General features: G+C 39.1%; 1 protein-coding gene across 1 annotated transcript; it reads right to left on the minus strand.

The window, feature by feature from the left end:
- Positions 1-207,978: 207,978 nt before the first annotated feature.
- LOC149180810 (putative 12-oxophytodienoate reductase 11) lies at positions 207,979-210,373 on the minus strand. Its single transcript, XM_089416308.1, has 5 exons — positions 210,041-210,373; positions 209,799-209,939; positions 209,532-209,662; positions 209,048-209,227; positions 207,979-208,761 (listed from the first exon to the last, which is right to left on the minus strand). The coding sequence occupies exons 1-5, from the start codon at positions 210,229-210,231 to the stop codon at positions 208,178-208,180; spliced, it is 1,227 nt and encodes a 408-aa protein (XP_089272434.1). The 5' UTR covers positions 210,232-210,373; the 3' UTR covers positions 207,979-208,177.
- Positions 210,374-288,358: the final 77,985 nt, after the last annotated feature.

A 288,358-nucleotide genomic window follows, 5' to 3' on the forward strand; every position in this document is an offset into this window, starting at 1 on the left:
TCATTCCATGTGGATCAAGACCTCCCCATGTTCTATGAGTTTGTGGGTTGAAAAAAATTGGAAACCCGTGATCAAGATTTTTTTCACTTCGACTTTCTATGGAAAAGGTTTTTTTACCTTCATTTTTTTACAATAAGCATGATCGAGACATAATATTTTGAAGGGGGGCTTACTTCATAGGGGGGAAGCATTATATCTAGATTGATGGAGCTTGGATTTTAACCTTGAAAATGATGTTCCATCTTCCATCCATGTTTTTGTAAATCTCCCTTTTTTCCCTTGCATTACTAGAATGATACTACTTTCAGAAATCTCGACAAGGCACTTGGGAAATATATTGATCAAGCCAAGCCACCAGAGAGGATATTCTCCTATGAAAGGATATGCATCGAGGTAGAACTAAATAAGGGGATCCCTCCAGCAATAACCTTAAATATATATATTTAGACCCATATCTGGGGGGTTGACTACAATCAACTTGGTTTTAAATTCAAAGTTTTCCATGAATATGGCCACTTCGCAAGAAGATAAAAAATGGAGCAAGAGGAGAATCATTAATAGGGGAATGAAGGAGAACAATGGAAAAAACAAAAGAGGATAATAAGCCCAACTAAACAACATAATAATGATATCATAATGAGAACAAAGGGAATGGACCAGATTCCATAAAGAGATCCAGTATGGGTAGAGGGGAGGATCTAGTAAAGGCCAAAATGAGAAAAATAGTTTCTTCAAGGCTCTCAATTCAGTGACTGAAGAAGGATAAATTCTTGAAACCAACGTACAAGAACAAGTACAAATTCAAGATTAGGGTGTGAACTAGATAAAAATGATGAATCCATGCTACCATTAGAAAATGATCCAATATTAAAGAGAAAACAATGGAATCTTCCTTGAAAGAGGAACAATTCCTCTCCCTTAAAAGATCCAAATTAGGGCCTTCCGTTTTGAGCTCAACTAGCAAGAAGTCGAAGGTAGGGAAGGAAAAATATTTATAAAGGCTCCAATGGAAGGTTGGTTGACATATCAATAGAAAGGTAAGGAACATAAAAAAAGATAAGGATAAGGAAATGGGAACATAGGTAATATTAGATCCAAAACTAAAGGGATATAGCAATACCAGAAGGGGAAACTTAGTCCCTCGGTAAGGAGCTACTCATACAAAAAGTAAGTAATGAAGGTCCTCTCCTAGAATTTCAAGGTATTGGGGTTGGAAAAAAGGATGAAAGAAGTGAAATATTTTATCAATATGGCCAAAATAGACCATCAATTATCCCTTAATGGAATCTAATGACTCAAAAATTAACTTAACCTAATGAAGATTACCTCATTGGGAAATGGGAGGCCCTAGAGGCCTACTGGAAACTAGAAGAGATCTATGTTATGTGGGGAGGTCGAGGACATACAAATTAACCCCTCAAGGTAATGGTTCATAGTCATCAATGAACTTCCTTATGACTCCAATAGGTTCATAGTCATCAATGAACTTCCTCATGACTTTGGCAGGTTCATATTCATCAAGGACATGATTATCAATTAGTAGTTTTATGTCTTGTGAATTTTTTTTTTTTTTTTGCTAGGGTAATTCTATAAGGTGCACACCTATAGAAACCCCATTTTTGTCACTCACAATATGATCCTCAAGAAAGTTTACCATACATTTTGGATAAGAGTAAAATTATAGAACCTTTGAAGGAGTTTCTATGTAATTCCTAATGTATTTTCCACAAGCCAGGTGCAAATTTATATAATATCAATACTCTTTTTCAGTTAAAAATAAATAAAATTAATATTGTACTGATGTATTTATTTTAAAAATATATTATTAATGAAGTATAGTTTCAATGGATATAATAATTAAAAATATATTTCCTTTTAATAGGTTACATGCTCAAAGGACCAAAGAAATGAGCTTCGAGGTCTAGGGTTTGGTGCTGCAATTTTTTAGGCTCAGCAACAACTCTGGAAGCACATAGAGACAGATTAGTGGATTTACTTTACAGAGGTCGAGGACTGACCCGACAAATGGTAAACCGGGGGTCCACTGGGACCCCATCCTTCAAGCAAGTAGTAATGCAGAAACAGAAAGCGCAGGAAGGATTTAAAATCATTGGTTATGGAGAGCGTAAGGAAAACAACGGAACCAGCAGAGAAAGGACACAACAGTTTCAAAAAGAAACAAGAAACAACCCAAAGATGAAAGAAAAAGTAAACAATGTACAGGATAATAACGACAAAAGAGTAGATGCAAGCCAAAGAGACACAATACCAATAATAATCCAAACAGAAGGCGAAGAGGAACATGGGGCAGAGAAGCGACCTCAAGAGGAAGAGGAGAAAGCAAAGGCTTCAAACCCCAGCTCAAACAAGGCAACGCAAGGAGCATGCAAACTGAAAAAAAATGAAACCCTCCGAGTGGTCTTCTCAGATCCGGACATTCAAGCTCATAGAGACCACATGATGGAACATGCAATAATATGCAAGTTCATGGGACTGTAGCCAACGGAACGAGCGCTCTGCCAATGGATCAAGCAACATTGGAAACCTAAAGGTGATGTTAAACTACACCTTGGGGAAAAATGTTTTTTTACCGTTGTCTTTACGAACTTAGAGGACAAGGATAGAGTCTTCGATGGAGGACCATACTTCTTTGCCTCAGCAGGACTCTACATGAGACCCTGGAAGGAAAACTTTATGCTCGAAAAATAAACATTCACACAGGTTCCTGTGTGGATCCGCCTATTCTCCCTTCCAATAGACTATTGGGGACTCGCAACGGTTAAGCAAATAGGATATTGTCTCAGAGCCTTCATCAAAGCTTCAGAAGCAACGATGCAACAAAGATACACGTCCTGTGCAAGAATCTGTGTGGAGATGGATGTCTCAGGAGCCCTGCATGAAGGCCTATGGCTGGAATTCAGAGATGAGGACTACTATCAAGCCATCGATTATGAGAAAATCCCCTTCTGATGCAGAAGGTGTCATGAACACGGACACCTTGTCAGAGAATGCCCTTTAAACAGAACAGGGGAAGAGCACAAACCAGAGCAAGCAGCAAAGAGTAAAGAAGCCTTCACAAAGCCAAAAACAAGACAAAGAGCTAACAAAAAAAGAATATACAGAGCAGAGGCAGGCCTAGGCCTCATCAACAACACCTTCAACATTCTGGAAACCGATACAGATTCAGAAGGAACAAACAGGGAAACAAAACTTAATGAAGAACCAAAAGACAAGCTAGGACACAAAACAAAGGATGGGGAGGAAAATATAATTAGAACAGAAGTCCAAATGCAAGAGTTAGAAGACGAGCGCGATGAAGATACCGATATGCTAACCAGCAATGGGGGTAGTGAGGAGATGGAGCTCAATGAAGTTCTAGAAAAGGAAGGGGTGAACCTCCCAGATATGAAAAAAAATTGGAGAACTCAAGGGTTGGAAAATATTCCGGAAGAAGAAATAAGGAAGATCAGTGATCTCTTCATCGCAAGACAAAAGGCGGAACTAGACAGGCAAAACAGGAGATTAGGAATTGAAAAAGGCACAGGAAATCTTTCAAAGAGCATCTCTCTTAATCCAACATGTCGGAAGCAAAGAAAGAGAAGAGGCAGAAGAACAAAGGGGAGGTATTGCATGACTTGGGGACTCTAATGATAAACTCAGGTAAAATGAAGGCTCTAAATGCCTTCCCGTCTTACCAATAATTTATCTAGTTATAAATAAAAATAATTTCATGGAATGCAAGAGGGCTCAATAGCCAAGCCAAACAAAGACTTCTTAAGAGAAAGTTCCAAAAAGAGAAGCTAGATGTTATGTTCATACAGGAACCCAAATGTGCCATTAACCAAATGGAGAACATTAGCAAAATGCTAGGTAAACCTATAGAATGTATAGACGTAGCCAGTCAAGGATGGGAAGGAGGCATAGCTACACTTTGGGACACCAGGGTAGTAGGCATCATCTCAATGGAAGCTACACAATCGTTCATCGCCACAGAAGTTCAAATGACAGGTAATTCTGAAACTTACCTATGCATAAATGTTTATGGACCGCAAAGATTAGAAGACAAATTTTCTTTTCTTAATTCTCTCATGAGTTTAAAGCTTAGACACCCAACCTCAAAGATCATCATGGGAGGGGATTTTAACATGATAACCTCTCTACTGGAGAAGAAAGGAGGAATCAGAAGGCTCAACAAAGATACAGAACTCTTTGCTGAATTCATAGAATCTGCCAAACTAGTAAACATCCTTCCCAAAAATGGTTCCTACACTTGGAACAACAGGAGAGGAGGAGACAAGCTGATTGCCTCTCGTCTGGATAGATTTCTAATCTCGGAAAGTATTTTACTCGAAGGAATGACAATGGACTCTGACATTCTTCCCAGTGGAGGATCAGATCACTGGCCAATCGCTTTGGAGGCAGCCTTCCTAGGGACCCCTAGAAACAAGCCCTTCAGATTCGAAAAGTTCTGGTTAACTCACCCCAACTTTGCAAATTTGCTAAAAGATTGGTGGTGTGAACCATTGGATATCAGAGGAACCAAAATTTTCAAGCTCCAAAGAAAATTAAAACACATCAAAAACAGAATTAAATATTGGAAAGCAGTCGAATTTGGGAACATCTTCCAGGAAAAGAACATCATAGAAGGCAAGTTAAATCAAATTCATAAAGAATGGGCTTCAGGGAACTGTAGTGAAGACTCAAGGGAACATGAGAAGGTATTGATGCAGCAATGGCAACTCCGTTGCCAGCAGGAAGAGACACTTTGGAAACAAAAATCAAGGATCCAATGGCTAAAGGAGGGAGAACAAAATGCCAAGTTTTTCCATAGATCCACGCTGGACTACAGGGGGGAAAACAAAATTCTTCGGATCAACAATGAAGCAGGGGAAACTCTTCAAAATCACAAGGAAATATCAACCTTGCTCACCAGGCACTTCAAGCATATAACTCAGGAAATGTAGGAAGAAAGATCATATGCCATAGAGGAACTAACCCAAGCTATACCCCACATCATAACTTCTGAGAAAAACTCAGCTCTGCTAAGAGAGGTTTCGATGGAGGAGGTGGAAGACGCTGTCAAGAGTATGCCAAATGATAAGGCACCTGGGCCTGATGGTTTTACAATAAACTTCTACAAAGCATGTTGGCCAACTATTAAAACAGAGGTATGGGAAGTTGTCGAAGATTCCAGATGCTCCGGTTCCATTCTCAAATCCCTGAACTCCACTTTCCTAGCTCTAATTCCTAAGGAAGAAGAAGCCAACTCCCCGGAAAAATTTAGACCCATAGCTTTATGCAATGTGATATATAAAATCATATCTAAAGTTATAGCCAACAGACTTAAGCCTATTCTTCCTGACTTAATCTTGGAAGAGCAATCAGGCTACGTGGAGGGCAAACAAATCTTAGACAACATCCTTCTAGCTCAGGAGATGGTTCATACCCTGCAGACAAGGAAATTACCAGGCATGTTGATGCAGCTAGATCTCTCCAAAGCCTTCGACAAAGTCAACTGGAATTATTTGGAGGCCATTCTGAATGCTTTTGGCTTTGACAAACAATGGACCAAATGGATCCTTGCTCTGATTAAATCCACCAATTTTTCCATATTGGTTAATGGCTCCCTCTCTGAACCTTTCTCCCCCTCCCAAGGCATCAGGCAAGGAGACCCTCTCTCCCCATTCCTTTTTGTGATCCTTATGGAAGGGCTTAGTAGGCTCATTCACAAAGCAAGAGAGGAAGGGAAAATCAAAGGCTCCCCTCCATACCTGCAACAACGCACCAGCAGTTTGTAGATGACACAATGCTGCATGGCACTCCAACTGTGAAAGAAGTCAAGGCCTTCAAGAACATTCTAAACCTCTTCAGCAAAGCTTCAGGTATGGAGATTAACCATGCTAAATCTACTATCTTCTTCTTTAATACTCATCTAGCCATCCATAACCATCTATCCAACATTATTGGCTTTCGAATAGGCAATCTACCCTCTAAGTATCTGGGAGCCCCACTCACAACTAAACCTTGGCAAAAAATTCACTGGGAAAAAATCTTAGCGAAAATGGAGAAAAGATGTAAGCATTGGACTCATAGGGCTCTTAATTTTGCTGGAAGATTGGTCCTCACTAAAGCAATACTGCAAGCCATTCCACATTATATGCTTTCCATCATGTCGGCTCCTAGCGGAATCCTTCAGAAAATTAGAGATATTCAAAGATCCTTTCTGTGGAGTGGCAATGCTGAGAAAAATAAATGGGCACTGGTGGCCTGGAACAAATTATGCACTTCGAAAGCAGCAGGTGGCTTAAATTTAATTGATCCCTACACCATCAATATGACATGCGGAGCCAAGTTGTGGTGGTGTTGGCTGAAGGAAACCAATCTACCCTGGGCCAGACACTGGAAGGAGAAATACACTCCCAACTGCAACGAACATGACTTAATAAGGATACAGGAAGTGTCGGAGTGGTCTCCAATATGGAATGTAGCTAGAAGGAACCACAACTTAGTTTAGGACCATAGTTTCTGGGAAATCCGCAATGGGGAAACTACCCTCTTCTGGGAAGATGCTTGGCAGCAACTCCCAAAGATGGAAAAACCAGAGCTCGAAGATTTTAAAAGAGAATGCCAAAACAAGGGAAAATTCACAGTCCACCACTACTGGAGTCCTAGCAGCTGTGACCAGGAATGGAGAGAATGGACACTCCATGACACTGAAAACCCAATTGAGGAAAACAATAATACAAGGGATCTACTAAACCTCTTAAACAAAAGAAAAATTAGAAAGACCACAGAAAGTGACATGCCGAGATGGGGTATGAAAGGGAGTGGTAATTTCACTCTCAAAGAGGTCAGAGAGCAGCTAGAACATTTGGAGCAGGTGGAGGTTATGCAATGGAGTAACAAGGTCTGGGATCCCCTATTTTGGCCTAAAATAAAAACCTTTCTCTGGCTCCTAATGCGGCGAAAAACTCTCACCTAGGAGAACCTGCGCAAAAAAGGTTTCGAGGGCCCTTCCAAATGCCCTTTTTGCAATCAAGATGAAGAAACTATGAACCATCTATTCAACACCTGTGAATGGGCTGATCACCTTTGGTGAGGGATGGAAACTATAATGAAACAAACCAACAGAGATAGGGAATCCATTCAAAATACTATTATGAATTGGCCAAGCGAGTACTCTAACAACTTAAGAATCAACAGTATATGGAAAGTCCTGCCCGGCTTCATAACTTGGACCATATGGAAAGAAAGAAATAGAAGAATTTTTCAAAGTGAGCACAGAAATATAGATCACTCGCAAATTACCTTAACCCAAAACATTCGTCAATTAATCTTGGTAAAATGCAGAGCAGATCCTAACAACCAAGCTTCGGTCGAGGACCAGAGAATTCTGAATGCCTTCAACCTGATCAACGAACAAAACCTGAGATCCACTGAGCGCCAGCAAAACCTAAACACTGTGCCAAAGGGCTGGAGACGTCCGCCGGAAGGGTTTCTAAAGCTAAATTTTGATAGTGCCTCGAGAGGCAATCCTGACCTGGCAGGCATTGGAGGAATCATCCGGAATCATGAAGGGGAAATTCTTCACATTTACAGTAAAGCTCTAGGGGAAGGCACCAATAATGAAATGGAATTTGCAGCCATGGAAAAAGGACTAAGGATTCCTAGAATGAACCAAACAAGCAACGCAGTGATTGAAGGAGATTCAGAGGTAGCCATAACTGTGGCCAGAAAAATCTATGGGGGAACGCCAACCAGCAGGGTCACAAAACACTGGCGACTGTCCAAGGTCACAGACAATATTGCCAAACTGTTAGGAGAAATGAATGGCCTCATCTTTCAAGCGATAAGGCGAAAAGCCAATTCGGTTGCTGACCACCTGGCAAATCATGGGATTGAACACCCCAACACAATGTGGGATAGCTATTGGCAGCATATTGACAACCCGCAATTAAGAGAAAAATGCATGCAACTCTCCCAGTTAGATATGGTGACGGCAGAGGAGTCCGACTGGAGGGTCGAATAACTCAGCACCATAATTGCTTAGACAAGCTAACTAGACACGCTCCATTAATTTCCAGCAGACCTCGAAGGACAAGCGGGATGAGGGCAACTATGACAGACGCAGGTGACAAAGATTTGTGCAGTTTCATGATCTGTGGTGATATGAGCCGCCGAAACATAATAAGGAAGAGGGACACTTGGCAAAACATGGAGCAAGCAGGGAGCGGTGATCGTAAAAGGATACAATTATTCCACAACCCAACCAAAATTCCATCACGCAGCAATTATGGTGATCTGACGTGCAAGTTGCACAGAGATAAGCAATCACACACCGGTAATCTCCCCGGAATTCGTTATTTAACCAGTATCAAAGGCCAAAAGGAAAACATTGTTTCAGCGTGTAGCAAGACAGAACCTCCTCACTCTGCAGACAGAGCTCAGGATAAAGCTAGGAGAGTTAGAAACACAATGGCTGGGGAGGGCAGCCGCAATAAGTCTACCAACAACGACCTTCGACAAGCGAGAGAGATGTATGAGAGGCGAACCTCGCAAAGGAACAAGCGTAAGATTATCGACTTAGAAGCCATAGTCCAGGAAGAGGAAATCAAGCTTTCTAACCAGCAAATTGGGAAAGAAGTAGATTGGATCCAGGACCCTGGAACTCTCAGCACTCGAGCCACTCAATTTGTCAGAACTCAAGCTGAGAGCTGGCGTATGAAGACCCTTCTCGCGAAAGCAATGCATATTCAAGGTGAACATGCGGAGCAGCTGCGCAAGCTTCAGCAGTTTGCAGAAACCATGACGCATGATCACATGGCGGTAGTGGAGAGCAGTGAATTCAAGCTAAGTGCGCTGCACCAACAGGTCGACACGATGGACAAGAAACTCACGATCCTCATTAAAATTTTACGACAAGTCATCGGGCAAGACAACAAGCCTTCATACATGTAGAAGGGAGAACCGACTGGAGACCAGCAGGGAAATCCTCCCAAGCCAGGGCAGGTCAACAAGTCAAGGTCTGCTCTGGTCATGGAGATGTTTAAACGCATCTGACTTTGAAGTCTCTCAGACTCCTCATCCTCGGCGGACTTCTTTTGTCTCGTGGCTTGCCACCCCCGCTTCCCTCTTCTTAGCGGGTTGATATGTTCACTGTCCAGGTTTCCTCTGTTTATGTCTTTTGTTAGTTCTAGTCCTCTGCCGCCCTGCGTGGTGTGCTGGCTTTCAGTTTCCTGTTACTTTGTCTTCTCTAGTTTTCAGTCACTCTGTTCTCTTCTGGTCTCCTGTGGTAAGGCCTGCTGCTTAGCGGCCCGTAATCTGCTGAAGCTGAAGTTTTGTACTATATTTTCATCTTGTTAATATCAAAGCTGACTTACACAAAAAAAAATAGGTTACATTCTCAAGGGGGAAAGAGTAGGTATACCTCCATAATCAAAACCCTACATGGAGGGAGTCCTTTATTTCACAAACAAGAGGTAAAATCCCTTATTTAACCATGACCTCTAAATTACATTATTACCAGTCTAGATCCATTATAACTCCAGATATATGAATCGTCAAGAGGGATAAAAATCTATTTTCATTTTAAAAGAGGATTGTATGTCAAGAGATTTGATCCCTCTTGGCGCTTAGTAGTTCTAGAGTTAACATGGATCTAGGTTGGCTTTAATAATAATGATATAATTTTTAGTTTTTATTTTTATAAATTAATATAAATTGTAATATATTATTAGTAATTTATGTTGAAAATTTTGAAAAAAAATATAATAAATATTTATTTATTATTTTTTAAAATTGTTAATTTTTACTTGTTGAAATTTAAACTTGTAAATTAATAAAAAATAATTATTATATTATAAATTAATTTGGTGTTACCTAACTAATAGACGAAATGGCGTTTTGGTGGAAATACAATTTTTAGCAAGATTGTGGTTTCATTTTGTTTAAAATACATTTTTGAATGCATAAATGGATTTTGCACCCTAAGAAACCCCTAAGGCACTTGATCTTCGAAAAGTAAACAACCTAAAGATATATTTATTTTTTTATTTGGATTAAATTTTGAATAAAATTGACAAAAACAATTTTTTGAATAGAACCATTTCATCTATTAATAAGGTTGCCCAAGCTTAATTCATAATCTTGATTAAAAAATGTCATAAGCTTCCCTGTTCCCAACCCATCAGGATGTTCGATCACCAACTAGAGGGAAAGCTTTAACCAAGGATTTCTAGACAATAGATCTTGTAATATGCTCATCAACATATATAAACCAATCAGACATTGACATACTAGAGAAATAATTAGTCTCATGACTTTGAACCATAAGGATGTCCCTCTCGTTAGGGGCCACAAATTCCTGCATGTTGGAGTTGTTAGTGTCAGCCTTGTCTGCCTGTCACCGGTGATCAAATATGCTTTTACCAAGCCTGTCAAGAGACTCAAGGTCAAATTTTATCATGTCATTAGGTTTATAGAGTAAAATTTGGTCACTGGGTAGCTTGTCTAGGAATTTTTTCATTCTTTTGGAAAAATCACACATGTTGGTCGCCTACCTCACTCAGATGAAGGTATCATACTTGCCTATAAAACCCCAAAATGTCCCCAACTCATTTCATTTGCCTTCTATTTTCCTTTATTCATCAAGCTCCCCCCTCCATTAGCAAAAAAAACACAAGTTTCTAGGAAAAATTGGTCAAAAATTGCAGGAGCTGCGCTTCCAGAGACTGTGTTGTGCTTCTGAGGCCAGCGTTACGCTTCTGGACAGTGTGTTGCACTTCTAGACACTACGCTGCGTTTGTGCCAGAGCAGCTTGAAACCTTCCTTTAGCAAGATGAATTCATATGCAAGATCTCTTCATCTAGGGTTTTAGGTGAAATTTTTATGTTATAAGCTAGGGTAAATGATGGTTTGTCTAGTTTTGATATTCTAAACATGAAAATCTTCCATCTCACACCTCTGTACATGTTTAAAATAAATTTTGACTCAATAAACAACCTATAAATCACCAAATTACCTCACCTATAAGTAAACCCTAGCTCATACCTAGAAGTTTGGGTAGATTTCCTAGAAGCTTTGTTTTTCAATTTCTCATAAGAACTCCTTTCCCTCATTTCATCTCATTTAAGCTTCATGGGTTTCTTTCATTCCCTATTCATCTTATAAAAATTTCCCTACCATTATTTCCATTCCTCAAACCCCTCATTTCATATTTTCACTCATTCCTCATTATTTTTTCCATTTTCCTGCTTCTAGGATTTCTACCATCATGGAGGGATATTCTTAACCATAGAGGAAAAAACACCATAAAGGAGGAAAAATTCTCAAATATGAACCTACCAAATGCAATGAAATCAATTCGTCACCCTTCATAAAGCAGTGTTTTGAAGATGTAAATTGTCTAGAGTTTTGCAAAAGGGTGTGTGAAGTAGGTTTTCATGAACAATTGATAGATTGGATCACCACTCCTTTAAAAGGGGAAAGGGATATCATAGCTAGCTTTTAGTTTACATTTTTAGTGTTTGATATTTCACATGCTACATGGATACCTGATCATGGAGAATACTGGTTTAAGGGCATGAATTTGGATCTTGAACATTACAGGTCCTTCTAGAAAACACCCTATAGGGAGACTCATACACACATCATCCCATTTGGGGACCTATTGGAGAAGTATGCTCCATTAATGAAGGTTTTCATGAAAATTTTCACATGTGAGGGAAGGTTTTCTATATTGTATGCCTATCACATCCAGTTTCTAAAGCACTTCACAACTCAAAAACCTCTCAACATGTGCAATTATCTATGGATAATCTTGTCAAAATGTCTGAGAAGGTACAGGTGAAAAACAAAGAACATTATCCTAGTATTTTTCATCATAACTTGATAAAGACTGTAGTTCTCCATCAGCTTAGAGAGAAAAACATGACATGGGATTCTTTCATGGAAACAACCTTGAAATGGCATGAGACCAATGTTTCAGTTCAGCATTCAAACATGCTAACACATCAGATGGAGGTAGGATCATCAAGCCAATCAGTGGAGGTTCCTAAATCACCTAGACTTGAGGTGACTAGAATGTATCAAAGAGGAAAAATTCTTGTGTTTACTTCTCCTATTGAGAAAGAGGCCAAGCCTTATACATCAGCAAAACAAGGATCACAGGTACAGGATAAATACTTGATTGAGAATGAACTTGAGTTGGTGGATTTGGAAACAGAAAATGAGCTTTCAAACATGTAGCATACTATCAAAGATAAACATTCTTAGATCATATAACTCATGGAAAACATGGTAAGGGCAAGGTTTGTTATCTCATTCTTAGAACAAGTAAAAAGTCAGTTGAAAGCTAGCAACTTATCGTGGAGAAATAGCAAGCTAAATTGTTGCAGCAAGAAGGAAAAGGAAAAGAAGTATTGGAGCCCGATGAACCTAAGGAAACTGAAATACAAAGCAAGAAAAAGAGGCCAAGGACCAAAGGACTCAAGAAGGCATTGAAAGAGGAAACACATTTTGCTAGATGAAGATCTAGACATGGACGACAGAATTGCCTTAGAGATCAATGAGGATAGGGAGTATTGGTTATATAAGGTAAATTACCACTTGGAAAAGCTTCTTTACAAAGCCAACAGAGATAACCAACTACTTAGGCATATGGCACATCACTATCAGAGCAAAAATATGATTTGTAAGATCAAGCTCAAAGAAACCCTAAAAGACCAAAATAAGAGGGATAAATTAGAGATGCTTGCTGAAGCATCCATGATGGCTTAACATACATCATTTTGTAACTCATGACCAATTTTGAAGGACTTCTGAGCATTTTTGTTTTTTTGGTTTTTTTGGTGCCTAATTCAGAAATATGGCTAAGCGTTGTGCTTTTCCTTAGGCATCCAAATGACAAATGGTTTGCAGTTTTAGAAATATCATGGCATCCTCTAAAAACCCATTTCATCATAATTCTCAGAGAGGGCCTAAATTTTTAGAAAAAGGAGAAAAAGGGGTCAAACATCAACATTGTGCCCCTCTTTTTGACAAGCGGTGCACTTTTGGATACACCTCGGGAGAATGAATTTTAGAAGGCGTTCCCATGGGTCATTTTCAAACATTCAAGGTGTTATGGAAACTAGAATAGAAAATATAGTTGACTGTGCTTTCAGATATTCATTTGGACCTCAGGAAGGCACCTTATAGTGTGTGCAAAGTCGGCGCTGTGCTTTTGCAAATTTCTGTGTTTTTCTTTTAAATTTCACTGTGTAAATTTCCTAGTTTTCAGTTTGACTTAGTCAGAGTCAAAACTCTTGATGTAATTGAAGTTAGTTCGAGGTTAGATGATGTAAGAATGAATAAATAGACATGATATGTTGTTTTTATTGTTTATTAGGCCTCATTAAGGAATAAAAATCCAAAACAAACTCTACAAGAAGTGTTTGTATTTGACCTTCTCACACTCACCTGTTGGTTGAGAGAATCTTGGAAATAGTTCCAACACCTAGGAATTCAAATCTTGAAGGTGGGGAATTGGTTCAATTGATTTTATATGTATCATTTCTCATTCAGAGAGAAGGATTGGACTTTTGTGGAGAAGGCTTGTATGTTTATGATCTCTTCAGCTAATACAGGAGCAGTTGCAGCTATATTTCAAGAAATCTAGTTCAATGAGTCTATGGTGTTTTTTTACTCTTTCTATCAGTTTCTAATGGATAAATCATCTCCCTTTACATGATTTATCTTCTTCCTATGAATTTCCTTACAGTTACATAGACATGAATCTTGAATTTAAGCTCTGTTTATGTGGAATTCATACTTGTCTTTCCTTTCTTCTAAAGCTAATGAATTCATGCTTTCACATGCTCATTAGGTTCTTTTAAACTCACAAATCTACACTACATTTACAAAAACTTTAAGTGCACAATATTACACTAATATATACCTCCTATTTGTACTTGGCTCTGCATACTTGAAGCCTCGACCTAATTATCTGCTTTAAACCCTAGTCCAGCAAACTTAAAACCATAAATCCACAAATACTCAAAACAAACTTATTTATCTAGCCTAAAACCTTTTTCTTCACATATATTCATTGACAAATCCATTGATAGATCCCTCTCTGGCTCAGTAGGGCTAGCTATTAATCTTAAAATGGTTCGAGGTTACCTCTTTTGATCTCCTCCTCAGCCTAGGAAATTGTAGAGGATAACAGGAGCCTAGGAAAAAAGATGAATCTCCTTTAGTCCCCAACCTTTGATCTCTTTTATATCTATTATATGAGACCCATTTACTAGAATAATACCTTTACAATCACTAGAGCCTATCCAAAGAAATATTAAGTAGGTTTTATGGATCTGATTGAGGACACATTTAGGAATACATTCAATAGAGTTCTAATATACTGGAATTATTCCCAGTACTTTTTTGACCAAAACCAATCACCCACCCCTAAATAAAAAACGGTTCGACCATCCCAATATTCTCCCTTCAACTTTCCTAGAAATCCATGATGAGTCATCTTTGCAATATTTCTAAGATTTCAAACGGAATCCTACGTATTTAATGCCATGTTTCAATGCTTTGAGAAGAAAGGGAAATATTTCTTGGGCCCACAAAATAGCCTTTGTAGGCCATCCATTGAATATAATACAATATTTAAAACCATTAATTTCCATACATATTACTTTGCACAATAAGTCTAGAGAAATCTTCAAGGATGTGAATTCTTGTTGGAAACCTGAGGAACGGGTCATCTACAAGCATCAAATGAGGTATAAATACAAATTCTGAGATTTTGACTCCTCCAGAAATCCCCTTACTATGAGACTTTATCATTAGGTGACTAAAAATTGTCAACTATAATAGGGAAAAGGAGAGGCGAAATGGGAAAGTCTTCCCTCATACCCCTAGAAGCAGTGAAAAAACGAGAGGGAGAGCCATTAATCAGAACCATAAAGGAATTTATTTGGATCATGCATCTCATGATCCAATTAACAATATTAATTCTAAATGAACACTAATACAAGAAAAGTCCAACTCACCCTGTCAAAAGCCTCAGAAAAGTCCAGTTTCAGGATTATCACTTTCTTATCATCCTTCTTAACCAAATGGAAGACCTCATAGGAAACAACTACTATATCATGAATATTCTACAAGTAAAGGGATCTAAATTGTTCTTCCAATATGAATATACTAATAATTTATTTGATTCTAACTGAAATTACTTTGGAAATTATTTTTTATATATTAGATTGCAATAGGAAATTGGTGTATAGTCCTCAAATGATGATCCATCTTGATTCTTTGGAATGAGGCATATGAAGGAAAAAGTGAAAGAAACAAGGATTTTACCTGAGGCTTGGGATTCTCGCACTACCTTGATGAGGTCCTTCTTTAAAATTCATAATAACCCTAATAAAATTCCACCAAGAAACCAACAAGGACAAGGCTTTTTCCCCTCTACATTGAGGAAAGAAATGCCCATATGTCCTACTATGTGACGACCTCATAGAGGTGAGCATTCATTTCCTCATTTACAATTTTAGGAAAATTTTCCATGATCTAAACTTAAACAGGAACACAAGAAATTATAGACATAACCATAAATACAAAGATGTATCACAAATAACACTTCATTTCATTAATATCAACTACTGAAATATGCTTACAAACATATTGGAAAATAAACTAGCTCGGACGATGGTAACTTATCTCTGAGAAGAGATGTGGTAGCTACATGTCTTTGAACTGTGTTACAATTTGGCTCGAAGGCCTATTTATTGAGAAACAGTGGAAAATTGTAAACATCCAAAAACCTAACCCTAGCAGATGAATCGCCAAAACTATGCACCCCGTTTGGCTAAATTGGTACATCAACTTCCCGAGATCATAACTTTGGCATACGATCTCCATTTGACACGCGCAATACCTCGTTAGAAATATTTATTTGAGGAATACAACTTTCAAATGGAAAAAAGCATCATTTAGGGCCTCAAAACGACTCTGGAAGTTCAAGACTCGAAAAACTGCCAAAATAGTAAATTGTGCTACAACTAAGGAAACTAAAAAACTGAAAGAGGCAGTGGTGGGGGTCCAAGTGGAATATGCTGGTGGCCACCAACATTCAACTGGATCAGTCCTCCCCCCTTAGGAAGTAATGGTTCCCATTATGTTGAGTGCCTCCATGAGATGGGAAAACTTCTGCTGAACTTGGTTCTTGGTGAGCCACTTGCCTTGGTGAAAGAGCTGGTCAGATTTGACAACCCGATATAGTTGGATCATTTGTTGGCGAGTGTTCTTGATCTGTGTGTCCATAATTTGATCAGTTGTGGCTTGTTCCATGCAGTATAGGTTTAACTCTATTGGTATGAGTTGTTTTGCAATGTTTTATGTGTCCAGTAATGGTGGGAAGTATGGTCCAAGGCAGTCCACATTGAACACTAGGTGTAGGCCAAGGAATATGGGGGAATTTTAAGCTCAAAAGAATTGTCTCCCACAGCCTTGGTAATGGTGTATGAATCATATCAGATTGTTCTGAGCTTTTGATGGGCTCCGATAAGGCCTTCTTTCTACAAATGAAACCAAACTTCGTCGCCCAGCTAAAACTTATGTGGCACCCGATGTTTATCATGTCGTTGCTTGTACTTGTAATTTAACTTCTCCAACATGTTATGAACCTACTGGAGGATGTGTTGTATGCGTTCAATAAATCTAGTCACTTTATCAGCCTCAGACAATATATGTGTGGATTATGTTTGTGTAGTCACATGAGACATGGCAACATCAATCAAACACATTGGTTGAAATCCCAGACCCACTTGAAAGGGACTACGACTAGTCGAGCTATGGAGAGCTCTGTTATAATTGTGATGCAAGTAGGGAAGACTCCCATCCTAGGTTCGTGGATGCTTGGAGTTGTACATGTGGGTATGTGCACTATCATCCTATTGATGACCTTCATCTGGCCATCAGTCTGAGGATGAAAGGTAGTCGACTTGGTGATCTTGGTGTCTAATAATGTCCAAAGTCTTGACCATAATGTGCTTAGGAACTTCCTATCCCAATCTAATATAATGGTTTCAAGAATCCAAAAATGTACCCACACTCATTCAAAGAATAATTTGGGAGTGTCCTTTGTTGTGATACTTTTCTTGCAGGTTTACAATATATCCATCTTAGAAAATATGTCCACAACCACAAATACACAATCATTATGATGATTGGTAGAAGGGAGGCTAGACATATAGTCCATGGAGACATATTCCCACAACTATATGGGACTAGGAAGAGGAGTGTACATGCCTTGCTTCTTGATGGTTGGATTGGTGATGGCACAGGTAGTGTTAGATCTGATATATTTCCCAACATCCAGTCAAAGTTTTGGCCAATAAAATTACTTTTGTAGTACATCCATAATTTTCTCCACACCAAAGTGTCTTGCGACCTGACTCTAGTGCACCTCCTAGATCAGCTTCTCACGCTCGCTTGAAGGAACAAAAAGGTGGCCCAGGTAGCATAATAATGCAACCTAGAGGTGGAAATCAGGAACTTGCTTGCCATCTACTAGAATTTGGTATGTGGAGGCAAACTTTGGATCATTTTTGTATAGTTGTGGCCATCTAGAAGTCTCATGGCCACAATAGTTGAGAACAATAGTCAGTGCTGCAACTGGGGGTCGCCTGAGGCAGTCTACAACATGATTCAGGTAGCCCTTTTGTACTTAATGTTAAAGCAGAATTGTTGTAGATATATAGACCACTTCTTATGGGAATCATTTTGTAACTTCCCTTGTATCTATATAAATTTAATAGGTCGGTGATCGGTGTGGATGATCATCTCCCTCCCCAGAATGCAATGCTTCCATTATTAGCAAGCCTACACGATGGAATACATCTCCTTATCATAAGTGGCAAATTTAGTAATTGTATCAGAAAGTGTCTCACTATTATAGGCCATTGGATGTCTCTCATAGGTGAGGATTGCACCAATAGCATAGTTGGAGGCATCTGTCTCAATTTCAAATGGTTGTTGCAAGTTTGGTGATCCTGGTTGACTTAATTGTCAGATTTAACCAAGATCTTTTTCTTCCGTGATGTAGTTAGAATTTCATTTTATAATAGCATAAATGAACATATATGCATTCTTAAACAGATGGAAACATAATGACAATCAACAAATCATAGACATGAGACGTTGATAACAGAGTTCGTGTATTGTGGACTACATCTCCGGGCCCAGTATCAAGATGGTGTTTGCCGCTTCATTTAGTGCTGGAAATGGTGAAGATGTACATGGACTATTTTTCTATCATACAAGGACATGTGCCCTCTACATGAGTGGAAAAGTCTCTCCATGACACATTTCATTACAGGAACTATCATTCACAATAGACCTCCTATTATCATGACATAATCTTACACATGGTGACAATGAGTATCTCTCCATCATGGCATCAAAGGATCTCAACCAAAACACCCATGGTGACAACAAGTATCCCTCCATCATGGAAACAAAGGGATATCAATCAAAACATACATAAAAATCCATGATGAATACATCTCACATGAAATAGACACAAATATTCTGCATCATACATCAAGAAGGAATCGAAACAACATAGTACATGACAACAACACTTCATATGCCTCAACTTTGATGTTAACTGAAGAATAGAATACTCAGCGGTTGGATCTGAATGCACCATTGAAATCATGGCATCGCATGGCATAAGATCGACTGTCCACACTCTGAAATCTAACACCGTCACTTCAATCTGGAAAATGGCCAAAAACTAGAAGGCTCAGCTATAACAACTGACTACACCACCGAATTTTTGTCGTAGAGAGGTGTAAAATGAACTATCCATTTGTCGAATTCTAACACCAGCAAAATCTGGGCCTAAAGGAATCTTTTAGATTCCCCCTTGATTCTCTAAATATTCCCTCCTCTAGGTTGACTGGAGATCTTCAACTCAAATCGGAAAATTGATCTCACCTTTGAGATCATTGTGAAATTCTGAGAAGAATGAGTATAAAGTTGGCTATGTTCTGGATCTGGGAAATTTCAGCCTCCAAGGAATCTAGAAGATTCTCTTATGCTAGAAATCGGCAAATCTGCTGCTCAAAAGGCGAATCCAACCTCGCCATTGCGTTCCCTATGAAAATATGAGAAAAGGACTCTAAACTTGATTACATTCTGACAAAATGAATTTTTACCTCCTAGGGAATCTTTTTAGCATCTCGATTCTCTACAAAAATTTTGTCTCAAAAAGTGTGCCATCATGGTTCTGCCTCTGTGGACTGTGTCCTGGTTCCACTTCTCATCTATCAGTGCAAATGAGTTGAAGGCTTAAATATATTTTTGTGGGTGGATATTTCCAAGGAAGTGCCACTGGCGCATTAGTTAAGGTGAAGTGTTCAAGGTGGGGAGGTCGGTGGATCAAATCCCAACCCCTCCAAAAATATACAGGCAGTTTTTTTTGACATAATCGTTAAATATTATAACTTTGGGTGGCGTGTTTTAAGCGGAGGCACTATTTTTGTAACAGTTTTGTTTTGGTGTAGTGCCACATGGGGTCGCCTGGTGGACGTGGGCTGGGCAGGTTCAATCCCCATCAACTCCACAATCTAATGTGATGTGCATGAGTTGGGGCGTATGGTGGTTGGGTGTGGGCCAGATCCAGTGGAGGTGGCCCGCCCACCCCGGTTTGTTTTTAAAATGTTATAACAATATGCGGTTATATAATATGTTGTGTGGTGGTTGGGGCCGGTAGGGGTCACAACCTATCGACACATTTAGAAAATAAAATTTATTTTTAATATATGCATGGTTTGAGAGGGGGGTGGTGGGGGTCATGGCCCGTCACCCCATTACATATATATTTTTTTCATTTTTATTAATAATGGGTCATTTTTTATTTTGTCAAATTTAAGGGATATTAGACAAATTAAAGAGGTAACAATTTCGCTCACTCTCAAGAGCTAAGTTCCCACTCTAATTGATGGTGAATTTGTATGACACTTAAACCTGGCCCACTGCCCAACTTTGACCGCACCTTTGACTGGCTTTATCTCCTCCATAGAAACTCGGATTTGAGTGTCGTTCAAACCATTGGAATCAGGGCGACGAGCACTTCAATCTGGTGCTAGTTTATGATCGATCTGACCATGCTGAATTTTGACCCTTTCTGAGTCCTCTTGGGATTGCTGCATGTGTTTGGAGCCACCTGGATCAATCCTCCCCACTGAGGAGCTTTTAGTCCTGTGGTGCAGATAAATTCTTAGTGCGGACACAAACAATTCCTCTAGCCTGAGAGAGCAGGTCTAGCCACAAACAAACAATCTATGGAAAACTTCCTTAAGCTAGAATCAAATAAGAGGGCCTACCTCTTAGAATGCTATTCTGCTTGGTGATGATCCTACTTCCTTAGTCCAGCTGCTTTCCATTTCCTTCCTTTGAATACCTGAAACAAGAAAACAAACAACAACAACAAACATGATATCATACAAATTGCATTTAACCTACTTAACAGGTCAAGGAAAATTAAGCCATCAAATATAAGATAACACTTCAATGTAGGAAATCAATCAATAGTTGTATTCATATAAGTTCAGAGAGAGATTACAACCAATGCCTTTATGTTGTTGGTCTCCTTAGACATATACTGGTTCCCACACTTCTGCTAGCATCTCATGGATATCCCCAACAATGGAAGTTTTAAGGCCTCTTCCCTTTAGTCTCAAACCAAACCAAACACACTATTCTCCCTCAAATATAAACTAGAAAGCTACAAGATATAGAAGTCTTGTTGATTATTCAAGCTCCAAAAATACCAATATTGAAACTAGTGAAGCTTGTAAAAGGAGAGGTTTATATAGCTTGGATAGAGAGGATATGATTCCTCTTATCATGGGAGAAGGCTTTATCTCTTTGGTTCGTTCCATCCTAATATGGGAAAGGAGACCAAACTAACTTCCTCGGCTTCATTCCGCCCAACCATTTACCAGACTTCTATTACGAAGCTTCTAGACCTAGAAGCTTCGTATTTAAAAAAAAAATCCAAAATAGGATGGGCACGACTGAGAAAAGGCTCAGTAGCACCGTACGATGCTAGTCTTGGTTTTAATATCTACAAATCAGCACGAGGAAGAAACTAGTCATTAGCATCGGTATTGTAAACTAGGGTAAAAGGAACATTCTCAAGAAATGATGCAAAGGGGAATTATTCTGCTCATGAAGAGGGACATACTGGGAGTTTCTTCATGATGGGAAAGCATGTAGGGTTCACTGTAGAGGTCCTCCAAGATCGTGGATGGGGAGTACAGGGACAGTGAAAAAATGTTGTGTAATAGATGCCCCCTAAGGCATGAAGGCCGAACTAGAGTGAGGGGTGAAATTCCTTACAAGTAGATACAGGGAACCAAAGTCTGTCGTCAGAAAACCTACAAACAAGCATAGATACATATACATCACTGAAAAATTTGACAAATGGTACATGAATCGTGGTATGGACGCAGCCATCCAGAGAATGATCATGTGAATGGATCCCAAGGCATGGGCACATCCATCCAATAGGCAGGATCATATCGAATCCAAGGTATGGTCGCAACCATCCAATAATGAGAAGGATCACATATAACAACTCATGGTATGGTCGCAACCATCCATCTGAAAGAGACATGTATATCAACATGATCATGTCAAATCACCTCGCAACCTGGACTTTTGTAATCTAAGCCCAAGGTCTTGCGCTCCAAATGACCTGATCAAAGTATAAATCCTAACATGTGAATGAATGTGTTGAAGTCGAACATGCTAGAAAGTTGCTTGATTACCGGTCAATTATGAACCGTTAACAAGCGCAAGAGAAACCAACAATAATGACAATGGCTCTCAAGGTACTAGTAGCACAGTTCACGGAATGTGAATAAAGGAACTAAAGTCGAACACCCGTGAAATCACCCGATCAAAAGAAAATGATGTGAACTTATCATCGAGTGAAAATAACTTGCCATTAGGGCATACGAGCTCTAAGGTACTAGAAGGGAGTCTCTTGGCCAGCTTCCTGGATAATGAGTTGAAGTTGACAGTAAGCAACAATGTCGAAGTAGGGCCATGATGTATCCCACATCATCGACATGAGACAAAGGGATGCAATGATTTCAGATGATACAGAGAATCAAGAGTAAGTGTAACTACAGAGGGACTAACTCTTGAACATATTGGCGACATGACTCTAGAGTTTGGCAACTTTTGGATGATGTGGCAAAGATCAAATGGAAGGAAAGAATGAATGTCCCAACACAGGAAGGTCAATGATGAAAAGGAGGATATCCCAACCCGACACGAAGCAGAAAGTGTCATTTTCAAGAGTGAACTGTCGACACGACTGATAGAATTTCCAATTTTCCCCCACCATTTATGGTAGGTACCCCAATTATTTTTTATTACAATATTGAAGGGGATAGAATGTGCTTGCGTGTAAGTTCATCCTTCGAATGAATCTGACCTAATAAGTTTAATGAGCCCTAGGAAGGAGAATCTCATGTTTGTCATGACGAAGAATCCAACGTTGTTTAATGTTTTAACGAGTCCGACAAAGGTGTAACTTGGTATCTTTTCATATTTAGAGAGTTTGAAAAATACACAGAAAAGAAAACTCGACATGGTCCCTTTTCGTATATTTGTGTCTCTCGAGCCCGAAAATGTAGAAAGTGATACTTGAGAGAACCACTTGACCATTTCAATCAAGGAGTACCTTTTTCATAAATAGCTTATCCCAGCTCAAAAAAGGGGTACACATATACTGGGTAAAAAACATTTTGTAGCCTTTAACGGGTTCAAAACGATAAGAGCTCGGCAATATTTTCATGTTTAAAGAGTCAGAAAAGAGATGGAAAGTGGATGCCCCATTTTTATTCTCTTTTACGAGTCAAAAAGGGAAAAATACTCGGTGATCTTTTCATTTGATTTTTGCGAGTCGAGAAAAGAGCTTAAACATGACTCCAGTACCATCATCAGTAATTCGTCACTTGTCACTGCACAAAAGGTAAATGCATTATCCAATTCCTGAGGCAAAAATAGATCAAAAAGTACATTTAAAACCCTAATATTTCATGAAAAATGAATAAAAGGAGGAAAAAGTGATTAATTTTTACCATTTTAACTTGTGTGGAGAACTTTTCACCCATTTGTACCCTAGTTTTTCAGGAGCAGATTGCGGGAGATCTAGGAGGCCATTTGGCGATCCGTTAGTTGTAGGTAAGAGCCAAGACCTTTAGCTTCATTTTAATGCTCATTTTTCTTGTTTTTAACCGTTTTTTGAATTTCTTGAGGAGAATTTAGCAAAAAAAAATCGCCCTCGGTTGGTGCGATTTTTGGGCACGGAATCGTACCAATCGGGGGTTATTAACACTGTCAAGTGTGCCATTGGTGCTACTATTTTTAAAATAGTCGCGCTGATGCTGTGAACACAAAATTTTCAATTTTTTTCCCAATTTCTCTGATTTGATCTAAATTTATCTAGCCAAGGATGATTATTGACTTGATTTTATGGTTTTTGGACAGAAAACATCACGAAAAATGGTTGATTGGAAGGAACATGAGCATGAGGACATTGATACACAAGCAATGGCAAACCCAAATTGCTTGAATGCCCTAAGGAACTATGGGCTCTTCAAATTCTTCCTCACACCACGTCCGTGGGCTCAACCCAAATTGCTACGGTATCTTATCAGTCTTTTGGATGTCAATTAGGAAGTTTTGATGATCCGAGACCAAGAATTGGAGTTGGAAACATCCGACATTTATTTCATCACGGGATTGTCCAAAAGAGGGGAACCAGTCAATCTGTATGGGTCCAAGTCTATTGGGGCAAGTGTGAACATGTTGCTTGTAGAACACTTCTCGGAAGCACTAAAATCAAAGAGCAGCAAGATAGAGATCATGAGTGTTCAGGATCTTGTGCTAAAAGTGCTACTATTGACCATCAATCGAGTGTCTAGGTCTCAAGCACAACATGAGTCAAACAAGTCGAAGTTTCAGTATGTTATCAACTATATGATGCCAACTATATTCAACTGGGTAGAAACCATGAAAGTAAACATGAAGCGCCAGCTATCAAAATCCAAGGCGAGAAAACTGAAGCAGTTCTGCTACGGTTTCATTCTAGTGACCTTCTTTTTGGAGCGGGTCCCACTATTTCACTACCAACTTGTTGAAGTGGAACCACCATTGCCACGAGACTCATGGATGGTTTGTTGGAGTGCATTGATGCCTAGGATTACCGAGGGCCAACATATGTCATATAAGTTTGCCTTCTTCTCATGGCTACGACGACAGTTGATCGTAGTAGAGGATTGGCCCTATAGCGGTACCGACTTCCACGGTGATCGAGATATGCCACACCTAGAGGGAGAAGATTATGATGATAGAGGTAAAAATAAACAATTTTAATTTTTAATTTTTTATTGTTTTTGAAATATATTCATTCATGAAATTTTGATTTTGTAAATGCAGATGTGGGACCATAGCGTCCTGTCTGGATGTCCCCTATTTCCAGGCGCGTTTCTCGGCAGTTCGATATCACTTCTTATCAAGAAGGAAGTGATAATGAGGAGGAGAACGTGTGGAACCTTGAGGGATTGACTCACGGTATCCCAGAGTATGCCTGGGTGGGTGACATCCCATGCCATTATCATAGGCACACAATGGGGGTATCAAATTGGATCTGTCGACTGCTGACTTGTGTAGTACGAGCAGTTATGTGCTACAATGAGGACGATGCCGAGTTGTTCATACGTCTACCATTCTACATTTTTGAGGCATGCGAGCCACAGATGTATTTGAAGACACATATTATTTTTTGGATTTTTGATGTATGACAAACATTATCGACACACACACACAAACACACACACACACACATATATATATGTGTGTGTGTGTGTGCTAAATTTTCTTGCTTACTATGGTACAAATGTTTTTTTTTTTTTTTTTCACATGTTTTGCAAATGTTTATCCAACACATAATTAGCTAATGCATCTGTCAATGTATTCATATGCCTAGCAATATGATGATATGTAATGTAATCAAAATTTATCTCCAATACACGAATACGCAAATACATTCTCAATATCTGAGGGTTTCTGACGAAATATCCCCTCTTGATTTGAAGAACAATGAGTTTTGAATCAAGGTTGACAACCAATTCCCGAATGTCAAGAGCGATAGCTTCTAACAACAATTCGATAACTGCGCTATACTCAGAAATGCTATTAGTTTTACGACCTAGACAAATACCTTGAATATCAATCAACTCACCATGTGGGTCATGAATGGCCCATGCCGCAGATGATAGATTCAGGGTACTACAGCAAGCACCATCAGGGAAACTGATGTGAGGAGACACAGACATCTACAAAGCAAGTAAAAACATAATAAGCAAGAAATTTTCTTGCAAAATAACACACCAAACCACACTGCAAAAAAATGAATAACACACTATTATACAAAAGTAGCCATGCAAGATGACATAGGCATAATACTTTTGAGATAAAGCCCATTACGGGGCTTGTTTAAGGGATTGCCCTCATAATCAATCATCTCATAGGCCCCTTTCTGTAACATGAATTTAACAATGTAGGGCCCATGCCACATGGGTTCGAACTCACCTACCCCTAGCTAATAATTAGCCTAATCATACAAAAGAACCAAATCGCCCTCAGAAAAATCTCGAGGAGAGACAGACTGATCAAAATGGGACTTGACCTGGTTTTTCTATGCTTTGATGAATAAAGAAGCAAGATGGCGAGTCTCATCCAATCATTCTAAATATAAGAGGTGCTCTTCCTGAGGTGAGGTCTCGGGGAGAAGTTTGACAGCTAGCATGAGTGAGGGAATTTCGCACTCAATCAGTAAAGTTGCTTCCAAACCGTAGACTAGCTGGAATGGTGTGAATCCAGTTCCATCCTTGGTCGAGGTTTGGTAAGCCCACAGAGCTGAAAAGAGCATGAGATTCTAATTTGACTTGTGCATCCCAATGGTGCACTGAAGCATTGTAACCAAGACTTTGTTCATAGCTTCAACTTAGCCATTGGCCTTAGGGTAATATGAGGTTGAGCCATCATGGCGCAAACCCAACGTAGAAGTCAGCTCAGCCATTATGTAATGTTGAAAATGGGAGTCATGTTCAGGGACAGTGGCCTGAGGCACTCCAAACCTGGAAATAACATGATTAAATAGAAATTGAGTCATCATTTTACCATCCGTAGAGTATGTAGGCATCGCTTCGACCCATTTGGTGAAATAATCCACAACAACAATAATATAACCATGCCCCCTGGCCAAACGAGGGTTACATGTCATATTGTCGATGCCCCATTTGGAAAAAGGACCAACGGTAATAACGAGGTGTAGGTGAGCAGGTGGGGTGCACATTTTTCACTGATAAATTTGGCACTCATGGCACTTGTGAACAGCAAGGATGCAACCCTTGAAGATGGAGGGAAAAAAATAACCAACGCGAAGGATTTTTTTAGTAGTAACATATCCAGACACATGACCGTCACATGTGCCAAAATGGAATTCATTCAATACTCTCTTAGCCTCCTCGAGAGTGAGATAGTGGTGAAGAATTGAATCGACACCTATGTGGTGTAAAGTATCTCCAATGATATGGTAAGGTTGAGATTGAGCTGAATGTGTTGGTGATCATCCTTGTGTTGGGTGTGGATCCTAATTATCTTTTGTATTCAAAGGTATCGCTGCATTGGACCCTAGTTCATAATGGGGCGGCAACGCCGCCGGTAAAATATTTGTTGCAGGGGGGGTCCAGGGGGGGCAGCTGTGACCTTTGGGAGCCCCCCCTGGTGGGGAGATCAGGAGCAGCGCCCCCGAAGCTAAGAATAGATGTAAAATTTCCTTATAAAATGTTTTAATTTTGTAGTCAATCTGGGCCATTCATTAGGCAAGATCTGACGGTAGAAGTTTTGTTTAATTTAGGGTTTTTTGCCCTAGAAGGCAACCCCTCGCTATATATGAGGGAATTGTATTGCGTCTATGCATATCTATATTCTGAGTGAAGAAGAGAGAGTAGATTGAGAGGGAAGAGGGAATTATAGCGGATCTTCTGTAGGTCGTATCTCTTCAGTTTGCTGGATAATATAAAAATAAGGACTGGCTATTTCTCTATGGACATAGCCCAAACTGGGTGAACCACGTATATCTGTGTCTCTCTTGTTTTATGCGTTTTCTATGTTTATATTTCTACAATATTTTATGTCTTCCATTGTTCTGTAATATATAATTCTCTAACAACTGGTATCAAAGCCGAAGGTCTATTTGGCTGATAAACTCGCAGGAGAGAAGGGTTCCTGGTTCGAGTGGGAGCAATGGCGAAAGATGGTAGGTTTAGGGTCGAAAAATTCAATGGCCAAAACTACCAGCTATGGAAGATGCAAATGGAAGATTATCTGTATCAGAAATATCTATACCAACCATTGAACGGAAAGACAAAGAAGCTAATGATTATGACAGACATAGAATGGGATATTCTCAACAGAAAGGCACTTGGAACAATACGGTTGTGCCTCACAGCGTCAGTAGCATTTAATATTTCAAAGGAAACAACAACAGAGGGTTTAATGTCGACATTGGCCAAACTATATGAAAAACCCTCAGCCTCAAATAAGGTATTTCTTATGAATTTTTTATTTAATATGAAGATGTCAGAAGGTGGATCTGTTCCTGATCATTTAAATGAGTTTAATACAGTTACTAGTCAGTTAAGTTCTGTAGGGGTAACCTTTTATGATGAAGTCAGGGCTCTATTATTTCTGTTCTCATTGCCAGAAAGTTGGAATGGTTTAGTTATGGCCATTAGTAACTCTATCTCTGGATCTAGTACTTTAAAGTTTGATGATGTTTTCGATGCAATCCTTAGCAAGGAAATGCGACGGAAAAGCTCTGATGAGACATCAGGTAATGCTTTGACTGCAGAGACTAGGGGAAGAAAAATGGAAAGAGGAAAGAGCCTTGCATATTTCAGTAAGTCAAGAAAAGGCAAATCCAAGTCCAGATCGGGGATAGTGTGTTGGAAATGCGGGAAGAAAGGACACCTGAAGAAAGACTGCAAGTCTCGAAAGGAAAAATAAGGAGATGCGCAGTAAGAAAATAATCATGAATCAAATGTAATAGGTGGTGTGTTGCAAGATGCTTTGATTCTTTCATTACAAAATATTATTGATGCCTGGGTGGTAGATTCAGGGGCCTCATTCCATGCCACACCTGATAGGAAACATTTTTATGATTATTTTCAAGGAGATTTTGGATAGGTTCGATTGGGTGATGATAAACCCTGTAAGATCATTGGAATGGGTACAGTTTTCATAAAATAGAAAAATGGAAATCAATGGCTATTAAAGGAGGTAAGGCATGTTCCAGATCTAAAGAAAAATCTGATTTCAACAGGGCAGTTGGGAGGTGAAGGTTTCGTAACTACTTTCACAGATAAAACCTGGAAGGTCACTAAAGGATCCCTGGTAATAGTGAAAGGAGGAAAGGTTGGTACATTGTATTTATGCAATGGCATTTCTAATTTTGTTAATGCTTTAACATCTATAGGAGAAGATACAACATTGTGGCATCATAGGCTTGGGCACATGAGTGAGAAGGGGATGCAGATTCTTCACTCAAGAAATTTGTTGCTAGGTTTGAAGCATGTTGATTTAAAATTATGTGAGAACTGTGTTTACGGAAAACAGAAGAGTGTCAGATTCCTTAGAGTTGGGAAAGAAAAGAAGAGCAAAAAATTAGAGCTTGTGCATACAAATGTATGGGGACCTGCTCAGGTATCATCTCTTTGTGGCTCTCGTTATTATGTTACTTTTATTGATGATGCAACCAGAAAAACCTGGATTTATTGTATATGAAATAAATATGATGTATTTGATTCTTTCAAGAAATGGAAAGATTTGGTTGAAAATGAGACAAGAAAAAGGTTAAAGTGTCTCAAATTAGACAATAGAGGTGAATATTGCAGCAAAGTGTTTGATAGGTACTATTCAGAGAATGGAATTTGTAGAGAGAAGATAGTTCTAGGAAAATCACAAGAAAATGGTGTGTCAAAAAGGACGAACAGGACAATCATGGAGTGCGCAAGGTGCATGAGATTGCATGCAGGATTGCCTTTACAATTTTGGGCAGATGCTGTAGATATTTTTGTTTATCTAATAAACAGAGGGCCTTCAAGTTCCTTGGATGGTGGTATTCTAGAGGAGGCATGGACAGGTAAAAAGGTAAACCATTATTTTTTAAAGACTTTTGGTTGTGAAGCCTTTGTCCACATTAATAAAGAAAATAGAACAAAGCTTGAGGCAAAATCAAAGAAATGTACCTTTATTGGATATGGTGTTAATGATTTTGGTTATCGCTTTTATGATTATGAAAAACACAAAATCATTAGGAATAGAGATGTCATATTCAATGAAATTTTTTTGTATAAGTATCAACTGCAGGAAAAGAAACAGGAAAAAGAAAACAGAGAATACACAGTGCTTGACGAGATCACAGGAAAAGTGATGGTGCCTGAAAATCATAATGATCAACATCCAGAACAATGACCACAATAGCAACAAGCACCTCAAACACCTAAAAGTCGTGCTAGAAGATCTACCAGGATAAGTAGACCCCCTGAACAATACTCTCCTTCATTATATTATGTATTGTTGACTGATTTTGGTGAACCAGAATGTTATGAAGAAGTAGTGTTGGTAGAAACCAGGAAGAAGTGGGAGCAAGCCATGAAAGAAGAGATGGACTCCTTAGCACATAACCAAACTTGGGACTTAGTCAGGTTTCCTGCAGGTAAAACATCATTGCAGAATAAATGGGTTTAAAAGTTGAAGAAGATGGAGGTAGAAAAAGGTATAAAGCTAGACTTGTGGTGAAAGGGTTTGCACAGAAAAAGGGTATAGACTTTGATGAGATATTTTCTCCTGTTGTTAAAATCACTTCAATCAGAACTCTTTTAAGTCTAGTAGGAGCTGAAGATTTGCATCTTGAGTAGTTAGATGTAAAGACAGCCTTTCTCCATGGGGATTTGGAGGAAGAGACATATATGTAGCAGCCATAAGGATATGAGGTAAAAGGGAAGGAGAAACTAGTGTGTAGGTTGAAGAAGAGCTTGTATGGCTTAAAACAGGCTCAAAGGCAGTGGTATCTAAAATTTGATAGGTTTATGTCCAAACAAGGTTATACTAGATGTCACTATGATCATTGTGTTTATCTCAAAAGGAAAAATGATGGCAGCTAAATTATATTGTTAGTGTATGTAGATGACATGCTTGTTGCAGGTTCTAACATGCAGGGAATAAATGCGCTCAAAATAAAATTGGCAAACTCATTTGCAATGAAGGATTTGGGTGCTGCAAAACAAATCCTTGGTATGAGAATAAATAGAGATAGGAAGAATCGCAAATTAACATTGTCTCAAAGTGAGTACATAGAAGAGATGTTGAAAAGGTTTAATATGCAGAATGCAAAACCAGTTAGTATACCTTTGGCTAGCCATTTCAAATTAAGTAAGGAGGAGTGTCCCAAGACTCAGGAAGAAATGGCTCATATGTCTAAAGTTCCATATGCATCAGCAGTTGGAAGCTTAATTTATGCAATGCTCTGCACAAGGCCTGATACTGCACATGCAGTGGAAGTTGTAAGCAGGTACATGAACAATCCAAGAAAAGAACATTGGATGGTGGTGAAGTGGATTCTCAGGTATTTGAGAGGTACCACAAATCAAGCATTATGCTTTGGTGGTTCAAACATTGCTCTTTAGGGATATGTTGATGCAGATATGGCAGGTGATAGAGATAACATGAGAAGCACAACAGGGTATGTGTTTACTATAGGTGGAACAGTTGTCAGTTGGGTCTCAAACCTGCAAAGTGTTGTTGCACTCTCAACAACAGAAGAAGAGTATGTTGTTGTTGCAGAGGCTAGTAAAGAAATGATTTGGTTACAAAGGTTTCTAGATGAATTGGGTAAGAAGCAGGAGTTGGGCAAGTTATACAGTGACATCCAGAGTGCCATACATCTTGCAAAGAAATCTGCATTTCATTCCAATACTAAACATATACAGCTCAAGTACCATTTCATACGGTCAACGTTGGAAGATGGAAAGTTGAAGCTGGAAAAGATACACACTAGCCAGGATCCTGTAGATATGTTAACAAAAGTTGTAACAAGGGAGAAACTGAGAATTTCCTCAGTTTCAATTGGTCTTCAAGTATGATGAAGAAGATGAGAAATAGCCAGGTCCAAAGTGGAGTCATTGTCCAGCAAATGAAGTAGCGGTGGAGTTTTTATAATCAATCTCCAAGTGGGAGATTGTTGGGTGTGGAGCCTGATTATCTTCTATATTCAAAGGTATCACCGCATTGGACCCTAGTTCGTAATGGGGCAGAAACATCGCCCCTAAAATATTCGCTGTAGGGGGGGTCCAGGGGGAGTGCATGCAACCTTTGGGAGCCCTCCCTAGCGGCGGGATCGGGGGAAGCGCCCCTAAAGCTAAGAATAGATGTAAAATTGCCTTGTAAAATGTTGTAATTTCATAGTCAATCTGGATCATTCATTAGATAGAGATCTGACAGTAGATGTTATGTTTAATTTAGGGTTTTTTGCCCTAGAAGGCAACCCCTCACTATTTATGAGGGAATTGTATTACATCTATGCATATATGTATTCTGAGTGAAGAAGAGACAGGAGATTAAAAGCGAAGAGGGAATTACAACGGATCTGTTGTAGGTTGTATCTCTTCAGTTTGCTAGATAATATAAAAGGAAGGACTAGTTGTTCCTCCATGGACATAGCCCAAACTGGGTGAACCACGTATATCTGTGTCTCTCTTGTTTTATGCATTTTCTGTGTTTATATTTCTGCAATATTTTACGTGTTCCATTGCTCTGTAATATATAATTCTCTAACACCTTGCTCAACACAGATCAGAAGGTGGATTTCTAGAGATACAAAATGATATCACCGTACCAGGGGTCGAGAGTGCTAATCAAGAAAAGAGTCTCGTCCAGGAGGTGTTCATCGGCACTAGTAGGAAGAGAAGCAGAGGGAAGGGAGCAAATCAACTCAGCGAAGACCAGATATTTCTTAGATTTGGTAGTAGTGAACACCAAATCGAATTCTTGGAGGATGACAATCCATTTTGAATACTTCCCCCCAGCAACTGATGAGTCAGGATGTAGGTCATGGGGTTGCATTCAGAAATCACAATGGTAGTGCAGAGGAGAATGTAATGCCGAAAGTGTTGAACAACCTGTACGATAGCCAAAGCCAACTTCTCAACATGAGCAATACGCGTCTCAGTGTCGAGGAGGTTGCGACTGAGGTAGTAAATAACATGTTCATTGCCTTCGTCATCATCTTGTACCAGTGTCATAGCGATGGTACGAGAGGTTGCAGCTATATAAAGGAAGTAATCACAATGAAGGTTTGGAGGGTGTAGTAGAGGAATATTTATGAGGGTAGCTTTTAGGTCATTGAAAGATTTTTGGGCAACCTCATCCCAAGTACATGGGGTTCCTTGCTTGAGCAACGAGGTGAACCCTGAAGCTAGCTCAGCATAGTTTGGTATGAAATGACAGAGGAAATTTTATTTTCCTTGTAGACTCTATAGTTGATGCAACGAAGATGGAGGGGCTAAATTAATAATGGCCTTGACTTTAAGAGGAACAAGGCAAATGTCTTCTTTAGAAATAATAAAGTCGAGGAGTCAATCCGGATTCAACGCAGAAGGCCCACTTATGCAGATTCAGTTGAATTTTCTAGTGTCTACAGTGAAGAAAAAAATTTCGGAGATGATCAGGATGATCATGGGGCTTACGAGAATGAGCGGGGAGATCATCCAAGTAAGCCTGAATGATGTTTTGAATGTTGTGGAACACATAAGACATCACTCTCTGAAATGTAGCCCCAACATTCTTAAGGCCAAAAGGGAGCTTTTTATACGCGAAGGTTCCCCACGGATAGATAAACGTTGTCTTATCTTGATCAGCCAACGCAATGTTTATCTGGCCGTAACCAGAAAAACTGTCCATAAAGGAAAAGAATTCACTCCCAACACATTCATCAATGATCTGGTCAATGAAGGGAATGGGGTAATAATCCTTTGGAAAGGCACGATTGAGATCATGGTAATCGACGGAAATGCAAATATTGCCTTATTTCTTTGTCACTGATACAATATTCGACACCCAATTTGTAAGAGGGATGGGATAAATAAATCTAACTTTTAGAAGTTTTTCAACTTCACCCTTAATGGAGACCGCTTTTCTATGGTGCACTGGAGGAATCTGTTGGCGAGCGGGCTTCGCATGAGAGTAAGTTGAAATCTGATGCACGACTATACTTGGGTCAATGCTAGGCATTTCTTCATATGACCATGCAAAAACATCCCAGAACTCTTGGAACAAGCGAGTATAGAGAATGATCTCATCTGGAGAAAATGTTACCCCGATATGGACATTTTCAATGACACCAGGATTGAAAGAAATATCAATTGGCATCATTTGGGCAATGTTACCCATGTTCCCTTCTGACCAAACTTCATCAGTCATGATCAGTATTTGAAGTGGTAGGGTTAGTAACTGAGAAGATAACTTCTCAAGACAACTAGACATGACCATTGAGCCAGCCAAGAACGAGGAACGATGATAAGCGTGGTTCCATGGTACTTCCCCTGGAGACATGACTTCCATGATACTCTCGTCAGAAATAAAAGTGTCAGCTAAGGGATCGGGAGATTTCGAAAAACCAAGCCATGGGGATTGAGAATATGCATCAAGAGATGTTCACGAAACAGGATGACCAAAGAATACCGAAGGAGAAGCCGAAAAAATCTCCACATAATTAATTTCGGTAGGTCTTAGTGGCATAACCTCACCCCATGTATCAACAAGATCTGGTAAGGGAATGACCCAAGTATTAGACTTGACCAAGATCATATTGACAGAGGAAACATTAGGAGGTGGGAGTGGAAAAATACCCATCAAGGCAAGATCTTTAAAGAGTCCCACCCCCACAATCTCATAAGGTGTACTAGTGTGCTTTACATAAGGAGCATTTCCATCCGAGGAAGAGGCAAAGAAGGACACTTGGTCAACTGTGACTATCTTCCCTTGATGGGGAAAACGAATCACATGGAAAAGTGAGGAGGCTACAACATGCATGGCATGTGTCCAACTTCGTTCGAGTAGAAGATTGTAGTTAAGATTAGCGTCAACGATCTCTACTTCGACGTGTACTGTATTTCCCTCCAAAGTAATGGCAAGGTTGGGAAGGACATCAAATGGTCACGAATCATGCTCGTCAAAAGCTTCCAAAGTGTTAGGGGACTGGTTCAGAGTAGGATAACCAATTTCCTTCCAACAATTGATAGACATGATGCAGGTAGAAGAACCTTCATTGATGATGGTCCTATGAATTGTTTTCTCATTTATGATCACCTGAGTGATAAAGGAAATCTGATGAGGTAAACACAGAATGTGATTTTCCAAAGCAAATGAGATTAGAGTCAGTTGGATAAATACCCCCAATAGTCAACAGTAATGATTTCTACTGAGAAGGACATCTTTGAAGGACCTCGAGAGATTACATAGTTGATGGTGCTTGAGTTGGTGGTAGCTTGATATACCACTTGGTTGTAGCACCTGTAAGAGTTCGTTGGAAAAGTCGAAGATGAATGGAATCATCAACATAGGAATTTGAGGAGCACTAGAGGTGATATTTCATCACATGGGCTTATGGATCCTCTTTTTCCTTTCCTTCAAAGTTCAGACAATCACTCAGGATCTTGGATGGCACTGGAGGCAAGTATGGCGAAGGAAGAATTGGGTCATGTCTAGACACATCTGGAAATTATAATGTAGCCAAGAATAGTAATTGGGTATTGAAATTCATTTGAGTCAATAAGTGGACCCAACTGGCGGGACCCATCGCTGCTAGTAAGGATTTTGTCCCCATAGTGGAGGGTTTTGTCCATACAACATTTGATTTCTTCCCCACTGTAGGTTACCTTGCCCGTAGGGAGCATTCTGACCTTGAAAGTCTTGAAACTATCCAACCATAGGTTGCTAATAAGTAACATACGGGTTAAAAGGCTATTGAGCCTAATGGCCTTCGACATATGGATTTTTCACCTGATGTCCCTAAGCATAAGGGTTTTGAGCCTATTTCCCCTGGACAAGAGGGTTTTGGACCTGCTACCCTTGGATGTAAGGATTTTTCACTTGCTACCCTTGGACATAAGGATTTTGGACCTGCTGCCCTTGGACAAAAGGATGTTGAACCTATTTCCCTTTAACATAAGGATTTTGCGCCTGCTGCTACAGGACTTGGCCCTGGCCCTACCCTTGCAAAGTTTGACCCTATTGATATGAGTATAAGGGTTGTTGTTGCGCGGGTTGACCTTGTTACTGCAAGGGCTACCCTTGTTGCTATAAAGGTTGTCCCTGTGGCTGCAGAGGTTGACATTGTGAAGGCATAGGATGAGAGGATTGTGGCACATACTGCACTTGTGACTGCATGGTTTGCTGCAATGGTTGCGAGGGTTGCCCTTGCAGTTGTTTCAGTTGTCCTTGCTGCAGCATTATCTGCCCTTGCTGCTGCATGGATGGCCCTTGCTGCAACAAAGGTTTCCCTTGTTGTTGTAGAAGTTGTCCTTAATACTGCAAGGGTACTTGAACAGTTCCCAGAATGACACCTTGAAAGTTCTCGAGTTGTATCTTGCCATATCCACCAGGAGCAGCGGACGGACCATGCTGAACATAAAATCCAAGTTGAGAGATGTAGGGCGGATTAACCATCGCTTTTGAACCATATGGAACATAAGGAGGTTAGTACTGAACCTAGGCCATATTAGGCTATTGGTATTGGATTTTACTTGACCCAGACAAACCAACAGGGTTTGGCTGTTAGTACTGGACATTACTCGATCTAGTAGGACCAGGAGGGTTTAGAATGGCACCCGAAGAGGGTTGGTTCATTCCAACCATGTGAACTTATGAGGCACTCACATTGGTTGTGCCAGACATCATAGGAACATTCAAACATTTCCCCTCGGTAGTGGCACAGCCTATCCACTTACTGGAGGGATCGAAGAACTGACAAAGACATGACTTGAGACCGTCGGTTGAACTGAACAAGTTACTTGGACCAATGAAACAAGAGGATTCAGAACAGTGGGTTGCATCGTAACTAAAGTAACTCCAGAATGCACCATCGGTTGGGAGGTTAGGTTCTGAATCAATGGACCTGAGGTAGGCATAGCGCTAGATGCCCAGATAGGGTTTTGATATAGTGATGAAGTAGTAGGCATACCGAAAACCAACTGAGCTAAAGTCACATAATTACGCGGTAACTCAGGATGAAAACTGGTAAGAATGCTTCCCGTGTAAGGGAAACCTTCAAGAGGAAAATGATATTCCTTCTCCTAGACTTTGCATGGAGTGGAAACCTCCGAGTGAATTGAAGAGGAGACTAGGATTTAACCTTCTAATTCCATGGGTAAAAACAAGCAATGACGAACTACCGAAGATGTTCGAGGGGGTAATTCCAAAGGAATACCCAACTAATCGTATGGACTTTACGGACGTTGCGGTGATATCACAACAAGATCAAACAAAGGATTCGAAGGATAAACAACCAGTCCATGCTGACCTTTAGAAGTCGGCGAACTCTCAAGAGTATGGATAGGATTATCCGGAGATTTCAGGCCAATGTCAGAAAGTGACCCAGTATTTGAGGGAGGGGGAGGATGAGATGACAAAGGTTGAATGCTTAGAACAATTCTAAGTTCAACACCTTGGTCCTCAAGTGACTACGGCAATTCAGGAAAAGACTCCTCAAACAATCTTTCATACAAAGGAGAGGAAGAGGAACTAGGAAAACATGATGGTTCAACCATGATGATTTTGTCTCAATTAACCAGAAGAGAGAGATCGATTACAATGATTTAAAATATATTTAAAGGTATACTCACGATGTGGTCTAGAAAAATACTAACAGGAATCCTATATGATCGTGGGCAACAAAATTTTTAAGATGCAAAAACAAACTAGTGCTCTTTCATGTTTTAAGAGTCAAGAAAGAAGAAAAGGTGACTTTATCACTTTTTGGTTTGAAATGGGCTCGAAAGGACAAGCACTCGGATGATATTTTATATTTAGGGAGTCAAAAATATCAAAATGACTACTCAGGATAATCTAGGCAAAAACGATTACCAGGTAACCGTGAACTGCATAATAACTCCTGACAAGCTGAGAAGTACAGGCAAGCAATCTCCCCAAATGTTGTGTTCGATGTATCATGTTTACGGGGTGGGAGACTCGGCTTCCTATGGATAAAGGATTGCAACCTAATGGGGTCTCCCTTTATATATGCGATGGTATGAGGAGCACAAATCTATACTAGTGTTTTCTAGTGTCGAAGCGAACGACAATTGCTAGGTTTAAAGATGTCAGAACATGTCTCTAGCCTAGACCTTCTAAATGTGATTGTTAGGTTTCAAATGTGCCTTAGGTTAATTGAATACATTTTAGAGTTTATCTTGGAATTATGTCTCAATTTTCAAGCCTTATAAATATGAATCAAAAAACTCCTATATGCAGCTAAATGAGACAAGACCCTTTAAATTCAATGAATTATTTACACTAATGAGAGTAGAAAACACACTCAATGCAACAAACAAGCAATTGAAAAAAAAATCACCTTTTCACTATTTCGCTTTTTGAAAACAAAATGATGAAAAACTCTTTCCAATTCCTATCTTTCCTATCAAATGCACTTCAAATAGTCCTTTCACTAGTAAAGAGAATTCATTTCTTTTCCAATGAAAATGACGATGCAACTCTAGTCTTCAATGATGCTAACTAATGTAACATATTGATTTAGAAAACTAGAATTATGTATTTTTCAATGAAATGAGAAAATGAATCTTTCACAAACACTTCAATGAAATTTTTTCAAAACAATCAACCTCAAGAAAATGCAAGGCATGAAACAGAATTCCTTCCAAAATGCAAATACTCAACCAAAACAAGATGATCAATTTCATCTATGCCCGAAAAGAGATGCTCAATCAACAAATGAAACTTTTCAAACTTGTTAAATGGAAATCAAAGCAACAAAAGGACTAACAAATGAAACACAAGGAGCAGCTTAACTAACAACTTGACTTGCTGAGCACACAAACAGCTGAATGGATGTCGGCCTAGATGCCTTAGGGTTACAAACCATCCAAGGACTCAAGAAACCAAGAGAAGAAAAGGAAAACCAAACAAGCATATAAACCAAGCTAATGGGGCTTTCTAGTTAGGGAGAACACAATCAAAACAAGCTAAGAGGCGGAAATCAAGAGGGTAAGACACGTTGGTTATGATCTAGGGGAAACCTTGATCATCACCTATAGGAATCGACATGACTACCTAACTGACAACAAACACCAAAAAGGGGTCGGCGTGACTATTTTTGAGAAACTCGTGTTGATCGACATGACTTTCAGAAAAATAAACACGCTGACCGAGGATTCAAGGAAAAAAATAAAAAATTTCAAAGGTTAAAACCAGACTTGCCATTGTAAATTTCAGGCTCAGAGTAGTAAACTAAGCAAAGCAGATAACACAAAAGGGAAATGGTGATACTAGAAAATTTCAAAAAAAACATAAAATGACAATCAATCAAATAGAAGGATTGGCTCCCCAATGGAGTCGCCAATTTTTGGTGTAGGTAAATTCTTAGTTGGACACAAACAATTCCTCTAGCCCGAGAGAGCGGGTCTAGCCACAAACAAACAATCTATGGAAAACTTCCTTAAGCTAGAATCAAATAAGAGGGCCTACCTCTTAGAACGTTATTCCACTTGGTGATGATCCTACTTCCTTACTCTGACTACTTTATGTTTCCTTCCTTCGAATACCTCAAACAAGGAAATAAACAACAACAACAAACGTGATAGCATACAAATTGCATTCATCCTACTTAACAATTCAAGTGAAATTAAGCCATTAAATGTAATATAACACTTCAATGTAGGAAATCAATCAATAGTTGTATTCATATAAGTTCAAAAAGAGATTATAACCAATGCCTTGACGTTGTTGGTCTCCTCTGGCATATCTAGGTTCCCACACTTCTGCTATCATCTCATGGATAGCCCCAACAATGGAAGTTTTAATGCCTCTTCCCTTTAGTCTCAAACCAAACCAAACACACTATTCTCCCTCAAATATAAACTAGAAAGGTACAAGCTATATATGTCTTGATGATTATTCAAGCTCCAAAAATACCAATACTGAAACTTGTGAAGCTTGTAAAAGAAGTGGTTTATATATCTTGGATAGAGGGGAGATGGTTCCTCTTATCATGGGAAAAGGCTTTATCTCTTGGTTTGGTTCCATCCTAATAGGGGAAAGGAGCACAAATTGACTTCCTCGGCTCCATCCAGCCCAACCATTAACTAGATTTCCGTTATGAAGATACTAGACTTGGAAGCTTCGACTCCATATTTAAAAAACTTTCCAAAAGAGGATCGACATGACCGAGAAAAGGCTCAATAGAGCCATACGACTCTAGTCTTGTTTTTAATCTCTGCAAATCGACGTGAGGAGGATACTGGTCATTAGCGTCAGTCTTGTAAACTAGGGTAAAAGGAAGATTCTTGGGAAATGATGCAAAGGGGAATTATTCTTCTCATGGAGAGGGACATACTGGCAGTTTCTTCATGATGGGAAAGCATGTAGGGTTCACTGTAGAGGTCCTCCAGGATCATGGATGGGGAGTATAGGGACAGTAACAACATGTTGTGTAACAGGTCCTCCAAAAGCATGAAAATAATCTACCACTTTTTTGTACCTTGTCTGCACTTGAAAGTGTTTGATAAGTCACCCTTCCTTCTCCTTCACCTTTGTCCTTCGGAGCCATAAGAGATGAGTCAACACCTGCATCCTCTGCAAACCTGTAGTACATTGTTTTGAAAATTACATGCTTATTAACATGACCAACTAATGAACTAAGCATCCCATACTTGCCATGAATTTATAACACATACTCGATGGTCAAGTTTACATCAAAATGGAAACAATATCCCAGCTATGAAAAGAAGGCAAAAATATCATTGTTGCTTCAATAAGTGATGGAAAACACGTCATCACTGCAACACATTATTTACAAAAATAAGACCAATCACTATTGTTCCTCTAACAAGTGATGGAAAACACATCATCACTTTCACAGTTTAAAATGCAACATAAAATAATGCCAGACATCATTGTTACTGCAACAATTGATGGAACCAGCATCATCACTTTTATAGTTTAAAATGCAACACATGATTGGCAAAAATAATACCATGACATTCTACCACACCTAGAAGAACAATTTCTCACTTATCAAAGTGAATGGGTCATTTCCTTGTGGCACATTCGCTAGTTGAACAATTGTTTCACCTGGTTCATGCACAAATGCTTTGTCCTTGCGACATTTTTCTCGATGGAGCCTCCAACATGTGGCCTTTTGATGACCACTTCTATTGCAATGACTACAATAAGTCTTCTTCCTCCATATCTGTTTTACCTTCTTCTTTGCTTACTATTAAGAGGGTCTTTCACTCCTCATCCTTTTTCATGCTGCCATTCTTTTCCAACACTCAACAAGTATATGGTTATGTAAACCACAAAAGGTACATGTTTTTCAATGCCATGTTTTACGTTCATCATTAACAACATGATAGTAATCGAAATGAACATTCGAATATTCAGACATGATATACATTTCCTTATGGTCTCTAGTGTAATTATGGGGATGAGAGCTTGCCTCAGATCTTTCCCTGCAATGGGAACTTCCATGGGATGATGGTGATATGTTCCCATCATTCTCTTTCCTTGACAATTTCGACGATATCTCGGAAGCATCTGACACCTTTGAGCATTCTCCTTTGGTGTATCCCAAGCCTACAAATCGAGGTCTTTGCACAACCTCCAATGGCTGAGTTATGCCTTGGCTATTAACACCGAGTCCTTGTTCCTCCTTATACCTCACCCTAGTAAAGAGCCTAATGTTTGTCCCTATAATTGGTATCTCTACATTTTCAATAGAAATTATACTATGTGAAGACAAAACTGAAGGGAAATCAACATATTTTTCCTCCACTGTCGATTTGGAAAGAATTGATGAGGGCTTCTCATCATCTGTTGTTGGTGGCTCACTAGCTGTCTGGCGCATTCCCCAACTTCCTGACATACCCAAGTCCTACCTAATGGGGTAATTCCTCTACTTTTATGAGGTTGACAATGCCTTGGCCATTAATGCCCAAGTGTTTTCCTTCATACCCCATTATCTTCAGTAGTTTGGAGCCAATTCTTGTGGTATGATTTTCAAAAATAGTGAAATCATCATCAAGACACATACATGAAATCAAAGAATTACTTTTTACCTCACAGAGGTCATGCTGCAGCTTTTCCAAGGCCTTGTCCTTAGTTTGCAATTGTCGTAACAACCTATGTTTCTCCTCTTTATCTTCTCGTAGAAGCATCTTCAATTCAGTGTTATCTGCTTGAAGGATCTGGTTATTGTGCTTCAGTTCTTTCAGGGCCTCTTCCGTGTCTCACAGCTGAAGCTACAGTAGTTGCTTTTCCTTTGTCTCTTCTGTTATGCTTCTATACCAATAGGTGTCTTTTTTCATGATTGACATTAATGAGCTCTGTAATATGTTCATACCTTTCCTAGTTGCAAAGGTTTTCCATATTGTAAAAAATCAAAAAATTCAAAAATTGTAAAGAGGGTATACCCTAAAAAAAAATCAATGGGTGAAAAAATAAATGGTCAAAAGAAAAAATGAAAAGAATGAACCCCAAACAAAATAGACCAGGAAAGTGTGCAAGTCCAAATGCCACTACTATTTTTATTTTCTGTGAATAAAGCATCATGTACAGTTTGTTGAACTTTTTACCACAATTGATGAATGGCCAAATAGCTTAATCTTGGCCAGTTCATGTTTGAATTTTCTGTTTTAGAGATAGAGAATAAAAATCTGTCTAAATTTTTTAAAACTTGGCAGATAAGTAGATAGGTAGAGAGGCAAAGGGGCTTAACAGTTTAATCTAAGCCCTTGGAAGAAATAAGTGAAAATATATATAGGTTTACAATATAAAGAAAAGAAAAGTTTAAAAGGGTTTGTCAGTCTAAGTGTGCCCAAGAAAGAAGAAAATATGTTAGTTGAAGTAGGCTGTGTAGGCAGTTTTACTATTGCAGAATGAGACTTGTGGTGGGTTTTGTCTTTTAAAGAGGAGTTAATATTATCTCCATCACAAGTGCAAAGCAGATACTCTTGGAGCAGCTCAAGTGAGGCATGATTAACTCCCCTCCATCCTTTCCCCAAATCACTTACTAATCTCCCCCCAGAGATATTGAGATCTGCTTAATATCCCCAAATCACTACATCTCATTTTATAAAAAGCCTAAGTAAAACCCTTTTTACTTAGGAAATTGTACAAAATCACATATAAACCTTTTTTTCCTTAAGCCTAAGTTTTTAAACTTTATAACTTAGCGCTTATTTTCATATCATTTCTCATATTAACTATTAACATTATTGTATAAATCCTTATACTTATTCCCCTTTCCCATATTATATTAATATATGCAAAACCCCAAAACTTTATTATTCCCGCCCCCAACTAAACTATAGCCATATATCGCTGTTTTAAATGGAATTATAGGCTTATTTTAAAACTTATAATAACCATTCCCTACGCACATGAGCGATTAATTAACCCCACGTTAATTAATAACCTAACTTAAACATCCTGCCAACCAATAAACACAACCCCGATATGATTTATTAATATTTATTACATCGGGCCCCCGCGCATTAACTCTCCACCATCTCTGCAGAGCGCCAATCGTCTGATCTTAGCCCTTGCATCAGATGGCCGATATTCATATTGCGACCCGCCTATCTGCCAAACATTAACACCCGGGGAACCTGTGGTATTTCCCCTGTACAAATGACATGCGTCGACCACCCGCGCTGCTCGCTGCCCCTCCGCCCAAAACCGCCCTCGCCCAAAAGCGGTGCGAGCAAAACAGCTTACCGCCCTCCCGCTGGCCCTTCACTGACATCACCACCACGTCACTACCATGTCACCATCCCGTACCCTCCGCTAAATGACAAGATGTCCCATCGCTCTGACGTCGTCTATTCAATAAATGCCAAAAAATACCCACCACGTCAATTTTCGTTAAATAAACGATAAAATGTCATTTTCGCCTTGATTTTCTACAAACTGTGCTCCATGCAAATACATCCAGTTGACTGTTCAAGCGTTTAGTCCAACACCCAACTAGAAGAGACCATGGAAACATGCTCTGCAATCCTTCATTCGACCTGCAGTTACTCAATTTGCCTCCCTAATCCAGGTATTTATCCATTTACCGGTAACCCTATAAATTTCAGTTCTTCACTGAAAGTTCTGCTTGTGAAAACCAAATTCAAGTAAAAAATAGTCCACAGCTACCATAAAGGGACACCAAAACTGCTATTTAATCCATTGGTTCCACAGAAGCCCGAATTCCAGTTTGAACACACAAGAACCAAATATGGAAGCCCCCATGGCCCTGAATGTCGTTCCCATGAACACACCCCATAAAGACTTAAATTATTTACCCTTGGCCGACAGATATTTCCAAATAAAAGATTTGACTGGTCATATGAACCATCTTCAGGCCTTCTGCTAAGTAAGGGATAATCATCTAAACAACACTGATATTTTTGGAATATGGGAATCCAACCTTCCCATGTACTTCCTTCCCTCATTCCATGTTTTCCCAGACATCATTCACCAATGTTGTGCCAACTATAACCCTGCCCATAGAGCAGTTATGTCTCCTTCCCAAACTGTCCTTTTTTCCATAACTATTGAATCCATCAATGAGATGATACATTTCCATTCCACTGAGCCCCTTGCTCGTCTTTCCATGGGATTTTTGCTTGAAAAAGCTTCTCAATTGCCCAACTCAGAGATAACCCATATTGCTCAGATGTTCATGAAGCCAGACTGCTAGACCCAAGGCCCACCTCCCTATTTGCATGTCTTGTTCACTGAGACTGGAAGACTCATTCTTGACATGATACCCTTGATCTTGGGATTTAGGTCCAGTGAATATGTGGATGATATCACCCTGGTTCTATTATCAATCTTTACTCCAGGACAGCCCCCTGTTGTCAAGTATGACTATGCCACTTTTATTGCCAACAAAATCCATGATCAATTTATAAATTTGGATAGAGAAGGAGTCTTCAAATACACATCTTTTATATACCATCTGTTGTTATATTATTAGCCAGACGGCTTTCCATTTCCCATCAGGAAATTAGAATCAAAAGGAAATCGGAGGTATGTGGTCTTTTAGAGCTCAGTTTTCCATGACTGTGACTCCCCTTATGCCTATAGTGAATTCATTGACTTATTTGTGCACCCAGCCTCCACTCTGTTGATAGGAGCTCCTCCTCCTAGGATCACTGGTGACATGAGGAAGATTTTGCAGCTTTCCAAACAGTACAAGGTAGGTGACTGGTACCTCTACGAGAATCACACAGTAATCAGAATGTATGGATGTGAACTTTTCCCTTTCAAGTTGCCTAGATATGTGCCCATGAGGTTATTTACATTATAATATTTCAGGCAGATCATCAATGCAGACTTGACCCACTTTTGTAATGCAAAGAAGAAGGCTCAGCTGAGGATAAAAAACCAGTTAGGCCCTTATGTCATAGCTTCTAGGGATGCATAGCAAGAGCTAAAAAGATTTTAGAGGACCACCTTAAATTGAAGAAGGGGTTTTGGTGGGTGCCATATGACCCAAATAGTTTCATAAGTGACAAAATGGTAAAAAACAGGTTATCAGTGTATGTACATCATAGGATCCCAAAAATTGAACAGTATGCAAATCAGGAAGAATGGGTAGAAGGAAATCTAATAGAGGAAATTAATGAACAAGAAAAGATGGAAAAAGATATGAAAGATCTTGAAAAAACCCTCGACCTGGACTCTTTTGGACAGGTATCTTTCAAGCTGCCTCAACAATCAGGAGTTGGGACATCCTCTGCTGGAACTTCTCAGCAGCCTGCACATAAAACCAACACATCAGTCACAGGGACTTCAAAGGGTAAAGAGGTAGATACCACAGAGTATCCTATAATAATATATCAGCCAGCAATTTCAAAAGAACATAGTCAGGGGCAAATTCATCTAACCCAAATTAGAGCACCAGAAATTCCAGCACTGCAGACTCCTCTAAATGAGGAAAGAAACAGGAAAAGAGACAGAGAAACAACCACATCTATCAGTGGAACTGCAGAAAAACTAGGTGCAAAGAGGCAAAGACTGAATCCTCTGTCAGAAGAGGAAATTATTGAAGAAATGACAAACAGTCTAAGAGGTGAGAGGGTAGTCAGCCAACAGACTTCCCCAGTGATAGAAACATCAAATAGCTCCCATAGGTAGGAACTAGAAAGGCAGCACAGTGCAGAGGTTTCATCCACTAAGCCACAAAGCAAACATGCCTCTGACATTAAAAATACTTTCACAGAAATTAAGGCTAAAAATGATCCTGTAAGGATTCAAATGTACAATCAATACTTGAAGATGGCCCCTTCAAATCAGCGAAGATTAATGTCTACATATGACATCAAAGAGGGTAAAATGATAATGATTTATTTTAAGCCAAAGGTACAGCAACCCCAGTCAGCAGCAGATTTCATCATAACAAACTTGGAGGTCCTAGCCAAAGACATTCATACAATGGACCAAATTGAACTTCGTAAACAGACGGGAGAAATGATCTACTCCACACTGGTTGACAAAGCAATGTTGGCCCACCAGTTGCAAAGCTCCTTGGACAATACCTCTGCTCAATTACATTTGGAAAAAGCCTCTTCTCTGGCCAAGGATAACAAGATAAAATATTTAGAAGAAATCATCATTGAGCTGGGACATGATCCCAAAGATGCTAAGGGCATAAAGGCATTAATGAAGAAGAAAGAAGAGGACATTACTGCCTTGAGGAAACAGCTGAAACTACCTCCTTCTATGCATCCACAGACTGTAGAAATTGTGTAGTAGAAATCAGAGGAAGACATGATGGACCTGCTCATGAAGCTTAATGAAAGATTAAATGATACAGAGCAGGCACTCGAAAAAGCATTAAAAGAGAAGCAGGGAGAGTCGACCTCCCAGCCACATGAGGTAGTCCCCACAATCACAACTGCAGTCCCTTCAACAATTGGATCAACATTGGCTCCCAATTTCCCAGTAGCCACAGCAAAAGTAACTACAGGTACAAAAACAACAGCAACAGCACCAGGCAGTAGTACTAATATGAGCACAGAAGAATTGATAAAAGCCATGGAAGAATTGAGACTCCAAGTATCAGAGCTAAAACAAGTAAAGGAAAAATTGGCAAAAGTAGAAAAGAATTATGACAAATCCAAGATGAATGTTGCAGAGAAAATAAGAGAGGTTAAAGCATTAGAGAATAAAGTAAGAACATTAGAGAAAGATCTCACTATGGATAAGCCTCTGGCAAAAATCAAAGGAATTCTTTGGACCAACATCAATCAATCCCTAAGTAATGTTTGGCCATCTATCCAAGCTATTTATGAGCAGATTGACTTAGTGAATGCAGCACATGGAGAAATTCAAAAATCAAGAGCTTTATTAGGACAAATGCCTGATCAAGCCAACCGGCTCATACATTTTTTGAATAACAGAAATAGGGAACAGCTGGAACAACTCGGCATCCCAGACAGGACAAGCACCATTTTGGAAATCAAAAGAGTTCTAACCAAGAGAACTTTAATGCAGAATTTGGAAAGAAGATGCCAGGATATGCAAGTAGAAATTAATTCTTTCATGGAAAGGTTTACAGTTTTGTAGGATAAAGGGCTACCAAGTCTTTTAGGAAATAGTGACCGGTTTATGAAACACACAGATTATGTACATAAGTTGAACAAATATGCTGCTGATCAAGTTAGTTCATCAACATGTGCTTCAGGAGTAAAAGCACTTCCCACAGGCAAAATCCTCTATGATAACTTAGAGAACATATTTTATATTGAGCATGAGGTAAAACATCTGTTTTAGCTAAAGCCTAATTTTTTCAAGTATACAGAAACTGATGAAACCCTGAGGAAACTTCAGAGGCATAAAATGCCAGAGCAACAATGGTGGGAAGACATGTTGGGGATTTTGTAAATTTCTCTTGGGTAAAACGTAGATTTCAAGCTATGTTTCCGTGATATGAAAACAGATATAAATGAGGCTCAATCGGGTCAAAGTGTAACGAACTAGGATTGAAGAATATCTGACAAAGACAGAGCAAGCCAGCACAGAGTATTAGTGGAATATAGCTGTAAACCGACTCGCAAAACCTGCCTCTAGCACATCCGACAAAGACGGAGCAGCCAGCATGGCATCAATTTATCTTTTTCCCTATTTTCGAGACTTTTTGTCTATATCTTTTGTAAAAAGATGGATTAGTCATCACTAGATATTATTTCCATTAGATATTTTGTAAGATATTTTGTATAAATACCCCCCCAAACGAAGTATTTGGGGTTGGTGAGCATTCCTAGCTTTCGCTGTAATACTGAACCTTTGGAATAAAAAGTTGTTGGAACCATCAGTTGTTTGGCCTACTGGATGAGGAATTGATGCTGAGGATCTATTACAGAATCCTTGAATCAAGTTGTGGATCAATAAGTCCCTTCTAACTTGTGTTTTACAGTTTTTACGTTTACTATATCATCTAAGTTTCATAATATGAATAATAGAAAGAAAGAATAATTCAGAATTTGCTTGACTGCACTCTGTCTTCAGTCTTTTTTATTCTCTGTGTTTTCTTCAGAATTAGAATAAACAATGAATTCTTAATTGCTCCTGTTTCCCCTGATTCTTTCTTGTCGAGTATTTGCTAAGGAATTATTAATTGCTCCTTAATAGTAATCATCCATTTTCCCTTTGTCAATATGATGAAGGATTCTTAACTACCCTTCACCCATTTGACTCCATTCTATCTGATTCCAGCCTTTAAATTGTTCCATTTTTTAGTACCTTGCTCTGTGATACCATCCTCTGTTAAGAAACCAAATCCAGGAAGCTATCCTTCTGTGACTCCATCATGCCCAATGGACTGAACTATTCAGTTTGCCTCACTGTTCTATTGAATCTCACCATCCAAACCCAAGACAAAACCCTTGAACTTCATAACTAGCCTAAAACTTTCAAAACAAAGCTAAATCGTAAAGAGAGAGCCCTCTCTGGATCCATATTGGCTAGAGTCTGTGTCTAAAAGATTGGTCTGTGGTTAACTCGGTCGTATTCCCTTTCTTACAACTTTGGGGAACAACCTGAGTGATAATATCATTGGCGACTCCACTGGGGATCTGAATAATTGTTTGTTACTACTATCTACTTCATAAGCCACAGAGGGGGCCTGAAGTTAGCCAGGTAGCCTTGAAAACTGCCTTTGCTTTGCATTTGCAGGAGTAAATAAATGCTACTTCAGTCTATCTCTAGTCTAGTTTATGTTCTGAACAAATGTTTCAAATTCTTGATCAGTTCCTTTTTTCAAAAGTCTTTTAGGAAAGATCAAAGTTCCAATATCTAAAAAATTCCTAGAAGAGACTGTCAAAGTTGTATCCTTAAATTATTCCAAGAAAAAACCAAAAACATATCTTGAAACTGTCTCCAAAAAAGATTCGTTATACCAGATCAAATCCTGATCCAAATCCTCCACCTGTGTTTGAAAATCCTAATCAGATTCCCAAGATCCTTAGAAGACCAGAGAGCCAAGAAAATTATGCTAGTTCACACCTTGAAATTCATTTGCATAACCCTATCCAATCTGAGCTTACCTCTGGGAAAACACTAAATCTTTCTGTCTATTAGTGTCAGTCTTTGCAGCCTTTCCCCAGTGATCAAACATGCTCTTACAAAGTGATTTTAAGGTGTCAAGGTCAAATTTTGTCATTTCAGTGAGTCTTCAAACAAAATTTGGTCACTAGGTATTAGGTATAGGGTTTGCTTTTACTCCTTTCAAAGTTGTCCAAATGTCAGTCCATGTCACCATTTAGCTGAGTGAACCATCATTCAGAGCGTTGTCATCATCATGTCAAGTTCCACTGGGTCATTTTACACCTTGTTCATGCTTCAGTTGCGCCTAGGTAAGGTTCATTTCCCTCTCCTAGGGTTTTGAAGGTAATTTCTCTTGGATGGTCAAATCATCAGCAAAACTTGTATCTTGATGTTCATACACCTTCCCCTATCCTTAATGTACCTTATTAAACACTTCCCATCATTGAGATCCCCTGAATTCTTCATTTTTGCACAGACCCTAGTTTCTTGCTACAACTTGACATTTTCTAGACTAGGCCTGTGTTTTGCCATTTTGGACCCCTTCCCCTCACTCAATATTTGAAATACCACTTTCCCCTATTTCCTAACATCCCTCCCTACTTCCCAAAATTTCCTCAAGAATTTAGAAGCCCCTTATCCCCTTCATTTCGCTTCATTTTGACAAATCCCCTGTTCACACATCGGGGTAGGTTTTACTAAAATGATGTTTTTGAGCAATAAAATATGAATTTGGGAAAACTGAGAGAGGGTTTTGTCCAAAATATGCCAAGGAAGAAAAACATCCTTCACATTTTACACAAGTGTCATGGTTTTAGAGAAATTTCAAACATAAGTTTCCTCAGGAGAATTGATGCACCTCTGAAGTGACCTTGGGAAAATAAAATTTTCTCCTAGCTTGGTTGGCCAAATGACTTACGTGATGAGTCAAATGATACCTAGACACAAAGAGCTTTCCAATGAGCTATCATGATCTCAATTTGGAGTTGAGGAAGACCTTCAAAAGTTGACTGCAACAACACTCTGCCTTTAGGAAGCCTCATTTGACACATTTTGACCAGTCTTGGGAGATTTGACTTTTGATAGCGAAAATGAACTCCAAATTGAAAAATTCTAGTTGGGTTAGAAAGTAAACTCAAAGACCTTTCCAGAAAGATATCTTGCGCCCAATTTGGACACAGGAAAGGCCTCCAAAAGTCCTCTGGAAAAATCACGACGCACTGGGCAGATGGTGCGACGCATTGGGCTGCAATTTCCAGTGTATATTTGCATTGGCGCGGCGCACTGGGAAAGCGCGGTGCATTGGGCGAGCTACGCGGCACACACAACAAGAGGCCCGAAACTGCTAATAATTTTCTCAAATTGCCAATAATTCACACAAATTTTCTAGGTAGAGCCTCCATCTTGGTGTTTCATCCAATTTTATGATAGGCTATGGTTGTTTATGGATGATAATGGTTAAAACAAAAACATCAAAACCTACCTCCTAAATTACCTCAAGGAAACTAGTTGTTAGGGTTTCAAAATCATTGTTTTGTCACCAAAGTCACTCCTCCATCCTTTTCTCCGGTGTTTTCATCATTCCCTAAGTTTCCTTACCCCCCTAAGTTCATTAATTCCTTCTCCCAAATTCTTTTTCCTAAATTCTCAAATCCAAAACCTCAAACCCTAACCCTACACAAAAATTCCCAATCCCATACATAAAACCCCCAAACCCTCATATATTTCCCTAACAAAATCTATCCCAATAGCCCCTAATCCATCACTATTTTCCTCTCTCCTAACAGTCCCTTGTTTCATTTTTTCCCCTTGGTGGCAGAGGTTAAGCACATCACTAAAAAGCAGTCCAACACAGTTTCATACACCAGCATCTATTTCTCTAAGGCAATTTGTATAGCAGCAGTTATGTCATCCAGTCATTCAGTTGATTATAGAATGGAGACCCAAAGTGACTCACCCACGAAGGGACAAAGCATTGCTGAGACACATGGCTTTCCACTACATGGCACGGAACAAGGTTTGCAAGGCACGAATAAGGAATCTAAAGGAAAAATTAAGGAAAGCATCAAAGAGGCAAAAGAGGAAAAAGCAGCATGATTGACTTCAGACATTGGCCGAGGCTTCCTTGGCCCATCATAGCACTTGATAGAGAAGACTCAACCCAAATTTCAAGAAATTTGGAGCAATTTTTGCATTTTGGAAAGTTTTTTGCACAAAAAACAGAGTTTTCCTCCCTATGCGCTGCGCCACATGGCGCTCGCTTTTGCTACAGGGCTCTAAATCAAAAACAAAATTCATTTCTGGATTTTTCATGAAAATTTATGCTTGCATACCTATGGCCAAGAAATTTGGGCAAGTTTTCAGCCCTCAAAAGGTCGAAAAACACTCAAAAAATGACCTCACTGCCCCTATTTAGACACACAGGATGTACTGTTGGGAGAACTGGCTTTTGGAGGGAAAATGGAGGCCAAATTAAAAAATTCTACTTGGGTTGGAAAGTAAACAGGTAGGTCTTTCCAACAAGATATCATGAGCTCAATTTGGACTTTCGTAAGGGCCTCAAAATCAGCTCCAAAGTTGCGCTACGCATAGAGATTTTGGGCGCGACGCATAGAGGATTTTTGCCTATTTTTCACTGTATAGCTCAGAAATTCGCCCAGTTTTGATCAGTTTTGCTTTTCGATGTTACTCTTGGTCTTTCATGATGTAATTTTATAACCATGATGTAATATTGGCACATTTTTACTTTTCCTAGAGGATTCATTCACTAAAAAGTCAAAATTAAATGAATGAATCAGTTTCCTAGCATATAGAGGCAAGTTGTTTGATTACCTAGATTTCAGTGCTTTATTTAGAATTGGTTGAAATAGCTCCTAGAATGATTAGCTCGACCCCTAGAGGCATGGGAAGGATTTAAGCTTGCCTATATCTTGTGATCTTTCAATCATTAGCATGGTTGGATACTTGGGATTTCTTTGCACTCCATTGTACATTTCATTTTTGCATTTTTGGCTAAGGAAAGACCAGGGTTTTGCAGCACTTGTTGGGATCCATGTGGCTCTATGTTTTGATGGTGTTTTTCTCTAAGTAATTGTAAGTTCACTGATGTTGATGTGTATCATTTTTCCTTCTCTTTTCTTCTGAAATTAAACAAATGAGTGATTGAGGTAGAATTCATTGGACTGTTGTGCTCTACCTTGAAATATTGTTTAATTTTACATGTTTTCATCTGTTTGAGGAGGACTCTTGAGACCCTCTTGCCCTCCTTAGCTCCTCACCAATCTGATCAATCCATTCATTCAATCTAAAGAATCAAAACTACTGCCTACCTTGCCCCAACCGGAACCCTGTAAAAATTTGGCCTCATCCCCGAACCCAAATTTGCCTTTCCCTTTTTTCCAACAAACCCTCAGAAACTCAAATCAAATCCTTGCACTTCATACCTAGCCTAAAATTAGTTTGTATTTAAGTCATCTCCAGCCCCATTGATTATCTTTCGTTGAGATTGACCTAGAGAGAGCCCTCTCCTATCCTCGTAGGGCTAGCTACGACGCTGAGCGTGGTTTGATGTGGACCTAGAACCTTGCCTTTTCAGCCTGAGGCAAATCTAGGCTCTAACATAGTGGCGACCATACTACAAAAGAAAGTTTATTTTCATTATTTGGCATTGTAGACTACAGATGGAGCCTGAAGTTAGCCAGGTATCCTTCAAAACGCTTTTGCTTTACATTAGCGGAAGTAGATAAAAGTTGCTTCAGTCAATCTCTGGTCTAGTTTATAAACTGAACATCTAATCTAAACGATCACCCCAGTACATGTATCAAGTTAGATCTGATGGTTGATGGTGGACAACAATCAGACATAAGAAGGCTGAAATCATTCACCTGGTGACTCTAACTCAATGTAGAGACTCCACTGGAGGACTAACTCTTCTCTGAGAAAATGGAAGGATCTTACACAAAGTTCAGGTATCCAAAGTGGAATGGTATTGAGGATCTAGTATGCTTTCTTGTAAATTACTTCTTTGCTATTCTTGAAGTTGTCCTGAAAGTTTTTCAGAATTTGTTGTATGATGAAGATGATCAAAATCTTCACTCGATCTATTCAAAAAGTGTAAATACTGAGTTTCCCTTTGACCCTGGCCTCCTTACTTTTCCCACATCTTATGATGACTCTCTTCAAACTGATGAACCTCAAGAGACTAAAATTGATCCCGTAGCTCTTGTATATACTCCTACACCTTTTATAGCCCTAGATAGGTATAAACCTCTTGTTTTACCTTCTGTACTCCATGCTTTCCCTACAAATTATTATCTATATTTGCCAAGATTTGACGACGAATGTAAGAATGTCAACGTTGAGCAACATGTGCAGAATGTTGAGACTTTTCTAGACCTTTTTGAAGTTGATGAAGAAGATGTTAGTATAAGGCTTTTTGCTCTTTCTTTTCAAGCCAAAGTGAAGAGTTGGTTCAAAGCCCTGCCTGATGCGAGCATCTCAGATTTACATCAGTTCGTCAAAGCTTTCCTTAGGTGGGTGATCGGACAGAACCTTTTCTTGATTATAGAAGAGTATAACCAGCTCAAAAGATACCATGGGAGATAGTAAAACAATTTTTTGTCATATTTAACCAAGTTTATTATTCAATGCCAGTTGATATAAGACCTCCTCCTAGATCTTCTCTCTTGCACTACTCGGGCACCTTTGATCCACAATGGAGTTTTAGTTGAGAGAAAGGAATATCGAAACACTTGAGGAGATGCAGAACAATGCAGTAAAAGTAGAAGCTCACTTGCTGATCTGAAGGGCAAGGTTGAAGGAAGAAGAGATGAAAAACACAGATCTGGAGGAATAAACATCTCTAGAGGTAAAGATTGACATTTTGGCAAGTGCAGTGGAAGATGATGCAAAGGATCATCACAAGGAATGAGTATAATGTTCAAGCCCATGGCTCGCTGACTGAAGAAGAACAAGTTGCTAATCCAAAATATCTTCTTTCTTATCCCAGTTGTCATAGATCTAATAATGATTGTTCTATTGATCATCTTGGAGAAGAGAGATCTATTGATATGACATGTATGCTTGATGATGTGTTTTATACTGATGATTTGTCTCAGTTTGATCAGTATGATGATGATTATGGTCTCCAAACAGAAGCTAATCTTGCAGACAAATCAGCAACTAGTTTGTGGGAGGAAGATGTCCATTTTCAGCAGCTCGAGTACAGTGATCAACTGATGCATATCAGCTATGACAATTACGAGGAAAGTTCAGCAAATTTTGAAGTAATTGAAAGATCTCTACCTTTTTGTTTTGATTCATTTCAGTTCATCAGAGACAATTTCCATGCAATCAGAAACCAGCTGTCAACAAGTCTTGACCTAGACCATCTTGAGGGCAATAAAAACCTTGTTCAAGACTTCTCATATTCAGATTTCCAACCCCCAAATGCCATTGATTGTCAAGTTTAACATGAAGACATGGAAGCTGGCACATATGATCAAATGATATAGGATGAGTCCCTACCTTTATGTTTTGAATCATTTCAGTTTTTGAAGGGTAAATTGCATAGTAAATCTTCGAATGGGCAGCCTATAGGAAATCAACAATCTCTAGGTTTTAATGTTGAGGATGAAGGTCAGATTACAGATGAAGGTGTGGCAGCCAAAATACACGATTTAATGATGCAAGAGGATTCTGTACCCTTTTGTTTCGAAGCATTTTAGTTTATAAAATAGAATCTTCATAATATCTCTAAAGAAAAAGATGATCCACCAGTAGGATGTCATACAGTTTCAATAGATACATCGCAGCAGTCTTCTCAAGTTTTTAATGATCCTATTGCTCGTGTTGGATTATGTTTGCTGTAAAATTTCTTCTCCATCAGCTAACCATGTGACAAAAGAGAATGTTGATAATAATCTTATTCAAAGGTCACCTTCATTGTCTTGTTTAACAGATTGTTCATTGCATAGCCCATACCAAGTTTTGCATTCATATGAGGAGATCGATAAAGGAGACTTTTGTTCTATTTGGAATCAGCAACAGAGTTTGGTTATTCACAAAATTCAAGACCCTTTTGACAACCTAATGCTATCACCAAAGAAAGGCAGCACAAATGTGAGGAAAATATTAATATCCAGATATGAAGATCACTTGGACCAGAGCAATAATGTGTTAATGGAAATCAATAGCAATGTTTATGAAGATCCTTTTGCAGTATTCTTGAAGTCATCCAGTCAATTCATGCTTTTCAAGTTTATCATCAGTCAATTTGATTCCGAGTTTCCATCGGAGTTGCCTTTCGATTCTTCCCTTTTCCTGCGCATCAAAAATCATTTGGGAAGAAATCAAATTACAGCCAGGATGCTTAGATGGTTGCATTGGTTGTTCCATTTCATTTGATCGGGTGGTGAAAAGAACAATTAGAGTAGGTTTTGATGAATAAGCTTTATTTCGAGCATCATTTCCAGTTTGTCGATTATGTTTAAGTATCGAGTCAATTTTTAGTTGAGTGAGAGTCAGTTTGTGTCGTCAAGTTGTCAATTTTCAGTCATGCATTTCAGCTTGAGTTTTTGACTCCATTGCCCAATGGATGAAGGCACTTGTTTGCTCTCCCAAAGATCTGCTGTTCTTGGCACCTCCAAGGAGCTACCATCACCATTGGAGCCAATGTTAGTGTCAGCCTTTGCAACCTTCCCGCAGTGATCAAACATGCTCTTACAAAGTGATTTTAAGGTGTCAAGGTCAAATTTTGTCATTTCAGTGAGTCTTCAAACAAAATTTGGTCACTAGGTATTAGGTATAGGGTTTGCTTTTACTCCTTTAAAAGTTGTCCAAATGTCAGTCCATGTCACCATTCAGCTGAGTGCACCATCATTCAGAGGGTTGTCATCATCATGTCAAGTTCCACTAGGTCATTTTACACCTTGTTCATGCTTCAGTTGTGCCTAGGTAAGGTTCATTTCCCTCTCCTAGGGTTTTGAAGATAATTTCTCTTGGATGGTCAAATCATCAGCAAAACTTGTATCTTGATGTTCATACACCTTCCCCTATCCTTAATGTACCTTATTAAACACTTCCCTTCACTGAGATCCCCTGAATTCTTCATTTTTGCACAGACCCTAGTTTCTTGCTACAACTTGACAATTTTCTAGACTAGGCCTGTGTTTTGCCATTTTGGACCCCTTCCCCTCACTCAATATTTGAAATTCCACTTTCCCCTATTTCCTAACATCCCTCCCTACTTCCCAAAATTTACTCAAGAATTTAGAAGCCCCTTATCCCCTTCATTTCCCTTCATTTTGACAAATCCCCTGTTCCACACATCGGGGTAGGTTTTACTAAAATGATGTTTCTGAGCAATAAAAGATGAATTTGGGAAAACTGAGAGAGGTTTTTATCCAAAATATTCAAAGGAAGAAAAACCTCCTTCAAGTTTTACACAGGTGTCATGGTGTTAGAGAAATGTCAAAAATAAAGTTTCCTCAAGAGAATTGATGCACCTCTGAAGTGACCTTGGGAAAATCAAGTTTTCTCATAGCTTGGTTGGCCAAATGACTTGATTTATGAGTCAAATGATAACTAGACACAACTATATTTCCAATGAGCTATCATGAGCTCAATTTGGAGTTGAGAAAGACCTTCAAAAGTTGACTGCAATAGAACTCTTCCTTTAGGCAGCCTCATTTGGTACATTTTTACCAGTCTTGGGAGATTTGACTTTTGACAAGGAAAATAAAATCCAAATTGAAACATTCTAGTTGGGTTATAAAGTAGACTCAAATACCTTTCCAACGAGCTATCCTGCGCCCAATTTTGACACCAGAAAGGCCTCCAAAAGTCTTCTGGAAAAAGCGCGGAGCACTGGGCAGGTGGTGCGGCGCGTTGGGCTGCAATTTCCAGTGTAAATTTACACTGGCACGGCACACTGGGAAGGCACGACACATTGGGCAAGTTCCGTGGTGCACACAGAAAAACGCCCAAAACTGCTAAGAATTGTCCCAAATTGCCAATAATTTGCACAAATTTGCCAGGTAGAGCCTCCATCTTGGAATTTCATCCAATTTTGTGATAGGCTATGGTGGTTTATGGATGATAATGGTTAAAACAAAAACATAAAAACCTACCTCCTAAATTACCTCAAGGAAACTTGCTGTTAGGGTTTCAAAATCATTGTTTTGTCACCAAAGTCACTCCTCCATCCTTTTCTCCCTTGTTTTCATCATTCCCTAAGTTTCCCTACCCCCCTAGGTTCATTACTTCTCTCAAATTCTTTTTCCTAAATTCTCAAATCCAAAACCTCATACCCTAACCCTACACAAAAATTCCCAATCCCATACATAAAACCCCCAAACCCTCCTATATTTCCCTAACAAAATCTATCCCAATAGCCCCTAATCCCTCACTATTTTCCTCTCTCCTAACAGTCCCTTGTTTCACTATTTTCCCTTGGTGGCAGAGGTTAAGCACATCACTAAAAAGCAGTCCAACACAGTTTCATACACCAGCATCTATTTCTCTAAGGCAATTTGTATAGCAGCAGTTACGTCATCCAGTCATTCATTTGATTATGGAATGGAGACCCAAAGTGACTCACCCACAGAGGGACAAAGCATTGTTGAGACACATGGCTTTCCACTACATGGCACGGAACAAGGTTTGCAAGGCACAAATAAGGACTCTAAAGGCAAAATTAAGGAAGGCATCAAAGAGGCAAAAGAGGCAAAAGGAGCATGATCGACTTCAGACATTGGCCGAGGCTTCCTTGGCCCATCATAGCACTTGATAGAGAAGACTTAGCCCAAATTTCAAGAAATTTGGAGCAATTTTTGCATTTTGGAAATTTTTTTGCACAAAAAACAGAGTTTTCCTCCCTATGCGCCGCGCCACATGGGGCTCTCTTTTGCTAGAGGGCTCTAAATTACAAAAACTTTGCATTTCTGGATTTTTCATGAAAAGTTATGCTTGCCTACCTATGGCCAAGAAATTTGGGCAAGTTTTGAGCCCTCAAGAGGTCGAAAAACACTCAAAAAATGACCTCACTGCCCCTATTTAGACACACAAGAAGCAGTGTTGGGAGAACTGACTTTTGGAGGGGCAAATGGAGGCCAAATTAAAAAATTCCACTTGGGTTGGAAATTAGATAGGTAGGTCTTGCCAACGAGCTATCATGAGCTCAATTTGAACTTTGGGAAGGGCCTCAAAATTAGCTCCAAAGTTGTGCTATGCATAGAGATTTTGGGCACGGCGTATAGAGGATTTTTGCCTATTTTTCACTGTACAACTCAGAAATTTGTCCAATTTTGACAAGTTTTGCTTTTTGATGTTACTCTTGATCTTTCATGATGTAATTTTATAACCATGATGTAATATTGGCACATTTTTACTTGTTCTAGAGGATTCATTCACTAAAAAGTCAAAATTAAATGAATGAATCAATTTCCTAGCAGATAGAGGCAAGTTGTTTGATTACCTAGATTTTAGTGCTTTGTTTAGAATTGGTTGAAACAGCTCCTAGAATGATGAGCTGGACCCCTAGAGGCATGGGAAGGAGTTAGGCTTGCCTATATCTTGTGATCTTTCAATCATTAGCATGGTTGGATACTTGGGATTGCTTGGCACTCCATTGTACATTTCATTTCTGCATTTTTGGCTAAGGAAAGACCAGGGTTTTACAACACTTGTTGGGATCGATGTGGCTCTATGTCTTGATGGTTTTTTTCTCTAAGTAATTGTAAGTTCACTGATATTGATGTGTATCATTTTCCCTTCTCTTTTTCTTCTGAAATTAAACGAGTGATTGAGGTAGAATTCATTGGACTGTTGTGCTCTGCCTTGAAATTTTGTTTAATTTTACATGTTTTCATTTGTTTGAGGAGGACTCTTGAGACCCTCTTGCCCTCCTTAGCCCCTCACCAATCTGATCCATCCATTCATTCAATCTAAATCATCAAATCTACTTCCTACCTTGCCCCAACCGGAACCCTGCAAAAATTTGGCCTCATCCCTGGACCCAAATTTGCCTTTCCCTTTTTTCTAACAAAAGCCTCAAAAACTCAAATCAAATCCTTGCACTTCATACCTATCCTAAAATTAGTTTGTATTTCAGTCATCTCCAGCCCCATTGATTATCTTTGACTGAGATTGACCTGGAGAGAGCCCTCTCCTGTCCTCTTAGGGCTAGCTACAAGGCTAAGCGTGGTTTGATGTGGACCTAGAACCTTGCCTTTTCAGCTTGAGGAAAATCTAGGCTCTAACACTGTCGTTGCTGCATCTTCTCCAAGTTCCTCATCAGTACCTCAAACCATCCTTCCCACTCCTCCATTTACAGCATACATTTCCACTGTTATCCCTACTCTTCCAGTTGTCACACTTATGCCTGCAAACATGGCAAACCAATATGCTCCCCTACAATTACCTGCAAATCCAGGGGCTATGCCTCAAGATTATCAAAGTAGAATCACCTATTTTGATGGTACTGGCACTTACACAACTCAAAAACATACCAAGAAAATGACAGATTATTTTGAAAACTATGAGATTGATGACGATGATGTCAGAATGAAAGTATTTGTGCAAAGTTTAACTGGAGATGTTAGAACATGGTTTAAAGCCCTCCCTGCAAACAGCATAAATGACCCACAAGCTCTTTATCAAACTTTCTTAAACAGATGGGAAAAGAAGAAATATCCTCTCCACATTTTATCAGAATATGAAGGCTTAAAGAGAGGTACCCAAGAAACTGTCCAGGATTACTGTACCTGATTTAATAATGTCTACAATGCTATTCCTCAAAATCCCAGACCTACTCCAGATTTGGCCTTAATCAAATTCCCTGATGCATTCGATTCTGATATGGCATACCAACTTAGGGAAAGAGCTCCTCGAGACCTAGAAGAGATGCAGAGTATAGCTGTTAGTGTTGAGGCCAACCTGATTTCTAAATGAACTCGAGCTAGAGCTGAAGGAGGATACATATCAAAGAAGAACCTTTTGTCTTTGAACAAAAATTAGACGCTATTATTAAACGAATGGATAGACTTGGTGATAGGGTAGAAACAATTGAGAGGAAATCCCCTTGGGAGGGTCAACCGAGCAATACTGGGAGAAATCCAAATTTCAGGAAAAACCAGAACCCTAATACTGGAAAGACTGGGCCTAACCAAAACATTAGTCCCCCATTTGAGGAAAATTGTGCTGAAGCTTCAACTTCTAGTGAACCAACAGAAGATACTCAAATTAACCTAATGGGCCTCTATAGTGAACAACAGGTTTTCTTGACCCAAGAGGATCAAGAAGTTCATAATCTTGAGCAATTATAAACTCAGTCAGGTGATCATTTGATTTCAGGGAGGGATATGATACAACCATTTATGAAGTTCACAAGCAATACAATCTGAGGAGCAGAAGAATAGATGTCCCTGAGGCTAATAAGAAGGAAGATTCCAAGCAACCTAAAAAAATCTAAGATAAATAACCCCCCTATACAAACCCTTCTTAGAACAGGTCCTAACCCAAATAATCCAACAGTTGAAGATGTATCGGGCAATCAACAACCTAACAGACAACCTTCTACTTCCACTCCTCCCAAAGGAAAGGTGAAAGAACCTCTAGAAATTGATTTAGAAGCAACTTTAGCCCATAACACCACTCCTGAAAAGGAGGAAAACACAGAAAATGCAGCAGAAAAAGACAATTTCACTGTCCGAAATACAAAAACTAAAGCTAAAAAGCCTTTCAATATTTAGACTGAAATAGGCAAATTAAAGATAGCCATTCCATTGTCAGAATTGGCTAAGAATGATGTCTACAGAGCTCAATTAACATATCACTCCAAACTTCGGTGAACAAAGATTCAGTAAATCTCTTTGATGACCAGCCTGAATTGATTTTTGGCCCTGAGGTGAACGGAAAATCAGTAGATGGAGGGGTACCTCCTTTCTATGTAAGTCTGAACATACATGATAAAATACTTCATAATGCCATGTTTGATTCTGGTGCTTCTCATAACTTAATGCCTAAATCTGTAATGGAGAAGTTGGACCTAGATATTACCAGGCCATACATATACTTATTCTCTTTTGATTCAAGCCAGGTCAGATGTCTAGGATTGATCAAAGATTTATGTGTATCATTAGTTCAATACCCTGCCAAGACCATTTTAATGGACATAGTGGTAGCTGATATTCCACCAAAATATGGCATGTTGTTGTTTAGATCTTGGGGTGCCAAGCTCCAAGGATCTTTACAATTGGAGATGTCCTATGCCACTATTTCAGTATTTGGTCAACCAAAAAAATTGTATCGAGAAACTTTAATGAAATATGTGGTGAGTAGCTAAGAGAAACCCCAGAATTTTCCCATCTACTCCATGCACTCTGACATGGACTCCTTCATTCTCTACAATGCTGAAGATAATCCTCCAACTGATGTCAAGGTTTTAGCACTTGAACAAGAAGAAATTATAAACGAAAAGTCTAGGGTTCAAATTCAAGAAATTTCTGAGAAAAATGATATACCAGACACTCAAGATAAACCAGATGGAATTAAAGAACCAGATCTTCCTATGAAGCAAATTACTGAAACTCCTGACACCAATTATGAACATCAAATTCTTTGGTACTTAGAATTTGATGGTTCAGTTAATAAATTAGAAGCAGGAGCTGGAATTTGGGTGCACAATCTAGAAAATGGTTATGATGAAGGTCATGCTTACAGGTTAAACTTTAGATGCACCAATAATATGGCTGAATATGAAGCTCTGTTTCTAGGACTTAAATTGATCAAAATTTTAGGGGCAACTAGGGTATCAGTTTCGGGAGATTCTGATTTAGTCAGTCAACAGGTAAAAGGAAATTTCCTCACAATTGATCCTAGGCTAAGATCTTACAGAGGAACAGTGATTGAGATCCTCAATACATTTCTTGAGACACAGCTTGCCAAAATTCCAAGAAAACATAATTTGCATGCTCACAGCTTAGCAACATTTGCCAGCACATGTAAATTGCCATTCGAACCCAATCATTAGTTCACAGGTGAAATCAGAGATAGGCCAGCCATACCTGACAATGTAAAGAACTGGCAAGTGTTTGAGAATGATATTCAGATTAACAATTTCTTAACCTTAGAGGAAAATTTCTCTAACACTAATATAGACATGGACACTGTTAGTGAGGTTGATCAAATAGATAAAATTGAAACAGACATTTCAGCAGAAAGTGTAACTCAAATTCTTCACCCAACAAAATTCACCTGTAAAAAGTTGCAATACCTTAAAGAAGTAGACATCGATAAGATTATCGGAGGTGAATTTGAAGTTATTAATTTAAAAGACAATTATTTACCCATAGGATTAACTCCTTTGGAAGATTTCTTTTATTCTAATGATATCCCAAAGAAACTCAAGATGCAGCCTCTAAACACAGATATTGAACACTGTAACATAGGAACTGAAGAAAATCCGAAAATAATAAAATTATCCAAAACTTTTCCCTCTGATCAGAAACTTAAATATGTTGAACTAATCAAAGAATTCCAGGATGTTTTGTTAGAAAATTATATATTACGGAGCAATGGAACACATATAATATTGCAGAAATATAAACACAGAAAACGCACAAAACAGGAGAGACACAGATATACGTGGTTCACCCAGTTTGGGCTACGTCCACCCCGAACAGCCAGTCCTTCCTTTCTATTATCCAGCAAAATGAAGAGATACAACCTACAGCAAAACCGCTGTAATATCCTCTGTTTTCTCTCACAGTCTCACCTCTATGTTTCTCGCTCACCGAATACACATCTATATAACAGCCTCAAATACAATGCCCTCATATAAAGAGAGGGGTTTCCTTCTAGGGAAAAAAACCCTAAACTAAACATAAGTTCTACCGTCAGATCATCCGCCTAATGAACAGCCCAGATTGACTAGAAATTACTATACTTTTACAAGGCAATTTTACAGCTGTTTTTAGCTTCGGGGGCGCTGCCCCCGAAACCCCCCACCAAGGGGGGGCTCCCAAAAGTCGCTGCCGCCCCCCCCTGGACCCCCCACGGCAGCGATTATTTTACGGGCGGCGTTGCCGCCCCATTATGAACTGGGGTCCAATATGCTGGTACTATAGAAGATAATCAGGCTCCACACCCAACAATCTCCCACTTGGAGACTGATTGTAGCAACTCCACCACTGCTCCATTTGCTGGAAAATGACTCCTCTTTGGACCTGGCTGTTTCTCATCTTCATCGTCATCCTTGAAGACCAACTGAAACTGAGCATATTCTCAGTTTCTCCCTGGTTACAACTTTTGTTAGCATATCTGCAGGGTTCTGGCTAGTGTGTATCTTTTCCAGCTTCAACTCTCCATCTTCCAACACTGATCGTATGAAATGGTACTTGAGCTGTATATGTTTTGTCCTGGAATGAAATGCTGAGTTCTTTGCAAGATGAATGGCACTTTGACTATCACTGTATAACGTGCCCATATCATGCTCCTTACCCAATTCACCCATAAACCTTTGTAACCAAATCATTTCTTTACTAGCCTCTGTAGCAGCAACATACTCTGCTTCTGTTGTTGAAAGTGCAACAACACTTTGGATTTTTGAAACCCAACTGACAGCTGTTCCTCCGATAGTAAATACATATCCTGTAGTGCTCCTCCTATTATCTCTGTCACCTACCATATCTGCATCATAATACCCTTGTAGGGATATGTTTGAACCACCAAAGCATAATGCCTGATTTGTGGTACCTCTCAAATATCTGAGAATCCATTTCACTGCCATCCAATGTTCCTTTCCTGGATTGTTCATGTACCTGCTTACAACTCCCACTGCATGTGCAATATCAGGCCTTGTGCAGACCATTGCATACATTAAACTTCCAACTGCTGATGCATATGGAACTTTAGACATATAATCCATGTCTTCTTGGGTCTTTGGGCACATTTCTTTGCTAAGTTTGAAATGGCTAGCAAAAGGTGTACTAACTGGTTTTGCATTTTGCATGTTAAATCTTTTCAACACCTTTTGTATGTACTCATTCTGAGACAATGTTAATTTTCTATTTTTCCTGTCTCTAGTTATTCTCATACCAAGGATTTGTTTTGCAGCACCCAAATCCTTCATTGCAAATGAATTTGCCAATTTTCTTTTGAGCACATTTATTTCCTGCATGTTAGATCCTGCAACAAGCATGTCATCTACATACAATAACAATATAATATAGCTGCCATCATTTTGCTTTTTCAGATAAACACAATGATCAGAGTGACATCTAGTATAACCTTGTTCAAACATAAACTTGTCAAATTTTAGATACCACTGCCTTGGAGCCTGTTTTAAACCATACAAGCTCTTCTTCAACCTGCACACAAGTTTCTCCTTCCCTTTCACCTCATATCCTTGTGGCTGCTGCATATATATCTCTTCCTCCAAATCCCCATGGAGAAAGGCTGTCTTTACATCTAACTACTCAAGATGCAAATCTTCAGCTGCTACAAGACTTAAAATAGTTCTGATTGAAGTCATTTTAACAACAGGAGAAAATATTTCATCAAAATCAATACCTTTCTTCTGTGCAAACCCCTTCACCACAAGTCTAGCTTTGTACCTTTTCTTTCCTCCATCTTCTTCCTTCAGCCTGTAAACCCATTTATTCTTCAATGTAGTTTTTCCTGCAGGCAACCTGACTAAATCCCAAGTCTGGTTATGCATTAAGGAGTCCATCTCTTCTTCCATGGCTACCTCCCACTTCTTCTTGCTTTCAACCTGCATTGCTTCTTCATAACATTTAGGTTCACCGGAATCAGTCAACAATAAATAATATAATGAAGGAGAGTATCGTTCAGGAGGTCTACTTGTCCTGGTAGATCTTCTAACACCACTTTCAGGTGTTTGGGGTGCCTGTTGTTGTTGTGATGGTTGCTGTTGTTGTGGTTGTTGATTATTATTATTTTCAGGCACCTTTACTTTTTCAGTAATTTCATCAAGAACTGCGTATTCCTTGTTTCCTTTTTCTTGTTTCTTTTCCTGCAACTGATTCTTATACAAGACCTTTTCATTGAATATTACATCTCTGCTCCTAATGATTTTGTGATTTTCATAATCATATAAGCGATAACCAAAATCATTAACACCATATCCAATAAATGTACATTTCTTTGACTTTGGCTCAAGCTTTGTTCTATTTTCTTTATCAATATGGACAAAGGCCTCACAACCAAAAGGTTTTAAAATAGAGTAGTTTACCTTTTTCCCTGTCCATGCTTCCTCTGGAACACCACCATCCAAGGAACTTGAAGGTCCTCTGTTTATTAGATAAACAGCAGTATCTACAGCATCTGCCCAAAACTGTAAAGGCAATCCTGCATGCAATCTCATGCACCTTGCATGCTCCATGATTGTTCTGTTCATCCTTTCTGACACACCATTTTCTTGTGGTGTTCTTGGAACTGTCTTCTCTCTGCGAATTCCATGCTCTGAACAGTACCTATCAAACTCTTTGCTGCAATATTCACCTCCATTGTTTGATCTAAGACACTTCAATTTCTTTCCTGTCTCAATCTCAACCAAAGCTTTCCATTTCTTGAAAGTATCAAATACATCAGATTTATTCTTAATACAATAAATCCAAGTTTTTCTAGTTGCATCATCAATAAAAGTAACATAATAACGAGAGCCACCGAGAGATGATACCTGAGCAGGTCCCCATACGTCTGTATGCACAAGCTCTAATTTTTCGTTCTTATTTTCTTTCCCAACTCTGAGAAATCTGACTCTCTTCTGTTTTCCATAAATGCAGTTCTCACAGAAGTCCAAATCAACATTCTTCAAACCCGGCAACAAATTCCTTGAGTGAAGAATCTTCATCCCCTTTTCACTCATGTGTCCGAGCCTATGATGCCATAATGCTGCATCTGCTCCTCTGGAAGTTAAAACATTAACAGAGTTAGAAATACCATTGCATAAATACAATGTACCAACCTTTTCGCCTTTTGCTATTACCAGGGCTCCTTTAGTGACCTTCCAAGCTGTATCTGTGAAAGTTGTCACACAACCTTCACCGCCTAACTGCCCTGTTGAAATCAGATTTTTCTTTAGATCTGGAACATGCCTTACCTCCTTTAATAGCCATTGGTTTCCATTCTGCTGTTTTAGAAGAACCTTACCCATTCCAACGATTTTACAAGGTTTATCATCACCCAAACGAACTTGTCCAAAATCTCCTTGAACATAGTCATGAAAGTATTTCTTATCAGGTGTGGCATGGAATGAAGCCCCTGAATCTACCACCCAGGAATCAGTAATATTTTCAAAAGAAAGAATCAAAGCATCTTGTAACACCTCACCTGTCACATTTGCTTCATGATTGTTTTCTTGCTGTGCATCTCCTTCTTTTCCCTTCCGAGATCTACAGTATTTCTTTAGGTGTCCTTTCTTTCCACATTTCCAGCACACTATCCCCGATCTGGACTTGGATCTGCCTTTCCTTGATTTACTGCGATATCCTGAGCTCTTTCCTCTTTCCATTTTTCTTCCTCTAGACTCTGCACTCAAAGCATTTCCCGATGTCTCACCGGAGCTTTTCCGTCGCATTTCCTCGCTAAGGATAGCACCGACAACATCATCAAACTTTAAAGTACTAGATCCAGAAACGGAGTTACTAATGGCCATTACCAAACCATTCCAACTTTCTGGTAATGAGCACAAGAATAACAGAGCTCTAACTTCATCATCAAAGTTTACCCCTACAGAACTTAACTGGCTTGTAACTGTATTAAAATCATTTAAATGGTTTGCAACAGATCCACCTTCCGACATATTCATATTAAATAACCGTTTCATAAGAAATACCTTGTTTGAGGCCGAGGGTTTTTCATATAGTTTCGACAACGTTTGCATCAAACCCTCTGTCGTGGTTTCTTTCGAAATGTTGAAGGCGACTGACGCAGCAAGGCACAACCGTATTGTTCCGAGTGCCTTTCTATTGAGAAGGTTCCATTCTTCGTCTTTCATACCCGTCGACATCTTTGTTTTTCCGCCCAATGGTAGGTATAGATCTTTCTGATACAAATAATCTTCCATTTGCATCTTCCACAGCGAGAAGTTTTGGCCGTTAAATTTCTCGACCCTAAACTTACCATCTTCCGCCATTGCTCCCACTCGAACCAGGAACCCTTCTTTCCTGCGAGTTTATCAGCCAAATAGACCTTCGGCTCTGATACCAGTTGTTAGAAAATTATATATTACGGAGCAATGGAACACATATAATATTGCAGAAATATAAACACAGAAAACGCACAAAACAGGAGAGACACAGATATACGTGGTTCACCCAGTTTGGGCTACGTCCACCCCGAACAGCCAGTCCTTCCTTTCTATTATCCAGCAAAATGAAGAGATACAACCTACAACAAAACCGCTGTAATATCCTCTATTTTCTCTCACAGTCTCACCTCTATGTTTCTCGCTCACCGAATACACATCTATATAACAGCCTCAAATACAATGCCCTCATATAAAGAGAGGGGTTTCCTTCTAGGGCAAAAAACCCTAAACTAAACATAAGTTCTACCGTCAGATCATCCGCCTAATGAACGGCCCAGATTATTTTACCCCCCACGGCAGCGATTATTTTACGGGCGGCGTTGCCGCCCCATTATGAACTGGGGTCCAATATGCCGGTACTATAGAAGATAATCAGGCTCCACACCCAACATGTTTTTGCTTGGAGCTATGAAGATCTGAAATCTTATGACACCTCGGTAATTCAACATACAATACCCCTCAAGGAAAATCAGAAACCATTCAAACAAAATCTCAGAAGAATTAACCCTGTGTTACTCCCCTTAATTGAAAAATAAATCAAACGAATGTATGAAGCATGGATAACTGCTCCTATCAGGTTTTCAGAGTGGGTGTCTAATTTAGTACCCACTAGGAAGAAAACAGGAGAAATCAGATTGTGTGTTGATTTAAGGAATGTAAATAAGGTTTCTTTGAAAGATCATTACCCATTACCTAATATGGACCACATTTTATAGTAGGTGCCTCTAGGATTTCACTTTTGGATGGTTTCTCAGGCTTTAACCAGGAAAAGACTGCTTTTACAACACCATGGGGAACTTTCAAATATGTTAAAATGCCATTTGGACTTAAGAATGCAGGGGAAACCTTCCAAGGAGCAATGGACATAGCTTTTGCAAAAGAACTTCATGATTTTCTGGTCGTATATCTAGATGACCTTACTGTGTTTTCTAAATCATATCAGCAACATTTAGATCATTTGAGACAGGTGTTTTTAAAATTCATAAAGTATGGTATTTCATTGAATCCTAAGAATTCATTGTTTGGTCTAGAGGAAGGCAAGCTCTTAGGCCATATCATCTCCAAAAATGGCATCAGAATTGATCCTGCTAGAATAGAAGCCATTCTACAAGTACCCCACCCCAAAGATGTCAAATAACTGCAAGCTTTCCTAGGAAAGATCAACTTTTTAAGAAGATTCATACATAATTTGGCCGAATTAATTAGATTGCTGAACAATATGTTAAAAAAGGATTCCAAGGTTAAATGGACATTAGAATCCAAGCAAGCATTTGAAGAAATTAAAATGGCTTTGACCAAAACACCAGTCATTACAAGTCCAAGGTTTGATAGAGACTTCATAATATATTCATTTGCATCATATCACGCCACTGTTGTTGTTTTACTGCAAAAACATGATCAAGGATGTGAAAAACCCATAGCCTTTTTCAGTAAAGCACTTAGAGATGCACCGCTAAAATACTCGATCATGGAAAAACAGGCTTTTGCACTCGTGAAAGCTATTAAAGACTTCAGAGTCTACATATTGTACTCCCATGTAATAGCTTATGTACCAAGCGTTGTTGTCAAAGATATCCTGACCCAGGAGGAATTGAAGGCAAACGGGGTAAATGGATAGCTAATATATCGGAGTATGATATTGAAATAAAGCCTACAAAGCTTATGAAAGGACAGGGATTGGCTAAACTCATGGCTGAAACAAACTTCCAAGCCCTGGATATCAATGAACTAGATAATGAACAATAGATGGCGACTCCACAAATCAACCATGCCTTCTTAGAATCACCTTGGTATGCTAATATAACTCATGTATTATTAAACCTGCAGGCTCCTCCAGGGTTATCCAGAACAAAGAAAAGGTTTGTAAAAATGAAAGCTTAAAAATTCTGTATTTTAGATAGTGCTCTTTTTTGGAAAAGTCATGAAGGTATTCTATTGAATTGTTTAATAAAAGATGAAGCTGACAAAGTTCTGAAAGAATTTCATGCAGGGGACTGTGGTGGACATTTTTATTGGAAGTCAACTGCTGACAAAATCCTAAGGGCTGGATTTTATTGGCCCACCTTGTTCGCCGATGTAAAGAAATTTGTCACCACTTGCCATAAATGCCAAATTTTTGAAGGCAAGAGGAAGCTTTTACCTCTACCCCTTAGACCAATTTCCACCGAAAAGCCCTTCCAACAATGGGGTTTGGACTTCATTGGGGAAATCCATCCTCCCTCCTCTTGCCAACATAAATGGATCCTCATTGCCATAGATTATTTCACCAAATGGATAGAAGCTATTCCTTCCAGACAAGCCAATAATACCGTGATCATAGGATTCCTAAAAACTAACATCTTGTCTAGATTTGGATGTCCTGAAAAGATCATAACTGACAATGTTGCTGCCTTCAAATCCAAGAAAATGATAAGTTTCTGTCACCAATACCACATCATTTTAGGCCATTCCACAGCCTATTACCCTCAAGGTAATCGTCTAGCTGAGTCTTCCAATAAAATCCTAATTAATATTATTAAGAAATTGTTAGAAGAGAACAAGAAAAACTGGCACAAGAAACTTACAAATGCATTGTGGGCAGACAAACTAACTACAAAGAGATCTATTGGAACTAGCCCTTATTAATTGGTTTATGGCATGGACATTGTATTTCCTTCATCTTTAGGAGTCTCTATAATGAAATTGCTGCAAGAAGCTCATGTGGAACCCAATTACATTCAAAGAAGAATAAATCAGACCATCCATTTGCAGCAGACCAGAGAAGAGGTATACCAAAGATGCCAAGTGCTACAAGAAAAACTCAAGAAAATATTTGATAAAAGGGCCAAGGCAGAAGATTTTTACCTTGGGGAAAAAGTTTTAAAATTGGATTCCAAGAGAAAAGACAAAGGAAAACATGGGAAGTTTGACTCCCTATGGAAAGGTCCTTTTATTATCCAACCCTCACAAGGGAACAATACTTACTTTTTGAAGAACCTGAATGGTTCAGAAATAGAAGAAGGCCAGTTAATGGTTGAATGTTGAAACACTATTTTGATCCAGCTTGCTAATATATCCTGACTCTAACATGTGCATAAGGAAGTTCTGTTTCTGCAGCTTGAAAATAGTGATCGGTTTGTTTATTACAGCAATAAGAATGAGGAGGAATGTTCAGAAAATTTTCAAATAGTGAAGGAACTTTACCATTTCTTGTTTTGCCTCATTTCAGTTTACCAGAGATTGCAGAAGAAGACTTAGGAGCAGAAACATAAGAACAAAAAATCCAAGCAGATTATCTAAAATAGATGTATTGTTGTTTGAATCAGCTCAAGAATAATGTATATATTTTACATAATCCTTTTATACAGTTTTTACTTTCAGCAAAGGAGATTTCGGAGCATAGTCAAAGTTATGGAGAAGGCCATCTGACGTGCTGTTCTTGACTTTCCATTAGGGAAAGCCATCCCCAAGTGGAGTCACTGTTATGCTCCTATACTAATAGGTGTCATTTTTCATGATTGAAATTGATGAGCTCTGTAATATGTTCATACCTTTCCAGGTTGCAAAGGTTTTCCATATTGTAAAAAATCAAAAAATTCAAAAATTGTAAAGAGGGTATACCCTAAAAGAAAAATCAATGGGTGAAAAAATAAATGGTCAAAAGAAAAAATGAAAAGAAATGAACCCCAAACAAAATAGACCAGGAAAGTGTGCAAGTCCAAATGCCACTACTATTTTTATTTTCTGTGAATAAAGAATCATGTACAGCTTGTTGAACTTTTTACCACAATTGATGAATGGCCAAATAGCTTAATCTTGGCCAGTTCATGTTTGAATTTCCTATTTTAGAGATAGAGAATAAAAATCTGTCCAAACTGTTTAAAACTTGGCAGATAAGTAGATAGGTAGAGAGGCAAAGGGGCTCAACAGTTTAATCTGAGCCCTTGGAAGAAATAAGTGAAGATCTAGATAGGTTTACAATGTAAAGAAAAGAAAAGTTTAAAAGGGTTTGCCAGTCTAAGTGCACCCAAGAAAGAAGAAAAAATATTAGGCGAAGTAGGCTGGGTAGGCAGTTTTACTACTGCAAAATGAGACTTGTGGTGGGTTTTGTCTTTTAAAGAGGAGTTAATATTATCTCCATCACAAGTGCAAAACAGATACTCTTGGAGCAGCTCAAGCGAGGCATGATTAACTCCCCTCCATCCTTTCCCCAAATCACTTACTAATCTCCCCCCAGAGATATTGAGATCTGCTTAATATCCCCAAATCACTACAACTCATTTGATAAAAAGCCTAAGTAAAACCCTTTTTACTTAGGAAATTGTACAAAATCACATATAAACTTTTTTTCCTTAAGCCTAAGTTTTTAAACTTTATAACTTAGCACTTATTTTCATATCATTTCTCATATTAACTATTAACATTATTGTATAAATCCCTATACTTATTCCCCTTTCCCGTATTATATTAATATATGCGAAACCCCAAAATTTTATTATTCCCGGCCCTGGCTAAAATATAGCCATATATCGTTGTTTTAAATGGAATTATAGGCTTATTTGAAACCTTATAATAACCATTCCCTGCGCACATGAGGGATTAATGAACTCCATGTTAATTAATAACCTAACTTAAACACCCTGCAAACCAATAAACACAGCCCTGATATGATTTATTAATATTTATTACATTGGACCCCTGTGCATTAACCCTCCACTATCTCTGCAGAGCACCAACCGTACGATCTCGACCCTCGCATCAGACGGTCGATATTCATATACGACCCACCTATCCACCAAACATTAACCCCCGAGGAACCGGTGTTATTTCCCCCGTACAGATGACACGCATTGACCACCCGCGCTGCTCGTTGCCCCTCCGCCCAAAACCCCCCTCGCCCAAAAGCGGTGCGGGCAAACCAACTTACCGCCCTCCTGCTGGCCCTTCGTTGAAATCACCACCATGTCACTGCCACATCACCATGCCGTAACCTCTGCTAAATGACAAGATGTCCCATCGCTCTGACATCATCTATTCAATAAATGCCAAAAAATACCCGCCAAGTCAATTTTCGTTAAATAAACGATAAAATGTCATTTTTGCCCTGATTTTATGCAAACTGTGCTCCATGCAAACACGTCCAGTTGACTGTTCGAGTGTTTAGTCTGCCACCCGGCCAGAAGAGACCACCGCAACGCGCTCTACAATCCTTCATTCAACCTGCAGTTACTCAATTTCCTCCGTAATCCAGGTATTTATCCATTTACCAGTAACCCTGTAAATTTCAGTTCTTCGCTGAAAGTTCTACCTGTGAAAACCAAATTCAAGTAAAAAACAGTCCACAACTACCATAAAGGGACACCCAAACTGTTGTTTAATCCATTGTTTCTACAGAAGCCCAAATTCCAGTTTGAACACACAAGAACCAAATATGGAAGCCCCCATGGCCCTGAATGTCGCACCCATGAACGCACCCCATAAAGACTTAAATTATTTACCCTTGGTCGACAGAGATTTCCAAACAAAAGATTTGAATGGTCATATGAACCATCTTCAGGTCTTCTGTCAAGTCAAGGATGGTCATCTAAACCACACTGATATTTTCGGAATATGGGAATCCAACCTTCCCATGTACTTCCTTCCCTCAGTCCATGTTTTCCCAGACATCATTCACCAATGTTGTGCCAACTATAACCTTGCCCATAGAGCAGTTATGTCTCCTTCCCAAACTGTCCTTTTTTCCATAACTGCTGAATCCATCAATGAGATGATACATTTCCATTCCACTGAGCCCCTTGCTCATCTTTCCATGGATTTTTGCTTGAAAAAGCTTCTCAATTTCCCAACTCGGAGATAACCCGTATTGCTCAGATGTTCATGAAGCCAGACTGCCAACCCCAAGGCCCACCTCCCTATTTGCATGTCTGGTTCACTGAGACTGGAAAACTCATTCTTGACATGATATCCATGATCCTGGGATTTAGGTCCAGTGAATATGTGGATGATATCACCCTCGTTTTATTATCAATCTTTACTCCAGGACAGCCCCTGCTGTCAAATATGACTATGTCACTTTTATTGCCAACAAAATCCATGATCAATTTATAAATTTGGATAGAGAAGGAGTCTTCAAATACACATATTTTATATACCATCTGTTGTTATATTATCAGCCAGACAGCTTTCCATTTCCCATCAAGAAATTAGACTCAAAAGGAAATCGGAGTTCTATGATCTTTTGGAGCTCAGTTTTCCATGACTGTGACTCCCCTTATACCTATAGTGAATTCATTGACTTATTTGTGCACCCAGCCTCCACTCTGTTGATAGGAGCTCCCCTCCTAGGATCACTAGTGACATGAGGAAGATTTTGCAGCTTTCCAAACAGTACTGGGTAGGTGACTGGTACCTCTACCAGAATCACACAGTAATCAGAATGTATGGATGTGAACTTTGCCCTTTCAAGTTGCCTAGATATGTGCCCATGAGGTTATTTGCATTAGAATATTTCAGGCAGATTGACAATGCAGACTTGACCCACTTTTGTAATGCAAAGAAGAAGGCTCAGTTGAAGATAAAAAACCAGTTAGTGTTGTAGGGAAAAGTATCCGACTCGGATGACCCTATCCCACTCTAAGGGTGATAGTACCTCAGCAACAACTGTAAAGAAAACTACTTAAGGTTTACTTCTTTATGAAAGCAAGAGAGAATGAAGAAATGCACTAACCGTTGCCTTGCGCTTAATGTCGAATCCAAACTCTTCTCTTTGCTTGCTTGCTCCCAGCTCCTTGCTCTTTTGCTGGCCCAGCTACAATGAGATCCTGCAAAATAACAAAGAAGGAAACTACAAGAAGCACGCAATCATAACTGATTCAAGGATTAGCATAAATCAAATATACAGTTATCACAACACACCATTGAAACAAGTGCATATAGAAGAACCTCAATAGCTTTTATTAATAGAAGAAGTAAAGTTCTAAGAGTGTTACAACCATTGAAGGCCCCAATCCAGCAACACCTCCCAGCAGAAAGAATTTCTCCTCTTCACCTCCTTCAAGCAATCACCCAATAGTTCTATAGTGAAACCAACAGCATATCATTACTTTGCACAAAATTCCAGCCTCCTGAGCTCATAGGAGAGAGCTCAATATATAGATGAATTGAGAAAGGATGAGTCAGCTTGCAACTGATGTGTAGCTGCCTTGTGTCCTCTCTCTCTTCAGTTGATCTTCAGTTCTTGAGTCCACTTGGAGAACCTTCCTTCCACTTGGAGAAACAGAGCCTCTGACTCATCACAAGGCGAAATCCCTGATCCAAGTGTCATTTTTGGAAGATTCCAGAGCAATGACTCAGTGTGCCACTTGTCCCATCTCGCTCAGCGCAGGTGGCCTTTGTTCTACCTGCTTTGCAACGCAGGTACACCATGGAGGAGTTGAGTTTCAGCGCAGAAGCCTAGTGGAGCACCTGCTTTGATTTCAGGATTGCTTGTTTTTGAGTGTTTTTAGGTGGAGAACTGATCTGAGAGCTGTTGGTTTGCTGACCTTGTTCCTCTAGGGGTAGGAACATCATGTTTAGGGACTTTGGATCCCTTGGATTATTGACAATTCATGCCTGATGCTGCAAGGTACAAAATTGTCTATAACAGATGCCCCCTAAAGTATGAGGTCGTTTATCGGGCGAAATGCTTTATTAGGAGGATCCGAAGTTCATTCAATCTGCTGAGAAGTGTCCTGTAATAAGATACAATACAATACATTATTTTTCATTCTTTTTCATGATCTAGCTGAGGCGGGCATTCCCATGCTCAGCTTTATAAATTCATTTTGGTACATAGCACAGACGATCGTCTGATGATAGACTGATAATTCTCTGCTGAAATTATCATCCTTTGAGAAGGATGATCATCTGCTGCAATGATGTACATATCAAATGTCTTTATATCCTGAATATATATCGCAGCCCGGATGGATGAAACTAGATCCGGGGTCTTCAATCTCTTCCGATCTTCACTCGATGTACAAGTCGATCCATGTGAGAATTTCTTGAAGTCGAACATGGAAAGACATCGCTTGATTACCGATCAATGATGTAAACCGTTAACAAGCGCGAGAGGAATCACCGATAAGGATGATGACCCTCAAGGTACAGCAGTACAATTCACATGGTGGGAATAAAGGACTTGGCGTCGACCACCATGCAAAATCTTCTGGTCGAAGGTCATTGATGTATACCTGTCGCCGGAAGTGAGAAACTTGCCATTGAGGCATGCAAGCTTCAAAGTACTGAAGGGGTTGTTCCTAGATCAACTCCTTGGATAATGAGCTGATGTCGACAAGGAGCGACCGTCAAAGGAGGGCCTTAATGAATCCCACATCAGTGACACGGAACGGAGCTAGTGATTGTGATGAGGTGAAAAACAAACTGTGATGTATGATTCAGGGTGGCGGTCATGAAATGGATGAAGGACAATGTATGGCAGTGGATGGGACACGGTTGACTCTTTGCAGAACAACATCTCTTGAACATATAACGACACTGATGTGATGGATTGGTAGCATTACCCCAAATGTGGATGGTGTGGCGAGGACCATGGTGATGAGACCGGTGAATGAAACAACCCAACCCGATGTGATACGGAGGACAAAGTGTCATGTTTAAGAGCGACTTGCTACCATTAAAGCTGTGAGGTTCTCCCAATTTTTCCCCAGTCATTGCTGACCAGTACCTCTTTATTTTTGTCAAGCTTGAGGAGGATAACATATGCTTGTTCTATAACCTGCCCTTCGGGCAAGCCCATCGCTATGTTTTAACGAGCCTAGCGATAGGGAAACTCGTTCTCGTCTAAAGACAAGTTTGTCGCTATTTAATGAATTTAACGAGTCTAACGACAAGGATAACTCGGTCCTTTTCATTTTTAGAGAGTCTGAAAAGGTACATAAAGTCAACTCCAGAATTCCTTTTTCGTCCTCTAATCCCTTAAGTCCGAAAAAGTATAAAACAATACAGAAGGGATGAATTTTCGATTGCTTTAACGAGCCGAACAAAACAAGCGCTCGATCTTTTTGTGCAATAATCCCTCAGGTCCAAAAAGATTAAAATCTAGAGGAGGGATAGCTCTTCCGGTTGTTTAACGAGCTGGAAGGCCAAAACTCGGCAAACTTTTCATATTTTACGAGTCAGGAGAAAAGAGCTCAAAGAAGACTCGTCTTTTGAGGAACGAGTGATAAACAGGGATAGCAGCAGATTCCAGGTACAGGTTGGAATTTTCCAATCACGGCAGTGTCACAAGGATGGCTAAGTGAAATCACTCTTCGCAGCTGTTCCTCAAAAAGGGTAAACAAACATATGGAGATGAACGATTGGCCAAATGAACGGATGGAGGTGATGGCGTATAAACATGACCAATGGCTTTTAATATGGCTGTCAAAGGTTACATTTACCAAGGTTATTTACCGGTTCATTTTTTCTGGGTGAGCTTGAACTCTAGGGGAAGATTGCTCACAACTTATGTTTATTTTTTAACGAGCATGAACTATGTACGAAAACTGCTCGGATCTTGCGTTTATTTTTTAACGAGCATGAACTGTGTGCTAAAACTGCTCGAACTTTTGCATGCCCCCAGCATCATAATAACGCATGTCAAAGGAGGGTGCCCCCCAAGCTTCATTGCATTCAACTTGGTGGTTGGAATGAAGGTTTACCTTTGAATTTTGAAAAGGGGATTTGTTTCATTTTTTAATGAGGTTGACATAGTAAAAGAACTATCCTCGTGACTCCTTGTTTCATTTTTTAACGAGGTTGACATGAGATAAGAACCGTCCTCGGAGCCCACTGTATTTACAGTATTTCCATTAGGGCGATGATCCATGCTGACAAAATGTTTAGGAATCTTCTGAATCCGTTAGATATAGAAGATTTGATGTTGTAGGTTTCCACTGTGGCTACTTCCACCAGATTACTCGCCGGCGGTAGGGCAAAAGTACCCATTAAGGCAGGGTCTTTTAGGAGACCTACTCCAATATTTTGGAGCGATTGATTACTTTCATGGATCATTGTGTTGCTTCCTGTAACTTGAGAACTGTTGGGGAGAAATGTTTGTTGGTCAACGATTGTAATTTTTCCTTGAAAAAGAAATACAATCCTCCTGAAGTAGGTCGACACAACTGCAGCCATGGCATATATCCAAGGCCTTCCCAGTAGGATGTTGTAATCGAGGTTTCCGTCGATTACTTCCACATCAACTTCTACTGTTTTTCCCCCCAGTTCAACTTGCAAGTTACTTAAAATCCCGTATGGAGTGTATGATCGTCCATCAAATGCTTTTAATGTCGTTGACGATTTTGACAAGGGTGGTGAGCCTAAATTCTTCCAGCAACTCATCGACATAAGACATGTAGATGCCCCCTCATCAATAATTGTTCGATGAACAGTTTTGTTGAGGGCTTTCACTTGAATAAGGAAAGCTAGTTGAGCTGGTAACTGAGGGTCATATCCTTTATGATCAAAGGCCACAAGGTTGGAATCCATTGGGCCAATCCCACTTATCGCTGATGGTAAAGCTTGCTCTTGGGAGGGGCGATTTTGCGGTACCTCAAGTGTCGACATAGAGGACGACGATTGAGCCAGTTCCTCTATTATATTATAATCCTATGTTCTTTTTTCACGAGGATTAAATGTCGATTTGTGTACTACTCCCTTTGGCGACTTTATCATTGGTTTAGGAACGATGGGTGGCACAACTTTGGTCAAAGTTGTTGTTGAACTACTAGGTTGTTTATTTGCCTTGTTGTTCAACTGCTTTGGATTCCTGTAATCTTTATTCCTTGTCAAAGCATTATTCTGCTGCTTGGAGGTAGACAACATAAGCACTTGGGATCGGGAAGCATTTTGATTAGCAACCAGATTTTGTCTTGGATTAGGAAACGGATCAGTCAATACTGCTGGGGTTTTTGAACTCTTGAAGAGTTTCTTAACTTCAGGTATATGTGGACAATCTTTCGTCCAATGATCCTCATCGCATATATGACACCCTGTCGGGGGTTTCCCTTTCCTTTTCTTTTTCTTCTTGCCCCCTGGTTGCTTCAGTTGTTTGCCCTTGTCGGTCGACATGGCATTTACTTCTGAGGCAAGAAATTCGTCATTTGCATTTTGACTAGAAATTTTGCGTTTGCCAGTCACGCCATTGCTGGCGTGATAGTCAGTATTCGATTTAGGAGGGGGAGGAATTGAAAATTCAGGTCTGGGGGCGTCAGGTATTTTGTCGTAGAGCGTGCCAGACTGAGTATATACTAAGTCCAGATATTGAGCACGAGCAATGACCTGCTCCTCTGTTACGACTCCTCCCTTGGCCACATCTTCCGTTATAGCCAGAAGTAACAACTTTATAAACCATTCAGCTAACAGCTGATCGGGAACGTAAGTTTTCACCATCCTACGACGACATCGCCACTCATGTATATGATCAGATATGTGAGTGGCTGTTGTCTGTTTGAAGTTGGTAAGGAGTTCTGTTCCCGTTTCATACCTTATCGGTAATTGAAAATGGGTTAGGAAAGTCGTGGCTAAGGAGCTGAAATTGTCGAAAGAGGCTCTGGGCAATTCAATATACCATTTAGCCGCTGGACCTGTCAATGTCCTCTGGAAGAGGCGAAGTCTTATCGAATCATCATTCAGGGTGTTTGATGAACACCATAGGTGGAATGTCATCACATGATTCGACGGATCTTCACCTGGATTTCCTTTGAATTTAGGAATGTCCGATGGAAGTTTATGCGGAATCGCTGGCCACCAAGAGGCATAAGCAATTGGATCATTAGTCAGCCGATTTAGATCTGGTAATTCTAGAGTTGCTATAAAGGGCAACTGTTGGTTCAGGTTAGGCGAAGCATATCCGGGATAAGATGGTATCGCCTGAGCAATGGGTCTTTGCAGACCAGCATAATGCTGACAACTTTGACAAGGTTGATGGGCATAACCATTATAGCATGGTTGCCCATTACTTACAAAGACTTGTTGCTCAGGTCCTTGATATGATTGCTGGAATGGCGGTTGTTGAGATTGAACCAGCTCTGGTTGTTAGACCATTTGCTGTTGACCAATACTGGATGATTGACCAAGATGAGGAGTCACAGTACTTGTTTGAGCCTGAGTCGCTCCAGATAAGGAGGCACCACCCTGAGATTGTGATTGAGCCGCTGAGACAAGAGGTTGTTGTATTGCAACCTGAGATTGGGGTTGACATACAACAGGTGGAGCTTGTACTTGCGACACATTCACTATAGCAGGTATGGTGGGAATATTCGACACAGGGTGTACTGGTTGCATCGAATATACAACTCCTGGTTGTTGGGGCAGTATTGGTACCCAACCGCTGGATGTAATTCCAGTTTGACCTGAACTTTGTTTTGAACTCACGTATGGGTATCCTCCCGGAGGAGGTAATGAAAGGGCATACTGCCCCCCATACGGTATCAATCCGGAACTCAAGGGGATTGATTGCCCAGATTGACCTCCAAATGGATCAATTTGGCGAGTTTCAACATAAGAAATACCAGATGATAATCCGGATGAAGAAATAGGAACTAACCATGTCGTTGTCCCTGATTGGACTCCGGCTTGTTGTTGACAATTCGCCGGGACAGATGGTATACCAGCGAACATCGTTGGAGTAGCAGCAGGAGGCTCTGCTGCTGCTGTGTCGGACGACACAGTCTTAGATGTCGACAGTTGTTCAGACATATCTAGTCTATCCAAAAGATTTCTTAGCGATTCTACAGGAACTTCCACTTGTGGTGGACTAACTTCGAAGATCAACGAGGGAAGGGTGATGATTATTCCGCTTAAAATAAATTTTATAACGACGCTTTAGACACAACTTGCTTTTTCAGTTTTAAAGAGTCGAGAAAAAGCTAAAGATGACTCTAGTCTCCTTCGATGTTTTAACGAGCCCGAAGTGACAAATGCTCGGATGGACTTTTTCAGTTATAGAGTTTGAAAAAGGCCAAAAGAAACTGCTCTGGAGATCTAGGCAGAGGGTGTGCCAAACTTTTCGCAAAACCACGGAATACGTTTTACGGTACGTGTGGTCAATCTTCGTGAATGCTGTGTTCACTGCATTGCGATCAGTAGGGCGGTCGACACGGCTTCCTAAGGATAAAGGATATATGCCTATAGGGGTCTCCCAATATATACTCGACGGTACGTGGGAGCACAAGTCCGTATTAGTGCCACCGACTCTCAGGAGGAATCACCCACCTTCTTCGAGATCGACAGTCACTACCTTTAACGACGCCGGAACACGTCTCTAGCTTAGACCTCTATGTGTTTGCGTTATGTTTCAAAGCGTTGTTAGGTTCATTCAGTATATTTTAAGTTGATCTTTTTAAAGTTTGCCTTTCAAGGTTCACCACGAGATGTATGTGACAAATTCCTAAATGCAGCCTAAGATGAGAAGCAAGCTTTTTCAAATCTTTTTGACTGATGAAAATCTTAACTACTGAGGGAGAAGAAAGGCATATCTTTTCACACAGTTCATACAGCACAAACTAATGCACTTTCTCCTAAATCAACATGCAAACTTTTCAGATGCAAAATGCACAATGCAAGTATTTCTTTTCTCTTTCTTAATGTTGATGTATTACAGAAAGAAGGCTGTTATATAACTTTGAGTTCAATTTCGAGTGAAAACAAACAAGCTTTTCCAAAATCAAAAGACACCTTAAGATTCACTTGTTTCGACACTAGAAATATATGAAATCAAACCATATGACGAAAGCAAAAGACCAATCAGCTATGAACAACAAACAAACTAACTCTTAAGATTAGCAAGACACCTATCACAGGTTTAGATCTAAGAGGCCACAGCAAGAGTAGTTCACTTTTCGTTATGGGAAACCGTAAATGATGTAAGAAATACAAAAGAACAAGTACAGTTTCTTTATATAACCGAGGTGGAATAATGGCAAGTAAAGTTGGTTTCAGATAGGTACATGGACTGGTAACTGGCTGCAAAAACAATAGTGAAAACAGGGCAAGAAACAGAAGGAAACCCCAGCAGCACTAGGCAAAACTGGATCAAAGCAGGTAGTACACTGTCAGTTTGACATTCAGCGCAGGTCCCGAAGGGGCTACCTGTGTTGCAAAGCAGGTAGCCTGTGTACAGCCTGCTTTGGAAAACGAAAGTTGCGTTTTCACAGTTTCCGGGTCACAGTTTTCTAAAAAATTCACGGTTTTTTCTCAAATCAGAAGCTATCAGTCAAGTACACACTAAGGGATGACAAGGAGGATGAAAAGCTATCACTAAGAGCTTACAAGAGTCCTTGTAGATCAGCTCTTCAAATCATGAACATGCTCAGAACTGAGCTAGAGTAGCTGCCCTCTACTTCGCATTTGATAGATTCAAATGCTTTTCGATTCGGTACTCCCCTTGTTCAGGAAATGAATAGCAAAATACTACAAACAATCAAACAGATACGGTCCCCAGCGGAGTCGCCAGTTTGTTGTAGGGAAAAGTATCCGACTCGGATGACCCTATCCCACTCTAAGGGTGATAGTACCTCAGCAACAACTGTAAAGAAAACTACTTAAGGTTTACTTCTTTATGAAAGCAAGAGAGAATGAAGAAATGCACTAACCGTTGCCTTGCGCTTAATGTCGAATCCAAACTCTTCTCTTTGCTTGCTTGCTCCCAGCTCCTTGCTCTTTTGCTGGCCCAGCTACAATGAGATCCTGCAAAATAACAAAGAAGGAAACTACAAGAAGCACGCAATCATAACTGATTCAAGGATTAGCATAAATCAAATATACAGTTATCACAACACACCATTGAAACAAGTGCATATAGAAGAACCTCAATAGCTTTTATTAATAGAAGAAGTAAAGTTCTGAGAGTGTTACAACCATTGAAGGCCCCAATCCAGCAACACCTCCCAGCAGAAAGAATTTCTCCTCTTCACCTCCTTCAAGCAATCACCCAATAGTTCTATAGTGAAACCAACAACATATCATTACTTTGCACAAAATTCCAGCCTCCTGAGCTCATAGGAGAGAGCTCAATATATAGATGAATTGAGAAAGGATGAGTCAGCTTGCAATTGATGTGTAGCTGCCTTGTGTCCTCTCTCTCTTCAGTTGATCTTCAGTTCTTGAGTCCACTTGGAGAACCTTGCTTCCACTTGGAGAAACAGAGCCTCTGACTCATCACAAGGCGAAATCCCTGATCCAAGTGTCATTTTTGGAAGATTCCAGAGCAATGACTCAATGTGCCACTTGTCCCATCTCGCTCAGCGTAGGTGGCCTTTGTTCTACCTGCTTTGCAACGCAGGTACACCATGTAGGAGTTGAGTTTCAGCGCAGAAGCCTAGTGGAGCACCTGCTTTGATTTCAGGATTGCTTGTTTTTGAGTGTTTTCAGGTGGAGAACTGATCTGAGAGCTGTTGGTTTGCTGACCTTGTTCCTCTAGGGGTAGGAACATCATGTTTAGGGACTTTGGATCCCTTGGATTATTGACAATTCATGCCTGATGCTGCAAGGTACAAAATTGTCTATAACAGTTAGGCCCTTATGTCATAAATTCTAGGGATGCATTGCAAGATTCTGAAAATATTTTAGAGGACCACCTTAAATTGAAGAAGGAGTTTTGGTGGGTGCCATATGACCCAAATAGTTTCACAAGTGACAGAAGGGTAAAAGGCAGGTTATCAGTGTATGTACATCATAGGATCCCAGAAATTAAATAGTATGCAAATCAGGAAGAATGGGTAGAAGGAACTCTAATAGAGGAAATTAATGAACAAGAAAAGATGGAAAAATCTATGAAATATCTTGAAAAAACCCTTGACTTGGACTCTTTTGGACAAGTATCTTTCAAGCTGCCTCAACAATCAGGAGTTGGAACATCCTCTGCTGGAACTTCTCAGCAGCCTGCACAGAAAACCAGCACATCAGTCACAGGGACTTCAAAGGGTAAAGAGGTAGATACCACAGAGTATCCTATAATAACAGATCAGCCAACAATGTCAAAAGAACAGAGTCAGGGGAAAATTCCTCCAACCCAAACTAGAGCACCAGAAATTCTAGCACTGGAGACTCCTCTAAATGAGGAAATAAATAGGAAAAGAGAGAGAGAAACAACCACACCTATCAGTGGACCTGCAAAACAACCAAGTGCAAAAAGGCAAAGATTGAATCCTATGTCGGAAGAGGAAATTATTGAAGAATCTACAGACAGTCTAAGAGGTGAGAGGGTAGTCAGCCAACAGACTTCCCCAGTGATAGAAACATCAGCTAGCTCCCATAGGCAGTGTCTAGAAAGGTAGCACAGTGCAGAGGTGTCATCCACCAGGCCACAAAGCAAACAGGCCTCTGACATTAAAAATACTTTCACAGAAATTAAGGCTAAAAATGATCCTGTAAGGATTCAAATGTACAATCAATACTTGAAGATGGCCCCTTCAAACCAACAAAGATTAATGTCTGCATATGACATCAAAGAGGGTAAAATTATAATGAGCTATTTTAAGCCAAAGGTACAGCAACCCCAGTCAGCAGCAGATTTCATTAGAACAAACTTGGAGGTCCTAGCCAAAGATATTCATCCAATGGACCAAATTGAACTTCATAAACGGACGGGAGAAATGGCCTACTCCACACTGGCTGACAAAGCAATATTGGCCCACCAGTTGCAAAGCTCCTTGGACAATACCTCTGCTCAATTACATTTGGAAAAATCCTCTTCTCTGGCGAAGGATAACAGGATCGAATCTTTAGAAGAAATCATTGTTGAGCTGGGACATGATCCCAAAGATGCTAAGGGAATAAATGCATTAATGAAGAAGAAAGAAGAGGACATTGCTGCCCTGAGGAAACAGCTGAAACTGCCTCCTTCCATGCATCCACAGATTGCAGAAGTTGTGAAGCAGAAATCAGAGGAAGACATGATGGACCTGCTCATGAAGCTTAATGAAAGATTAAATGATACAAAGCAGGCACTCAAAAAAGCATTAAAAGAGAAGCAGGGAGAGTCGACCACCCAGCCACCTGAGGTAATCCCCACAGTCACAATTGCAGTCCCTTCAATAATTGGATCAGCGTTGGCTCCCAATGTCCCAGTAGCCACAACAAAAGTAACTACAGGTACATAAACAACAGCAACAGCACCACGCAGCAGTTTAATATGAGCACAGAAGAATTGATAAAAGCCATGGAAGAATTGAGACTCCAAGTATCAGAGCTAAAACAAGTAAAGGAAAAATTGGCAAAAGTAGAAAAGAATTATGACAAATCCACGATGAATGTTGCAGAGAAAATAAGAGAGGTTAAAGCATTACAGAATAAAGTGAGAACATTAGAGAGGGATCTCACTATGGATAAGCCTCTGGTAGAAATCAAAGGAATTCTTTGGACCAACATCAATCAATCCCTAAGTAATGTTTGGCCATCTATCTAAGCTATTTATGAGCATGTTGAGTTAGTGAATGCAGCACATGGAGAAATTCAAAAATCAAGAGCTTTATTAGGACAAATGCCTGATCAAGCCAACCGGCTCATACATTTTTTGAATAACAGAAATAGGGAACAACTGGAACAACTCGGCGTCCCATATAGGACAGGCACCATTTTGGAAATCAAAAGAGTTCTAACCAAGAGAACTTTAATGCAGAATTTGGAAAGAAGATGCCAGGATATGCAAGTAGAAATTAATTCTTTCATGGAAAGGTTTACAGTTTTGCAGGATAAAGGGCTACCAAGTCTTTTAGGAAATAATGACCGGCTTATGAAACACATAGATTATGTACATAAGTTGAACAAATATGTTGTTGATCAAGTTAGTTCATCAACAAGTGCTTCAGGAGTAAAAGCACTCCCCACAGGCCAAATCCTCTATGATAACTTAGAGAACTTATTTTATATTGAGCATGAGGTAAAACATCTGTTTCAGCTACAGCCTAATTTTTTCAGGTATACAAAAACTGATGAAACCCTGAGGAAACTTCAGAGGCATAAAATGCCAAAGCAACAATGGTGGGAAGACATGTTGGGGATTTTGTAAATTTCTCTTGGGTAAAACATAGATTTCGGGCTATGTTTCCATGATATTACAAACACAGATAAATGAGGCTCAAGCGGGTCAAAGTGTACTGAAACAGGATTGAAGAATATCCGACAAAGACGGAGCAAGCCAGCACAAAGTATCAGTGGAATACAGCTGTAAACCAACTCGCAGAACCTGCCTCCAGCACATTCGACAAAGACAGGGTAGCCAGAACAACATCAATTTATCTTTTCCCCTGTTTTCAATACTGTTCGTCTCTATCTTTTGTAAAAATAGGGATTAGTCATCACTATATATTATTTCCATCAGATATTTTGTATAAATACCCCCCGAAATGACGTATTTGGGGTTGGTGAGCATTCCTATCTTTCGCTGTAATACTGAACCTTTGGAATAAAAAGTTGTTGGAACCATTGGTTGTCTGGCCTATTGGATGAGGAATTGATGCTGAGGATCTGTTATAGAATTCTTGAATCAAACTGTGGATCAATAAGTCCCTTCTAACTTGTGTTTTACAGTTTCTACGTTTACTATATCATCTATGTTTCATGATCTAAATAATAGAGAGAAAGAATAATTCAGAATTTGCTTGACTACACTCTGTCTTCAGTCTTTTTTATTCTCTGTGTTTTCTTCAGAATTAGAATAAACAGTGAATTCTTAATTGCTCCTGTTTCCCCTGATTCTTTCTTGTCAAGTATTTGCTAAGGAATACTTAATTGCTCCTTAACAGTAATCATCCATTTTCCCTTTGTCAATATGATGAATGATTCTTAACTACCCTTCACCCATTTGACTCCATTCCGTCTGATTCCAGCCTTTAAATTGTTCCATTTTTTAGTACCTTGCTCTATGATGCCATCCTCTGTTAAGAAACCAAATCCAGGAAGCCATCCTTCTGTGACTCCATCATGCCCAATGGGCTGAACTATTCAGTTTGCCTCACTGTTCTATTGAATCTCACCATCCAAACCCAAAAAAAAACTCTTGAACTTCATAATTAGCCTAAAACTTTCAAAACAAAGCTAAATCGTAAAGAGAGAGCCCTCTCTGGATCCAGATTGGCTAGAATCTGTATCTAAAAGATTGGTCTATGGTTACCTCGGCCGTATTCCCTTTCTTACAATTTTGGGGAACAACCTTAGTGATAAAATCTTCTTGTAGAGATTCATACATTATTTCCATATTTTGGAACACTCTAAGCATGGTATCGTACATCGATTTTTCATCCTCCATCACTTCACATTCCATTGTTCACACTCGCAATTTGTATCCACGCGAAGATTGCTCTGATACCAAACTTGATCCAAGTTGACTCAACTCCCGAATTTAACCAAGATCTTTTGCTTCCATGATGTAGTTATAATTTAATTTTATAAGATCATAAAGGAACATATATGCATGCTTAAACAGATGGAAACATAATGACAATCAGCAAATCATAGACATGAGACATTGATAACGGAGTTCGTCCAGTGTAGACTAAGTCTCTGAGCCCAGTGTCAAGATGGTGTTGGCCGCTTCATCAGTGCTGGAAATGGTGAAGATGTACATGGACTGTGTTTTCTATCATACAAGGACATGTGCCCTCTACATGAGTGGCAAAGTCTCTCCACGAGACGTTTCTCTACAGGAACTATCACTCACAATAGAGCTCCTATCAGCATGACATAATCTTACACATGGTGACAATGAGTATCCCGTCATCATGGCATCAAAGAGATCTCAACCAAAACACCCATGGTGACAATGAGTATCCCACCATCACAGCAACAAAGGGATATCAATCAAAACATACATAAAAATCCATGATGAATACAACTCACATGAAATAGACACAAAGATTTTGCATCATACATTAAGCAAGAATTGAAACAACATAGTACATCTCACAGAAAATCGTCAAAGAAGTACATGAAAACAACACTTCATATACCTCAACTCTGATGCTGACTGAATAATAGAATACTTGGCTGTTGGATCTGAATGTAGCATCAAAATCATGGTATTGCATGGCATAATATCAATTGTCCACACTTGGAAATCTAAAATTGTCACTCCAATCTAGAAAATGGCCGAAAAATAGAAGTCTCGGCTGTAAAAAAATGACTACACCACTGAATTTTTGTCGTTGAGAGGTGTAAAATTGGTTATCCATTAATCGAAGTCTAACACCGAAAAAATTTGGGCCTGTAGGAATCTTTTAGATTCCCCCGAGATTCTCCAAAGATTACCTCCTCTGGGTTTACTAGAGATCTTTAACTCAAATCAGAAAATTGATCTCATCACTGAGATCCTTGCGAAATTCTAAGTAGAATGAGGATAAAGTTGGTTGCATTCTGGATCTGGGAAATTTCAGCCTCCAAGGAATCTAGAATATTCTCTCAAGATTCTCAAAGATTCTCCTCCACTAGGAATCTGCAAATTCACTACTCAAAAGGTGAATCCAACCTCGGCATTGCATTCCCTGTGAAAATCTGAGAAAAATGACTTTAAAATTGATTACATTCTGACAAAAATAATTTTTACCTCCCAGGGAATCTTTTTAGCATCTTGATTCTCTACAAAAATTTTGTCTCAAAAAGCATGCCATCATGGTTCCACATCTGTGGACTGTTTCATGGTTCTACCACTGATCTGTTTCTCCATTTCCTGTTCTTTGTTCCCCGTTCGGCGCCTCCATTCTTCTCCAAGAAAAAGAGTTGAAGGCTTAAATATATTTTTGTGGGCAGATATTTCCAAGGAAGTGTTCAAGGCGGGGAGGTCAAGGGATCAAATTCTAACCCCTCCAAAAATATACAGGAAATTTTTTTGACATAACCGTTAAATATTTTAACTTTGGGTGGCACGTTTTAAGTGGAGGTGGTGTTTTTGTAATGGTATTGTTTTGGTGTGGTGCCACATGGGGCCGCCTGTTGGGGGCCGGCCCATGTGGCCCTGGCGGTTCAATATCCGTCGGCTCCATAATTTAATGTGATGTGCATGAGTTAAGTCATATGGTGGTTGGGTGTGTGTCCCATCCACCCCTGTTTGCTTTTAAAGTGCTATAACAATATGCAGTTATATAATATGTTGTGTGGCGGTTGGGGCCGGCGGGGGTCATGGCCTATCGACCCATTTAAAAATTAAAATTTATTTTTAATATATGCATAGTTTTGGAGGGGGGTGGCAAGGGTCATGGCCCGCCACCCCATATATATATATATATATATATATATATATTAATAATGGGTCATTTTTTATTTTGTCTAATATAAGGGATATTAAACAAATTAAAGAGGCAACAATTTCCCCACTCTCGGGAGCTAAGTTCCCACGCTGGTTGATGATGAATTTGTAGGACACTTAAACCTGGCCCACTGCCCAACTTTGACCGCAACTTTGACTGGCTCTATCTCTTTCATATGAGCTTGGATTTTAGTTTCGTTCACACCATTGGAATCAGGACGATGAGCACTTCGATTTGGTGTTGGTTTGGGAGTGATCCGACCACTTTGAATTTTGACCCTTTTTAAGTCCTCTTGGGCTTCTACATGTGTCTGGAGCCACCTGGATCATCTAGCAGTGTGAGTACCATTGTAGAGCAAAGGCAATGCTTCAACACAACAAATGCCTTCTCTTGGGACTCATACTAGGAAAACATTTATTTCACCTCGCCCTTAGTAATCTGACTCAAAGTCCAAGTGATATTGGAGAATCCCAACACGAACCTCCGATAAAAACTTACAAGGCCCAAAAAGTTGCAAAGCTCTATTAGAGTGGTCGAGACTAGCCAATCCTGAATGACTTGGATCTTAGTCAGATCCAAATGCATGCCACGCTCATCGATGATGTAACCCAGATATTGGACCTAGCTCATGCCAAAGGTGAATTTCTCTAAGTTGGCACATAGTTTGTGCTTCTGAAGGGTTTGAAGGACTTGTCAAATGTGTTTCAAGTGTTTTTCCCAACTCTTACTAAAGATGAGGATGTCGTCCAGATAAAAAACCACGGATGATTTGGTGAAGGGTTGCAAGATGTCATCCATTAGCCTCATAAAATTAGCAGGGGCATTTGTCAACCCAAAGGTCATAACCAACCATTCAAAAAGGCCTTCCTTAGATTTGAAGACAGTATTTCATACATCTGTGGACTCTATTGGAACCTAGTGATAGCCATACCTTAGATTGATCTTGTTGGAATACTTGGCCCCCTTGAGCTGGTCTAGAAGGTCATCAATCCGTGGGATTAGATACCTGTTCCTGAAAGTGATTTTGTTTAGTGCCTGATAATTAATGCAAAGCCTCCAGGTCCCATCCTTCTTCTGTACAAGTACAATTGGGCTCCTGCAATGTGAGGAACTTGGTCAATTGTGGCCTTTTTGCAGAAACTCCTAAATTTTCCGCTTGATCTCTTCATTTTCCAAAATGGAGTGGTGATATATCAGCCCATTGGGTAGAGGTTCTCTAAGAGTCAGATCGATCGAATGCTTGACCTGATAGTGCAAGGGTACACCTATGGATGAGGAGAAGATGTCTCTGTATTCTTCCATCATTGTATCCACCTTCTTCTGCTGCATGGAAGAACCCTTCCTGGGGGCCATGGATGTGGCTACGATCTCCCCTTACTTTGAGAGTGAATCAAAAATATGAAAAAAATCCCAATCTGGGAGATGATCTTACTGCATTTCTTAGCAGAAATCAAAGAGATGGTGGTAGGCAGGGCTACCTCTGGTATCATCTACAACTTATTTCCTAAAGTAATAATCACAGAGTGAGGTCTAGACTCATATACAACATGTCACTTCCACAAGTATGGTTGTCCTAATAATACATCACAAACTCTGAGAGGAAAAATATCACACAGTACCTCATCTATGAAGGGCTTAATGTTGTAGGGAAGGTGGCACTACTGGCTGACGCAAAGATCCCATCCTTGGTGAAGCCACCCAATGGTGTATAATTGTGGATGTGTTGTAGTCAGTAGGCCCAGCCGCTTCATGACCTCTACTGAAATGAGGTTCTTTTGGCTCCCGCTATCGACAATGAACTGTAGCGGAGAACCCTTCACCCACATCTATGGGTGGAAGAGGTGTTACCCCTCCTTTGGATCTTCAGGCTCATCCTTCTGGATCTTTGTGATGGCCATGGTGGCACTGGGATCTACATCAATGGTTTGCTTCCCTTTTTCATTCCCCTTGTCAGGTTCTGACTCAAAGTTGGAACATGCATCTGATTTGAAAGCCTTCATCTCGGCCACTAGTGACATTTTGGCCCAACACTCACTTGTGTTGTGAGTGGAACTCTTATGGAACTCACACCATGTTCCTGTGTCCTTTGTCTTTGTGGTGTTTTCTTTTCTTGCGGCTTCAGAGGGTTGTCTTGGGTCATGCTGCCTTAGCTTTGTCCTTTGCTCTGTGGTTTGGGGGTGCCTTTCCTTTGCTTCAGATTCACAGATCCAAATTCTCGCTTCTTTTATTTAAACTTGTTCTCAATCTTGAAAGTGTATTGGTATGTTGTGCTGAGCAAGGAGATGTCCGGGAACTCCATCTTGTCTTGGATGTACTTATGTAGACAGGTACAATACTTGAGTACCAAATGTCACTCAGAATTTTTGATACCCAACTTTGTATTGATCCAGGTGGCTCCAGAGACACACATAGGACAAAGAGGGCTTATGAAAGCTCAAAAATCAAAGTGTTTGGACTGTGCTCAAAATAGGTTCATGTTAAACATCTCGTCATCGTGATCGTGGTGGTGTGAATGGTTCATCAATCCGAGTCAGAATGAGGAAGTTAGAAGCAGTCAAAGTTTGGTTGACTTTTGCTCACTAGGTAGGTTAAGGGAGATACAATTTGGACTTTTTCCAGCCGACGGAATCCGACCAACTCCAGCCAGATTCTGGGCAAAATTTTCGCCCTGTTAAAATCACTCCTTCCGTCAAGAATTCGATTTTTCAAAAAGGGCTCATTATGTTATGAAATATTAAAAAATAAAAAGTAAAATACATATGTTTTGGGTGGTGGGCAACCAACCCCACCACCCCCTCCACACCTCAAAACATATCACATGTCATATTAATGGGTCGGTGGGGATTGAACTCGCCTGGCCACATGGCTAGCCAGCACCACGAGCGGCCCAACCATTAAACGATGTGCAACCCATGGTACACCACAACAACCAAGCATTAAAACTATAATGTGCCCAAACATTAAACGTGCCCAAAATGCAATACAAAGGTTATTGGGGCAGGCCACCCAATGCGGACCCAACCCCCCAACAATAATGTTTGTGGGTTTTTTTTTTAACTGTAAATTATTAAAACGAGAGGGGCGGGGATTGACCACCCGACCCCTCAACTAATTTCAATTCATACCAATCCATCTAAACATGATTTTTGAAAACTCTGCCTAAACATTTATATAAACCATCATTTCATCAGTGTGCCTAGGAGGGAGGAACCAAGAGTGAGCACGGATTTCGAGGCAGAGGAGGCAGTGCATGTAGTTCGAGGCAGCATTTTGCAGGAGGGCCAAATTTTCACTGTCATATTTTGACAAATTTTATATGGTTTCAACACTTCTCCATGCCACGAATGCCATGGTGCTATCCATTTCTCCATCAAGGTACTACATTTTTTGGCCATCCTTTAGTATGGAGGTGGAACCATGACTGCTATAGAAATAGGGAGCGGAACCATGATCCTTGAAATTTTCCCGAGGAGGTAATTTTTCTCCATGTCGGAATATAGTCAAGTTTATAGTCATTTTTCATGGTTTTCCGCAGGGGTCGCAATGGCGAGGTTAGATTTACCTTTGGAGTTATAGATTTCGAGTCCACCTATGGAGTAGAATCTTTGACGAATCTAGGGGGAATCTAAAAGATTTCTTAAGCCCAAAATTTTCAATTTCTCAGAATTCAAAAATTGGACAGTCGATTTTTCCCTATTCGATGTCACAAATCTGATGGTGTGCTCAAATTTTTCATTTTCTCATTCTATTTTTCAGCCACTTTTCTAAGTGGAATGCAGGTGTCAGCATTCATGTGCGAGTAGCCATTTCCATGCGATTGATGTCGTGAGATTGATGACACGAACAGCTTCAGTAGTTTGACATCTACTTCTTCAGATGTCCCTTGGTTGTGAGGTATATGCAATGTGTTCATGTATTTATTTTTCTATGCATTGTGCTGCACAAATCCCTGTTTGATGTTGATGAGGGATCTTGTTTATTACTTGTTTTTATGATTCCTGCTTGATGTGACATGGAATCGCATATGTGATGTACTTGTTTTCAAGATTCATCATGTTATGTTTTGAGATCAATTTTTTGTATGTTGATGGGATACTCATGTTGTCTTCATGGATGTTTTGCATTGAGATCCCTCTTTTGCCATGTTGGTGGGATGCTCATCATGCATTAGTTTATGTCATACTGATAGGAGTATTTTTTATTGAGAGTTCGTGTAGTGGAACATCTCTTGGTGCCACTTCTGTGTGAGGTAATTTTCCTTGTATGATAGTGACATCATCTCTATTTACATCATCACTATTGACAACACTTAATGTAGCGGCCTAAACTACCTTGACACTGGGGCCCGAAGATGTAGTCCCTCCTGGACGAACTCCATTATCAACGTCTTATGTTTTCATGTGTTGATGATTGCCATGTTCCTATTCTTTACAGCATACAGATGTATTCATTTATGTTCTTTTAAAAATGGAATTTGACACATCACGAATGTAAAAGGTCTTAGAAGGGTCCTTTGTCACACCTAGAGCTAGATCAAGTGGTATCAGAGCAGTCTTTGCGTTGATTTGAATTGCAGCGTTAACAATGGAACGTGCAGTGATAGAGGATGAAAAAATGATGTACGAGACCATGCTCAACATTTCTAAAAGGGTAGAAATAATGTATGAAACTCTACACAAAGAGATAGAGGGAAAGGAGCGATTGTAGCTTCAGTTGCAAGCCATGGAAGAGGCCTTGGAAGAACTAAAGCACGACAAGAAAAATCTTCAAACAGAGAATGTTGAATTGAAGATGTGTCTACATGAAGAGAAAGTGGAGAAACAAAGTTTGCTACAACAGCTGCAAGTAAAGGATGAGACCTTGGAAAAGCTACAGCGTGACCCATGCGAGGTAAAATGGAATTCTCTTAATTCATGTATGTTTCTTGATGATGATTTCATTGTTTTGAAAATCATACCACAAGAATTGGCTCCAAACCATTGAAGAGAATGGGGTATGAAGGGAAAGGCTTGGGCATTAATGGAAAAGGAATTTTCAACCCCATCAAAGTAGAGGAATTACCGTGTCGAACAGGACTTGGGTACGTCAGAAAGGAATTTGGGGAATGCACTGAGACAACTAGTGAACCACCAACAACAGATGATGAGAAGCCATCATCAGTTCTTTCTAAATTGATAGAGGAGGTAAAAGATGTTGATTTCCTTTCAGTTTCGTCATCACATAGTATGCTTTCTGTTGAAGACTTGGAGATCCCAATTATAGGGACAAACATGAGGCTCCTTACAAGGACAAGGCACAAGGAGGAAGAAAAACTTGGCGTTAATAACCAAGGCATAACTCAACCATTGGAGGTTGTGCAGAGACCTCAATTTGCAGGCTCGAGATACACCAAAGGAGAATGCTCGAAGATGTCAGATTATTCTGAGACATCGTCGAAATCGTCGAGGAAAGAGAATGATGGGAACACATCACCATCATCCCATGCCAGTTTCCATTGCAGGGAAAGAGCTGAGGCGAGATATCATCGCCATATTGACACCAGAGACAGCAAGGGAAGGTATAACCACTCTCGACATTCGAATTTTCATTTTGATTATAATCATGTTGTTAACGATGAATGCAAAACATGGCATCAAAAAACATGTGCCTTTTATGGATTGCATAACCGTACATTTTCTAAGTGTTGGAAAAGAATGGCATCACACAAAAGGATGAGGCGTGAAATACCCTCTCAATAGTAGGGAAAGAAACATGTAAAACAGATATGGAGGAAGAAGATCTATTGTAGTCATTGTGACAGAAATGGCCATCAAAGAGCCACTTATTGGAGGCTCCATCCATAACAGTGCCTTAAAGACAAAGTGTCGATGCATGAACCAGGTGAAACGATTGTTAGAAAAGCAAAACCGCCCCAAGGAGGCGACCCATTCACATTGATAAGTGAAAAATGGTTTTTAGATATCTTAGCATTTTAGGGTCGTGCTTTTGTAAATCATTTGTTGCATTTTAAAATGTAAAAATGATGATATGTTTTCCATCACTTGTTCATCAACAATGATGTCTGGACTTATTTTGAGTTGCATAATAAAATGTGAAGGTGATTTCGTGTTTCCATCACCTTTCAAAGAAAATAGTGTTTGGCCTTATCTTTGTAAATCATGTGTTGCAGTAATGATGTGTTTTCCATCACTTGTTGGAGCAATAATGATATTTTGGCCTTGTTTTCATAGCTGGAGTATTGCGTCCGTCTTGATGTAAACTTGACCACCGAGTATGTGTTATAAACTCGTGGCAAGTGTGGGATGCTTGGGTCATTAGTTGGTCATGCAAGTGAAGCATGTAAATTGCAAAACAATGTACTATAGGTTGCAGAGGTGGCAGGTGTCGGCTCATCGTGTAAGGCTCTGAATAACAAAGGTGAAGGAGCTGGAAGTGAGGCCTTTCAAGACACTTGTGATGCAATCAAGGTACAAAAAAGTTGCATATTGTTTTTCATGCTTTTGGAGGACCAAAATCTCCTCAGTGGGGAGGATTTATCTAGGTGGCTCCAGAAACACACACAGGACAAAGAGCGCTTATGAAAGCTCAAAAATCAAAGTGTTTGTATTATGCTCAAACTAGGTTCATGTTAAAGATCTCGTCATCGTGATCATGGCGGTACGAATGGTTCGTCAATCCGAGTCGGGATGAGGAAGTTAGAAGAATTCAAAGTTCGGTTGACTTTTGCTGACTGGGCAGGTTAAGGGAGACACAATTTAGACTTTTTCTGGCAGATGGAATCCAGCCAACTCCAGCTAGATTCTGGGCAAAATTTTTACCCCGTTAAAATCACTCTTTCGGTCAAAAATCCAAATTTTCAAAAAGGGCTCATTATGTTATGAAATATAAAAATTTAAAAAAAAAATACATATGTTTTGGGTCACAGGGCACCAACCCCGCCACCTCCTAAACACCCCAAAACATATCACATGCCGTATTAATGGGCTGGTGGGGATCGAACCCACCCGACCACATGGCCGTCCCACACCACAGGCAGCCCAACCATTAAACGATGTACAACCCACGGCACACCACAACAACCAAGCATTAAAATTGTAATGCACCCAAACATTAAACGTGCCCAAAATGCAATACAGAGGTTATGGGGGTGGGCCACCCAATGCAGACCTGACCCCCGAACAATAATGTTTGCAGGTTTTTTTAAAAGACTATAAAGTATTAAAAGGAGAGGGGCGGGGATTGACCACCCTACCCCTCCTCAACTAATTTCAATTCATACAAATCCATCTAAACAGGAGTTTTGAAAACTCTGCCCCAAACATTTATAAAACCGTCATTTTTTCAGTGCGCCCAGGAGGGAGGAACCAGGAGTGGGCATAGATTTCGAGGCGGAGGAGGCAGTGCACACAGTTCGAGGCAACATTTTGCAAGAGGGCTGAATTTTCACTTTGTCAGATTTTGAAAAATTTTATATGGTTTTAGCACTTCTCAACACCATGAACGCAATGGTGTTGTCCATTTCTCCATCAGGGTTCTACATTTTTCTGTCGTTCTTCATTATGGAGGTGGAACCATGACTGCTGTAGAAACAGGGAACGGAACCATGATCCTTGAAATTTTCCCGAGGAGGTAATTTTTCTCCATGTCATAATATAGTCTAGTTTACAGTCATTTTTCACGGTTTTCCGTAGGGGTCGCAATGGCGAGGGCAGATTCTCCTTTGGAGTTGCAGATTTCCAGTCCACATATGGAGCGGAATCTTTGAGGAATCTAGGGGGAATTTAAAAGATTCCTTAAGCCCCAAATTTTCAATTTCTCATAATTCGAAAATTGCATAGTCGATTTTGCACTATTCAATGTCACAAATCTGATGGTGTGTTCAAGTTTTTCATTTGTTCATTCTATTTTTCAGCCACTTTTATATGTCGAATGCAGGTGTCAGCATTCATGTGCGAGCAGCCATTTCCATGCGATTGATGCCATGAGATGGATGACACGAACAGCTTCAATAGTTTGACATCTGATTCTTCAGATAGCCCTTGGTTGTGAGGTATATGCAGTGTGTTCATGTACTTATTTTGCTATGCATTGTGTTGCACAGATCCTTGTTTGATGTTGATGAGGGATCTTGTTTATTACTTGTTTTTATGATTCCTACTTGATGTGACATGGAATCGTCTATGTGATGTACTTGTTGTCATGATTCGTCATGTTATGTTTTGAGATCCCTTTATTGTATGTTGATGGGATACTCATGTTGTCTTCATGCATGTTTTTCATTGAGATCCCTCTTATGCCATGTTGGTTGGATGCTCATCATGCATGAGTTTATGTCATACTGATAGGAGTCTTTTTGATTGAGAGTTCCTCTAGTGGAACATCTCTTGGTGCCACTCCTGTGTGAGGGAATTTTCCTTGTATGATAGCGACATCATCTCTATGTACATCATCACTATTGATAGCACTTAATGCAGTGGCCTACACCAACTTGACACTGGGGCCCGGAGACGTAGTCCCTCCTGGACGAACTTCGTTATCAACGTCTTATGTTTTCATGTGCTAATGATTGCCATGTTCCTATTCTTTACAACATGTAGATGTATTCATTTATGTTCTTTTAAAAATTCAATTTAACACATCATGAAAGTAAAAGGTCTTGGAATGGTCCTTCGTCACACCCAGACCTGGATCATGTACGAAGGGTATGAAAAACATTGGTAAACCTCGCCACATCTTGGTCCCTTTCCTACCGCAGCATGGTCCACTTTATGTATTTATCATCATAGCTCCCAACAAGGTATTATTGCTCCTTGATAACATCCTAGAACAAATTCCAAGTGGGCATGGATGAAAATAGTGAGGGTGTACTTTCGTCCTTCTTCTCACAGTAGGTTTCCCACTAGTCCTTGACATGGGAGGCAACTTTGAGAAGTGAAAAAGTAATCTTTTCCTGACTGGAAAAATCATGAACAGAAAAATATCCTTCTAGAATATTTAACCATTTATCTACAATGTCTACATATATCTAACCTTCAAATATGGGGATTTCAAAGTTAGCTTGTACCTTAAAGGGTGTGGCACTTCCAGAGTAACTGCTGGAAGGAGATGTGTTGCCTTTGGGCAGTTGATAAAGGATCTCAGAAAAGTTGTCCATCATCGCATCCTCTGTCACTCGAGGGCTTATTCAATCAATATTTAAAAGGAACTCCTACTCCCTCGTATTTCTTCTCTTCCACCATGGGAGGTCGTCAAGATTTGCAAGCCTGGTCTTGTAAATGTTCGATCAGTTCAAGCCCTAACTCCTTATATCCTGACCTCGTTGGAGACATGCAAAGAAAAACAAAGAAGCAGAAGCCCGCTTTGATACCACTGATCCAAAAACTTAAATAGGAACACAATAAATTATAGATATAACCATAAATACAGAGACACAGAAAAAATAACATGTCATCTCATTAATAAATAAAAAATTGAAATATTCTTACAAACAGAATGGAAAACAAACTAGCTTGGATGAAGATAGCTTATCTCTAAGAAGAGATGTGGTGGCTACATGCCTCTGAACTATGTTACAATGAGGCTCGAATGCCTCTTTATTATTAAGAAATAATGGAAAACCCTAAAAATCCAAAAACTTAACCCTAGGAGATAAAGCGCCAAAACTATGGGCCCTGTTTGGGTAAATTGGTACATCAACTTTCTGGGGTCATAACTTTGGCATATGATCTTCGTTTGACATGCACAATAACTCATTATAAATATATATATGAGGGCTACAACTTTAGAATGAAAAATATCAATTAAAAATTCATGTTTGCGTCGATATTCCCAAAAAACGTCGTTTAGGGCCTCAAAACGGCTTCAGAAGTTCACGGTCCGAAAAATTACCAAAAATAGTAAATGGTGCTATGATTAAGGAAACTAAAAAACTAAAAGAGACAGTGGTGTGGGTCCAAGTGTAATAGGTGAGTAGCCACCAAAATTCACCTAGATCATTCCACCACTTGCAAGATCTCTAGAATTGGGCATCCGTACAGCTTGCTCCTTCCTCACCTTTGCCCCTAAAAAAAACCTATATATCCCCTGAGGATCCCTTAATACTCCATATGGTGTTGATTTGTTTCCTTCCATTCAAATAGTTGTAAAAAAAATTGGTGTTATTGTCCCTATCAGACAACCATAATTCTCATCTTTTTAATCTCCACCTTTCCTCTTCTGCCAATGATAGAGCATTCCTTTTTTTCTTCTAGAGTCTTCAATGTTTCTTGTTGCTCATTCGAAATCGTTCTTGGGTCTATTGTTGAGGCAGTCTCTTCTAATATTTGTTCAGGTTTCACCAGCAATATTTTTCTTTCACCCGTGGATGTCCAAGGCTAATTCTAAGATGATCGCTTAACAGAGTCCCAGTTACTATAAAATTGCAACATGTAGGAAGTGGAGTACGAAGGAGCAAGGTGGTTCCAAATGCTTGACACCAAAGAGTGATACTCCTCCTATAACCAAGAGGGAAGAAATCTAGAAGGAATTTTCTTATGGGATTCTGTATCCAAGTGAATAATAATAGGCCAATGATTCAAAAATCCTTTAATACCTACCATAGATTTGAATAACAACCCAAAATCCAATAGAAACTCTAAAACCAAAAAATGCTCTTTTCGACTAGAAACCTTGTGTAACACCCTCCTCCCACATCCACCCAAGTAATCATGCCAACTGGGGTAAACATGAGATGAGAGGCTACTATGATCATATTCGACCTACCATGTGACCTTAAGGAAGTGGAATTGATATAACATCACACACAGTCATCCAACATCATCAATAGAACCCTCAAGAGACAAGTCGGCCACTCAGATTGCCTATCCCTGGGTCCCATTGTTGTATTGAATATGTTAGGACATAGTCTCTCTCATGCTATGGGCAAGGGAGTGACCACCAAACTAAATTCCCTATCACAAGCTAGCCTACTAGCAACCAGAGACTAAAATTGCCATTTTTGTGCCAGCGACTCTAGGATTTAAGCCACTTTTTCAGGCCCTTATCCTAGGTCACTGCCAAGAATGGAGTGATAGATTACAATCAGTGAAAATATAGGGAAAAAATGATGCAAAAGCAATAAACTGAACAAGGCCATAACGAGACCCCTACTGACTATGACAGGCATTTCGTCAAACACATCATCAACATGTAACCTATAGGTGTAAACAACATAATTAAGTGTAGGGATCTCTTACTTATCTGAGAATCATTATGAACCAATGTTCCCTCATGTCATTTGTTGCACTATCATCTATTAGGCCATAGACACATTATCCATTCATGTACAAGTAAAAACATGTTGAGAGCCATACATAGTTGTTGTCATAAAATGTACATATAACCGGCATAATAGGAACATAAATACCATAAACATATGATCCATCAAAATCCACTTATACATTAATACATTTATACATGAAAAATCAAGGGAATGAATTTCTCATTAATGAATGCAATGAACCAACCAGAGATGGGACTACCACGTTCCACCCGACCATAGATTCGTTGAGCCAAGTCTCTCTTCAGCCAATCACCCCTATGCCATATTCCAAGCATTAATGTGGGACTCATAGAACACATCAAAAACACCAATCAACATGGATTCCACTGGATTTCTCTGCCTACACCGTAAGGAATTTGAGTGCCTCTTAGTCTCTCGAGCTTTACTGTGCATCCACAGTTCAATCCAGGGATCAATAAGCCCTACACTGAGACATACACTCCAGGATTTACTGTGAATCCCATCCCAGGATCACTAGGCCCAACAGAGAGAAAATCCACCTCTTACCTTTGTCGTATATCCCTCCATTCACCGACAATGATTCCTAAGCCCACCGAGGAACACAAATTGGCTTTACCACAACCCAAAGTTTGATTCAGGGATTACTAGGCCAGTGGCTTCATGATCCTCACTTTGGTTCAGGGACCACTCAGACCATGTGTTTGTCAATTCTGAGATTGACCCCACTCAGCTTCGAATCCAATTTGGTCATCCCACATAAACCGAATGAGAGAACTCATCTCATAAAATCTATCAGGAAATGGAAAGGATGGGTTAAAAATACTGTTACACCTGGAAAAACCTATGCCATGTAGAAAAGAAATACATGCAATCCCAGGCATGCCAAATCTAGCAATGAAAATACACATGCAAGTCAATACCTACAATGAATCATGATGTAGTTTCAAGACCTTGCCTTTCCCTACTTGATCTTTGCTTATGCTTGCCTTCTTTGCCTTTCTTGCTCCAATGCCAAAGTTCTCCAAGAAATCTAAGTGTCTAAGAGTATGAGAGAGAGACAGAGAATAATGATAGAGATCCAAAACTCAACTTACCAAAGGTTACCAACTGATCATCAGAAGCCTTTTTATGAATGAGGCCTCTATTTTCTTCATTTTCCATTATTTTCCTTCAATTTACTTGTGAATACCTAACATATATCATTTAACTAAACCAAATTTATCCTTTAATTTTGACACAATAAGAATGGAAATATCCTCTTTATAGCTCAACATTTATGTGATGATAATATACAAGTAAAATTTATTTACAACATATTAAACAAGTATGACATTTCATTGTAGTGATTTACATAAGGAATCAAGAAATGGAAGAATACATTTTCTAGTAGCTTGGTTCGGATGCTCCTCTTGGCTTCCCAACTGAATTTACCTCCCAGCCAACTAGGAATAAATTCCTAGCCCAGAGAACCTCCACAACTTCCCAAGCCCTCCGAGCCCAAGTCCAACCAGTTTTAGTGTGTCCAAGTTAAACCAACACTCTGTCATAGATCCAAGTTTGAATTCTCTCATTTATCTCACCATTCTCTCCCTTCTCTTTCTCCACATTCCTCCCCCAAAACAAAATCCTCCAAAAACCAAAACCAAGACCAAGGATACCTCTCTACTTTCATCCTCCTTCCCTTTTATGTCTCTTCCTCCCATCCACCTCAACCACCTATCATTAATGTCATGACTACCCCCTCATCCTTTCATTTTAGTATCCTTGACTTTTCTTACCATATCTTATTCAAAGTATATTTGAGAAGACACTTTGAGAATAAAATATGGATATTTAATTGGAGAATACAATATCTTCTTAACAGTATATTTGAGAAGACACCTTGGGATATGGATATTTAATTTGAAAATAAATTGGAGAATACCATATCTTCTCAAAAGTAGATTTTGAGAAGACACTTTGGGAATAAAATATGGATATTTAATTGGAGAATACCATATCTTCTCAAAGTATATTTTAGAAGACACCTTGGGATATGGATATTTAATTTGGAAATAAATTGGAGAAGAGCATATATTCTCAAAATTAGAATTGAAAAGACACCTTGAGATATGGATATTTAATTTAGAAATAAATTGAAGGAGACCATATCCTATCCAAAATTAAATTTGAGAAGACAACTTGGGAATTGAATAATAACAATAATACAAGTCATATCAGTAAAATAAAATTACATTTTCACAAATGTAGGTATATACTAATATATTATAAGTCAATATTTTCAGGTTAATTAAACACTAACAAAAATTAGCATGATAGGATCAAGTAGGGCATTACATACACCCCTCCTTTAGAAAACTTCGTCACGAAGTTAGAGTGAAAAATACATAAGGAGTTCGTAAGAAGTTTGATAATAAGGCATAACAAAATAGAGAGAGAGTTATAGTATACAAATTAAGTTAGTGAGGTAATGATACCACTTCCCATCATGAGTCTCCAACTAACCTATATCCTCCTATCATTCCTAACCTACTTCCACTCCCACCCTATCCATCCTCTGCCGCAATATACTATAGCATCATCTATACTGATCTAACCACTGATAAAACCAATATGGTAGAAGTGTTGACTATATCAACCTAACTTCCCCAATAGGAAATTGGAAATCATGATCACACGTCTAGGGGAGCATGTCCATCACTACCCTCCCATGATTCTAGTTTTGGAGGTGACATGGTGGGAAACTCCACCATCCCCCTCACACCCTAATATGGACCACACTACGGCGTTGGTTGGATACTTGTCATCAAATAATCTAGTCAGGTAGTCTTGTCACTGCTATAAGATAAAATGCACAGTGTATGGAGAATGGAGATACCCTCAAGGGTCTTCCTAGGACCCTTGGCAGACTGTAAGATTATATGTAGTCATCACAAAGTTGCATGCATGTTCATAAACATTAACTAAATATCAAAGCAAAACAGATGGATTACCTCAAGTCTCTGTGTAAATTCGCTGGAGAGCACAATGTAGCTAGGTGGAAGTCCCCTGAGCCGGCTCCAGATCAAGTCCTGCACATAGAAGATACAAGCATAATCACAGCATACAACCTTGATAACTAATACATGAATACATAAAAGACATCTAGTTACACATAACTAAACTACTCATGCTAAAAGGTATTGGAAAAATAGATAAATGAATGATAGTACAAACACCACGGAGTAGACAATACAACTACAGTTCTATATTAATGTTGGAAGAGTGATTACAACCATCTGTTGCATTAGCCTTCCCTTACCCCTCCAGCTTCTCTCTCTCTCTCCCTTCTTACCAACTTCTAATGCTTAGATTTGAGACTATGCTCAACAATCAAGTAAGCTATCCTTTCAAATGATCTGACCTCTATCACCATAGCCCTAGCTTTGCTTATGTAGCAATTGAGTTAGGGTTGCCAAGTTCCTCCATGAGTTCCTGTTGAGGCCCTGAAAATTGGGTCGACAACAAGGGGGGTACCCACCCGGTCGGGACCTTGGTTGGCAGCTCCTTATCCGTTTGGTATAGCGGTCCGACTGGGGATAATGGGACCAGTTTCCCAATCTAAGGGTGTGTGTGTGTGTAGAGTTGGATGATGCTGATCTAAGAGTACTTTAAAGCTAATTTAATTCAAACTTCTAAACTAACTCTATGCTATTGTAATCTAATGAGAAACAACACATCTAATCCACGCTAACCTGGGGTGAATTTCTTCTATTATGCGATCTAAAGAGATTTCAAACAATAACTGGTAATAAAGATCATTCAGCTATCATAAGAATAGAAATCAATTAAGATAAACCACTTTGCATAAAAAGTTAGGCAAAACAGTTGTGTACAACATATCGCATAATAAGTTATTCATATATCAGACATAAATAAATGACTCCACCGTACAAAAGTTCCAAATGGTAACTCATCCATTCATGCAGTAACATATAAACAACTAAAAAATGTATGTCACTTTAAGAATATAAACAGAAACAGTCAAGAGATAAAAGTACCATTTATGACTGGTTCCACTCATAAGCTTCAAGCAACAATGATTTATCTCTCCTTGCTCTAACATCTACTAAGAGTACAGAAGTGCAACATCAGTAGCAGATATCAAATGCAAACATTAATAAACCTTGATCCATCCATTCATCAAAACCCCCTCCGAGGGTGCAAAAGTGCATGTTCTGAGGACAGGTTTTTTGACAAATTTCTGGACCCTTCTCCAAATGCATGAGAAGGGTTTAAATACTGCTAACTAATTAACTTAATTACATAAATTTAGGATACGGTTTTAAATGACCGCCCTTCTACTAAAACAAAATTATTTCTAAAAATTGAATCTAATTCCTAACCATTTCTGTATTTGCTCCTTAGTGCTGCAAGCATGCAACATTCGCCTGGGAAGAGTCGGCTGGTCGCCTTCTGCTTTCGTTTGAGCTATGAAAATAGAAATAACAAGCGCTGGCACCATTTTCTGGTAAACTAGAAGAAATTTTCGAGAATCTTCCTCTGGCTGGGTGTATTCACTGCGTGTATACTTGGTAATAACCCAAATTTCTCTCAAATTGATTCTGCTCTTGCTATTTCGGTTTCCGGCCTTGCGAATGACTGAATAAGTTAGGGACTTTGCTCTCTGAACAATTTTCTACATCGAACACTACCTCCGTTTTCTGTTCTGGGCTTTTCTGGTGCGTTTTCCTTCTTTAGCGTCTTTTTCTTTTTGCTTTACCCATAAGCTTCAGGATCTTTTGTAAACATGCTGCTTTTGTGCGCCTTTGACTCTGAGTTTTGGATGGCCTATTGACATCAGCTTCTGTTGAGTGATACTCTAGAATCTGTGGTCTTGTTGCATGCGGCATCCGTCTCTGAAGGGACCTCTTCTCTATTCTCCGAGCATTGACGCTTTCCCCTTTTCCTTAGATGTTTCCTGCACATTGCTTCATGTTATTTTCTGTTTTACAGTTTACGCAAAGGAAAATAATAACGATAATAAAGATTGACATGAAAGCTTTAAGCTCTTATGAATGCATAATCATTACACTCATAACGAACTAACTCTTCGAAAAACACACAACTGTCCTTCTTGAATACTTTGGCGTACAATCATTAATTTCTTTTAAGGCGCGCGCCCAATTTTGGTTTACGGACAGCTTTCCTTGAATACTGCACCGAGGAAAATTTGCAATCGGTGATTTCTGAGACTCGCATCGCAGCATTGCGGATCGCGTCGTCAAGATGTGTCATCGCAGAAGTTTATGATCGCATTTATCGCAAATCGCACTCATCGCAGATCGCAGATCGTGCTTAGTCACTCAATCATTGTGTGCTGCTTACGCGATTTTGCGATATGCGATGTCGCATATCAGCCGTCGGAGATTTCTTAAGATTTTTTCTTTTAAGAACGCTTCATAATGTATGCGATGCGATGAATTTCGCGTCGCTTCTTCGCAGTTTATTATGCTCATAAGAAAACATTTCATTCTCTTCTCGCGATGCGATACAGCTTTAAGGAGTTGAAATACAAAAATTTTCATAAAATGTTTTTCTGGATTTTTTATTAAGGGTCCCCATTTGCTTGGTGTTATTGCTAATACCAAACAAAGAGGGGGGTTGTTGGTGGCCACAACAATGGTGATTCACTGGGAAGAACCAGTTATCTCTGCTTTTCTATTGAATTTTAACTTCCAAAGTAGAAAAATTTTCATAAGTCTAAATTTTGTTATGGACAGATAGAGTACATTATGCCTTATCCTATCAATGATATTTTGTTTCAACCTTTTCCTATTCCAATTGTTTGCTTCCTCAGGCTTAGTCCTTGCATTTACATCAGCCATTACTTGGTCTTTTAAAGATAAAATAAGGTCTTCTTTGTGTGCTGGCTTTTAAAATATGCTCATTTGTCGTAGGTAGAGCCTCTGCTGCCAGCAGGCGTCCATAGCCTCGACAGGGTTACCTGTTACCCAGCAATGATCCTTTATCCTGCTTAAGGCTATTTACAACTTTTCAAAGAAAAACCCATTTTAACACTTTTTCCTTTTTTATTCTCTAAAGAACAATGTCTTGGTTTGGTGGCCAAATTATGACACAGTCATTCACTTGATTTACACTTTTGCTGAACAAGCTGGTTCGTGATGAGACCCCTTGTCTTTTATTGCAACAATCTTGAGTCGTTGCCCTGTTTTGGTGGACAGTATTGGCAAAGTCAGCAAGTTATAATATCTATGATCATGATAAGCCGGCTCGTGATGAGACCTCTTATTCTTTGAGACATAGTGTTTTCTCGGATTGTTCCTCTGAATGCTGCGATTTTCTTTAGCAGGGAGGAAGTCATTGTTTTTCCTTAAGAAAGCTCTGGACGACAATAATAGAGTTTGAAAACTGCAGTTTTACAGAGAATATTTATTTTGTTGTTGATACCTTTCATTGTGCTGATATAAAACAATTTCTTCGCTAAAGGTTGCTTTCATCAAATTTTTTGAAGTTGAAACTAATATCATATCTAGGCTAAAGTTAACTCTATCTGTCAATAATAAATATCAGATCTTTCGAAAATTTTACTACTTGTACAAGCGAAAAAAAATCAAAATCTGATAGAGAATTGGTGTCTTTTTAGTGAGCCCCTGTAGTAACCATCTAAAACTGGTTTTATTATGGAAAAAGAAAAAGAAAAACTAAAACTATCCTATAGAATAGAAGAGTAATCTTCTATGGAAAATATATTTTAAGGATTTGTCCATTAACAGGCAAAGAATCCCTTCTACCTGCTAAATCCTGCAACACAAACGTTGATGGGCCTATGACTTCTACAATCTGAAAAGGACCAAGCCACATCTTCTGAAATTTCGTATGTTTGCCCTTTTCTTCATGAGCCTTATCCCATTTCAAAACTAAATCTCCCATCTGAAATAAATTTCTGGTCATTATGCTTGAGTCAAAAGAGGATTTTATTAGCGCTTGGTGATGAGCATGGGTTTTCTTAGCTTGTTCTCGTTGTTCTTCTAATTTAATTATTTCCATTTGTCTTAGTTGTATGGAGGAAGTAGATACTTCATCGATGTATTGTACTAAAGACAAAGAGGGGATGACTAAGTGAGTTGGAAGAACCACTTCTTTCCCATAAACTAAATTAAAGGGAGAAGTGCCAATTGAAGCTTTCTTCGTTATTCTATCTGCCAATAAAGCATTTACAAAGCTTTGTGCCAATTCTTTTGGTTCTGTTCAACTGTTCTTTTAATAATCATGATTAGGTTTTTATTTGTTGACTCGGCCAATCCATTACCTTGCGGATAGTAGTTGGCCGAATATTTCAGTTTGAACCCTCTTTTAAGTGCCAACTCAGTCATTGCATTCCCAGAAAAGTATGAGGCATTATCAAACATTAAAGCCGTTGGCAATCCAAACCTAGTGATTATAAATTGATCTATGAATTCAATGATGTTTTCAGAATTAGTTGTCTTGAGAGGAACTGCTTCTACCCATTTAGTAAAATAATCTGTTGCCGTGAGGATGTATCTATGCTGCTTAGAAGAGTGAGGAACGATCTCACCTATTATGTCCAAGCCCCACTGACTGAATGGTTGCTCGATGTTTAACAGTTGTAGTGGCATGGACGGTTTCTTTTGTCTCCCTGCAGTAACTTGACAAACTTGGCATTTCCTCACGTAATTGTGTGAGTCTTTGAACAGCGTGGGCCAATAATATCCTGCACGTAAGATTTTATGTGCAGTAGCGTCTCCAGCATAGTGTCCGCCTGCTGGTCCATCATGGAGTTCCTGTAAAACCTTTTCGGCTTCAGTTTTCTCAAGACACCTAAGAAGAACAGAATCATAATTCCTTTTAAACAGAACATCATTTATGAGCTGATATTGTTTAGCTTTCAATCTCAGAGCTCTTTTCTTGGTGTGATCCAGGTGTGATGGAGCATACCCATTCTTAAGATAATAAATGGTGTCAGCATATAATGACTATGCATCGTTTAGACTTACCTCATACATTTGTACCTCCTCAGATGAATTTTCAGGAATTTGCGATGCTCCAGCCAACATTTTTCAAAAGCCTTGACCTCTCACAATGCTTGCTAGTTTGATCTCAAGGTCGTATTCTTGTAAAGCAGTGATCCAATTTGCTCTTTTTTCACCCACATCCTTCTGTATTAGAAGATTTCTTACCGACGAAAACGGTACTATGACCTTAGTATGGGTTTTAAGTAAGAAAGGTCTGAAATATTTGACCGCTTTGAAAACAACATATTCCTGTTTCTCCACGTCTGAATAGTTGAGTTCAGCACCTTGTAAATTCGAGCTAAAAAATGCAATTGGAGCTTCCGCTTTCTCTTGATTTGCTTGAGTTAGAATCACGGCATATGATTTCTCTGAGGCAAATGTGTATAAGATAAAAGATTCTGAAAAATTTGGGGTTGCTAAAGATGGAGCGTTAATGCTTGTTTGATCAGGTTGAATGCCTCATGCTCATCTTGACCCCATTTAAAATTTGAATTCTTTTTAATCATGGTTTACAAAGGAGAAACAATTCGTGAAAAATCTGGGACAAATCTTTTCACGAAATTGATTTGACCAAGGAAAGATTGCATGGCTTTTTTGTTATGAGGTAGGGATATTTCAGAAATTTCTTTGATTCTGTCAGGCTCAATGTGAATACCAGATTTTGACACTATGAATCCTAGAAGTTTTCCTTCACTTAATGCGAAAAAAGATTTCTTTGGGTTAAGTGAAATCCCATACCTTAAACATCGTTGAAAGATTTGTTTCAAGTCTTTGAGATGGTCGCTTCGCTTCTTGGAGTACACTGTTATATCATCCAAATAAATTACTACAGATTTATTGACTAAACCTTTGAATGCGATGTCCATGGCTCTCTGAAATGTAGCGCCGGCATTGATCAAACCAAATGGCATCTTCTGATATGCATATGTGCCCCATTTAGTTCGGAATGTGGTTTTTAACTGATCATCGGGATGTACCAGCACCTGATTGTATCCTGAAAATCCATCCAAAAAAGACATTAGTTCTGAGCCTGCTACTGCCTGTAATATCTGCTCCATAGGTGGGAGGGGAAAATTGTCTTTTTGACAGGCTTTGTTGAGATTCCGAAAATCGATGCAGATTCTAATATCTCCATTTTTCTTTCTAACGGGTACCATATTGGAGACCCATTTGGAATGTCTGACGGGGAAAATTATTCTGGCTTTTAATAACTTATTTAGTTTAGTTTTTATCTGATTTTCTAAATTGGGGTGGATTTTTCTGAGTTTCTGTTGGACAGGCTTTTCGTTGTCAATCATAGGGATAGTATGTTGAATGATAGAAGTGTCGTATGTCTTCAGCTCATCGTAGTTCCAGGCAAAAACATTTTTGTATTGTCTCAAAAGACGAATATACGCTAGTTTTTCTTCAGGGGCTAGGTCGTGGCCTAGATTAACGTTTTGTGGTTTATCATCGGTTCCTAGGTTTACTAATTCGTAGTTCAGAGTTGAACTGTAGAGCTTCGAATTGGTAGACCTTTTAAACCGACTTTTCAAATCGTATAAGTCTTCCAACTTAACCACCGATTTGGGTATAGCATTATCAGTGTTGTCTTGTTGTATTTGTCGATCGTGATGGTCTTCGTCAATTATTTGATTGGAGTAGGATCCTTCAGAAGTGAGGAAATTTACAATATCAAGATCGTCATTGAATACTCTCCAATTTGTAATGTTGTCAGGGATGGACGGTCTAAAGATTAATTCTATTGAGAATCTATCTGGACTAAAATCTTCGGAGGGAATAAGTCTAGAGGCTACGTTAGCTAAAAGGTATGCGCTCGTGTTTTGGAGTCTTGGGATTGACGAAATATTGAATGCTATAAAATGCTCAGTCAGATCTTGTACTAAAGATTGATAGTGTTTCAAATGACCCGATAGGCAATGTATGGTGTTACGTACCTGTTTGACGACAATCTCAAAGTCTTCGAAGACTTGAAGATACTTGACGTTCAGTCTGATTGCTTTGTATAGGCCTTGCACCAAGGCCTCATATTCCGCTGTATTGTTTGTGCAATCGAATTCAAGTCTGCATGTAAGCATGGTCTTATTTCCTTCTGGACTAATCAGAACGCATCCTGCTCCTGCTCCTTCGTTAGATTTAGAGCCATCAAAATATAATTTCCAAAACAAAGATGTATTTACAGGTTTATCTACAAAATTAATGCACTTTGAATTATCAGTTTGGGAAAAAATTTCGACTTGGGACAAAACTGAATTTTCTAAGTAAGGTGATGTATGAGCATTGAAATTGCCGAGGAAAGAATCTACCGAGTAATTGCCTATGATACTGCTTTTATATGCTATTGCTTCATTTTCTCCCTCCAATTCCGTCACTATGTACTTCTGGTGCAACTCTCGTTCAACCTTTATCTGATTCGGTTTACCATTGTAGGGTAACCACATGTGCGACCAGTCGATTGAGAAGTATCCAAGGAGTTTTTTGGACCAATCCCTGCTAAGAATCAAGCCATAGAAATCTGGGATATCAGCTACTAGAATGTCAATAACCTGACATACCTTCGGGTTAGACGACAATCTTATGGTCACTTGATTAAGTTCACCAATCACTTCGACTTGAGATCGATCAAGCTGAATTATGTGCACTGCGGATTTTTGTGGATGAACATTCAACTTGGCACATATTGATCTGGGTAAAATATTCGTTGAAGCACCAGAATCTACCAAACAATTGTGCACATTTTTATTGAAAATTTCATAAGTGAGAAGAAAAGGGGGAGTGTGAGACCTTGATCTTCCTCCAATCAAGGCGATGTCATTTGGATCCATATTATTGATCGTGTTGGTTGGAGGTCTTCCCATGTTGTGGGAAGCTACAGCTGTAGGCAAAGATGTAGTAGGCACGGCATGTAATTCTTTCATCATTATCTTGTGTTGATGTTTCAATTTGCTCAATTCATAAAGAGTGATATTAGCCCTAGTCTTTTTCATGTCATCAATAATATTGTATTCCATTTCATCCAACACTATCAGTGTTCTTGATGGAGTTGTTTGATCTGGTTGGACTGGGCTAGATTGAGTCGCTTTAGCAGTCCTTTTCTTTGTTGCGACTTTATCTTTTGTTGCAGGGCTTGCGCCCTTCTGCTTAGGGGTAGTTTGGGGAGGATCAAGTTGATTTTTGCTTCGTGTGCTAACCGGAAATGCTTCTTGATCCTCTTCTTGTGGGAGGATGAAATCCCACATTCCTTGTAGTTCCACAACTTCTTCGTCATCGGTCTACCCTTCAGTGGTACTCTCTTCTTCTTCCTCTTCTTCGGATTCGACATTTGAGATAGCGTTGGGTGGTTTCACATCCATTGAAGGGCCTCTTTTAAAAGCTCTGTAGGGATTTTTTGAAGAAGTTTCTACTACTTGTTTTTTTATGTCAATCATCTCATTGGACATGGTCTTTAATAGTTTTTGCAATCCTTCCAAATCGAAAGGATCTTTCGTTTGTTTCTTCTTGGGGTCTTCCTTGAAGGTGACTTTCTTAGATTTGCGTTCCTCTATCGCAGATTTCTTTTCTAGGGCTACTACGCGTTTCTCCACTGCTATCGCCTCTGTCAGGTTTTCAACTAAGGTTGTTTTATTTGCCCTATCCACGAAGATTGCTAAGTTTGATGGTAAGGCCGTAATATACCATTCACATCGTACTTCTTCGCTGGGTTGGGAAGCAGTGGGAATTTTCTTGAGGATTTTATTGAACCGTAAATTGAAATCTTTGATGGGTTCTCTAGCCTCGGCTTTAAGATTGGATAGGTCATTGATTAACGTTGCCGTTGATCTGTCATCACCAAACTTGGTAAGGAATTGATTTTGAAAAATTTCCCAACTTGTGATAGACCCGGAAGGTAATGAAAAGTACCATGACCCGGTTGCTCCTTGCATTGTATAGGGAAAAAGCCGGACAACAGCATCCTCGTTGGTAACTCCATTGAGATTGACAGAAAGCATGAAATTGTTGATGTGCTCTTTAGCTAGCATGCCTGTGTCTGGATTGAATTTGGGTAGCCATTTCTCAGGATGGGCCGGTATTTGGCTCAGGGGTGGAGGCATTAAAACTGCCCCAGGATTGTTCCATGGAGACTGGGCCATCGTTGAGCTGCTAGTAAATGAAAGTGCAAAGGATGATCCCTGAGGTTGGGAAGATGAAGATATTATGATCTTAGATGATTGAAGAAGAGGGGTTGTGAAAGATGGATGAGTGGTTTGGAATGGAGATGTGGGTGGCTGACTTCGCGGTGAGGTAGTTGAAATGGACGATGTAGATGAAAGAGTCTCACTGTCAAACTCTGGTGGTGTTTTCCTTGCTCTTTTCCTGGTGGGGAGAGGGAATTCAGTTGGCTGGATGCGAAATTTTCCACTCTTTAATCTGGTCAGGGGATGAGAAGGATTGTACTGCGAAGTCACGCTGCTTTGAGATTTATCAGACCTCTGTGTAAAATGAGAAAATCCCTGGAGTTTGCGAATCAGAGATTGAACTTCAGGGGGTTCAATGGTAGATTGGTCTGAAATATTAGGGTATGTAGCAGCGGTTAATACTCGAGAGACTTCTGACTCTGGATTTAAACGTACTGGGGAAGTTGGGGGAGTTGATGAGGGCGATTTACTCTCAGAATGGTATTTAGATTTTGATTTAGGTGCCATTCATAGTTCGTGCCCTCCTTCTAGCGCCAAATATGTTGAGGCACCGAAAATCAGGTCGACAACAAAGGGGATACCCACCCGGTCGGGACCTTGGTTGGCAGCTCCTTATCCGTTTGGTATAGCGGGTCCGACTGGGGATAATGGGACCAGTTTCCCAATCTAAGGGTGTGTGTGTGTGTAGAGTTGGATGATGCTGATCTAAGAGTACTTTAAAGCTAATTTAATTCAAACTTCTAAACTAACTCTATGCTATTGTAATCTAATGAGAAACAACACATCTAATCCACGCTAACCCGGGGTGAATTTCTTCTATTATGCGATCTAAAGAGATTTCAAACAATAACTGGTAATAAAGATCATTCAGCTATCATAAGAATAGAAATCAATTAAGATAAACCACTTTGCATAAAAAGTTAGACAAAACAGTTTTGTACAGCATATCGCATAATAAGTTATTCATATATCAGACATAAATAAATGACTCCACCGTACAAAAGTGCCAAATGGTAACTCATCCATTCATGCAGTAACATATAAACAACTAAAAACTGTATGTCACTTTAAGAATATAAACAGAAACAGTCAAGAGATAAAAGTACCATTTATGACTGGTTCCACTCATAAGCTTCAAGAAACAATGATTTATCTCTCCTTGCTCTAACATCTACTAAGAGTACAGAAGTGCAACATCAGTAGCAGATATCAAATGCAAACATTAATAAACCTTGATCCATCCATTCATCAAAACCCCCTCCGAGGGTGCAAAAGTGCATGTTCTGAGGACAAGTTTTTTGACAAATTTCTGGACCCTTCTCCAAATGCATGAGAAGGGTTTAAATACTGCTAACTAATTAACTTAATTACATAAATTTAGGATACGGTTTTAAATGACTGCCCTTCTGCTAAAACAAAATTATTTCTAAAAATTGAATCTAATTCCTAACCATTTCTATATTTGCTCCTTAGTGCTGCAAGCATGCAACATTCGCCTGGGAAGAGTCGGCTGGTTGCCTTCTGCTTTCGTTTGAGCTATGAAAATAGAAATAACAAGCGCTGGCACCACTTTCTGGTAAACTAGAAGATATTTTCGAGAATCTTCCTTTGGCTGGGTGTATTCACTGCGTGTATACTTGGTAATAACCCAAATTTCTCTCAAACTGATTCTGCTCTTCATATTTCGGTTTCCGGCCTTGCGAATGACTGAATAAGTTAGGGACTTTGCTCTCTGAACAATTTTCTACATCGAACACTACCTCTGTTTTCTGTTCTGGGATTTTCTGGTGCGTTTTCCTTCTTTAGCGTCTTTTTCTTTTTGCTTTACCCATAAGCTTCAGGATCTTTTGTAAACATGTTGCTTTTGTGCGCCTTTGACTCTGAGTTTTGGATGGCCTATTGACATCAGCATCTGTTGAGTGATACTCTGGAATCTGTGGTCTTGTTGCATGCGGCATCCGTCTCTGAAGGGACCTCTTCTCTGTTCTATGAGCATTGACGCTTTCCCCTTTTCTTTAGATGTTTCCTGCACATTGCTTCATGTTATTTTCTGTTTTACAGTTTACGCAAAGGAAAATAATAACAATAATAAAGATTGACATGAAAGCTTTAAGCTCTTATGAATGCATAATCATGACACTCATAACGAACTAACTCTTCGAAAAACACACAACTGTCCTTCTTGAATACTTTGGCGTACAATCATTAATTTCTTTTAAGGCGCGCGTCCAATTTTGATTTACGGACAGCTTTCCTTGAATACTGCACCGAGGAAAATTTGCGATGGGTGATTTCTGAGACTCGCATCGCAGCATCGCGGATCGCGTCGTCAAGATGTGTCATCGCAGAAGTTTATGATCGCATTTATCGCAAATCGCACTCATCGTAGATCGCAGATCATGCTTAGTCACTCAATCATTGTGTGCTGCTTACGCGATGTTGCGATATGCGACGTCGCATATCAGCCGTTGGAGATTTCTTAAGATTTTTTCTTTTAAGAGCGCTTCATAATGTATGCGATGCGATGAATTTCACGTCGCTTCTTCGCAGTTTATTATGCTCATAAGAAAACATTTCATTCTCTTCTCGCGATGCGATACAACTTTAAGGAGTTGAAATACAAAAATTTTCATAAAATGTTTTTTTGGATTTTTTATCAAGGGTCCCCATTTTCTTGGTGTTATTTGTAATACCAAACAAAGAGGGGGGTTGTTGGTGGCCACAACAATGGCGATTCACTGGGAAGAACCAGTTATCTCTGCTTTTCTATTGAATTTTAACTTCCAAAGTAGAAAAATTTTCATAAGTCTAAATTTTGTTATGGACAGATAGAGTACATTATGCCTTATCCTATCAATGATATTTTGTTTCAACCTTTTCCTATTCCAATTGTTTGCTTCCTCAGGCTTAGTCCTTGCATTTACATCAGCCATTACTTGGTCTTTTAAAGATAAAATAAGGTCTTCTCTGTGTGCTGGCTTTTAAAATATGCTCATTTGTCGTAGGTAGAGCCTCTGCTGCCAGCAGGCGTCCATAGCCTCAACAGGGTTACCTGTTACCCAGCAATGATCCTTTATCCTGCTTAAGGCTATTTACAACTTTTCAGAGAAAAACCCATTTTAACACTTTTTCCTTTTTTATTCTCTAAAGAACAATGTCTTGGTTTGGTGGCCAAATTATGACACAGTCATTCACTTGATTTACACTTTTGCTGAACAAGTTGGCTCGTGATGAGACCCCTTGTCTTTTATTGCAACAATCTTGAGTCGTTGCCCTGTTTTGGTGGACAGTATTGGCAAAGTCATCAAGTTATAATATCTGTGATCATGATAAGCCGGCTCGTGATGAGACCTCTTATTCTTTGAGACATAGTGTTTTCTCGGATTGTTCCTCTGAATGCTGCGATTTTCTTTAGCAGGGAGGATGTCATTATTTTTCCTTAAGAAAGCTCTGGACGACAATAATAGAGTTTGAAAATAGCAGTTTTACAGAGAATATTTATTTTGTTATTGATACCTTTCATTGTGCTGATATAAAACAATTTCTTCGCTAAAGGTTGCTTTCATCAAATTTTTTGAAGTTGAAACTAATATCATATCTAGGCTAAAGTTAACTCTATCTGTCAATAATAAATATCAGATCTTTCGAAAATTTTACTACTTGTACAAGCGAAAAAAAATCAAAATCTGATAGAGAATTGGTGTCTTTTTCGTGAGCCCCTGTAGTAACCATCTACAACTGGTTTTATTATGGAAAAAGAAAAAGAAAAACTAAAACTATCCTACAGAATAGAAGAGTAATCTTCTATGGAAAATATATTTTAAGGATTTGTCCATTAACAGGCAAAGAATCCCTTCTACCTGCTAAATCCTGCAACACAAACGTTGATGGGCCTATGACTTCTACAATCTGAAAAGGACCAAGCCACATCTTCTGAAATTTTGTATGTTTGCCCTTTTCTTCATGAGCCTTATCCCATTTCAAAACTAAATCTCCCATCTGAAAAAATTTTCTGGTCATTATGCTTGAGTCAAAAGAAGATTTTATTAGCGCTTGGTGATGAGCATGGGTTTTCTTAGCTTGTTCTCGTTGTTCTTCTAATTTAATTATTTCCATTTGTCTTAGTTGTATGGAGGAAGTAGATACTTCATCGATGTATTGTACTAAAGACAAAGAGGGGATGACTAAGTGAGTTGGAAGAACCACTTCTTTCCCATAAACTAAATTAAAGGGAGAAGTGCCAATTGAAGCTTTCTTCGTTATTCTATCTGCCCATAAAGCATTTACCAAATCTTTGTGCCAATTCTTTTGGTTCTGGTCAACTGTTCTTTTAATAATCATGATTAGGTTTTTATTTGTTGACTCGGCCAATCCATTACCTTGCGGATAGTAGTTGGCCGAATATTTCAGTTTGAACCCTCTTTTAAGTGCCAACTCAGTCATTGCATTCCCAGAAAAGTATGAGGTATTATCAAACATTAAAGCCGTTGGCAATCCAAACCTAGTGATTATAAATTGATCTATGAATTCAATGATGTTTTCAGAATTAGCTGTCTTGAGAGGAACTGCTTCTACCCATTTAGTAAAATAATCTGTCGCCGTGAGGATGTATATATGCTGCTTAGAAGAGTGAGGAACGATCTCACCTATTATGTCCAAGCCCCACTGACTGAATGGTTGCTCGATGTTTAACGGCTGTAGTGGCATGGACAGTTTCTTTTGTCTCCCTGCAGTAGTTTGACAAACTTGGCATTTCCTCACGTAATTGTGTGAGTCTTTGAACAACGTGGGCCAATAATATCCTGCACGTAAGATTTTATGTGCAGTAGCGTCTCCAGCATAGTGTCCGCCTACTGGTCCATCATGGAGTTCCTGTAAAACCTTTTCGGCTTCAGTTTTCTCAAGGCACCTAAGAAGAACAGAATCATAATTCCTTTTAAACAGAACATCATTTATGAGCTGATATTGTTTAGCTTTCAATCTCAGAGCTCTTTTGTTGGTGTGATCCAGGTGTGATGGAGCATACCCGTTCTTAAGATAATAAATGGTGTCAGCATATAATGACTCTGCATCGTTTAGGCTTACCTCATACATTTGTACCTCCTCAGATGAATTTTCAAGAATTTGCGATGCTCCAGCCAACATTTTGCAGAAGCCTTGACCTCTCACAATGCTTGCTAGTTTGATCTCAAGGTCGTATTCTTGTAAAGCAGTGATCCAATTTGCTCTTTTTTCACCCACATCCTTCTGTATTAGAAGATTTCTTACCGACGGAAACGGTACTATGACCTTAGTATGGGTTTTAAGTAAGAAAGGTCTGAAATATTTGACCGCTTTGAAAACAGCATATGCCTGTTTCTCCACGTCTGAATAGTTGAGTTCAGCACCTTGTAAATTTGAGCTAAAAAATGCGATTGGAGCTTCCGCTTTCTCTTGATTTGCTTAAGTTAGAATCACGGCATATGATTTCTCTGAGGCAAATGTGTATAAGATAAAAGATTCTGAAAAATTCGGGGTTGCTAAAGATGGAGCGTTAATGATAGCTTGTTTGATCAGGTTGAATGCCTCATGCTCATCTTGACCCCATTTAAAATTTGAATTCTTTTTAATCATGGTTTGCAAAGGAGAAACAATTCGTGAAAAATCTGGGACAAATCTTTTCACGAAATTGATTTGACCAAGGAAAGATTGCATGGCTTTTTTGTTATGAGGTAGGGATATTTCAGAAATTTCTTTGATTCTGTCAGGCTGAATGTGAATACCAGATTTTGACACTATGAATCCTAGAAGTTTTCCTTCACTTAATGCGAAAAAAGATTTCTTTGGGTTAAGTGAAATCCCATACCTTAAACATCGTTGAAAGATTTGTTTCAAGTCTTTGAGATGGTCGCTTCGCTTCTTGGAGTACATTGTTATATCATCCAAATAAATTACTACAGATTTATTGACTAAACCCTTGAATGCGATGTCCATGGCTCTCTGAAATGTAGCGCCGGCATTGATCAAACCAAATGGCATCTTCCGATATGCATATGTGCACCATTTAGTTCGGAATGTGGTTTTTAACTGATCATTGGGATGTACCAGCACCTGATTGTATCCTGAAAATCCATCCAAAAAAGACATTAGTTCTGAGCCTGCTACTGCCTGTAATATCTGCTCCATAGGTGCGAGGGGAAAATTGTCTTTTTGACAGGCTTTGTTGAGATTCCGAAAATCGATGCAGATTCTAATATCTCCGTTTTTCTTTCTAACGGGTACCATATTGGAGACCCATTTGGAATGTCTGACGGGGAAAATTATTCTGGCTTTTAATAACTTATTTAGTTCAGTTTTTATCTGATTTTCTGGGTGTGTGTGTTTGTAGAGTTGGATGATGCTGATCTAAGAGTACTTTAAAGCTAATTTAATTCAAACTTCTAAACTAACTCTATGCTATTGTAATCTAATGAGAAACAACACATCTAATCCACGCTAACAGAGTACAGAATTGCAACATCAGTAGCAGATATCAAATGCAAACATTAATAAACCTTGATCCATCCATTCATCAAAACCCCCTCCGAGGGTGCAAAAGTGCATGTTCTGAGGACACGTTTTTTGACAAATTTCTGGACCCTTCTCCAAATGCATGAGAAGGGTTTAAATACTGCTAACTAATTAACTTAATTACATAAATTTAGGATATGGTTTTAAATGACCACCCTTCTGCTAAAACACAATTATTTCTAAGAATTGAATCTAATTCTAACCATTTCTGTATTTGCTCCTTAGTGCTGCAAGCATGCAACATTCGCCTGGGAAGAGTCGGCTGGTCGCCTTCTGCTTTCGTTTGAGCTATGAAAATAGAAATAACAAGTGCTGGCACCACTTTCTGGTAAACTAGAAGATATTTTCGAGAATCTTCCTCTGGTTGGGTGTATTCACTGCGTGTATACTTGGTAATAACCCAAATTTCTCTCAAACTGATTCTGCTCTTGCTATTTCGGTTTCCGGCCTTGCGAATGACTGAATAAGTTAGGGACTTTTCTCTCTGAACAATTTTCTGCATCGAACATTACCTCCGTTTTCTGTTCTGGGCTTCTCTGGTGCGTTTTCCTTATTTAGCGTCTTTTTCTTTTTTCTTTACCCATAAGCTTCAGGATCTTTTGTAAACATGCTGCTTTTGTGCGCCTTTGACTCTGAGTTTTGGATGGCCTATTGACATCAGCATCTGTTGAGTGATACTCTGGAATCTGTGGTCTTGTTGCATGCGGCATCCGTCTCTGAAGGGACCTCTTCTCTGTTCTCCGAGCATTGACGCTTTCCCCTTTTCCTTAGATGTTTCCTGCACATTGCTTCATGTTATTTTCTCTTTTACAATTTACGCAAAGGAAAATAATAACGATAATAAAGATTAACATGAAAGCTTTAAGCTCTTATGAATGCATAATCATGACACTCATAACGAACTGACTCTTCGAAAAACACACAACTGTCCTTCTTGAATACTTTGGCGTACAATCATTAATTTCTTTTAAAGCGCACGCCCAATTTTGGTTTACGGACAGCTTTCCTTGAATACTGCGCCAAGAAAAAATTGCGATGGGTGATTTCTGAGACTCGCATCGCAGCATCGCGGATCGCATCATCAAGATGTGTCATCGCAGAAGTTTATGATCGCATTTATCGCAAATCGCACTCATCGCAGATCGCAGATCGTGCTTAGTCACTCAATCATTGTGTGTTGCTTACGCGATGTTGCGATATGCGACGTCGCATATCGGCTGTCGGAGATTTCTTAAGATTTTTTTTTTTAAGAGCGCTTCATAATGTATGCGATGTGATGAATTTCGCGTCGCTTCTTCGTAGTTTATTATGCTCATAAGAAAACGTTTCATTCTCTTCTCGCGATGCGATACAGCTTTAAGGAGTTGAAATACAAAAATTTTCATAAAATGTTTTTTTGGATTTTTTATTAAGGATCCCCATTTTCTTGGTGTTATTGCTAATACCAAACAAAGAGGGGGGTTGTTGGTGTCCACAACAGTTCCTTAAGGTAAAAGCAATGAAGTTGTCATGCTTTTCAGCTCTTTCCCATTTACCTCCTTCATTAGGATTAGAAATCCCACAAATAGGTCGAACTTGAGATGTTTCCTTTCTTTTCTTGAGTAGATTTAGGAGCAAATATCTAGATATTTATGAGTCAATTTGCTCCTTTGACCTTTAGAACTTCATTAGGATCCACTAACGTTGTTCCAAAACTAACAACTAAATTGAGTAGGGTCACTAACGTTCCCTTAGGCTTACATAGAAGCTTTATAGAGCAGGTTTTCAGTGTATAGCCAGCGTTAGTGTGGAAACAAGGCATGTGATCTTGGTCTTTGCTTCAGCTATCATGTCTTTCCCCTCTGAGCTGATGAGGGGGTCATTTTTCTGTATAGCAGATGCCCCCTAAAGTGTGAGATCAAAGGCTGCGACAATGGCTGAAATACTTTACTTAACTATAATTTTCCTTCTTCAACAAAAAGAGAGAGAGGATCAGAGCTTTAGGTGGTACAAGAAACCTGATACAACACATATATCCCATGCTCAGTAGCTATGCCAAAGTGATTTTCTCATAAAAGAGATATGACGATGTTGGCCGCCGATAAGCAAAATGCAGATCCTATGTCATAATGGGATCATTCTGATGAGTTGTCTCCAAAAAACAATATATGCAACTTGGTAGAGGAAGCAAGGCTGATTAATACAAGCCTCTACCCAAGGTCTTGATTTCTGCTTCACCAAACAGCGTAGATCGATATATGTGAATATATGCGTTGATGTCGAACATGCACGAAATCATCTGATTACCAGTCAATAATGGAAACTGTTAATAGACGCGAGGAAGGCCACCAATAATGGTGATTCTCTCCAAGATGCACAGTACAAACTAACGAGTGTGAAAGATGTTTTTTTCATCAAACACCTGTAGAATCGCTTAACCAGGAGCCAATAATGAGAACCCCTGATCAAACACAAGGTGACCTGCCACTAATGTCTGCAAGTACCAAGGCATTGAATGTGTTTCTGGGTTGTCTTCCTAGATAGAGTGTTGAAGTCGATAGGAAGATACCTGTCGAGAGGTAGACAATAATGTGTCCTACATCAATAGACATGAAATGGGACGAATGATTTGTGTTTGGAGGAATCTTTGAGAATTGGGTCTAAAAAACAGAGGGCATGATTAAAGGATATTCTTCATGGGTTGATGGAGGAAACAAAAGGTTAACCCTTGAACAATAGAAGGCATGACAATGGTTTTAACAATGCAGCACTAGACTCATGAACACCAAAGTGTGTTAGGATATAGAGATGCAAGAACATTGGGGTATTTTAGGCTAAACTCATAGAATGGTAGGATTCATATTGAGAGGCCATCACAAAGAAGGTTTATCTGAGGGAGTGCCATGTTCAAGGGATCGACTACTGCCAAACCATGCTTTCTAATATTGAATGCAGTTGTATTGTCTACTTTCCCCATCTGATTAGTTTAGTCAGTCTAGACGGGTAAACTCGTCAATCTTTTCATATTTTAAGAGTCTGAAAAGGACCGTGAAAAGAGCGACTCTATGCCCTATCTGACTAGTTTATTGAGTCTAGACAGGCAAACTTGCTGATCTTTTCATGTTTTGAGAGTCTGAAAAGGATCGTAAAAAGAGTGACTCTATATCTTGTCTGTGTAATTTAATGAGTCCAAACTAGGCAACTCGGTGGTCTTTTCATATTTAGAGAGTCTGAAAAGATCGTAAAGAACAACTCCAAGGTGGTTCCTTTGTCATAGTTGTTAACCAGGTGCGACAAAAGGTTAATGGTATACCCAGATTGGTTACTTTTCCATGAGTTAATCTACTGAATACGCATAAAGAGAAACATATGTTCAATAGATGTTGACCTCATTTTGTAACAAGTACGAGGAGACGGACTAAACTCGTTTTTCGTCGTGAATTTTTAATGAGTCACGCGACAAAAACTCAATACCTTCATCAAATTTTAACGATTCAAATGAAGAAAACTCAACGTATCTTTTTTAGTTTATTGAGCAAGGAAAAAGAGGTAAAAGAACTGCTCATTCCTTCTTCGTAGATTTAACGAGCCCGAAGAAGGGGAAAAACTCAGGGATTTTTTCGATTTTGAGAGCGAGAAATGGTCCCAAAAAAGTAAGTGCTCTGGTTGCTGCTGTAGATTTTTAACAATCTCAGTGACAAAAACTCAGGATTTTTTAGTTTAATGACCGAGAAAATTACCTAAAAGAATGCTTGGTTCATCTTTATAAATATTTAACAAGCCTAAAGAAAAAAACTTAGAATTTTTTTTTTATGAGCGAGAAAAAAGTGCCTAAAAAGAATGTTCTAATGATCTTTTTCAGTTTAATGAGCTAGAAAAAGAGTGAAAAAGAGTTGCTTGGACCATCGTCGTATGTGTTTAACAAGCCCAACAATGACAAACTCAGGGATTTTTCAGTTTTTCAGAGTGAGAAAATATCCCATAAAAGAAAAGCGCTCTTTTGAGAATTGAATGCAGCTTTTACTACTTTTCATTCCTGAGGGTACTTTCATCAAAAGTGGAAAAAAGTATAAAAAAGCAGTAGTTCCTATCCATATGGGTTCATGCATGATAAAAAATCATGGGGAATGAACTATTGCCTCTTTGATGATTTCAAAAAATCATGTCTCAAAAAATAAATATAAGGAAGTGTTTTGAGCTTTCACATGCATTATTTTCACTATTTGAGAATTGTGAGAGCGTTTTGGAGCCAAAGAGGAGCATATTTTCCACAGACCATTGCAGGAGATCTGGGCAACCATTCGACGTGCCGTCAGTCCTAGGTAGAGGCTAAAACCTTGCTCTATGCATTTCTTAACCTTTCTTATCAGTTTCTGAGGTGGAATTTTGCAGATCTGAGGTGCCCTAAAGTAGTATTTGTGCACTAACGCCCTCTGGCAGGCCTGTAGGGAGCGTTAAATGCCCTATACGACCTACTGGAGGGTGTTAATCCTCCCTGTGTACCGCTGGGTGGGAGTTAGGGCTTAAGGGCGCAGTTTATAACCTCATGCAGTGATTCCTGAAGTTGTATTGCCCAATTTTGACTTATTTTAGTGTTATTTTGTGCAAGTTTCGGGCCATAATGACTAGCCTATGGAGAGAACGGGCCCATGATAGCCAGGAATTGCTGATGCGAAACGATCTAGCATGCATACTTACATTGTGCTACTGCAGTTTACTGAATTATGCAAAGTTCAAGCTGATGAAAGGGCAGGAGGATCTATTGAGATGGATTATCCAGCACTGAGATGAACACGAGCAAGTGTTCAGGATTGCATATCATGAGATGGCTATTGACCATGATGACATATACTTTTTAACTGGTCTATCATGCCATGGGTCATAGGAAAACCTCATCGGGGGAATGCCAGATCCACGATCTACCCTAGAGTTGGTGCAATCCTACTGCATCCCTGAGAATGGACTTGTCAGCAACAGGGTCCCCATAAATAGGATAAGATCCAAGTCTATGAGGGCCATTTTATGGTTGATTGTGTGGTTGGCGAGGTCAAAGAGTCCCCACATTGCAACAAAGGCCCAACTATTGCTTGTAGTTGACTGTGTCCAACCAAATATGTTCAACTAGTGTGAAGCAGTGCTTCTCCAGTTGAAGGAAGATTTAATGGCATGCAAGACTCGAACCCAACACAGTTTTGGGTATGGTACTCTCATAGTTTCATTCATTCTTGAGAGGGTACCTGTTATGTGCCCAAGGATGAGCTTAGGTCCCTTTGATCCGAGGGAGCCGAGACAAGGGCGATGGTCATCACTCGATCCTCGCACAGGAGGAGGACCGATCCAACATTTCTTCGATGAAGATTTCTTTTAGTGGCTTCGTGGCCAAATTGTGATCATTGATGACTATGCTTATGAGGACATGGACTTCAGCGACAACCCTCACTTGATGTTGCCACCAGGGACCAACTGGGGTCCTCAAGGTGCGAATGATTTTTGAAAGTACTTCAAGTACTTTTTAGCTTTTGAATGTTTATGTAATGTTTTTATAGGCGTAATAAGTACTAACATGAAGCTTTATGCTTAACACAGATGTGGCGCCATTACGACCTGTAGGCGAACCCCACCATATGCGACGAGGAGGCCAACTACCTACTGGGGGGGTGATGCCGACAGTCTTCACGAGGTTCTGAGGAACCTGGAGGGCTTGAGAATGGGTGTCCCCCCCCTTCCTATGAGGGAGATTCCCGCTCATATGCAGCAACACACAGTCGATGTACCTAAGCAGTTTCCAGTTCCTCTTCAGAGGATAGCTAGAGTAGTTTTAGCATTTCAGGAGCAGTAGGCTCTTTTTAGAAAGTGTTTTGGCATAGCCAATGGGTGTTTGTAGCTGGGCTTAGTAGCCATTTTGTACTTAAAACATCCAAGTTTTGGAATATTTCGATGTAAAAGACTAGATTTTGATATATATATATATATATATATATATATATATATATATATATATATATATATATATATACAGAAATTTTGGTATTTTGATGGCGTAAATGCTTTTTAAATGTTTTTGTAAAATTTTTAACTAAGTAAATTTTTACTTTTCATGCATGCTTCTATAGTGAATGAGATAGATGCCAATCTAATACATAGTTAGGTAATGAATCAACAACCGCGTTAAATTCTCTAGGAATGTGTTCATATGTGATTATTTCAAATTGACGTTCCAGGACTCGTACCCTTAAATAATGACATAACAAGGTTGGATTGCGCATGTGATAACAATTTGTCAATTGCATAACAACTAGCTGGGAGTCTAACCTGACTACCAGATTGGAGATGTCCCTTGATGAGGCTTCCGTGAGAAGTGAAATTACGGACATGTACTTGGCAATATTGTTGGTGGTGGTACCAAGAAAGACTCCTCTGGAACAAAATAGTTTGGACTCAGGTGTGTTGATGACCCAAGCAGCTAATACGATGTGTCGTGTGTGACGATTGGCACCATCCACATATCCTACATATGCTAAGGGTAATGAAGACATCTATATTGCGAGAAGGATGTATGAGACAAATACTCCAATAAATATCAAAGCAATCCAATCACACCAAAAAAGGAAGAAAAAATTATAAATACATAAAATTACAAAGCACATGCCCAGTGCAATACTAGGCATCGAACTTTCTCAGATAGAGCCCATTTCTGGGCTCGGCGAGTAGGACTCCTTCCCAGTCTTGAAGTTCATATGCCCCTTTTGAGAGCACGTTCTTGATGACATAGGGACCTAGCCATAAGGGTTGAAGTGTTCCTGCCCCCAAGAGGTCATGTTTTTTATCATAAATCAAAACAAGATCTCCCTCTTGGTAAGAACGAGGCTTGACCTTTTTGTCATATTGGGTTTTTACCTGGCGCTTGTGAGCCTCAAGTGCCAATTTGACATCTCGACGGGTTTCGTCCAGTTGATTGAGGTATAGTAAGCGTTCTTCTTCTGCAGTAGTTCCGGGCAGGAGTTCAACGGCTATTTGTAGGGAAGGGATCTGACACTCGATGGGTAAAACTGCTTCCAAGCCATAAGCGAGTTGGAAAGGTGTAAAGCCCGTGGTAGTTTTTATTGAAGTTCAGTATGCCCATAGCGCCGAATATAACATTTGGTGCCAATTGGTTTTATGATTTCCTACCAACCTACAGATCATGGTTTTTAAGACGCCATTGACGACCTCTACTTGACCATTAGCTTGGGGGTAGTATGAGGATGATTGATCTTGACAAAAACAAAGTAGCGATGTTAAATCAGACATCATATGGTTCTGGAAATGAGATACATGGTCTATAATGATCGTGCGGGGTAAACCAAAATGACAGATAACCTGATTGAATAGGAATAGCACCGAGGTTTCTCCATTGGCTCTGTAGGTGGGAAGGGCTTCGGTCCATTTCGTGTAATAGTCCACAACTACTATGATATAGTTGTGTCCAGCAGAGGAGACAGGATTACAGGTTACAAAATCTATCCACCATTTGGCAAAGGGGTTGACGGAGATCACCGGGTGCAGTAGGGCTGGAGGAGCGTGCATTTTCTTTGTGAACACTTGACAAGGATGGCATTTCCGGATGGCCTTGACACAATCTTTGAACAAGGTCAGCCAGTAATAGCCTGCACGCAAGATTTTCTATGCAGTAGATATGCCAGAAAGATGATCACCACATGCCCCAGCATGGCAGTCATTTAAAACATGTTCCGCCTCTTCATGAGTGAGGCAACGTCGAAGAACTGTATCCGCACCACGACGATATAACGTATTGTTAATCACTAGATAGTGTCGCGCTTGGTGGCGGATGCGACGACGGTCACCTGTCAATAGTTCGGGGTGGAACCGTTGTGCTTGGAGGTAGACAAGAATGTCACCGTACCAAGGGTCAGTGGTGTCGATAAGATAGACAACTTCATCTAGAAGAGGATCGTGGGCTATCTCGTTAGGATCGACGATGGGAAGTTCCGACAAAATTTCAGCAAAGACTAAGGAGTTCTTCGCCTTGGCAGCTGTGAAAACCAAATCAAATTGTTGGAGGATCACTATCCATTTTGAATATTTTCCTCCAATTAATTGATGAGACAAAATATGTCTCATGGGATTCTCCAAGGCAATGACAGTAGTCTGTCGCAACAGGATGTAGTGTCGAAATCAGTTGACAGCAAAGACGACTGCCAATGACAACTTTTCCACATGTGAATATCTGAGTTCAGGCCCAACCAAGCCTTTGGACAGATAATAGATCACATGTTCACTACGGTCATCATGAGTTTGAACCAAGACCATTTCGAGAGAGGATGGCGAGGCTGCCAAGTATAGAAGAAAGTTGCGGCCATAGTTGGGAGCGCTAAGGAGTGGGGCTAATATAATCGCCTTTTTCAAGGCATCAAATGATCATTGAGTTTGATCATCCCATAGATACGGCACTCCATTCTTAAGTAGGCACATAAAGCCTTTCGTCAACTCAGCATAGTTTACGACAAACCATCGTAAAAGGTTTTCTTTCCCTTGCAAACATTGGAGCTATAGAATGGATTGTGGTTCAGGAAATTGAGTAATTTCCTTTACCTTATCGAGAGACAATGAATCCAAGCAAGCATCCAAACTTGACAAAGAAAACGCATTTATGCGGATTCAGGCGGATGTTTTAAATCTGGCACCTAAGAAAGATGGCTCTTAAATGGTTTAAGTGCTACATTCATTTCTTGGAATGGGCTGGAAGGTCATCCAAGTAAGCTTGAACAATATACTTGATATCGTGAAATTTGTAGTCCATGGCTCTTTGAAAAGTTGCTCCAACATTCTTTAAACCGAATGGGAGTTTTCGATAGGCAAAGATGTTCCATGGGCAGATGAAGGTGGTTTTGTGCTAGTCTTTTGGAATTATAGCAATTTGGTTGTAACCTGAGAATCCATCCATGAATGAAAATGATTCACAACTGGCAAAGTCATAGATGATTTGATTGGTGAACGGTGTCAAATAATTATCCTTGGGACACGTGGCATTCAAGTCTCAATAGTCGACACATACGAAGATGGTTCCTTGTCTTTTATCGACAGGAACCAGATTGGAAACCCATTCCATTAAAGGAACATGATAGACAAAACCAGCTTGTAACAATTTTTCTACTTCATTTTTAAGGTTATCGTTTTGTGGGATGGACTGGTCGAAGCCTTTTTCAGACAAGTTTAGCTTTGTTGTAAAGCTTGATATCATGCTTGAAAATAGACGGATATATGCCGGGCATTTCCTCATAAGACCAAGCGAATACATCACGGAATTCCTTAAAAAGGAAGGCGAAGCTTGCAATTTCCTCAGGATAGCAATTCACTCCAATCTGGATGTTTTCCATGATGCCCGTCTTGACAAATTTATCGATGAGAAATGTCTTTGAAATATTGCCCAAGTTTCCTTCCACCTCCAAAGTTTGGATAGTTGTATATGGTGAGGAAATGATTTCTGGTATGTCAGGGAACAGGATTTGAAGAGGCATCGTGTCCGAATCAGATATCAAAACACGATGTTGCGAGTCCTCCCAAGGCCGCTCTTCTAAACTCATGATTTCTCGAATAGCTTTGTCCATAGGTAGGACTTGATTGAGTGGATCGAAAGAAGGAGCAATTATGGGAGGGGCAGTGGTACCATTGGCTGTAACCAAGGTGACCGGAGATGTGGATGCAAATTGAATGGCTTGGTAGGCCAATTTAGCTGGTGACAGTGGCATTTGTTCTCTGTATGTGTCAATGTCTGAAGGAGCTGGTAGGATCCATGGATCGGTCTGTTCATGAGGAATAGATGAAATCATATTGACCGTCTGTGAAACCTTGGGTAGTTGAAGAGGGAAACAACCCATGAGGGAAGAAGCCTTCAGTAGACCAGTACCAATACTGACGTAAGAGTTAGGTACACCACCTACTAGGGGTACAAAGCCGCTTGGTAATGGGGAATAATCATGGGTGCAGAAGGACAGTTGGTCCACTGTAACTACCTTTCCATCCAATGGAAATAGGATGATGCGAAAGACTATAGATACAATGGTTGTCATGGCATATGTCCAACTGCAACCCAGCAAGAGATTATAGTCGAGTTTTTTATCTACGACTTCTATGTCCACCATTACCATTTTCCCATACAAAGTGATGGGGTAGCTAGCTAGGTAACCTTTTGGGATGAAAGTGTGGCCGTCGAAAGCTTTAAGGGAATTCGACGGTGGGGATAGGGTTGGAGAACCCAAAGCGAGCCAACATGAAGCCGACATGATGCAGGTAGAAGCACCTTCGTTGATGACAGTTCTGTGTATACCTTTACCTTTCGAAAACATTTGCACTTGAAATGCAAGTTGGTGGGAAAGGGGAGGTTTACACTTTTCCATGTCGAAAATTGCAAGCATGGAATCCTATGGGTTAATACCACCAATAGCCGAAAGCAAAGCTTTCCTTTGTGCTGGACACGTTTGTAATACTTCGAGCACCGACATAGCTAATGGCGCTTGTGCCAAATCTTCTACAATGTTGTAGTTTTCGGCAGCACGTGCAGATGTATTGCGTTGTGCGTCGAAGTGCCCCTTTAGGGGGGCGAATCACAAGGTCAGAAACTGGCCTTTCGATATGCAAATCATTGGGCAGTGATGGGTTTTGACTTGAGGAAGGTTCCTCTGCATGAGCGAAAGGAGCTCCATAGGATTTGGCTCTTGTTTGTAGATCTACCATTTCAAACGGTAGAAGATCCTTCACCAGTTGAAGCATGTTGTGAACCATCGTTGCCCCCTTTTGGGGGTTGGGGTTGGTTTTGTTTAAAATGGCAACAAGAATGCTAAAAATAGCACTGCTATAAATAGCAGTTTGGGTACTAGTGCTGGATTGGGCAACAGGGAATGAAAAATGGAAGTGCTAAAAATAGCATTCTATTTTTAGCAGTTCAGGATGGATTCCTATTTTAATCAGTCCCTGGACTAAAAATAGGAAGTAAAATTCGAATTTGATATTAACAGCAGTTTGTAAATTAATTAATTAATTCATCTTGAGTTAATTAGTTAAGGAAAATCAAACTTGAAGTCTATGTGAGGACATGCAACAGTTTATCTATTAATTGAGGAATTTATCCATCAGTTAAAGAGATAAGGATGAGTTGTAATATTGAGTTCTAATTAGTTGGCTCAGTTAACTGAGTCAAGTCCACTTAGATTAATTTAACAGTTTGTTAAATTAATGAAATTTTAGTTAGTTAATGCTTGCATGCATGTAACTACTATATTTCAGATAACTGAGTATTCACTCATGGATAACTCATGCATTTTAGTTCAGACAGAGACCCAGTTGAGATCAGAGAAGGGACAATGTACTATCAGTTGGATGAATATTTTTCCTATAAAGGAAGCTCATCCATGATGAGGATTTATATCCTTCAGGACTGCGTAGTTGGATCAGAGGTTAGTGAGGGTGTGAAGAGGCCAATTCACACAAGTGGTTGCACTGGACCCCAATCAAAATTGCGCAAAGAAATAGGAGGCTTGGAGGGCATACTAGAGGTTGGATAGAGGCCTTTGATTGCCTATGAGTAGCAGAGGTATTGCAGAGAGAGCAGGATAGCTTTTGAGCTTATTCTTTTTGTAATACTGGTTATATTTCCGCTTGTATGATAATACAGAGATGGGGTTTTAGGCTGGTGCTTTCCCCTAGTTATATCTTTTGTGTTATGTGTGATTGATTTCTCCATATCAGTTATATCTGTTCTTATTGATGTTGCTCAAATTGATTAAGCTTCCACTAAATTTATTGTAGAAGTAGATCGCCCATTTTGCTTTAGTATATTGCATTATCAGGTGATCTACAGGTGGAATTTCTACATGGTATCAGAGCACGGGTGATCAAGGAAGAACAGTGTACAAGAAGGGAGAAGTTGAAGTTTGTGGTTTCTGAATATTGAATTGAGTTCTTATCACATCTATTTCACTGATGGCATTCAGTGGTTTGAGACTCGAATATACCCTTGATGGATTTTTGAATTATATAGCTTGGAAGGATCACATGGAGGTAGTATTAGAATGAGTTGTAATATTGAATTGTAATTAGTTGGCTCAGTTAACTGAGTCAAGTCCAGTTATATTAATTTAACAGATTGTTAAATTAATGAGAGTTCAGTTAGTTAGTGCTTGCATGCATGTAACTATTGTATTTCAGATAACTGAGTATTCACTCATGGATAACTCATGCATGTCAGTTCAGATAGAGACCCAGTTCAAATTAGAGAAGGGACAGTGTACTATCAGTTGGATGAATATTTTTCCCGTAAAGGAAGCTTATCCATGATGAGGATTTATCTCCTTCAGGACTGCGTAGTTGGATCAGAGGTTAGTGAGTGTGTGAAGATGCCAATTCACACAAGTGGCTGGACTGAACCCTAATCAAAATTGTGCAAAGTAATAGGAGGTTTGGAGGGCAGACTAGAGGTTGGATAGAGGCCTTTGACTATCTATGAGCAGCAGAGGTATTGTAGAGAGAGAAGGATAGCTTTTGAGCTGATTCTTTTTGTAATATTGGTTATATTTCCACTTGTATGATAATACAGAGATGGGGTTTTAGGTTGGTGCTTTCCCCTGGTTATATCTTCTGTGTTGTGTGTGATTGATTTCTCCATATCAGTTATATGTGTTATTATTGATGTTGCTCAAATTGATTAAGCTTCTGCTGAATTGATTGTAGAAGTAGATCAAGTATTTTTCTTTAGTATATGTCATTATTAGGTGATCTATAGGTGGAATTTCTACAGGTTTGCAATAAGGTTTTGCTACTACTGAGCGGGGAAAGGATTATTAAGGATAGCAGGGGTCCTACCAGTATCCTTTTTAGCATTTTACTCTGTGCATTCTTGAAGATGAGGGCAACAATACGTCATGTGGTCTTCAATACAGATTTTGTAAGGGAATCCAGCGGGTTTATCCTTCCCATCGTCAGGAGGTGCATCATCCTTCTGCTTTGATTTTTGCTGCTTTGTTGACTTCTCCTTAGAAGGAGCGGTCTTTTTCTTATTCTTCTTGTTCTTACCACCAGGTTTTTTCATAGACTGCAAAGAGTTTATCATGGTGGTAGGAAGAGCAGTCGATTTGGTAGAGAGGTCCACTGACATCCTGGCAATGTGACCGCTGAGTTGTTTTACAGCAGCCCCAGAGGTTGCGCCGATAATCCCATCGACGTGCACTCCAGGGTGCTAAGTAGTGGAAACATTGGAGTTGCGAGGGGCATTGGGGATTACGTCGTAAAGAGTTCCAGGCTATGAATATGTCAGATATAGGTGTTGGGCATGATGTATGGATTGGTCTTCTGTGACTGCACCACCTAAGGCGACATCTTCAGTGATTTGAAGGAGTAGGTACTTGTAGAACCAGTCTGCTAAGAGATAGTCTGGGAGGGGAGCTTTGACTAAGCTCTGCCTATGTCTCCATTCATGTATATGATCAGAGATGTCAGTGGCAGTATCCTGACGTAATGAAGTGAGGAGCTATGTCCCAATCTCATAGCGGATGGGTTGCTGGAAGTGCTTTAAGAATTCCATCGCTAGAGCGTCAAAGGTATTTATTGACGCATGTGGTAACTCAATGTACCACTTAGCTACGTTGCTAGTGAGGGTGCAGGGAAAAAGATGTAACCATACATTATCATCCACCATGGAGTTGGAAACACACCAAAGATGATAGGTGGTGATATGGGTGCCCAGATCCTCCCCTTGTTGTTGAAAAGTGTGCAACAAGAAATGCTTGTTGAGATTGCAACAAGATGATGGAGCTTAGTGAAAAGAGTCGCCTTCACTAAGTGGGCCCGCAGGCAAATTATGGCGCAAGTTCTATTTTTGATCCCAGCAGGCATGATCACAGTATGGGTGATCACAGTATGGGTGATCACAGTATGGGTGACCACAGTATGGGTGACCACAGTATGGGTGAGAACAGTATGGGTGACCACAGTATGAGTGATCACAGTATGAGTGATCAAAGTCTATTTTTAGACTGGCTGTCAAAAATAGAAAATTCAAATATTATTGTCTCATAATAATATTTGGACTATAAACTTGATCTTATTCTCTTGGAGCACTTCAGGATGAGCTACGAATGTGGTACATGCAGATCCTAGAAGGAAATACATCGTTACCTATGGGATGACTAATATTTGCATGCCGGACTTCAGTTAGAACTCAAGTGAGTTGAGTTTAGTGGACTGGAGGTGAAGTTGATGGAGTTGTGTTCAGTTTAACTTTGTTAAACTAGTTGTATTTAGTCTAACTGATCAATAGACTAGAGATGAGTTGAGTGAATTAGTTATTAATTAATTCACAAGTTATTAACTCATAATGCAACTATAGAATACGTCAATTAACTCAGTTGCATGTCAGTGCATGTTCAGTTCAGCAGGGACAGGTGTTAGAGGATCAGATTGCTATCAGTTGTGACTATAGTTGTGCATGATGATTTGCACAATCAAAGGGATTGAGTATGCCAATGAATTGGCCAATACCAAGAATTGTAGCCTGTGCTCACGTCCAACACAGTGTGAGTGATTCTTTGCAGGTGAAATACGAGTTTGGTAAACCATTCTCATCAATCCTTGAGCAGGTATTGAGCTGTCGAGGCTGGCAAGCAGTGGAATAGATTTGGAGATCAGATCTGAGTTGTATTGTGTGTAACAGGTGGAGATAGTACTGGATTGCTTGTGATAAGCATTGTACTTTGTAATGTTACATGATTCAATCACTATAATATGCAAATAGTTGGGGTTTTTAGCGAGATGCTTTCCCCGGGAAATTACTGTGTTGATATGTGTGATCGATGCTTCTATGTACGCCTGTGAATGTTTCTTCTTCTGTAAATTGATGATCAATGTAGAGGAGGTTATGTATTATGCACGTTCCGCTTATAAGTGTATAATCAGGATAATCTCTGTGAATATGTGTCATATTATTCAAAATTTCTACATGGTATCGAAGCTGCTTGATTTGTAGAAGATATTTTTACAGGATATCAAGCAAGGATTGATCATCGGATCTATTATTCAGGAAGTGTTTACATTTTATTTCTTCAGGCAAAGTTTGTAATCAGGCCAGGTAGCCTCTGGATTCATCCTTCTTTTGGAAGGTGAGATATCCGGTGAATGCCCAGACAGTCAATCTTTGTACAAGAAATACTTTGTTCTCACGAATTTCAGATCGGAAGTGGTTGAGTTTTTGAGCTGGTGGAATTTGAATTTAATTCCAAAGCAAGAGATAAAACTTAGAAACATTAAGTGTGAGAATGGAGACAGTATGCCCCAGTATCTCACAAAGTTCACCCAATGCTGGGATGAGCTGGGAAGTGTGGGGGTGACTGTCGGATGAGGATGGTGAATCTAGCACTCCTTGACCTTCCTAAGAGTTGGCATAGCTACCAGGACCCGGTGAATGGAAGGGAGAAATTTCCAGGATGGGAGAGACTTTGGTCGAATCTTGTGCAAGAGGAGATTAGATGGAGCACCAGAGACAATTCTTCATCTATGCATGATGAGGAGAACTGTGCCTTAGCGAGTAAGGTGAAGAAGGGGAAGGAGAAGGGTTCTCTTTCCGAATCCAGTTCTTCCAGTGATGGGAAGAAGGTTGACAAGTCGAAGGTGAGATGCTTTCGTTGTCATGAGGAGGGTTCACGGGTCAAGAACCTGTATGCTCTTGAGGTTCAAGATGCATGTAAAGCCTTGAGCAGTGAGGCAACTGATGGAGACTTGGTGATTTAGAGGGAGCGTATATTACCTCTCAACATGTAGAGCCAGAATAAGTCTCAAACGATTGTGGAGGAGCCACGATTGGTGCAGCAGCTTCAGAAGGTTGTGGAGGAGCCACAATAGGAGAAGCTGAGAGGAGATCGAGTAGAGACATCTACTCATCCAGAGACCTCCAGTAGGGGGAAACTTCGAGCCAGGTGGGCTGAGGGATCGCATGCAGCCATACCTCCAGGTAGGAGGTGGGGTGATGTGGATTGATTGTCCCAAGGAGGGGCAGGATCCTTGAGGTACCCAATCTCTTGGATGAGACCTTGCTACGGGAGCCCCGATGTGTAGTAGCAGGAACTGACTGATTGGGTAGAGACAGATGTGGATGGGGCAGCGGAGAGAGCGACAGTGCAGGGAATCCCAGGACAGCGCATAGCTAGCAGGCTGCAGCAATGCGAGAGGCACAAGTGTTTTGCACAGTGCTAGGTGGCACAGAGAGGTGTGCAATGGTGCGAGATGCATGGAGATTTTGCAGTAGCACAGATGTCAGAGAGGGAGCACTTGTCAGCAGCAGGTAGAGCTTCAGCATCAGAGGATGTTTCTAGCCCAACAGGGAGGTCAGTTGGGAGGTGCAGTGCGGATGCAATGCTGGGAGATAGAACTAGCAGCAGCACAGATGCAGTCAGAGATGAAAGTGACAGAGGCTAGAGCAGTCAGATACTGAATAGCACAAAGATGCAAAGTTTTTAGTCGACAGAGGCAATAACAGTCAAAGACTTTGATGACAGAGCAAGTGGACTGGCCAGATGTGTTGCATGGAGAATATTCCAGAGTTACAAGATCGGGTTTGAGAGGAAGCCTTTCTTGTTGAGAGGGAGTGTTGAAAAGTGTGCAACAAGAAATGCTTGTTGAGATTGCAACAAGATGATGGAGCTTAGTGAAAAGAGTCGCCTTCACTAAGTGGGCCCGCAAGCAAATTATGGCGCAAGTTCTATTTTTGATCCCAGCAGGGATGATCACAGTATGGGTGATCACAGTATGGGTGATCACAGTATCAGTGATCACAGTATGGGTGACCATAGTATGGGTGACCATAGCATGAGTGATCACAGTATGAGTGATCAAAGTCTATTTTTAGACTGGCTGTCAAAAATAGAAAATTCAAATATTATTGTCTCATAATAATATTTGTAGTATAAACTTGATCTTATTCTCTTGGAGCACTTCAGGATGAGCTACGGATATGGTACATGCAGATCCTAGAAGGAAATACATCGTTACCTATGGGATGACTAATATTTGCATGCAGGACTTCAGTTAGATCTCAAGTGAGTTGAGTTTAGTGGAGCAGAGGTGCAGTTGATGGAGTTGTGTTCAGTTTAACTTTGTTAAACTAGTTTTATTTAGTCTAACTGATCAATAGACTAGAGATGAGTTGGGTGAATTAGTTATTAATTAATTCACAAGTTATTAACTCATAATGCAACTATATAATACATCAGTTAACTCAGTTCCATGTCAGTGCATGTTCAGTTCAGCAGGGACAGGTGTTAGAGGATCAGATTGCTATCAGTTGTGACTATAGTTGTGCATGATGATTTGCACAATCAAAGGGATTGAGTATGCCAATGAATTGGCCAATACCAAGAATTGTAGCCTGTGCTCACATCCAACACAGTGTGAGTGATTCTTTGCAGGTGAAATACGAGTTTGGTAAACCATTCTCATCAATTCTTGAGCAGGTATTGAGCTGTCGAGGCTGGCAAGCAGTGGAATAGATTTGGAGATCAGATCTGAGTTGTATTGTGTGTAACAGGTGGAGCTGGTACTGGATTGCTTGTGATAAGCATTGTACTTTGTAATGTTACATGATTCAATCACTATAATATACAAATAGTTGGGGTTTTTAGCGAGATGCTTTCCCCAGGAAAATACTGTGTTGATATGTGTGATTGATGCTTCTATGTATGCCTGTGAATGTTTCTGCTTCTGTAAATTGATGATCAATGTAGAGGAGGTTATGTATTATGCATGTTTCGCTTATAAGTGTATAATCAGGATAATCTCTGTGAATATGTGTCATATTATTCAAAATTTCTACACTTGTTTCCCTTCGAACTTGGGAATGTTTGTTGGTATTTTATGCGAGATTGTGGCCAAAGTAAGTTATGATAGATGGGGTAATTTGTAAGTTTGTACAAGTCAGAGATATCCAATGTTGCCAAGAAAGGTAGAGTGTGTGGTGCCCCCGACTCAGAGCAAGGCAATGACATATGACTTGAGGATCCTTGTGATCCTCCCATCGTTTGAGTCCCAATATTATACATAGGCTGTGTGGTATAGTAGTTGCCTTGGGGTATGGTGTTGTAGTGTGGATTTCTATGGGGAATGTGATGTTAGGGTATAGAATTGCCCCCAGGATAAGCAGTGCCCCCTTGACTTATTTGAATTTGTGAGTAGGGTGACCCCATGGATTGGTTGGGACTTCCTTGAGGATTCTCGCCCACCACAGAACTAACCATATGTCCTTGATTGACATAAGGAGCACTCATGTCAATCAGTGGCTGACCATGCATGCCTGAAAATGGAGGGGGAACTATTATGTTCCCGACCAGTATATGCATATTGGGAGTGGCCCCAGATATTTGAATCTGGGGGTTTGAACTGTACAATGGATTCCAACCATATTGTTGAGGAGACCCACGCTAACCATGTTGTATTGAGTGTTATAAGGAGCATTGTATGTAGCACTTGTCGAAGGTATAGAGTTTGACACTAAAGGGGTGCAACCCGGAATAAGCTAGGTGCCACTCATGGAGGGTGTCATGTGAGGGTTTGTACCTGGGACAAATAGGATAGCAGGGTTCACCATCAACGGTGTGGTGGTGACTGTCGACTGGGGAAGTGGTGGGGGACCAAAAGTGTCCACAAAGTTCCACGACCCATTAGTCGTCGACGGGATGGATGGAAATGTTCCAACTAAAGAAACAGGGAGTACAGGTGCCACGAGAACCAAGAGTGGGTCCAATGGATTCGTGAGCAGAGGGTTAAAGGGAGGAAGAAATCCTTCGATAAAGAAATCCTCTGAAAATCTTGAATCGTCAGTTATCCAAACAGATTCCGTGTGAGATCTAGGAGACTGATTTCCCGAAGATGGGGAATCTGGTTCACTGGAGCTCAACGGATCTTCCATAATGAGTGGAGGAAGTCCTAACAATCGTTTAAATTGATGACGAGGGCCGAATGTAGCCACGGTGACCGTTAATTTTTATCAATAAATTTTATTATGATATTTGTTAAAGTCTCAATGATAACACATGGGTACCTAAAAAATATAAAAAATACACTAAGTTGATCAATCAGCAAATAGAGGGAAATGACCCTGTCTGATAAGCACCAATCACTAGAGATGAAACCCAGTATCATAATGAATAACAGAGAGGGTTGGCCAAATGTAGAGTTATGGTTACTCTAGAGCTTCGCCCGAACCTCAAATTGAGGGGCCAAGTACTCTTGTGGAGATGAGCACCCTCCCAAAAACTGAGTTCGTCTGTGTTAGGTATCAGGGTAGCTTGCCCTAGTCACCTTGTGTAATTCACTAAAAGCTTGGCCACTAAGGATACCTCAGATCATAGACTCTATCGGGGGGGACATAGTCACAAACAGTACGTTGTGTGGGTAGGATACCTGAGTCCCCGACTCAGCCCCGAAATCCCTGAAGGGATCCCCAATACATAGAATATCCAAAGGAGTTTCAAGCGAAGGCGGGCTACCTTCACTTACAGTTCGATGTTGTCTCGTATTTAGCTCTGCTTTGACTGGAGTGGTCCCGGTAGTATGAGTGTAGAAGGAATTTTCCCTCTTTTAATGACACTAGTTTTGGTTTCTGATCTTGGGCAGTTTACTCTCTCTGCCTATCCCAGGATCCTAGCCTAAACTAATGTTTGTTTGCTCAATAAAGAGTTACTGATTGATTTTAAGTAAATTTTATGTGTACTTTTTTAGTGTCTTCGGTAGGGGAGTTGACATATGAAATGTGATGGGACTCTGACTCAAAAAATCATGCAAAAGACAATGCTTAAAAAATATTCAATTTGATGAAAACAAGTTGTATTATACAGGTGAGTCTTTCACATATTCATATTTGTTCCATGCATCCTAGTCATTATAACACATGCATAACCAACAGAAATCTTTCCAATGTTTTCTTAACAACTATTTGAAACCAAAATAAAGAAAATTTTAACCAGCTAAGCAGAAGAATGAATAAAAAATGTGGATTTTTCTTTTATAAAAAATGTTTTAAGAACGAAAAAAAAAACTTATTTCCTAAAAAAAAAAATCTTTTAGGACACCGATCTTGCTAACAAAATGTAGCTGCAGATCCTTTTCAGTCCATGAGCAGGCTTCCCATCCCTTTGAGTTTACAGACACAGCTGTATGTCAAGATTTGGGGGACTAACACTCTGTAGCAGTGGCCACAGAGAGTTATTGGGTCCACTAATGCTTTATTTGTGCAGACAAAGAGCTTTATAAAGCACTGTGTAGTCCGTTAACCTGTGTTAGTGTGGGGAAAGGGCTCAAAACAGGGCTTTTAGGATTAGATTCAAGGTTGAATATATGAAGGCAGAATGCAGCAAGGCTTTGGTGGGTCAGAAAGGAAATGCAGAAGTATAGGGAGGTCTTAGAAGGAGGAGGAAATTGAGAACTGTCCGGGTAAACTGGGAACTAGATGTATAGTCCCTAGTGGAGTCACCAATCCTGCCAGAGGATAAAATGCACAGTGTATGGAGAATGGAGATACCCTCAAGGGTCTTCCTAGGACCCTTGGAAGACTGTAAGATTATCTGCAAATGTCACAAAGTTACATGCATGTCCGTAAACATTAACTAACTATCAAAGCAAAACAGATGGATTACCTCAAGCCTCCGTGTAGATTTTCTGGATAGCACATTGCGGCTAGGTGGAAGTCCCCTGAGCCGGCTCTAGATCAAGTCTTGCACATAGAAGAAATAAGCATAATCAAAACATACAACCTTGATAACTAATACATGAATACATAAAAGACATCTAGTTACACATAACTAAGCTACTCATGCTAAAAGGTATTGAACAAACAGATAAATGAATGATAGTACCAACACCACGGATTAGACAGTACAACTACAGTTCTATATTAATGTCAGAAGAGTGATTACAACCATCTGTTGCATCAACCTTCCCTTACCCCTCCAACTTCTCTCTCTCTCTCCCTTCTTAACAACTTCTAATGCTTAGATTTGAGACTATGCTCAACAATCAAGTAATCTATCCTTTCAAATGATCTAACCTCTATCACCATAGCCCTAGCTTTTCTTATGTAGCAATCGAGTTAGGGTTGCCACGTTCCTCCAAGAGTTCCTTAACATAAAAGTAATGAAGTTGCCATTCTTTTCAGCTCTTTCCCATTTGCCTCCTTCATTAGGATTAGAAATCCCACAAATAGGTCGAACTTGAGATGTTTCCTTGCTTTTCTTGAGTAAATTTAGGAGAAAATATCTAGATATTTCTGAGTCAATTCACTCCTTTGACCTTTAGAACTTCATTATGATCCACTAACGTTGTTCTCGAACTAACAACTAGAGCAAGTAGGATCACTAACGCTCCCTTAGGCTTACAGAGAAGCTTTATAAAGAAGGTTGTCAGTGTATAGCTAGCGTTAGTGTGGAAACAAGGCATGTGATCTTGGTCTTTGCTTCAACTATCATGTCTTTCCCCTCTGAGCTGATGAGGGGACCATTTTGTTGTATAACTGTCACCTGCCATTTACACTTTACCCATGTCATAAGAGTGCATATCAAGTAGATACAAAATGTAATAGGACAATGTACATCATACCATTCCTCATTGGATGTCTCAACATTCCTCATCGGAAGAGTAGATCTTGGTTATCATATAGCTCTTTCCAATCTGCAAGTTAGTTCTCATTCATGCATATACATAACAACAAAATATATATAGATAAGTGATCATAAACATCATGTTATTAAGTCTAGTATCCATGCGTCAATTTTGTACTTCATATTGGAAAGAAATCTTACATTAGATAAATCATAATTTTGATAATTAATTCATTAGATAAATCATATCTACTTAAGCCATACATGAAACAACAATAACTCTGATAACTCATACACTAGATAAATCGTAACCAAGTAAGTTGTACATTAGTTCATACATAAAATATTTCAATCAACAATACGTAATCCATCTAATGATTTATATAAGTAGTTTCACCTGTCCAACTAAATGCATCAATATTACATGGCGTTCATAAATTAAAAACATGGAACTAAAAATAGAGCCTTAGCATAGGTAGCTATCTAAGTCAAAATGGGCATCACAGATGCTCAAAAAGTGAGGGCTAGTCACGACGTATAGTCTCTGCATCCTCCCAGGTAGCAGATCTTGGGCTATACTTGTCCCACTAGACCTTAACCTGGCCCACCATTTGATGTCTGAGCTATCAAACTCTACGGTCCAATATGCGTAAGGGTTCGACCATTAGGGTTCCCACGTACGAGACTTGCAATTCCCTCCAATCCATTTTGTGATATTCGTCAGAAACATAATGTCATAAAATAGATACATGCAAAACATCATAAGTTTTATGAAAATGGGGTGGAAGTACAAGATGATATGAAACTGGTCCAATATTCTCCTTGATCCTAAAGGTCCTATAAATCAAGGTGACAACTTTGTCCCTTTTCCAAAACCGAGCAATGATTTTGTTGGGTTGGATGCAAATAAAAACTTGGTCTCCTAATTCATAAATTTGATCAGTCCTATATGAATCGTCATAACTCTTCTGTCTATATTGTGCTTCCTTTAACCTTTGCCAAATATGTCTTACCTGTTCCTCCATTTCTTGAACTAATCCCGGCCCAACTATTACTCAATCCTCCAACTTTTCCCAACTCAATGGCATCCTACATGGCCTCCCATATAGAGCTTGATAAGGAGGCATCCCAATTGAACTATGGTAACTATTATTATAGGAAAAATCTACCAATGGTAAGTACCTTTCCCATTGAGTTTGATTATTCATGACGTACATTCTAAGCATGTCTTCCATAACCCGATTTACTCTTTCAGTCTGCCCATATGTTTCTGGATGATATGCAGTGCTCAGGTTCAACTGAGTCCACAGTGCTAACTGTAAACTTGTCCAAAACCTAGATGTAAATCAAGAGTCTCTATCAGAAATGATTTTTGTGGGTAACCCATGTAGTCAAATAACTTCACTTATAAAAACTCGTGCCACATCAATAACATCGTAGGTGTCTCTCACTGGGATGAAATGGGCACTTTTGGTCAATTTATCAACTACAACCAATATAACATTGTGCCTCTATCAAGTGAGTGGAAAACCCACAACAAAATCCATAGAAATGGCCTCCCATTTAGACATAGGGATGTCATGTGGTTGTAGGAGTCTTGTTGGACGGTGATGATCAACCTTCACTCATTAACATTCAAGACAATTGGTGACAAAATGGACTATGTCATGCTTCATGCCTATCCAAAAGAAGAGTTTCTTCATGTCTGCATACATCTTCTCCACTCCAGGATGTGCACAATAGAGTGCTCTATGTGAATCTTCGAGGATGGTTCTTCTTGTACCCCCTTCCATAGGTATGTACATTCTCCCTTGAAATCTCAATAGTCCATCTGGTTCAAGGACATAACCCTCAAAATTTGGTTTTGTTTGCTTCCCATTCTGTAGTGTTGATATAACCTTTAGTTATCAACTATCTTCAAATATTTTCTTCAACACACGTTCCCTAAAATTAACCCTCAATGGTACTAGGGAGAAGGTTCATGGCCTCCTGCTTAGTGCATCAACCACCACATTCTCCTTTCCCTTAATGTATGAGATCCCAAAATCATATTCACTCATGAATTTGCTCCACTGCCTCTCTCTAGCATTCAAATCCCTTTTGGTGAAGAGGTGCTTCAGGATTTGATGATCTATTCTTAACTCAAATCTTCTCCCAACGAGGTAGTGTCTCCATCATGGGTACCATAAAACTCTTCATGTTTCTTCAATTTTCTAGATGCATAAGCTATTACTCCACCTTCTTGCATCAACACTACTCCAAATCCTTGCTTCAAAGCATCGTTTCAGACAATGAAGTCTTTTTCCATGTATGGTACTCGAAGGATTAGTGCACTAGTTAGTAACCTCTTTAGTTTAGTGAATGCAGTTTCATATTCATATGTCCATTCATACTTGACCCCTGTCACACGGAATAAGTCGATCTTGCGGACAAGATAGACCTTCCTAGAATCTAAAGAAGACCTAATGACAAGCAAACCAACCAGACACTATCTTTCTCTAAATATGCTTTGATAAACAATAGCAAACAAGTGTTTTTAGGGCCTACCTTAGGTCCAACGCAAGCTTGTGGATGCCCTTGCTCCTTTTATCCAAATGAGCTCCTTTTCACGAATTTGCAAACACAAACAAGGCAAACAAATTAAATAGCACCTGAAAAGCCAATTGTATAAAACATATTTAACATGAAAATCAAGGAGTCCATGAAACAAATAACATGAGATACTTGTTGAGAAAAATGAGTTTGATTGTATTAATTCAAAAGAAAAAGAACTTTACAACCTTTGCCTTCACGCTGTACAAGCTCCTCCCAGGGTCCAGCAAGAAGTCTCCTCTACTTTGACAAGTTTCACTCACTCCCCAATGAAGCCAAAAAGATGTGTGATCTCTCCTCTTAAGCTCAACTAGGAAGTCTTGATTTCACCAGCATTTACCCTCAAAAATGTTTAGCTTCTAACCTCCCCAGTAACCAGCCCAATGCCTATATTTATAGTGCAATGGAGGGAGGTTACTAGGTCCTCCTTCAAAGGGATAGCTCCTCTCATCAAGGGATTAGCTCCTTCTCTTTTTGGATGCATGAACCACCTCAGAGCAAACAATCCTCGTCGAAATTCCTTCTAGAAACCTCTAGAATTAACCCAAAGTGAGTTTTTTAAGATAAAACTTGCGCCTTTTGACTTTCACAGGGATCCGCACCTACACCGTTAGGGACAGAGCGGGCAGGTCCGTAGTTTTTGTACACAGAAGGTGCGGGACCGCAGGTGACCATGAGAGAAAGTGCGGAACCAGAGTTACATTGATTTTTAATTTCTTTCTCTCATTTCCAAAGCTTGATTTGAAGAACTGAGGTCTGAGACTTGCTTAGGAGGACAGTATAAGTGATGATAGACCCATACTGGCTGCAAATAATCATGGCGATGATATTTTTGTGTAACATATTGCCCCCTAAAGTGCGAAGTCTGTAGTAGATGAGGATTTATTATCATTTAGGAAGAGTGAAGTACTTTATCATTTCGAGGATCATCTTGTGGAGAGCCCGGTTGGAACCTGTAAAAACATTCAATGCAAGATATATATATATGAGATCATATCATCGCTGAGGTAGGCATTCCCATACTCAGATCAAAACTGACTAGAAAAACTAACTACTGCTCTGATACGGGAATGATCTTGTAAAACATCACAAGTATAGACTCATGTGGACACAGTATGGACGCAGTCATCTGTTTATGAATAGTCCATTATATAATGAATACAAAATTCCTCGCAGCCTGGATTGTGGAAACTAGATCTAGGGTCTTCATTTCTACTTCCCGAAATAGTACGATTCTATCCATGCGAATGAATGTGTTGATGTCGAACATGGTAGAAAACACTTGATTACCAATCAATGATTTAAACTATTAACAAGTGTGAGAGAAACCACCAGTGATGTCAATGGCTCTCAAAGTACCCAGTACAATCCATGAGATGCGAATAAATGTGTTGATGTCGAACATGTCATGGAATCCTTTGATCGAAAGTCAATGATGTAAACTGTCGTCAAAGGCGAGAAACCTGCCATTGAGACATGCAGACTTCAAGGTACTGATGATTCCTAGATCATCTTTCTAGATAATGAGTTGATGTCGATAGAAAGCGATCCGTCGTAGGCAAGCCCACAACACGAAATCGTAGATCAAGTTGAAGAAATTTAGTCGCAAGGACTGACTCAGGGATGGTCAAGATGGATGACAGATATTTTGCAAATGAATGGCTTATTGGTAGTGACCTCTTGAATACATAACGACACGACAGATGGCTTGGTGACAATTGACCCAAAGTTAATACCCAAAAACCAGCTGAAGACTTTCAATGTGGTTTGATCAAATGTTAGGCAAAGGATTTCCCAACCCAGGTGAATGAAAGTGTCGTGTTCAAGAGTGGTTGCAAAGTATGACAAAAAGGCTCATTTTTCTCTCTTTTCCCGCACCATTTCTGGCAAGTACCTCTTTATTTTTGAAAAGTTTGAGGAGGATAACATTTGCTTGATTATAAGCTCATCCTTCGGATAGTCCAACTTAGTTTAAATTCGAACCCGAAGAAGGAGTGGTTCGTTCCTGTTTGTAATTGAATAGGCCCTTTACTGTGAAATTTTAACGAGTCCAGTATAGGAGAAACTCGGCGTTTTTCAATTTTAGAGAGTCTGAAAAACTTAAGAAGACTCCAGGGTTGACCTTTTTCGTAAATTTGTGTCTCCCAAGCCCGAAAAAGTATAAAATAATACTTGAGAGAACCGCTTGATTTTTTACAACCAAGGATTACTTTTTGTCATTAGTGCCTTTGACCCAAAAAAGTAAAAATCAATCAATGACACGTCGTTTTATGACCGATAACGAATTTGAAACGACAAAAATCCGGCAATCTTTTCATGTTTTTACAGTCGGAAAAGAGCTGTAAGGGGACCGTCTTTGAATTATGTTTTAACGAGTTTAAAAGAAACACTCGGCAATCTTTTCATGTTTTAGGAGTCAAAAAAGAGCTTAAAGATGACTCTACATGTTTTTTCGTTGAAAACGATAGATTTCACCTGAATAATCCGTTATTCTGCACAAAAACACAAACATTACTCATACCTGTTTGAAATGGATAAAAACGTCGCAAAATACCTTTTCAAAGTGAAACATAAACAAATTTGCAATTTATTTACTCAAAAAACTTATAAAAAGGGCCTTTGTCAATTCATTTCTACCGTTTGAGTTTGGGTGAGAAAATAGTGCTTTTGCTCAGAAAACTTCCCGTGAAGATTGCGGAAAATCCAACCGTCGGAATCGAACGCCGTCTTCTCCAGGTAATCCACATCATCTCACTCTTCATTTTCAACCGTTTAGTTTTTTGTTTTAGTCCTTTATTTCATTTTTGGGAGGGTTTTTAGGTGCAAAACCCGTGTGCGGGGGCCCGCAGGTTTACCATTGCGGACCTGCGGACCCCGTCTTTTTCTCCATTGGGAAAAAGCTCGAGGTTCGCACCTTCCATGTAGATAAAGTGCGGTCCCATACACTGTGTCTAACCTGGAGGGTGCAGTCCCTGCCGCAAGGGTTTTGAACCAAAAAATTATCAAAAATGGAGCACACAAAATATTTTCTAGCATTTTAATTTGTCTTTATACTGGATGCAGAGAGTGCATCATGCTAGATTGGCATGAACGAGAGCATGAGGACGTGGATGCTGCCGCATGGAATCATCAGCCTTCACTTGATGCTTTGAGGGCGTGCGGACTGTACAAATTCTGGGCCATTCCTGGCATGAGGGCTGTTACACAGTAATTTGTCACCATTGGTCACCGTCCCTGTTACCCCTTTCCCGTACTTTGGAGGACTCATTCCGGGACCTGTGAGCAGTGACATAACCTAAAAACACTTGCATTATATTCCCCTAAGTATGTACTTCATGTTCTCTGAAGACACCTTCTGAAAAATATCCCTGAAAAGTGCCCTTTTTCCATTAGCGCGGGTCCACAATGTACTACCCGCGCCAATCAATGAGATCCTCAAAAGAGGGTGCGACCATTGGCACTCTGTCTTAGAACAACACCCGCGCCAACCAAGTTTGGTAAATATTTTTGGACAAACGCGCGCCTAGATGTTTTTTCCTTCAAGTCATGAAGTCTTTTGAGGATAAAGCTCATCTTCTAGATGTCGAGAGTCATCATCTATCCTTGACATCTATCCACAATGGCTTTTTGGAGATAATGCCAATCCATAATGGGTGTCCTGATGCATTGTATCTTCCTCCCCTTCTCCATCTATAAAAGTTTGTCCTCATGCATTTGACAAGCTAGTTTTTGAGTAATGCTAGTTGTGATAATGCTTGTCTTGAGTGATAGTAAGAGTCTTGAAGCATAGGGAGGTTATGTTGCCGGAAGTCTGAGAGAGAAAGTCTATTGCAAGACATGTATAGCTGCTCGCCCAGCCAGAGGAGAGGTTCAACGTCAGAACTTTGGTTGTATCTTTCTCTGTTGATTATTCATTAATAAACGACTACTATTATGGTTCCGATCATATTGTTCATCATGATAATGTTTGATCTATTTCCTTTCTGACTGAAATATAGTTGTATTTAGTGGATTTTATGCTTGTATTCGTTTTGTTCTTTGCATGTGCAAGTATCCATTCGCAGGGATCGCAAGGATTTTGACCTGTCGGAGCAAGGGAACGGGAGTATCAACTCTTCTTCGACATTAGCATTGGATTCCAGGTTGGTTCTCATAATCCACTTTCAGTATGCAACTAGGAACTTGCATGGTAGCGTGAATTGATTATTGCTAGACCCATTTTGGGCTAGTGGGATTGCCTCTGTCCGCAGAGGGGATTTACCTCTCCAACAAGGGCTCAAGTGGATTTCTTACAGTGGTTGGTTGACAGATGGAGCATACAGGACTAGTGCTTCTTCATTGGCAGCCACCAGCTCGAAATCGAATCGGCGGACATTTATTTCTTGACTGGTTTGCCTAAGAGAGGTGAAGACTTGACTCTGCACGGGACTAGGCCAGGTGGCCAATCTGTCGATAGCCTCCGGCTAGAGTACTGCAACAGCAAGGCTAGAGACAAAGGGATAGACATCAAGACGATATCCCATCCTGAGCTCATGGTGATTGCATTCACTGTCACCAGACTTTGCGGAGCTGCCGCATTACATATTTCCACCGGATCCCAGATGCGTATGGCAGTTGATTGCTTTCGAGGCACCATCTTCAACTGGTGCGATGCCATGTTGGCCAATGTGAAAGGCCAACTGACCAGGGCCAAGAACGGACGACTAAAAACCTTTGGTTATGGGGCTTTGGTCGTGAGTTTTGGCCTGGAGAGGGTTCCTATGTTGATCCCATAGCACCTTACTATTGGAGTTGGGCTTCCTCGAGAGCCCAAACTGATGCGATGGGTCGCAGTCATGGCCCGTCACCCGGACGAGAGGACAGAGGTTGCTCGATTCAAACCTGAGTATTTCCAATGGCTGGAAAACCAGGTCTTTTCTATTCAGGACTTCCCTTACGCTGGGATAGATTTTCGTGGACCCGGACATGGTTCTTCCACCAGGAGAGTAGTGGGATGAGTCAGGTAAAATCCTTTTCAACATTTTTCCTATTTTAATTTTTTTTTGTTATTTTTCAATCGTCTCAAAACTGATAGTAAAAATTTCAAATGCAGATGTGGGTCCACAGCGACCAGCTGCTCTCCGGCCTTTCGAGAGGAGGCAACCAGTTGCACCTGCGCCAGCCCCACAGAATGAATCAGTAGAGGTTTTGGCCGAGTTGGAGGGTCATCTCGAGCGCTTGACAGGAGATATTCCTGAGACCACTATAGATGACATTCCTCGTCGACTTCAGCGCTATGTGATTGGAGTCCCGGGACCTTTTAGGAGGTTCCTTTGCAAGGTGGCCCATGCAGTGGTTTCTTATAGAGATCATCACCAGTGATAGGATGATTGCCTATTGTGGGCACATATGACATTTTGTTTTTTTTACTTATCATTTTTGCCGATCATAAGGTGTTTTTCAACCTATGATCGAGGACGATGTATTTTTTGACACACTCCTATATATATATCACTATTACCGGCTTATCTTGTAAATCATGTTATGGAATGGTTTTAAATTTACATGTATGATTATTGCAAATGTCTATTTAACATTCGAGAAGCAATTGCATCTGCTAATGTATTTAAAGACCTTGGAATATGCTGATATTCAATATAATCAAATTCACGTTCCAAGAGATGCACTCTCAAAAATAATCTTAATAACACTGGATTTCTAATGGCATACACTCTATTAAGCTGTAATACAACGAGTTCAGAATCTAACCTCACTATCAAACTCCGAATCCCAAATGAAATAGATTCAGATAATAACTCAATCACTGCACTATACTCGGCAATGTTGTTCGTTGTTTGACCGAGGCTTACCCCATGCATAGATACTAACTCGTCAGAGGGCGAATAGATAACCCAAGCTGTGGAAGAGATGTTTCGTGTATTATGACAAGCACCATCAGTGAAACCAATGTATGTTTGGAGAGGCATCGACATCTACAATATCAAGAGTAAAACCAAGATAAGCAGGAATAATGACGAAAAAACACTCTCTAAGCTAAGCACATTGTTTAAACTAAAACACACTAGCTAGAAAGAAAAACTATCCTAACTAAAAAATCTCCATACCCATTCTTTTAAGCATAATACCTCTTCAAGTAAAGGCCATTTCTGGGTTTACCCAAAGAGTCCCCGTCAAAGTCTACCAATTCATAAGCCCCTTTGGCTAGCTTTCGCTTGACAACATAGGGACCATGCCACATAGGAACGAATTTTCCAGCACCTAATTTATCATTAGCTTGATCATAAACTAAGACTAGATCTCCTTCCAAAAAATTTCGAGGGGTCACATTTCGATCATACTGAGCTTTCATGCGTTTTGCGTGAGTCTCGATTGCTAATGCAGTGTCACGTCGATTCTCATCTAATTGAGCCAAGTATAACAAACAATTTTCCTCTTCGGAAGTGGCTGGAAGTAACTCGATGGCCATTTGCAGTGACGGGATTTCGCATTCAATGGGTAACACGGCTTCCAAACCATAGACTAGTTGGAAAGGAGTGAACCCTGTTGATGTTTTTACTGAATTTCGGTACGCCCAAAGCGCTGAAAATAACATGTTGTGCCAATTCGACCAATGAATCCCAATGATTCGTCGGATCATGATAACTAAATCTTTGTTGATGGACTCAACCAGACCATTCGCTTGTGGATAATAAGGGGTTGAACTATCGTGACGTAAACCAAGCTGGCCTGTAAGTTCAGTCATCATAATGTTTCGAAAATGATGCCCATGATCAGTGATTATTGCTTGCGGGACACCAAACCTAGCAATTATATGATTGAACATGAAAATTGCAGCTGTCTTGCCGTCTGCCTCAAATGTAGGCATCGCCTCGGCCCACTTAGTAAAATAATCTACCGCAAGGATGATATATGCATGCCCCCCGGCCGAGTGAAGGTTACATGTAATAAAATCGATACGCCATTTGGCAAAAGGACCAACGGAAATTACAGGGTGGAGAGGAGCAGGTGGAGCGCGCATCTTACGATCAAAAATCTGGCAGTTGTGGCATTTTCGGACCGCTGTAATACAATCTTTAAACAAGGACGGCCAGAAGTAACCAGCGCGCAATATCTTTTGGGTTGTGGAAAACCCAGACATATGACCGCCACACGCTCCAGAGTGACAGTCATTTAGAGCCCTTTCAGCTTCCTCGTGAGTTAAGCAACATCGAAAAACAGAGTCCGCCCAACGGCGATAAAGAGTATCTCCAATAATTCTGAATTGTTGGGACTGGAATCGAATTTTCCGACGTTCTGACCTTGAAATTTCTGGCCGAAAGGATTGGGTCTGGAGATAAACGATGATATCCCCATACCACGGATCTAAAGTGCTGATTAGAAACAAGGATTCTTCCGCAATGGGCTCCTCCGCCACAGTTTCCGTGTCAGCACACGGGAAGTCACACATTAACTCTGGGAAAACTAAAGATTTCTTAGACTTAGATTTCTCAAATTCCAAGTCGAACTCTTGCAGGATAATGATCCATTTAGAGTACTTGCCCCCTAGCAATTTCTTGGTCAAAATGTAGATCATAGGGTTGCAATCTGAAATTACTGTAGTTTTACGTAGCAGAATGTAGTGACGAAAACGTTAGACAGCTTGAACGGCTGCCAATGCCAATTTCTCCACATGTGAGTATTTTAGCTCAGTTGGATTTAACGTTCGACTAAGGTAATATATCACATGTTCTGTTCCGAATTCATCTTCCTGAACTAAGACCATTCCAATGGTGGAATGAGAGGCGACGAGATACAAGAAGTAATCCTGGTTGTAATTGGGAGGATGCAACAACAGCGCATGGGTCAACGGGTGTTTGAGTGCATCAAAAGATTTCTGAGATATCTCATCCCAATAGAATGGAGTGTTCTATTTCAACAACCAGGTAAAACCCTTTGTAACCTCGGCGTAGTTAGGAATGAATCGTCGTAAAAAGTTTGCTTTCCCCTGCAAACTTTGGAGTTGGCGAAGACTCGAAGGAGGAGGCAATTTGATGATAGCTTCGACCTTTGAGGGATCAACACGAATGCCGGCTTTCGAAACTACAAACCCCAGCAATCGACCCATTTCTATACAGAAGACACATTTGTGTGGGTTCAACTGAATCCGATAATGCCTACACCTCATAAAGATTGCTCATAAATGGACGAGGTGATCAGCTCGATGTAATGAATGAGCAGGCAAGTCATCGAGATAAGGTTGCACAATGTTCTTGATGTCATGAAACGCATAAGACATCGCCCTTTGAAAAGTTGCTCTGGCATTCTTAAGCCCAAAAGGTAACTTGCAATAAGCAAATGTCCCCCATGGACAAATGAAAACCGTTTTTGGTTGATCGGTAAGTAGAATATTGATTTGATTGTATCCGGAAAAACCGTCCATAAAGGAAAATATTTCGCTGCCGGCACAATCATCAATGATTTGATCGATATAGGGAGTTGGGTAGTTGTCCTGTTAGCAACCTATACCAATAGGTTTCATATTTCATGATTGGCAATGAAAAGGTCCAAATATGCTCTGCTTTGATGATGCAAAGATCACATATTTCCAAGAGAAGACAAGTTGTGCATATAGCTTGATATAGACTCAATTTTGATGGATGGTCCAACAGCCTAATCTGGATCATGCCATGTTTTAAATTTTCAGTTGTAGAATAGATTGTCCAAACTATTTAATCTTGGCAGACAAGTAGCTTAGGTAGATAAGTAAGGTTCCCAACTGCTTAATCTGGGACCTTGGAAGCAATAAGGGTAGCATTAGATAGAGAATCAAAAGGAAAAAGCCAAAGAAAAGAAAAAGGCAAATAAGGGTCTGCAAGCCCAAGTGCACCCTCCAAGAAGAAACAAAAAATGCTAGGCAAGTAGATGGGTAGGCAGTTGGGGTTGCAGAAATATCATTCCTTGCAAATAAATGTGTGTTGAAAATGTCCACAAAGGAAAATCAATGGTTGAGAAGCTCCTCTTCTCCATCAGGTTGCAGCAAAGCAAGGAAGCATGTCTAACTTCCCAAATTTCCCCTTTCACTCTCATTACTAACATCCCTTCATCTATTTGAGATTGGTGAGAAGATCTGAGGTTTTATGGTGGTTCTTGTTCCTTCAAAAGCCACATTTCTTGTCTAAAAATCTTTTCATTTTGATCTACTCCCTAAACTAAGTGACTTTCAAATGCACTTGATGAAATCACTCCTCATTCACTTTCCTTATTCACATTAACCCCTAACTTCTATTATCTAAAAACCCCTAAACTGCCCTTTCCCTACTATTATAACACCATGGTGTATAAACCCCAAACATGGTATAAATATCCCTCCCCTTGGCACTATAGCTAAATAAGTTGTTTAGGGAGACTTCAGTCCACCAGGGGCTGTGGTCAACCCTGTCTTGGGGTTGCTCTAAACCTCTGGTTATGAGCAAGAACCTTTCCCCTAAGCCCTCACCTCCCCTCTGCTCAAAAATGCCACAGAAAACCCCTTTCCCCCTGCTAAACCCACTCCTAAACCTCTTTTTCCTTATAAAACCCTTGAAAAACCCAAAAATCCCGAAAATACATACAAAAACCCTTAACCCTAAGGTTCTCCGCCCGAAAGTATTTAATTGAATATTTAATAGGCCAGCGGGACACCCCCCAACCTGCACGATCCGTCGGAGGACCCGCCAGCCGTCCGATCTTCGCCGCCCAGATCTGACGGTGGGCGGTCATTTTCGCTCCCCGACCTACCGACCTTTAGCGTCCGGGGAAAGTGGATTTCCGCCCCGTACAAAGGACACGTGGCAGGCGGTGGGGTTGTTCGGAGCCCCCCTCCCCGATACTGCCTTTGCCCAAAGGTGGTGCGGGGAACCCGCTTACCACCATTCCGTTACCACCTCCCCCTTGCGTCATCAATACGTCAGCATGACGTAGCGCCCTTCCCCGCCCCCGCGCCGTGTGGCCCTCCACGTAGCCCTGCCACTTCATCCACCCGCCACCGTGTCCTGCCACTCTGGCCTACACCTCAGCAGCCACGTCATCCTCCGTACCCGGGTCCTCCATGACGTCATGCTGACGTCATCGGCGAAAAGGCGCCAAATACCTATTTTTTCCGAATTTTGTCGTTAAAATCACTTTTCGGGCAGTTTTTATGTCATTTTCGCGTAAAGGAAGAGATAGCCGTTGCAGCTGCCAAAGCACCTCCCGACCTCCAAATTCAAATTCCAACCGTTTCAATTCATCAATTCGACCTCCAGAGTTCGGCCCGCAGGCTGTTCAAGCGTTTATCCAGGTATTCACCGTAATTCCTCTGTTTGGCCAATGCATACCATTTCTCTGTAAATTGCCATTAAAATACATGTTGCGTTCTATATAAACTCTGCACCTACTATCTAAAGTGAGCCAAGCTAACCTGCTTACCCCCAGAACCACAAATTCAGCATTTGAAACAGTCAATTCGCGGGCCAAAATTGTGAAATCATCTTCGAGGTGCCCGGCATTGTTCCCTTTTGCCGGGTGTAGACCAACAGCAATTTTTTCACTAAAGAAAACCTCACCCTCTGCAACTCACCCCCAGCAATTCACACCTTTGTGAATTTACATAAAACTCAGAAGCAAGCCTGCTTTCCCATTGCAAAAAGCACTTCAGACTTCGTGTACAATCGATTTGTCATTTAATCGTACCTTGGCAAACCATTGCACTCATCTTACTTCAGCATCAAATCATACCATGGCTGCCCCTGCACCCACAGCTCTCAGTGTTGCTCCATTAAATCCACCCAATAAAGACCTGCAGTCTTTATCTCTTGCTGACCAGGACTACCTTATTGAAGACTATGTGGGAAACAGAGACTTTCTGCAGACCTTCAGACAGTTAAGAGAGGACTATCTGATGGGTCATGACACATATGGCATCTGGGAGTCAAACCTGCCATACTATTGTCTCCCCTCTGTAAATGTGTTTCCTGAAATCATTCGCCTATGTGCTGAGAACTATGATGTGCACCACAGGGCCATCAGCACCCCATCTGGGAGGGTCCTTTTCTACATTAATCCTGAGACCATCAACAAAATGCTACATTTTGACCAGACAGAGTTGTTGTTCCCATTCTCTATGAACTATCTGCTGGACACTGGTACCAAAATGACCAGTGAGGAGATTCAAAGGGTCACCAGGACATTCATGAGACCTGAGTGCCAGCCTACAGGGCCACCTCCTTATCTAAATGTCCACTTCACTGAAGTAGGCATATTGCTTATGTGCTGGTACAGCACCAGTGAGCATGCGGATCAGACCATGCTAGTACTGCTGGCTGTTTACAGCCCAGGCCAACCCCCTGCCCGCAAATACAACTTTGCCAAGTTCATTGCTAATAAAATTCATGATCAGCTGAGCAGAGTGGACAGGCAGGGTGTCTTCAAATACTTGGCCTATATTTATCATCTCTTTATGTATTATCAGCCTGAGGCTTTTCCATGCTATATCAAAAAGCTGGATTACAGAGGGGAAAGAAGATCTGTCATCTTCTGGACCTCTATCTATCACAAAGTCACAAACTTGCCCTATTCCTATTGTGAGTTCGTTGACCAATTTGTGTATCCAGTCTCTTGCCTATTAATGAGGTCCCCTACTCCCAGGATGTCAACAGAGATACAGAAGGCTCTGCAGCTTTCCAAAAAATGTAAAATAGGTGATTGGTACCTATATGAGGAACACACAGTCATCAGGGTCTATGGCTGTGAGCTCTGTCCTTTCAGACTCCCAAAGTATGTACCCATGAGGATATTTGCCTTGGAATATTATAGGCAATTGATTTAGTCTGACCTCACCCATTTCCATAGCTCCAGGAAGAAGGCTCACCTCAAGTTCAAACACCAGTTGGGCCCATTCATCATGAATAAAAAAGAAGGATGGGAAGATGTTGACCTCATCCTCAAGGACAAATATAAACTATCATACAGTTTCTGGTGGGTCCCTTATGACCCTGAGGGCTTCATCACTGCAAGAAGAACCAAATACAGACTACTAGGTTATAGGCATTGTCAATACCCACATATTGAGAAATATGCCAACCAGCAAGAATGGCTACAGGGTACTTTAGTTGAAAAGCTAACTGAAGAAGAAATAATGCTAAAGAATATGAAGGAGCTTGAAAAGACCATTGACCTAGACTCTGTGCAGCAGGTACCCCTCAAACGGCCTCACTCAGCAGGAGAAGGGACCTCGGCCACAAGGACTGCACCACAGGCAACCTCTACATCAGCACCGGCGACAGACAAAGGCAAAGGCATAATGGGTGCAGAGGAGGAAGCAGTGAAAGAAAATCCTGCCCCTGTAACAGAGCAGCAAACAGGGCAGCAAACAGAGCAGCAGCCAGAACAGCAACAAGGGCAAACTGTCCTGCCACAAACTGGGCTGCCAACAGCTCCAATAATGCAAACACCATCACCACAGACTGAGCCATTGACTGCTCCTTGTTTGCAGACCCCAGCACATGAGGAAAGGGGTACAAAAAGAGATAGAGAAGAGTCCACTCCTCTTAGTGGATCCTCCCAGCAACCAGAAGCCAAAAGGCAAAGGCTAGACTCCCCAGAGGTGGAAGACATCACTGAAGAATTCCTTGACAGCTCAAGGAAAAACAGGGACGGCAGCCAGCACACAGGAACAAGCTCCTTTCAACAGGAGCAAGGTTTACAACTTGGCTTAGAGGTGTCCTCCTCTTCCCAGCAGAGCAAGAAGCCCAAGAGCACTGAGGCTTCTTTCAAACAAATAAAGGCTCAGAATGATCTGCTGAGGGTAGAGGTTTATAAACATTTTCTTGATGCAACCCCAGCCCAGCAAGAAAGGCTAATGTCGGTATATGACATTCAGGAGGAAAAATTGCTCCTCAGCCATTTTAAGCCCAAAGGGCCACAGCCTAAGTCAGCTGCAGATTTTGTGAAGACAAGGGTGGAGGTCCTAGCCAGAGATATACATCCCATGGACCAAATTGAACTCCATAAACAGACTGGGGAGATGATCTATGCAACCTTGGTGGAGAAGGCCACCATGGCACATGAGTTGAAAGAGTCCCTGAAAAACACCAATACACAGTTGGACTTCGAGAGAATGTCCTCTCTGGCCAAAGACAATAGAATAAAGTCTCTTGAGGAGATCATCATTGATCTAGGACATGATCCTAGTGATCCAAAGGGTGTGAAGGCCCTTATGAAGAAGAAAGATGATGACCTCAATGCATTAAAGAAAAGGTTGAAGCTGCAGCCCACAGAGCACCCTCAAACCGCAGAGCTTCAAAAGCAAAAACAGGTTGATGACCAATTAGACCTCTTAATGCAGCAAGACCAGAGGATCAAGGATTTGGAGAAAGAGCTGGAAGGAGCATTACAAGATAAACAGGGAGAATCCACTTCCCAAGCTCTTCCAACTACTTCAACGACAGCAACAACTTCAGGGGCAGCAGTGGCCCCCACAACAGAAGCAGCAAGAACAACAAAAACACCAGAAACCAGCAAAAGTGTAGAGGAATTGACCAAGGCCATCAAAGAAATGGAGCTCCAAGCCAATGAAATAAAGAAGGCCAAGGAAAAATTGGCAGAACTGGATGCCAAATATGACAAGTCGAAGGTAACTGTGGCAGAGCAGGGCAGAGAGATAAAAGTCCTCAAGGACAAGATAAAGGCCTTAGAAAAAGAGTTGAATCTAGAAACAACCATGGCCGACATAAAAAGGATTCTATGGGCCAAAATAGGCCAATCCATCACTCAACAATGGAGATCAATAAAAACAATGCATGAACAGATGGACTTGTTGGGCCAAGCACAAACAGAAATCAATAAGGCCAAAACACTATTGCAAAACAGACCAGAGCAGGCCAACAGAATGATAGACTTCCTGAACAGGCAGGAAAAGGAGGAACTGGCAGCCATAGGCATTCCCAACAGAACAGAGGCTGTCCTCACTGCCAAGAAGGTGCTAACTCTCAGGAACTATGTACAAACTGTAGAGAGGAAATGCTATGAGATCACAGCAGATGTGGAGGAATTCAAAGTCAAGTTGGCAGTACTGCAAGCAAAAGGCCTGCCCAGCCTCCTAACTGGTGCAGGAAAACTAGTCTCCCAGGATCAATTTGCCAACAGAATGGCAACATACATTGAGAATCAGATTACTCCATCTGGTAGTACATCTGAACAAACAGGACCTCCCTCAGGACAGAGCTTGTATGACAAATTGGAAGGCTTGTTCTTTATTGAGAATGAAGTGAATCATCTTTTTGAGACTCCTCCTAATTTCTACAGATATACAGAGGCCGATGAGACCTTGATAAAGATTAGGAGGCATCAAATGCCAAAAGAGGATTGGTGGCAAGCAATGCTTCAAATTCTGCCACGGTAGCTTCAGCTGTTCGGTCACTGCCAGCTCCAGATCACTACAAGGCAAACAGCATGATAAAGTCAGCATTAAAAGTAGCTGAAATGTGACTCAGCACATAGACAACGACGGCTAGCCCAAAAGGTAAAGAAATGCACAAATTTTGACAGCATACCCTCAGCCGACTCCAACTGCCACCAAGTCAACAGGCTCTGACCATTTTTTGACAGCTAAGGGAACAAAAGTTATTACAGCATTAACTTTCTCAGCTGCTACACTCCAGCGGTTGGCATGCTATTAATGAAGCATTTACTCTCCATTCAGATATTTTCTTATGTAAAATTTGTATATATACTCCCCTTAGTAACGCATAAGGGGTTGGTAATTTTTTCACTCTAAGGCATGTATACTGTTTACTTTCAGAATTGTTTAATACAAAGAGCTAGATCAGCTCAGTGATTTCCTGGAACTATGGTGTTTTGCTGAGGATTCATGTGTTGATGCAGAATTTCCTGTGCTGTCTGATGAAATAACAAGTTTTTTCCTTAATCTTTGTTCTTGTCTTTCTTATGATTATCAAATCATATTCATGTTACACTAAACTAGCAGTAAAGAAAAAGAATAGTGCAAGATTTGTTTTACTACACCTTGTACTCAATTTTTACTGTTGTAAATGTTTGTCTTCAGAATTAACCATGGACATGAATTCTTAATTGCTCATGTAGATGGAAATTCTATATGTAAGAATATTACCTAGAAATTCTTAAATGCTCCTAGGTCAATATTCTCACTGTCTTTCTCTAGCAGTTTACTGTAAGATTCTTGATTGCCTTGCATAAACTGGACACAACCCACCCAATCACTTTATGATCGTTTTTTTCTCAGACACTAACCTTGCTCTGCAACATCACTACAGCATCACACAGCACCTCAAAACAGTTAAAGGACCACTGACTCCATTGCCCAATGACATATAACATTCTTGTGAGAGCATATATATCTTGACTGAAACATTCTCCAACCAAACACAAAAACACAAGCTTGAACAACATAGCTAGCCTAAAATACTATCAGAACAGAGACAAATCATAAAGAGAGAGCCCTCTCTGATTACAGTTTGGCTAGAAACTGTAACCCAAAGGTTGGTTAGTGGTTACCCCGGCCGTATTCCCTTGGGAGTCATAGGGAACAACCTGGGTGCTAACATAATTGGCGACTCCACTGGGGACCTCAGCATATTGTGTTTCAAACTATTGTCTACCAAGACAGTGGTTTTAAAAAAAAGCTTGAGCAGTCCCTTAAAATCCTAAAATATCTTAGAAAATACCAAAAACAAATTCAGAAGCTGGCTCCTAAAAGGGAAACCAGACACACTAGGTCAAATCCTGACCCAAATCCAGCAGTTTTTGAGAATCCTAATATAATCCCTAGAATAATTAGGAAGCAGCAAAGGCAGGAAAATCCTAGTGATTTGAGTCCTGAGACAGCCCACCCTGAACCAGTTCCAACCCCTATCAAGGTTCTATTCTGCTCTACTCCTGTTTCCCCCAGTTCACCATCTACATCCCAAAGCCCTCCTTTCACATCTTCACCCACTGCACATATCCCCTTGAACTACACTCTAGGTGCTGCTGCACCTGTTACCCCTAGAGTACACACCGTTCCTTTTATCCCAGTTGCTCTTGTAAATCCCCCAAACCTTGTGAATATGGCTAACAGATATGCACCCTTGCAGATACCAGCTAATGCTGCAGCTCTACCCCAAGACTACCAAACCAAAATCTCATATTTTGACTCCACTGGCCCTTTGACAGCTGTTCAGCATGCCAAAAGGATGCAAGACCATTTTGAGACCTATGAAATAGATGATGACAGCGTGAGAATGAGGATGTTTGTTCAAAACCTAACTGGGGATGTAAGAACTTGGTTTAGATCCCTGAATGCAAATTCCATCACAACTCCTGATGAGCTTTATCAAGCCTTTACTAGCAGATGGGAGAAGAAGAAGGATCCTCTGCACATACTTGGTGAATATGAAACTATCAAAAGAGGTCCCCAAGAGACTGTTTTGGAGTATTTGCAAGATTCAACAATGTATATAACGCAATCCCACAAAATTTAAGACCCCCTCCTGATTTAGCTTTGTACAAATTCCCTGATGGTTTTGACCCTGACATGGCCTATCAGTTGAAGGAGAGAGACCCTCAAACCCTTGCAGAGGCCCAAAAGGTTGTTGTCACAGTGGAAGCTAACCTGATTACCAAAAGAAACAGAGCAAGGTTGGAAAAGAGAACAGCCTTCAAAGAAGAACCCTCTGCTTTTGATCAAAAGCTGGATGCAATACTCAATGGAATGAAAAGATTGGGTGATAGAGTGGAATCGGTTGAGAGAAAATCATCATGGGAAGCACCACAAAACAACCCTCCTAGGAATCCAAATTTTAGGAGAACTCAAAACCCAAACGTTGGCAAGGCCAGTGCTGACCAAGACATAAGACCCCCTTTCCAGGAAAACTATGCTGAAACTTCCACATCAACTGAACCCAATGAAGATTCTCAGATTAATTTAATGGGTCTAGATGGTGAAAGTCAAGTTTTCTTAACACAAGAAGATCATGAGGATGATGAAATCAAACTGTTCCAAACCAAATCAGGTGAATCCTTTGACTTTAAACAAGGCTATGACACTGCTATTTATGAAGTCCATAAACAATACAAGCTAAGGAGCAGAACTGTGAATGTAAATCAGCCTGAAAAGATAAAGGATAATCAGCAGCCTAAAAGATCCATAGTCACAGAGCCTAATGACAAAACAAGTTCACCTGCAGAAGAAGTAATTATCGAAGAGATCACTGAACCATTGTCCTTAAAACAGCAGCCTATGGTTACTTCATCCTCTCACCCTAATTTAAATGTTACTCCTCAAGAGATGAGTAAAAAGGACAAGTCCCAAAATCAAGATAAGAATCAAGAAGAAGATTTAGTGAACAAGGAAAGGACTGTTATCCATAACCCTAAGACCCAATCTGAAAAACCCTTTGACCTAGAAACTGAAATTGGCAAACTAAAGATAGCAATTCCTCTCTCAGAACTAGCCAGGCATGACATTTATAAACAACAGATCAAGAAATCCCTTCAACTCACCAGCAGCAAAGATGATGTCAATGTGTTGGATGACACCCCAGAATTACTGTTTGGCCCAGAAGTGGATGGAAAAACAGTAGTCACAGGGATATTACCTTTTTATGTCAGCTTATATATTCATGATAAAATATTACATAATGCAATGTTTGACTCAGGTGCCTCTCACAATCTCATGCCAAAAGCAGTCATGGAGAGATTGAATCTAGATATAACAAGACCATACAAGGACCTGTTTTCCTTTGACTCCAGCCAAGTCAAGTGTTTAGGGCTCATAAAAGATTTATGCGTGTCTCTGGTTCAATACCCAAACAAAACAATTCTAATGGATGTTGTAGTTGCTGATATCCCACCTAAGTATGGGATGTTGTTATCAAGATCATGGGGAGCTAAGCTCCAAGGTTCCCTACAATTAGACATGTCATATGCCACCATCTCTGTTTTTGGGCAACCAAAAAGACTATACAGAGAAACACTCATGAAATACATGTTCAGCAGTGAAGAAAAGCCTCAAAACTTTCCCATATATGCTGTCCATTCAGACATAGACTCATACATTCTCTTCAATGACAGCACTACTCTCTCAAAAAATGATGTTGAAACCAAGATACTCTTACAAGAGGAAGACACTAATAAAAGAACTACCACCCATGAAACAACAGTCAATCAATCACTAAACACTGCTGCTGCTCTAATTGTCAAGCATATTCAATCAAATGATGAGACTGTCCTAGAAGACAAGCCAGATGAAAAACCAGAACTTCAACTTACATTGCCAGCCCATGAACAGATCATTAAATCTCCTCCACAACAAGATATTCTATGGTTCCTTGAATTTGATGGCTCAGTCAACAAATTAGGGGCAGGAGCTGGAGTTTGGGTACACAATAAAGAAAACAGTCATGCAGAAGGCAGAGCCTATAGATTAAACTTCAGATGTACTAATAACATGGCAGAATATGAAGCTCTTTTACTAGGCCTCAAGTTAGTAAAGTTCCTGCAAGCTGCCAGGGTTTCAATCATGGGAGATTCAGATTTAGTTATCCAACAAGTGAAAGGAAATTTTGTCACCAATGACAAAAGACTGAGATCTTATAGATCTGTTGCTGCTGAACTACTACAGTCCTTCACTGAGTGTCAAATTACCAAGATTCCCAGAACCCATAATTTTCATGCCCACAGTTTAGCCACATTTGCAAGTACCTGCAAGCTGCCTTTTGAGCCCCATCATTGCTTTACAGCTGAGGTAAAACACAGACCTTCTGTCCCAAACAATGTCAAAGACTGGCAGGTATTTGAGGATGATGCACAAATAAACAACTTATTGACCTTGCAACAAGAATTTGCTGGACTAAATATTGACACTGAAAGAGCAAGTCAATCACAAATACAGTTTGAACAGACTAACCACCCAATATCACCTAGAACAGCAAAACAAATGCTAAACCCAACTATTTTCAACAAGGAGAACATACAGCAAATTCAACAAACCAATCATGAGGAAGCAGCTATTGTAGAGGATGAAATCATAGAGCTGAAAGACAATTTTCTTCCAACAGGCCTGACTCCACTAGAGGACATCTTTGATTCAAACGATATTCCCAGAAAACCAAAAATGCAACCCCTAAATGCAGCCATTGAAGAGTGCAACATTGGCACGGTGGATAAGCCCAAGATAATAAAGCTATCTGCATCTCTGCCTCCTGATCAAAAACCCAAATACATTGACCTTTTCAAAGAATTTCAGGATGTCTTTGCATGGGGTTACGAGGATTTAAAATCCTACGACACCTCTGTTATCCAGCATACTATCCCTCTCAAGCCTAATCAGAAGCCATTCAAACAAAAACTGAGAAGGATTAATCCCATGCTCCTCCCTTCAATTGAAAAGGAACTGCAAAAAATGTTTAAAGCAGGCATCATAGCACCAATCAGGTTTTCTGATTGGATTTCAAATTTGGTCCCTACAAGAAAGAAAACTGGTGAAATAAGGCTTTGTGTGGATCTTAGGAACTTGAATCAAGTATCCCTCAAAGACAATTATCCCTTACCCAAGATGGATCACATCCTCCAAAGAGTGGTAGGTGCCTCAAGGATCTCATTACTTGATGGATTCTCAGGCTTTAATCAAATCTTAGTACACCCTGATGATCAAGACAAAACTGCATTTACAACCCCATGGGGAACTTTCAAATATGTAAAAATGCCTTTTGGATTGAAAAACGCAGGGGCAACTTTTCAAAGAGCAATGGATATTGCTTTTGCCAAGGAGATTCATGACTTTCTTGTCATTTACTTAGATGACCTCACACCTTTCTCAAAATCAGATCAAGAACATTTGAAACATTTGAGACAGATCTTCCTAACATGCAGGAAATATGGAATTTCATTGAATCCCAAGAAATCCCTGTTTGGTTTAGAGGAAGGTAAACTATTGGGCCACATCATTTCTAAAGATGGCATTAGAATTGATCCAGATAGGATACAAGCTATCCTACAAATGCCCCACCCAAGAAATATAAAAGAATTGCAAGGATTCTTGGGAAAATCAATTTCTTGAGAAGGTTTATCCCAAATTTAGCAGAATTGATCAGATTGCTAAATAACATGCTAAAGAAGGACTCAAAGGTAAAATGGACGACAGAGGCAAATCAAGCCTTTGAAGGTATAAAATTGGCCCTTACTCAAACTCCAGTCTTAACAAATCCTCAATTTGATAAAGATTTCATCATTTTTTCCTTTGCCTCCCAGCATACTATTGCTGCTGTTTTATTACAGAAAGATGACGAAGGAAATGAAAAACCCATTGCTTTCTTTAGCAGAGCCCTTAGAGATGCTCCCCTAAAATACCAAATCATGGAGAAACAAGCTTATGCTTTGGTTAAAGCCATTAAGGACTTTAGGATTTACATCCTTTATTCACATGTTATAGCTTATGTGCCAAGTCCTATTGTCAAAGACATCCTCACCCAAGAAAATTTAGAGGGCAGAAGAGGAAAGTGGATTGCCAACATTTTGGAATTTGATATTGAGATAAAACCTACAAAACTAATAAAAGGGCAAGGTTTGGCCAAACTAATGACAGAAGCAAACTTCCAAGCCTTAGACATCAACCAGCTGGACAGTGAACCGGAGCTGGCGACTCCAAAGATAAATGTAGCCTTTGAACAATCCCCTTGGTACTCTGATATATGTTACGTATTACAAAACCTGTGTGCTCCCCCAGGGCTGTCCAGAACTAAATGTAGGTTCCTAAAAATGAAAGCTTCTAAATTCTGTGTTATGGATGGAAATTTACTTTGGAAAAACCATGAAGGGATATTATTAAACTGCTTAATTGAGAATGAAACTAACAATATCATAAAAGAATTTCATGCAGGTGATTGTGGTGGACATTTGTATTGGAAGTCCACTGTGGATAAAATACTGAGAGCTGGTTACTACTGGCCCACCATGTTCTCTGATGTCAAGAAATTCACCACCTCATGTCATAAATGTCAAGTGTTTGAGGGAAAGAGACAGTTGCTGCCACTTCCCTTGAGGCCTATTGCAACAGAGAGACCTTTTCAACAATGGGGCTTGGATTTCATTGGGGAAATTCATCCCTCATCCTCAGGCCAACATAGATGGATTTTAACAGCCACAGATTACTTCACTAAGTGGATTGAAGTTGTTCCATGCAGACAAGCAAATGATTTAACAATCATTCAGTTTTTGGAGAATAATATATTGGCTAGATTTGGCTGCCCAGACAAAATAATAACAGATAATGCTGCTGCTTTCAGATCTAAAAAAATGGTGAATTTCTGCCACAAATTTCACATTACCTTGGGCCATTCTACTGCATACTATCCCCAAGGAAATGGCCTGGCTGAATCATCAAACAAAAGCCTAGTAAACATCATAAAGAAGGTGCTGGAAGAAAACAAGAAGAATTGGCATAAGAAGCTGGTCAACACCTTATGGGCAGATAGACTAACAACCAAGAGATCAATTGGGACCAGCCCATATGAGTTGGTTTATGGATTAGAAGCCAAATTTCCTTCATCACTAGGGGTGCCTGTTATGAAACTTCTTCAAGAAAGCCAAGCTGAACCAAATGATATGCAAAGAAGGATAAATCAAATAATATGCTTGCAGCAAACTAGAGATCAAGTCTACAGCAGAGTCCAAGTTTTACAAGAGAAATTAAAGAAGGCCTTTGACAGAAGAACTAAGGCAGAAGACCTTAATGTTGGAGACAAAGTCCTCAAATGGGACTCAAGGAGAGAGGATAAGGGAAAACATGGAAAATTTGATTCCCTTTGGAGAGGACCATTTGCTGTCCAAGCAGTACAAGGAAACAACACCTATTTCCTTAAAAATCTTGATGAGACTGACTTGGATGAAGGCCCTGTAAATGGCAGGATGCTGAAGCACTATTTTGACCACTACCCATAAGTGCAGCCTGAGTTCCCCTTGTACATATCCAGATGTATATATTACTTTCTGATTAAGATGTAGAAATACAGTTTCTCAAAGTTTTATTGACTATCAGCAAAAGGTAAATAGGATCAGGGGTCTACCAAGAAGGGAAGTACACAATTTTGGCATTTCAAAGCAGCAAACTTCAAAATATTGGTGAAAGCAGTCAAAGGCCAAGGCATTCTGACCTGCTGTTCTTGGTCTTTCTAATGAAAAACCATCCCCATGTGGAGCCACTGTTAGCTACCTATACCAATAGGTTTCATATTTCATGATTGGCAATGAAAAGGTCCAAATATGCTCTGCTTTGATGATGCAAAGATCACATATTTCCAAGAGAAGACAAGTTGTGCATATAGCTTGATATAGACTCAATTTTGATGGATGGTCCAACAGCCTAATCTGGATCATGCCATGTTTTAAATTTTCAGTTGTAGAATAGAGAAAGAAGTCTGTCCAAACTGTTTAATCTTGGCAGACAAGTAGCTTAGGTAGAGAAGTAAGGTTCCCAACTGCTTAATTTGGGACCTTGGAAGCAATAAGGGTAGCATTAGATAGAGAATCAAAAGGAAAAAGCCAAAGAAAAGAAAAAGGAAAATAAGGGTCTGCAAGCCCAAGTGCACCCTCCAAGAAGAAACAAAAAATGCTAGGCAAGTAGATGGGTAGGCAGTTGGGGTTGCAGAAATATCATTCCTTGCAAATAAATGTGTGCTGAAAATGTCCACAAAGGAAAATCAATGGTTGAGAAGCTCCTCTTCTCCATCAGGTTGCAGCAAAGCAAGGAAGCATGTCTAACTTCCCAAATTTCCCCTTTCACTCTCATTACTAACATCCCTTCATCTATTTGAGATTGGTGAGAAGATCTGAGGTTTTATGGTGGTTCTTGTTCCTTCAAAAGCCACATTTCTTGTCTAAAAATCTTTTCATTTTGATCTACTCCCTAAACTAAGTGACTTTCAAATACACTTGATGAAATCACTCCTCATTCACTTTCCTCATTCACATTAACCCCTAACTTCTATTATCTAAAAACCCCTAAACTGCCCTTTCCCTACTATTATAACACCATGGTTTATAAACCCCAAACATGGTATAAATATCCCTCCCCTTGGCACTATAGCTAAATAAGTTGTTTAGGGAGAGTTCAGTCCACCAGGGGCTGTGGTCAACCCTGTATTAGGGTTGCTCTAAACCTCTGGTTATGAGCAAGAACCTTTCCCCTAAGCCCTCACCTCCCCTCTGCTCAAAAATGCCACAGAAAACCCCTTTCCCCCTGCTAAACCCACTCCTAAACCTCTTTTTCCTTATAAAACCCTTGAAAAACCCAAAAATCCCGAAAATACATACAAAAACCCTTAACCCTAAGGTTCTCCGCCCGAAAGTATTTAATTGAATATTTAATAGGCCAGCGGGACGCCCCCCAACCTGCACGATCTGTCGGAGGACCCGCCAGCCGTCCGATCTCCGCCGCCCAGATCTGACGGTGGGCGGTCATTTTCGCTCCCCGACCTACCGACCTTTAGCGTCCAGGGAAAGTGGTTTTCCGCCCCGTACAAAGGACGCGTGGCAGGCGGTGGGGTTGTTCGGAGCCCCCCTCCCCGATACCGCCTTTGCCCAAAGGTGGTGCGGGGAACCTACTTACCACCATTCCGTTACCGCCTCCCCCTTGCGTCATCAATACGTCAGCATGACGTAGCGCCCTTCCCCGCCCCCTCGCCGTGTGGCCTTCCACGTAGCCCTGCCACTTCATCCACCCGCCACCGTGTCCTGCCACCCTGGCCTACACCTCAGCAGCCACGTCATCCTCCGTACCCGGGCCCTCCATGACATCATGCTGACGTCATCGGCAGAAAGGCGCCAAATACCTATTTTTTCCAAATTTTGTCGTTAAAATCACTTTTCGGGCAGTTTTTATGTCATTTTCGTGTAAAGGAAGAGATAGCCGTTGCAGCTGCCAAAGCACCTCCCAACCTCCAAATTCAAATTCCAACCGTTCCAATTCATCAATTCGACCTCCAGAGTTCGGCCCGCAGGCTGTTCAAGCGTTTATCCAGGTATTCACCGTAATTCCTCTGTTTGGCCCATGCATACCATTTCTCTGTAAATTGCCATTAAAATACCTGTTGAGTTCTATATAAACTCTGCACCTACTATCTAAAGTGAGCCAAGCTAACCTGCTTACCCCCAGAACCACAAATTCAGCATTTGAAACAGTCAATTCGCGGGCCAAAACTGTGAAATCATCTTTGAGGTGCCCGGCATTGTTCCCTTTTTCCGGGTGTAGACCAACGGCAATTTTTTCACTAAAGAAAACCTCACCCTCTGCAACTCACCCCCAGCAATTCACACCTCTGTGAATTTACAAAAAACTCAGAAGCAAGCCTGCTTTCCCATTGCAAAAAGCACTTCAGACTTCGTGTACAATCGATTTTTCATTTAATCGTACCTTGGCAAACCATTGCACTCATCTTACTTCAGCATCAAATCATACCATGGCTGCCCCTGCACCCACAGCTCTCAGTGTTGCTCCATTAAATCCACCCAATAAAGACCTGCAGTCTTTATCTCTTGCTGACCAGGACTACCTTATTGAAGACTATGTGGGAAACAGAGACTTTCTGCAGACCTTCAGACAGTTAAGAGAGGACTATCTGATGGGTCATGACACATATGGCATCTGGGAGTCAAACCTGCCATACTATTGTCTCCCCTCTGTAAATGTGTTTCCTGAAATCATTCGCCTATGTGCTGAGAACTATGATGTGCACCACAGGGCCATCAGCACCCCATCTGGGAGGGTCCTTTTCTACATTAATCCTGAGACCATCAACAAAATGCTACATTTTGACCATACAGAGCTGTTGTTCCCATTCTCTATGAACTATCTGCTGGACACTGGTACCAAAATGACCAGTGAGGAGATTCAAAGGGTCACCAGGACATTCATGAGACCTGAGTGCCAGCCTACAGGGCCACCTCCTTATCTAAATGTCCACTTCACTGAAGTAGGCAGATTACTCCTGGACATGATTGCTTATGTGCTGGGGTACAGCACCAGTGAGCATGTGGATCAGACCATGCTAGTACTGCTGGCTGTTTACAGCCCAGGCCAACCCCCTGCCCGCAAATACAACTTTGCCAAGTTCATTGCTAATAAAATTCATGATCAGCTGAGCAGAGTGGATAGGCAGGGTGTCTTCAAATACTCGGCCTATATTTATCATCTCTTTATGTATTATCAGTCTGAGGCTTTTCCATGCTATATCAAAAAGCTGGATTACAGAGGGGAAATGAAGATCTGTCATCTTCTGGACCTCTGTCTATCACAAAGTCACAAACTCGCCCTATTCCTATTGTGAGTTCGTTGACCAATTTGTGTATCCAGTCTCCTGCCTATTAATGAGGTCCCCTCCTCCCAGGATGTCAACAGAGATACAGAAGGCTCTGCAGCTTTCCAAAAAATGTAAAATAGGTGATTGGTACCTATATGAGGAACACACAGTCATCAGGGTCTATGGCTGTGAGCTCTGTCCTTTCAGACTCCCAAAGTATGTACCCATGAGGATATTTGCCTTGGAATATTATAGGCAATTGATTCATTCTGACCTCACCCATTTCCACAGCTCCAGGAAGAAGGCTCACCTCAAGTTCAAACACCAGTTGGGCCCATTCATCATGAATAAGAAAGAAGGATGGGAAGATGCTGACCTCATCCTCAAGGACAAATATAAACTATCATACAGTTTTTGGTGGGTCCCTTATGACCCTGAGGGCTTCATCACTGCAAGAAGAACCAAATACAGACTACTAGGTTATAAGCATTGTCAATACCCACATATTGAGAAATATGCCAACCAGCAAGAATGGCTACAGGGTACTTTAGTTGAAAAGCTAACTGAAGAAGAAATAATGCTAAAGAATATGAAGGAGCTTGAAAAGACCATTGACCTAGACTCTGTGCAGCAGGTACCCCTCAAACGGCCTCACTCAGCAGGAGAAGGGACCTCGGCCACAAGGACTGCACCACAGGCACCCTCTACATCAGCACCGGCGACAGACAAAGGCAAAGGCATAATGGGTGCAGAGGAGGAAGCAGTGAAAGAAAAGCCTGCCCCTGTAACAGAGCAGCAAACAGGGCAGCAAACAGAGCAGCAGCCAGAACAGCAGCAAGGGAAAACTGTCCTGCCACAAACTGGGCTGCCAGCAGCTCCAATAATGCAAACACCACCACCACAGACTGAGCCATTGACTGCTCCTTGTTTGCAGACCCCAGCACATGAGGAAAGGGGTACAAAAAGAGATAGAGAAGAGTCCACTCCTCTTAGTGGATCCTCCCAGCAACCAGAAGCCAAAAGGAAAAGGCTAGACTCCCCAGAGGTGGAAGACATCACTGAAGAATTCCTTGACAGCTCAAGGAAAAACAGGGAGGGCAGCCAGCACACAGGAACAAGCTCCTTTCAGCAGGAGCAAGGTTTACAACTTGGCTTAGAGGTGTCCTCCTCTTCCCAGCAGAGCAAGAAGCCCAAGAGCACTAAGGCTTCTTTCAAACAAATAAAGGCTCAGAATGATCTGCTGAGGGTAGAGGTTTATAAACATTTTCTTGATGCAACCCCAGCCCAGCAAGAAAGGCTAATGTCGGTATATGACATTCAGGAGGAAAAATTGCTCCTCAGCCATTTTAAGCCCAAAGGGCCGTAGCCTAAGTCAGCTGCAGATTTTGTGAAGACAAGGGTGGAGGTCCTAGCCAGAGATATACATCCCATGGACCAAATTGAACTCCATAAACAGACTGGGGAGATGATCTATGCAACCTTGGTGGAGAAGGCCACCATGGCACATGAGCTGAAAGAGTCCCTGAAAAACACCAATACACAGTTGGACTTTGAGAGAATGTCCTCTCTGGCCAAAGACAATAGAATAAAGTCTCTTGAGGAGATCATCATTGATCTAGGACATGATCCTAGTGATCCAAAGGGTGTGAAGGCCCTTATGAAGAAGAAAGATGATGACCTCAATGCATTAAAGAAAAGGTTGAAGCTGCAGCCCACAGAGCACCCTCAAACCGCAGAGCTTCAAAAGCAAAAACAGGTTGATGACCAATTAGACCTCTTAATGCAGCAAGACCAGAGGATCAGGGATTTGGAGAAAGAGCTGGAAGGAGCATTACAAGATAAACAGGGAGAATCCACTTCCCAAGCTCCTCCAACTACTTCAACAACAGCAACAACTTCAGGGGCAGCAGTGGCCCCCACAACAGAAGCAGCAGGAACAACAACAACACCAGAAACCAGCAAAAGTGTAGAGGAATTGACCAAGGCCATCAAAGAAATGGAGCTCCAGGCCAATGAAATAAAGAAGGCCAAGGAAAAATTGGCAGAACTGGATGCCAAATATGACAAGTCGAAGGTAACTGTGGCAGAGCAGGGCAGAGAGATAAAAGCCCTCAAGGACAAGATAAAGGCCTTAGAAAAAGAGCTGAATCTAGAAACAACCATGGCCGACATAAAAAGGATTCTATGGGCCAAAATAGGCCAATCCATCACTCAATAATGGAGATCAATAAAAACAATGCATGAACAGATGGACTTGTTGGGCCAAGCACAAACAGAAATCAATAAGGCCAAAACACTATTGCAAAACAGACCAGAGCAAGCCAACAGAATGATAGACTTCCTGAACAGGCAGGAAAAGGAGGAACTGGCAGCCATAGGCATTCCCAACAGAACAGAGGCTGTCCTCACTGCCAAGAAGGTGCTAACTCTCAGGAACTATGTACAAACTGTAGAGAGGAAATGCTATGAGATCACAGCAGATGTGGAGGAATTCAAAGTCAAGTTGGCAATGCTGCAAGCAAAAGGCCTGCCTAGCCTCCTAACTGGTGCAGGAAAACTAGTCTCCCGGGATCAATTTGCCAACAGAATGGCAACATACATTGAGAATCAGATTACTCCATCTAGCAGTACATCTGAACAAACAGGACCTCCCTCAGGACAGAGCTTGTATGACAAATTGGAAGGCCTGTTCTTTTTTGAGAATGAAGTGAATCATCTTTTTGAGACTCCTCCTAATTTCTACAGATATACAGAGGCCGATGAGACCTTGATAAAGATTAGGAGGCATCAAATGCCAAAAGAGGATTGGTGGCAAGCAATGCTTCAAATTCTGCCACGGTAGCTTCAGCTGTTCGGTCACTGCCAGCTCCAGGTCACTACAAGGCAAACAGCATGATAAAGACAGCATTAAAAGCAGCTGAAATGTGACTCAGCACATAGACAATGACGGCTAGCCCAAAAGGTAAAGAAATGCGCAAATTTTGACAGCGTACCCTCAACCGACTCCAACTGCCACCAACTCAACAGGCTCTGACCATTTTTTGACAGCTAAGGGAACAAAAGTTATTACAGCATTAACTTTCTCAGCTGCTACTCTCCAGCGGTTGGCATGCTATTAATGAAGCATTTACTCTCCATTCAGATATTTTCTTATGTAAAATTTGTATATATACTCCCCTTAGTAACGCATAAGGGGTTGGTAATTTTTTCACTCTGAGGCATGTATACTGTTTACTTTCAGAATTGTTTAATACAAAGAGCTAGATCAGCTCAGTGATTTCCTGGAACTATGGTGTTTTGCTGAGGATTCATGTGTTGATGCAGAATTTCCTGTGCTGTCTGATGAAATAACAAGTTTTTTCCTTAATCTCTGTTCTTGTCTTTCTTATGATTATCAAATCATATTCATGTTACACTAAACTAGCAGTAAAGAAAAAGAATAGTGCAGGATTTGTTTTACTACACCTTGTACTCAATTTTTACTGCTGTAAATGTTTGTCTTCAGAATTAACCATGGACATGAATTCTTAATTGCTCATGTAGCTGGCAATTCGATATGTATGAATATTACCTAGAAATTCTTAAATGCTCCTAGGTCAATATTCTCACTGTCTTTCTCTAGCAGTTTACTGTAAGATTCTTGATTGCCTTGCATAAACTGGACACAACCCACCCAATCACTTTATGATCGTTTTTTTCTCAGACACTAACCTTGCTCTGCAGCATCACTACAGCATCACACAGCACCTCAAAACAGTTAAAGGACCACTGACTCCATTGCCCAATGACATATAACATTCTTGTGAGAGCATATATATCTTGACTGAAACATTCTCCAACCAAACACAAAAACACAAGCTTGAACAACATAGCTAGCCTAAAATACTATCAGAACAGAGACAAATCATAAAGAGAGAGCCCTCTCTGATTACAGTTTGGCTAGAAACTGTAACCCAAAGGTTGGTTAGTGGTTACCCCGGCCGTATTCCCTTGGGAGTCATAGGGAACAACCTGGGTGCTAACATGTCCTTTGGACAGGCTCAATTAAAATCCCTATAATCGATGAATATTCTTATTGTTCCCTGCTTTTTGTTAACCAGAACAATATTCGATACCCAATCCGTTAACGGGATCGGATAAATGAAACCTGCTTTCAACAATTTTTCAACTTCTGCTTTAATGGCAGCAGCTTTTCTTGGGTGAAGCTGACGCAAACGTTGCCGGACACGTTTAGCGTCTGGGTAAGTCTTGATGTCATGAACAACAATCGCAGGATCAATTCCTGGCATTTCCTCATAGGACCAGGCAAACACGTCGCAGAATTCTTTAAATAGGGCCTTATGTAATTGAATTTCGTCATCTGTACACAAGGCACCTATATGAATGTTCTCAACAATTCTGGGCTTAACTGAAATGTCAATAGGAATAGTTCGAGAGATGTTTCCCAAATTTATCTCTGAATCGGGATGTTTCATTGGATTCTGAGGTTCCTTGACATATTCAGTTGTAAAAATTGATGAGAAATCATTTTCAAAACGATCATCCTCAGGTAAAAACGAAGATCTATGATGGATATCTTCCCATGGCAAATCATCTACGCATAGGATTTCACGAATTTGCTCATCAGAGTGAACAAGTTCGGAAAACGTAGTTAAATCCGAGGTTGATGTGAAAAGTGATTCCTCACGGACCACATTCATTAAATCATTTTTTGTTGAACACGAGTCGGCAAACGACTGCACGACTTCATAGGGAATTTCATATGGACTCAAAGGCATGGAATTACCAAATGAGTCTATCTCAGATTCAGAAGGAATAATCCAAGGATCATCATAAAGAACGGTGTCTGATGTAATCATATGAATGGTTGCGAATGAAGACGACGCGTTGATTAGAGGAAAAGGAAAAGTTCCCAGTAAATCGGCATCTTTAACTAATCCTACTCCAACATCCTTATATGGGATAGTCGTTTTACCAACATGCTGAATACTCTCCGAAGAGGCTGGGTCGGATGAAAAGTAAGCCAGTTGGTCTATAGTTACGATCTTTCCATTGTGTGGAAACTTTATTACTCGAAAAACCGATGAAACGACCGCTGTCATAGCGTAAGACCAACTTCGACCCAAGAGAAGGTTGTAGTCTAGAGGGGCATCAACCACTTCCACATCTAGACTAACAGTTTTTCCTTCAACCCCTATAGGCAAATCCTGTAGAATGCCAAAAGGATGAAACCCACGGCCATCAAAGGCCTTTAGAATTGTCGGGGAATTTAGCGAAGGAGAACCAAGCGATCTCCAACACTGTATTGACAGTCCGATGAATAGGCCTGTTTTTTACTATCACTGGAATATAGAAAGCCATTTGATGAGGCAAACACGGTGTACTATTTTCTAGATCGAAAATTATTAGGTTCGGGTCCTGAACATCAACAGCTCCTATAGCCGACAAAAGTAATTTACGTTGTGCTGGGCATGATTGCAGCACTTCCAAAGCCGACATTGCTGAGGGTGAAACAGCTAAATCCTCAACAATGTTATAATTCTGAGCCGCTCTCGCATGTGGATTGAAAGCTGACTTTCGAAGTATACCCTTGGCGTGCGGTTTGATTACCAAGTCTGGATTAGGTTTCTCGATCTGTAGTGGATCGGAACCGGGAGCTGAGGTTGATGGATTAGAATGAGAAGATTCTGCTTCTTTACCATCAACAGGACTTTTACTACCATAATCTTGCGATCGAGTCGCAATCCTAACATGGGACATCATCAATATGGGTTCTTCATTGGCACTCGAGGATGAACCTATCATCTTACTGTCTTGAGCCGGAAAAGGATCCTTCAAAACAGCAGGAGTTTGGGAACCCTTGACAATTTTCGCAACCTCTGCACAATGAGGGCAGTCTCTTGTAAAATGTTCATCGTCACAAATGAGACAAGGATAACGAGGTTTGTGCTTTTCGTCATTGGATTCCGCCTTTTCAGGTTTCTCCTTTGAACTTTTGTCCGTTTTATTCTTCTTCTTTCCTTTCTTCTTCCCACCGGATTTTGATTTGGCTGTAGATGACTCTACAACGTCAATATCAGCGGAAATCTCTGCAGAAGAATCTCCTGTTGGGGAGTCAGGCAAGGTTACGATAGGGGAAGAATTCTTGGAAGACTTCTTCTTACTTTTAGTGTTAACCGTGCCAATCATACCATCGGCGGCATGAGATCCCAAAGGAGCTGCAGTGATTTGATTTTGCTTGGGAAGATCGGGGATTTTTTCATGTAACGTACCTGACTGAGTATAGACCAAGTCAAGGTACTGTGCTGTAGCAATGACTTTCTCCTCACTAACAACTCCGGCTTTAGCAACATCTTCAGTGATCTTTGGCAACAAAGATTTTACAAACCATTCAGCCAAGATCTGATCCGGAATGAATACCTTCACTAAACGACGTCGACGTCTCCACTCATGAATATGATCTGAAATGTACGTGGATGTCGATTGTTTTAGCAAAGTTAACAATTCTGTGCCATTGTCATATCGGACTGGCAACTGAAAATGAGTTAAAAACGAGGTAGCTAACTAACTAAAATTATAAAAAGTGCCTCGCGGTAACTCAATATACCACTTGGCCGCGAGACCAATTAGAGTGCGCTGGAAAAGTCTAAGATAGATTGAATCATCTGTGATGGAGTTAGACGCACACCAGAGGTGGTAAGTCATCACATGGTTCAATGGGTCCTCTCCTGATTTACCTTCGAACTTGGGAATGTCACTGGGCAACTTATTCGGCATTGGCAGCCAAAACGGAAGATAATTAATGGGATCGTTCGTTAGGCGCGACAAGTCAGGTAAGTCCAAAGTTGCGATAAACGGTAATTGCCTATTAGGATCCCTAAAACTCTGGGTCATGAGACTAGCCCCGGGAGGAGGATATCCAGGATAACTAGGAATAGGAATCGCGTTCGGGATATTGTATCCTCCCGGAAAACCAGGATTAACCGGACCGTACTGGGGTTGTTGAGGTTGTTGATAAGTGTACCCAGGATACGGTTGATACTGATAGACTAGTTGCTGGACAGCAGGACCGAATTGGTACTGTCCTTGGTACGGTTGATAGGTGAATTGTAGTTGACTTGTGACAACCGTACTTAAACCAGGTTGTCCTACAGGCATCTAAACCGAAGTTTGAATCGTAGATCCAGATGGTGGTAAAGATGTATGAGGAGTAGATACAGGAACAGTAGAAACTGGAGCTGTCGATACTCTAGAAGTAGGTGGGGTAGATTGAACAGATGTTGCGGCAGTTGTAGCAGTCGTTTGAGGTGGAGTACGAGGTGTACTGGGCCCAGGCTGAGAAACTACCGAAGGTACAGAAGTTTGAATGTTAGACTGGACTGGTTGCTGGGGTGAACCAGAAACTAAGGTTTGTCCAGTTTGAGATGACAACTGTACACTTGGCTGCAATACCTGTTGGGTTTGCGATGGATCCCACACTATATTCATTCCGGGGTACTGACCCATAACAGGTTGAGAATACTGAGGAACATAACCGGATTGAGGGTAGGATTGATAATTGAAAGGTACGTTTCCCGTTCCTTGAACATACGTTTGACCTTGGGGTGGTTGGAAACCTTGGTTCGAGTATTGACCTTGGGGTTGATACCCTTGAGGCACATACTGATACTGGGGTTGACCTTGAGGTATAAATTGATATTGGGGTTGACCTTGGGGTACATATTGAGTCTGGGGTTGACCTTGAGGAACGTACTGTCCCATAGGTATGTACTGTCCTTGAGGTTGCCCCCCAGATGCAAATTTTGTACCTTGAGGTTGCCCCCCAGGCGTTAATTGAGCCTGCCCCCCAGACGGTAACTGGCCACCTTGAGGTTGAGGATTGGGAATAGAACCTGACATCATAAGAATGTCTTCTACGCTCAACGGCTTAGTACCATTGCTTCCAGTTAATAACCCTTGCTCAATGGGTTGAGGAGATGCTCTCGAAAAAGTACCAGAAAGTGACTGATACCCGAAGGGAATAGAAGGACCGCCGTAAAAAAAAGATTCGGGCGATTAAGTAAACATGGATGACTGTCCTGCCATATTGACGGGAGTATAAAAACCTCTAGGTGTTGAGTGATAAGGAGCACGAGGTGGTGAAAAACTTAACCCTGAGTTTTCTAAATAATTAGTCAAAGAAAGATACCAAGAACTACTCCTAGGTGGACTGTAAAAAATTGATTCACGCTCCCTTAGTTCGATAATAGGTTAATTTTCAAGGATAGGGATGCCTACTTCTTCTTCCGGAGCAAGTTCTTCAATAAAAATAAGTCCAGAAGGAAGATCTTGGGTGATTACTCTTTCTACCCTAGGTGAACCAGGACCACTAAAAGTTGGAGAAACAAACCCCGATGTCGGACTAGCAGCAAATTCACTTTCAGGCTCGGATATTTCGGGTTCCTCACCTATATCACTAGTAGATGAAAATCTACCAGCAATTTCAGAGACAGACACTGACTGCGGATTATACTCTGCTACTGGCGTTTGAAAATCAGGATGTACTATCAAAGAAGATTCTCCTTCCTCAGGTGACCCAACTCTACTGTCTCTAGGTATTACGAGGACTTTCAAGCCTTCGAGCTGGCTCGGTACTTCCTCAGGAGGTTGGACCCGAAGTCTACGAGACCTCCTCAGTAACTCAGCCACGTTTACTAACTCAGGAGACTGGCCCTGAAGTCTAGGGGACTGCCTTGGTAATTCAGCCACAGTTAAAAACTTTTAACTACTTCACACGCAAACAAAGTAAAATCTCAATGAAAAGCACCTAAAGTCTCTAAAGAACCAAACAAATTTGAATCACGCACCTAAAGAATCTAGGAGATCAAACACACACAAACAGTAACTTTCTGGACTGAAAACACTAGTTGGTGATGAAATCCAACGTCGCAGAGTTCAGTACAGAAATGGTGGTTGGAACAGTTACCCCGGCAACCTGCTTAATGAATAGACTGGCACAAGTTCCTCCACTTAACCGTCTCGAGTGAAGTGAACCCCCCAGAAAATCCAAGTGAGTCTAGCCGACGTCTACTCCAGGTACAGTGGGATCTTCCCACCACTGTCACCTTAGGAAGATTCCTAAAGAATATGGCCACTAAGGTTACCAACTGAGAGAAATACACCTGGGGGAACAGTCTACGATCCGATACGCACACAAGGGCAGAGTAGCAAGCTCAATCCCCTTGAAGGCTCCTTGACATAATCTAAGGTTTACCAAAAAGTGACCCTAGGCTCCTCAACAATGGTTAATCCGAGGTTTACCATTTTTAATACGTGAATATTTGGCATCGTTCCCAATGAGGAAGGATTGATTCCCACACTGGTTCGGACACGATCTCGTGCTTCTCCTTTAAGAGGAGCTTTCCCAGAGCATAAATGCAACAATTGGATTTCTTCCCTACCAAAAGATACAGCTACTTGTTTGTTTTTACCGTCTTTGAGAGTTAATTACTCTCCTACTCCAAGACACTAGCCTAAGCTAAGTTGGTGTAGCAGAGCCCTAGAAATAAAAATGTTACTAGGTGAATTTTACTTTAAGCGTTAATTTTAGTGGTTTTTGTTTAAGTCCAAAGGTGCGGAAATGAAACTCGTGGTATGAAGAATCGACTCAAAATCACTAAAAATGCACCTAAGATGATCTAAACAAACTTTTTTTCTTCGATGAATTTCTAAACTAAGAAAGAGTTTGAGAATGCAAATACTTTGTAAACACAAATCTTTCTCAATTCAACAAATTAAAAGAAGAGTTTTTCCTTTCCAAAGCACTCAAAATGAGACAACTAGTTATTTCACAAAAATTTCCCTTTTCGTTTCAAAGCACTCAATCACTACAAAAAACAAACCTTTTCCAAAAGAGATTTTTATATTTTTTAATAAAACACTCAAAACTAATGAAAATGACTAACTTTGAGAGCTACAAAATATAAAAACCTTTTTGAAGTCAAAGCCTACTAAAAGTCTTTTTTAAGGATGTTTTACTCAGCTAGATGCAAGCTAAGGACTAATTTATGCAGAATCACAAATCATTCAAGAACAACCAATTTCGTTTTCTTTTTGAAAATGAAAATCCAAACTCTCAAACACAAGCTTTTCGAAGTTTTGTAAAGAGAAAACTCAAAGCGGATTCCTCAAACAAGGGGAGATTTCATCAATGGTCAGACTCATAAGAAGGCTGGTAGACACTAAGGTTATATGAAGTCCCTACAGCTTCTAAGCTCAGAGCCACTACACAACCAAAATGAAAAACAAACCCAACAAGCAAAACTCCTAGGAATTTCACCTAAAACCCTAACACTAATGAAATCAATCCAAGGAAAGCTTCTGACAAGTTATATGCAGGTCTGGGTAGTGGGTAACAATTTCTAAAGACAAACTAAGCTGACTAACAGAGGAAATCTTAGGGTTTTCAAAATTTTGACAGGGTCCGCAGGCCCACAGTTGGCACAGGTGCGGTCCCGCTCTGTGCTCAAAGCCAAGCTGCGGGTAAGTACGCACTGTGTCAAACGACTAGAGTGCGGTCCTCTCCCAAAGCTATGAAAAACGAAAAATAACCCTGGATCTACAAACTCTACCAAATTTTACACACAACAAGCCAAAAACAGAAACAAAAATAGAGTTTCTCAGATCAAAGTAAAAACAAGGAAAACAATCAAGTCCCCAGTGGAGTCGCCATTTTGTCACACGGAATAAGTCGATCTTGCGGACAAGATAGACCTTCCTAGAATCTAAAGAAGACCTAATGACAAGCAAACCAACCAGACACTATCTTTCTCTAAATATGCTTTGATAAACAATAACAAACAAGTGTTTTTAGGGCCTACCTTAGGTCCAACGCAAGCTTGTGGATGCCCTCGCTCCTTTGATCCAAATGAGCTCCTTTTCGCGAATCTGCAAACACAAACAAGGCAAACAAATTAAATAGCACCTGAAAAGCCAATTGTATAAAACATATTTAACATCAAAGTCAAGGAGTCCATGAAACAAATAACATGAGATACTTGTTGAGAAAGATGAGTTTGATTGTATTAATTCAAAAGAAAAATAACTTTACAACCTTTGCCTTGACAATGTACAAGCTCCTCCCAGGGTCCAGCAAGAAGTCTCCTCTACTTTGACAAGTTTCACTCACTCCCCAATGAAGCCAAAAAGATGTGTGATCTCTCCTCTTAAGCTCAACTAGGAAATCTTGATTTCACCAGCATTTACCCTCAAAATTGTTCAGCTTCTAACCTCCCCAGCAACCTGCCCAATGCATGTATTTATAGTGCAATGGAGGGAGGTTACTAGGTCCTCCTTCAAAGGGATAAAGCCCTCCTTCAAAGGGATAGCTCCTCTCATCAAGGGATTAGCTCCTTCTCTTTTGGGATGCATGAACCACCTTAGAGCGAACAATCCACGTCAAAATTCCTTCTAGAAACCTCTAGAATTAACCCAAAGTGAGTTTTTTAAGATAAAACTTGCGCCTTTTGACTTTCACAGGGGTCCGCACCTACACCGTTAGGGACAGAGCGGGCAGGTCCGCAGTTTTTGTACACAAAAGGTGCGGGACCGCAGGTGACCATGAGAGAAAGTGCGGAACCAGAGTTACATTGATTTTTAATGTCTTTCTCTCATTTCCAAAGCTTGATTTGAAGAACTGAGGTCTGAGACTTGCTTAGGAGGACAATATAAGTGATGATAGACCCATACTGACTGCAAATAATCATGGTGACGATATTTTTGTGTAACAACCCCTTTTCACTATAATGTGGTGATGGGTTTTGCAATCCTCAAAAACCCTTCCACAAACCTGTGATAATAACCTGCTAGCCCCATAAAACTGCGCACCTCATGAGCGTTTTTTGGTACTGGCCAATCTATTATGGCCTTTACCTTTTCTGGGTCAACTGAAATCCCTTCACCTGAAATGATGTACCCAAGATAATGAATTTTCTTTTGAAAGAAGGAACATTTTGACATTTTTCATACAATTGATTTTCCCTTAAGCAAGTAAATACAACCCTTAGGTGCTCTTCATGCTCCTTTTCATTCTTGGAATACACAAGAATATCATCCAAAAAGACTTGCACAAATTGGTCCAAATTCTTCCTAAACACACCATTCGTGAGGCTCATGAATATTGTTGGTGCATTGGTCAAACCAAATAGAACAACTACGAATTCGTAGTGCCAAAACCGAGTTAGAAATGTTGTTTTTGAGATATCACCTTCCTTAATCCTCAATTGGTTGTATGCAGATCATAGATCAATCTTAGAGAAAACTGATGCTCCCTTCATTTGATCAAATAGGTTATCTATTCTAGGTATCGAGTACCTAGTATTTATTATGGATCGATTCAAGTCCCTATAATATATGCATAGCTTTAAGGAACCATCCTTCTTCTTAACGAAAATCATGGGTGCACCCTAAGGTGAAATACTAGGTCTAATAAATCCAAGTCTAAAATCTCTTTTAACTGCATCTACAACTCACAAAGTTCTAGAGTGGTCATCTAGTAGGGTGTCTTGGAGATTATTTCTGCACCATGTTTTAGGTCAATTGTGAAATCGATCTCCCTCACATGAGGTAATACAGGCAATTCCTTAGGAAAAACATCCTCAAATTCTGACAAAACTGGGTGTTGATCTAGGGAGGGTCCTTTTTGGTCACTTACAACCTCGGCCACATATAGTTTACAACCTTGTCGAAGACATCATTTTACCTTCATCGTGGAGATGAATTGTAGGGACACTCCTCTCTTGATACCACAAATCTCAATTGACCTACCTTCATCATCTAAACAAATCACCTTCTTTTTTAAACAATATACCAAAGCTCGATGAGCTTCTAGCCAGTCCATTCCGATGATTACATCGTATGTCCCCAGTGTTGTGACATATGCCTTCAACTTAGTTATACACACCTCGAGGTTAACCTGACATTGGTCAACACTAGGTCCTACTTCTTGTTTTATCCAAGAATCCATTTCAAATTTCTTAAAGTCATCGTGCTCATAGGCTGCCAACCCACATTTTTCTAATGCAATTGGTGAAATGAAACTATCTGTAGCACTAAAATCAAACAAAATTTGAACTTTTACTTAGTTTACCATACCTGAGGTTTCTACCATGAGAAATTGGTGTTCAACTTGTTGGTTATCAACTACTGCATAGATTCAATGGTGGCTACTTTTTGCCCCCATTGGTGCTTTTCCTTCTCTACGATTGTTACCAGTTTGTAACTCAGGACAATTGCGCTGGTAATGAGGTCCCCCACATCCCCAACAAGTGATACGTGGTAGACTCTAAATAGAATGTTGTGGATTTTTTTTGAAATAATTCCTTCCCCTAGGACACCTTCCCCTACTTGTTTCTCCTCGCGTATGGCCTTGATTTGCATGAGTCGTTGAAGCTGTGGGTGAAGTTGCACTGGTAACCATTGAAATCCCCACTGTTGGTGCTCTGGGTACAACCCTGTTTCCATATGGCAGTGGCCTCAAACTTCCTCCCCTAGAGAAGGTAAAATGGGCCTTCACCATAAACCTTGGTTATTGTGGAAAAATGGTTTTGTTTCCACCTTTTAAGTCTAAGTTATATTCAACATAACAAGCATGTTCAACAACTTCTGCAACTGATGATTTTTTTCACATCCGCACCATTGCTCTAATCTCATAAATGAAATTATTTTCTTGGCATTGATCATTGTCCATGTAGGAGACATACTTGACCAATTCCATGAATCTAATCTCATATTCCTCTACCATGTAGTTTCCCTGTACCAAAGCATGGAAGGCTCCTACCTGTTGTTCTTCATAATATGTCAGTAGTTATTTTTTCCTGAATCTCTCCTCAAATAACTCCCAGGTAATTGTGTTCGTAGTGAGGTGTAGTTGACGCTCTAAGTTACCCCACCAATTCAAAGCACTATCTCTGAGTTGGGATATTATTATTTTAGCTTTTGAATTGGAAGTATAATCTCTTAGTGTGAAGCACCTTTTCATTCCTTCTGACCAAGCTTCTGCTCGTTCGCTGGCATGACCTCTGACAAACTCTGGGAGCTTAATCTTTTGGAGCTCCCTAGTAATGTCCTCGATTGGAGGTCCTTTATTGGAGTCTCTTGATCCCTTGAGATTTGTCAACCCTGATGGAAAGTGTTCCACTTCCACCTCAGTTGTTTGGCACCCTCTTAGAGTCTCATTAATGGCTTCCAAGGAGCGCAAGATGAGAGACAACTCTGGTGATAGTAATGGGTTATTTGTAGGAGTTCCTTGCAATGATCCTCCTCGACCTCGATTTCCCCACGTCTTCACCATTTTGAATTGTTCAATTATTTGTATGACACGTGAGACTTATTAATGCAACTTAAGACTTGTTCAATCTTAGTTGACTCACACACATGTATATAATGATAGGCATGAGTTTTTCTTTTACTATGCTCATAAACGAGCATTATTAATACTGAGTAGATTCCCAAGGATCTACTAAATCCTCTCATGTGTGAGTTCTACATAACCTACAAATTTTCTCTTGATACTAGCTAGGTTACTAGTGCAATGTACTTGTCAGTCACACTCTGATGCTTTATTAACACAAAATTGCTTTCTTTAGTAACCATAGTTATTTATTTAATTTAATATTAAAGTTAATTAATAAATTGGTTTAATATATTCAAATAATACTAATGTGAATATTACCCTTTTAGTCATGCCTTCCTTCTATGGGCATTAGTTGCTTCTTCCCAACCTTTATACTATGTTTTAAAATCATTTATACCCATTTTATGAATCTTAATATTTCCTAAAGGACATATAAACAATTGGTCCTTGAAGCAAGGTTTAGCAAATAACCATGAATGTATGTTGTATTTTTATCCATCAATTGACATCATATATCAACACCAAGTGGTTATTTCAAATTATACTACTATAACTTCTTCATCCTTTCAAATCTCTACCATTCTTCATTGATGATAATATAAAGAATATATAACACATTGAAATAGTATGAAAGTTACTAAAATCCTCTAGATGACATATGACTAGAAACAATTTTATGTCTATTGCAATATTAATTTTACAAATAATTTTCTCATATTATCATAAATTTATGTCATAATTGAATATTGAATATGTCTATTACCACTTATCACTTTTATTTAGTTTTTATAACATCTATATTTTTATGTTAAAACCCTTAAATCATGGCTCCCTCTTTAATATACAGATTCTAAAAGCAAATTCAACTAAAGTTAAGATATTATGTATAATTCAAACCTAAATTAATGTACCTTGACTTTAATATTTTATTTTCTCCACACACACACACACACACACATATATATATAATTTAATACTCTATGTGTTTTCAATTAAATTTATTTAATTCAGTGTAAATAAATAAATAAATTTATATAAACAAGGTCTCATAAAAAATAAAAAAATAAAAAATATTACAATTATTTAAGATATATAACATATATTAGCAAATCATAAAAATAATAAATGGAAAATATGTAAATCCTCTTTCCGAGGATTTTATAAATAGATAAAAATAATTCAAAGTTAAAAGCATAAAATATTAAAAGATAAGTTGAAAACCTATAACTAATATATAGACAAGTTATCTTGTTAAAAAATTAATATTAACTATTTTAAAATTATTTTACTTAAAGTGTTATTTATTTATTTACTTATTTATATAAGTTGTCAAATTTACTCTAAAATTATTATACATGTTTATAAATTAGTTATATTGTAAGATCTTGGTAATAAATTATCAAATTCATTTTAAAATCTAATAACCTATATACATTAATTTGCACAATAACATTATTTCTTATTACCTCAAAACCAATCATAAAATTTCAAGTGTATTGTTCAACTGATATAACTCATGAATACCATGGGTTTTCATAAACATGGAGTTCAAAAACCATGAGTAACTTCACCAAGTCCAACTGATATAACGCATGAATACCATGGGTCAATACCATGGGTTCTCATAAACATGGAGTTCAAACACCACCAATAACTCCATTTTAATATATATATATATATATATAAAGCATGTTTGATTGTCTTTGAAATACTTTAGTGCTCTAGAAAACCAAAATTTGTTCACCTCCCTAAGTAAATCTTTTTCATCTTCACATTGAAGAAATTATATTACCTAGAGTGAAAACAAGAAGTAATAATTGGAAAAAAAAAACAATGAACATTAATAATTGAATTTTTATTTTTTCTAAACTGTAGTTGAAATCTTTCTCATCCTCACCTTGACATAATTACATTACCTAAATGAAAACCTAAAATAATAATTGAAAAAAAAATGAACATTAATAATTGAATTTTTTTTTAATTGTAATGGAAATCTTTGTCATCCTCACCTTAAAGTAATTACATTACCTAAATGAAATCACAAAATAATAATTGAAGGAAAAAAAATAACATTGAGCATTAATAATTGAAAACTTCTTACTATAGTCAATTTTTTTTTGTGATTGGGCACAATCTCACTGATTATGTTGTCTCGGTAGTTAAGTGGGTTTCTTTTCATCACTTTCATTAAGTAAATTGAAACTATATTAATTGGAAATGTCTTGTTGCATACCTAATCTATTAGTTTTTTTTCACCATTCCCAAATTTACACATTTTTTTATTGTTTGCTTCTTAAGAAATCTAATTACCATATAAAACATATCTTTTATATTACCAAAAAAATATGAGTAATCTTTATACTAACAGTTTAGTTTCTCTATTCTTGTCCTAACATTAAAGCCTTTAGAAGAAAATGATGGGAAAAGAGTGTTGAAAATTAAGGTAAGTTCAATGAATTAAATGCAAAACACAAGTCAAAAACAAAAGGCCAAATTAGAAAATAGACAAGAAAACTTATGCACGAGAAAATGTAAAATCTGGAAGTAAAATAAATAAATAAAAACACTTATGACAATGTTTCCACTAAGGAAGATAATCGCATTCAGAATCATATAAAAATGGAATTGTTTTTAGTGCGACTTTTTGGACTTTCCAATGCCGGAATCCGGCAGAAAATTTGATTTAAAATCTTGATTTGTGTTATTTAAACTGGTTTTTTTACTGTATATATGGATTCAACACCCTGAAAAACCCCTATGGCACTTGGATTGTGTAGGGGTTACCATCAAACTTGTGATTTCAATAAATTCTTGTCGGATTTTAGAGAAATTAGACCACAAAAAACCCACCGGCAAAAATTCCAAAAAGTCACACTAAAGACAACTCGTATAAAAATATTCGGGGTACCATCACCTATGTTTATGTTGCAAGCATATTTATCTTTGAATCGGTATGTCATCGAAATTCCATATAGAAAAAGATAATATGATCCTCCTTGACTATTATGCAGGCACATGGCATCAACACTTCTTTCAGTATTGATCTGAAATGATCATATATTAAACTGAAGTAGACTTGATTAATGCCATCAGTGAATTGAATGTTAACTTAAGGTGCTTTAACCATGAGAACTGAATGAAGGAATGAATTTACGATGGAATTGAAACATAAGAAACATGTAAACATAAGTAATAAGAAGAAAAAACACAGCGATACCAGACAGTAATATTGATTACGGAGTTCGTCCCTGATGGGCTACATCTCTGGGTCCACTTTCAAGATGGGTGTCTGCTTTATTAGGATTGAATCTAAGGAGGTTGATTACACAGCAAATTAACTAGACTGATTGTGCACACAGACAATTCTCGTCACTATCACAAGAAATCTCTATGAATTAGCTTTCAAACACCTGTCACGGTTCCCAATTCCGACTCCCAATGCTCCTATTACAGTAAAAACAAAACTACCTATATCCTCCAGAATCTGCATGCAAAACTCTAAAACCACTCATTTTACTCTTGAATAATCCAAACTGTCTTTATAACCCTCCATATGCATTCGAACTCCTTAGTATGAGTTTAGGAATGCATAAGATGAATTTTAGGGTTAATTTAGGGTTTTAGTTAATGATTTAATGTCACTATAGTGACATTCACCACTTAGGTGTAATCAAAATATCCAAAATAAAATTAAAAACCCGCTTTGATACCTTATAATAGCTTGAGGGCTGTTAGCAGTTAACTAACCGGGCGGAGGATGTTGACAGCACATGTGTGTAGGCGGATAACCCCCATGGTTAGGGATCTGGTAGTTCTATTGACCTGCTGACGGTTGACGGTTTACTGCAGTGTTCACATGCCCGGTTCCTACTGATTGTTAACTGCAACTCCGAAACCCTTGCGTCTATCTCCATCGCTCACATGACAACGGCTTATACCCCCGACGGTTACAGTTGATATCTCTACGTGGTCTAACGGCAATGACTGCTCGGTGTTCACACGCTGCGGTCTCATTGCGGTTATGACCAGTGGTTAGGGACCCACGGTTAACTGCATTTTGTAATGTTTTTGTGTTTATTACATAGCTTGGTTATGTAACATGGCCCGAATGGGAGAACTTAGGGTTTTATACTTCGGTTTTGTTCCTTAGATTTTTAGGGCTAGCACTTAGGTTTAACATAGGTTTTATCACAAAGTCTTAGGTGTTAGGTTTTACATATTTTGATTTAAAAAAAAAACCATGCACACCTCTTTATCATAAAGCGACATTTGTCTACATCACATGATGACAAACACATGTCAACAACCATACCCTAGCGAAACTGATGAAAAACACATGTCGACAACTAGGTACAAAACCATATCCTTCGAACACCATGAAAACTATATCAACCATTTTACATCACTATCGAAGCAAAAGATATCGGACACTAAATGTTGACGACGAACACTAGCGAAGTTGATAAAGCTCAAGACCTCATCGACCATGATAATTTGAAGATCACTTCGACTTTGAACCATTGAAGACTCTGCTCATGCTGGACTAACAAGATCCTCCTCGATCAATCCTCTCCACTTGAAAGTTTTTGGACCACAAAAGTTTGACTAGATAGATAGTAGGTGAGGGTTGAGCTCCCTCACTCTTTGCCTTGCCCTGATGATGTACCAATACATTCGATCAACAACCTAAAAGTGATGACCCTGATGATGCTGATCATGGCACATTTTGAATCTGTAAACTTTTCGATCCATCTGTAGTATGTACAACTTGCAAAGATGGTTAAACAACTTGTTATGAACATGGAAATTTACTTCTTTCCATGAAATACCATGAATTAGTGATTCATAAACATGTTTGAAAATAGTCTCTATAGGATATTGTTCAATACTATTGACATGTATTAACAATATATTTTGCGGAATAACATAAACATTCAAAGGCATTCTTGACCTCATACCAGCTACTTGAATTGATATACTTTCATTATTCCTGATTACTAAGTGAACTTGTTGCAATAAACCAATCAAACTGTAGTGTGAAAACTGCTGCAACTTAGTTTGACTTTGAAAGTATTGAAGTGGCTGTTGATTTGTTTGAATCGATGTTTCCTCACCCATTAAATGATGTCTCTATTGATTAACACTTTCCCTTAATGCATAAGTTTCCCTTTTATGTACTAGATACTTTGACCCTACTTTAGAAAAGGCTTTGACATGAAAACAAATAGGCTTCCTTTCCACTTGAAAAGAGCCTTCAAAACTGTTTGAAACATGAAATGGTGATACATTAGAAGAGAAATGTAACACTGACTTTCCCCAATACTGACCTGCATCCCTGTAACTTATAACTCCCAAATTTGGACTGAAATGATACACTCTGGCCTTAGGAAGAGGGGATTTGGACTTCAACTGTAACTCGTGTTGTATTCCCTACTTATGAGTAATATGTTTGAGTTCTTTAAATAGAACTAGAAAAGTTTCTATCTTATTTATCAAGCTATCTTTAAACTGAGACTCACAACCTGAACAAACATCATGTCGATTCTTATGTTGTTCCTTTACACACATGAGTACAAATCTCTTATTTGAACTTATTAATCACTTCATATGATTAGCAACAAATAAATTCAAGTGAGTTTTAGTTTTATGTTCCTTGACAATAAATTCAACCCCATCTTTCTTAAGGTGATATTTATGCTCTCTCCTATAAAACACTGCATCACGATCATAAAGATAAGGACTTCCTAGCACAACTCCACATATGTCTACTGGAACCACATCTAATTCCACTTCATCAATGTAATTAGCTGTAATGGAAAATTTTAATCGACACTGCTTTGTGACATTTATCTGAGTTGATTTATTCATCCAACCTAATGGGTAAGGTTTTGGATGATTTTGTGTCTCCAAACCCAATTTCTTATCTAAATATTCAGATATTAAATTTTCTTGTGATCCACTGTCAAACATTGTATCTATCTTTGTGTGCTTAAAAGTTATGCTTATGTGAAATAGTTCAACTCTTTTATCCTCATTTGAAGGATTTATGTTTGATGAAGATGAAGTAGTATTAGAACTTGAACTAGTGTCAGAAGTTTTACATGTCAAAACTATGGCAGTTATCCTCCTCTCATCACCTAAATCGGAGCCTAGATCTTGTTGGATTGTTGCATTTTCTTTCTTTTCATCCTTCTCCTTAAGGAACTTCTTTGGCTTATGTTTGGGATGAAGTTTACAACACCTAGATTCATCATGACTGACTCTCTGGAAATGGGAACAAGTAGGTCTTTCCTTCTGAGTTGTCGTTGATTTCTTTCCCTTCGAATTGTTCTTCCTCTTGTTGTCATTGGAATCCTTGATTTCCAACTCTTTGGATGATTGTGGTGAAAACTTGAATGGTATACCACCTGATTCAATATGTATGGCTTGAACACACACTTCATCAAAGTCATCAGGATTAAACATCAATAATGTATGTTGCAAATATGAATGTAAATTGTCGATGTACTTTAATAAAGTTTCATGTATATCCAATGAAATACCAAGTGCCAATGCTTTCTTTCTAAACTCCAAAGTAAACTCTTGAACATTCTACCCTTTACCTTGCATCAAATGTTTCCAATCAATAACATATTGCTGCATGTATCCTAAAGGATAGAATTGTTTCCTAAGAGCTTTTAAGAACTTAGACCATGAAGAGATGAATTTGCCTTTCTGTTTTACATCTATTTGAGTTTTACTTTCCTACCAGATTAAATTTGTTCCCCCAATTCTAAGTGTAGCTAACTGAATTTTCATTTTATCGTCAGAAATGTACTGAATATGACAATACACTTCTAACTGCTTAATCCAGTTATCTAACTTTTCAAGAATCATTTCGCCATCATAAATAGGTAACTCAAATTTTACATCAAGTTTCAAAAGAGATGTTTTCTTAGGTTTCTTTTCTGTTTCAAAATCTGAACTGGAAGAAGAAGAAGAAGAAGATGATGATGGAGATGATGGAGGTGAAGGAGGTTTATCATCCTTGCATTTACCCTTGTCCTTATTCGATATCTTTGAAGAAGAGGCTGCATATCTCGCCTTCTTATCTTCATATAGTTATCCCAACATCTACTGCATACTCAAAAATGATTTCTGAAATTGTTCCTCGCTCATCTTAGTTTTTGGAGTTTCACCTGCATTAGATTCTGTCATGATCGACTTATGAGCGACTCTTCGCTTTCCAATCTCTGGATCAATATCCTCAAGTGTTCCTTCTCCACGTTGCGACTTTGACCTGGTTAACATTCACTGGAAAAATTCTACAAACGTAACCTCCTCTGATACCAAATTATATGATCTGAAATGGTCATATATTAAACTGAAGTAGAATTGATTAATGCCATCAGTGAACTAAATGTTAACTTAAGGTGCTTTAACCATGAGAATTGAATGAAGGAATGAATTTACGATGGAATCGAAACATAAGAAACATGTAAACATAAGTAATAAGAAGAAAAAACACAGTGATACCAGACAAAATATTGATTACGGAGTTCATCCCTCATGGACTACGTCTCTGGGTCTGCTTTCAAGATGGGTGTCCGCTTTATTAGGATTGAATCTGAGGAGGTCGATTACACATCAAATTAACTAGACTTATTGTGCATGTAGGCACTTCTAGTCACTGTCACAAGAAATCTCTATGAATTATCTTTTCAACACCTTTCATGGTTCCCGATTCCAACTCCCGATGCTCCTATTACACTGAAAACAAAAATGCCTATATCCTCCTGAATCTGCATACAAAACTTTAAAACCACTCATTTTACTCTTCAATGAGACAAAATGTCTTTATAACCCTCTAGATGCATTCAAAATCCTTAGTCTGAGTTTAGGAATGCACAAGCTAACTTTTAGGGTTAATTTAGGGTTTTAGTTAATGATTTAATGTCACATAGTGACATTCACCACCTAGGTGTAATCAAAATATCCAAAATACAACTAAAAACCCACTTTGAAACCTTATAATAGCCCGAGGACTGTTAGTGGTTAGCTAACTGGGCGGAGGATGCTGACATCACATGTGTGTAGGCAAATAACCCCCGCAGTTAGGGCTTTGACAGTTCCGCTAACCTCCTGACGGTTGACGGTTTACTGTCGTGTTCACATGCCCAATTCCCGCTGACTGTTAACTGCAACTCCGACACCATTGCAGCTATCTCCACCACTCACATGACAATGACTTATACCCCCGACGATTACAGTTGATATCTCTGCGCGGTCTAACGGTGGTGATTGCTTGGTGTTCACACGCTGTTGTTATGACCAGCGATTAGGGACCCGCAATTAAATGCATTTTGTAATGTTTTGTGTTTATTACATAGTTTGGTTATGTAACATGGCCCGAATGGGAGTAGAACTTAGGGTTTTATACTTCGATTTTGTTCCTTAGCTTTATAGGGCTAAAACTTAGGTTTAGCATAGGTTTTATCACAAATTCTTAGGTGTTAGGTTTTACATATTTTGATTTAAAAAAACCCATGCACACCTCTTCGTCATAAAACGACATTTGTCTACATCACATGACGACAAATACAAGTCAACAACCATACCCTGGCGGAACTGATGAAAAACACATGTTGACAACTAGGTACAAAACCATATCCTTCGAACACCATGAAAACCATATCAACCATTTGACATCACTGTCGAAGCTGAATATATCAGACACTGAATACTAACGATGAACACTGGCGAAGTTGATAAAGCTCAAGACCTCATTTACCATGATCATTTGAAGATCACTTCGACTTTGAACCACTGAAGACTCCGCTCATGCTGGACTGACAAGATCCTCTTAGATCAAGTATGGAGAAAAACAATCGTAGACCAGGACAAATATTTTTCAGATTCAATTCAATCCACATGTCTAAGATGCATGACTTCATTTGAATTTTGAATGAATCCATGGATTCCAGACACTTTGATTCGGATGCAAGTGGTAGCATAAAACCATTTGATCGAGAGTTGATTTGTTTTTATGATTTTCGTTGGAAGCGGTAAAAAAAATGGCGAACATAAGAGCTAAATGGATATAGGACCCATTAAAAACACACCCAATAAGAATGTCATTATTGATAAACTTCACATCAATTATGGGGAAAGAAAATGAGGCATTGTTACCTATGGGTATACAGTGAATTTTGATTGGCATTAAATACTTCACCCACAGGGTTAGGATCATTAACTTTGTTGAGATCATTAACTCGGATGGCTTGCTTTCTTGTAGCAGCCTATCTGATAGTCATGGCACAAAATGATGCAAGGAGGTTAGGTTATCGATTCCCCTAGAACCCAATCAATTTTTGGCCCTCTACTCAGCTAGGTAAGCTGGAAGGAATCCTTCAAGTTATTATTTAAGGTCCTTGAGAAAGGTATGGCCACAAATACTTCCACAAACACTTTGACAGGGGGTTTTATAAATACAATGCCACTTACTCCTATATTTTTGGATCAACATTATTATTTAACTAGGACATGAATCACTTATTATGCAAGGATTAACAAAATTGCTGAGGTAAAAAGAAAAGAAAAAAAAGAAATAATAAAGGATATACTCTTATCTTATTATCTCATTATGAATTAATAATCCAAAAGAAAGAATAAGATAATATGCTAAAGTAAACAAAACTATACTCACGAATATATAACTCTCTAATAAATAAGAGGAAGACAAAAAAGATATTAGAGAAGGAATCAACTAAGAAATTCTATTGCAATATGATGGTCTTTAAATATTATGAGGAATCTCTGGATTTTGAAATAACATATAGTTTGAGTATTTGTTATTTTGTTTTTTTTGTTTTTTTTGTGTTATTTTTAGTTTCTTTAGGATTCATATGTTGATCTAGGGTTATGTTGGGTTGGTGTGATTTAGGCCTCAGATTTTGAAACATGCTATGATACCATATGTGAAGACCTAATCAAGATCATTTAACTAAATCAAATTTATAATTTAATTTAGACACAATAAGAATGGAAATAGCCTCTTTATAGCTCAACATTTATGTGATGATAATATACAAGTAAAATTTATTTACAACATATTAAACTAGTATGAAATTTCATTGCAGCTATTTACGTAAGGAATCAAGAAATGGAAGAATATATGTTCGAGTAGCTTGGTTGGGATGCTCCTAAATCTGTTGGGATTCTCTTCTTGGCTACCCGACTGAGTTTACCTCCCAGCCAACTAGGAATAAATTCCTAGCGAAGGCTCCACATGTTTCCTAGCCCTCCAAGCCCAAACCCAACCAGTTGTAGTGTGTCCAAGTTAAATTGGCACTCTCTCATAGATCCAAGTTTGAATTCTCTCATTTATCTCTCCATTCTCTCCCTTCTCTTTCTCCACATTCTTCCCCCAAAACTAAATCTTCCAAAAACCAAAAACAAGACCAAGTATCCCCCTCTTCTCTCATCCTCATTCCCTTTTATGTTTCTTCCTCCCATCCACCTCAACCACCTATCCTTAATGTCACGACTACCCCCTCATCCTTTCATTTTAGTATATTTGATTTTTCTTACCATATCTTATTCAAAGTAGATTTGAGAAGACACTTTGGGAATAAAATATGGATATTTAATTGGAGAAGACCATATATTCTCAAAAGTAGATTTGAGAAGACACCTTGGGATATGGTTACTTAATTTGGAAATAAATTGGAGAATACCATATCTTCTCCACAGTAGATTTGAGAAGACACTTTGAGAATAAAATATGGATATTTAATTGGATAAGACCATATCTTCTCAAAAGTAGATCTGAGAAGACACATTGGGATATGGATATTTAATTTGGAAATAAATTGGAGAATACCATATCTTCTCAAAAGTAGATTTGAGAAGACAACTTAGAATATGGATATCTAATTTAGAAATAAATTGAAGGAGACCATATCCTATCCAAAATTAAATTTGAGAAGACAACTTGAGAATTGAATAATAACAATAATAAAAGTCATATCAGTAAAATAAAATTACAGTTTCACAAATGTAGGTATATATCAATATTTCTTAATAATTACAAGTCAATATTTTCAGGTTAATTAAACACTAATAAAAATTAGCATGATATGATCAATTACGACATTACATTTCTCCTCACATGCAACTTATGACCTTTCACCTCCCTTTCCTCCTAATTTCCATTATTTTCATAAATAAATGTGCCAAAAATGACATTTTTCCTTTCCAAAGCCTTAACCATTGCCTTTGCTAATTTCCTTAGCCATAAACAACAAAATGAACACCCCCTAGGATGTTTTGGCCAACATTGAGCTTGTAATAAGTGTCCCATCAATCATGGTTATTTTTTTAACTTTTATTACATCGAATTTTCACCATTACTATTACACCTTCAAACCTTTTGAGCACCCATTAGACCATGTTGGGAGGAGATTTATTGGCTCCATGTTCATCAAGTAATTGTTGGAAAGAAATTTAGAGAAAAAACCATAAGCCAAATCCAACTGATGGTGACACCCACAAACTTCCCCCGATCCCAAGATAAAATTTAGGTTGCCGCCAACAATGAAATAACTATCCACAAAATCCCCTCCATTAGACAATCCTTCCTAATACAATTCTATATTAGCATAGGGACCATATACATTAAGAAAAGAAAAAGAATTGACCTAATCCTTGAATAAAATCTTCACCAATATAACAAAAGGGAGAAGAGAGGAAGTGAGGGTCTTGCAATCATTATTCAACCTAGTAATTAACCTTCCTAACATACCCACTGCATCAAAATGACAATAGGTCCAGTATTTTTTGGATGACTTCCAAAACTTTTCATTTTTTTGAGTTGGCACACATGGTTTCTTGGATCATAAGGATATATGGATGATATACTTCCAACAACCGTTTGAGGGAAAGACTTTTGGGGGCTCCCCCTAACCCCCTTGAACTAAAGGATAGAATTATCATGGAATCCCTCTAGATAGGGCTTCCTTTGCTCTAAGCACCCTAGCTATAGAAACTTGCTTACCTCTTTTGATTTCCTGCCTTGCTTTCTCCTGAGCTTTGTGTAATTTGGACTTCCTATCTATATGTAGGAACATCCAAAGCGAGGCCTCATAAACACAAAGGGATAGCATAAGTAATTTTACTCAATCTAAGCACATAGCTCTTTGAGGCATCTCGAGACATAGGAACCATCGGGACTATTAGGGGGAAGCCATTAATCGGGGAGAGGGAATAAAGGCTCAAAAGGAACAAGAAACACATGCACAGAGGCCTATGGGGAGGTTGGGGGAACTAAGAGAGGGAACTAAGGGGTCTCCCTAGCCTGCGAGTGACCAGGCACAATCGAAGAGTATAAAGGACATAAATTATACTGGAATATAGGGGTCAAAGACTTACCTAATGGAACACACACAATCTCATCACCTGAGGAAGGAAGAGATTCCTCATGAACCACTGCATCAACTTCTAGACAATCTACTAGCTTGGTCGAGTCTGTTGGCTTAGCTGAGTCTTGTAGCTTTTTCCTGGGCCTAATAGACTTTGGATGTCCAAGGGGTGCTCGCTTGAATTAATATTTCATTAAATGACCAGTTTTGTGACATTGATGGCATCTAAAGGGAGACTTCCAATAGTCCACCCTTTGATACCATGATCTCCCATCTAATAGGAGTTCCACCTTATCTACCAGTCCAGGCCTAAGATCTATGTCAACATTGATCCACACTATACATTTGTCCCCTTTCTCCTACCAGCCCTTCTCCAATCCAATAAAAAGACCCAACCAATTATCGATGGTTGTGAAGGTCTCCATACCCTAGAAATGTAGCAACGAACTATGATGAAGATCTCAAATCCTTAATTGTTAGGTCTCTATAATACTAGTGTATTCCCTTATTATTACTGTCATTGTACCCCTTATTTTTATTATTGTGCCCCATAGAAGCCCACTATTTTTATTGTTGTGCCCTTACATTATTATTGTTATGTCGGCTATGATTATATTGTGACCCCTTAGACTCCTATATATAGAAAGAATGTCTTGTCATTTGTATCATCCAAGAATTGTTCATTTGTGTAATGTAAAGGAGGTTATCCCCTCGAAGAGGCTATGTTTTAAGTCGTTGATCTATATCTTTCTTCTATCTTCTATTTTGTGAGTTGGTTGCATAACAATTGGTATTAGAGCTTTGGATTCTAGGGTTTCGTTGCTTCAAACAAGTCATCGTGGACGTTTTGCTATAACTCTTTTTCTACGAAGCTTCAGATGCTGAAATTAAAACCCATTTGATACTAAATTGTGATGAACTACATGACCTAATTTTAGATCTTGTCTCGCTATATTTTCGGAGATATGAACTGCAGAAGTTAGGGTTTTTTCAGGCTCCCAAATTGGATCTCAAACAGGCCACCTTGGGAAAATCGTCGTAAATTTCTCTCTGAGCATATGATTCAAATTTCGTAAAATGTGATAGAAATAAGACGGACTATAGTTTTTTGGGTATCATTTTTAGATCCTAAGGTCGAAACAATGACATGTGGAACGTCGTACAAGTTTGCTCTACTGAACCAGACTATAATTAGGTCATCGCGGGAGATTGGGAATAATTATTTCTTCGGGAATCCAATTGTGATCAGACTTGTGGGGTCGGAAAGAATACTCAAAGGGCTATCACAGGCCAAAATTACAGAACTTGGAGATCCAAAATGACAGAGTTACAGGCATTTCAAGATCGAGCTCATACAAAGCGAAAACAATAAAAATAATTAAAAAAACAATTGTGTTTTTTTTTTTTAATTTGCATAAGCCTTGTTTGAGAAAGTAGTTTGAAGTGATTCAAAGGGAATTGTGAAGAACAATTATCATTCATTGATGACCCGAAGAAAGAAAATGGAAACACCTAGTAAGCAACCTGAAATCTCTACTATGACACATGAAGAAGAGGAAGATATGCAACATGATATATCAAAATTAAGAGACCAAGTGCAACAATTTTTTCCCTCACAAAAATTACTTGAAGCTAAGATGGATGGTTTAAAGAATGGAATGGAAGCTAAGATGTATGGCATGGAATCTAAGATGGATGGTATAAAAGCAAAACTTAAAGGCAACATGGAATATTTGAAGATAGATTTGACAAAGTTGCTATAAGAAATGTTTAGTGATGGCGAAAGGGTAGTAAAGGAAACTCGTGATGAGAAAAAAAGAAATGTTAGTCATGATTGTATAGACTCTAATGTTGGATTGAAGACCCACCATGGTCCAAAGATCGATATGAGGAATTTTGATGGCAAGGATTCCGTAACATGGATACTATAGATCGAGCAATATTTTGATCTCCATAATGTGCAAAGAACACAAAAGGTACGCATTGCAACTTTATATTTGGAACCCAATAAGTTTGTATGGTATCGATGGCTTTTCTCTTGTAAACAGATTGTCACTTTGGAAATTTTTATGGAAGAAATGATAGCACATTATGATGATACAAAAAAAACACCTTTTTTACCCAATTGATAAATCTCAAACAAAAGGGTTCAATGGTGGAACACATTGAGGACTTCCAAATATTGAATATAAGGGTAAAAGATATTCTAGAGGAGTATAGGATTGATGTGTTCATAAGGACTTTAAAGGATAACATCTAACATGGGGTTCACCTCTGGGAACCTGATTCATTGGAGAAGGCATTCAAGTTGGCAAGAAAAATTGAAAACAAAATTATGGCAACAAGGAAGCCTACCACTCACAACTATAAAAATGGAAGCGTTGTTTCCCCTAGCCTTCCATAACCTACAAGGTTGACACCACAAAAATTGGAAGAAAAAAGAGCAAAAGGGCTTTGTAACAGTTGTGATAGCAAATACACTAAAGGTCATAAGTGTGTTGAGAAGAAATTATTTTACATAGATTGTGAAGATGAGGAAGAAAAGGAACAAGAAACATCAAAATAAGAGGATACATACCCGGAACAAACCCTAGAGAAAGAAGAAATGAATCCGACCATATCTTGTAATGCATTGGCCGGAATTACCACTCCTCAAACTATCAATATAGAAGGACACATCAAGAAGAAAAAGGTAGTAGTGTTGATTGATTCAGGCAGTACCCATAATTTTATTCATTGTAAGATAGCCAAGGAATTGAATTGCTTCATATATCCAGAACCAGAGTGTCAAGTGATGGTTGCAAATGGAGGAACCATAAATTTCTTTGGAAAGTGCCATAACATCAAGCTATCCATGGGAGAATATGTGTTGAATAGTCCAATGATTTCCATTCCAATGGGTGGTGTTGATGTTGTACTAGGAGTCCAATGGCTACAATCTTTGGGTACGATAACTTTTAACTTTTAAAAAAAATTCTTGAAATTTGTTTCGGAAGGAAAGGAAGTTGAATTAAGGGGTATCACAGGGAAACTGGGAAAGATAATCAGCTCTAGCAGTATGACAAAGCTTCTAAAGAAAGAACAACAAGGCGTAATTGCACAATTATGTTCGCTATAGGTTCCCACATTGGAATCATCTATTTCTCCAGATCTCCAAAAAGTCTTGAACAATCATTCCAAGGTATTTGAGACTCCCAAAGGCCTCCCACCTATTTGTGATCATGATCATGTTATTCATTTGATTCTAGGAAGTGTTCCTCCAAGCATCGGGACTTATAGATATCCCTATGCCCAAAAGAGTGAAATTGAACGTATGGTTGCATAAATGCTAGAGGGTGGTATAATTCAACCTAGTCAAAGTTCTTTCTCTGCTCCAGTAGTATTTGCGCACAAGAAGGATGGATCATGGTGCATGTGTCTGGATTATAGGGAGCTCAACAAGCTCACTATTAAAGATAAATTCCCCATTCCTGTCATTGATGAATTATTGGATGAATTGTATGGAGAAATTTAATTCACCAAGTTAGACCTTAGTTCAGTATATCATCAAATCAGAATGAAGACTGAAGACACTCCGAAAACAACATTTAGAACTCATGAGGGTCATTATGAATTTTTGGTCATGCCTTTGGCCTTACCAATGCACCTTCTACATTTCAAGGTTTGATGAATTCCATTTTCAAATCCTTCCTTAGAAAATTTGTGTTAGTATTTTTTGATGATATACTAATCTACAAAAAGTCTTGGAAGGATCATGTTCAACATGTTGACAGAGTGCTCAAACTATTGGAGGAGATATAATTATATGCAAAAACCTCCAATTTTTTCTTTGGAGTACAAGAGGTGGAATATTTGGGTCATACTGTATCTCATGAAGGTGTTAAACTAGACCCTAGAAAAATTAAAGCCATTAAAGAATGGAAAATCCCCACATCCATAAAGCATCTGCGAGGATTTCTCAGGTTGACGGGGTATTATCGTAAGTTTGTTAAGAATTATGGGAGAATATTGGCACCTCTAACAACATTACTGAAGAAAGATGCATTTTCTTGGACTCCAGATGCAATGAAGGCCTTTGAACATCTTAAAGAGGCAATGTGCCAAGCACCAGTCTTAGCTACACCAGACTTCACAAAAACCTTTATTATGGAATGTGATGCCTCAGGAAATGGAATTGGTGTTGTTTTAATGCTAGAAGAAAGACCCATTGCTTTCGAAAGTCGTCCAATCAAAGGAAAATATTTACACAAAGCTACTTATGAGAAGGAAATCTTGGCAATACTACATGCACTTAAGAAATGGTGACCTTACCTAATGGGAAGACACTTCAAGGTAAAAAATGATCATGATAGTCTTAAATACTTTTTACAACAAATATTATCTTTAGAAGAGCAGCAAAAATGGGTCACAAAGATGTTGGGTTATGACTTTGAAATCATCTACAAAAAAGGGAAGCAAAATGTTGTTGCAAATGCACTCTCAAGAAAGGATGAGGATGTGGAAGCATTGCTTTGTCCCATTTCTATTATCTAACTAGATTGGATAAACGAAGCAAGGGATGAATGGAAGAATGATGAAGAAGTATGGGCACTCATTCAAAAGTTGCAATAAGATCCCAGTACATCTGATACACTTCGCTGGAAAAATGATTCGTTATGGTACAAAGATCGCTTATACCTCTGTAAGAATTCCCAACTCAAACAAAATATTCTTAGAGAATTGCACACATCTCCCTTAGGAGGGCATTCAGGAATTTTAAAAACTTACCACAGGGTTAAGAAGGAATTTTTTTGGGATGGCCTTAGATCTTATATTCAAAAGTTTGTGGTAGAATGTTTGGTTTGCCAACAAAATAAAGTTGAGATAATTAAGACCCTAGCTCTATTACAACCTTTATCCATTCCAAGTCAACATTGGGAGGAGATTTCAATGGATTTTATCACAAGTTTACCCAAGCCTGAAGGAAAGAGTGTCATCATGGTGGTAATTGATAGACTTACCAAGTATGCACGCCTTTGTGCATTATCTCATCCATTTAAAGCCAATACAATTGCTACTGCATTTATGGAAACAATTCAAAATCTACGTGGAAACCCAAAGATTATTCTAAGTGACAGAGATCCTATTTTCACTGGAATTTTTTGGACACAATTATTTTCTTGTTTGGGTACTCAGTTAGCTCATAGCTCATCTTATCATCCTCAATATGATGGGAAAACTGTGATAGTGAACAAATGTTTGGAATGATATCTCCTTTGCTTTTTATTTGATAAATAAACACAATGGGTCAAATGGTTGCCTCCTGTTGAATGGTGGTATAACACTTCCTTCCATGCTGCGGCAAAAATGACCCCATTTATGTCGCTTTATGGATATCATCCACCGTCCATCACATCATATTTAAGAGAAAAATCTAAGGTTGAAGCAATGGAAGATCAAATCGAGCATCAACAAAAAATTCTCCAACTCTTAAAGGATAACCTCACTTTGGCGCAGAATAGAATGAAACAACAGGCAGATCAACATCGCAATGAAAGAATTTTTGATGTAGGTGACTGGGTATTTCTATGTTTACAACCATACAAAAAAATGTCCTCGAGCAATCTAAGAAGGATAATAAATTATCACCAAATTATTATGGTCTGTACAAGGTGTTGAAAAATATTGGTACTATGGCATACAAATTGGAACTTCCTGCATCTTCCCAAGTGCACCCAGTTTTCCATGTTTCAAGCCTAAAGAATGTTATAGGTGACAAGGTCCAGTTAAAAAAATATCTCTAAAGCTTGATGAGGAAGGAAAAATCATATTGGAACCTGAAGCAGTCATAGAAACAAGAACTCGACAGCTGTGAAATCAATCAATTTCAGAGTATCTCATCAAGTGGAAGAACTTACCTGCTTAAGATTCTACATGGGAGGATGATAATTTTATACAGAAGCATCCAGAACTACTCAAGCATTGAGGACAACAATTTTTTGAAGGAGAGGGGCATGTTAGGTCCCTCATTCCCTTATTATTATTGTCATTGTACCCCTTATCATTATTGTTGTGCCCATGTTGTCCCCATATTGTTATTATTCTGCCCCATAGAAGCCCACTATTGTTATTGTTGTGCCCTTACATTATTATTGTTATGTTAGCTCTGATTATATTGTGGCCCCTTAGACTCCTATATATAGAAAGGAGGTCTTGACATTTGTATCATCCAAGAATTGTTCATTTGTGTAATGTAAAGGAGGTTGCCCCCTCGAAGAGGCTACGTTTTAAGTCGTTGATCTATCTCTTTCTTCTATTTTGTGAGTTGGTTGCATAACATTAATTTATCCATTACCTCCTTCTTAGGGTCAAAAGAAATAAACCATGGATTTAGTAGCAAATCCTCCATACCCTAGCTCCATTTTTTCTTCATAATTAGGTTGTGATCCCCCTTCACCCTGAAAATATAGGCCAACCATCTACGAACTAGAGTATGAATCATAGGGTCATAACCTAAGAGAGGGTGTCATGACGTAGACCCATACATTTAGTGCTAAACCTGCAACGGTTCTTGCCTCGAACCTACCCACCAAAGTTTTATATTCAATATCCATTATGCGGGAAGGGAGATATCCTACCCTAGTGTGAGACTTACCACCTCCCTCCTTTGTCTGATAAACTTGCTCCTCCTGTGTTTATGAGAGGGGATTTTTGGTTCCTTGGCGTTCTTGGTGCCTTCATTAGCCAACAGAGGGAATGACAAGAGGCTGGAGCCTATAACATTTGATAAGGGTGGTGAAACTGAGGCCACATCGCTCTGATGTTGAGGAGGGGGTTCCATGTAGGAGAAACATGATTCACCTTTGCCCATCTATCGTAAGTGGGATAATTCACATGGCTCATTCGCAAAAATTTGATCTGGCAAAACCCATCACAGTGAAACCTGCTCCTATTGATATTCTAACTACCCTCGAAATATTCTTCCACATGGCGAACTCAACTTGTAATCGACGAGCTCCTCCAGGTCCATATCCATCCTTCAATTGTATGTTTGGTTGATCCATAGACTGGATATAGTCTACTGACTTGAAAAAATTTCAAAGAAACCCTTTCTCTATAATCAGATCCCGTTATCAACATAATTATTATATTTTAAAATAAAAAGTATTAAATTTTGATAAAAATATATAAATTTAAATATTTCTTTTGTAAGTGGAGGTGGTTCCTTCCTATTTCTTCAAATTTCAATAGGTAATACATCATGAGCATCCATACTTAGATGGTCTAAACCTGCCCAATGGGAAACTAGGTCTATTGACCTTCTAGTTGAGCTATAACCAGTCCAAAATCTAAATTGTCTGAGTTTTTCCTTCAATGCTACATAAACAAAACTATCCTAATAACCTCTATTGTCTACCATCCTACTTGGGAGAACAAAAAAAGTGGTTTTATGCATCTAAGAGAATCTATTTATCATAAGAGAGCATACTGGGGTTGGGTCACTAGCGTTGGTTCCTAGTTGTTTCGTAGGAGGAAAGTATGGAATGTGTCTCTCTATGTGAGCCAACCGGGCATTTTGCTGTTGAATTTGGCACTAGATCAGTTGTAGTTCCCTATGGATGGTCTGCATTTCCTCCGTGAATCCTAGGCTACCTGTCAGTGGTAGCATCAGAGCCTTCGCCAACAATGTTTTCATCAACTAGTAAAAATGCAAGGTTTGCAAAAATAATGTGCGGTGACGTCAAGCTTGACCCGAATCTAGAATAATGTCACCCAAATCTACTAACAATTCTCGCTCATTGGGGTCCATCTTAGTTCTAGTTTCAGATTCCCATTCACCGGTAACATCTTTGGCTTGAGAGTGAGTGCCAGTTTGATAAGTGCTCACTGCATCACGAATCATATGGGAAGTGTTCCCATTGCCCCTACCTCTATTGGAACAAGAGTGGGCAAACCACGACCTCGCTCTCTGCCAGCACCCAAACTATTCCTGCGGTTGGACGTTGAACACACCATATCGTTACTCCACTTCCAGTTGTTATCACTCCTCAAGAATTTGGCAGATCCTAACCCACTGTCTTTGACCCACACTTGGGCTCGAACAATAGATAACTCCAACTGGAGATAGTCAAAAGAGAGCTTGGAGAGCTCAAAATCAATAGTACCTGTGGGATCTACCAAACAACAATAGAGAAACATAAATTTAATAGACCAAATCCAAAGACTTTCCATATAATGATGATCTAAGACCAAGGCGTCCCAAACCATCCCTCTACAGTGGGTATTTTTCCAATGATTCTTGTAGGTCTGTAAAAAAAGTCATTTCCCCTAAGCCTTATTACCCTTTGGATGGCTTCCTCCAATGAGCCAAGTATGGATATGAGGTGAACCTCTACCCCATCCCAGACTGTAACTGTTTTCGCTAGCATATCTAAAACCCGCAACTGAAAACAATAGAGGACTGGATGAAACATGACCCCACCCAAATTGACTAAGAATGGAGGCTTGCAGGTCCCAGGGATTCCTCGAGCCCCAATTCCTATCTAAACATAAAAATGACAGGGTTGTACTGACAACAATGACATGGAGGCGAGTTTGGCACAACCAACCTCCAAATTGGAGTGTGGCAGAGCCAGGAAAAGACTAGTTGCCCACCCTAAAACCCAACCAACACCATAATTTGAGAGAAAGACCACAAATATCATGTGAATCACCCTTCTTGTAGAGGCATATAATCAGATACATAATGTAAATTACAGAACCATCCATGACATACCCTCGAAAGCGGAAACTGAGCAACTAATATGCATGGACACAAGACTGGAAGAAAAGCCTTCTCGCTCCCCTAGCTCCAGCCACAACCAACGCCCTCGACCCCTGCTTGGCAACCTGAGAAACTTTGTCATGATCTCTCCAAATAATTATGATAGTAATGTTATTCACCTCTACTTTCATTAACCGCATCTCCCGCCTCCCTCGTTGAATATAATTACCACCCAGTGCAAGATGCATGTATCTGCACGTGTGGGGTGGCCATGCCACCCCCTTCCTAATAATCACTCTTTGACATTACAGCCACCCAAATCCCATAGTGTCTCTTTGCCCAGCTTACATCCCAATCGAGAAATAAATTTAAATATTTAAAAAATAAACAAATATTATTATTTTTTCCATTCTATTTAAAAATATATTTAATTTAAAATTATTATATTATAAATATATTAAAAAAATTTAATAATAATAATAAATTATAATATATATATATATATATATATTGAAAAGGAAATAATATTTACATGTAAATTGAATCTGAATGTATTTTAAAAGAGAAATCAAATTTTGTTGAATCTATAATTTTTTTTTTAAGTGAAATAAAGAACACTAGAAAGCCATTATTGAATGTAGATATAGAAGAGATTAAAGAACCATTGAATCTAGTCGTTCTTCTGCAGTAAGAGAGAATTTTAAATTTCATTACAAGTCTAATCATTCAAAAAATAATTGCATAGGAATTGAATTTAAAATTGTTCCTCAAGTTTCACATGGATTAGTTTACTTTTTTCGATTCAAATTGAATATTTTAGCATCACATGCGTATCCATGGGATTTATTAAACTTTAAACTTGAAATTGAGATCATAAAATGTAATTTAAAAATGACATTTTCCCATGAATATAATTTTTAGGGGCTTTTTCTATGAAATGACATGGAAAATGATTTATCTTTTGTATGCGCTAGATGTTAGTGTATTTAAATATAATTTATTATTAATTTATATATAAGTTATTAAATTTTATGGGTTTGAATTTTTTAATTTATATAAGTTATTGAATTTCATGTATTTATTAAATTAATGTTTAGGATACTTAATAAAAGTGGAAGTTATAGAGTTAATTTTTTTCTTTTATATTTTTTATTAAAATTTGATAGAGATTTTTTCAGAACTTATAATTTCATTTAATTGATGGAAATTTTGATCATGGAATTTTATTGGTAAGTATTTTGGCTCATTTTAAGATGACCTAGATCATCACTATTTTGATGAATTGAGTAAATCATGGCATAACCTTGTCTTATAAAAATTAAATTAGTAGAAAAGGTTGAGTTTGTCTATTTCTTAACTCAATGAATAAGTAAACAGGCTAGCATTAGTCAAGGCCCATTAAATTAGTTATTGAAAGTTATTTACTCACAATAATGAACCATAACTAAGTTGACAATATTAAAAGAAAAGTTTTTTATATCAATGTAATAGTAATCAATACAATATTGTATATTGTTATTCATTGTGTAGGATTTTAAACACAACTCAAGATCTATTTATGAAAAATACTACTAGATACTGCAAAATAAAAAAGAAGAAAGAAAAATTGATTAACTAAAGAGACAATTTGAATTACACAAGAGACATGATATAAAATTATATATATATATATATATATATATATATATATATATATTATTGCTAGACACGAATACAATTTCTAAACTTTTAAGGAGGAAGAATAAATTCCAATTAGGTTGATGTGTTGATGTTCATTTTGATTAGGTTGAGGTTCCTAGTGCATGCACTTAGTTAAGTAGAAAAGCATTTTCCATATTTAGGTAGTGAATCAAAAGTAGATTGGGACACCCTAAATTAGCTATGTAATGATAAAGTTAACAGGAAGTCCTAATAAGAGGGTAAAATAATGGACAAAGTGTAGGTCCTAATAAGGTCTTGATGAACTAGTAGGAACACATCACTACCATTTTGAAGATGTCTTCCTTTGTCTTTTAGGAATAACAAGTGCATTTTAACTTGGACATGTAGCTTCCCATGACTCTTATTATATATTGTGAATTGGTTTCTCCCATTTTTTTGATATTTTAATTTTTATCTTTCCATGTTTGTTATTATCATTTGGTATAGATGTGGTTTTCATCTAGTACAAGGGCATTACCATTAGGTATTAACCTGTTGACTCTAGCATTAGAGGGCCACAACTTTAAATAAAATTTCCATAATTTTGCCTGCCATTTTCTCAAAAATTAATTGCACATATGAAATGACCTAAAACATTAGAAATAAATCAAACAAATCAAAGGTCCTACAAATCAAACAAATCAAAGGTTCTACCACTATGAAATCAACGTTGGACAAAGTAATCATCTTTATATTTCTACTAAATATAACTACAAATTCAAGTTTTTTGCCTCTTCTTTTAAGATTTTCTTGAGTTTGACTTATCCATTTGGAAATTTCATATTCTTAATTATGAAATGATATATTCGATGCACGATTCTCTTCTAATGAAATTATGTTCATTTCAAATCAGACCAAAACACACATTCATGATTTATAAAATTTATAAAAAGAATAAAAATGTCTTCTAGGGCTCATAATGTTTTATCAGTTACCCCAAATCAAAGTCTGTATGGCACCATTTGAAAGATTGTTTCTATAGCTACAATTTGATTTATGATTTCATGTGGCTTTGAGAAATATATCGCATGTTACCATCTCTCAAGGTGGAAAGCACTCTAGCTTGTGAGTTTGGATGATGTAGGGGAGAATAGATGCAAATGAACCGAGGGAAAAGGATAGTCATCTTGCGCCAATTTTTTTTACAAAGGCATAATGAGGCTTTTTGCACTAATCTAATCTCTAAGTAATCAAAACCCAATATCAATGCAATGATGAATTAAACATGAGGGAAATCTGAAAAGGCATCATAGACATTAGTGGTTTCTTTCCTCTGCAACATTGTTAAGATAGTACATATAGAATCCAACATGGAGAAGAAAGGATCCATAACCCACTACTTGAGAGATTATACCTACATCAGTGATTGGTAAGACTTGAGAAAATCATGGAGAATTATGCCCTAATTTGCTCCTTGATTGTGCATAAACCTAAACTTTGTGACCTCTGGGAACAAGAGGAGAGGGAAGAGGTCACCCCACTCAAAGAAAATCAAAGAAAATCATAATGTGAGATCACCAAATCCACAAACCAAGGAAAGATCTATACCCCTTCATGCACATGCTGGGAACTTTTTCAAGCTATGCGTCTTGTGTCTTGCACAAAGGTTCAATTCTAAACACAAGCTTTCTACCATACAACAAATGAGAGTCCTAGAGGATAAGGCCCTTTAGGGTCCACCCACCAATAAAAAAGAAACATTAATAATAAGATATATAAACAAACTAAATTTAAAAACATATAAACCAACTAACTCCCTCTCCACATAATTCATATTAAAACATGGTTACAGTTAAAATCAAACATATAAAATAAAAAATAATCAAATCATTTAATTAGTTGAAATAAAAATGAAAATAATATATGTATATGTAAAGCTAGAGATAAAATGAATAAGAATAAAAAAGTATATAAGTTAAAAATTCAAACCAGACATATTTATTTGCAACTAGACATTTCTGCCATAGCAAAATTATTCAAAGTTTTATCAGTGCAGGTTTCAACCCTGGCAATAATCACAAAGCAAATCAAATTGACAAACGGACATTTATAACTATGAATAAATAGAGTTCTTATTTGATATGGGAATTATTGAAGGTTTTATTTTTAGTAATATGTGACCGAGAATATAAAACCAGAGTATATTTTTTTAATATAATTTTTTTATATTTTATAAATAAAATTATTTTATATATCAATTTAATGTTTGTTTTAATTTCAATTTTAAAATTTAAAATATTATTATGGTGGTTGTTATGAATAAGTAAAATTGAAAAAAAGGAAAACCATTTAAAATAACAAATTAATTATTTTCAAAAAAACAAGAAGGAACTAAATTTTCTGCAACACAAGCCATGAACTCACACGATACGAGGGAAAGAACAGGTATTGCACCAAGAAACTTAGTATGCCTGACAAAACTAAAGGCGGGAAGCCCATTGTAGATGGATACAGAATATTAAAATAGAAAAATCAATTCTGAACAATGATTCTCTTATGTATATGTGAATTTTTGTGATGGGAAAACTATATATTTATTTCAATCAGGATGATGCATAATTCTATTTTCATCGGGCATTCACATTCCTGCAAATTTTCCATGATCCCAGGGTTAAAACCCTACAACAATGTCGTTCGAAGGAAGATACTAATATGTTGTATTTATGAGAAGGAAACAAGTAGTGAAAACATAAGATACCCTCTCTTGTTTGAGGAGTTTAAAGGTTGAGTTGAAGCCATGGCTGCTGTACCATAAATTACTAAAGATGATAGCAACAAGGGTGGGTTTTTTCTTTCAAGAATGTGAGTGAAGCTATAGGAATGGACAGCTCATTCAAGGAATGGATAGTCTGTGTAACCAACAACAGGATCGGGAATGTAGAAAGTATCTCTGTTGTACTTGTTGAGAGGGGCATTTATCTCGAATCTTCTAGGCAAATCTGGGTTGGCCAGAAAATGTCGACCATAAACTACAAGATCAGCCTTACCACTTGCAATTGCTTCATTTCCATCTTCTCTACCATAACCTCCTGCAACCAAGAATGCTCCCTTGAATGCCTTCCTCATTGGAAGCAGACTCTTGTCTGTCGCAACAGATTCCCCTACAGTTACCATTCTGGGCTCTACAAAGTGGGCATATAGGATGTTGTATTTATTTAAGGCCTCAGCCATGTAAAGCCCAAGCGCCTCCGGGTTTGAATCACTGGATTCTAGATACCCTGCAAATGGAGAGAGCCGTATCCCCACTCTGTCTGCTCCAATTTCATTTGCCACTGCTTCAACAACCTCCAGAGGAAACCTGCACCGGTTCTCCAGTGTCCCACCGTACTGATCGGTCCTGTTATTTACGCTGTCTTTCATAAATTGGTCAAGAAGATATCCATGAGCACCATGAATTTCAACACCATCAAAACCTGCCACAAAGCCACCAAAAGTATTCATGGAAAAAGTCAACACTTCCCTATTTAGTTGAACTGCGTAGTGAGGAAAAGCTATTTCTACTGTTGTGACATTTGAATCGGTGATATTCAGTCACAAGGAAAACTTTGGTTCCTTCATTGAATAAAATTAGCCTTTGTGGCCTATTAAGAGAAAAATACAGAGTACTTCTTTGGATAAAAATAACTCTTGTGGCCTATGTTCTAAGTGTGCATGCAAATGTGTAAACGCCAAATTTACGATTTCTTGAAGAATAGTCACCTGCATTGATAGCATTTCTAGCAGCAAGACGAAAATCGTCAACAACATATGGGATCTCCTCAGTTTTTAGAGCTCGAGGAGGGGAAAAATCTACAAAATCCTTGCCATTGGCTCGCAAAATCTTTACTGATATTTTTCGATCTGATGAAGAAACAGGAGCCTGACGATTGGGTTGATAATCTGCAATCCATAAACCCACTTAGCTATCTCTATAAAGAAATTCACTGCAAATGTTCTTTGTTCCGAACGTACTAACATCCGTGAAAAAACTGACCTAATACAAATTTAACAGTACAAGGAAATAAGAGTCTACCCTTTAACATTATCAGATGCCATGACCAAGTGAAGATAAAAAATTCTCGCATTATACTGCGAATGATGCAATGGAAGGCAAATTAACAGAACCCAATAAACAGAGATCTGCCAAGTGGGTACATGAAAGGAATTAATGGATAGCACTGCAATGCAAAGCATAGATACTTACCCACATGGGAAGCCCTTCCAGTGTGCCAAATCTGACAGAAGAAAACGCCTCCTTTCTCGTGGACGCCATTGACAATGGGTTTCCAGGCCTCCACCTGCTCCTCTGTCCAAATTCCAGGCGTATTTGGGTACCTGTCAGTTGCACACATGGTCATCGTCATCATCGTTTGGGCTTCTAACAAAATAAGACTCATAACACGCACTTGGGCTTATTATGATATGCATATAAAGATTGGTTTATGCGTATCATAGAAAAATATTTGCCTACCCTTGGGCAGAGTCGGAGACACCAGTAGCTTCTGCAATGAGAAGACCTCCAGGGCTGGTTCTCTGGGAATAGTATAGGATTGCATGCGGTTGGGGCATGCAGTTGTAGGATCTCTGTCTTGTTAATGGTGCCAAAACCACCCTGCAAAACCCCTTTCTAGTATCAACAAACTGAAACTATGTTGCCAAAATGAGTACCAGAGGAAATGAGAAAAGGGAGAGCAGAAGATCGACGATTGATACCTGTGAGACAAGGTGAAGGGACCCAACTGATAAGGTGTTATCAATGGGATCTGCTGCTTTGACTGGTTTTCCTCCGTGTTTTGCTCTCCCCCTCCCATGCTGATGAGTGTCCTAATAATAGAAAGGGGGCCTGATCGGATGCTTAATGGGATATTACTGCAACAGATGAGATTATATAGAATTTGAGCCATGGGGTTTCAATGCAAGTCGGAGTGGGTATGATTGACGTCATGGCTGACGATCCTCCATGAGGGGAATGGATGAAGACACCATATTCCACCACTCTGTATGTGCCTCAAGTTTGAGTGGTTTGCGCTGTGCAATGAAGTGGAAAAATAGAAGCGATGAGGATTTTGGGTTTGGTTTGAACATGGCCAAGTGAAGCAACAGTTGACACGGCAACGGTAAATCGATTTTCCAAGGCCAGGGTAAATCGATTGTCCAAGGCTACGGTCCTGCCAGCGCAGAGGGAGCAAAAAGGGTAGTTGCATTAATGGACCATCGATAGTGTTGTGGAAACGCAATCCTCGGCCGGGACGGATGTATCATTACTGTGCAAGATATTCTTAGCCGGACGGATGAGTTTATATAATTTAATTTTTTTATTTGTAGATTTTTAAAAAAATTATTTTAATATATATGACTAAAATTTTAATTTTGATGATGGATGGACATACATCATATTGGGTTGTAGAATGAGTCTGAATGAGCCTCTCTGTTCAACAACTTTTTTTTGCATTGAGATTTTTATAAAATTTAGTTAAAAGTTGTTGGATTGGTATATTTACTTTGTTATATTTGATTTAAATAATTAAAAAATGTGTTGTCCAATTTCAATGGAAAGAGGAAAAATTGATGTATAAAACTTCCTTGTTTTTGGGACAAGGGATCTTCTTCCGCTTAGCTATTTCATTGCTGAAGTCTGCTAAGGTATACATACTCTCTGCACCCTCCTCTCAACTTAAACCTATTATCCCTTATAAAGAAGCACATGGTCTTGACCATACTACTCATTTGGAAGAATTCATATCTCCCTATAAAGTGATTCAAAATTTATTTTAAAAGATGAAATTAATTCACCACATTATTGTGAAGTACATGAGCTAAAATTGTGATTGGTTAAGAGCTTATCTTCTTCATATGTAAGGAAACATGTTAACAAACCAAGACCCAAAGACATCTCACAAGAGTGGAAACTTGCCCCTTGCATACCACTAACATACCACTAACAAGTTATTTGAGGTGGTGTGGTACGGAGCACTGAGTCAACCAATTTGTCCTCAATTCAAAGATAAAAAGGACGGAGAGGAATCTAGAGAGAAACCCTAGCCATGGCCGGAACCTCTAGCCATGGTGATTCTATGAATCTTGAATCTAGTTTTATGTTGCCTTCATCTAGATTTTCTTCTTGTCTCCCCCGATTGCTCAGTCTGTGTTACTCGGGAAATATTTTATCCTTTGTCCCATAGTAAACTTGATTCTCTGGTATTGTCATCTGTATTTCCATGAAAAGTTCCACAAGAATATTTGGGATAAGGAGCTAGGAAGAAAGAAAAATTACTATATTGAAGTGTTTAATCCCACTCATAGTCATCAACCAAAGGCATACATAGAGGCCAATATCTCTTGGAGAGCCAAACTTCTTATTGCTTAGTTAAGGACTAATTCTCATCAACTACGTTGTGAAACAAGGCACTGGAAAAGGCCAAAGGAAATGTGGGAGGAACGAGTATGCATTTTTTGTTCTTTCGGAAAGTGGAAACAGAAAAACATTTCATTTTAGAATGTGAGGCTCTCAAAGACAGCCAGGAAAGTTATGCAGATATGCTGGCAGCTAGCTCTTGGGATAATCTATTTAGTGAGGGGTTTGTCGAGAAGTTGGGAGTGTTTATTTTGAAGCTTCATAGAAAAAGTGTCGAATACATCGAGTAGAGGAAAAAGCAATCTATCCCATAGGTTATCGTTAGCCTCGTGGACGTTAAAATTTTATTCTATTCCATTCCATTCCGTTATGTTGGTTTTTCTCGACTATGGAGCCAATCCTATCAAAGCAAAACTTGGGTGGACCTCAGCATGGATTAGTGACAACATCTAGAGCCTCTTGTCAACATAGGGATCTTCCCCCTTGTGGACCTCTTCCTTCTTACGTAACCTTGTAGCGTGGAAACAATGAGGCCAAAGGTATTGAATGTTTGCATGGTAATCCCATCCCTATCACTGGAAGGCGATTCAGAAGTGAGCTTGGTTATTAGTCTTTCGACCCGTGCCCTAATGGGTAAGTTTTATTGTCTCCCTTTCTCAGTCGCAGGTTCAGTCGTGGGTTATTGAGAATTGGAAACCTATTTTGGGATATACCGCACCCATTAGTCTTCTTATGAACGGTTGGTATCATTTCTATTTTTTAGATGAGGGCGACTTATTGTTAGTTATGCAGAAAGTTTGGGCTATGGGTTGTGGCTATTTAGAGATGGCAAGTTGGCTTCAACCCAGTTACGGAAATACCCAAGTCCAAATACCTATGGGTTAATCTGGTGGTCTTTCCTATGGAATTATGGATGTGTCATATAATTGTTCAAGTTGACAACTGCATTGGAAAATTCATTTATTTTGATGATAAGTCATTGGTGGCTTTTGATAAACACATTATTTTGGTATTGGTGGACATGGATATTTCTCTGGGTTTGTCGGGCGAATTGCTGATTCACTATGGTGGGTGCTCCTTTTTCCAGTGTCTTGACTTTTGGAAAGTCTCATCCAGGTGTGTTCTCTATCACCAGCTTGGTCACCTGAAAGAAAACTATGTAGCCTTTATGGGTTTGAGGCCTGTTACATCTCTGGCAATTGGTAAGAATTCATTCCCACCCAGAGTTTCAATTCCTTCTCTGTCATGTCTCTTGAAGTCGAGTGGGGTTGGACAATCCCAAGCATCTTTTTTGGGTTGTTCCCTTGCTCCCGAGGACTATATAAATGGTGGAGGTTAGGTCTTGGAGTGAGGTAGCTCGAGGGATTTGACTTTCTAGAAGGAGGTTTCTCGGTTGGCTTCCTCGACTGAAATGGAATCTTATTTCACCGCACCCTGAAATTCTCAAGGGAGTTTAGATGGTGCAGGCAAGTTATTGGCTCCACTCAGTTCAGAATTTTTTCAAAAGGTGCAGGGTTTGTTGGGTCAGTCTCCGTCAGAGGCAGATAGCTTTTTCCCTCCTTCATCCATTCCTCGAGCTCAAGCATCTTCACTTGCAAAAATCTTGGGTAAGAACACAAAATCCCTCTTTGCAGAAGACCTTTTTATATTCTGTAAGATATCTAATTTTATCCCCTCCTACAAGGATTGTTTCCTTCTCAATCGCATCCCCTCCTTTCTCCCCTCCCGCCATTGTGAGACTCCCTTTGTGAATCCCCCTTTCTCCTTTTAGAATGTAACCACTTGTAAGAAAAAACAGAATAAGAAGGCCCGAGATAGAGAAGGCGAGGGTCTGGGTGATTTGTTTTTGGAGAACCCTTTATCATCTTCCAAATCCCTTAGAGCGAAACAACCCTCTGCACAGGGTTTTCCATGAAAAATTTGTCATTAAATATTAGGGGATTGGGAGGGCCTCCTAATCGTCATTCCCTTCGACACTTGTTTGACCGACATTGTCCTTGCATTATCTGTATCCAAAAAACCATGGTTCCTAGGGAAAATAAGGTTCCTAGGGAAAATTCTAGGGAATTATTGCATAAATTATGTCCTTAATGATACCTCTACACTTCAGACACCTCGGGATGCTCATGGGGTCTTGCAGTATCATGGAACCCTCAAGTGGTTGATCTTACTCCTTACAATTCCTTTTCCAAGATCATAATGGAAGGTGTTCTCAGAGGATTGAACCACACCATTATCCTTCTCAACTATTACATCCTTTATGATAACAAAGTCGATTTCTAGAACCACCCCCATCAGAGTGGTTTGCTTAGCGAGAACTCTCTTCTTCTAAATTTCACAGTATCTACTAGTGAAGTTTGGGGGCATAATGTATGATCAAACCCCTTTGCACCTATCATCTCACATATCTTATAGGACTCTAATCTTATTCTACCCCATTCATTTGACCGCTACTTGGGTTAATTGTAGATAAGGTGATCAAGGGATAGAAAAAACACTTGATCATTTTTTATTGCGGAAGACCTAAAAACTCATTTTTATAAATAGAGAGATTGGGTCATTCCTGATACTCTCTCAGATCATTATCCTATTATAGTCTAATTAGAATTTTAAGTTGTTTCTTCTAATCTACCTTTTAAATTTAATCATTATTGGTTAAAGGAGGCTTCTTTTGTCAATTTGGTTCATTATGTCTAACACAATATTCAAGTCGTTTCTTCAACGTATGCTATGGAGTCATGGGTGCATAAAATGACCATCCTTAAACCACAAGTTAAGAAGTGGGAAAAATATTATACCCTAGAGCAAAGACATGAGTTATCTTAGTATTGAGATATCTATTAGAAATATTAATGATCTCTTCTTATCCTCAGTTTTTCAAGATCCCTATAAGCAAAAACTTATAACCATGTATGAAAGGAAAGCCAAAATCTTTAAAGATGGAGAAGAGTGTTGGAGGCTAAAAAGTAGGGCCTTATGGATAAAATAAGGGGCCAATAACACTATGTCCTTTCATAATTTTGCAAATCATTGCAAGATTAAGAACTCTATTTAGAAATCAAAGACAACATAAGGAACTCCTTTTACTATAAGAAATAGATAGAATTTGTTGCTAAGGAGCATTTCTACAATCTCTTTAAGGACCCTAGAAACCATAATATTCATGATTAGTTAAAAGAATGTAGTCTTTCCTAGCTTCTTCTCTAAAGTCGATTCAGAACAATTAGGTTGTTTGGTCACTCTAGATTAATTAAAAGCGATGCTTAGCTCTTTTGCAAGGGATAAAAGTCTTGGTCTAAATGGATGGACTGTGGAAATTTTTATTGTTCTATTTTGATCTTATGGGGGGTGACATCCTACGGGTTATTAAAGAATCTAGAATTAGGGGATTGGTTACAAGGGTTATCAATGCCAGCTTTATTGCACTGATTCCAAAAATTTATAAACCCAACTCCTTTCAGGACTTTCTCTCCATATCTCTTTGTAACATGATCTACAAGATTATTACTAAGGTTATTTCCAATAGGCTCAAATGGAAGATTTCAAACCTGCTCTATCCTGAGTAGTTTGGGTTCCTACTTGGTAGACTGGTCCACGATACAATTTGAGTAGCCCAATAATTTATACATTCTATTAAGACGAAGAAGCCCAATGCTATGGTGCTCAAGTTGGACCTAATCAAAGCCTATGACTGTGTTAACCGAAATTTTCTCACACTCCTGCTCTCTCATATTGGTTTGGGTGGACTGGTGACAAAATGGATTATGGCCTGCTTAACCTCTGCAAACTTTACGGTCTTGATTAATGGCTCCCCCATGAATTTATTTCCTAGCTCCAAGGGTCTGAGGCAAGGCTTCCCTTTATCCCCACTTTTATTTTTTCTTATCATTGAGAGTCTCGGTCTGATGATCAACTAGGCCAAGAAGGATGGTTCTATCCAAGGGGTTAAAATTGCAAAGTCCTTTATTGCCTCTCATCTTCTAATTTTGGACGATGTCCTCATTTTTGGTGAAGGCTTAGTCTCTGAATGGGAATATTATTGTCACATCTTTCAAACATTTTCCTTCGCAATCAACATGGAAATTAATGGTAAAAAAACATCATTTCTTCATTATAATATTCAGGATCATGTTATATTGGATGTGACCAAGTTTATTCGTTATAAGAAGAGCCCCCTTGGCTGATGGGCTTACATATCTGGGATCCCCTCTTAAACCAAATTGTTATAAGGTTCATGATTGGATTTGGCTCGTTAAACGGGTTGAAAAGCTAATTAGCCACCGGTGTTACCACTGGCTATTGTCAAGCGACAAGATGATCCTTTTAGTGAATTCATTTCTAGAGAGCATACCATTCTACTGGTTAACTCTCTCCAAAATTCCCAATTCCATTGTCAATATGATTCATCAAGCCAACTTCAAATTCCTTTGAACATGGAAGAAATCAAGGGTTGGGTTACATTTAGCAAAATGGGAGATGTTATCACTGCCAAAGAATTTGGGGGGCTGGGGGTTCAAAAACCTCCACTTCTTTGGGATTGTTATTGCTATGAAGAGCCTTTGGCGGGAAACCACAAATTTTGGGTTTTGGGCAGCCTTATCCATTCAAAATACTTAAAAAATAGAACCTTTTGGGAGCAGTTGCAGTCTGGAAATGTTATGAGATCTTCTTTTAGATCTATCTCTTGGAAAATCTTTCTTTTGGCCCTCCCATGGGTGATTGAAGGTTTATCCTGCAAGGTTGGCAACGATCATAACATTATTCTCAAAAAGAGTTCTTTTCTGGGGGGGGACCTCCTCTCTCGTATTTCTCTCTAGACCTTATAACAAATTTGCATTTAAAATGAATCCAAAAGATTCACCAGGTTGTGAGTGACAAATCATTAGATCAGATTACATGCATTTGGAAATCTTCTTCGGATCTTGGCTTGCAGGGATCCTTGGCCATTGAATGAAATTGTTTCATCAAGGTGCTCTCTATCAATGGGATCTTTATTTCTAATGTTCCATATTCATTTGTATGGTCTTGGAGCAAGACTTCAAGACAAGTTACCACAAATAAAGCCTATGATTTTATTTGTAGGAGAGTCTTTCCAGACCAAAACAAGTGGTGGTGTAAGAAATTGTGGCATTGCCCACTTCCTCAGAAGCTTAAATGTTTTACATGGATTATGTTTTATATTTGTGTTCTTACATGGGACAATTTGCTTTGAAGGGGTTTCTGTGGCCAAAATTCATGCTACCTATGCCTTAAGGGGTTTGAGACTGTAGATCATATTTTTTTGCAATGTACCTTCTCTAAGTATTTATGGTTTGAGATCCTTTCCTTTTTCCATTTGGTGGACTCTAGCCCTTTCTCCTCGTTCTTCGATTTTCTCCTATGGTAGGATCATAAGATGGGTTCCTTTAAATCCTTGCCAGTTTTTATTGCATGAGGTATATGGAAGACTAGGAACAAATTCATTTTTGAGAACCAACCCATAAACTTGCAACTTATCATTCCTCATATCATAGGTTTTTTTGTGATTTTTGGAGCCCCCTTACAATCAAATCTATGGCATTTCTCGTTTCCCTATGATTTCAAGCCATCATCCTCTTGGATTTTTTGATGGGGCTGCAAAAAACTCTCACTGTGGAGTTGGTTCACTTATTCATCTTTAGGGGTCCTTCTGCTTTCTGATATGGGTTAATTTTTGTATAGGCTCAAATAATAAAGCTCAAATTTGTTCTTGTTGGACCCTTCTTTCCTTTGCAACTACCCTACAAATTTCCTCTCTTAGGTCCTCAACGATTCCAAATGTGTCATAGATTGGGTCTTGGGTAAGTCCCCCTTGAAGGTCCTTAACTTAAGTCATTGGATGGATCACATCTCTACATCGAAAGAAAACTTCTAGTCCCTCAATTTCCTTCATATTCATCAAGAGTGGAACCAAAAGGATGATTCTCTTCCAAAGAAAGCCCTTGGAGTAGAAGCAAGATTCATCTACTATGAAGAAATTAGTGGATCTCAGATCATTAAAAATGGGTGTTTCTCTCTTTCCATAGGCCTTAAAGCTCCAAGGTAGTAACAAAGAACTTGGTAGATGAGCTCAACTGGAACTTTTGAAAGATACAAACTTCCTCTATTGTTTAAATACAATCCCTTTTGAATATGATCTTGCAGTTGAGTTTGTCAGAACACTCTACTTAGATCCATCTTCATGGTCTAGTAGTACTTGGATTTTTTATATCAATCTTTGTTGATATATCTCAGGTTGTTAAATGCTTATATGTATATCTGGTCCCTCAGAAAAGCATGGACATTTTAGTCAATGTTTGTAGAGTCTTTTCAAAATACAGTTCCAGCATGTAATATCTCAGTTTTATTTAATAGAAAAGCAGGTTCTTTCCTCTTTGGAAAAAAAAAAGTTATTTGAGGTAGCATGAATTTCCTTGAACCATCCTAGATCCATCTTAACTCTGGATCTATCAAGCACCAAGAGGGATCAAATCTCTCAAGGTGCAAACCTCTTTTTTGAACGCAAAATTTGAGGAAATGTTTGCACCTCGAGAGATTTGATAATCTGTGCACTTGATAGATCTAAAGTTAAGATGGATCTAGGTTAGTTTAATTATTAATAATTAATAATTATAATATTTTTTTTCTTCTTAATTTTATAATATTTTTAATTTTAATTTTCATTTTCATTTTATGTAATTTGACCAAGTTAAAATGTTTACATAACATAATGAGATAGGACATTACAACATCTCTTCCATATTAGGTTGGATAACACCTCTCAGTGCAATAACAATAATGAGTTAGCCTATATTTGAGAATCATAGTCAATGATAATTATCCCACTACTAATTCGACAGCTGAGTTATTACTCAATAATAAATGTTTAATGGTTATTGTTTTTTCAATATTAAATGATTGTTAACATGTATCAAGTTTCAAGATTTAATATTCACTATTGTTATTGGACATTAAAGACTAAAATCATATTATTTTCATTAGTTTCATTTAATCCTACTTGTCCATGACATTATAAGTCACACCAACATAACAATGCCATGTGTTTTTTTGATCTATATTCTAAGTATCACCTAATAAAACATTCAACACTTTGTCTTCTCAAGTTCCCACTTAAAATCACTATAATGAGCACTATCAATCCTCTTTAATCAAACAAATTGTATATCATTTATTATCTATACTTAATGTGTCCAACTCTCACAATGTACAGTAATTAATGGTTTTACTTATTTTTCACACAAATTTTATAAATAACTATGTCTATAAAAAAATACTCTATGAAAAAATTCCAAACATATATGTTTAAGATTATATATGAAATTGCATATAGACCTTGTCGACATAAGAAAACTTAAAAAAAACAACTACCACCATGAGAATTGTTAATATGATCATTTAGGTTTTTTTCCATAATGAAATCTTCACTTTTCTATTCCCCACACTAATAATTCCCATTGCCATTTGCTCAATTCTATGCATATTTATATATATGACATTATTCACTTTCTTCTTTGAATAATTCAGATGGTGGTTTTGATTATCAATAATTTCCATTAGCTCTTGTTGTATGCATCCAATGAGATGCAAATCATAAACATTAAAGCCTAAGTAACAAGAGATGGACGCACGCATGCTAGATTTACGTATTTCTATAGGCTCACAAAGCGAGTTTTCTTTCAGAGTCATTTAGTCTTTTGATATAGGATTCTCATCCTTGGAAAGCGGTGAAGTTTTACTACAATTTCTTTCTTTTTTGTTCTAATGATATATAAGTACCAATTGTGCAAAAATAGGAATTTGAAGGGCACCCACTCCTATGGTTCTAGTTATCATCCATCATATGGATGCATGGAACAAATCATCTCTTATATCGATGTCCACAAAAATGTTCAATATATTAACACTTGGAATTACTTAGAACGCTGTGTTTTTTTTAATGAAAATATATATATATATTTTTATAGCATAAAAAGTCTACAATTACAAAGTACATTTATTATTATATTTTTCTTGAAATTGTAAGTTATTAATTTAATGGCTAGTTAGCTGGTAAAATTGTAAAAGATTGAAATGGAAAAACTTAGATTGTGTATTTTAGATAATGCATTCGCCATAGTGTTCCATTCCTCGTAAATGTGTTGAAATGTAAGCTATTGAAATTTTTCGTTAATGGCCAAAATCTTGTCTTTCCATAAAACCAGATCTATCACCTATAAGGAAGAAATTCCTGTCAGCCAATCTACTATACACTTAGGATCCCCACAAAGTTGTAAATGTACTATCTTCTTGTAAACAACAAAATAGTAGAGTCCAACAAGCAATCATCATAGCCTTTGTGTTTGTGCCCTAGCCCATATTCAGCCAAATCTAGTAAGACAAATTTCTTGAGATTCTAATGAAAGAAGCCCCACCACAATCATCTTCTTGAAAGGCTTTGCCAAAGAAGCCAACCAGAAAAATTTGTGAGATAGTAGGAAAACTAGCCAATCTAGAAGTTTTGTTTTTTTATGTCTTAGAGTACTCCTTGAAGAAACTTACAATCTTGGGAGTCACCAAATCAACATTAAAAGGAATATTTTCAAAGATAGCTTTGTTCCTCACTCTCCATATTCCCCAGGCTATAAAAGTGGGGAGAGTCTTGTGTATTCCCATTTTGGTCTCCCAAAACCAAAGACAATTTTCAAATGAGGAAAAGGACACTGAGACCTGTAAGCCTAGCACTTGCAGAATGACATACCAGACTTCCTTAGTAATTGTACATTGTATAAAAAGATGATCCAAAAATTCTAATTCAGTCTTGCAAAGACTACATATGCTAGGACCTAAAATTACCCTTCTCTATATATAATCCCAAGTGAGAACTCGATTTTCCAGAAGGAGCTAAATGAAGCACCTCAGTTTTTAAGGAAGGGTCCATTTCCAAATTTTCCTATGCCACCAATCATTGTGTTCCACAAAAGAGAAGGAAATTGAGGCATAAGCTTCTCCAATTGTTACTTGACTTTTGGTAGTGTTCCAATTCTAAATAAGGGAGTCCTCATCCTCATTCAAAAAAATACCATTAATGTAAAGGGATTTGACAAAAGAATGTCATTCAATGGCTAAGTTCCCTTGTAGACCTAAATCAAGGGAATTCAACCAATAACCAAGGGTGAGATAATTATAAACTAGTTTTTTAATATGACTCAACTTGTACAACCCCTATGCATTAAGAAGAATATTAGTTTTGGAGAAAGTTTATGAGAAGCTTATCTCATCAAGCAATAAGTCAATGACACAAGCATATGACACCATAGGCTAGAGCGATAAGATCAAAGGGGTATGATCCCATACATTCAGAGGATATGGGATGTAAGGATTGAAATCTTGCCATAATAAAAAGGTATATTGCCATCAATTGTGCATTCAAGGGGATGGGTGGATGAAATAGTGATCCATAAACTATCGTGGATATTCCACTAAATAGTTCATTGCAACAAATATGATAAAACCATATTTAAAAATATGAAATATACACTATTAGGTTTTTTTTTTCTTTAGATTATTACAATTAATTGTGTATACATGAAAATTAAATTATGCAGAAAATAAAGAACAATGAAATAAAAACTCACAAACCACTATCGACATAAGATATGACCCGGAAAACCCTTTTAGAAGAAAACTCAGCAAGAAGGTGAGGTCCTTCTGCTACCTCTCTCTGAATAGAAAAGGTTGCGAGTACAAAGAAGTATGGCATGTGGCCTTTGGGCTACTTCAATGCACAAATCCTCTTTGTGTGCTCTATTTCCTTTCCCACTTGGCTGTTTTTTCTCATCTATGGAACAAATGCAGTCGAAAGAATGGAACCCCTTTTCTTCCTAGTGGCCTTGTTATAACACACCCTGATAGCCTGCTAGTGGTTATGTTTGACTACCTCAACTATTAACTAGAGTTATAATATGTGTAGAATTTTGTAGAATTTTTCCTACAAATAAGCTAGCTTTGATACCATGTAGAACTTTTTCTATAGATCATCTAGCTCCGATACCATGTAGAAATTTCCCACCTGTAGATCACCTGGTAATGCAATGTACTAAAGCAAAACAATTGATATACTTCTCCAAACAATTTAGCAAAAGCTTAATCAACCATGAGCAACATCAATAAGAAGACATATAACTGATAAGAAGGAATCATTCACACATAACACAGAAGAATTTACCTGGGGAAATCACCTGTCTAAAACCCCATCTCTTTATTATCATACAAGTGGAAATATAGTCTGGATTACACAAAGCCTTAGCTCGGAAGCTATCCAACTCTCAGTACAATCCCTCTGCTGCTCATAGACAGTCAAAGGCTTCTCACAAACCTTCTCCTCTGCCCTCCAAGCCTCCTATTTCCTTGTGCAGTTTCCTTGGGGTCCAGTGCTGCCACCTGTGTGAATTGGCCTCTTCACACACTCACTAACCTCTGATCTAACTGCACAAACTTGAAGGAGATAAATCCTCATCATGGATGAGCTTCCTTTATAGGAAAAATATTCATCCAACTGATAGTACATTGTCCCTTCTCTGATCTCAACTGGGTCTCTGTTTGAACTGACATGCATCAGTTATCCATGAGAGAATACTTAGTTATCTGAAAATAACAGTTGTCACATGCATGCAAGCATTAACAAACTGTATCTTATTAATTTAACAACTTGTTAAATTAATCTAACTGAACTTGACTAAGTTAAACTAAGTCAACTGATCCTGTCAATGTAGAACTCATCCTTAATTCCTCAATCAGTGGAGCAAATCAAGGACACATTCCCCAATCAGTGGAGAAATTATTGCATGTTCTCACAAAGACTTCAAGTTTGATTTTCCTTAACTAATTAACTCATGGAGAATTAATTAATTAATATTCAAACTGCTGGTAAGACCAAATTCGAATTTTACTTCCTATTTTAGACCAGGGATTGTCTAAAAATAGGACTCCAACTTGAACTACTAAAAATATAACTTCTATTTTTAGCACTTCCATTTCTCATTCCCTATTGCCTAATCCAGCACTGATGCCAAACTGCTATTTTTAGCACTTCTATTTTTAGCAATTTCTTGTTGCCAATTTTCAACAATATGGACTCTTCTAGAGTTTTATTTATCATAATAATGTGGATAGCCCCTTTTCCATGAATAATGGGGGCTAACATTGCATCCTCTCGAATTATGGTGGTGAAAACATGAAGGTCAACTTCTAAGTGGCATACATTTTGCATACAGACTCTAATTGAGGCAATTCTTGTGTCATTAGAAAGGTCCTTGTGTCTAGAATATTAAAAATAGGTTTCATGCTAAAGAGGTGAATTTTTACCCCTAGAAAATGTCATTTGATGCCTCAAAATTATCCCAGAAGGTTTAGACCCAAATTTTCCAAACTAGGTCCCATCGATAAAAATGGTCATGTGAGCTTATTCCTCCACTTTTTCCACTCTAAAAGCATCAAGATGGATGAAAAACAATATAATGATCTAATATGGATCACACCTACTCATTTTGGGAGGATTTTGGTCCCCAAAATCTTCTATTGAATGAGGTGAGGAAAATATTCCTCCAAATTCTCTTGGATGTACCATTTAGCTTTGCTTGGAAGTTGTCCTTTCAACCAATCTTCCAAAGATCATGCTTCCTCTATATTGTAGTTCTGAACCTCTTCTATAAAATGGTATCTTTTGTTAACTCTTCCTGAGCATCTAATGTCAAATCCTACGTAAAAGGTAGCACGTGTTCTTCTTCTTGATCCAACATGGAAGGCTCATAGAGTTTCAAATTCTCTACATTCAAAATTGAGTAAATGTGCATGTATGGTGGTATATTGAGTTGATAGGAATTACCACCCACCTTTTCTAGTATCTTGAAGGGACCATACCATAAAGCCTTTATTTTATTACCAAGACCCTATAGCCTCTCCTTGTTCAATTGTAGTTATTCCTTGTCTCCCACCTTAATTGAATTCTTTGTGCTATGTTGATCATGCCTGACCTTATATTTTTCCTGTGACTTTTGATGTGCCTCCTATACCTATATATTGATCTTCCTAATCTTCTCAACAAAATTTTCAGCCCTCAAGGAATCCCCTGTAAGATCTCCCTCACTCCTCCTTGCTTCCCATATGCAATATCCAAAGGTGAAGGTGGAAAATATCCAAAACAAGTTTCAAATGGGGACTTTATAGTAGAATTGTGTACTTATTTTTTATAAGAGTGTTGTATATACCCTAGATTTTCATCCTAAGTATTAAGATGCTTTTGATTCTAACCCATCAAAAGTTGCACCAAAGTCCTGTTGCCTACTTCTATTTTTCCATCTGTCTGAGGATAGAATGTTGTAGACCTCTTCAACTTTGTGTCCATGTTCTCCAACAATGTAGTGAAAAAACACTAATAAATCTCGTGTCTCTGTCTAGAACGATGCTCCATGATATCCCAAATTGCACCTGACCTATCCAAAAAAAAAAGTTTGTTGCTTCTTCCTCATTGATGGTCTATTTATAGGGCATAAAAACACACATCTTTCTAAACCTGTCAACTACCACGAATAGGTAGTAATGTCCCTTCTTGGTTGTTGGTAAACATCCCATAAAGTCCATCGAAATTCTTTTCCAAGAATGAGTGGGTACAAGTAAGGGATGATATAGTCCCTATTTCCTATTACTAGGATTCCTGGTACAAAAAATCACGCATCCTCTTATGAACCTATCTACATGTTCTTGCATCTTGGTAAAATACACATACGTCTGCAAGTTGGTGTCTCTCTTCCCTACACCAAAGTTCCCTGCAACGTTGGAGGTGTGAGTCTCTCTTATTAGCTACAAATAATCACCCTTAGGAACACATTACTTATGCATCCTATAGAGTAACCCATCTCGGAGATGGTAGTCAACGATGATGTCACCATCATGCATATGACTCTAGTTCTACAACTGCTGAAATACCTCCTTGAAGTCATCATCCTATAAATATATCTCTTCGTATGCATCATGGGTGAATGGATCCATGTGCATTATAGTTCCAAAAGTTGTGATCTTTGATGTGGGTGGCCTTGAAAGCATGTTGACCAACTTGTTTGTGTTGCTCTTCTTATATTTGATCTCTAACTGAAATTGTTGTAGAAACCTCATCCACTTGTAATTCTTGGTCTATTGTAGCTTACTTTGGGCTTGTAGTTACTATAGTGGTTGGCAATCTATGTGGATTATTGTCTCCTTTAGTGCTTCCACTTCTTCACAACTTGCACTATGGCATATAGCTCCTCGTCATAGGTAGGGTACTTAATAACTACCCCATGAAACACTTCAAAATGGTAGCATACATGTCTTCCTCCCTAATCAAGACCACTTCCTATTGTAGCAGCTAGAACCACCCTCCAAAATTTTTCCTACGCTTCGTTTTGGAGCCTCCCTCCTAAAATCCCAACAACTTATCTCACACTGACTCAGGTACTTGTGCTTTCATTGAGCTTTATATTCTGCCTTTTGGCTTGAGTTTTCTCACTTGGTTTATTGTCTAACCCACAAGCCGATTTCTTGACTTGGTTTCAACCTGGTTCCAGGCTTGCCTTAGTGAGTTATGCAATCCTTGAGGAAAACTAGCCTCGCTCTTAGGAATTCCACAGTCCAAGACAACAAGTGAGCCTTCAGCTCTAGAATTTCACAAAGCTAGTTGATAGCGTGCCTTCAACTGGGAATTTGTGCAGAGCCTGAGAGGCAGCCAAGACCCACTCAATCCATAAATTGCGTAGAACCTATTAAGCTCAAAAATTGCTCAGTGCATGAACCAGAGATCTTCCTAGTCCTTCCCAAAACTGTGCAATCTTTCCAGGCAGTGCATGACAATTTTCCCAAAAAGAAAGAATCTAAGAGGAAAAGAATCCCTATGAAGTAGGGATCTATTATTAGTTTCTCAAAGGTGACACATTGCCATCTTTAGAATTTTTTGCCAAGTGTCATTGTTGTCCTTGATCTCAAGCATACGCGTCATGAACTCCATTTTTCTCAAATCTATGTAATGGATGCCTCTAGATATCACTTATACATTCGATCATCAAGCTCTAGCTTCCCTAGGAGATCAAGGAGCCTTCGGAGCATTGTCATCGCTTTTCGGGGTGAGTTTTGCTTTTATCGCCTTTTATTGCTTTTTTTTGTCGCTTTTGTTTGTTTATCTTGTGAGAGTGTTGTTTCACTCATTTTGTTGAATGACCACTGGCATTTTAACTTGTTTTAGCTTGTATAAGTGTTGTTTCAAGTTATACATTTCCTTCCCCAAGCGTCACATGAGTTTTCCCATTTTTGCACCAACGGTCATCGTGCGACGACTCCCTTCACATGCCTCATGTTCCTTCAGTTTGATCCATTGCTGCACTTGTTTTATATGCATACATCTACAATAGTAATATCTGCACTCATCCTTACATCATCCTTCAGATCTACTTGTTTTCACACTCCCCATGGATAGATCTAGGCTCCCCTTGCCCAGATATCACACTTCACTACATGCACTGTGTAGTCCAGGATCTCAAGGCCTCTGCCTTGGCTTCTGGAATTGTGCAAAGCCTATCATGGGTTGTCTCCAACTATGCACTGTGCAATTCCAAGAGCCAGTCTCCTAGCTTGGTCACTGAGACTGTGTAATGCACAATCTCTCCCAGGCCCTGACCCATAATGAACTACACATTGCGTAGTTCCAGTCATCAAGCTTCCACACTGATTGCTGGCACTGTGCAGTGAGTAGTTCCCACAGTCAGTCAGTCACCCCTATCAATCAAAATTGCATAATTCCTCTCATCATATGCCATGTTTGCTTCTTGATTAGGTTGTGAAGTTAGATTTGTAACTATTGTTTTCTTTCCATGATTGTCCTTTCTGTCCCACAGGTACCACACTCATGAAGAAATTTTCTCCAGTAATCATTGTACCATGGCACTAAAGAGTGTAGTTTTAAGAGACCATTGAAAGTAGTATTGGGGAAGCAATTGAGAAAGCACCAATTTACTTTCCAATATATGTAGATGCCCAATGGTTTATAGAAAAGGAATCAACACTAACATGGCAGCAAGACCAACAACAGTGGCAGAAGGCAACAATCCAATACAAGATTAGGGAAATAATAAATTGTTGACATAATAAAGGGAGAATAAAGCTGCAGAGCGAAAGCACATTCAATTTTCATGCAAGAAGCTTTGATAGTAGAAGCAAAAGGAAGTAGAGGACACAAAAAATAGAGTAGAGGAAGAGAGAAGAGTAGAGGTTGCAGGTAGCATAACTGAGATCACATCAAGTAGAACAAGAATCAAAGGAAGAACGGGAGTCGAGAAGGAAAGAATAGGAAAAGAAACAGAAATAAGAAGAAGAACAAAGGCAAGGTGCAATGACATAGAAAAAAACACCAATATAGGTTGATGAGCCAGAAAAGCCAACAACTGAGGAAGAGAGTGAACAGATGTAGGTTCCATCACCAAAGCTAAGCACAAGAACCAAGTCCGGTTAGAGGTCGACAAGTACATGGAGTAGCTAAGGCAAGAGGCCACTAGGGATGACTTGGAGTTGAGCGCACCAAACACGCAGAAGCACATTGGTGGTCCTGTCATGGTCTACACAATGCTACACATGATTCAAGATGAGATGGACACAGGTTCCAAGACCATATACCCAAAAGCTACGGAGACAAGAGTCCGCTATAAGGAAGACACCATCAAGAAGTTTGGGGAACTCATAGCATAGTACCAAGATTGGCATCAATACATGACCAAGAATCATCAAGTGGAGGTTGTTGAGTTGGTCTTGCCCCAAACTTCAAAGTCATAGTGTTGTGTCTTGTTAGGTTGTCTCTAGCCTATTTTGTCTCACATGGGTACATGTGGAAAATGTATATTATTTGTAAATATGTTGTAAGTGAAATTCCAAGTGTTATTAATGGAATGTGAACAATCACTATTTAATGTAAGGAGTTATTTGTAAAGAAGTTGATGAGTCATGAGGGTAGTCGAAGAGTCACAAAGGGGAATGTTAAGGATCACCCCACCCTTTGTTATAAATAGAACCTCATAACTCATAGAATGGGATTTTGGGAGCCAAGATTTTGGCTAGGCATCGCTTAGAGAAGGCTTGGGAGTATTGTGACGAGCCTTGGATTTTCCATAGTGTAGAGTGAGTAGTTGTCAATGTTGTATGTATGGATGGAACTTTCACTTAATAATATAACTGAGTGTTACGAAAATAAATTGGATAAAATAAAATAAAACATAAATAAATATAAATAAATGTAAATACTAAATTATCAATTAATGATTATGTTAAGTAGTCATTAGTTAAGTGAAAAGGCATGTCTAAAAGACATGCCTAGTCATGAAAGGACACCTTCTTAGGTATATATGCGGGTCCTCATCGCAACATTCAACATCGCTTATACATTTTTATATATTAATCAATTATTATTACAAATACCTCTTGTGTATTTTACAATGAAAGTCAACAATCTATAAGTTCTTTTGCTTCAGTGGTATCAGAGCCATGGCCCAAAATATAATCATGCGGGTCTTTGAATGTTGTTCGCCGTACAATATGCCATTACACTCATGTCCTGAATTCATGGAGTAGTTTAGCAAAATTCCAGAAGCATTTCAGCATTTAGAAAAATCATGTGTAGAATTTAAAGCATGTTGAATGGAAATCGATAATAAGGAAAATGATAACAACAGTAAAGAAACGAAACAAGAGGAAGCAAAAAAAGAAGATTTTGATCAAAATGATGATAATGAACATGAAGATGTAATAGATAATGATGAATATGAGGATTATATAGATCAAGATGATGTTGATCTTGATGTGGATGAAGACTACGTTGGGAAACAAGAAAATAAGAACATGAAGCAGATGTTGGATAAAATTAGGTCCAAAATATTTGGAAACATTAATTCATTGCCATGTTCACCAAGTGCCCAATTCCAAGTGCAACCTCCATATACTGATTTCCCTGAATTGGAAGAAGAAGATTATGATGAACATACTAGAAGTCATAAATGGGATGGAGAAAGTTGTGATTCTGATTCAGAGAATGACTCTACAAAATTAACACGAAAAGATTATCAGTCATGGACGCCTCAAACAAAATACTATCGAAAGGATAGGTTAAGGCATGTTTCAGTCAATGCAACTTCACATCACTCAGAGAGTGAGGTGATCAGTGGAGATTCACCACACTCGAAGAGAAAGGTGGTTGGTGGAGAGTCACTATACTCACAAAAATTCCTAGTTGCTACAAACATTCCAAACGAGACAAACATTTCACAGAGGTTGTCGCCTTGGGTGAAATTTAAGTATGAAAGAAACCCTAGCGAATGTGATGATTGTACTCCAACTCCTTTAAGTGTGTCTTCTTATGGTTCAAGAGTTTTCACTCCAAGAACTCTATAAAATGAGCAAATATTTTCACCTAAATGTCCAAGTACACCATGAAAGAAACTAGTTAGCACAGAGGCAAAAGTTGAACATAAATCACGAGCAGAGAGTGGGGTTATTGGTTACTGCGTGATTTTTTTTTTTTCTACTACAGATTCTAGATAATTACTCAAATTTTCTCACTTTGGAGAGTGTGGGTTTATTGGTATAGAGTACCCCACTATTGGTACTGTCTTGGGTTGTCGATTCAAGAAATACTATGTGATGCTCAGGGTGATCGGTAAGGGACCTTCTCCACCGTATACAAAGTTATGAACATAGTATAAGGTTGCTATTATGCCCTGAAAGAAGTGCATTGTGATCCAAATGGAGATCGCCAGAGCGATCGATAGGCTCTCATCGAGGTTTAGGCCTTAGCATCTCCAGGGGTCCATGATAATATAGCAAGATATTACACTTGCTATGTTGAAAATAAAAAACTATACATCCAACTTGAGTTTTATGACTGCAACCTATGCAAAATAAGCTTGGATGACATGCATTACTTAATCTACTCTACCAGATTAGCAAGGCCCTACAATATATCCATAGATGTCGAATAGTCCATATGGTTGTGGCGCCTCATAAAAAAATATCATAGTCGGGCAAATAATTTGAATCATCAAAGCTACAACAACCTGACCCTCCTTCCAACCGCCATCATTCCATTGGGCAATGTGGATCACCCATATCATTTTCCTGGTCCGCACCCCCATTCCATCGCCTTCCACACACCTTTTCCATGCCATCATTGTCCCAACAAACCGACACATTAAAACTTTGTTGTTCCCTCAGCCACCAAGCATCATCATCAAAGGTCAACGAACATGATTTGGTTAGGCATCAGTTCACACGTTTGCTTGAACGTATTGCTATATATATATATATATGATTTTTTCTGCTGCATTAATATATATATATATATATATATATATATATATATATATATATATAGATATATAAAAGAACCAAAGGAAGAATGGGAGTCAAGAAGGAAAGAATAGGAAAAGAAGCAGAAATAGGAAGAAGAACAAAGGCAAGGTGCAATGACATAGAAAAAAATGCCAATACAGGTTGATGAGCCAGAAAAGCCAACAACTGAGGAAGAGAGTGAACAGATGTAGGTTCCCTCACCAAAGCTAAGCACAAGAACCAAGTCTAGTTAGAGGTCGATAAGTACATGGAGTAGCTAAGGCAAGAGGCCACTAGGGATGACTTGGAGCTGAGCGCACCAAACATGCAGAAGCACACTGGTGGTCCTGTCATGGTCTACACCATGCTGCACATGCTTCAAGATGAGATGGACACAGGTTCCAAGACCATATACCCAGAAGTTATGGAGGCAAGAGTCCGCTATCAGGAAGACACCATCAAGAAGTTTGGGGACATCATAGCATAGTACCAAGCTTGGCATCAATACATGACCAAGAATCATCAAGTGGAGGTTATTGAGTTGGTCTTGCCCCAAACTTCAGAGTCATAGTGTTGTGTCTTGTTAGGTTGTCTCTAGCCTATTTTGTCTCACATGGGTACATGTGGAAAATGTATATTATTTGTAAATATGTTGTAAGTGAAATTCCAAGTGTCATTAGTGGAATGTGAACAATCACTATGTAATGTAAAGAGTTATTTGTAAAGAAGTTGAAGAGTCATGAGGGTAGTCGAAGAGTCACAAAGGGGAATGTTAAGGGTCACCCCACCCTTTGTTATAAATAGAACCTCATAACTCATAGAATGGGATTTTGGGAGCCAAGCTTTTGGCTAGGCATTGCTTAGAGAAGGCTTGGGAGTATTATGACGAGCCTTGGCTTCTCCATAGCGTAGAGCGAGTGCACTTCTTTAGAGGAGCAGGAGGTGTTGACTGTAATTTTCTAATATTGGGGCTAGTAGTTGTCAATGGTGTATGTATGGATGGAACTTTCACTTAATAATATAACTGAGTGTTATGAACATAAATGGGATAAAATAAAATAAAACATAAATAAATATAAATAAATGTATATACTAAATTATCAATTAATGATTATGTTAAGTAGTCATTAGTTAAGTGAAAAGGCATGTCTAAAAGACATGCCCAGTCACGAAAGGACACCTTCTTAGGTATATATGCGGGTCCTCATCGTAATATTCACCATCACTTCTACATTTTTATATATTAATAAATTATTGTTACAAATACCTCTTGTGTATTTTACAATCAAAGTCAACAATCTATAAGTTTTGTTGCTTCAGTGGTATTAGAGCCATGGTGAAAATTATAATCATGCGAGTCTTTGAATGTTGTTCACCGCACAATATGCCATTACGTTCATGTCCTGAATTCATGGAGTAGTTTAGTAAAATTCTAGAAGCATTTCAGCATTTAGAAAAATCATTTGCAGAATTTAAAGCATGTTGAATGGAAATCGATAATAAGGAAGATGATAACAACAGTGAAGAAACGAAACAAGAGGAAGAAAAAGAAGAAGATTTTGATCAAAATGATGATAATGAACATGAAGATGTAATAGATAATGATGAATATGAGGATGATATAGATAAAGATGATGATCCAGATGATGTTGATCTTGATGTGGATGAAGACTATGTTGGGAAACAAGAAAATAAGAACAAAAAGTAGATGTTGGATAAAATTAGGTCCAAAATACTTGGAAACATTAATTCATTTCCATGTGCACCAAGTGCCCAATTCCAAGTGCACCAAGTGCCCAATTCCAAGTGCAACCTCTAGATATTGATTTCCCTGAACTGGAAGAAGAAGATTATGATGAACATACTAGAAGTCATAAATGGGATGGAGAAAGTTGTGATTCTGATTTAGTGAATGGCTCTACAAAATTAACACGAAAAGATTATCAGTCATGGATGCCTCAAACAAAATACTGTTAGAAGGATAGGTTAAGGTCTGTTTCAGTCAATGCAACTTCACATCACTCAGAGAGTGAGGTGATCAGTGGAGCTTCACCACACTCAAAGAGAAAGGTGGTTAGTGGAGAGCCACCGTACTCACAAAAATTCCCAGTTGCTACACACATTCCAAACGAGACACACATCTCACAGAGGTCGTCGCCTTGGGTGAAATTTAAGTATGAAAGAAACCCTATCGAATGTGACAATTATAATCCAACTCCTTTAAGTGTGTCTTCTTATGGTTCAAGAGTTTTCACTCCAAGAACTCCAAAAGATGAGAAAATATTTTCACCTAAATGTCCAAGTACACCACGAAAGAAACCAGTTAGCACAAAGGTGAGAGTTGAACATAAATCACGAGCAGAGAGTGGGGTTATTGGTTACTGTGTGAACTTTTTTTTTTGTACTACAGATTCCAGATTATTACTCGGAATTTTCTCACTTTGGAGAGTGAGGGTTTATTGGTATAAAGTACCCCACTATTGGTACTGTCTTGGGTCATCGATTCAAGAAAGACTATGTGATGCTCAGGGTGATCGGTAAAGGGACCTTCTTCACTCTATATGTAGTTATGAACATAGTATAAGGTTGCTATTATGCCCTGAAAGAAGTGCACTGTGATCCAAATGGAGATCACTAGAGCAATCGATAGGCTCTCATCGAAGTTTAGGCCTTAGCATCTCTAGGGGTCCATGATAATATAGTAAGATATTACACTTCCTATGTTGAAAATAAAAAACTATACATCCAACTTGAGTTTTATGACCGTAACCTATGCAAAATAAGCTTGGATGACGAGAGGTTTACATCACAAGGTGCATTACTTAATCTACTCTACCAGATTGATGAGGCCCTACAATATATCCACAGATGTTGAATAGTCCATATGGTTGTGGTGCCTCATAAAAAAATATCACAGTTGGGCAAAGAATTTGAATCATCCAAGTTGCAACAACCTGACCCTCCTTCCAACCTCCATCATTCCACTGGGAACTGTGGATCACCCAAATCATTTTCCTGGTCCGCACCAATGTTCCATCACCTTCCACACACCTTTTCCATGCCATAGTTGTCTCGACAAGCTGACACATTAAAACTTTGTTGTTCCCTCAGCCACCAAGCATCGTCACAAAAGGTCAACGGACATGATTTGGTCAGGGATCAGTTCATACATTCGCCTGAACAATATATGATTTTTTCTGCGTATATATATATATATATATATATATATATATATATATATATATATATATATAACGATAGAGATCTGCGAGCAAAGATAACATTTAGTAGTGTGTTATGCGTATACATTGATAAAGATCTGCTCACACTGACAGCGTAGTCGCTGCTTCCAATTATTTTACAGCGTTAATACTCGAGGCATAGATGCATCACTATTGTGACTATAGCATAATTATATGATAAATGAAATTAACACTTAATTAATTAAAATTATATAACTAATTAAATTATTTAATATATATATATATATATATATATATATATATATATATATATATATATATATATATATATATCTATATATAATGGAACAACCCTAATCCCAAGGTGATACTATCAACGATTACACAAGCCGAAATGACGTGTCAAATGAAGAAATTATTAGTGGTCAAGTGAAGACAAGACATTCATAGCAGATAAGAGATCAAGTCCTTTCATCAACAAGTTTTGAGGACAAAGCTTTTTGAAGGGGAAGGCAATGTTACGAACATAAATTGGATAAAAATAAAATAAAACATAAATAAATATAAATAAATGTAAATACTAAATAATCAAGTAATGATTATGTTAAGTAATCATTAGTTAAGTGAAAATGCATGTCTAAAAGACATGACCAGTCATGAAAGGACACCTACTTAGGTATATATGCGGGTCCTCATTGTAACATTTCACATCATTTATACATTTTTATATATTAATAAATTATTATTACAAATACCTCTTATGTATTTTACAATCAAATTCAACAATCTATAAGTTTTGTTGCTTCACTGAGCCAACACGTTCTCATGCATATGTTGTTATTATAGTTGGACTATTCTGGTTTCTTTAGCAATGTATGTTTTACTTATGCATTTGTGTATGAACTATTTTGTATGAATCTTTTTAAAGGCATGTTGTTGGATTAACCCATCACTTTGTTTTGTGGACTATTCCACTTCCAACTTGTGATGTCATTCCACTCATGTATTCTTTTCAGGATGTGTATTATTATAGGCTTCTAAGGGACACACTTCCTTTTCCCCTTTGTGTGTTAGAACCCCCATGCATCTCACTTGACTCGATGTTGTTGAAAAATAAAAAGGGAGTAAATATTTTCTTGATATTGATAATTACTTGTGATGTTTCTTATTATTAAAATTCTTTGTATCTTCTTTCTTTAGTTCATCAATCAATTACTAAATGCAACAATACATAAAATAATGAACACAAGATGTAGGCACATTCCAGGGAAAAACCCCCCTCGAGGGGAAAACCCAGCCAAAGTAATTCTTCCTTTCTATAGTATTCTTTGAGACTCTTCACCCTAGACCTTGAGTAGACCTTCCCTCTAGAATAAGTCAGCCTCCAGAAGATTGACCTCTTCCCAACAACTTCGACTATGCAGCAACTTGCAGCAGTCAACAGCTTCCAGCAACAGTTCAACTTGGAAGACTTCGTTCTCCCAATCTGGAGCAAGAAACAGAGTGAGACCACCACCAAAATTTTGAATTTTCTCTTCTCATTAGACTCCCCCAAACTCACATTCACATCATATTCCTAAAAAAAAACTTTCCCAGCTATTCACTTCACACTTCTACCCAGCAACAACATTTTTGCACTTCTTCCCAGTAGATGAGAAGATGATAAGTGATGCTCCAAATGAACTCAAATTCATTCCTTTTATAGGCTTCTTGTGTGGTCGAATGGGTACTTAGGCTGACTTGATATTCTCTTAGGCTGACATGGTGTGGAGGTTCCATAATTCATATTTGACTCAATTTTAAACCGATTTACATGATTCAAAAGCCCAAGAAGGGTCTCTTTAAATGTACAATAATTATATAGACTCAGAATAAATCCTAGAAGTACTCAATGGGGACTTTGACCTAAAACATGGTGACCCAAGAATTAAACCCATGCTTTAATAATTCACAACAATAATAATAAAAATTGTTTTCTTTATTCTTTTGACAAGTACATTACATGATGACTCAAGTACATTATTAAAGATCGAACATAGCTACTTTTTCCAACACTCCCTCTTAACTAGAGAGGTATTCATAATGTACATATACAATGGAATATATCAAACCATATGAACCATGAAAAACTTTAGGCACTGTAATGCCATAGACTAGATTCCTGACTAGGGAAATCTATCCAACCAGTTAATCAATTTCGACACCGCAATACCATGGACTAGATTCCTAACCAAGGAAATCTATCCAACTAGTCACTCAACAATTCAGGCACCACAATGCCATGGACTATATTCCTAGCCAGGGTAATCTTTCCAAGTGGGACTAAGATGGACTCAAGATTTCAGCCCATCTAGGTACCATCAGGCTTACTTGCTAACCATCAACCAAAAAATTTAGGTGTGTATAAAAAAAAAATCTCTTTGATCAACACCACCTTTCCAACTTCTATGCATCAACAAAATGTGTCGACCATATGTCCTTTGAGGCAATGCTTCACTCAAAAAGACTCAACACCCCTTGATCCAGCAGATCAAGAATAATGAATCTCTCCCAATCAAAATAATTGGTAACCAGCATGCTATCAAATCCTCTGAGAGATTATCCTGTACAAACACAACCCCAATCAATAAAATACTTTCACATGTACATGATAAAATAAAAACCCCTAGGGTATTCCAGGGAACAAATGTTGCTTCTCAATTTTCCATAGTAGGACTATCAACCGAATCTTTGAAAGAATATTCCTCAATCATATTTCCTATTTTACATGCAGCAACGTATCCTCTGAAATTCATTCTTCAATTGCTACCAAGCTATGTCCTCCCTCTCAACTAGGAAGCACATCTTTATCCAGACTCCTTAATCTTAGGGAGATCTCTTCTATTCATGCTTCCTTTGGGTGATCAACTTCTTCTTTATGACATCAGAGACTATTTTGTGGCTTCCAACCATTTTATCATAGTTATCAACATCCCCGTCATGCTCATCACATTTTCACCAAGTTGAAGATTGTGTACCTGCAGAAATTTCTTGTCACATCAAGCATCTTCACCAAGTTGAAGATTGTGTACCTGCACAACTTAAATAAAAAGTACAACCAAATCTATAGAAGAAAGATGTTAGCCATATCAAATTCACGAAAGCATTTCAACTTTATTCATATGAAATACCCAAACTTTTAAATAACAGACATATACTCTTCAACATCTTGCTAGGTACTCTGTTACACACCCTAGACTATTTCATAACAACCTTCATTCCATCTAGGGTTTCAATATGTTTTCCAAAGGCATGACATACCTTAAATACAACATATAGCAAACCCTAGAAATCATTCACGCAAATATAGATTTTCATAGTGTCTAACAACCTTTCAAAACATATATGTTAGAATTCTAACTGGGGATTCATACAAATCCTAGATTTCATACAAACAAATCCATCAAAGTCAATCATAGCTTAACCTGATAATATTTCACTAGGGTTAGTTCCAAACCCCTAGATTTTTTAATCAACCATCGATTAGTCACTATCATAACCAACTGCCACTAGGGTTAGTTTGCAAACCTAGATTTCCGAGAAATCACCAAACTTAACCAAAAAATTCCAATTTCAACAATCTCTTCACAAATCTCAAATTATCATATAGTTAAAATTCATTATAAATTTCTACTTCAACTAAGGTTTAACTTCGAAACCCTAGAGTTCACAAATTCACCAATCTTTATATAAATCTCAAATCATATTATTCCAGAGATTTTACTTTGACTAAGGTTTAATTCCAAAACCTTAGAATTCCATTTTTATAGACTCAACAATCATTACATACATAAATATCAGATTGTTATAATTCAAACTAGACAATGTCACTACTAGGATCTAAACCCTAGATGTTCAGATACCATCATCCTAGAATCTCAGACAAGGACATCCATAAAATTCTAAAACTCATGACCATCTGTGACTAGCTCAGCACACATATCTAGGAATTCATAACCATACATAAGCATATCATATGTCCATAAATACATTTGACTTAGACCAACCTAGGACTTCAATCAAAAGGACATATCTATATATATGCTTAGATTTCATCATCATGAAAAATACATTTCATATCATGTGTTAGTCAAACCCAACTTCACAACAATATCAAATAAGAGTTAGACACACAATCATTTGATTATACTAGGGTTTGATCAGTCAACACACACATACCAAGTAAATCAATTCTAAGACAATGTAAGGGTATTTCTCACACATTCAACCAAACCCTAATAAGCTAGGGTTCCAATGTAGAAACATAGAAAACCCAACATTACCAAAACTTCAAAGGTTCAGAATTTTAGACCTCATCATTCAATCTTAACAAGTTAGGATTTCCCGATCATACCAAAATCCCAAACATGACTTCATCAATAAAAATTCAACTAGAATTTCAAAATATCCCTAAGCAGCTTAGGATTCCAGACATTCACATTAGCATACCCTTTGATTAGGGTTTTCCAAAACGTGCCTAGGGTTCTACATAATCAATCAAGAATATGAGTGGGTGGGTAGATTTATTAAGAGATGAATCACCCAAACAAGAATCACTAGGTTTCAATACAGCTAGCCATGACAAATATGTAATAGATCATCAAATGAATAATCTAATCAATGTATTCAAAACATACCTTTGTTTATTGACTAACCTTGTCTTGAGAGATCCTCCTTCTTACATATGTTTTTCCTAATCACGACAACATAGGGAGAAAGGTGATTAGTATTTAATATAATAAAAAATAAATGAACCCAAAACTGAAAATTCATGAGATACTTATCTTTGAGAGTTTCTGGGAGCTCCCTCCAAATCTTGAGGGAAATATACAAACTTAAAGAAATACAAAAATGTCTTTTCCAAAGATGTGTTAAAAACATATAAATTATAAAACATATAAAATAAGTTATGTAAAGAAAATGACTTAATAGTGTAAGTCCATAATGTCAGATTCTTTAGGCTTGACTTTCTTTGAGTCTCCTTCTTCAACAAAGTTGGCTTGATCTCTTCCTCTTTTCTTATCCCTTGGATTCTCGGGGTAGTCACTCTTGTAGTGACCTTTTGTATGACATTGATATCACTCTATCTGAGACATGTATACTTTATTTCTTCGTCCCTTCAATCTCTTTCCTTTATGATGAAAAACATAAGAATTTGATACTTGTTCAGGATTGGAAACCATTGAGATCCTTAATTATTCTTGACTATATGTGGTCCATAATTCTTCAAAGGTGGGAGCTTCATTCCGACTGTTGAGACCTGAAGCAAAATCACTCCAAGGGAGTGGAAACACTAATATAACAATGGTCATCAATTCTTTGTCCAAAATAATCCCATCGATGGCTAGAAGATCATCCCTGAGTCTAGCTATATTTACAAAGAAGGTTGCAACATATCTTCTTTAGTCATCTTTGTATTCCTCATCTCATTCTTCAAACTTGCTACTTGACTAGTGTTCTTAATAGTGAACAACTTCAGCAAGGCTTCATACATCTCCTAAGCATGATCGATGTTAACTATGAATGGTGTTAGTCCTTACAATCTCCTAGGCTGAAAAGGAAATCGAGAAGGGTAACCTCAAACCACTTCAGCTCAGTAGCTAGCCCTACTGAGCATGAGAGGGATCTATCTAAGTCTCTTATCAGTGATGTGAATTTAAAGAAAATGGTTTTTAGGCTAGATATGAGTATTTGTTTGTTCGTTTGTGAAAATTTGGTTTTTAAGGATTTGCTGAACTTAGAGTTTGGAGCCATAAGTAGGTCTAGGCTGTGGGAATGCAGGAGCAAACATAAGAAGGAGTGAGATATCAGAAGCCATGGCGTAATTTGAGTATTTTTCAGTGTAGTATAGAAGAAATAGTGTGGAAGAAACTAATGAGCATAAATAAACATGATTTCATTAGCTTAGGAAGACAAAACACATAACTATGAAAACCAATAACAGAGCTTGAAAAACAAGAATTCTGAGTATTTTATCACAAGGCATTCATAGAAAGAAGAGATATAATGTAGATAAATATGTTTAGACCATGAGAAAACAAAAAGAATGAAATACAAGCACCATGAACTCACTGGGCTAGAGTTCCTTGAAAATAGCTGCAACCTGTCTCTGTATTCGCTGAAAGATGATTACATGCAAGCCTCCTTCACAAAAAGTTCAACCCTCTTCTCTTGAGGAGAAATGATACATATAGAATCTTCTAGACCACTTTCCCAACTTCAGGAGTCAAATTCCTTGGTTGAGGAACTGACTCCAAGATTCTCTCAACCAACAAGTGAGAGTGAGAAGGTGAAACTCAAACACTTCATGAAGAGTTTGTTTAGGAGCTTCCTCCTTTTATGAGGCCTAATAAACATAAAAAAAACTATGATGTACATTTATTCATGCCTACATCACCTAGCCTCATAAAAAGTGTCATTACATAGAGAATCTTGACCTTGACTAAGTTAGACTAGAAACTAGAAATTTTACATAGTGAAATTTTCCAAATAAAAACACAGAAAGTGCAGAAGCGAAGCACCGACTTTGAATTGAGTTTCCAGTGCCTTCTAGGGGCCAAAATGTAAATCTGAGAGAACGGTCAACTAGCCCTTCAAGTCTAGTTTCTAGAAAAGTTTTAATTTCTAAATTTGGAGCATGGAAATACCTTCAAAAATCCATTCTCCCAAGGTCGCTCCAGAAGCACAGCGCTTGTCAAAAAATGGTCCAGAATGCTAGTTTTTTGCCACTTTTTTGCATTTTTCTCCAAAACTAAGCCACCTCTGCAAAATCTGGGCGAATGCGTTTTTATAGGATGAAAATACCTTTCTAAAAATGTATACCTTTCCTCAAATGGAGGCGTGAGGAAAAAGCACAATGCCAAGGCGCTGTGCTTCTGGACCAGCTGAATTTCTGAACTTGGACCAAAATTTTTCAAAAAAATCAAAATTCTCAGAATTTGCTCAAAATTAGAGGGAAGGTGTAAAAATATGTTTTTTATAGCTTCATGGATGCTTCAGAAAGCATCTCTAATTTTCCCTCATCCTTTTGGTCTTTTTTGGCCTCCTTGAGCTTGTTTTCAAGTTGTTTTACCTTGACATTGGCAATCATGTTTTGAGCTTGATAGTGATGTGCCATGTGTCTGAGCAATTTATTATCTTTGTTTGCCTTCTCAAGTAGGTTCTCCAAGTGTTCATTCACCCTATTAAGCCAATACTCTTTATCTTGATGAACCTCTAGGGCAATCCTATCTTCTAGGTCAAGATCCTTATTGAGAAGAATTTGTTCTTGTTCCTCTTGCAAAGCTTTCTTGAGGCCTCTTGTTCTTAGTCTTTTCCTTTTTCCTCTCACCTATGATGCTTTAGGCTCGCTTGATTTCATGATCTCCTTACCTTTTCCGACTTGCTGCATTAACTTAGCATTTTCCTTTTCTAGTATCAACTCATTTGCTTTGAGTTGACTGTTTTCCTGTTCAAGGAATGATATAACATACTTTGCCCTTTCCAAATTGATCGCCAGCTCCTTAATTTGGCAGTCCTTATCCTTGATGGTCTGTCTCATGTTTGTGGTCTGATCCTCAGTCTCTGGATCAATTAGTTCAAACTCATGTTCAACTGTGTCTTTATCCTTTGCTGTTGATTCCTGCTTTATTGATGAAGAAGGCTTGGCCCCTTTCTATTTGTGAGAAGAAAACACAAGCCTTTTCCCTTTCTTATACACTTTAATCACCTCAGGTTTGGGTAGTTGAGTCTTCTCCACTGTTTTGCTAGATGACCCCATCTCTGTTTGTTGTTTTGGCGCACTTGGAGACTGAGATGCTGCATTTTCCTCATGCCATTTCAAGGCTGCTTCCAAAAAGGCTTCCCAAGCCGTACCTCTCTCTGCCAGCTGGTGAAGGACAATGGTTTTGATGAGACTATGATGGAACAAGCTTGGGGAGTGCTCTTTGTCCTGGAGAATCTACCTTCACAAGTGAAGAACCTCATGACAATTTTCATTAAAAGGGCATATTTCTCCAATAAATATGTGAAAGGCAAGAGGTGAGTATGTGTATCTCTGTATGGCATATTTAAGGTTTTCAAGATCTAGGTTCATTCCTTTGAACCAATATTTGCCATTGTCTGGTAACCCAGTTGCTATTGAGATGGAGATCACTGAGAAATTGAACTCAATACTAGCAATGACAACAATTGCTCCTTTTAGGTGTGTTGCTACCCCATCTGTTAGTTGCTCATGAAATCCTGTCTGCTCACCCTTTTGCAAAATTCCAAACAATGGACATCCTTAAAGCATTGTTTGATGAAAGGATAGGAGTTGATTGTGTTGCAGTCTGATGGTTCAGATCTGAGGATCCTCCCTACTTTGTGTCGTCTCTTTCTTTCTAGCGAAATTCTGCCTCCATGATGACACAAAGCCCTAACAGCAGGAAGCGAAAATAAGATGTGAGATGTGAATGGAAATCAAGTGATATGTAGGTGTTTTTTGACAAAAGGATGGGAGGGGTCTTGGGAAAGGTGAGAGGACTTTGAAAGCTGATGAAAATGAGTGGAGAAACAATGGAAAGATGATTTTCTTGTAGGTGGGAACAACAGGGTTTATGATGGGACTTGCCCAAAAACCTCTAGGAATGAGCTAGCGTTTTGCTTTTTGAGTGTTTAAAGTTTGTTTTGAGGTGGGTAAAATGGTAAAAATGGCTCATTAAAAATGTATGTAGGTGTAGGATATCATTTTACATGTTTTGGAAAATTAAAAATAATGATGGCCATTTTCACCCTAACATTTCCCATGAAAATTTTGCTACAAACCCTAACTTGAAGAATGGTTGACATGAGATGAAATTGGGAAAGCAAAAGATGGAGGATGATGGTGTAATTGCTTGTTCCTTAGCTTAGAAGTCAATAAAATCAAGCTTGAAAGTGAAAAAATGAAGTTTTGGAGAGTTTTGATGGATTTCGGGGCACTCTATCCTACGCGCAGCGCAGTGTTCCTACACGCAATGCCAAAGCGCAGTGCAGCTCACAGAAGTGCAGCACCATCTTCCAAACCACTTTTGGAGGCCTTAAACTCATCAAAATTGAGAGCTTGATATCTCTTTGGAAATCTCTTGAAGTCTTCTATAAGTTTGACACCTCAAGCATGTAATTTGGAGACTCCATGAGGGAGAAAAATTGATGTTCCCAAGGTCACTCCAAAAACTCAGGTTTTCTCTGACAAGAGTGAAACACCAACTTGCATATTACTTTTGGATGCCTTCCACTAATCCAAATCACAATATGAAGGTACCATTGGAAATATTAGGATGTCTGCTACATAATAGAGTCCTCAAGAACTGCCAAAACCTGCTCCAAACCCTTGAAAAACTGTATTGAAGTCAAGTTGTCCAGAAGTGCAACAACACTCCCATAGCAAGTGTATATGGGGCATTTCTTTCAAATCATAACACCTGTGCATAAATTGAAGGAGGCTTTCGTTCCTTGGACTATAATGGAAAAAACCTCTTTCACGTTTGTAAAATTATTCTCCATTTTGTCAGAAACATATTTTGAATCAAATATGTCCCTATGAGGAATGATGAGGCAAGGCAGTGTACTGCAACATTGTCTTATTTGAAATAAAACATTACCGTTACCTTTATTTTTCTTTCCCTAAGCTACTAACTCCCTTTACCCACTTAATCACATGATGGACATGCTTTTGGAAACATATGGTATCGTGATGACACATGGAGTAAAACCCTACACCATGACCTTAAATGAGGAATTTAACCATTTCATGACCCAAGACATTTAAATGAAGATATGATACCTCAAAGACGACAATGAACATGACGAATGATGAAGACCATGAGTAAGTGAAGGGAGCAGTAGTGACCTAGACACGATAACCAGTGACCAATTTTTATTTGAAGATTCACTGAAATGACAAAAATTTGACTTGACACCCTAACAACACCTTGTAAGAGCATATTTGATCACTGGTGACAAGCTGAACTGACTGACATTAACAAATGGGACAAGATTTTCTTTTATCCCTTCTACCATTAGAGTCATAGCCACCAATTCTAAATCCCTGAATTTTTCTTTGTCGGCATCACTGGCTTCTTCGGTAGGCCTCTTTACATTATCTTTTACCAAATCTAGCACCTTTTTCTTCTCAAGGATTAGGTCAATCCTCTTCTTCTAGGATCTAAAGTTATATTCTCCTTCAATTTTGTTCTCACCCTTGATAGAATTAGACATCCTTTTCGAATATAATAGACTCCTTCCTTGAGATAGTGCCTATGAATGGATTTGCCTTTTTATTCCTTCTTCACCAAAGCTCTGATACCATGTTGGAAAATAAAAAAAGCAGTAAAGATTTTCTCGATATTGATAATTACTTATGATGTTTCTTATTATTACAATTCTTTGTATCTTCTTTCTTTAGTTCGTCAAGAAATTACCAAAAGCAACAACACATAAAATAATGAACACAAGATGTAGGCACATGCCAGGGCAAAACCCCCCTTGAGGGGAAAACCTAGCCAACGTAATTCTTTCTTTCAATAGTATTATTTGAGACTCTTCACCCTAGACCTTGACCGGACCTTCCCTCCACACCAAGTCAGCCTCCAGAAGATTGACCTGTTCCCAACAACTTCGATTATGCAGCAAATTGCAACAGCTAGCAGCTTCCAGCAGCAGTTCAACTTGGAAGACTTCGTTCTCCCAATCCAGAGAATGAAACAGAGTGAGACCACCACCAAAATTTCAATTTTTCTCCTCGAAACTCACATTCAGTTCGACTTCCTGGAAACAGACTTTCCCAGCTATTCGCTTCGCAATTTTGCCTAACAACAACATTTTCGTACTTTCGCCCAATAAATGAGAAGATGAGAAGTGATGCTCTAAATGAATTCGAATTCATTCCTTTTATAGGATTCTTGTAGGGTTGAATGGGTACTTGGGCCAACTTGATCTTCTCTTAGGCTGACATTGTGTGGAGGTTCCATAATTCATATTTGACTCAATACTAAACCAATTTACATGATTGAAAAGCCCAAGAAGGGTCTCTTTTAATGTACAATAATTATATAGACTCAGAATAAATCCTAGAAGTCCTCAATGGGGACTTTGACCTAAAACCTGGTGACCCAAGCATGAAACCGATGCTTTAATAAGTCACAAAAAATAATAATAATTCTTTTCTTTATTCTTTCGACAAGTAAATTACATGATGACTCATGTACATTATTGAAGATCGAACATAGTTACTTTTTCTAATAGCTGCAAGGTCATACACTTTCTTTCGACCAAATCTATCATACTCACCTCTACGCGCTACTACGGTCAAGGCACTACATTACCACCCATTGATGAGACTCCTACTCCAAACGGTATGAGGTCTAGTTGGGACTTCTTACTAGGGAGAACCCCCTTGACATGTTGGAGGGTCCAACATCGTCAAGATTTCTGGCGCTAGAAGGAGGGGCAAATGACAAGCTGAGCCCTCAAAGTCTGTTTTGAATCTCTACACATCATTCATGACTTACATCATAATCTCAAGTCCGACATGTTTTTCTCATGCACATGATTTCAAAGTGTCGAAGGATGTCAATGTTGACTTGTTACGAATCAGATACGATGGTGAAGGTAGAATAGCCTTGGTAAGACACAAAGTTTCCTTCTTGGGCTTCTGTGAGAGGAATGAAGTCCCCTCGAATGCCATTTCCTGTGGGATGTTCACTTACATGTTCGAAAGGCGCGTTAAGCAATGGTGTCTCACATTTCCCGCAACCTCCATTCACTCTTTTAATCACATCATCAGAGAGTTAGGTAGTACTTTCGTTCGTTTTGATCGCAAAGCACTCAATCGAAAAATCTTGGAATTACGTAAAGAACCTAACCAATCTATTGCACAATTTTGGGAACACTTCTATAATCTTGCTTTTCAATTCCTTGAAGATGAAGTTGATTGTAAATTTCTCATAGAAAGATTTTAGTATATTCTTCACGTATTTGAAAATCCACATGAGTTAGAATCATTCGAACCCTTCCCAGCATACCTCGGTGTTAAAGCTTCCAAATCTAAGATGGACAAGGTCACTGTCATGAGTGACTCCCCGTCCTCTTCTCATCAAACAACTAAAGCTCCATAGGATAAGGTGGGAGAAGTTGCAAACCAAACTATTGAACTGTCACCTCCTCCCACCCCACCTACTCTGGATATCTATGTAGATTTGGACTGCAACCCTGATGGTTTTCACGTGATATCCTTCTCTCAAAATTCATCCTCTAGTTCCTTTGATCCTCTAGATTTTGGTTACTTGTGTTCATTCATTCCAGATCCCACATTTGTTGTTCACAAGGATCAAGTTGTCGATGGAGTTGGTGTTGAGCAACCAATCTGCGCTATCATTTTTTATGAGTATGTGTGGGAATCCGAATAAGAACCTACAGTGAAGGATGAACTCCTTCTATCCACACCTCATATGATTTATCTTGACATCTTCTATGTTTCTGCCATTTTTTATTTTTCTTTTGAAAATTCATCCCCGAATATCTCTACTTCCAATCATTCACAAGACACATAGGATGTCATTCTGTCATTTGATTGCAGAGAGGACAAATATTTCTTTCCAAATCCACCCAATATTTCATCTTTCATTCTAGAAATTTAGAGGTTGAAAAATTATGTTTCTCATCAACCCCTATGTATGATTCATTATATCATGAGGATGCCGATGCACATCTCAAATTTTTTGATCGTGGTTGTCATGATCTCTTCACTCATTCATTTGATCACGATTATGATTAACTTGTTGTTGATCTTCCTAAGCCACCGGTCTTTGATGATATATCTTCTGATGAGGTGGAGACCCCTCAAGTTGTCAAGGCACTTCAACCCGAGCTGATGGTTATGTCAGGTTCTTGCAGCCTCAAGGTTACTTCCACTTCCAATCAGAAATTTGTTGAATCACCCCAAGATCCTCACCACTCTCTTGTTCGCATTGAAAATGAATCTAATCTACATAATTCACACCCTCCACTAGAATCACATGATCCTACCATTGATGCATTGGAGGAGTCATACGTAGCAAGCCATGTTGTGAAACAAAAGTTTTCTTCTTTCTGCATGTTTGCTCATTTCTCAAGATTGAAAGAGTGTACATGCTTGTAATCTGTGCACAGTGTGATACAACACCATGATACATCTACAAAGTTCTTGTCATGTGTTTTTACTCCTTTCTTTTCTATGGATGCATTGAAACTTTGAGCGTGTTGGTTTTCATTACTTTACCTTTCTTTCTTTCTAGTTTGCCTGAATATCTTTCTTGTTAAACATCCCTTCACCTACATGGGCCAACCAACGTCAGTGGCTGCATTGGAAATATCACTTCACGTGAATAGGCCCATGCGCTGTTTAGCTCAGGAGTAGGAGTAGTGTTAGCTTTCCTATTTGTGTTTTCCTTATTATTTTTCTTTTTCTTACTTACTTTTTCTTCCGTTTTACTTCGATCCTTTGCTTGTTTGTTTTTTTATGCACTTGTAGGATTAGTTTCCCATGAAACTATGTTTGGCTTCTTGAGACAAGTAGGGTGAAATACAATAGGACTTGTACAACTATCAACATTTGGTTATCTGTCTATTCCCTCTCCTTATGAATATCTCACATTTCTTTATTTGATGATACCCTGATGGAAAATACGTTCCTTTTAGAGTGAGCTTTTGTGAAATCAAAACAATTTCACTTTTAACTAGTACCGCCTACTCTAATTAGTTTTCTATATTCAATTAAACCCTTTCAAATCAGTCAAGTAGAGTAAGGTGAGGGGGAAAACCTTAACAAGTATGTCAGAGGTATATATAACATCCTTCTCTAAAGGGACAAACTCTTCTTCTCTCAATAAGTAGAGATCCCTCTTCCGCCTCATGAAATAAATAAGTTCTTATGCACAGTAAGAAGAGAAAGGCTTCCTACACAGGGAGGTGAAGCAATTAACTCCATCGGGGTACTATCCAGGCTCACTGGTAGCGGAGTGATGCTTGTGTTTCTAAAGTGACTCCGTCAGGGTACTATCCAGGCCTGCTGGCAGTGGAGCAACACCAGAGATGAAACTAAAACTATGATAGTCTATATTACTTGTGCATCAATATAACCCTCATCCCTAATCGAAACAACTCGGATGACTTGGCTTGGTATGTGTGCTATCGAAAAAGAGAATGGTAGGGACTACATCTTTAACTCAAACTTGCGAAGAAGCCATGATGATCAAAGAATCGAAAAATACTTCCAGAAGAGTTAGACTCTCTTTACACGAGACAAAGTCCATACAGATAGCTAGAGTTATACTAGTGTGTCGACAATGTTGTAGTGGATACAACCACCCTCCAAAAAGTTTCCTACGCTTCGTTTTGGAGCCTCCCTCCTAAAATCCCAACAGGTTATCTCGCACTGACCCAGGTACTTGTGCTTTCATTGAGCTTTATCTTCTGCCTTTTGGCTTATGTTTTCTCACTTGGTTTATTGTCTAACCCACAAGTCAATCTATTGACTTGGTTTCAACCTGGTTCCAAGCTTGCCTTAGTGAACTACACAATCCTTGAGGGAAACCAACCTCGCTCCCGAGAATTGCGTAGTCCAAGCCAGCAAGTGAGCCTTCAGCTCAAGAAGTACACAGATCTAGTTGACAACCTGCCTTCAACTAGGAAATTTTGCAGAGCGTGAGAGGGAGCCCGGAGCCACTCAACCCAAAAATTATGCAGAACCTATTGTGTTAAGAAACTGCCCAGTGCATGAACCAGAGAGTTGTCTGGTCCTTCCCAGAACTGTGCAATCTTTCTAGGTAGTGCATGGAAGTTTTCCAAAAATCAAGAAGCTAAGAGGAAAATAATCCCTAGGAAGTAGGGATCTATTATTAGTTTCATGAAGGTGACACATTGCCATCTTTAGAAGTTTCTACCAAGTTTTGTTGTTGTCCTTGATCTCAAGCATACACATCATGAACTTTATTTTGCTCAAATCTATGTAATGGGTGCCTCTAGATCTCACTTATACATTTGATCATCAAGCTATAGCTTCCCTAGGATATGAAGGAGCCTTCGAAGAATTGTCATCGCTTTTTGGGGTGAGGTTTTCTTTTATCACCTTTCGCTACTTTTTATGTTGCTTGTGTTTGTGTAGCTTTTGAGAGTGTTGTTTCACTTGTTTTTTTTAACGACCACTGTTTAAATTTTTAGCTTGTAGAAGTCTTATTTCAAGTTATACATTTCCTTCCCCAAGCGTCACATGAGTTTTCCCGTTTTTGCACCAATGGTCATCGTGCGGTGACTCCCTTCAGATGCCTCCTGTTCCTTCAGTTTGATCGATTGTTGCACTTGTTTTATATGCATACATCTACACTTAGTTAGATATGCACTCATAATTACATCATCCTTCATATCTGCTTATTTTCACACTCCCCATGGATAGATCTGGGCTCCCCTTGCGTAGATCTCACACTTCACTGCATGCATTGCACAATCTAGGAGCTCATTTCCTTTGCCTTGGTTTCTTGAATTGCACATAGCTTGTCCTGGGTTGGCTCCACCTGCACATTGTGCAGTTCTAGGAGTGAGTCTCCCAGCTTGGTCAATGAGACTATGCAATGCAGAGTCTCTCCTAGGCCTTGACCTAGACTAAACTGCACATTACGTAGTTTCAATCATCAAGCTTCCACACTGACAGCTGGGACTGCACAGTGCGCAGTTACCACAATAATTTAGTCATCCCTACCAGTCAAAATTGTGTAATTCCTCTCATTATATTCCATGGTTGCTGCTTGATCATGCCGTGAAGTTAGATTTGTAAGAGCTAATGTTTTCTTGCCATGAGTGTTCTTTTTGTCCCACAGGTACCACACTCATGAAGCACTTATCTCCAGCAATCATTGTACCATGGCACTAAAGAGAGCTAATTTAAGAGAGGCCATTGAAAGCAGTATCGGGGAAGCAGTTGAGAAAGCGCCAATTCACTTGCCAATATATGCAGATGCGCAATGGTTTATAGAAAGGAATCAACACTAACATGGCAGCAAGATCAACAATAATTGCAGAAGGTAGCAATCTAGTACAAGATCAGGGAAAGAGGAAATTGCTGACATAATAAAGGGAGAATAAAGTGGCAGAGCTAAATTGCATTCAATCTTCATGCAAGTAGCTTTGAAAACAAAATAAAAAGGAAGCAGAGGATACACAAATTAGAGCATAGGAAGAGAGAAAAGTAGAGCTTGCAGGTAGCACAATTAAGATTGTAGCAAGTAGAACAAGAACCAAAGGAAGAATAGGAGCCGAGAAGGAAATAATATGAAAAGAGGTAGAAATAGGAAGAAGGAAAGGCGCAATGACATAGAAAACAATGCCAATACATGTTGATGAGCCAAAAAATCCAACAATTGAGGAAGAGAGTGAACAGACGTAGGTTCCCTCACCAAAGGTAAGCACAAGAACCAAATCCAATTAGAGGTCAATAGGTACATGGAGCAGCTAATGTGAGAGGCCACCAGGGATGACTTGGAGCTGAGCGCACCAAACATGCAGAAGAACACTGGTGGTCCGGTCATGGTCTACACCATGTTGCACATGCTTCAGGATGAGTTGCATAGAGGTTCCAAGACCATATACCTAGAAGTTATGGAGGAAATAGTCCACTATCAGGAAGACACCATCAAGCAGTTTGGGGACATCATAGCATAGTACCAATCTTGGCATCAGTACGTGGCCAAGAATCATCAAGTGGAGGTTGCTGAGTTGGTCTTGCCCCAAAATTTGGAGTCATAGTGTTGTGTCTTGTTAGGCTGTCTCTATCCTATTTTGTCTCACATGGGTACATGTAGAAAATGTATATTTATGTAAATATATTGTAAGTGAAATTCCAAGTGTCATTAGTGGAATGTGAATAGTCACTATGTAATGAAAAGAGTTATTTGTAAAGAAGTTGAAGAGTCATGAGGGTAGTCGAAGAGTCATAAAGGGGAATGTCAAGGGTCACCCCACGGATTGTTATAAATAGAACCTCATAACTCATAGAATGGGCTTTTGGGAGCTAAGATTTTGGCTAGGCATTTCTTAGAGAAGGCTTGGGAGTATTGTGACAAGCCGTGGCTTCTCCATAGCGTAGAGCGAGTACAATTATTTGGAGGAGAAGGTGGTGTTGACTGTAATGTTTCACTATTATGGCTAGTAGCTGCCAATGGTGTATGTGTGGATGGAACTTTCACTTAATAATATAACTGAGCCAACACGTTTTCAAGCATATGCTATTATTGTAGTTGGACTATTCTAGTTGCTTTAGCAATGTATGTTGTTTAACTTACACATTTATGTATCAACTATTTTGTATACAATTGTATGAATCTTGTTGAAGGCATGTTGTTGGATTAACCCGTCACTTTGGTTTGTGGATTATTCTGCTTCCATCTTGTGATGTCATTATGCTCATGTGTTCCTTTCAGGCTACTTACTATTACAAGCTTCTAAGGGACACCCTTCCTTTTACCCTCTTTTTGGTAGAACCACCATGCATCTCACTTGACTTGCTGCAAGGTCACACACTTGCTTCCGACCGAAGCTATCATACTCACCTCTACATGCTACCGCAGTCAAGGCACTACATTACCACCCACTGTTGGGACTCCTACTCCAAATAGTTTTAGGTCTAGTTGGGACTTTTTACTAGGGAGATCCCCTTGACACGTTGGAAAGTCCAATGACGTCAACATTACCATAACATACCCACTCACATTTGTCTCCACTTCGAAAGGCTATTACTAGTTTGGTAATTCCATAATTGTTGCTTAACTAATCTTCCTCTTTAGCTCCTTAAAGGCCTTCTACTAGTAATGACCCTTTCCCCACTGGAAACTCTTGCCACTTGTTGTTATGGCGTGGAGTGGCACTACTACCCCTGAAAATGAGCCTATTAATCTACTTAGGTACTGTGTTTCCTAGAAAAACTCCTAACCTCATAAACATTATTAGGCACTAGCGATTTTAGATGGTCTCCATCTTGGAAAGATCTATCCTCAACTCTCTTCCACCTATCACATACCCTAGATACACCAAATACTACTACCCCAACAAAAATCCTAACCTCAGAAACATTAGTAGGAACTAACCATTTCATGATGGCCTACATCTTTGCAAGATATATTTTTATCTCTTCTCCACCTATCATATACCCTAGATACTATTGAGAAATGTCAACCATAAATTCCAGTTTAATTTGTCCTTGAATTAAAATATAATTCTTTTCTCATAGCAATTTGAAAATAATTAATTAAGTTTAATTAACTTAATTAATTTAGGAAATTCAAATCGGAAGTCTTTTAGAAGACATGTATATATTCTCCCTAACTTATAGGAGTTAAGGATGAGTTATGAATGAGTTGTAATTAGTTAACTCAATTTATTGAGCTAAGTCGAGTTAAATTAGTTCCAATCAGTTTCAGGAATTAATAGTGAGTAAACAGTCAGTTGGGACACTAGTGACCTAATTGGTGCTACTCTATTTAACTGAAGATTCCACCATCAGAAACTCATGCATGTTGATTCTGAGAAAGACCCAGTTGAGACTAGAGTGTAGGGACAATGCACTATTTGTTTTAGATTTTTTTGAGTTGCACTGATAGTGCATGCATTCAGGAATTGATCCTTGAGGGATTGTGCTATTTTTAGAGGATTTATTTCCCCTTAAACACAAGCTATCCTTCATAGGAATTACACATTTGAATAGAGACTTGGAGAGCTTGTGAATTGGCTAAGCTTTGGCCTTGAGCTTGCTTATGAGTTGGAGATTGAATTTGCTAAGTGATGGGATTGTTCTAGAGAGAACAAGCATTGTAATATCATCTTGATTTTTCGGATTAATACAAAACAAATAGTGGAGTTTTGAGCTGTGGCTTTCCTCAGATATTTATCGGGTTATGTGCCTTTGATTCTCTTCCTCTATTGATTATGTTTTGCTCGATGTTTATGGGCTTCCATTATAAAGAGTAGAAGTATATTCTTGTCTCTTTTTTTAGTAGATTACATGAGCTTGTGAATCTATAGGTTTTTATACATGGTATTAGAGCAAGATTGTTTTTTTGAGCCGAGAGTTTGTAGAGAGTTTCTAAGAATTTTTGTGCAAAATTTTCAGAAACAAATTGTAGATTTAGATTCCTTGGGAAAATATACCCAAATTAAAAAAAAAAAAATCAGCTAAATGAGAGTTCGGATGAGGGAGATATCGTCGATTTAAAATCAACTCTCTAGAGGAGATTTCGAAGTTTTGAGTTTCTGGGTTACAAGTGAAAGTTGAATTTGCATACATACTTCAGGATCGACAGATGGAATTCCATGGGTTGAGGCTTGAGTATGCCTTGGAAGGAAGCTCAAATTTTATAGCTTGGAGGGACAAGATGGAGGTTGTGATAGAAGATAATGACTTGAAGGAATTCATTGATCAAGAAGTCCCCAAGACAGCAGCTACGGATGCACAAAACTTGGCCGAATGGAAGAAGTGTGTGGCAAAGGAAAGGTGGATAATCCTTGAGGGAGTTCAAGACCAAATTGTCTCGAGTCTCCATGGCAAGGAAAATCCCCATTCTATGTGGAAAACATTGATAAACTTGTAACAGAATAGCAGTGATCAAAGGAAGTTGGCACTGAAGGATAAACTTCATAAAATCAAGATGGAGAAAGGTGAGACGATTCCAAAGTACTTGACCAAGTTCACTCAATTTCAGGATGAACTTGGAAGTGTTGGAATCATAGTTTCCAAGGAGGATATGGTGAGCATTGCTCTTCTTGGACTCCCAAAGAGTTGGCATAGTTATCAGGACTTTGTCAATGGTCAGGAGAATATGTCAGATTGGGAATCACTATGGTCGAATTTGATGTAGGATGGGATCAGGAGGAACACCAAGGATGGCTCTTCATCAAAGACTAATGATGAAGAGAACTGTGCCTTAGTGATTAAGGCAAGGAAGGGGAAAGGTAAAATTTCTCATTCCAAATCAGATTCTTATTATGGAGGTAAGAAGGACATGACGAAAGTTAAATTCTTTCATTGTCACAAGATGGGTCACTTTGCAACAAATTGTCCATTGAAGAAGTCTAAGGAGAAGTCCTCAGGAGGAGCGATGGGTGCACTTTGGCCTCCCAATTCGAATTGGACTTTTCCCTCATTCCATGCATGGCGTCTTCAATGATGGGAAGTGTCTGGTACTTAGACAGTGAAGCTTCTTTCCACATGACTAGAGACAAAGAGTTATTTAGTGAACTGGAGGAGAAATATCTCAAGATTCATATCGATATGGGTGATGACGGTAAGTATAGTGTTACTCGTGTGGGCACTATTACTTTTTAGAGGGAGCATGTGGCTCCACTCACCTTGAATAATTTTATGCATGTACTCAGACTGATGAAGAATTTGGTATCCATTGCCATGCTTAAGGATAGAGGCTATGATGTGATAATTTTGAAAGGAAGGGTGTTCCTTCGACACATAGCCGCAGGTAAATTAAAGAATTTGGGGATTCGAGTTCAAAATATCTATAAGATAGAGGTAGAGGATTGTGCTACTTTGAGTTCAAAAATGGAAAATATGTTGAGCCGAGATGTCGGTGAGTTGTGGCACATGCGATTGGGACACTTGCATCTTGGGGCTTTGAAGATATTGCAACAAATCTCTACTGATCTTCCCAAAGGTACGCTTGAGCAAGTTGATACATGCAAGGGTTGTACTTTGGGAAAATACACCAAGTATTCCTTTGGAGACAAATATAGTCGAGCAGAGTCTATTATGGAGAGAGTCCATTCATATGTGTGTGGACCATTCTCGACAGTATCCACCACCAAACACATGTATTATGTTATATTTGTAGATGACCATTCTCATAAATGTTGGATATTTTTCATGCAGAGAAAGGATCAGACATTCACAAAGTTTTGTGAATTCAAAGCATTGGTCGAGAAAGAGTCAGGTAAGAAGGTTAAAGCTCTACAGAGTGATAACAGTGGAGAATATGTCTCCAATGAGTTTAAGAACTTATGTGCAGCGGAAGGGACTAAATGAGAGTTGACGGAACCTCATAACCCTCAACAGAATGGGGTTGCTGAGAGGAAGAACAGGAGGATAGTAGGGGCAACAAGGGCGATGTTGCATGATCAGGGCCTACCACTACACTTGTGGGCTGAGGCATGCAACACATCAGTTTATGTTCAGAACCATATTCCACATCAGATACTTGAGAGTAAAACACCAGAGGAAGCTTATTCCGGTAAGAGGCCAGATCTTGGTTACTTCAAGATTTTTGGGTCATCAGTTTATTGCCATGTGACCAAAGATGCACGAAAGAAGCTTGAGCCAACAACAAAGTTGGGGATCTTTGTGGGGGACACTAATACTCCCCACAACTATTGGGTGTACATGCAAACCAATCAGATGACAGTGGTTCGTAGGGATGTCAAGTTTGATGAGGAGAAGGCCATGCGAGTATTCCTTAAGAGGGAGATTGAGCTACATGCGGAGGAGGAAATTTTAGTTCCTAAGGTTGAGGAGCCTTAGATTGATGTCAAGTAGCCACATGCAGAGGTTCTGGGAGTGGAGACATCCACTTAGGCAGTCTTCTAGAGAGGGAAGAAAGTGCACTAGAGAGGCTGATAGATTGTTGGATGATGCACGGGAGAATGTGGGAGCACCCTCTTCTCAGTGCAGATAAAGGAGGTCAACAGAGAGGTACATTGGATACATGGTGTTGGAAATAATACTGAGAGGGGGGGGTGAATCAGTATTATCAAGTCAATTATTTTTCATTTCATAATCAGATTTTGATACGCTACTTCAGTTAGTGAAAACTACGTATATACGCAACTGCAGTTAAGGAAACTAGCGCATAACCTGCAGACTTGTAATTTAATTTATTCTTCAGATGTTGATCATTAATTTGTGCATCAAAACCATATAAACAGTAACTAGGAACAGTAAAACAGAGCAAACAGTCACACACAATAACACAATATATAAGGTGGAAACCCAATGTGGGTGAAAACCACCTGCTACAATTCGTCTCTATCTTCCTTTAATTAGAAACTTCTCTTACAATGTTTCTTTACTGGTGCAGTCTTATACCAGTACGTAGGTTTCTACCTACAGAAGGCTACAACCTTCTCTCGTTCTCCAGCTTCTCCTGGAAGGGAGCTACAACCCCCTTAGCTCTTGTACTAGCTGAGGTACTAGTACGTAGCTGCTAACCTATAGAAGGCTACAACCTTCTCTTTTCTTCCAGGGACCACGTTTCATAATTTTTCAGACTGGACCCATCAATAACATCAATCAGATATCAAGTATATCTACATCAACCAATCTCCTTTGCACCAACCAAAACTAAATCAAACAATCACTTCTCTGAATGCTGTAACCAGAACATAGTAACAGTAACCAGAAACCAATCCTAAACCCAGAACACTGCAGCAATAAACTGAAGTAGCTAAAACATATTTTATGAGTCGTATGCTACTTCAATATGTAGAACCTACGTGCATATGCTTCTGTATTGAGGCAAACCTGCGTATACGCATTTTTGCAAAACCGAACCAGCGTGTATACGCGCCTTTTCTATGCAGATCCTGCGTACAGATCTATAACAGATAATTTACCCTTTACAAATATCCAGACATCAGTTATACCCAGATTATCAGATTTATAGATCAGGTCATGCGCCAAATATAATAGATCAAAATCACACAAAGATATTTCTCTTCAAGCCTTGAGATCTTGACCCATTAATAGAACTTATCCTTCTCCTTGCGCTCAGGTTCAGATCCAGCTATGCACCATAACCCAATGACCAGTATTCTAGATCTTTCTCTTCATAAGATATTCAATTCTTGAGTGCCTTTGCCTAATGATCTCCTTCCCCTTTTATAGTCTTAGGCCTTACTCAATACCATGGTCTAAAACCACTTAGAACCAAAACTTGGGACTCAATACTTGGGTTCAGCACATCGAACGAGATATCATGGTCCAAAACCATAGGTCCAAATACCAAGGACTAAATACCAGGGACTAAAAACAAGTTTTCCCACATGTACATGCTTTTCCTTGCATGGAAGTGCGTGCATATGCATACGCGCCTTTTGATAGTCGATCCCGCATGTATACGCGACTGGGTTAAGAGGAACTTGCTTATATCTCTTTTTCTTTCATTCTGAGAGCCTGAACTGTGATCTGTCATTTGAGTGAGTTGCCATCAAGGACAACACCTGTGTCATAGTGCCAAAACTGTGTCATAATGCCAACAATCTCCCCCTTTGGACTTGATGTAAACCTCAAGTCACTCAAAGTCATTCTCCCCCTTTGTCATCAAGGGCAAAGGGTTATGCTCCCCCTGAGTACATGCTGAAATATTTGCTCCACTGTGTTGTCCATGCTCCCCCTGACTGTAGGCAAGGTTTGCAAAAAGATGTTCTACAAGAAGGAACATGACTCTATACATCATAAATGACCTTCCTATCACCAAAGACTCATACATACAACCATCTCCCAACCAAGTGGGGATATACTAATATTGACTCATCCACCCAACCAAGTGGGGATACACCAAAAGTTTACACATGATAAACAAGAACATTACATCATCCATCCTAGGCATAGTGGGGAAACCAAAATAGGCCGTTACATGACCTTGATAATAAAGGAAATAGATGACATAGAGACTAAAGATTTAAGACAAGACTATGATAGTCATCAGCAACTATCATCAGCAACATCTGTCACACATCATTTAGACCGGCAACCATGATCTCCCTCTGTAGCTGTTCCACCTGAAACAAAAACTGTTGTGAAATTGAACCAAGATCTTCTAAGATAATGCCAACAATGCATTATTAGAAGTATATGCTCCCCCTGAACCTGTGCCAGATGGTCTCTGTAAGACCCATATCAGACTCTTTTCATCCTGAGTCTGGCCCATTGTTTGTCTTCAAACCAACATATACGTGTCTGTATCCACTAAAACCGGCGTATGTACGTGGATACGCTTCATGAAACTTGCGTACAACCACTATTCACCGAAACAGATAATTTCAACAGCAAGATGCTGCATCAACTACTCCCAGCTTATGTCTGAGGTATTCAAATGTCTCCCTGGGCAGAGGTTTGGTGAATATATCAGCGACCTGTTCCTTGGAGGGAACATACTCCAATTTGACCTTTTGTTCAAGCACTTGTTCCCAAAGAAAATGATATTGGATAGGTATGTGCTTGGTCCTCGAATTCATGACTGGATTCTTTGAAATACTGATTGCACTTGTATTATCACATAAAATGGAGATAGGTGGAGTACAAGTGATTTGAATGTCTTGCAAAGTTTGCATCATCCAAAAGAGTTGTGTGTAGCAAGATGCAACAGGCACATATTCTGCTTAAGCTGTAAATAATGCAATTGAGCTTTGTTTCTTGCTGAACCAGGATACTAATCTGGAACCCATAAAGAATGCACCACCACTAGTGCTTTTTCTGTCATCCATGCTTCCTGCCAAATCTGCATTTGTATATGCATGAAGTGTGAGATTTGTATCTCTAGGATACCATAAGCCATAGTTTTTAGTTCCTTGAAGATACTTGAAAATTCTTTTAACTACCTAAAGATGAGTTTCCTTTGGATTTGCCTAAAATCTTCCAACTATTCCCACTCCATGCATGATGTCTGGTCGGGTATTTGTCAAATAGAGTAGACTACCAATCATGGATCTATAGGTTGGTTGATGTACTGCTGTTGATTCATCATTTGTGCTGAGGTTGCATCCTGTTACCATAGGGGTACATACTGGTTTCGAATCCTCCATCCCATATTTCTTCAAGATCTTCTTGAGGTACTTATTTTGTGATAGAAAAATACCGTCTTTGTTTTGTTGGACTTGTAAACCAAGAAAATATGTGAGCTCACCAAGCAGGGACATTTCAAATTCTTTTTGCATCACCAAGGCAAAGTTTTGACTCATGTCTTCTTCATTGCTACCAAAGATGATATCATCAACATACACAACAAGTATTAACAACTTATCATTGTCAATTTTTATATATAGATTGCTATCTGTTGATCCTTTTGAAAAACCTTGTTGATGGAGGTACTTATCCAACCGATAATACCAAGCCCTTGTAGCCTGTTTAAGGCCATAGAGAGCCTTTTTGACTCTGCATACAAGTTTTGGATCATTTCCAAGGATAAACCCATTTGGTTGGTCAATATACACTTCTTCTTCAAAGTCTCCACTCAGAAAGGCAGATTTCACATCCATTTGATATACTTTGAACTTATGAAAGCTAGAAAGAGAAAGAAACATTCTTATCGCTTCAAGTCTGGCAACTGGTGCAAAATTTTCTTCAAAGTCTATACCTTCTTATTGAGAATACCCTTTACAAACAAGTCTGGCCTTGTTTCTAATAACGTCTCCATTTTCATTTAGCTTGTTTTCGAATATCCATTTTGTCCCTATGACATTCTTATCATTTGGTCTAGGAACCAACTCCCAAGTGTTATTCTTTTCAATCTGCTCAAGTTCTTCATTCATGGCCTTGACCCAGCGTTCGTATTTGCATGCTTCTCTTACATTTCGTGGTTCGATGGAGAAGAGCAATGCTAAATAACTTGAAGCTTCTGTAATAGTTCTTCTTGTTTGAACACCTGCCTCTTTCTGCCCCAAAATTTGAGTCTTTGGAGGATTCTTCTGGACATACCTGGATGGAGTCTTTTCTTCTACCCTTATCTATTCTTCTGGTGCCTCATAGGTTTCTTCTTCATCATTAGTCTAATTTGAAGGATAGTCCTCATCATCTTCAAAATCTTCAGTTTTTATCTGCTTTGGATTGTCGCCTGCTTCATCAACCACTACATCAATACTCTCAACAATTTTCCAAGTCTTTTATTGTAACACTTATATCCTTTACTTCGGGAAGAGTAACCAAGGAGAATTCCTTCATCTGCTCTAGGTTCAAACTTTCCAAGATTTTCATCAGTCCTTTTGATGTAACATTTGCTTCCAAAATTTTGAAGTATTTTACCGTAGGAGTCTTACCATACCAAAGTTCATGAGGAGTTTGAGTGTTGTTTACCCGGACGTTTGTTTTGTTGAGAATAGTAAGGCAACAAATGCAACTTCACCCAGAAGGTTACAGGAGTTCCAGACTCATCAAGCATAGCACGAGCCATTTGTTGAACCATTCTGTTCATCCTTTCTACCACTCCATTTTGCTGAGGAGTCCTTGTAGTAGAGAATTCCCTTCTTATTCAATGTTCTTCACAAAAGTCGAAAAATTCATCTGAGGTAAATTCCCCTCCTCAATCAGACCTGAGACATTTGATTTTGTGATTTGATTCATTTTCAACCAAGGCTTTGAAAGCTTTGAACTTTTCGAAAGCTTTGTCTTTATGCTTCAGAAGTCTTATCCAACACATCTTGGAAAAGTCGTCAATGAACAATATAAAGTATTCTTCTCCTCGAGGTGACTTTTTCCTTGATGGACCACATAAATTAGTATGGACAAGTTCAAGTGGCTTACTAGCTGATCCTTCCTTTTCAGGGAAATGTGTTCTGGTTTTCTTACTAAACTGACATGATTTGCATATTGTATTGTCTGGTATTCTGATGTCTGGAAGGTCACAAACAACCTGATATTTGCATGCTTTCATTATCTGAGGGAAGCTCAGATGCCCCAATCTTCTGTGCCATAGCTAGTGTTCATCATTTTGCTTAGATAGCATTGTTGCTGTCCTCCCTTGAGCATGTATAAATTATTTAGAGTTCTTATGCATTTGATCATTGTTTCTCCTGTATCAAGCTCACAAACAATACATCCATTTGATCGAAAGACTACCTCATTTCCTTGATCACACATTTGACTAACACTCAATAGATTATGCTTTAAGCCATCAACATACATAACATTTCCAGTTTTGACCTTTTCTTTTAAAAGAACAGAGCCTTTACCTTTTATGAGAGCAGGGTTGTCATTTCCAAATGAGACCTTTCTTTCCTTTTCTAATGCACTATATGACTGAGTTTTTCTTTATCACTTGTCATATGTTTCGAGCATCTACTGTCGATGTACCATTGATTTTCCTGTCCTTCCGCATATAAGGCTATACCACATCTTTCTGGTTGTGGTTCTTTCTTTCTCCATGTTTTGGGACCCAATGAAGCTTGCTCCTTTTGAGATGTTTGATGAAACCTGCTTCTGCATTCAGAATCTTCATGACCGAAGTTTTTACGAATAGAGCATTCTATTTCATTTTCAAGACCAGAAAAGTTATTGTAGGTTCTCTGCATGATCCCAGTCATGCTACTTTGATTTCGTGTTTCTCGAGTCATGATGGTCTTGTAGGCAACACATTGAGTAGCTTTGTGTCCAAAGTTATGACATGAAAAACATTGTCCATTGAAGAAATTCCCGCGATTATCAAATCTACCGTCCAAGTGATTGTAGTTTCCATTGACATTCATTCTTGAGGCAAATTGAGAATGATTTAGCTGTGGTTGGTTGTAGCTTCTGTTCATCTTTGAAGTAGATTGACCCTGATAGACTTGGTGATCTCTGTTCATCCTTGAAGTAGATTGACCCCGATTTACCTGGTGATATGCTTTATACCTTTGCTTCCGATTGTCAACCTGTTCACTTCTCCTTGCTGCATCAAGATAACTCTTGGAGGTGGATGGCCTTTGTGCTTGAGATGCTTCTTCAATATATCCAAGACCTATCTTTATTAGAGGAGAATGCTGCACTTTGATAATCTCATCTAAAGTTTCAGATCCTTTAGCAAATCTAAGATTAAGAGCTTTTGTTTTCTCAATATCTTTTCTAAGTCCCACAATTTCACATTCTAACTTTTCATTATGTTTTTCCCTTTTAGCAAGTTGGAATGTTAGAGTATCTATAATCATATTCTTTTCTTCTAAACAAATTTTAAGTTTAGAAATTTCTTCATAGAGATCATCTTCATCTATAGCATCCAAGAAATCATCATCTTCAAAAGCCATCAAAAGTCTATAATCATTACCATGTTCATCTTCATCACTATTTGAAAGTCCATCGTTGTCTTCATGTGTATAATAGCTCTTCTTACTTATACTCTGTTTTCTATTCCATTTAACCGGTTCCTTACCTTATCAAGCTTATATTTATGAGGACATTTGGCTGTGACCGACTCTTCCACAAGCAAAGCATTTGAAAGGTAGCTTACCTCTGAATCTTCCAGAACCCCGTTGAAGGTTTTTGACAAAGTTTGATTCTTCCTCTCCTTCTGTCGTATGTCCTGACTCATTTTACTCTCCTTTGAATGTGGCTTCTCTCATGTCTGATGGACCCCCTTTTCTCATTTCGAAAGTAGTTAGGATTCCCTACAGTTGTGACATGGTAATACTCTGAAGATTCTACTTTTCTTCTATGGCAGAAAATTTTGATTCAAACTTAGAAGACAAAGATCTTAGAACCTTTTCAACCAAAGTAACTTCTTTTATCTCTTCACCTGAGTTTTTCATGCGATTAAAAATCTCATCTATACGTAAGAAATAATTACCCACACTTTCATCATTGTGCATTCTGAGAGTTTAATATTGAATTCTGAGAGATTGAAGTTTTGCACGTTTTACCTGATCGTCTCCTTCATAGCTCAGAACGATCTCGTCCCATATTTCTTTGGTGGTTTTGAGCTGCATCACCTTGAAGAATTCTGATTGAGATAGACTCCCCAATGAAGTATTGACAGACTTTGCATTTGTTTCATATTGCTTTTTACCAGCTGTGTCTGTAGGAGTTGCTGATGGAAATGTGTAGCCTCCTTCCACGATATCCCAAACTTCTGTACCAAGAGATTGAAGATAGGTTGTGATTCTTACCTTCCAATAGATGAAGTTGCTCCCATCAAAGATTGGTGGCCTGATAGATGCCTCATTTTCGTAGTTGCTCATGATGATAGATCTTCCTTCAAGCGATCAAGCTTCTTCTGAAGGACGTGCTCTGATACCAATTGTTGGAAATAATACTGAGAGGCGGGGTGAATCAGTATTATCAAGTCAATTATTTTTCATTTCACAATCAGATTTGTATACGCTACTTTAGTTAGTGAAAACTGCGTATATACGCAACTGCAGTTAAGGAAACTAACGTATAACCTGCAGACTTGTAATTTAATTTGTTCTTCAGATGTTGATCATTAATCTGTGCATCAAAACCATATAAACAGTAACCAGGAACTGTAAAACAGAGTAGACAGTCACACACAAGAACACAAGATATAAGGTGGAAACCCAATGTGGGTGAAAACCACCTGCTGCAATTCGTCTCTATCTTCCTTTAATTAGAAACTTCTTTTTACAATGTTTCTGTAATGGTGCAGTCTTATACCAATACACAGGCTTCTACTTGCAGAAGGCTACAACCTTCTCTCATTCTCCAGCTTCTCCTGGAAGGGAGCTACAACCCCCTTAGGTCTTGTACTAGCTAAGGTACTAGTACGTAGGTGCTGACCTACAGAAGGCTACAACCTTCTCTTTTCTTCTAGGGACCACATTTCATAAATTTTCAGATTGGATCCATCAATAACATCAATCAAACATCAAGTATATCTGCATCAACCAATCTCCTTTGCACCAACCAAAACTGAATCAAACAATCACTTCTCTGAATGCTGTAACCAAAATATAGTAACAATAACCAGAAACCAATCCTGAACCCAGAACACTGCAGCAATAAACAGAAGTAGCTAAAACATATTTTATGAGTCGTATGCTACTTCAATATGTAGAACCTACATGCATACGCTTCTGTATTGAGGCAAACCTACGTATACGCGTTTTTGCAAAACCAAACCAGTGTGTATACGCGCCTTTTATATGTGGATCCTGCGTACAGATCTATAACAGATAATTTACCCTTTACAAATATTCAGACATCAGTTATACCCAGATTATCAGATTTATAGATTAGGTCATACGCCAAATATAACAGATCAAAATCACACAAAGATATTTCTCTTCAAGCCTTGAGATCTTGACCCATTAATAGAACTTATCCTTCTCCTTGCGCTCAGGTTCAGATCCAGCTATGCACCATAACCGAATGACCAGTATTCTAGATCTTTCTCTTCATAATATATTCAATTCTTGAGTGCCTTTGCCTAATGATCTCCTTCCCCTTTTATAGTCTTAGGCCTTACTTAATACCATGGTCCAAAACCACTTAGAACCAAAACTTGGGACTCAATACCTGGGTTTAGCACATCGAATGAGATACCATGGTCCAAAACCATAGGTTCAAATACCAAGGACTAAATACGAGGGACTAAAAACAAGTTTTCCCACATGTACGGACTTTTCCTTGCATGGAAGTGCGTGCATACGCATACGTGCCTTTTGATAGTTGATCCCACGTGTATACGTGACTTGGTTAATAGGAACCTGTGTATATCTCTTTTTCCTTCATTCTGAGAGACTGAACTGTGATCTATCATTTGAGTGAGTTTCCATCAAGGACAACACCTGTGTCATAGTGCCAAACCTGTGTCATAATGCCAACACATGGCACTTATGGGTGCATGTGTTGTGACAGAACCATCTTCCTTTCAGGAAGTAGTTCAACAACTAGTTTGGGCTTATGCGATGGTGGAGGAGTATGACTTCATAGTTCGAAACAGTGTTTGGGATGTAGTCCTGAGACTAGAGGAAAAGTTAGTTGTGAGCTCCTCTTGGCTTTACAAGGTAAAGAAAGCTACAGATGGTAGTGTGGAGAAGCATAAGGCTAGATTTTTGGCCCCTGGCTTTTCATGGTAGAGGGGATTGACTATGATGAGACCTTTTCTCCTAGTGCAAGGTACTCATCTATCAGATCTATTTTGGAACTATCTGCAGAGATGGGTTGGAGTATCCATCAGATGGATGTGAAGATTGCCTTCCTCAATGGCATGATTGATGAAGAGGTGTACATAGACCAACCCGAAGGTTTTAAAACCTTGGACTGTGAGTCGCATGTGTGCCGACTCAAGAGAGCATTGTATGGGCTGAAGCAAAACCTTGTGCTTGGTACAACAAGATAGATAGCTACTTCACTGGGTTGGGCTTCATGAAGAGTGAAGAAGATGTGAATCTGTGTCACATAGTGGTGGAAGGTAAGCTTTTGATCATTGTACTTTATGTAGATGATCTCATATTGACAGGTGATGAGAAGCTCATAAAATATTGTAAGGAGGAACTTGCAAGAGAGTTTGAGATGAAGGACATGGGGCTCATGCATTACTTTCTTGGCATGTAGGTATGGCCGGGAGATGGGGAGTTGTTTTTTTATCAAGGCAAGTATGCCAATGAGATACTCAAGAGATTCTACATGGAGTGCAGTAAACCCATGGAGACTCCTCTAGTTGGTAATTGGAGGAAGGAGGATGCTACTTCAAGGGAAGTAGTGGAAGCTACTATTTACAAGAAGCTTGTGGGTTCACTCATGTATTTGGTGAACACACAACCAGATATGTGTTATGCAGTTAACCAACTTAGTCAAGCGATGGTTAGGCCTACCAAGCTGTATTGGAAGGTGGAAAATCATGTATTGAGATACCTCAGAGGCACTACTCAGTTTGGGTTGTGGTAGAGATGGACAAAGGGAGTGAAGCTTCAAGGATTCACCGATGTAGATTGGGAGGGGAGTCCATCTGTCAGGGAGATCGCATTAGGAGGGATATTTAGTATTGGGTCAACTGCAGTTTCTTGGTATAGCAGGAAACAAATATCGGTTGCACTCAGTTCAGAAGAGGTAGAGTACATGGCTGCAAGTCAAGAAACATGTGAGGCTATCTGGATGAGGAAGATCCTGGTTGGTTTGTTTGGTTAGCATATGGATCTAACAGTGATTTATTGTGGTAATCAGAGTTGTATCAAACTCTATGAAAATCAAGTTTTTTAGGATCAATCCAAGCATATAGATATCTGGTATCATCATCTTAGAGATTTTGTATTGAGGTGGATCATGTTGTTAGATTACATTCCCACAGAGGAGCAAGATGCTGACCTCTTAACAAAGGTATTGCCAAGATATAAATTCGAGTTTCACAAAGACAAGATCGGGGTAGTGGATAATCCTTTTCTTGTTGAGAGGGAGTGTTGAGAAATGGCAACAAGAAATTCTAGTTTAATTTTTCCTTGAATTAAATTGTTAATTAAAAAATGATTATTTTCTCATAGAAATTTGAAAATATTTAATTAAGTTTAATTAACTTAATTAATTTAGGAAATTCAAATTGGAAGTCTTTTAGAAGAAATGTATATGTTCTCCCTAACTTATAGGTGCTAAGGATGAGATATGAATGAGTTGTAATTAGTTAACTTAGTTTATTGAGTTAAGTCGAGTTACATTAGTTCCAATCAGTTTCAGGAACTAATAGTGAGTAAGCAGTCAGTTGGGACACTAGTGACCTAATTATTGCTACTCTAGTTAACTGAAGATTCCAACATCAAAAACTCATGCATGTTGATTATGAGAAAGACCCAGTTGAGACTAGAGTGTAGGGACAATGCACTATTTGTTTTAGATTTTTTTGAGTTGCACTGATAGTGCATGCATTCAGGAACTGATCCTTGAGGGATTGCACTATTTTTAGAGGCTTTATTTCCCTTTAAACACAATCTATCCTTCATAGGAATTACCCATTGGAATAGAGAATTGGAGAGCTTGTGAATTGGCTAAGCTTTGGCCTTGAGCATTCTTATGAGTTGGAGATTTAATTTTATAAGTGATGGGATTGTTCTAGAGAGAACAAGAATTGTAATTTCATCTTGATTTTCCGAATTAATACAAAACAAATAGTGGGGTTTTGAGCTGTGGCTTTCCTCGGATATTTATTGTGTTATATGGATTTGATTCTCTTCATCTATTGATTATTGTTTGCTCGATGTTTATGGGCTTCCGTTGTAAAAAGTAGAAGTAGATACTTGTCTCTTGTTTTAGTAGATTACATGAGCTTGTGAATCTACAGGTTTTTCTACAGATACACCAAATACTATTGTGAAAACTCACACTTCTTTATTTTTTCTAGCGGCTGGTGCTTCTTTAATGTATCCAGGACCTACGCCAAACGTGAGATGTGTTCCTCCTAGGTAGCATTGTATACTAGTATGTCATCCTACAAATATACAATAGAAAATGAACCTTTAAAAGGGAACAATATATCATTCATTAACCCCATAAATGTAGTCAGTGCATTACATAGGATGAATGGAAGGATGTTGGGTCCCTATAATACTAGTGATTACCCCATTACTATTGTAGTTATACCCCTTATTTATATTGTTGTGCCCCTATTACCCCCATATTGTTATTTCTGTGCCCCATAGAATCCCTCTATTGTTATTTTTGTGGCTTTATATTATTATTGTTAGGTCGGCTGGATTATATTGTGACTCCTTAGACTCCTATATATAGAAAGGAGGTTTTGTCATTTGTATCATCGAATAATTGTTCATTTATGTAATGTAAAGGAGGTTTCCCCCTCGAAGAGGCTGAATTCTAAGGCGTTTATCTATCTTTTCTATCTTTTCTTGAGCTGGTTTCATAACATTTGGTATCAGAGCTTTGGATTCTAGGGTTTTACTGCTCCAAACAGGTCATCGTGGAATTTTTGCTATAACTTTTTTTCTGTGATGTTTCAGAAGTCGCAAAAAAAAACCCATTTGAGAAGAAATCGTGTTGAACCTTGGGTCCGAATTTCAGAGCTTTTCGTGTGATATTTGCGGAGATATGATCTGAGGAAGTTGGTCTTTTTTCAGACTCCTGAATTACATTCAAAACAGGTGACCTGGGGAAAATCGTCATAACATTCTCTCTGGGAATCAGATTGAAATTTCATAAGAAGGTACAGAAAGAGGACAGACTGTAGTTTCTTGTATATCTTTTTCAGAACCAAAGATCGAAAATTGTACACGTGGAACTTCATACAAGTTCGCTCTTCTGGAAAGGTCTATAATCAGGTCATCTTGGAAGATTGTGTATAACTCTTTCTTGGAGAATCCAATTTGGATCAGACTGGTGGCATTGGAAAGAGGACACAGAGAGCTACTACAGGTCACAAATTCAGAACTAGATGATTGGAAAGTACAGAGATACATCAGAGGCAATATCAAGCTCCTACAAAGTGAAAAAAGGTGTGTAGATTTTTTTAAATTTTTGTTTAAGCTTGGTTTGAGAATTTATTTTGAAGGAATCCAAAGGGCATAGTAGAGCATTATTATCGGTAACTGATGCCCCGAGGAAAGAAAATGAAAACACCTAGTAAGGAACCTGAAAGCTCTAGCATGACTCATGAAGAAGAGGAAGAAATGCTACATGATATATCAAAATTACAAGAACAAGTGCAACAAATGTCACGCTCACAAAAGTTAACAGAAGCTAAGATAAATGGCATGGAAGCTAAGATGAATGGCATGGAAGCTAAGATGGACAATTTGAAGATAGATTTTAACACAAATTTGAAGACAGGAATGGCAGATTTGAAGACAGATTTGACAAATTTTCTACAAGAAATACTTACTAATGGTGAAAAGGTAGTAAAGGAAACTCATGATGAGAACAAAAGAAATGTTAATCATGATTCCATAGATGCTAATGTTGGATCGAAGAATCACCATATTCCAAAAATCGATATGAGGAAGTTTGATGGCAAGGATCCCGCCACATGGATATTACAGATGGAGCAATTCTTCGATCTCAATAATGTGCAAAACTCACAAAAGGTACGTATGGCAACTGTATATTTGGAACCAAATCAGTTTGTATGGTATCAATGGCTTTGTTCTCGTAAACAATTTATCACTTGGGCAATTTTTACGGAAGAATTGATAGCACATTATGAAGATACAAAAAGAAACACTTTTTTTAGCCAATTGATAAGTCTCAAACAAAAGGGTTCAATAATGGAGCACATTGAGGAATTCCAAAAATTGAACATAAGGGTAAAAGATATTCCAGAGGAGCATAGGATTGATGTGTTCATAGGGTCTTTAAAGGATAATATCCAACATGATGTTCGCATTTGGGAACCTGATTCATTAGAGAAGGCATTCACGTTAGCAAGAAAAATGGAAAGCAAAATTATGGCAAATAGGAAGCATACCACTCACAACTATAAAGACGGAAGTGTTGTTGCCCCTAGTCTTCCACAACCTACAAGGTTGATACCACAACAATTGGAAGAAAAAAGAGAAAAATGGCTTTGTTACAGTTGTCATAGAAAATACACAAAAGGTCATAAGTGTGCTAAGAAGAAATTATTCTACATAGATTGTGAAGAGGAAGAAGAAAGGGAGCAAGAAAGGTCAAAAGAAGAGGATATACTCCAGGAACAAAGCCTAGATGAAGAACAAATAAATCCGACCATATCTTGTAATGCATTGGCGGGAATTACCACTCCTCAAACCATCAAGATAGAAGGACAAATCAAGAAGAAAAAGGTAATAGTGTTGATTGATTCAGGAAGCACCCACAATTTTATTCATTGTAGGGTAGCAAAAGAATTGAATTGCTTCCTATATCCAGCACCAGAGTGTCAAGTGATGATTGAAAATGGAGGAAAAATAAATTGCTCTGGAAAGTGCCATAATATCAAGCTATCCATGGGAGAATATATATTTAGTAGCCCAATGCTTTCCATTCCAATGGGAGGTGCTGATGTTGTACTAGGAGTCCAATGGCTACAATCCTTGGGTACAATGGCTTTTAATTTTCAAGAACTTTTCATCAAATTTTCTACGGAAGGAAAGGAAGTTGAATTAAGGGGTATTGCAGGGAAACCAGGAAAGATAATCAGCTCTAATGGCATGACAAAACTTCTAAAAAAGGAGCAAAGAGGTGTAATTTCACAATTATGTTCGCTAGATGTTTCCACATTGGAATCATCTATTTCTCTAGATCTCCAAAAAGTCCTGGACAATCATTCCAAGGTATTTGAGACTCCCAAAGGTCTCCCACCTATGCGTGATCATGATCATGCTATTCATCTGATTCCAGGAAGTGTTCCTCCAAACATAAGGCCGTACAGATATCCCTATGTCCAAAAAAGTGAAATTGAACATATGTTTGCAGAAATGCTAGAGGCTGGTATAATTCAACCGAGTCAAAGTTCTTTCTCAGCTCCAGTAGTATTGGTGCACAAGAAGGATGGATCATGGCGCATGTGTCCGGATTATAGGGAGCTCAACAAGCTCACTATTAAAGATAAGTTCCCCATTCCTGTCATTGATGAATTACTGGATGAATTGCATGGATCAATTTACTTCACCAAGTTGGATCTTCATTCGGGATATCATCAAATCAGAATGAAGATTGAAGACATTCCGAAAATGGCATTTAGAACTCGTGAGGGTCATTATGAATTTTTGATCATGCCTTTTGGCCTTACCAATGCACATTCAACATTTCAAGGTTTGATGAATTCAATTTTCAAACCATTCCTTAGAAAATTTGTGTTAGTATTTTTTGATGATATACTAATCTACAGCAAGTCTTGGAAGGATCATGTTGAACATGTTGACAGGGTGCTACAACTATTGGAGGAGAAACAATTATATGCAAAAAGATCCAAATGTTTCTTTGGAGTCCAGGAGGTGGAATATTTGGGTCATATTGTATCTCATGAAGGAGTTAAGGTAGACCCTAGCAAAATTAAAGCCATTAAGGAATGGAAAATCCCCACATCCATAAAGCATCTGCGAGGATTTCTTGGGTTGACAGGGTATTATCGCAAGTTTGTTAAGAATTATGGGAGAATAGCAACACCTCTAACAACATTATTGAAGAAAGATTCATTTTCATGGACTCCGGAAGCAACAAAGGCCTTTGAACATCTTAAAGAGGCAATGTGCCAAGCACCGGTCTTAGCTACACCGGACTTCACAAAAACCTTTATTGTGGAATGTGATGCTTCAGGAAATGGAATTGGTGCTGTTCTAATGCAAGATGAAAGACCCATTGCTTTTGAAAGTCGTCCAATCAAGGGAAAGTTTTTAAGAAAAGCTATTTATGAGAAGGAAATGTTGGCAATACTCCATGCACTTAAGAAATGGCGACCCTACCTAATGGGAAGACACTTCAAGGTAAAAATGGATCATGATAGCCTTAAATACTTTTTAGAACAAAGATTATCCTCTGAAGAGCAACAAAAGTGGGTCACAAAGATGTTGGGTTATGACTTTGAAATCATCTACAAAAAAGGGAAGCAAAATGTGGTGGGAGATGCACTCTCAAGAAAGGATGAGGATGTGGAAGCATTGTTGTGTGCCATTTCTATTATCCAACCAAATTGGATAAACGAAGCAAGGGAGGAATGGAAGAATGAAGAAGAAGTGTGGGCACTTATTCGAAAGCTACAACAAGATTCCAGTACTTCTGATACATTTAGCTGGCAAAATGATTCGTTATGGTACAAAGATCGCTTATACCTCTGTAAGAATTCCCAGCTAAAACAAAAGATTCTTATGGAATTGCACACTTCTCCCTTAGGAGGGCACTCAGGACTTTTAAAAACTTACCACAGGGTTAAGAAGGAATTTTTTTGGGATGGCCTTAAATCAGATATTCAAAAGTTTGTGGCGGAATGTTTGGTTTGCCAACAAAATAAAGTTGAAACAATTAAGACACCGGGTCTATTACAACCTTTATCCATTCCAAGCCAACGTTGGGAGGAGGTTTCAATGGATTTTATCACAGGTTTACCCAAGTCTGAGGGAAAGAGTGTCATCATGGTGGTAGTTGACAGACTTACCAAGTATGCACACTTTTGTGCATTATCACATCCATTTAAAGCCAATACAGTTTCTACTGCATTTATGGAAACAATTCAAAAGCTACATGGAAACCCAAAGATTATTGTAAGTCACAGAGATCCCATTTTCACTGGAAATTTTTGGACAGAATTATTTTCTTGTCTTGGTACTCAGTTAGCTCATAGCTCATCTTATCATCCTCAATTTGATGGGCAAACTAAGATAGTAAAAAAATGTTTGGAAGGATATCTTCGTTGCTTTGTATCTGATAAACAGACATAATGGGTCAAATGGTTGCCTCTGGCTGAATGGTGGTATAACTCTTCCTTCCATACAGCAACAAAAATGACCCCATTTATGGCACTTTATGGGTATCAACCACCATCCATCACATCATATTTAAGAGAAAATTCTAAGGTTCAGGCAGTGGAACATCACATCGAACATCAACAACAAGTCCTCCAACTCTTAAAGGATAACCTCGTGTTGGCACAAAATAGAATGAAACAACAGGCAGATCAACATCGCAGTGAAAGAAGTTTGATGTAGGTGATTGGGTATTCCTACGGCTACAACCATATAAGCAAATGTCCCTAAAGCAAGCTAAGAAGGATAATAAATTATCACCAAAGTATTATGGTATGTACAAGGTGTTGCAAAAGATTGGTACTATGGCATACAAATTGGAGCTTCTTGCAGCTTCTCGATTGCACCCAGTTTTCCATGTTTCATGTTTAAAGAAGGTTATAGGTGACAAGCTCCCAATTCAAACAATATTGCCAGAACTTGACGAGGAAGGAAAAATTATATTGGAACCGGAAGCAGTCACAGAAACAAGAACTCGACAACTACGAAATCGATCAATTTCAGAGTATCTTATCAAGTGGAAGAACTTATCCACTGAAGATTCCACATGGGAGGATGAGAATTTTATGCAGAAGTATCCAGAACTACTCAAGTGTTGAGGACAACACTTTTTTGAAGGAGAGGGGCATGTTGGGTCCCTATAATACTAGTGATTACCCCATTACTATTGTAGTTATACCCCTTATTTATATTGTTGTGCCCCTATTACCCCCATATTGTTATTTCTGTGCCCCATAGAATCCCTCTATTGTTATTTTTGTGGCTTTATATTATTAATGTTAGGTCGGCTGGATTATATTGTGACTCCTTAGACTCCTATATATAGAAAGGAGGTTTTGTCATTTGTATCATCGAATAATTGTTCATTTATGTAATGTAAAGGAGGTTGCCCCCTCGAAGAGGCTGAATTCTAAGGCGTTGATCTATCTTTTCTATCTTTTCTTGAGCTGGTTTCATAACAAAGGACTAATCACACATACAACCCTTACCTGATTTTGAAAGTGGTCTTCCAAGTATCTTCTTCTTTGATTCGAACCCAGTGATATCCAAACTTTAATTCCATCTTGGTGAAGTACTTCACTTATTGCAACTGATTGAGTAGATAATTTATCCTAGGCAAGGGGTACCTGCTCTTGAGCGTGATTTTTTTCAACACCCTATAATTAATACACACCCACCAAGTCTCATGCTTCATTGGAATAATGATGATGGTGACCCACATGGTGATTCACTCGACGGAATGACACCTTATTTCAGTAGCTGCTGCAATTGTTTGTTTACCTCACTTGCTTCTATAACAAATTTCCTATACAACCCAATGTTTGGAAATAGGGAGTCTGGAAATAGCTGGATCTCATGCTCCATACACCTCTTAGGTGGTAACCATTTAGGCTCCCAGAGCACATCCATATATGCCTATAAAAACTCTTCCAGTTGTTGTTTTTGTTTCTTAGTACATGCCTCCAGGGATGTCTTTCCTCTTTAGTGACTCTTCAACATACTAATTTTCTCTTAAACATAGTAAAACATACTTCTTGCTAGAACTAATCAATTTCTTTGCTTGGTTGGCTCTTACTAGTGAAATTTTTAATTTTCCTTTGTGCGCATCGATGGTGAACATTTTTCGATCCTTGATGAGCCAGTACCGTTTGAATCTCTGCATGAATATTTCATCTTGCATGTACATGTAGGGATTTACAAACATGACTTCACATATATCAAGGGGAACTGTATCTAGTTCTACTTCATCAATAAAATCAACACTGATGGAAAATATAATTTTGCACTATTCTATTACCTTAAACTTTGCATCCTTATTTACCCATCCCAATGGATATGGTATCAGATGATGATGAACTTACAATCCTCTTTTACTGACCAAATCTGTTGTAATAAGATTTCCTATGATACAAAGTCAAATAGAGCATCACTCTTTGTCTCCTTGACATGTATCTTTACGTGGAAGAGTTTGATCATTTATGCCTCTTCCTATTGATAAAGGCTACTCAGATTCACATACTTGTAAACTGATGCACATAAAATCTTCTCATCCACATCTGAGATGCTTTCAACCTGGTTGCTCGAATCAGTGGGCATGCGATTCTTCTTCTAATTTTCTTTCCTTTTTTTCTTTGGGTTAAGCTATGGATGCAACTTCCAACACTTCTCCTCTATGTAGCCATAAATGTTGAAGTGGTTTTTGGGATCTTTGTGCTAGTGCGTTGTGGTTGTTGTCCTTTTATATTTTCTCCCTTTCCACTTCTTTTTCCCCTCCTTAGAAGCATCTTGTTTCTCCTTCTACCTTGATTCACTTGATTTCCTTTTCTTCAGGCTTATGTTCTCTAGGTATTGTGTTTGTACATAAGCCTCGACCATCAATCAAATATTAAATAACATCACTTGCTTACAAAGATGGTTATGTAGACCTCCCAAATACTTGAGGAGTACTTTTGTGTTCTTTGGGGCAATACCCAACATTATGGACATCTTTCTAAACTCTGTGGTGTACTCTTGTACGCTCTACCCTGACTTTTTCCTGAAGTAGTGCTACCAGATCCACTAGTCCTCTACATACCCAATAGGGTAAAATTGTGACTTTATTAGGGTTTTGATATCCTCCCACTTAGTCATTGGAGAATATCCTTCAAACCTTGATGTTTCCTTGTGGCTTTCCACCAAGTCAGTGCATGGCCCTCTAGTTTCAGTCGTGCAAATGAAATATTTTGTTCTTCCTCAATATGATGGAAACTAAAATACACTTCTAATTGCTAAAAATAGTGATTTAACTTCAGAGTGTTGATCTCACCTTAGTATGAATTTATATAGACCTTTTTTTCCATTGTGAATGATTCATGACAATAAAACTTGGTTGATCTTTTTCATGCCCTTTCTTTGGCTAGTTATCTATTTCTTCCTAATATCATGATCTCCCCTCTAATTTGTCTTTTGCATTACAACCCCCATCTTCTCCAAATATCTCAAGCTTATCAATTAGGGTCCACATGAGGAGATTCATATTATGACTTATATCTACAACGTGTGTTTCTAGCTATGAAAACCTCTCCTATGCAGGATCATGAGGGTCATTCATAGATTCATTGTCCATGATTAGGGTTTTGTGAATTTTAGCCTAGCTAATCTAGATCCCCTGCAAATATACACAATATACACAAAGATACTTGCTCTCATACCAATATGATCTGTAAACTACCATGGATATTCCACTCGATAGTTCATTAAAAAAATTCAGATAAAACTATATTTATAAATATGAAATCTACAGTGTTAGGGTTTTATTTTTCCTTAGATTTTTGGATATGCATATGGTTAATTTAATATGCATGAAAATTAAAATTATGTATAAAATAGAGAATAGGGAAATAAAAACTCACAAACCATGATTGACAGAAGATATGACTTGGGAAACCAATCCAGGAGAAAACCCAACTGGAAGGTGAAGTTGCTTTGCTCTCTTTCTCTGAATAGAAAATGGTCGTGAGTAAAAGGAAGGATGACATGTGCCCGATGGGATACCACAATGCACAAATCATCTTTGTTTTCTCTATCTCATATCCCTCTTGGATATTTTTTCTCATCTATGGAACAAATGCACTCGAAATAATGGAACCCCTTTTCCTCCTAGTGGCCTGGATATAACACATCCCAATAGCCTATTAGCGGTTAGGTTTGATTACCTCAACTATTAACCCATAGTTAAAATATGGACTCTTTTACAATATTCCTCATCAAAATCACATGGCTAGCCCATTTTCCATGAATAATGGGGGTTGATGTGGCAACCTCTTGAATTATGGTGGTGAAAATAGGAAGTTCAACTTCTGAGTGGCATAACTTTTACATAGAAACTCTAATTGAGGTGATTCTTTTGTCATTGGAAAGGTCTATGTGTGTAGAATATGAATAAGATGTGTTGAGCTAAAGAAACAAAAATTGCCTCCCAAAAAACATCATTTGATACCTCAAAATTCTCTTATATGGTTTTAGACCCCAATTTTCCAAATTGGGTCCTACTGGTATAAATGGTCTTGTGAGCTGATTCCTCCACTTTTTGCCCTCTAAAAGAATTGAGATGGATGAAAAATAATATAATGATGTAATCCAGATCATACCTCCCTATTTGGGAGGATTTTGGTCCCGAAAAGCTTCTATTGAATGAGGTGAGGAATTTTTTCCTCCACCTTCTCTCAGGTGTATCATTTAGCTCTGTCTAGAAGTTGTCCTTTCAACCTAATCTACAAAAGGTAATTATGCCCCTGTCTTGTAATTCTGTACCTCTTCTACAAAATGGTATGTTCTATCAACTCTGACTAAGCATCTAGTTCCAAATCCTCCACATAAGGTAAGACCTATTCCTTTTCTTGATCTAGCATGGAAGTCTCACAATGTTTTAGATTATTTACAATTACAACTAAGTAAATGTGCTTGTATGGTGGTCTATTGAGCCAATAGGAATTATTACCCACCTCTTTCAATATCTCAAAGGGACCATACCACAAAGCCTTGATTTTCTTTCTAGGACCTTGTAGACTCTTGTTGGCTTGAGGGGGGTTCGACCCTTAGCTGCGCTAACCAACAAAACCCTACACTACCGACCCTTCCAAAAATAGTCTGCTTACCTCAGACTATAGCCTTACCTGAGGTATTATTGGGGGATTCTAGAACTAGGTTTCTACATCTAGAAGGCTATGTGATGTAGCATCGAGGTGTTTCCTTAAATTAGGGCCTTATCTGGCCTTCACAAACCGTTATCTCTCGAATCACAGACTTAAAGTGATTTCAACTTAATTATAGCTACGAGCTTCGCTTAAGTGTTATAACATGCATAAGTTACTAAACCAAAGTAGATCTGAAACTTTGTGATGCAATTAAAGAAATATAATAGAGAACCGAATCATAAATGAGCATAAATACACAGAACATATAAATAAACACATAACGCACAGATTTACTTCAAATTTACTTTATTACTTCAGATCCTCAATACATACACACCTTCTGACCCTACACGCACAGCTGTAGGGGCCCGCGCACTCAGATGCAAACTTACCAAGGTATCCACGCACTCAGCTGCATGAGCCTTCCCCTTCACCAGAATACAAAATTACGGACAAAAAAGACTCAAAATCCCATTCATGAACTAAGACTTACTTTGATGACTCCTAGATGAATCCCTTTCATATCTTTTACATTACATTACCATGGTCCATGAACCATGGGTGGAGTTCATTGTATCAAGAAAAAAACCCATCCTTTTACAAAATAAGGGGCTTTGACCTTCCTAAAAGCCACTTTTGACTCATAAAAATTTGCGCACTCCGTTCCTTAAATTGTGGAGACTTTGCAATAATACAAAATTCAAAAATTAGACAAAATTGGACCTAGGGGTCCCCATCCCAACAGGCCCCTGATGAGCCCCAAATTTGGTAACTTGTTGGGCTCATTTGGCCTAATTATCCTTGTTCAGTCCTTGTTCAATCCTTCATTTTTCATAGCTTATGCATTATTTTTCAGTATGTTTATGTCATTTGTACGAATAAGGGTAGTCACTCTTCCTAGGTGGCTAACACGTGCTCATTTCAGGTTTTTTGACACATGTTGGAGCAAAACTGAGCAATCATGGGCTAGAAGACAACCAAGCTTGAGGTGAGGATTCATAGGGGGGTTGTCTATGGCATTAAATAGCCTTCCTCGGGATCTTCACCCCCAACTCCGAGCTCTAAAGGCCACCAAAACCAAATCTAGAAGGCAACCAAGCAGATTTTGGAAGGGGCTGTCTACTCACAGTTTGGACAGCCAAGTCCCAAAGATTTAGGAGGCCAGCTAGGGCCCTCGTGGTGTATAAATTTTAAGGCCTCAGGCTTCGTGAGGGACTTTTGGAAACCATTGCATATTTTGCACTATAATGCTGTTAGCTCTACTTTGTTCTCTTGTAGCCATTTTGGGCATAACTCTTGACTTATGACTATTTTTTGATAATGAGAAGCAGTCCGATTTTATATAAACTCTGAGTCTTCTATAGGAGCCATAGCTCTCAGGGTTGGGCCCAACCTGAGAGCCTAGGGCTTCCTTTTTGTACGGTTACCTTTCTTTTATGCATCGTTGTTTTCCTTTTATGCATTTGAAATGTATTTCTATTGGGCAGATTTAGTTGTGTTGGTTAAATAGGTCACTGTTTATGAATAGAATTGCTTCAGATGTTTAAAATGGATTGGTAGGATAATAACAGGAAAAAGCTCCAAGAAAAGGGTCAACAACACTCTCTGTTTCACCTCATCCTTATTGGATCAGGGGCTGGAATTGAAGAAACAGTGTTGCCCCAACAAAAACACTAGTTTGCTTGACCATGCAATCCTTAGTGTACTGTTTTCATTTGCAGAAGTTAGTTATGGGTTTAGATCTCTGAAATTTTTCTTTGCATGATTGATGTACATGGTTTTCTTTCCAAATAAAGCTGCTGTTCATTTGTTTTGTTGACAGTTATATTAGATTAGTTAGGACTTTGATTATTTGTAAGACGTTGTTGATTCGGGTAAATGTACACTATGCAGGGCATCTCTACCACTCTCTCATCCGCTGAAGCTTCATTAGAGCCAGTTGTTCCATCTCCTAGTTAGGTTCCTCGTCTCACACCTGTCCTTTTGCCCACGTAACCCTACATTCTTGCTCCATCATTGTCTTAGCCTTCTTTAAGCCAAGTCAGCCTTCTACACCCTCTCACCACTCCATCCACCAGTCCCTGGGTCACTCCAGGCCCCTATCCTACCTCCCTATCCATTCATGCATCTTCCCTCACTCACCCATCCTCTAGAATCCACGTTTCAAACATCCTGTAGAAATTTCTGAACATCCTGTAGAAAAATCTGAACATCCTGTAGAACCCCTGCAGACTTCCTGTAGGAGCTCACAAATGAGGTTTGTTGATAGCCAAACTTTGTGAAACTCTTTGGAAGGGTGTAGGGACTCCTTAGACCCTCTCTGAACCTTCCCGACCTCTTCCAAGCATTTCTCCTCCTTGATCCACCCCTGCACAGTAAAAAGCTAGTTAAAAAGCACATGCATGATAATTCTAACAACTTATTCAAAAATACAAAAAGATGTTTTCTTCAGATAGAGGTAGTCTAGACACATGTATTTTACCTTCATAGAAGTAATGGCATCTCTTCCAGTAGTTTGCATTCTCTCCTTTGCCTCAGTAGGACTAGCTGGTAGAATTAGGGTTTGCGTTACTTTTTTGCTTTCAGTTTCTTTCCGCAAGTAGATTAGCTTCCTTTGAGTTAGCTTTCATCAATCAATTAAAAAGCTTCTTCTAAGAGCTCATAGAATTTGGCTTAAGCCCCTAGCAGACTTGTGCCAGCTGACCAAGTGACAGCTGCGGCAAGAGCTAGTACTTGTGCATACAGCACTGTCGCTTCCAAGTTTGTTACGAACTGCTGGGTTGACAAAAGTAAAGAAGGGAGTCCCAGGAGTTGCAGCATTATTGCTGCAATACTGGAGCCCACCATCTTTTTGGCGTCGTTGCCAGGGAAGCGTCAAAGTATTTGTGATTGCTGCTTTTCTTCCATTTTCCTACTCTCGCCTTCTGCTAAATAGTTTATTTCATTTCCGTTCTGCAATTTCATTTCTGCAAAAGTAAAGTAGACACTTCTTGCTTTCATAGATTAGACTTTCAATTCTGCAAGTGTAAAATAGAATTTCAATTTTGCAAGCGTAGTCTAGTGTCTCCTTCTCGCAATTTGATTTCAGCAGAGTAGATTAGTCCTTTCCTGCTTTCATTTCAATTCCGCATTTTCATTCCCGCAAGATAGATTCTAGTTAGTTGCAATTCCATCTGTTTCAGTTTTGTAGGTACAAGCAGAGAAAAAGCAAAAACAACCAAAAATCCTTTCATGCCTCGTAGGAACAGAGATAATACCGGAAAATTCCTACCCAACACCCCTACCACTTCACTGAGTCACCCTTCTATCTTCTTTGGTGGCAGTGATCCAGAAGAACCTATAGGTGAACCTCCTGAGATATACGAAGATCATATAACAGAAGAAGAGCAAGAAAACGTTCCTATTGAAACCATGGCTGACAACAGAAATGGTGGAGACGATGATGAGAGAATAGAAGGTATCTTCCCCATCCGAGAGACTCATGGGGACATGAGAATGGAGAACATAAGTCTCTCGGCCTTACCTCATTTCCATGGATTAACCACTGAAGACCTTGATACCTTCCTGTTTGAGTTTGCTGTCCTTTTTCGAACCTATGATTATACTGAAGATGAGCAAAAATTGAAACTCTTTCCCTCTACCCTCAAGGATGCAGCATTACCTTGGTTCATGGGGTTACTTGGAAACAGTATCACCACTTGGGCTCAGATGCATCAAGCTTTCAATACCAAATACCGGGACTATTGTAGGTCCAAGGAAACCAAGGGAGAAATCTTTCGGATGACCATGGGAAGCGATGAGTCTTTAGAAGATTACGAGGAAAGGTTCCAACTTAGCTATAAACGGGCTAGGTGCACACTTGACCCTGAATCCCTAAAGCTGGTTCTACTTCGAGGAGTCCCTGAAGACCTTCTAGATACCCTTCACATGCTAGCTGGGGGAGACAACTACCAACTGCCTTATGAGGACATAAAGACTGTGTTTAGAAACCACTCTAGGGCAGCCTGGAAAAGAGGTAGAGGGAACCCACCTTCAGCTAGTACCACCTTCTCCAAGCATGAGTTTGCTAACCAGATGGAAGACCTCAAGAGTGAGATGAGACAGACTATTGCCATGCAACTTGATATCTTCCGAATTCAACAAAAGAAAGAGGAAGCTGAGAGGGCTTTGGTCATCTTCTGTCCCAGATGTATGAGGAAGCACCCTAAGAACGAGTGTCCATTGCACTCAGTAGAGGTATGTTTTGTTTGTGAGGAGGACCACCCCACAAACCAATGCCCAACCTTACCAGGATTTAAAGCCATATACCAAGGGACTGAGGCACCCACTGAACCTCTCTACTTCCTCAACCAAAGGAGGCCGCATGGAACTAGAAATTACCAGCAGGGGATGCAAGGGACATCCCAAGCTTATTATAACCCCAACCAGTCTGCTCACATGCCTTCATGGGGTCCCCCTGCTCATCTTGCCTGGTCTGCACCTCCTCCGTGGTCTTATCCTCCGCAATACCATGCTTAACCCACTGCTCATTCGTTTCACTCACATGTCCAGCCACAGCCTCAGTGGAATGCACCTCAACTGGGGTGGAGGCACCAGTACAACACTCCTCCCGCCATTTTGCCTCCACCACCGGCTCAACCTCAACCATTACCTCATGCTCCTCCAAGACAACCCCAAATGCCTGCTCAACCGAACCCGAACCCCAACAGCCGACAGGCTCAGTAGGTATACACTGGGTAGACAACATGTCCTACCTATGCTGTGGAGATCTAGGAGATCAACCTGCGATCCGAGAAGACTCTTCCAAATCGCCAACCTCCTCCCCCAGAGGACGAGGAAGACAAACAAGAAAGTGAACCCAAAGCCATTCCACCCTTTCCTGAGAGACTAACAGTAACCACACAACCAAACCTGGAGGAGACTGAACTTCTAGGGGAACTGAAACAGTTGTGTGTGAAAATACCACTTCTCCAGGCCATCAAAGATGTACTGATATACAACAAATTGGTTAAGGAGAAGTGTTTTAGGCACCTAGGCAGGCGAAAGAGAGATGCCTCAACTATCAATGTCATAGGACAACTATCCGATCTTATGTTGGGGCAAGTAATCTGTCCAAAGTATTTGGATCCTGGGAGTCTTGTAGTCGATGTCCACATCGGCACCACTATCCCCCATACCTTGATTGATCTAGGGGCTTCCATTAATGTGATGACCAGGGACACCATGCTTAAACGCAACCTTCAGAGTTCCTTAAGGAAGACCTCGACGGTCCTGCAGTTGGCAGATCGCTCCACCGTGACTCCCGAAGGGATTGTGGAGGATGTCTTGGTCTCTGTTGACTCTTGGGAGTATCCTACAGACTTCTTGGTCCTTCAGCCCAAGGCAAAGCTTACTGGATACCCCCTTATTTTGGGAAGGCCTTGGTTAGCCACTGCGGATGCTTACATAAGCTGCCGAGCGGGAAACATGACCATCAAAAATGGTCCTATGTCCAAGCAGCTAGTCCTATACCCTCCTGCCCAACCTCTGTTAGAGCATGACTTACCACTTTGGTTGGAAGAAGGAGATGAGGATGAGGTCTACTCTGCACCCTTGTGCATGATAGAAACCACTAGGGGAGGTCCTCAAACAGAGGATGATTTGATTGAGACATTGATTCAAAATCCACCATCCCAGTGCACTCTCCTTAGAGGAATTGGTGGAAGATACCCAAGCCAGCACCTTAGTGGACCTCTGTGTGACTGATCCAACCCCTCCCATAGTTAAGAATGTGGAGTTTTGTCCCGAAAGAACTCTAAAGATCAGCTCCTCCCTATCTTCTTCCCAAGAGAGGGAGCTGTGTAGCTTACTAAACAATCACTTAGATGCTTCCGCTTGGAGCTATAAGGAGATGAAAGGAGTCCATCCTTCAGTCTGTACCCATCACATCTACATCAAAGATGATTGTAAACCAGTCAGGCAGCCCCAGAGGAGAATGAATCCAGCCCTTAAAGACATTGTCAAAGAAGAGTTGCAAAAATTATTGGATGCAGGATTCATCTACCCTATCTCCGATAGTGAGTGGGTTTCGCTTCTAGTGCTTGTGCCTAAGAAGAACGGGAAGTGGAGACTCTGTGTAGATTACCGAGAACTTAACAAAGCCACCAAGAAAGACCATTTCCCTTTGCCTTTCATAGATCAAGTGCTGGATGGTGTTACACTAAAAAATGTCAAATGTCACCTTGACTACTTACAGTTAGTATGGCTCAAATCAACAGTCATGCTACCCTCTTAGGCAAGTCTCATGCCTCTGTTATCCATCTCAAACTCAAAGAAGAGAGAAAGTCTTGTAAAAACTATGTTTATCTCTGGGGTCGCAGGTTCTCTCTAGCCTTACCTGCAGGGACGCTGACCTTGTTCACAAAATATGCGTCCATGGACGCTCTGTATGTTAAGGGACAGGTGCGTCCCTCTGTAAAAGGCAAAATGCGCGAGTTTTATCTTGAAAAAGTTACTTGTGGTTACTTCTAGAACATTCTAGAGGTCGGTTTGATGAAATGGATGCGCCTCCAGTTGGTTCATGTATCTCTATTAAGGGGGAACTTATCCCATCAATAAGGGAGCTATCCCACCCATAGAGGGGGATGATCCCATTGATAGTGGACCTGAATAACCTCTTTACAGCACTATAAATAAAGGCATTGAGCCAGAAGGAGAGGAGGTTGGAGCTATACATTTTCTTTGGGTAAATGCTGCAGGATTTAGGTCTTCCATTAGAGCCTTTGTGAGGAGAGATTGTCTTCACTTGATTCTACTTGGGAGAGGGTGAGCTTTGTCAAAGTAGAGGAAAACCCTTGATGGACCCTGAGAGGAACTTGCACAACACCAAGGCCAGGTTGTAAGAGTTTCTTTGTTTCGTTATTAATACAAACTGGTTTATTTTTCTCAATAGCTTGTGTTAATGAGTTATTTCATGTGTTCCTTGGTCTGCATGTTGAATATATGTTTTATTATATGAAATGCAAGTGCTTGGTAATTGTTTGATTGTTTGTGGTTGCAGGAATTGACTTGAAGGAGGAGCTCATCCGGATCGTCAAGAACGGACTTCAACAACAGCGTTTTGGAATAAGGTAAGCCTAAACACTTGTAGTTTTCATGTTGTAAAAGGTGTATTTAGAGAAAGATCACTCCATTTTGTCTTGTTTGTCATTAGAATGTCTTAGACTTCTAGGAAGGTCAGTCATGTCCGCACCCTTGACAGATTCCGTGTGACAAATTGGCGACTCCACTGGGGATAGATTCCATTGATGAGAAAAGTCTTTTCCTTTATGTGAACTTTGCTTTGAGAAAATTGGTTTATTTTTCTGGTTTTGGCTCTGTGATTCTGTCTCTGGGTGGGTTAGCTTAGGATTAGTTTTATTTTGGTTTTTCTTGATTTTTTCAGACGGACGCATCCTCTGAGTGCTGCACAGTGCGCCCCTGGACGCACTTTTGCTGTGTGCACAGAGCGGGCCCGCACCTGTGCTAACGGGTTGCCTGCGTCTTCCTGTAAAAATTTAGGAAAACTCCTTTTTTGCCTTTTTTGCTCTTCGATTTTGTTTTTTCTTAGTTTTTTCTGCCCAGATTCATTAGTCCCTTGTCCAGAATCTTCACCTAAGCTTGTTCCTGCTCTTAGCTTTCATCAATTGGGTGTTTTGAGTCTATTTCTTGAGAAATTCTTGATTTGATTTCCTTTGATCATTACTTGGAGGTTTGTCTCAGTCTTTTCACAATTTTTCATCTTTTTGCTGTATGAGTGTTAATCGCCTTTGAGTGTTTTTATGTTTTGATCTTTGGAACTCTCACCCAATTGTCTCAATTTGCACTTGATTGGTTCTTAGATCACATTAGAATCGTCTTGTGTTTGAGAATTCTTTTGCATAGATCACATTTGCACAATTAGAATTCTCATTTTCAGAATATTATTGAAAAATGTGCATAGATTACATTTGCATACTTTTCATGTGAATTGTGCATAGATTACAATTGCATAGTTTACATTCTGAAAAATCAATCGTAGATTTAGATCAGCTTTCTTTGATTTGAATTTACACAAAAATAAAAATAAAAATTGGTTTGGAATTGATTTGCATTAGTTTTTCTTGATGAAATTAGTGCATTAGAGAATTTGTTAAATTTTCTCTTAATGATCAATTTTTTGCATTGTTGGAAGTGAATGGAAACTCTCTCCTTACTCTAGTTAGGATTCATCGAATTGAAAGGATTGCATTATCATATTCGATTGCATTCAGTTGAGTCGGGTCATAACACCATTGGTTTCATCTCCATTTACCCCTTTGAGTAATAACAGCCTTAATAACACAGTGCTTAATTAAAATTCATCTAGTAATTTTTACATTTCTAGGGCTCTGATACACCAATATAGCTTAGGCTAGTGTCTTGGAGTAGGTGAGTACTTAACTCTCCAAGACAGTAAAACCAAACAAGTAGCTGATCTTGAGTTAGAATCAAATCCAATTGTTTCAATTGCACTCTGGGAAAGCTCCTCTTAAAGGAGAAGCACGAGCTCGTGTCCGAACCAGTGAGGGGATCATTCCCCCCTCGTTGGGAACGACGCCAGACAGTACGTATTACAAACGGTAAACCTCGGATTAACCATTGTCGAGGAGCCAGGGGTCACTTATCGGTAAACCTTGGATTACTGTCAAGGAGCCGGTAAGGGGATTGAGCTTGTTACTCCGCCCTTGCGTGCTGTCGGAGTTTAGACTGTTCCCCCAGGTGTAATTGTTGTGATTGGTAACTTTAGTGACCATAATCTTTAGGGTTCTACCGAGGTGACGGTGGAGGGAAGGTCCCACTGTACCTGGAGCAGACGTCGGTTATACTCACTTGGATTTTCCGGGGGGTTCGCTTCACTTCGAGACGGTTAAAGTGGAGGAACTTGTGCCGGTCTATTCATTAAGCAGGTTGCCGGGGTAACTGTTCCACCCACCACTTCTGTACTGAATTCGGCGATGTTGGGCTTCATCACCAACTAGTGTTTTCGGTCCGGAAGGCTACTGTTTGTGTATGGTTTGACTCCTAGATTTGATAGCGCGTGTTAATTTGTTTGTTTTTACTTTTAGAGACCATAGGTGTGAATTGTGAATTTTAGTTGTTAAGTGTGAATTGTGAATTGTTAATTTTAGTTTTAAATTGTTAATAAAATTCACTGAAGTTGAATATAATGGCAAATGTTCCGGAATTTATCAACCTAGGAACCCCTCCTAATGAGAATCCTAGTACTTTTCCTTACTTTGGAAATGTTGGTCCTCCTTATATGGCTACTTTGTCATTACCTGGATTTACAATAGGTTTACCGATATGGTTATTTTCAACTTCGTTGGCCCAAAATACTCCAATTGTTCCATCTCAACCGGATGCTTCACCTCAACAGAGTTCACCATCTCAACATCACCAACCTTCTGTTGACCCTTTACCTTCTTCGCCTAATTTTTCTTCCTCCATTTCTTTCTCTTCGCCTGGTAAAAGCCTTGATGCTAGTAACCAAGAGGCTAAGAAGAAGAAGAAAGGGAAGAAGAAGAAGAAGAAGAAGAAGAAGCAAGATAAGAAAGAAGTCAACCAACCAACCGTGGCTGTAAGTGTTAGTTGTGTTGAGGAAAATTCCGACATGCATCGTAAACCCAAATACCCTTGCAGGCTTTGTAAGGGTGACCACTTCCTTGTCAATTGTCCTGGTATTCCAAAGGTCTTGGAAGTATGGTCAGAAAAATCTCATCAACTTTCCATTGATCCATCAACCAGTGATAGTCAGGTTCCTGGGAAAAAGGGTAAAGTTAGGTTTCCTTGTAAGTTATGCAAAGGGAGTCATCAAACTCACATTTGCCCTCACATGGATGAAGCCTCAACATTGTTGGAAAAACTTACTGTTCCACAACAAGAATTTCCAACTGGTTACCGTAAACTTTCTCCCAACCTGCCGTCAACTGACGGAGTGATTGATCTAAATTCAAGAACAGTCAATCACACTCTTCCATTGGAGAGTGAAACTCATGTCACTCAGGTTGATGATCCATTAGTTGATCAAGTGGTCGATTCAATTTCACATTCGGTCGATCCCACTTTCCATTTAGAAAGCGAACTTCATACCGCTCAGGTTCTTCTTGTTACATCAGATTCTTCTATGCCGGGGGGCATTTCACTTGTTTCTACAGAACCCCCTCCAAGCACTGAGGTCTTTTCCTTTGATTGGAATAGACTGACAGAACCTCGTCTTCCTTCCTCCATCCCTTTCCAAATCATTGTCAAGGCTGGTGGTAGGGACATACATCGTACTCAGGTAGATGAAGGTGCTTCTGTCAGTATTTTATCCTCAACTGTTTGGAAAGCTTTGGGTTCCCCTCAGCTTGCGCCTATTACGCAGAATCTGAAAGCTTTTAACAGAACAATTAGTGAACCTTTAGGGATCCTTCCTAAGTTTTCTATTACCTTGGAAGGTAAAACTGTTTGTGTTGATCTTATGGTAGTTCGAGGTCCCTTGGATTTCAATTTACTCCTTGGGCGAGACTATGTTTATGCAATGAAAGCTGTCGTATCGACACTCTTTCGCGTGATGTCTTTCCCTCACAATGGCAGTATTGTGACTGTAGACCAGCTTTCGTTCCCTAGTCTTTTTTCAACTACCAATAATATGACACCCCTAAATGTTCCTGATTCTAAAGTGGTATCTACCCTACCACGGGTTAATTATGTGGCAACCGGTCCCATGATTTCAGTTACCGATGTAAGTAAGCCTCTCACTGTTTTCTCATCTTCCTTTGATTTAGCTCCGGTAATTGACATGGAAAACTCTATGGGATTACTTGAACACGATGTTCTTATCCCTTTTGAGTCCCTTGACATGTGTTCCTTCCCAAGAAGTATTCTTCCTTCGGATGAAGACCTCTTGGAAGCCATGATCAAGGTGTGTCCATTGACATGTCTTTCCTCCAGTTGGAAGCCATGATCAATGTTACGAGGATAGTTTGTTCCTCTCTCAACCTCGTTAAAAAATGAAACTGGATGTACCGAGGAAAGTTCCTTTTACTGTGTCAACCTCGTTAAAAAATGAATCAGTTGATGAGGATAGTTCTTTTACTGAGTCAACCTCATTAAAAAATGAATCAGCTAGATTTTAGGATATGTAGGTAGATTGTAGAAAGCAGTAGTACGAGGAAAGTTCCTTTTACTGTGTCAACCTCGTTAAAAAATGAATCAGTGAGTACGAGGAAAGTTCCTTTTACTGTGTCAACCTCGTTAAAAAATGAATCAGTGTTTACGAGGAAAGTTCCTTTTACTGTGTCAACCTCGTTAAAAAATGAATCAGTGTGTACGAGGATAGTTTTTTCCTGTATCAACCTCGTTAAAAAATGAAATAGGCTAGCATGAGGACAGTTCTTTTACTGAGTCAACCTCATTAAAAAATGAATCAGCTAGATTTTAGGATATGTAGGTAGATTGTAAAACGTAGGGTTTTGAGGACAGTTCCTGTTACTGAGTCAACCTCATTAAAAAATGAATCAGGTTTGAGGATAGTTCCTGTTACTGAGTCAACCTCGTTAAAAAATGAATCAGGTATGAGGATAGTTCTTTTCTTGTGTCAACCTCTTTAAAAATGAAACAACTCCCTTTTCAAGTTAAATATTGAAAGTAAACCTTCATTTCATCCAGCCGGTTGAATGCAATGAAGCCTGGGGGGCATGTACCTCGCTTTGCATCATTATGCTGGGGGCATGCGACATTTTTGAGCATAGTTCCTTGTCTTGTGTCAAGCTCGTTAAAAAATGAAACAAGGGTAGGTTAAGTAGGTAGATGGTAGAGTGTAGTCATGAGCATAGTTCCTTGTCTTGTGTCAAGCTCATTAAAAAATGAATCAAGGATTTTAGAGCATAGTTCCTTGTCTTGTGTCAAGCTCGTTAAAAAATGAATCAAGGTTTTTAGAGTAGAGTTTTTGTTAGGAAGATTGTAGAGAGTAGAAGCGAGGATAGTTTTGTTCCTGTGTCAACCTCGTTAAAAAATGAAACAGCTCCCACAAGTCTTTCCAAGATCTTGAAAGTAAAGCTTCATTCCGTCCACCTCATTGAATGCAATGAAGCTTGGGGGGCATGTACCTCGTTTTGCGTCATGTGAACTTATAACAAGCATAGTTTTTCGTTTCAAGCTTGCGTAAACATGAAACCGAATCCGAGCATAGTTCTTTTCC

This window comes from Pinus tabuliformis, chromosome 3_2 (assembly GCF_031772625.1).
Source record: "Pinus tabuliformis cultivar Carrire ecotype Pingquan chromosome 3_2, CPIR1, whole genome shotgun sequence".
Classification (NCBI taxonomy): Eukaryota; Viridiplantae; Streptophyta; class Pinopsida; order Pinales; family Pinaceae; genus Pinus; species Pinus tabuliformis.

Coding starts and splice junctions, on each gene's coding strand:
- LOC149180810 (XM_089416308.1), bottom strand. CDS start 210,231: ATGGCTCAAATTCTATATAATCTCATCTGTTGCAGTAATATCCCATTA. Junction 209,940..210,040: donor CCCTTCACCTTGTCTCACAG/GTATCAATCGTC, acceptor GGGGTTTTGCAG/GGTGGTTTTGGCACCATTAA. Junction 208,762..209,047: donor TAGAAATGCTATCAATGCAG/GTGACTATTCTT, acceptor GCTTTGTGGCAG/GTTTTGATGGTGTTGAAATT.